The sequence below is a fragment of the Lithobates pipiens genome, unplaced genomic scaffold, assembly GCF_037356315.1.
Source record: "Lithobates pipiens isolate NorthernLeopardFrog02 unplaced genomic scaffold, aLitPip1_a1.2 Scaffold_3, whole genome shotgun sequence".
NCBI classification, from domain to species: Eukaryota; Metazoa; Chordata; class Amphibia; order Anura; family Ranidae; genus Lithobates; species Lithobates pipiens.
Genome location: NW_027507790.1, coordinates 175,731,408 through 175,955,873, shown reverse-complemented (window position 1 = coordinate 175,955,873; position 224,466 = coordinate 175,731,408). Strand labels below are relative to the sequence as shown.

At 44.7% G+C, this 224,466-nt stretch overlaps 2 protein-coding genes and 1 long non-coding RNA gene across 5 annotated transcripts; 1 reads left to right on the top strand and 2 right to left on the bottom strand.

The window, feature by feature from the left end:
- Window positions 1-5,974: 5,974 nt before the first annotated feature.
- Window positions 5,975-47,813, bottom strand: LOC143940794 (beta-hexosaminidase subunit beta-like). Its single transcript, XM_077462527.1, has 14 exons — window positions 47,523-47,813; window positions 34,068-34,216; window positions 31,747-31,812; window positions 28,917-28,963; window positions 26,485-26,595; window positions 20,594-20,695; window positions 19,303-19,435; window positions 17,479-17,659; window positions 15,647-15,733; window positions 12,817-12,889; window positions 11,475-11,649; window positions 10,656-10,746; window positions 9,218-9,322; window positions 5,975-6,230 (listed from the first exon to the last, which is right to left on the bottom strand). Exons 1-14 carry the CDS (start codon window positions 47,777-47,779, stop codon window positions 6,170-6,172), a joined length of 1,638 nt encoding a protein of 545 aa, XP_077318653.1. The 5' UTR covers window positions 47,780-47,813; the 3' UTR covers window positions 5,975-6,169.
- A 16,719-nt stretch (window positions 47,814-64,532) lies between these two features.
- Window positions 64,533-152,781, bottom strand: LOC143940793 (beta-hexosaminidase subunit beta-like). Of its 2 annotated transcripts, none has more exons than XM_077462525.1 (14): window positions 152,475-152,781; window positions 139,487-139,635; window positions 135,172-135,237; window positions 133,317-133,363; window positions 124,644-124,754; window positions 116,683-116,784; window positions 113,236-113,368; window positions 112,038-112,218; window positions 110,968-111,054; window positions 102,157-102,229; window positions 84,576-84,750; window positions 78,499-78,589; window positions 75,190-75,294; window positions 64,533-64,785 (listed from the first exon to the last, which is right to left on the bottom strand). In XM_077462525.1, the coding sequence occupies exons 1-14, from the start codon at window positions 152,729-152,731 to the stop codon at window positions 64,725-64,727; spliced, it is 1,638 nt and encodes a 545-aa protein (XP_077318651.1). In that variant the 5' UTR covers window positions 152,732-152,781; the 3' UTR covers window positions 64,533-64,724. The 2 variants fall into 2 exon arrangements, with proteins under 2 accessions (XP_077318651.1, XP_077318650.1); XM_077462524.1 differs by lacking the exon at window positions 84,576-84,750 and adding an exon at window positions 87,964-88,138 and having other exon boundaries at window positions 152,475-152,780.
- Window positions 152,782-196,239: 43,458 nt separating this feature from the next.
- LOC143940792 (uncharacterized) lies at window positions 196,240-201,943 on the top strand. Of its 2 annotated transcripts, none has more exons than XR_013263935.1 (3): window positions 196,240-196,577; window positions 199,797-199,889; window positions 200,876-201,943. It is a non-coding gene; the product is annotated as an uncharacterized LOC143940792 (long non-coding RNA). The 2 variants fall into 2 exon arrangements; XR_013263936.1 differs by lacking the exon at window positions 196,240-196,577 and adding an exon at window positions 197,070-197,222.
- The last annotated feature ends 22,523 nt before the right edge of the window (window positions 201,944-224,466 follow it).

The window sequence follows — 224,466 nt, the reverse complement described above, 5'->3', positions numbered from 1 at the left end:
ATCCAGATGGAAAGGGCCATCGAGACACATAAGCTTAGTTGTGGTAGGCCATTTACCACCAATTAGAAAGTGGGAAGCTTAAGAGAATCCAGATGACTTTAGGGAGCAAAAAATGGGATCTATACATCCAGGGGAGAACTCTGGGAATCCCAGGATTGGGCGGAGTGGGGAGTCTAATGACGTGAGACAGAAGCGTATAAAGAGAGATGCACATGTGCATCTGATTGTGTCTATCAGAGGGTGATTCTTCACGCCTCTTGGTAGTAGATTATGGCACCATGGCGCTCTGTTCAGGGGTATGTCACATTGGGCCTGCTCCAGTCGGTTCCAAAGTTTTGTGGTCTGGTGGCGGTTCCAATCAATCAGTCTGGTCAAGTGGGTAGCTTGGTAATATTTGCGAAGCTCTGGTACTGCCAAGCCTCCGTATTGTTTTGGCAAAGCGGAGACAAAGGGCACCCCTGGCGAGTTCCATTCTTAATCTCAAAGGGTTCTGAAAGAACACCGTTAACCCGGACACGAGCTGAGGGGTTGGTGTAAACTGAGTTTATCCATGTCAGCATCGTGTTACCAAAGCCTATATGTCTCAAGACAGAAGTCATAAATTGCCAATCCAACCTGTCAAATGCCTTCTCCGCGTCCATGCTTAAGACACAGGGAGTCTTATTCTTGTTGACTACATGCAGAAGGATGAGCACTTTAATCGTGTTGTCCCTCGTTTCTCTAGTTGGGACAAATCCAACCTGGTCTAGGTGGATAAAAGACGGGAGGTGGCGTTGAATCCTAGAGGATAGTGAGATCGGTCTATAGCTTCCACACAGAGAGGGGTCTTTCCCCTCCTTTGGGATCACCGTGATATGTGCCGTAAGAGTTTCTCACAGGAATGACATATCGGAGCCTAATGAGTTGAAGAATTTGAGCATGAATTCCCCAAGGGAAGGTAGTAACTTTTATAATATTGGACAGTAAACCCATCCGGGCCTGGGGCTTTCCCTAGCTTTGTTGCCCCTACCGCCGTTTGTATCTCGTCTATGGTTATGGGCTCATCCATTGAATCACACATTTCTGCAGATAGTTTGGGCATGTCAGAGGTAATCAAGTAGTTCTCAATGTGAAGTTGCGGAGAGGGTGGTGTCTGTAGGTTGTAAGGGGACGCATAGAATTCTTTGAATTCTTCTGCTATGTCTCGTGGGAGTGTGACCTTCTGGTTGTGGGGTGTCGTAATTTGTGGCACGTAATTTGCAAGTACTTGTTCTTTCAGTGTTTTGGCCAGTATTCTACCACATTTGTCTCCAGACTCGTATGATATCCTTTGACATGACTGTATCGCTGCCTTAGCGTGAAATTGCATTAAATCAGAGATTTTAGTACGTAGAAGCCAAATCTCCGCTTCTCCAGAAGGGGTCTGGGCATGTTTGTGTCTGGCTTTGGCTAGGTGTAAGTCGTTGAGGAATGAAGTCATCTGTGCGGTGCGTTGTCTCTTAATGCGTGCCCCATGTTTAATGAGAACTCCACGGATAACCGCTTTGTGGGCTTTCCATACAATACCAGGGTTACTGTCAGGGGTGTTGTTGCTAAAATAGCAATCTAGTTCTCTGACCACATCTTTAAGTACCCCCTCATCCTGTAACAGACTTTCATTCAATCTCCAGGTCTTCATTCTGGCAGTGAGGTTGTCAGTCAGGGAGTAGGATAGTAAGACAGGGGCATGGTCTGACCATGTGATAGACCCAATTGAGGAGTCTCTAATGGAGTGCCATTGGACATGGGGGATTAGAAAGTAGTCAATCCTGGAATACTGTTTATGGGGTGTAGAGTAAAATGTATAGTCCCTTTCAGTCGGATGGAGAAGTCTCCATGCATCAATTGTGCCTTGTAGGGAACGTGCAATGCGTTTTCTAGTGCTGGGAGTAACTGAGGACTGTCCCGAGGAAGTATCCTCAGCGGGGAATCAATGGAATGTTAAAATCCCCCCCCCCCCCCGAATCAGTTGGCCTTTAGTGAATTCCAGTAGGGTATCTAGGGTCCTGGCAACAAACTGGTCTTGGTGGCAATTAGGGACATATATATTTGCAATTGTTACCTCTACTCCTCCAATTGTTCCCCTAAGGAACAAGAATCTGCCTTCCAGATCTGTTTTCATATATGCACAATTCCAAGGAACACTGCGGGAGAAAAGTATAGATACACCCCTGGATTTAGCATTCCCATTTGTGGAATGGTACGCCATCGGATACAGTTTGTTTTTCAAAATGGTTAAACTCCCTCCTTTAAAATGTGTCTCCTGGCTCAGTGCCAGCTCAATCCTGAGACGGAGCAAGTCCTGCATTAGCATGCGTCTCTTCTCAGGTACATTTAAACCCTTTGTATTTAATGAGAATAGGTTCACTCCCTCCATGGTCCCCAAGTGTAAGCAAGGAATGGGGGTCAGGAGTTAGATGGAAAGGGGGGGGAGGAGGAGAGGGAGAGTAATTGGCTTGTTCTCGTAGTGCTAGGACACTCACCAGTATAAGACTGGTAATCGAGCGCAGGCCTATGCGGGGTTGCGGGGAGTTTACCATCCATCCCCCCCATCCATATTGTAGTGCGGTATGACATAGTGAATTGAACGACAGTTTCAAATCATAAATGCTATGGATAGTACTTTCTACCCAAGGTCTCCTCCGCCTTTCATCGTTCTCAGAAGGTGATTCTACCAATGTTTTGCTCATCACCAGCCAATCCTAAAGAGGAAAATGCTGGACGTGAAGCGATGCCTAATACAATATCTGGAATTGACTAGGCAATTTAGGAAGTCAAATTCTCTTTTTGTGCTGTTCTCAGGGGCTCGTAAGAGAGCGCGCTTCCAAAAGCTCAATAGGAAGATGCCTCGGAACAGCCATTAAAGAAGCCTACAAGGCCTCAGGGCAGATACCACCGGATGTATCCTGGCCCACTCAACTAGCGCAGTTGCAACATCCTGGGCTGGCGCTCACCCGACCAGATCTGTAAAGCCGCAATGTGGACAAGTTTCACTATGTTCATTCGGCATTACAGAATTGATCTTCTATCAGCCTCAGAGCAGGCCTTTGGCCAGAAGGTCCTACAGGCAGTGGTCCCACCCTAGTGTAAGTTTTCTCGCTTATCCTCTCCAGAGGCTGTCATGAAAGACACTTTGAGAAAACCTTAGTTAGACTTACTGGTGACTGTATTTCTAGAAGTCTTTCAGAACAGCAGCCATTACCCTCTCTAGTGGTTTCCAATATAACTTGCACGGTTATATGTTATTATACAGGTTTTATATAGCGCTAAAAGTTTGTGTGGCATATGCGAATGTAATTTTTAGAAAGTCTAACAAAAAAAGAAATTCGCCCTGGGTGATGAGGTGAGCACCGCTGAGCCAATAAAAGTAACAAGAGTAAGTACAGTATATGTTTTTATTCAGTAAAAATATTACAAGCATATTGTCATCAAAGGAAGCCACTTAGTACAAGGTACATAAAACTGGATTGAATAAAGTTGGTAGTAGTAGTACAATTGTGTATGAACAATCACATAACATACAAACATCAGGTGTACCCGACATGTTTCGCGAGTCCCAGCTCGCTCTTCAGGGTGTATGTGTATGAATTGTACCTAAGGTGAAAGGATACAGTTTGGTATATGGTAAATACTTGGTATTTTAAAGGCAGAGGGTAAGAGGGGCCTAATAAATAGAGGCCCCATACTCACCACTACACATAGCCGAACCAACAAATGTGAAGCCTTCAGACAGTGGCAGCAAATGTATCACCAGGGAGCTGAGGAGGCAGAGCCAGAAGAAACCCCACACAGGGCAGATTGGAGGGAAAGCATCGCATGGATGGAAAATGTGTATCCCTATTGGTCTCACTATGTCAATGGTAAGTATTGACTGTAAACATAAAAGGGGTATGTCAGATAATCTGGAGTAATAGGTAAAATCTAAAAAAAAAAAAAAAAAAAAAATAAAAAAATAAATAAAAAAAGGAGTAGTAACATGGACAATTCTATATATAAAAGACTAGAGCCATGGCATGGACAAAGGACTATAGGGAAATGTGGTGAAGAAACACCAGAGAATGGCATGAGTGGAAGAAGGTGATTCTTTCACCTTAGGTACAATTCATACACATCTACCCCTGAAGAGCGAGCTGGGACTCACAAACATCAGGTGTACCTGACATGTTTTGCATGTTATGTGATTGTTCATACACAATATACTGTACTTACTCTTGTTACTTTTATTGGCTTAGCGGTGCTCACCTCATCTAAAGTCCCAGGGCAAATTTCTTTTTTGTTGCATATTACAGGGATGGAGGTGCGTTACCTGTGACACCAGACCTCATCTTGTTTTCTTTTTAGAAAGTCTGTCTTTCAGCATGGCTGGAGGTTTCTCGTTTATGACTGAGGCCATGGTGGAAGTGGGTTGCCTTAAAAGGAGTTATTCACAGTGTTTCTGGCAAGTTGGGTGGAGCTAAACTCTCTCCAGGTGCTGTCCTGAAAGACTTCTAGAAATTACTAATCACCGGTAAGTCCAACTCAGGGTCGGTTCACACTGGGACGACTTGTGAGACAACTTAGCTGCCTGACAAGTAGCGTCCCGTTCTGTACAATGGAACCGTTCTAATCAGAGCGACACAAGTCGCTCTGACTTATAAAAAGGTTCCTGTATGACTTTGGGGGCGACTTGCATTGACTTCTATACAGAAGTCGCTTTGCAGGTGGCCTGAGGCAGTCGCGCTGTAAGTCGCGATGCCTCAGTGTGAACTGGACCTAAGGCTTTTTGTTTTGAATAGAGTGGAGAGGTACAACAGCAATTTTTGTTTTTACTGCTGTCTGTGTCCCCATTAAGGAGATTCACCCACTCCATTTGTCCTGTGTACCATTATCATTGTAAGTGAAATTAAAAAGAAAATCCCCAGGTGTTGTCCCCAGAAAAGCAATAGAGGGGAGATTTTCCTACAGGGACACTAGTTCTGGTGACCTGGGGGACCAAGAGATTCCCTCACTTCCAGTTCCACTCCCCCCACATTACACTATCCAAAATGAAAAAGAAAAGTTTTGCATTTAGTTACACTTTCAAGCAGCCTGCTCAACATTTTCAACACAGGGGAACCCTTAAAATATTCTTAGTGAATAGTCATAGGGAACTCCTGCTAAACATGTCTATATCGACTACAATATATTAGTGCAATGGTCACTGGGAAGCATTAACCCCTTACAGATAGCTAAAAAGATCAATTATGTCAGTGGGAAGATATCTCGAAAAATAATTGAGAAAATTTAAAGTTTCCCGGCACTACATATGACAAATGTTCTAGCAAGGGATTGGACCATTGTGATATGCACGTACATTGTATTATGTATGGAGTGATTGGGTGTTTTTTTGTGGCAAATTATGGATATGTTGTATATTCATACTATATGTAATGAGGTGGATTTACTAAAGGCACATAAAAAAACTTAGCAGTTTGCAAGTGTCTGGACACCTAAATACTGTATGCAATCTGCTTTTGGCCCCTTTCACATGGGGCGGATCAGTAATGATCCGGTCGCTCAGCGGGGATCGCTCCGTTGTCCCCGCTGAGCCGGCGGCGGACAGGGCGGTCTCCGCACACTGTGCAGGGACCGCCCCATCAGCTCTCCGCTCTCCTCTATGGGGATCGGATGAGCATGGCCCATCTGTCCGTGTTCATCCGATCCGCTCTGCAGACGGATAGAAAAATATGATTTTCCTCTGTCTGCCGAATCGGACAATTGCGGAGGCGGACGATAGCGGGTGTCTGCGGATGTTCATCCGCAGACACCCGCTATCCCATAGGGATGCATGTCCGTATTTCATCCGCAAACGGATGGATGAAATACGAACATAATGTCCGCATGTGTGAAAGGGGCCTTAGTGAATGGAGCCCAATGTCACAGCAAACAGTACATAACTATTTGTAGCTTAAAAAATAAATAAGACAAAAAAATAAAATACAGGCTATTGTAAAGATTTTATTTCAATAAAAAGCAATCATAACATTCATCTTTAACAAAAACAAAGTCCTAAATCACAGTTTTCAATCTTTACAGGATAAAAAAAAAAAAAAAAAAAAAAAAAAACACCTGTATAGTGCAATTTGGTATAGCTGTCCTGATTCTTCAGCCATGGTCACGCTGGTAAAATTGTCTAGTAGTTCATTTCATTTTCACAGAACCCAACATAGAGCGGCTCTGCTGATATTCCACGCCTGGAAAAAAAGAAGAAAAATCTAAATCTGAGAGTGTATAGAGGCTGGTAATGTTCATATTATTTATATCTATAAATGAACAGTGTCTGTGCTAAGGCAGTATTTCATATGCCAGAAAATCTATTTCTGCTTGGTTGCCCTGTACAGGACATTACCATTGTTTTCCATATTGGGACACTATTGGGACATGCATGACCCATGACCCGAGCACAAAATGTGCTAAATAGTCCCCATCTGCAACCCAAACCTTAAAAAAGGAAACCAACAGGAATATGTAAGATTCTGAATCTGCACTTCTGGACAGTTGTACTTTACTTCTCAGAAAGGACTTGATTTGTATTATTTACTTGTATTCTCTGTCAGAGCAGACAGGCTGAAAGAGAAAGTTCAGCCAGTGCATGTTGAGTTATCAATAGCAAATCCTAGTACCTTTTCATATGCACCCCTGCAAGTCTGAATGCCGTCTGTTCTGTTCCTGTGTAAGGCAGGTTTACACTTTTCTGTATGGGGAGAGGATCATATAAGGGAGCACCTGATCCAGCCCCCCATGTGACAACAGAAGATTTATAATAGGATGCTACAAGTCCAGGTTATCAGCAATTAATTATTGCAATGACCCTTCTGCTGAGGGAGGCAAGACTAATAATGCATGAGCTCTGCCCTGCTCCAAGAAGATTCCTGGAGTGAGGGGAAATCCCGATGTCAGAGGTCACAAAGCTTGAATTTTCAAAAGTAAGCATAATTTGGAGGCAGGTAAGGCTATTGGCCAGTGATGGCGAACCTTGGCACCCCAGATGTTTTGGAACTACATTTCCCCATGATGCTAAACTACTCTGCAGAGTGCATGAGCATCATGGCAAATGTAGTTCAAAAAACATCTGGAGGTGCCAAGGTTCGCCATCACTGATATAGGCTTTAAGAGTGCTTTGCTGCAGATCAAACTTTTTCCCAAGCAGCTGTATCTTCAAAATGTGTGTTCTCCAAGGGCTCATTCACACTTGTGTGTTGTGACAATGTGTGCTAAAATAAATATATGTTAAAGTGTGTGAGCAGAGTTTTGAAAAATGTGCATTTCATCTGCTCTGGTGTAGCATTGGCAGCCCATACATAATACATGGACTGCCTTAATGCAATGCGCGTTAACCACTTTCAGACCAGACCATTTTGCTGGCTTAAGACCAGACCACTTTTTTGCGAGTTGGCACTGCGTCCCTTTAACTGACAATTGCGCGGTCGTGCCACGTGGCTCCCAAACAAAATTGATGTCTTTTTCCCACAAATAGACCTCTCTTTTGGTGGCATTTGATCACCCCTGCGGTTTTTATTTTTTGCGCGATAAACAAAAATAGAGCATCAATTTTGAAAACAAAAAACGCATTTTTTTTTACTTTTTGTTATAATGAATATTCCCCAAAAATATATATAAAAAAACATTTTTTTCCCTCGGTTTAGGCCGATACGTATTCTTCTACATATTTCTGGTAAAAAATAAATAAAATCGCAATAAGCGATTGATTGGTTTGTGCAAAAGTTATAGCGTTTACAATATAAGGGATAGTTTTATGGCATTTTTATTATTTTTTTTATTACTAGTAATGGCGGCGATCAGCGTATTTTTTTGTGACTGCGACATTATAGCGGACACATCGGACATTTTTGGGACCATTGTCATTTATACAGCAACCAGTGCTATACAAATGCACCGATTCCTGTGTAAATTACACTGGCAGTGAAGGGGTTAACCAGTGGGTGGCAGTGTGGGGTTAAGTGTTCCTAGGCGCGTGTTACTAACTGTGGGGGGCTGGGCTTTGTGTTAGTGAACACTGATCTCTGCTCCAATCACATGGAGCAGAGATCAGGGTTACTTGTTGCTAGGCAGAACAGGGAGATGCTGTTTACAACGGCATCTTGCCGTTCAGCCGCTGTGTGATAAGATCGCGGGTATCCCGCGGCGATCGAGTCCGTGGGACCCGCAACCAGACTCACGGGGGTCCCGACCAGCACGCACGCGATGGCAGGGCGGCATATAGAAATGGACGTACCTGTACGCCAATATGCCTGCCCGTGCCATTCTGCCTACATACATTTGGCATGCGCCGGTCGGGAAGTGGTTAATGCCCACCATAACGTGGTAATGTGTGTACATTAATGCCCTGCAAGAGATCACTTTAGTGTGAATGGGCCTTACAAATGTACATTCCTGCATGGTACATGTAGCAGCAACAAACACGGAGCTTCCTAGTCTGCCCTATTTATTATGGTACTATCGTTTTTCAAGCACTTAAAACCAGGGGGTTTCAAAACGGGCGGCCTTGCAGCTGTTGCAAAGCTACAAGTCCCATCATGCCTTTGCATGTGGGAGTCATGCTTGTAACTTTCAGCCTTGCAATGGGACTTATAGATTTGCAACAGCTGGAGAGAGCGAGAGAGCGATGAACTGCAGCTCCATGTCTGAATGGATAGACGGAGCTGCAGCTTGGCTGCCCCCATAGCCAGCTGCTTTGCTGTGGGGGCACTCAATAGGAGGGAAGGGCCAGGAACTTCAGCCAGGGACCCGAAAAGAGGAGGATCTGGGCTGCTCTGTGCAAAACCACTGCACAGAGCAGGTAAGTAGTAGAACATGTTTAATACTTTGTAAAGTAAATATTTTTTTTTTTTTCTATTAATCACCAAGTATAAAAGTGTTCAAACCATAGATCAGTTATGTGGGTAAATCCAATCAAGGTAAATATGAGAGGGACCCGGGAGAACTAAAACAAGCAGTGTGTAATTCAGGCTAATATCTTCCCAAAATATAAAATATGTCCTGCAAATCTCTCTAGATCCCTAAAAAAATAAATAAAAAAGTTGGATCAGTCAGTGCAATGGTCAGCCTTGTTCTATGGTATGAAGGAGTCACAACATAGTAGATGTTTTAACAAATTATTTAGAGCATTAAAATCAGGAAAGCATAAATTTCCCTTGATGCATTTTCTTGGGGGACTTACCCGACCATACGACACCTGTGTACAACCAGCCTGTTATAAGCATCCGGCATGGAGGTCACTTTTGCATTGCTCCAAAGTCTTTCTGCAACCGCACTTGCTCTAGGCCTGTGTGAGAGGAGAGGAGATTACATTCTGTTCCTATAGCATGACAAACAGGTTAACATAGCAGAATGGTACATTCCCAACTACACTATTTAAACATAAAATGAAAGAGGAAAAAAATCCAGCACCATGATGTCTCAAAATTCATATTTTTGCTACCCAAATGCATTGTTTTAAATTTTTCTACATTAAACCTCATTTGCCATGTAGTTGCCCACCGCGTTAATTTGTTCACATCTTCTTGCAAGGTTTCCACATCCCGCGGTGAAGTTATTGCCCTGCTTAGCTTAGTATCGTCTGCAAATACAGAGATTGAACCATTTACCCCATCCTTCAGGTCGTTTATGAATAAATTAAACAGGATTGGTACCAGCACAGAACCCTGGGGGACCCCACTTTCCACCCCGGACCATTTTGAGTATTCCCCATTTATCACTCTCCTCTGAACTCGCCCTTGTAGCCAGTTTTCAGTCCATGCCAACGTATCAAATGCCTTTGTAAAATCCAGATACACCACGTCTACAGGCCTTCCTTCATCTAGATGGCAACTCATCTCCTCATAGAAGGTTAGATTGGTTTAGCAAGAATGATTCTTCATGAATCCATGCCGATTACTTCTAAATGATACTGTTGTCATTACTAAAATCTTGTATATAGTCCCTAATCCCCTCCAAGAGCTTGCATACTATTGATGTTGGGAATAACAGACCAGTTAGCCTAAGGATGTATCTTCGTCCTTTTTAAATATTGGTGCTACATTGGCTTTTTCCAATCCAGTCAGTAGACTCCTGGTAAAAATTAGGAACAGCGGTCTGGCAATTACTTGACTGAGCTCCTTAAAAGGACCCTCGGGTGCAAGCCATCTGGTCCCGGTGACTTATTAACGTTAAGTTTTTCAAGTCTAATTCTTTCTTTGAGACTAACTGAAAGCTTGTACTTCCTATCTGATAACAGCAAGCCGGGAAAGTGGAGGATTTAGGTTTCTAAATCTTTCAGCTGAGTGCATACGTTTAGCTTCTTAGACAAAAAAAAATATTTTTTTTTTTCCACCAAAGCAGATTAGGATTTTCATTGCTCAGTGCAGTCATGTGGCCAGTGCTGGCCAATAAGCATTATGCTGTTGCGTGATGCTTTAAAGTGCTGATCTGTTCTAGCCATTGGAGAGGGTGGCAGAAGGTGGGGGATCACGCGATGGGGGAAATCACAGGGCTGAGGGCATTGTGAATCTGTTCACCTTTTCATACTCTGTGAAAAGGTGAACAAACCCCCTTTAAAAACATTGCAAAGTGTGTGTAGATTCATGAATTCTAAATAACAATGTAACAGGCAAACTTGCCACAGTCGTGGTGTGAGGTTTGTAGCGTCCACAAATTCACCCCATAAGCAAGCTTCACCGCCAATCACAAGCTTCTTCTGCTGTTCGGTCCCTGCAAGAACAAAGCACACGTATGTCTAATGTCAACTGCAATAGAACAGATTTACACTGTTGCCAACAATCACATTGTTGAAGAAAAACAAAAAAGGCAGAAAACGTTAAACTTTATTTTGCTTTCTCAACATGGTCCTTGTTCAGATGGGTGCTGGCACACCTACTGCATGCAGGAGACATTTGTCTAGACCATATAAGAATGCAACACTTTCCCCTTTCCTTATCCTTGGTGCCCAGTCACCCCCTTGTTTTTATTTATCCGAAAATTGAAAGGATGAAAATAAATAAACCCACCACAGGGCGAGTTAAAAAGCCTGTCCCCTGCCAGCAGTTGCACAGTATGACCTTTCCTCTCTGTGGGAAAGTAATGGCCTTATCACAGAGTACCAAAACGTCTCTTGCTGAGTCAGAGAAAAGGCTCCTTAATGAGTTTTGCTGATTCTAGAGCTAAAAGGTCTGACTCAGTAGGGGGTGCGAGACATTCCTCAGAAAGCACCCCAGAGTCTCACTCTGCAGCATGCTGGAAAGGGACAGGCTTTTTCTACTTAGGCTGAGGCTACTTTAGAAAGAAAGCAAACAGACATTGAACACCTTTTGCTTTGCTGCATCTGGAATTTAGTCAATTTAAAACTGAAGGTTCATTGTGTTTTAAAGTAAAAGAAGAAACTGGTAAAGGCCAGCACACAGCTATTATTATAACATGTGAATAGTAAAAACACAACTAACCATTAAAGTTTAGTGGCTCAACTTGGTAGTAGTTCCGCCAGTCCTGGCCAGTACTTATGTAATCTAGGTACCAGGGAGCGGAGAGGATGGCAGAAAACCCTGCAGCCGTCACTTTGTACAATTCTTCGGCATATTTATTACCCTTCCACACTTCCACGATCGTGTCTGGATCAATCTGTAAGGATGCAATAGAGGAGTGTTTTTAAAGTGGAACTTTCTTCTCAATGAACATTGACCATTTTTATTCCTTCTATTGTTAGCATTAGTACATTCCGGTTACATATGCACACTTTCCTGGCCAGTACAGCCAGGAGACACATCTGAAGGGCAGGGGAGAGACTGAGAAAACGTGTAAACCACGGTCATACACCACATGTGACATATCGCTACAAACGTCAGAGTGAGAACAATAATTCTAGCACACATGAGCTCCTAGTTCACTTTTAAATTGATGAGCTGTAACGGCTTTTAAAGCGTCACCAGTGACGATTTTTGGGCACCAGTTGATGGCGATATAGGGGACACACACAATTTTAGGACACTGAATGCTAGGTGTCTGATTACTTGATGCAACCTCATCTTTTATATTTTATCCAAAAAATGGTATTCTATGGTGTGATTTTGTGCTAAAATTCATTTTATTATATTTTTTCCAGAAAATGTGTTTAACAAACAGTTGGCCAAATATCACATGGGCAAATTCGATTTTTACATGTATGTGACAAAGAAAAAAAATTGCTCTGGAGCTGAACTGGTTAATGTCACAATTTTTATAAAATCCACATTAAAGTGTAATATAACCCTCTTCAACTGACATATACCACAGAAAATACAAAGCTTCCTATGAATAACTGAGCAGTGCTCAGCCCGACTCGATTTTGTTCCAGGAGTCGGAGTGGGATGGGCAGTCCCAATGCTGAACAGAGCTCTGTACATTGTATGTAGTGGACTTAAAGCTGACACAAAGCTGGAGTTTCGGTTTAAAACTAGGCCTCAAGATCTAAACATTTCACCACCTCTGAGATTTAGTAACCCCACCCCTTCATCCCACTAACCAGGTGGCCTTACAGGTCACTCAAAGGTCTCATTGGATAGTGGTACATCAGGGAACACAAAAAAGCCCAAATAGAGTTGAGGCATGACTTCAGGAAAAACAGTAATATACAAGTGAAAAAGAAGAAACAAAAGTGAACATGAAAAAACCTTTAACAGATACAGAGCACTGAATAGAATAGGAAAGGTCTGCTGTGAGGCACTTCAGTTGTAAATAAAAGTAATGTGGGAAATACAGTGTAGCCAAAAGACCGTCCAGTGTTGTAGAATTCAAATTAAAAGAACGTACCTGGTCATGATTATCAAATACTTCCTGCCAAACCATGTAACCCTTCCCCAATTTGGACATTATAGCAAGAATTCTGGAGAAGAAACACAGGGAGAAGTAAATAAATAGAGGACACACACTAGAACATGAAATCAGAACTACTGAAATGACAGCTCGGGACCTCGATATCAATATCTGTGACATACAGACACAAGTACCTCTAAAAAGGTGTTCCACACATACAAATTTCCTAGACCAAAACTATTCACTTAAAAATATTAGAATATGTTCTAATTGAGATAAATGGTTACAACATACATGCTGCCTAATTGTATCAATGCTTGTATCCATATCATTGTTGGCAACATTTATAATTTCATGCCAATTGTAAACCTCAATATAATTTTCAATAAAACCTTTTTTGATTGTGAAAAAAAAAAAAAAAAAAAAAAAAAAAAAAAGATGAGATATATATATATATATATATATATATATATATATATATATATATATATATATATATATATATTTTTTTTTTACACACACAGTTTTTCCACAAAAGCGAGTACACCCCTCACATTTTTGTAAGTATATTACTGTATTTATTGGCGTATAACACGCACTTTTATCCTCTTAAAATCAGGGGGAAATTGCGGGTGCGTGTTATACGCCGATCCTCCACCATTTTGAGCCTCTGGGCGGCTTTCAGCCTCCTTCGGCCCTTCCCGGCAGCTTTTGGCTGGTGAAAGCTGCTGAGAACTACCAAGCGCCACTGAGATACACAGGACATCCGGCTCTGCATCTCAGCGGCGCCATTTAAAAAAAAAAAAAAAAAAAAAAAAAGCTGCAAGTAAAACTGCCAAGGCTGCAATTGACACTGACAAGGGTACAACGATGGACAAGCCTGCATGACAAAGCTGCATATGGCACTGACAAGTGTGCAATGATGGACAAGGCTGCATTGATGGGCATTTAAATGTTTTAATTAATTAAATGTTTTTTTTCCTTAAAATTCCCTCCTAAACTTGGGGTGCGTGTTATAAGCTGATAAATACAGTATACATTTTTCAGTGTTGTCACATGAAAAAATAAACAAACACTTTGCTACAATGTAAAAGTAGTGAGAGTGTACAGCTTGTATAACAGTGTAAATTTGCTGTCCCTTCGTCGTCTTGGAGGTGTGTTTGGGGTCTTTATGTTGGAATACTGCCCTGCGACCCAGTCTCTGAAGGGAGGCGATCATGCTCGGCTTCAGTATGTCACACTACATGTTGGCATTCATGGTTCCCTCAAAGTAGTGTAGCTTCCCAGTGCCGGCAGCACTCATGCAGCCCCAGACCATGACACACCCACCACAGCAAGTTTTTATATAACCCAGCTGTCTCTCGTTCAGATCAGTAAGCCAGTCTAATTTTTGCAAAAGCGTGGCCTTTCACAGCCCCAGGGATTGCTACGGGTTCCACCTCCCAGATATGTAATCACAGACACTGGTTACCTTACCCATCTGTAAGGGGGCATGCCATCTCCTGACCACCAATGTTCAGAAGCATTCTTCCCACGATCACAATAATGTACTAGAAGCTCTAGAGCAAAAGTTTTTGTTTTTTAAATGGAGGTGAACCCTCACATGTGCACATCCCGTTATAGAAAAATCTCCTTTCAGGTTAGCACTGCAGTGAAGCCTGAGAATACAGCCAAGACAGGCGATTGGAGGAAAGGCACACCCCCCTTCCTCACAGCTAGGGACTTTCAGCCTTTTGTTAAAGGGCTCTGCTAATCCATGTATAGCATCCTCCCCAACACAGAACTCAGGCTGCTTGTATCATATGTGATTGAGAAATTCTTAGGAGTTTTCAGGCTGATAACAGATGAACAGAGCAGGAGAAGCTACTTTGAAGAGAGATAACAAAACTCTGCAGGTGTGTGTCCAACTGAGATTTCATGAATCGGGTTGGCATCCACTTTAAGGGTTCTTGCATGTTAAAGTAGTTCTAAAGCCTTAAAGTGGTTGTAAACTTCAGACATGAAATATGAACAAAGCATAACCCTCTATAGTGTGCACTTTTCTCAGTCCAGAACACCAAGTGTAATTTATCCTTTTCTAGTGAGTACTTGTCTCACTAAGTGACATTTGTGTCTCCTGCTCTGTTTCTCTGCCATCAGGATGATTCACTTCTGACAAGTTTTCCTGACACAGAGAAAAATGGCGAAGGGGAGGAACCTATAGTAGATTGACAGCCTCAACTCTGTTCATGTTTCACATGTGCAGCGGGGGGGGGTTTAACGCAGGACATCTTTGGTATCTAACATTTTTTATTTTTCTTATAAAATATAAAAAGATGCAGTATATTCTGTTTTTATGCAATAAAATTAATTGAAGTGTATTTTTTCTCCAAAAATTGTGTTTGAAAAACCGCTGAGCAAATACTGTATGACAAAAAAAAAAAAAATTGCAACACCCATCATCTGAGGCCAGTCACGTCACTGGGTATTTGGGAGGGTCTACAATCACTTCAATGCTCCAGTTCTTCCTTGCTTCATCATTCCATGTAGGTGGGTCCTTTTTATGCTCTGTGTGGGAAGTTGTTTTCCTATGCATTTTTGATTTGTATGGAACAAGAATGTGTGATATCACTATTTTCTTTTGATAGCTCTGTAATGTCTAACAAAAACATAACTAAACAAACATTTTATTTTTTATTTTTTTAAGAAACAAAGTAAAGTGGTTGGAGTTCAAATATAAAGTTAGGAGAGCTTTTGGAATAGGAATGGCATTCTGCACCAAGTGCACCACACTAAAAAAAAGGTAGCATCATGCTAGGTTAGCACCGATGGCTGGGACAACACTTACTGTTGAACATAATACGATTCGAGTTTGCAGTAGTCTGTACCAAAGCCATGCTCGGCCATAAACTTCGTAATATCAGGATTGGATTTCCTAAAAGGATTAAGCAAAAACAGTTATTTGTTTCTAATAAACCCGTGACATTTTTACATACAGCTTTGGGTTCTAATGCATTGCATAGTGCTATCCTGACACAGAGCTACAGAGGAAGAGGAAAGCACAGAGTGATAATCTTAGCAGTGTCCTGGTGTTCATTATCCAATCACAAGCAGAGATGTTGCATAGATCAGGCTGTACTGTTCAATTTCTAAATAGTATTCAGAGAAAATTTGAGGGGTGCAGGCTTAGGCTGTGCTCTTATCAAGATCCACCAGCCTTATAACACCACATTTTTGACAAGTAAAAAACAGTACCTATGCAGGAGATTTACTTAAACCGATGTACACAGAATATGTTGCAGCTGTGAATGATAACCAATCAGCTTATAGATTTGAGGACCTGGTTCACACTTGTACGACACGACAGTAGTACCACTGTGGATCCGACTTTGCCCTGCTGCTTGAAGTTAGACATCCATCCGACTTCAATGAACGGGTATCCCACTTTAATCCCGACAATACCAGGCACTTTGTGTCTGGCATGGTCCTCTAGCAGAAAACTCTACACAAAAAAAAAAAAAAAAAATAAAAAAAAAAAAAAAAAAAAACCCCCACACAGACCACCCCCCCCCCCCAAAAAAAAAAAATCCATACCAGACCCTTATCCAAGCATGCAGCCCGACAGGTCAGGAAAAGGGGTGGGGACAAGCGAGCGCCCCCATTCCCCTCCTCCTGAACCACATGCCCTCAACATTGGGGGGGGGGGGGGGGTGGGTTGGTTGCTCTGCCCCCCCCCCCCCCATGCCAAAGCACCTTGTCCCCATGTTGATGAAGACAAGATGTAATGCCCCAAAGCACCCCCCCCCCCCCCATGTTGAGGGCATGTGGCCTGGTATGGTTCAGGATGGGGCGCTGGCTCGCTCCCACCTGCTTTCCTGACCTGCATGCTCGGATAAGGGTCTGGTATGGGTTGGGGGGGGGTTTAATTTGGTGTGCAGTTCCCCTTCAAGATCCTCAGAGCATACGTTGCATGCCAAAGTCAGATCAGTTAACAAGATGATCCGGCTTTGATCCCACTTCAATGATATTTGGCTGGCTTCAGCAGGGTACAGGCCGGGAAGATGGCGTCCTAGATGTTCATGGGCGGAACCTCTGCATAATAAAAGCTCAGGACTTGGCAGGGGATGGAGAGGAACAGGCAGGCAACAAGTAATCGGGTCTTTTTGAGCAGTTAGGTGCCCAGATGGCCAAGAGCCGCACTCTTGAAAAATTGCCTTCTTTTATTTAGAAAAGTTCACATCTAAATCAAAGATGAAAATCACAGCAGGCAAAAGAGCTGACGTTTCGCACCAACAGTAGTGCTTATTCATGGCTATGCGAAACGTCAGCTCTTTTGCCTGCTGTGATTTTCATCTTTGATTTAGATGTGAACTTTTCTAAATAAAAGAAGGCAATTTTTTCAAGAGTGCGGCTGTCCAGAATCAGTTCCTGTTTATTACTACTAGCAATTGCCAGCACCTATGGCTTCCAAACCGAGAGAGAGGTTTACCATCTGTCTGTCCCCCCTGGAACGATGAGATCTCCCCCTTCCCATTTCAATTTATGGAGTACAGGATTCCCAGAGCTCCTCACCAACACGTCCACCGCCGCTCACGTTCGGACATGTAGAAAAAAAACTACTAAATTATATATTTTTTACCTGCTATTTATTAAATACATCACACAGTGCTGTTAACTCACCAGCAAGAGAAGTCCACCTCATCCCCTCCTAAATGGATATATTTGTCAGGAAACAGTCTGCCAATTTCTTCAAATAATTTATACATAAACGTATAAGTGCCATTAACAATTGGGTTCACGGGTCCAAAACTTCCACTTGGCTCTCCATCTTTGTAACAGGGAGTCAAAAGATCTTTTTTGCCTAAGGTAGAGAAAAATCATTTACTTTTCAAAGACAAAAATTACTGTGACATACAAATCTTATTTGTTAAAAGATCTTAGCATTCTTCCATGGGGTCCCTTTTAGAGTGTATGGACCTCATGCAAGGTCGGAGGAGAAGTACAACAACGTTGAAATCTGATTGGCTGTTATCAATGGCAATTCTATTTGCTACAGCTTTTATATACCAAGATTAGCTTAAAGAGGGACTGTAGTCTGCTCACGTAATTTGTAATAAAAACAGCTTTCCCATTCTGAAGCTTTCCTCCAACCACTTTGCATATTTTATATATACTGCGATTCTGCATTTGCCAAATTTGCTGCAGTAATCTCCACTGAGTCTGGCTGTAGCCATTTTAACTGTGGGCAGCGGCAGCCTGTTCACTTCCTGGATTTACACAGAGGCACACCTGCTGCTCTCATTGGCCCTCTTATGACTCACCCTCCCTTCCTGGCAAACTCTCACCAGAGAGCTGTGCATGATGTCATAAGCCTAGGTTTTTTTCCCCCAGACAAGAAACAGGAAGTGGGCTGTATAAAGGCATTTACTGGCAGGAAAAAAAAAAAATAAAAAATAAAAAGTTAAAACAAGGGCAGAAGATTTAATAGATGGAAAAAAAAATAAAAAAAATAAAATGGACTGAAGGTCCACTTTAAAGACAGTTCAAAAGCATAAGAGAATTATAACTAAAAGGATACGTTCAATTTAAAATGTGCATTTTCTTTTTCAAAGCATTGCACCTGTGATCAGATTGCAGGTGCAGTGTCAAGATGGGTCTTTAGTTCATTCACAGATAACTGAATGAATGACATGGCTATGTGGGCAGAGGGGGGCTGCTGCTTTAGTAAAAAGTAACTAAAAAGGTGAACTTGGCTCATCATCCCAGTACTGATCTTTTCAGGCAGCGATTGCCTTTCTTGCAGAAGTGATCTGAGTGGCTTATTAGCCATGCGACCACTTCTATGGGTCACGGTCCACCCCCCTCCCGCCACCTCTTCTGGGCTGTCCAGTCCCATCGCGGAGGTCGGCGGTGATGGCTGCCCTGTACAGAGGAATTTACATTGTTCCCCTCCCTCTGTAACAGCAGAAATCGGGAGGAGTGGTTCGTCACTTCCGGTTCCACCCCTCTATTTACCTGGCCATAAAATAAAAAATTTCAAGCGCAACGTGCAAATGCGAATGCACAAGTTAATCCTGCACGCACATGTAATTGGCAATCAAACCACACAAGGTATTGTCGTCACGAACGTCTGTATGAGAGCAATAATTCTAACAGCCGACCTCCTGTGCAACTCTAAACTGGTAACCTATAAAAGGCATTTAAAGCAAAAGGTACCGTAGTTTGCCGACATTCCACAGGCAGACATGAAAGTGTTTTTGTTTTTTTTTTACATAAAAAATTGCAACACCCACCATCTTATTCTATAAGGTCTCTGCTTATATATATATATATATATATATATATTCCCAGATGGGATGTGGAGATATCTCTCTATCTGGACAGTAATGTAGGCAGGGAAATGAGGTTGAAGAACGTATTCATCTAATAAAATGCACATCATATTTAAAAGTATAAAGAAATAGTACGGGCAAGCTCGCCATAGTTTACACAAACCATACTCACCTTTACCCCATGAGTAAGTGTGTCCTGGAGTATCAAACTCTGGTATAACCCGAATTCCTCTTAGTCTAGCAAACTCGATCACTATGCGTATATCAATGAAATTATAAATATGTGTGGATGCCTGATAAGCTCCCTGAAACCAAAAAATGTGTAAACAGTCCACTTCATATCACATCACAAGTAATGCAACTTTTTGAAATACATTATCTTAAAAAAGTGTATGTAAACCCCCATTTATGAAATCTGAGCTGGGTACATATCAGTAGTGTTTACTTATCTCTTTCCAAAGCCCTAAGTCTCAAGTCTTTCTGCTGCTTCTCCTACCCGTTTTTTTTTTGTTTTGTTTTTTTAAGCATGATGACTTCTGACAAGCTCTGACAACCGAGATAAAACCAGCCTGAAATTTGTGTCAGGGATGGTGCATAGAAATAGATTAGACAGCTGGTTTATTCACAGCACAGCTGAGGGGGGTGGGTGCCTTCCTCCAATAAGCCGTCACACATTGTATGCTCAGACTCCACACCCAGTGGTGGAACAGGGGGAGAAAATTTTAAACAGGATGTGCACTTTCTAAACCATGTAGAAAGTTGAAGACAGCACATATACAAATAAAACCTATATGAGGAGAATTGTTTAATCTCTGCGTATCATCTGAGGCTATTCACTTCAATCGCTATATGTGAGGAGGGTTTACAACCACTTTAAAGTGACATTAAAGCCTTGTGTTTTTTTCTTAATGTAATGGTTTTGCATAAAGCAGCCCCGATTCTCCTGGCGCCTTCTCTTTGCCTTCCATGGGGGGGGGGGGCACCCGTGCTTGTTCGCTCCCGAGCCATGCTGCTGCATCCATTGACACAGAAATTGGGACTCTGCCCCACCCCTGCATCACAGCATTTGATGGACAGCATTGGTCTGCCCAATGAAAAGAGGGGAGACAGCGGCTAGAGTCACTACTCTGTGCAGGTCACTGGATTGGACAGGCACAGGTTTTTCACCTTCATGCATAAAAATGCTTTTTATTCCAGTAAGCATGAAATAATTACACACTCGCATTTCCTACCTGCAGTCAGCAGGTGGTGAGCTCCAAGCTAGCACATCAGGTTTCTATACGCTCTTTCTACAGCTGTCTGTTTTGGCCTAGTCTGGCGTCAAAGGGCCAGCAACAGTACCAGGCAGTGTACCCACTTGTAGACATCTCTGATGTACATACTAGACAACCCATAACTGAAAGAAGCACTACCAGCAAGAATTGGCATTACTCTCTACCAGAAACCCTGTACAAATCACTCACCTTGTTACTCAGTTCAGGGAATTCTTCACTTTGGTAAGGGAAAGACTGATCATCAACTATATGCCAGTGGAGGACATTCATTTTGTTAAATGCCATAGCTTCCTGAAACAGAAAATTCATGTTAAAAAGGGGGGAAAAAACAAAACAAAAAAAAAAAAAAAAAAAAAAAAAGGTACAGTCACATGCACCTCCAAATAAGAAAAGGTTACCAAGAGTGCTTCACCGTTACATCATGGGTACCCCTTATGCAACTGGTAGGCTTTTGCTTTGAAAAAGGCCTTTCAGTATTGCTGCGTGTTAAAAATTGTGTCAGCAGTGATTTGTGGGGTCTTTAATTAAAGTGATGATGTTGCATTTAAAAGCAAGGTTGGCCAATAATATTTCTGGTCTTTGATGGACTTAAAGCAGCGGTCCAACCAAAAAAAAAATATAAACACATTTTGGAACCTTTCATGGAGGGGGGAAAGCAGGTATACCTGTCAAATACAGTATTTGCTCCCACTTCCAGCAATAGATTTCTGCAGAATATCCATGTCTGACCCCTCCTCCCCCCCCCCCCCCCCCCCCCATCTTCTGGGAGACACAATGGTTCCAGAAGATAGCAGGGACCAACCAGGACTTGCGTATGCGCAGTCGGGAACCAGGCTGTGAAGCCGCAAGGCTTCACTTCCCGATTCCCTTATTGAAGATGCCGCTGCCTCCATTAGGGAGCCGAGGGACGGCTTTGGGCGAGGACATCGCTGGCGCCCTGGACAGGTAAGTATTCTTTAAAAAAATTTTTTTATTTATTTTTGGCAGAATTCTTTAAAAAGATAATACAAGACAGAGATACAGGGGGGGAAATTATTATTTGATCCCCTGCTCCCCTGGAGATTTTGTAGGTTTGCCTACTTACAAAAAGAAATGAAGGGCCCAATTTTTACATCCTAGATGTATTTTAAATAAGACAGAATATCAATCAAAAATCCAGAAAAAAAAAACCCCACATGATACAAATGTTATAAATTGAGTTACCATTCAGCGAGTAAAATAAGTATTTGATCCCCAAACAACAATAATTCTGGCTCCCACAGGCTGGCTACAGTTTGTGCTCATGTGGTACACAGATTAGTTCTGTCAATTTAAGAAGGTGCTCCTAACAACAACTTGTTACGTGTATAAAGGACACCTGTCCACAGAATCTCTTCCATTCAAACCTCACCATCATGGGCAAGACTAAAGAGCTGTCAAAGGATATCAGGGACAAGATTAGACCTGCACAAGGCTGGAATGGGCTACAAGACCATCAGCAAGAAGCTTGGTTAGAAGGAGAAAAAAAAAAAACTGTTGGAACGATTATTTTCAAATGGAAGAAACAAAATGGATGGGTCATGGATGGGTCTTCCAGCTTAAAGCGGAGGTCCATCCTAAAATACACTCCCAGGGCTATGTGATCCCCCCTTCCCTAAACGCTTGGTAACCCCCTTACCTTCCAGCTGTCTTCTTTAGTTTTTTTTCTATTTCAAATTTCCTTCCACAGTGAATTCCGGAACGGGGAGGAGCCGATGCGGAACGGGGGCGGGGCTTAATCGGCAGGTCACTCGTTCCGGTCTGCCGCATGGGCTCCTGGGACCTTTTTTTTTTCATGGCTGTTGACGCCGCTCGATATTGCGCTTACTGCGCATGCGCAAGATCTTTTATAGATCGGGCGGTGCATGCTGGTATTTGAGCATCACACACTCCCGGAAGAGGATGCCTGTGGGCTTCACATGCCCACAGGCAAAATGGAAACTGTCAGGAGACGGTTTTATAAAGTCATTTAGGAGGAGACAAAGGCATGCTGCTGATGCCAGAAACAACAGAAGTAAGTGTTAGCCTTCTTCATAATATTGATTTTCACTATGCCTTAAAAAAAAAAAAAAAACGTTAGAAACGGTGGAATCCCGCTTTAATGTCCAAAACATACTGCCAAGGCAACAAAGGAGTGGCTCAAGAAGAAGCACATTAACCTCATGGAGTGGTCTAGACAGTCTCCAGACCTTAATCCTATAGAACATTTATGGAGGGATGTGAAACAGAGTTGCCAAGCGACAACCAAAAAACCTTAAAAGAGAAGTAAAAGGAATATTTTCTTTTCCAGTATTATACTTACCTCAGCGGATCTGTCCCCCGGAGCCTCTGCACCAAGAACCGAGCGATCGAACACTGCCCATGGCTCGGTTCTCACAGCTCTGAGGCGGGTGTCAGACCAGGCACCTGGCGGATCCAGACTTCCATTGTCGGAATGATGTGGTGCCTGGACTGATTTCTGTGAAGGCAGCAGAGAGCGGACTTTCAACTCTCTTCTGAAAACGAGTCACAGGAGTGCAAAACTAATTCCACTCCTGTGATTAATAAGAGAAGTGCAGCCAAACGGGCTCCTTTAAGGGTAACTCCACTTTCGTGGGGAAAAAATAATAATATTATAGCGTATATAATTATGATAAAAATCTTATTGTAATTAAACGTAAATTAATCCTTTTCAATCTGTAGCCAATGTAATTTTCTGAGAATACATTACAATACGGCTACCTGGAGGTGTTCTGACCACTCCCCTGATTTCCTGCTTGTGTGATAGGCAGACTTCTGGGAAAATTGATGAGCCAAAGACACAAGTCAGATTTCAGGCATTCACTGCAAAAAAAAAAAAAAAAAAAAATAAAAAAAAATATATGGCAGCCCACAGTACACTGTGGCCGAAATTTGAATCCTCGGCTGCTTGAACATCCACTTGATAAAATTTTGTGAACGTATACACTGAAGATCCCGAGATGCCACAACATACATGGCCTGTTCAAAAAGGGGGGGGGGGGATGTAGAGAGAAAGCCTGTGCAGCCTGAATGAAGAGGCCTCAGGGATCCCCCAAAGAGGACCAGGGGGGCTCAGTCATCTCTGCAAGAGGCAACTTAAAGGCAGAACAAACCATCTGGGTCAGAGTTTGGATCAAAAGCCTCTGCGACTGAGAGGCATACATCAACTGGATATCTTGTCCAGATTGCTTGGAAGCAGACTCATCTGCCGGGCCCTCCACAGAGTCCTGAGCTTTAAGTTATTCCCCATCCTCAATATTCCTACCCCAGACTAGGAGCCTCCGGGGAGGGGGGATCTGTCACGCTTCCTGCTACCCTGCAGGATGGAGGCAATCATGCCAGCAATTCTGTGCTCTAACCCGGCTAGGGCCAAGGACCATTCATTCTTAGTGATAAAGGGTGAAGCAGCAGCGTTAACTGTAGGCACAATATCAGATAGGTGCAGCGGCTCAGATTGTCCAGAAGCCTCTGGTCTTTAAAAGGGGATACAATACTAGGGATACAACAAATGTTCATCAGGAACTACTAATGACAGCGGTGTGCCCTTCCCTGTAGCACTAGTCCCGCTCCTCTTTTTTTGAAGACATTTACTAGCCACAAAGAGTACTTGGGTGTAGTACTCAAACAACTCAGAAGGGAGGCCCTTTAATAGCCCCCTATGTAACAATCCTGCTAAACACCTTTAGCCTGCCAAGCAACGCTTAGTGACTCACGTGACCAGGGTAAGGAAAAAAACAAACCGGTGCAAGTGTCTGTTCAGAGCCTGCTCTGTGTCCCATAGCTGCCTTCTGGAAGCACCACATGCTTGGCCTACACAGCTCAAAAGCTGGGTGCATCCCGGTATGTTCTGTGCATGCATGCACATGCACCCACATGGTCCCGGTGAATGGTTTGATGCGAATCCTCGTGAGCCCAGATAAGGCTACAGCGCATGTGCAGAACTGACAAACTGAGCATAGCAGCACTCTTGCGAACAGCCAGACACAGGCAAAAAAAGTACACTTTGCAGACACCCACTGCTAGCCCAAAACTCCTCTGTATGGTCACCACACACACACACACACACACACACACACACACACACACACGTGTCCAGCCTCTAGCTAGCTTTACTGTGTTACAATCACTGGGACACCCCACAATAATAAGTAAAAGGGTTTCAGTTAGCCGTCTAGGTGCAGGGCAGCTTAGAAACTAAGAGCCCAATCTTCACAGCTGGTTCCTGTCACTTGAGGACCTTCAATGATTGGGTACCCTTTTCATGTTTAGGGTCCACTCCCTTAGACCTGTACAGCACCCTACAAGAATGCCTTAGCGCTGTGGTGTCCAGGATTCATCTTTGCAGGGTCCAGTGCCTGGAGGCCAAATTACAGGCAAAACCTCACAGGATCTTGAGTCCTCTTTGCAAGGCTTGGGTACAATTTATCGAAGCATATAAAGCCTGTGTGAAATGGATCCAATCAGTCAATCACTTGATTAATTTAAGAACCGTTTATGGGACTAGAGACTTGGAGCTCAGACCAACCGTGCCATCCAGCTTGCAGACACTGGTAAAAAAACTCAAGTTCTTCCTGTGTGGGAGGGGTTATATAGCAGATCACTTCCTGTCTGAAGACCTTTGGTCTACCAGTGTCCAGTCACCTGGAGATGGAGTATAACCCAGTAGGTAATGAATATTAGCCTGACTCCGTGTCCCATGATGTTTAAAAAAAAAAAAAAAGAAGTGTCATTTTTTGAAATATACTTTCAACAGGAACATGTCTAAAGGGATGCAGGCCCAGCAGATTCTCATTAGTGCCCTGCAGCTCCACAGCTGACTGATAATTATGAAACCACTCCCATTAGACCCACTCAGCCAAGAGGCAAACACCCTTGGATTTCGTCAGAATAACAAAAAGGTTCAGGAATCTGCAACAAAGTTTGTTCTAATCCTTTCAATGTACATAGATCACCCTGAGGGGAATGTCCCCCCCCCCCCCTTCAACAAAAGTGGAGTTATTCTTTAAGGATTTAGAGAAGATCTATAAAGAAGAGGAGTGGACCAAAATCCCTCTTGAGGTGTGTGCAAACCTGGTCACCATCTACAAGAAATGTCTTACCTCTGTGCTTGCCAACAAGGGTTTCTTCACCAAGTACTAAGTCATGTTTTGTTTGGGGATCAAATACTTAAATTTTACTCGCTGAACTGCAACTCAGTTTATAACATTTGTATCATGTGTTTTTTCTGGATATTCTGTCTCTATCATTTAAAAGACACCCATGATAATTATAGACCCTTCATTTCTTTGCAAGTGGGCAAACCTACAAAATCTGCAGGGGATCAAATAATTATTTCCCCCACTGTATACTTGTCACTGAGTCACCAATAGCCGCACATTAAAAAAAATAATGACACTTTCAGTCAAATATACTTATTCTTTTTGCCCCCTTCCTCTGAAATAACAGATCTCACCATTTTCAGAACCTGGTACTTGATAGTGCTAAGAGCTAAATGCAGGTCTACACCCAGCTGCAGAATGGAGAGGATTTGTTCCATAGAGAAGACTCTCACCAAGTGAAGTATGCCTTGCTATGCCCAGTGACGGACCTTGGTAGAAGTAGACTGCCTACAAATACCGTAGTAATTACGGACTCGGAGCCCAGGTTCTGAGAGACAGGAGCATCTAAAAGCCAATCTGTGAAAGCCAGCAGCCATCAAGCAGGATGGCGAATTGGTCCTACCCAATCACGCAAAAAGTCGGAAAGTGAAAAAAAATTCTTCATTATTACAAGGAGTAAAAAAAAAACATTCCATAAGACAAACACTAACTTTATTACCAAATAGATGTTTCAGTTTAAACTGGTCACTACAGGACAAAACATTCTTGTTAACATGCTTTGAAGAAGAAAATCAGGGCCTGCTATTGCTAAACTCCTGCCAAGAATGCTGCTATGTTTTGGTTAGTAACTTAGAAAGCCAAAGGATCAGCATTTTCAGGAGTTCAGCTATGGCAGCCCACATTATGTAGGATTGTATTAGGATTTTTTTTTTTTTTTTAACAGCAAGTTCCAGTGTGACTCACCAAATTTTTTAGGATAACTTTTAGAGGCAGATAATGTCTGGATGTGTCCAGTAGTATTCCTCTGTGGGCAAACCTTGGGAAGTCAGTAATCTGAGTTTTGTTTATTACGAACTAGAGGAAGAACAAGAAAAAAATATATATATTTTTTTTTTTTACACACATTTGTATTAGGACAAAAAAATAAAATAAAAACACACAATGTCAAGAAGACAGTGAAACATTTTTATAATTACTTTTCATATCTGAATTGCTGATTTAGTGAAAATCTATGTGCAGTTGATATTTTTTATATTTTAAGTCCTAACAGGTCTAGGTTGCTTACAATAAAGGAGATGTGTGGACTTGTAAAAAAGCAAACAGATACATACTCACCTCCATGCTGCAGCTGTCCGATGTCAGCTCTAAGATTGATGACTGAGTGATCACATGACTGTTGATCGCTCAGTTTTCATCTTCTCAGAGCAGTGACTGTCAACACCGGGCAGGGACGGGGGCAGGAGCAGCCGACTGGCTCTCAGTAGTGCACTGAGAGGCGGAGCCAGATGCCAATCAGGCAGCCAGGTGACTCCTGACAATATAGTCAGGATCTTTCCAGAGCCTTGAGCGGCTCTTTCAAGTCAGCTGATAGCAGGCATCAGCCTATTAGCCGACTCTGGGTCACAGGAGATAAAAAGCAACTGCACTTCTGAGACCAACAAGAAATGTACGGTCACATGTCTTGCAAATACCCTTATTTAATATACACTACAGCTATAACAGACGTGGACCATAAAACAATGCCCACAAATCCCATAACAATGGTTCTCAACCTCAGTCCTCAAGTACCCCCAATGGGCCAAGTATTGGTATCTTTCCTTAGATAAAATAGCTCTTATCAATACCATGTAATTGATATTGATTTAAAGCAGCTGTGCAAAGTAAAAGGAAAACCTGAACACATGGCGTGTTGGGGTTACTTGAGGACTGAGGTTGAGAAACACTGCCATAAAACTGACCATCTGCAGACCACTTTCCACAGAAGCGATCGATCTGATAGAGAGAAGACCTGCACCATCTGTTACTGTTCCTTACACAAACTGGTGAGTGGTATTATCTGCTCAAGCCGTTGCCTCCCTCAGCAAATCTGGTTTTCCTTTTTGTGCTCCGTCATGTTCACTGTATATTTCACAGCATTTTGGCTGTGGATAATGATGCCAGTGTCACTACCAATACAACCTGCATGGGAACTCAATGCCTGCTGAGACATCTAGACCTTGAGTAGTCCGCATTTCACTAAAACAATACCAGTGCACACTGCTTGGGAACTACACATCTCAGCAGATAATGAACTTCCACGCTGGTTGTACTGCATCATTACCTCTCCCCTGTAGTTCTGAAAACTATAGAGGGGCATGTACATCACAACGAGGTTCCCCAGGAAGAGGCTGTCACCCAGGGATGGACTGGACATCGGGACTACCGGGAGATTCCCGGTGGGCCGATGGCTCAGTGGGCCGGTTTCAGTGGTCTCCTATTGCCTCGGAGGACCCGTCAAATCGCCGACAGCTGGCGCCTGTTGGGTAGATTGAGGTTTAGCCAGTACGCAGAGTAGCGCAGGAAGTGCCTGTCTAATAAGTTCTCTCTCTCTCATGCCACACAGTGCTGTTCGCTCCCCCGTGGCCCCTCCTCTCCAGATGTTGTCACAAGCCAATGGGGATAGACGAGGAGATGCCATCGGGGAGCGAACTTACAGACAGGTGCTTCCTGCGCTACTCTGCATGCTGGCCAGGCTAGTAAACGATCCATAATGTGCCCCGAGCCTTGATGTGCCTCAATGTCGTGTGTCCTGATGTGCTGTGCCCTGATGTACCGTGACCTGATGTGCTGGGCTCTCTGTAGTGTGCCCCGATGTGCACTGTATCCTGATGTGTTATGCCCTGGGCTGGTCTGGATGAAGTCCAGGGCCACATTTTTGTCCCAGTCCAGCCCTGCTGTCACCTACACTGCAGTGTGCAAGAACCCATTCAGGAAATGAAGATTTGAGTTAATCAATCATGTGAAGAGGTGCTATATGACAGACACAAAATTGGAAGTATAAAGAGGGAGCCCTCCTCTATGGCAGTTAATAAAAACTGGAGTTCCGCTTTAATAAATAAGGTTCCCCATAATGAAGTACAACTGAACAATTGTGGGTCCCAAACAAAGAATGTGCTGAGAGTTACACACTGCATGCAGCTAAAAGCACTGAGAGCAGCAACAACCAGATTTTCAACAAGGCCATAGTGATCTCACAGAACCGCATTGAAATCAGTCATGGGACAGACTTTTCTCATATTTGTCAGTCATCAAAAGGAGAACAAATATAAAAAGAAGCAATGGGAGCCTTTGTATTGCTCACAGAAAACAAAAAACACACACACCTTTGGGAAGAGTTCTACATAATGAATACTTACTGCTCCAGTGCTGTCTTTATAAACTAGCTGGCTGAACGTCTCAAGACCTTAAGGAAAAAATAAATAAATAAATAAATAAATAAAAAAGTGCAAAAGTCAGGTGCGTTTCCTTGTATGTCAATGTTGGGAAACATTTAAAAACAGAAAGGCAGGAATTAAAATGTCTACACATTGCCTCTTCACTAATGAGGACAGCCCAGCCTGCCAGGCAAGGCACTTAGCCAAATGATGGCGTCTCACTCCTTTCATAGAGTAATTACTGTACTTCATAATGAAGATTGAACAAAATCTGTAAGAGTAAATCCTTCATGTCTTTCTGGTAGGGGTTAGTGACATGAACGTCGGCAAAGAAATATTGCCATGGAATATATACAGACATGGTAGAAGTTGGCAGGAGATTCAACCCATGGGCACCCACCTAAAACTGAAATGTCACATTTAATGGAACTGATGAGCAATGAAATAAAATGTTCAAGCATGTTAATGGTTAATGAAATAATACGTTACCCATCTGCTGACTGCTTACCTACCAAGATGTGAACACAATACAAAGTCTAAGGAAAAACTTGGCCTAAGCTGTCAAATTAAAATATAACCAAAAGGCAATTTTCTGGTTTTTGGGGTTTTTTTGGAGCGTGGAGAGGGACTGGAAGATCTATTGGGCTTCTATTGCTGTTAGTGCCATTGTTCACCCTTTTTATTAACCTTGTTTATTGACAGTGAAAGTAAAAGGAAATTCCACATTTTGGGTTGTCCCTGGAAAAGTTACAGGAGAAAATCGGAGCCGCGATACCGGGAAGTAACCCCCGGGAAGGATGTCGCCGGCCAGCGCTGTGTATGGGCACCACCTATGCATACTAGCTCATTATGACTGTCTTCCAGGTGTTTTTTTTTTTTTTTCAAAGTGGGTTTACAACCACTTTAACTGTGCTGCTGCCACAGCAATATTACCCAAAAAAATACAGGGTACAAGAGTAAAAAGCAGCAAATAAAAGCACTGGCAATTTGTGATGCCACCATTTTTCATCCACAGGCCTTGCCATCTCTGAATATTTGTAAACCAAGCAACAGGCCAGAAGGACAAGAGATGCAATTAGAGGAAAAAAGGGCATCACTTCCCTTCCTGTAGCTCGGGTAACATGAAGCCATCTCCTCTGTCTCCCTTATTACTGGTGGACGGTGCAATCCATGTTTAGTATATAATCATGCAGTACAAAATTTCATAGCACTCAAAACTGTTGTTGGGTAAGGTAATCTAGGATATACAGGAGACCAAAGCCAACCACGGTCAGGATGATGCCTGAGCATAACAGTGCTGGCATTCTGGAGAGAAAAATAAGCAAATCGTCCTGGGAGATTATGGTCATCTCTTTAAAAACAGAAAGGAAAACTGGTATGTGTTTCAACTCATTTCTGAGAATGCATGTACTAAACATGAAAACAACCCCATGTCACCATGTCTAAATTTAATGCACAATCCTAAAACACAGCTAGAATGGGTCAGAATGGGGACCAATAATAGGAGCATGTGATAATGGAAGAGATGAGAACCTTGATTACTATGAGTACTATGCTAAAATATTTGCTGCAAAACAAGTTTGCTTTCATGCATCCCTCCCCAGCATCAGCCTTACCTTTCCTTCATGTCCACCACTGCTTTGTGCAGCCACAAAAGAGGAAAAAAAAAAAGTCTGCGTAAGTTCCAAACAGCTCAAGACAGAGATAAGAATTGATGGCCTGCCCTCATGCAACAGTGCTGGGCCAAGCACCGGGCTGTCACATGATCCCATACCTTACAGTGGTTTTGCTCAAAGTGGCTGAAATGAGGATGATGTCTCGAGGAAAAGGCAGTAAAGCTTTCAGCTGGAATTATACACTACGACTTAAGTCCAAGGAGGTGCATGACATCTCCTGAGCTTATTGCTATTGTTGGTCTGCCCAAATTACACTCCAGATACTTGGGATTGTGAGAGAAGAGAAAAAAAAATAAAAAAAGGCACACAGAGCAGCTATGCCTGCCCCTCAACCTCTACTGCCCATTGACAGAAGCCTTTGTATTTTGTGAATGTGTTCACATAGTACCAAGGCTTTTGTGATTGGGTAGGAGGATTAGAGGGGCAGGCATAGTAGCTGTAGCGACCCTCCTGTTCAAGATGCAGAGCTCAGAATGATCAGTATTGCTCTCCCGGGACTATAGCCATAGCTGTCTTCTGAGAGTACTATAAAGCTGCCAGATGTAAAATATTTTGGCTAAGCCTAGAAGGTGTCATGCACTTGCTGGACTTAACTCATAGTGTGCCTTTCTTAAAAATGAGCTGAATTCCTGGAATTTAGCTTTAAAAGCAAACATGTCGCTTTGCCCTCCGGGGGCAATGGGGGGGAGGGGGGGGGTGGCCGTCAAGGTTTTGGAGGCTACAGTTACAGTCCAGTGCTAGGACATTGTTAGCCCAAGTTGGTGTTGCTGGAGCTTGCCTCTACCTCAAACATATCTACTGGCCCATCAACATGATGGAAAGCCAAACTTGAAATGTACAGGGGGGTAGAAATGGGCGGGTAAGCTTTAGCACCAACATGAAGTCCTCAAACCATGCATGGCATTCTTCAATAACCGCACCTTTAATTTAAAAATATTTGGATAAATTCCTAAGGTGGCATTTTAAAAACCCATCTCTCAAATTCCCCAAACACTAACAGACTTGCATTATTGGATTTTTTATTTGCTATATACTGTACTATAGAGAAAAGAGCAGAAAGACTTAGTAACCTGGATCAGTCCTGACAGGTATGGATTTCAACTGGAGATTCCAAATGTATATGGAAAAGTGCTTACCCCTCACAGCACCCCAGACTTGACTTGCTTGAAGAACAGCTCCATCTTCATTAACGGACAGCTTATCTACAATGAAAAAAAAAAAAAAAAAAAAAAAAAAAAATGAAAAAGAAGAAATACATTTGAAATCTAAAAAAATAAATAAAAAAAAATTGATAACTGATCAAATAAATGAAAACAGGACTCCTTTCAAAGGTTTTGGGTGGATGGGGATAGGGTTGGCGTGTTACTAGTAATGGCCAGCCCACATAAGATAGCAATCTCTTTTTCTATCAAAATTGTAGACAGAACATATAGCCGCTTAATTAAGGGGATATAAAGCTTGTTATGCCTTAACATTTCCACCACTGTAAAGTATAAGATGCCCTATTCAATGCAGTGCACCAGACAAACTGTCAAACCATCCAATGGCTGATGTCTAAACTAATCACATGTGCAGCATCGTGGCAGTTATAGATTAAACAGAGGCAAAGATGGCAGCTTCCTTGGCTGAAAACGAAAGGGGGGGGGGGGGGTATTTATAAATAAGTATTCACAGCCTTTGCCATGACGCTCATAATTGAGTCCAGCTGCATCCTGTTACCACTGGTCATCCTTGAGAGGTTTCTACAACTTGGATTGGAGTCCACCTGTGGTAAATTCAGTTGATCGGACATAATTTGAAAAGGCAGAAAGGTAACAGTGCATGTCAGAGCACAAACCAAGTCCATGGTATTGTTTGTAGACCTCTGAGAAGGATTGCATTGAGGAACAGATCTGGGGAAGGGTACAGAAAACTTTCTGCAGCATTGAAGGTCCCAATGAGCACAGTGGCCTCCATCATCCATAGATTGAAGTAGTTTGGAACCACCAGTACTCTTCCTGGAGTGGGTCACCCGGCCAAACTGAGCGAGCGAGGGAGAAGGGCCTTAGTCATTGAGGTGACCAAGAACCCGATGATCACTGACAGAGCTCCAGCATTTCTCTGCGGAGAGAGGAGAACCTTCAAGAAGAACCACCATCTCTGCAGCACTTTTGCAATTGCAATTAGTGAAAATGATATGCATTTCAGCTTACCAGTCCTTAAAATGTGGTGGCTACAACTTCTCATTTGAAGCTGGCAATATGGTGTCCTAGGGTGGCTACTCACATTTATTACACTGCATCTATGAAGGGAACTATTGTCGTCACACTAGGACAGAGCGATAAACATGCCTCCGACTATCTCTTTTACAAGGACAGGCAGGGGGTACTTTCTTGGATTTAGAAAACCCTCAAAGCCCAGTTTCAAAAACATTTTTTGTCTGGCGCTCATACAGCTCATAACCATGAACAGAATTTAGAAGCAGATCAGCTGGCCTCACACTTTTCCTATCAGACCAAGACTTACACAGTCTGCACATAAGGATACCTAGATTACAATGGGGGCCTGAATCATCATTAAATGTTACAGGCACCTGCACTGCAAAAACATCGGAATATAAAAAGGTCACTTTCTGTGGCCTTTCCTGTGTATATCAATATACATATATTGATGTAAATAAATTGGATTTCTACAAATCATCCCTTCTTGTACACTCACACTGAAATACTCATGATTCAGCGGGCCATAGACAGACAGCTCAAATGTCATACGATTTCTGCTGAATAGGCCACAATTTGAGCCGTGAGTGGCCTTGCAAAAACTACAATCGGCACAACAAAATCGTCAACTAAAAACTATGAAAAGGGATTCTGTTTTTTTTTTCCCCCTTTCAACCAATGGAAGAAAAAATAAATAAAAAATAAATAAAAAGGGGAAGAGGGAAGGAGGAAGAGGCTACTACACCCCCCCCCCCCCCCCTACGCACTTGATGTTAATGGGGGGAATCCACCCTGCTGAGGAATTGTATTCTGAAAGCAGAGAGGCTTGCCCACCATCAGAATACACCGATTAGCATTGCCAGCTTTAGCTTACAGCACTGATCAAGCAGGTAAAATCTTACAGGGGCAGTTGTGCAGCAGTCAAATCAGTAGATCAGCTTCTGTACAAACTCATGGATAAATGGATGAAAATTTGTCCAGTCCCTGCTGAATTTCGATCCATGTATGGCCAGCTTTAGCCAAGTGGTATATTATTGCCTGAACAGTGACTGCATGCCATGAGATGCGGTCACTATTTGCATTTGGCACGGTGGTTGTTGAATACAATCCACATGCATGGATAGGGGATACTATTGGCTAAACAAGAGAAAAATCAAGCTGTGGATGGTTAGCCTTAGTTTAGATAAAACCCAAGATAAAAAAAATAAACAAAAAACAAGTCACATGGTTTGCTTGGTACTAAAGTTCTAAATACTCACATGACTCATCTGAACGGACGTTGGGATACTTGTGACATTCGTTGTCCTTTGAGGTGACGATGACCTGGAGTTGTACTAATCGTCCTGCCCTTGGTTTACCTGCAGGTACATCTTCCAGTCGCAGGAAACCAAATATGTAATTGAAGTATCTGGTAACAAACATTGGAAGGTTTAAATGTGTGCATTAAAGCTGAAATTCTGTGATTTTTTTTTTTTTAATCTGTACCAGTGCTTACAATGAAGGAAGATAACAGCTGATGATTCATTTGTTGTTAAGGGCACGGCGGCCGTCTTCCTTAACAACCAGCTAGTGTTAAAGACATCGGGGGCCGTCAGCTCCAAACATTTGCATCGGAGCCGCATCTAAATTCCCAGCTGAACCGCTGCTTAGGAAATTGGGAGTGAAACCGGAGGGGAAATTCACACGGGACATGCGAGAACCCAGGCTTAAATCTACCAACAGCTCTGCAATACAAGGGCCTGCCTGACTAGATAGGAATAGATTGGATAGATTCCCTTTTGAAATTTTGGTAAATCTAAAATTGAGCATACAAAGATTGCAACATGTATTTATTACTGTATATTTCAAATGTATCTTATTATCTTGGAATTCTGCATAGCCCTGGTGTAGGTCTGCTCTCGGGGCGACAATGCTAGATTCTCGCTGCTAAATGTTACTTCCTGCCAGTGTTGTCGGCCCCTGCATCTCTTTTCCTGTCCTGGTGACATGTACGCCTGGAACAAGAATTCAAATTAATGATAAAGCTCTGACAGTGCGTCTGTAAACCGCTCCTATCAGGATGAGTGACAATTTTTTTTGAAAGCTGGCAATCTTCTACCTTGAACCAACATCTTAGGAGATTCTACATCACTTCCAGCAGTGACCCAAAAGCTACAGTTTAACCCACCAGCCACCCAATATGGCCTGTCACGGAATTTTGGTCACGTGACTGGAAAACAAAAAACTTACTTTTTGAACACCCTTCCTTTAAAAATCACTTTTTTTTTTTATCATTAGTGACCTGTTTTGGAAGTTGTGGTTTTACAAACATGAACCCTTTTCTCTGCCACAGCTGTTTTTGCATTTTTTTCTGCACACTAACATTTTAGGCCTGAAGATTACTTCAGCACTTCAATACCAGACACTTTACCCACATCCTGCCCAAGCCAATTTTGAATGACAAAAGATAGGTGGAACGCTGTGTGCTGCTATAAACAAACTAAACACCAAAATTCTATAGATGGTGACAGCTGCCGACACTTCCCAAACCTTCCCACAATGTGATCAAATGAAAAACTCTATATATTATTATACATGTCTTGTGCACATGCACCGACATATAAATGTGTCACGCTATGTATCGCAGAGTAACTAACTGCGATGCAACCTTCTAATATTATAAACTTATTATGAAAATATTCCTATCCCCATAAAGGTGCTGATTAATAAGGTTACGAATCCATATAAATACATGAAAATTTTTTTTTTTTAATCTAATATATAATCACGTGAAATGCATATATATCCAGTGCCTGATGATCATACATACATACACACACACACACACTAATATCCAATTTCTAATAATAAAGCGCTCGTGCTCAGTGAATATAACGTGAATGAAATCAATAAAATGCCATCAAGTCCAAAAAAAAAAATAATAATATTTAAAAAAATTAAAAGACCAAAATTGGAACGAACATAAAAGCAAACAGTCCTTAAGGCTGAGTTCACACCGCTGCGGCAGCGAGAACCGGATGTGATTCGCACCGCAAATCACATCCGATCTCTGTGCGATGCGAGTTCAGCCATACAGATAGTATGGCTGAATTCGCATCGCACCAGCCGCAAACTCGCACGGGACCCTTTTTTTGGTCTGCAGCAGAATCGGATCGCATGGGTGTTCACACCATGCAATCCGATTCCTGTCCGAGTTTGCAGATCGCACTGCGATATGCGAACTGAACTGGGGGTGTCATTAACATTTCACTGACACTCCCAGCAGTCCGCATAGAGCAGTGTGAACTGCCGGCGGGAGGCATGCGATGCATGCAGGAAAACGCCGCGGATTCGCAGCGTTCCCGCATCGCTCCGGTGTGAACCCAGCCTCAAAGTACAGTGACTTTGTGCAAAATTGTGCTCTCCTCCCCCATCAGGTGTGCCCTCACTTAAATTTTAAGCTCAAAATGATTAGTATCAGCCGGGGGAATCTTGATTCTCTCTTTTATTCCTGTAGTGGCTGCTATAGACGCCTCTCACTGCAAGCCTCCTCCACACTCTGGCTGTACACCTTCTGCCAAGCCTCCTCACATATCCCATAGGGAGGGTAATAAAGGCACACAATAGTGTAATACCGTTTAAGTAATATATATTCACTTCAAAACATCTAATCCATCAAACTCAAATTTAAATAAATAAAATAACCTCTGTATAAAAAGGTGCTTATAGTGCTGCAGTGGTAAGGGGGGGTAGGGTCACCTGTTCCCGGATCTGCAGCGCCGGTGGTGTTGCGTTCAGATGCTCCTACACCGCCTCCCCGCGATACCTCCTTTCTGTGCGTCAGGCAGTCAGTCAATTTTGAATGACAATTGCGAAGTCATGCAACACAAATTCTTTTATCATTTTGTTACCACAAATAGGGCTTTTTTTTTGGGTGGTATTTGATCACTGCTGGGGTTTTTTTTCTTTGTGCAAGTTTTCTCCTTCACTGATGAGCACCGATGAGGCTGCACTGACAGGCACTGATGAGGTGCCATCAATCAGGTGGCACTAATGGATGGCACGGATAGACGAGCACTAATAGGGAGGCACTGTCAGGCATTAGTGATGGGCGCTGACTGCCACCATCCGTGGGCACTGATTAGCATTAATTTGGGGCACAGACTGGCATCCCTGGTGGTCATCAGTAGTGGTAATCACTGGTTGTCATCAGTGGTGGGAATCTCTGGTGGTCTGAAGTGGGCATTCTGAGAGGGCTGTACTGATAATCTGATTTTTTTTTTTTTTTCTTTAAATGCATCCTGGTCTAGGGCTGATCATTCCCATGTAATTACTCCACGAGTGATTACATGCAACTGGCCATGGATTAGCTGTGGGAGTGGTCAGCCTTCCATTACTTTTCAATGGGAATGCTGCAATATTTGGAAACCCTTGCTAGTTCTCCTGCATGTAATCGCTAATGGTTCAATTTTCAAGTGTGACTGGGGGCTTATAGCATAGAATGTCTCTTCTATTATAAGAAGACTGCCTGCTCACAATGTCTTGCATTAGTTTAAGCCTCAAACACACGATCAGATTTTCCACAAACAAAACCTCAGACTTTTGTCCGAAGGGTGTTGGCCCCAAACTTGTCTTGCATACAAATGGTAAGGAATTGTCGGCCAACTAACACGAACGTAGCACATGGCTTTTCTGCTCTTTAGCACCACCCTTTGGGCTCTTTGTGCTAGGTTTTGTGTTAGTAGAAGTTTGGCAAGTGCCGATTCTCGCTTTTCGTTTTGCACTTTTCATTTTGTTTCTGAACGGCCGTTCGTCAACCAGACATGTTGCGGATTCAAATTATTGCTTTGACCCAGACCAGTCCAAGAACCGGAGGAGGAGGATTTCTTGAACCAAAAATTGGTTGCTTTATTAATGGTGACCAATTCTGTCATATGCCTTTGCTGCAGGAGCTCCAGGGGAATAATCCGGATGATTTTCTGAATTATCTCAGGGTGATGAATCCCCTGCTTTGACCAACTCTGAGCATTGTTTACCCCTATATTAAGAAGCAGGACACATGCATGAGGCTTTTATTTTATTTTTTGGTTGTATAATGATTTAATATTTTCTATATTTTTGGGTGCATAGAATGTACTTTTTGGTTAAGTTTTATTGGCAGATGGCACGTCTAATTTTGTTTTATTTTTTCTAAATTCACAATAAAAAAAATAAAAAAATAAAATTGTGGAGAATACTTGGCTTGCGTTTTCCTTCAAAAATGACAGTTTGGGAGTAGACAGTTACAGTTAAAAAAAAAAAAAAAAAATACAATGTAAAATTGACAAGGGAAACCAACATAGTTGTATCTTTGATAATGGTGTTGTGGGAACTTGCCCAAAAAAATAAATAAAAAAAATAAAGCAAAACAAAAAAATAAAAAATAAAATAAAAAACCATAATATTATTCTTGAGGTCACTTGAAAATGAGAGCCTTTTAAAATAGAGGAACACCATCATTTGAGATTTCATTATTTTCCACGTCACGAATGTTAATTCTCCATTAAGAAAAGCTAGTTTACAAGACTGACCACTTCTGGCTCATCCTTGCTTCCGAGCATGCGTGTTTGTACTTTTGTCCGATGGACTTGTGTACACGCTTGGAAAATCTGAGAGACATTGTCCGATGGAGCGTACAACTGGTCGGATTTTCCACCAGCAGCCTGTCATCGAACATTTCCCATCGGAAAATCCGTGTGTAGGAGGCTTAAGTTCTACTTTACGTATCATACTCTGTACCCTGAACCAAGGCGTGTCACTTCTGTAGCAGGTTAGGCAATTCAATGCAGTTTACCTCTATATTTACTGCATATTCCATATTTCCTAATGATTTTATAACTAGTTGGCGGCTGTAAACCAATAAAGCCAAGTGACAGAAAACAGAGCGCGCTTTTCTCACCAGCCCTATTCAGACACTATGTATACCTTCCATGTACAGGACATAGCTCATACTGGATGTGGGTTCTAACACTTCACCAGCAGAACAGCAAAGTCATGTGATCACACAGAAAATCGCACATAGTTTAATGACAGTTGCTGCTACTGACCGGTCTGTCCTGTCTGTAAAACAGGAAAGTTGAGTTTCTTAGATGAGGGCCCGGAGATAATACCGTCATGTGACATGTAGGAAGATTACTCTGTACTGAGGTGACTCTGTGCTTGAGGTCGGGTCACATGCAACCGTCTTGTTAGATTGAGAAGCAAACTGTCATCTAGCAGCAGTTAGAGAACTACAAGTCTTGTTTTTCAGAGAACAAACCATCATCAATACAATCTATTTACTGAATGATCTTAGCAGTGGGGAAAAACAGAATGCACAGACTGGAGCACAATATAACTGGCCATACACAGCTTATATTTCACAGCCATGGGTGGCACTGCCAACACCACCCGACTCAATAAACTTAAATTAAAGGGATTGTAAAGGTAAACGTTTCCTCACTTTAATGCATTCTATGCATTACGGTGAAAAAACATCTGACAGTGCCGGCGCCCCCAGCCCCCCTGTTTTACTTACCTGACCCCTGGAAAGTCCCACGCTCGCCCCGACGTCCTCTTCACCACTCAACCTGCCCGTTTATTGGCTGGAGTAAATGGATTGAAAGCAGCGCAGCCATTGGCTCGTGGTGCTGTCAATCACATCCAATGGCGCGGCGTGCGGGGCCGAGTGATGCAGTGAGCGGCTATAGCTGCTGGCTGTATCACGGGAGCGCACCCGCAAGTGCTTCTCACCATGTGAGGGAGCTCGCATGAACGTGAGAAGTACTTGCGCGGGGGGGGAAGCCGAGACAGCCGCCGAGGGACCCCAGAAGACCAGGTTCGGGGTCACTCTGTGCAAAACTAGCTGCACAGTGGAGGTAAGTATAACATGTTTGTTATTTTTAAAAAAATAAAAAAAGTACCAGTTACTTACCGGTAACTGTCTTTCTGGGAAATCTTCCAGGACGGCAGGCCTGAGAGATGAGAGGCTCCTCCCCACAGGAAACACAATCAATCGACAGCTGTTTTAAGTCCCCACCCTTCCCCTTGATCCTCAGTTTGTAGAGAAGTAACTCCTGAACCAGGTTCACAAGGGAAATCATTCCTCATAGGTACTCACCTTCTAGTGTTCTAGAATTTTCCCTCCTCCAACGGGCGGGAAGTAGGCCTGCCGTCCTGGAAGATTTCCCAGAAAGACAGTTACCGGTAAGTAACTGGTACTTTTCTCAAGTCATCTTCCAGGACGGCACACCTGAGAGGATAAACAAGTACCTCAGGCCTACCTTAGGGTGGGGCCACTGCAAAACCCTCTTGGCGAACCTTGGCTCTGCAGTGAGCTTTACCTCCACTCCATACGCTCATATGCTTGAAGAAGGCATGTTAGCTGGATCATGCGGCTGATCTGCAGGTCTGCTCCACAGATGTTCCTGCCTTTTCCGCTTCAGATGCAGTATCTAGGTGAAATGGGCTCTTAAAAATGGAATCAGAAAACATGTTAAACTTGTAGGTTAGCAATGTTGCCTATCTCACACATCTAACAACCATGGCCTATTATGCCTGTAGGTGCTACTTAGAACCACTAAAAAGATAAAATAAGAGACCTGTGTAAGACAAGGACACTACATTAATCAATAAGAGGGCCTGTCTTAACACTATCCTGTTGAGGGAAATAAAACTGCTTCCCTTTTATCTTTATGTCAGCAAAAGACCAAAGGGAAGCCTACTTAAGGGAAATAGATTAACAGAAGCTTGAACCCTGGGTTTAAGGCATGCCCAATCTATGTCCTTACTTACGCCTGAGAGCCTTCTTCAGGAGATTAAAGTCCCTAGCAGGAGTAGACTACCCATATTGCTATGTCTAGTTTTGCTAAAAGGGCAAAATGAAGGCCATGCACCGAGCCGAAACCTATTCGATCGGGTATACATCTTTATACTTCATCCTCAGGCCCTAATACTCCTCTGAACAGAACTCTCCAAGTTCTTACTAAACAGGGCGATTCATTATCCCCTTCCTCCAGTGTCCCATAACCCTACAGGGCTTCAACCCTAGGAAATGGTTCTGGCATCCCTGAATGCAAGTGGTCAAGGTTTTCTGACATGTGGCAGCTGCAGCCCGAACTCCTGGCCCCTCCATGGAAAAGAAGGCTGAAATACAAAAGGTGATACATGCATTATTAATATCACAAATAAAATGATCATAGATTGTGGGCACGGCACAATAGAGTTAGACAGAAAGGACACAAGCATAGACAACAATGTTGTGTGCCTGAGTGTGACTAGCTAAAAAAATATATCAAATATGGGAAGAGACCCAAATCTGAACCTCAACGTAGACAAACAGTCCTCATAGTCTGGTTTTCTGATGTGCTGCCAAGACGTAAAAACATTAAGACTCAAGCAAACCCTAAATGCTGCGTATTTCTTTAGTGCAGCTAGCTAGGTCATAACTGATATATAAATACGGAAAGGACAGGAACCCCCTTTACTGTTGTGCTTTACCTATGTACAGCAAAACAAGGCTATAAAGACAGAAAGACCCAAACTTCTATGTTGTGTATTTCTGACAAACCACCAAATACAGTTATAAGATTAATATGAACACCAACTCCCGTGTTGTGCATTTCTGCTATGCCACAGGGAAAAATATGGAACACAAGACAATCCTTTCTGTCATGCACTTCTGTAGTGTAGTTCAGATAGAACCAACACTGAGAAAGGACACGAGCAACCTGCAGCATTGTGTTTTTCTGAAACAGAAAGCACCAACAAGCTTCAATCTTGAGTATTTCTGCTGTGCAACAACATAAAAGCAGACACTGAGGAAAAAGACAGACAGCCTTTACAGCTGCAATCTTTCTGGTCCGCTGCAAAATAAAACAATAACGCCATGATGAGTATTCCTGCTGTGTAGCAAAACCTCAATCAGAAGGGACAGATAAGTTTAGGGTTCCCACACCCGTGCGACCCAACCTGCGACTTGGGACTGCAAGACGCATGAGAAGTCATATACTATGGCTTCCAATGGGTACCATTTGTGTCTGTGCGACACCAGCAGTCCCTGATTCCTGGATCCACAGACCTCAAGATTACACAGGTCGCAGGGAGAAAAAAAAAAAAACAAATAGCAATTTTCAGGTCGAACAAGTAAGGGGTCCCCAATGCTGTGACTCCCTGGAGGATTGCAGCCAACAAACCCCTGCTGTGTATCCCTAAGATGCAGAAAGGTAGATCCATGAGAAACACTGCTTAGCCTGATATACAAACGATAAGGCAGTAAATATAGGACATACAGGACACAAACATTCAATCTTTGTGTATGTCTGATGTGTAGTAATATACCAATACTGAGCAGAGAGGCCACCATCCTCAATGTGTCTCTCAGCTGAGCAGCAAAAACAAAATCAGAAAAAGACAAGCAACCTTCACTGCTGTGTCCTTTCTGATATGCAGCCAATAAGGCAGTATATGCAAGACATAAAAGGACAGACAACCTTCAATCTTGTATATGTCTGATGTGCAACAATATAACAATTCTGAATAGAGATAGCACATCCATATTGAAGCGATTTGGCCTTGCGACTCAACATGTCAAATCGCATGGCTAAAATCAGCACAACACCACTTTGTGGTGCTACACGGATTACCAAAGGCAGTATATGTACTACACCTGGCAGGGGTTCAATTTGTATTTCTGCTATGTAGCCCAACAAATTTGAACCATCAATTTTCACTGCTGCCTTTCTGATAAGGCAGTAATACAGGACACAAAACCTCACAGACCTTAATGCTGTATAAATCTGATGTGCAACAATAAAACACTATGAATAGAGATAGCACATCCATATTGAAATGATTTGTCATGCGACTCAACATGTCAAATCGCATGTTTAAACTCGGCAGCCATTGCCGTTAATCGCACTGTCTGAATCAGCACAGCGCCACGCAAATCAGGACCATCAGACTTCACTGCTGCCTTTCTGATAAGTAACCAACAAGGCAGTAAAACTGGACACAAAGCCCCACAGACAGACCTCAATCTTGTGTATGTCTGATGTGCAACAATATAACCATTATGAGCAGAGATGTCACCAGACACAATGATGTGCATTTCTGCTGTGCAACACAAAACCAGAAAGTACAGACCACCTTCACTGTTGTATTTTTCTGATCTGTAGCCAAACAAAGCAGTACCTTTAGTATATAAAGGACAGCAAACAAGCTTCAGTGCAGTGCATTTCTGATGTACAGCAATATAGTCCTTATTAAGCAGAGATGTCACAGATCTCAATGTGTATTTCTGCTGTGCCACAAAAACATCCCAGCAAGCACAAACCTTCACTACTGAGGTCTACTGGTGTGCAGCCAATGAGGAGTCATGGTCTATCCCTTTATGAAATAACCAACAGGCAATTTATTTCATAGGCATAGCCTGGGCTGTAGATACTAAACCTTCACCACCAGAGAAGGAACAGATCCTAAAATGGTTGGACACCCTACTATTAGTAGTAGTTGTTGTCCTACCTTACCTCCATAGACTGAGCAAACGCTAGCCAGCACCTATCCAGGTGGTGCTGATTAGCAACTAAAGTCTCAATGAGCCCAGCCCTAGAGACCAATTTAAGACCTCTCTAGAAGAAGTGGTTACCAGTTTAGCCTGGGAGGTAAATAGCTATTTGCAGGCTTCAAACAATCAATTATGTAGCTCTTGCATAGGTTTGCACAGAAAATCCTCAATTAAAAGGATGTAGGGAGCGATCTATGGTGAATCGCCTTTAGATCTGCCACTGCGTGGATTGTAGCCCAAACCAATAAAAAAAAAAAGTTTCTTCTTACCTCCTACACTATAATATAAACACAGTGTAAAGGTGGAGTGGGAGGTTGGAGCTTATGAAAGTTAACTATAGCAGGCAACCCCCAAAAGGAGGATCTGTGACAAGGGAACCCCTACTGTGCCACACAGTAGCTTGGTCTCTGCCCCTCCTTGAATGTTAGGTCAGCTTTTAAACATTGTGAAGCAACTTCAGATTCCTAGCAGCTGGGCTAATAGGGCCGGTAACCTAGTGCACCTGCTGACCAGGGGAGCTTCTGAATCCACCAACCACTGCCCAATTAATAACCTGTTCAGTGGTATACCTGGCCTGTAAGTAACTTTGTATCTACCAGGTCCCCTCTGTACGCTATATTCATCCCTACTAAATGTACCACAACTGGGCATGTAGGGAGAGGCTGGCAACCTACTGCTGCGATAACCACAGTGTCTCTGCTGTAAGAGGGAGCTGTGGCTGGTGGTTTTAGCAGTGGCGTCTGCGCTATTTGTATCCCGACCCCAAGTTCTGCACTGCACCAGTCAGTATATACACGGGGAAGGGGGAGCAATGGCCTACCTACCTCTTTCTCATCTGAAGTGGTTTAGGCACACTCGTTCCTCTGCACCACCTGTCCACCATACAGCTTCTCTGATGTAAGAGGGGCTGCAGCTGGTGTTTTTAGCAGAAGCTTAAGGGCTATTTGAATCCAGACCCCAGGTGAGATCTCAAATGCCCAGGAACCCTCTGGTTGGAATTGGGGATTTTGCAGCTAAATTCCCACGGCAAAAGGAAAGTAAAGCACTCACCGTTGTCGTCTTCCTCTTTTTGCCACAGCCAGCGGGCTTGCTTTTCCATCCTTATGGTCCACACGCAAGGAGGATAGCCGCCAAAGTGCTTCCCCCCCCCAACTGCTGTCCCCATAGGGAGGTGCCAGGTTAGGCTGTGTCCTGCACTGTACCAGTCAGTCTATATACATGGGGGGGGGGGGCAATGCCTTCCATTCCTCATTCCCATCTTCATATCTGAGGTGGTTAAGGCAGACATCCACCGTAGTAAACTGGTGCCTCCTCGCTCTAGAGAAAGGAGGATGTGGGCGCCTGCTCCTACTGACTCACAGCCTTCCCTCCTGGGTAAGAACGCCGCTGCCATTTTCCCGAAGTTTGAAAATGACGCGGTGCTTGTTGCCACGCCCTCTCCGGCAGCCCACGCGAGCTACCGGGGACCCAGGAGTCGGGGACAAGATCCCCCTGGAAAGAACCGATGGCCAGCACCCCCGTCTGAACAGCCACCTGTACAGGTAAGGAGGGGGAGACAGGATAATGGCCCCTGAAGTTCTGGGTACACCACTGTACCCAGGGTCCTTCAGCTCTCAGGGGGGCTCTTCCAATTTCTGCTGCCCGACCTGAGGAAAAGATAGGGGAACCCCCCAGGAAGGACAAGAATATCCTACCAGACCCAGAGGCTTCCCAGGCTTGTGGTCCGGCTCCCAGGGGGAGACCACCAGCCCCAGGCTTCGGGTCATTTGGAAAAAAACAAACAGTTTCGCTGTGTAGGGAGAAACACAATCAAAAACTGAGGATCAAGGGGAAGGGTGGGGACTTAAAACAGCTGTCGATTGATTGTGTTTCCTGTGGGGAGGAGCCTCTCATCTCTCAGGCCTGCCGTCCTGGAAGATGACTTGAGAAAATTCTCTTTACAACCCCTATAAGAAAGTCAGCCAATCAGATGCTGCCATTGTTCAGGTACTCAGACAGCTGCGGGTCCTGTTACAATAGCTGGTAGCGGGAGATTCCTCTATGCATCTTTCTTGTCTAAAGCCTCATACGATTGTTGGCAGGGGACTGTCTGTTAACAGACTGCTGTCCTAAAATCTTACCGTTAGTACACTTCTTTTGAGAATTGTCCAACTTTCCTCCAACAAATGTTGGATGACAGGCTAGTAAATTTTTGGCTGGCAACAGTCTGTTGTCCGATTTTTGGATGGTCAGTACACAAGTCAGTCAGTCACACAAAAGTCAAAAACATGCTTGGAATCAATACTCACCAAACATGACATTAGCAGAAGGGGCCCAAAGGGTGGCGCTCAAGAGCTGAAATTCCTCATAGTACGTCACTACGTTTGTGTTTGTGGTACGATAATAGTGTACCGTTAGTATGCAAGATCCTGGCACACCCCCTTAAGACAAAAATCTGGCGCTCGGTTGGCCAACAACCATACCGCGTGTACGAGGCCTTAGAGAGAATGATGTTCACTGCCATCCCCCATCAATGTGCCACACGGTGTTAGGAAGAGCCGTGTGGCACATTTGTGCATGTGTGGCTGGTCCCCATGCATGCACAAAGATGCACGGTTATTGAAATTCTAAACTGTGGCGTGTCTGTGTATATGCAGAAATTACACACACACAGGTGTGCCGGAGTCCTTCATGTACAAAGAGAGCTCTAATCGTGTTATAAAAACAACAAAAAACACCCCAATTGAAAATTATGCATCCGGCGCCCCCCCGTATGTAGATCAGGGGGCCGGCACCTGTGCACCCCTAATGGACAGGCCGCCACTAGTGATCACAGGTATATTTGGGGAGGGGGAGGGACAGCGTAAATTTTGGGTGTCATGTCAGTAAATTTCAATCTGGTAGGTTGGCAACACTGTTGGAGATGATCCCACATATATTAGGGGAGTGAACACACACACACACACACACACACACACTCTATATTAGGGCTGAAACAACGAATCGATTAATTGACAACTAATAGATTGCGAAAATAATCGATTAATTTCATAATCGATTAATCGGGCACTAACATAATGTGGTTAAAAAAAACTAAAAATGAGCCCTTTATAGTACAAGACAAGCAAATAATCGCTACTATAAATATTTCTTTCACGGTTCTATAGTTATAAAAAAAAAAAAAAAAAAAAAAAAAAAAAAAAAAAAAAAAAAAACCCCTTACAATAGTGATTATGTGCTTTTCTTTGTACTATAAAAAGGGCCAATTTTATTTTTTTTAACCCCATTATGTTACTAAATGTCTTAGACCTGGTTCACATGTATGTGTTTTTGGTGCTTTTTGCCGAAACGCACTACAGTTCATTTACATGGTTTCCTATGGGACAGGCTCACATCTATGCTTTTTTCAGCAGCTGCGTATTTGGAAAGGGTTCGGCTTTTTTTTAAACGTGAAACTGCTTTTTTTTGTCCAATAAACTTCAATGCAGAAGCTGCAGCAAAGCGTGTAATGCATTTTTGCAGAAATTTGTGTTTTTTAATCTGCCCAACAACAAAATTGGACAAAAAATAAAAAAAAAAATGCAAAAACGCAAATCACGGCAAAATCATGTACGCAAAAATCAAAACGCTCAGCAAAAAGCACTGCAGAACAGATCAAAAGCAAACTACATAAGTGTGTACCGAGCCTTATGCTGGCCACATGGATCAATTTGAGAATATTCATATGAGAAATCTTTGTACATTGTGTGTGTGTGTATATATATATATATATATATATATATATATTTATTGGGGAGGAGGTGACCACATATATATTGAAGGGGGGGGGGGGGTGATCACACATACACATATATATATATATATATATATATATATATATATATGGGGGGGAGGTGATCACATATATATATTGGGGGGGAGGTGATCACATATATATATTGGGGGGAGGTGATCACATATATATATTGGGGGAGGTGATCACACATACACATATATATATATATATATATATATGGGGGGGGGAGGTGATCACATATATATATTGGGGGGGAGGTGATCACATATATATATTGGGGGAGGTGATCACATATATGGGGGGGGAGGTGATCACATATATGGTGGGGGGGGGGGGGGTAATCACACCACCGGACACCCCTCCGATCACACATCTCACCTCCGGAAGGCATCCTGTAGGACCAGACACTCCGGCCCCGCGGTGGAGCCCTCCCCGTGCACTATGGAGAAGTCAGCCGGGGGGATGAACATGAAGTCGGGGGAGAATTGCACCTCCTGGGGAAGCGGCCACAGGGAGCCGTACGGGGAGGGATCAGGAGCCCCGAGCGCCGCCATCCCCTCCCTCCTCTCCGGGGACTCATGACTGGCAGCGGTCAGAAGCAAACACAGCGCTACAACCACCCTCATCCCTTCCATCACACACTGTATTAACAGTATCTACACCGACCGCCGGTGTTCGCTGTGGGACACCGCCCAGACACGCCCCTTCTCATTACTAGAGGGTTGGATAGTCATGCAAGTCCCGCCTCTTCTCATTACTAGAGGGTTGGATAGTCATGCAAGTCCCGCCCAGACACGCCCCTTCGCATTACTAGAGGGTTGGATAGTCATGCAAGTCCCGCCCCTTCTCATTACTAGAGGGTTGGATAGTCATGCAAGTCCCGCCCAGACACGCCCCTTCGCATTACTAGAGGGTTGGATAGTCATGCAAGTCCCGCCCCTTCTCATTACTAGAGGGTTGGATAGTCATGCAAGTCCCGCCCCGTTCTATTACCGGTGTAGCAGTAATATTGTCCCATGAAAATCAATATCCCTTACCGCTACTGCGCATGCGTCGGTTTCAGACACAAGAAAGACTGACGAACAACACCTCTGACTTCTATTAACTCCTCACACGCCGATGGATCGGCTTCATGATGATGAACACACATCTGAATTTTATTAACTAGTCCTCACACGCCAATGTATCAGCAGCATGATGAACACACATTTGCCTCCATCTGGATGACAGCGAGGGATACAACGTGGAGTATCGTCATGGGGGGGTCGGCTGCATTATGAAGACACACAGGGGGTCGGCTGCATTATGAAGACAGACGGGGGTCGGCTGCATTATGAAGACAGACGGGGGTCGGCTGCATTATGAAGACAGACGGGGGTCGGCTGCATTATGAAGACAGACGGGGGTCGGCTGCATTATGAAGACAGACGGGGGTCGGCTGCATTATGAAGACAGACGGGGGTCGGCTGCATTATGAAGACAGACGGGGGTCGGCTGCATTATGAAGACAGACGGGGGTCGGCTGCATTATGAATGAGTGAAAAAAAGGGGGTAAAGGTGCGCTAAGGACCCTGGACTGTTCTAATGGAACAAAACCAGTATACGGATAAATAATACCCAAGATAAAGTGTAAACAGGCTGTGTATTATGGTGAAAGGGGCTGCCACTACCTAATATATTCACCTAAAAGGTGAAAGACATAAATAGATACTAGGGTGGTAGTTACGGCGCTCACCTGTTGTTCATTGAATTTGCGGGCAAACCCGTCTACTGATGCTTGTGTCTAATTATTTGCAGGAGTGAGTATAAAAATAGGAATAAATTGAAAATAAAAGTGAAAAGTATAATGTAAATACAATTCTTTTGCGCATTAAGTGCTGTGTTTTTTTTTATATGGAAAACAAATACAAAATGTGTATGAAATATGCAAAAAATGCTCAAACAAACCCCTTATTTCATTAATTAAAGTGCTTCTATAAATTTAAATGTGCAAATATGCAACAGAATGCTCAAACGAACCTCTTCTTGCAATATTAAAGTGCTTATATAAGTTTGTGCAAACCATACAAGAAAAAAGTGCTACGTGCTTAACAAAGTGCCATAACTATATCAACTATGCAAAAAGTGTAACTTGCTCCTAAAGTTGCCACAGTACATAAATCCAGTCTATTTTATTCATAAAATCGCTAGATTGAGGCATGCGATTTTTTTCAAAAACGCTAAAAGGAAATATGTGGTTAATTGCACGTTTAAAGTTGGTAAAAACCCACGGCAGAAAAAACAGTAATGTTCAAATTGAAAAGTTCTGCTAAAAGAAAGTGCCAATGTGCTTCCGTGTTAGTGAATTCCTGGGTTACAACCGGTGCGACTTCCGTGTGTAAGATAAATGACCGCACTCACCAGCTCCCTCTCCCCATAAGAGGTTAATGCGCCTTCACAGTGTGAGCCCCTGTGCCGCTTTGCAGAGCTGATCTGGTTGACATCTAGTAATTTCAACAATTTATCCTCATTGGAAGCAAAAAAGGGCAAACATAGTGTAATCCCGTTTATAATTGCGTTTTATTGAATGCATAAAATACTACTCACACAGTAGAAGGTAAAACCAGCGTGTCTGTTTATCCAGGTCACAGCTATTTTGAATCCACCGCTGCCCCCGCTGTACGAGAGTGTATTCATAGGCCACGCCCTGCATTATGAAGACACACGGGGGTCGGCTGCATTATGAAGACACACGGGGGGGTCAGCTGCATTATGACGACACACGGGGCGGGGGGGGGTGGGGTCGGCTGCATTATGAAGACAGACGGGGGGTCGGCTGCATTATGAAAACACACGGGGGGTTGGCTGCATTATGAAGACACACGGGGGGTCGGCTGCATTATGAAGACACACGGGGGATCGGATGCATTATGAAGCCACACGGGGGGGGGGGGGGGTCGGCTGCATTATGAAGACACACGGGGGGGGGGGGGGGATTTGGGTCGGCTGCATTATGAAGACACACGGGGGGGGGGGGGGGGTCGGCTGCATTATGAAGACACACGGGGGGTTGGCTGCATTATGAAGACACACAGCGGGGATACGACAAGGGGTATTGTCATGGAGAGGGGGGCAGTCTGCATATCACAGGGGGGCACACGATGGTTGCCATGGGCTGGCTGGATAGCAAAGGGGGCCCCAGGCAGGCACAGGCTGTGCTTGCTGGATGTCACGTGGGGGGCACACAATGGTTGCATGGCACAGGGGCAACACGACAGTTGGCACAGGCAGTCTGCATTATTATAGGGGGGGGGGGTGGGGTACCGAGTTTCATGGCCTGCATTACTAGAGTGTAGTGATGGACGAACCGCAAACGGGGCCAAAAGTTTGTGAACCGCAAAGTTTGCGGTGGACCCCATTGACTTTAATGGCAGGCGAATTTTAAAAACCTTCAGCCACAAAATACTTACTAGTTGTGCACACATAAGCCCCATACACACTGTCAGATTTTCTGCAGATTTTTTCCTTCAGATTTACCAAAACCATATAATATGAGGTCAAACCTTAGAAGTTTAAATTGGTATGCAATCAGGCAGGCCCTTGCACTACATGGTTTTGGTAAATCTGAAGGAAAAAAATCAGCAGAAAATCTGATAGTGTGTATGGGGCTTTAGTCCCACCACATGGACACTGACATAACAAAAGTATGAAGTGAATCTGGGATCGACAACGACAAGCATTTTTTTTTTATCTGTGAAATTTTGACAATTCAGGAGCGCATGAAGGCCATGGAGGAGAGGCAAGGTCAGGGCAGGCTATGAAGGGGGCGCAGGAGATGATCAGTGCCACAGTCAGGGCAGCGCAGTCCTGTGCCAGTGTGCCAACCTGTGCTGGAGCCCCTCCCTCTGCCTGGCCCTTACCCCCAACTATGCAGGGCTCCACTGCGGTGGTCCGGAGGTGCCAGTCCAGTGCTGATCCTCAGCCATGGTGCTGGCACTGCCTGCTGATTGGCTTCTCCGCTGCTATCTCCCTCACTGTCTGTAACCAGCACCGTGATAGAGACTGAGCACTGACACCATCACCGTGATAGAGAGCACTGACACCAGCACCAAGATAGCGAGAACTGACACCAGCACCAAGATAGAGAGAACTGACACCAGCACCGAGATAGAGAGCACTGACACCACACCAGCACTGTGATAGAGAGCACTGACACCAGCACCGAGATAGAGAGCACTGACACCACGCCAGCACCGAGATAGAGAGCACTGATACCAGCACGGTGATAGAGAGCACTGACACCAGCACCGTGATAGAGAGAGCACCGACACCACACCAGCACCGTGATAGAGAGCACTGACACCAGCACCGTGATAGAGAGCACTGTTGGTGGTAGTGTCTTTGGGGGGTGCACACAGCAGAGAGTGAAGAGGGTGCAGATCGAAAGGATGAGGAGGGTGCAGAAGAGTAAGGCTGAGTGAGCCACTCAACCAAGTCTGGTGCGTCCTTTGACGTAATCAAACGCACCTTCTTTGGCTCAAGTCTGTTGCTCCTGCCCTACCCCTACCACCCCTGCGGAAGGGCCTGCCTCTCCCTCTGCCTGTCATTTTTTTAAATGACCCTGTGACAAAAGTCTCTAGAGAAGTGCAGTATGTATGTGGAAGGTATATAACACCCCGCTTCAATCTGTCGTTTTTGGGGGCCACTGGTCTATCACACCAGTTATAATACTTTTTTAAATTTTTTTATTGTGTTTGTCACTCTTTGTAGTATCGCTGCAGAACCGCTCAGCAGTCACAATGCTGCACAGGGGAAATGCAGTATACTATGCTTTCTATATGTGCAAGTATTTTATACATGTATTACACCCCTATATACTGCACACCAAATAGTACACTTATACCAGTCCTTAAAAGGACCTTTGTGGACCTAGTAGCTAGTGATTTGCAGACTGTCCCTCAGTCCCTACACTGATAAAAGACAGCTACAGAATCGGTCAGCAGTCAAGTATAATAGGCTTTCTATATTTGAAAGAAAGTATATTATACGTGTGCAACCCTATATACTGTACACCTATACCAGTCCTTAAAAGGACTTTTGTGGACCTAATAGTAATAGCTAGTGATTAAACTGACTGTCCCTGCTCCACATAGCGTCCTGTCCCTACACTGACAAAAGACAGCTGCAGAATCGGTCAGCAGTGCACTCAGCAATCACCAGCACAGCAGTCAGCAGCAGTGCACCAGAACCCTATATACTGTACTACACCTATACCAGTCCTTAAAAGGACTTTTGTGGACCTAATAGCTAGTGATTTGTGTCACTACAGTCTGTCCCTGCTCCACACAGCAACCTCTCCCTACACTGACAAAAGACAGAATGTAAAATGGCTGCCAGATCAGGTCTATTTATAAGGTAGGGGGGGATGTCCAATTGTCAATGTGCAGAAATGTCTCAATTGGCTGTCCTGTACCCCATGATGGATATGTCATCATGGGTCAAAGTTCTTTCACAATGTAAACACATATGTCCGCCGCACGAACAGCGCCAGAAGTCCGCCGGTTTGGCGAATCGCAAACACGCAAAATTCGCAGCGAACCGACCACCGGGCGAACCGCAAGGCTATCCCGACTAGAGTGGTATACCGATTTTTATGGCAGTTGTGCTCATAAGTTTACATACCCTGGCAGAATTTATGATTTCCTTGGCCATTTTTCAGAGAATATGAATGATGACACAAAAACTATTTCACTCATGCTCAGTGTTTGGTTGAAGCCATTTTATAAATCAACTGTTTACTATTTTGAAATCATAATGACAACAGAAACTACTCAAGTGGCCAAGAAATCATAACTTTTTCCAGGGTATGGAAACTTTTGAGCACAACTGTATACATACACACATACACACACACAGTCATACATTATCTCACAAAAGTTAGTATACCCCTCACATTTTTTGGAACTAATTTCATGTGACAAAACTGAAATTACACTTTGCTACAATGTAAAGTAGTGAGTGTACAGCTTGTATAACAGTGTAAGTTTGCTGTCCCTTCAAAATAACTCAACACACAGCCATTAATGGCAAAACCACTGGCAACAAAAGTGAGCACACCCTTAAATGAAAATATCCATATTGGGCCCAAAGTTTCAATATTTGTGTGGCCACAAATATTTTCCTGTACTGCCTTAACCCTCTTGGGCATACGGTTCACCAGAGCTTTACAGGTTGGCACTGGAGTCCTCTTCCACTCCTCCATGATGACATCACAGAGCTGGTGGATGTTAGAGACCTTGCGCTCCTCCGCCGTCTGTTTGAGGATGCCCCACAGATGCTCAATAGGGTTTAGGTCTGGAGACATTCTTGGCCAGTCCATCATCTTTACCCTCAGCTTCTTTAGCAAGGCAGTGGTTGTCTTGGAGGTGTGTTTGGGGTCATTATGTTGGAATACTGCCCTGCGGCCCAGTCTCCGAAGGGAGGAGATCATGCTCTGCTTCAGTATGTCACATTACATCTTGGCATTCATGGTTCCCTCAATGAACTGTAGTTTCCCAGTGTCGGCAGCACTCATGCAGCCCCAGACCATGACACTCCCACCACCATGCCTGACTGTAGGCAAGACACACTTGTCTTTGTACTCCTCACCCGGTTGCCACAGCACACGCTTAACAACATCTAAACCAAATAAGTTTATCTTGGTCTCATCAGACCACAGGACGTGGTTCCAGTAATCCATGTCCTTAGGCTGCTTGTCTTCAGTAAACTTCAACTTCTTTGGTCGACCATGGCAAGGCCTGTTCTGAGTGGAACCTGCCCTGTTAAACCGCTATATGGCCTTGGCCACTGTGCTGCAGCTCAGTTTCAGGGTTATGGCAATCTTCTTATAGTCTAGCCCATCTTTATGTTGAGCAAAATTTTTTTCAGATCTTCAGAGTTCTTTGCCATGAGGTGCGATGTTGAACTTCCAGTGGCCAGTATGAGAGAGTGAGAGTGGCAACGCCAAATTTAAAACACCTGCGCCCCAATCACATCTGAGACCTTGGGGTTTATTTACTAAAGGCAAATCCACTTTACACTACAAGTGCACTTGGAAGTGTAATCACTGTAGATTGGAGGGGGACATGCAAGGAAAATAAAAAACAGCATTTTTGCTTGTACATGATTGGATGATAAAATCAGCAGAGCTTTCCCTATTTTCACATCTTCCCCTCAGATCTACAGCGACGCGACTGCACTGCCAAGTGCACTTGTAGTGCAAAGTGGATTTGCCTTTAGTAAATCAACCCCCTTGTAACACTGAGTCACATTACACCGGGGAGGGAAAATTACTAATTGGGCACAATTTGGACATTTTTACTTAGGGGTGTACTCACTTTTGTTTCCAGCGGTTTAGACATTAATGTGTTGAGTTATTTTGAGGGAACAGAAAATTTACACTGTTATACAAGCTGTACACGCACTACTTTACATTGTAGCAAAGTGTTGGTTCTTCAGTGTTGTCACATGAAAAGATAATAAAAGATTTACAAAAATGTGAGGGTGTACTCACTTTTGTGATATATATATATATATATATATATATATACATACACACACACACACACATACATACATATAATATATGTATATATTTACAAAAGTGTGAGGGGTGTACTCACTTTTGTTAAGATACTGGATATAGCTGGGCAACTGACCAAGAGTTTTGGTTCGCTTTCCAGGTGGTGATTTGGTACAAACAAGGTACAAGTACAACTTACAATTAGGGATGAGCCAAACCCCCCCCCCCAGGTTCGCACCAGAACATCCAAAAAAAGTTTGTTTGAACACACAAAACACTGTTAAAGTCTATGGGACACGACGAACATGAAAAATCAAGTGATACTTTTAAAGGCTTATATGAAAGTTTTTGCCCTAAAGAGGGTTTGGGGACCCGGGTCGTCCTGCCCCAGGGGACATGTGTCAATGCAAAAAAAAGTTTTAAAAACTGATGTTTTTTTCAGGGGCAGTGATTTTAAGAATGCTTAAAGTGAAACAATAAAAATGAAATTTTCCTTTAAATATTGTGCCTGGGGGGTTGTCTATAGTATGCCTGTAAAGTGGCACAGTTTTCCCGTGTTTAGAAAAAGTACCACAGCAAAATAAAATTTCTAAAGGAAAAAAAGTCATTTAAAACTTGCTTGCGGTTGTAATGTATTGTCGGGTCCCAGAAATATACAGTGGTGTGAAAAAGTGTTTGCCCCCTTCCTCATTTCCTGTTCCTTTGCATGTTTGTCACACTTAAGTGTTTCGGAACATCAAACCAATTTAAACAATAGTCAAGGACAACACAAGTAAACACAAAATGCAATTTGTAAATGAAGGTGTTTATTATTAAAGGTGAAAAAAAATCCAAACCATCATGGCCCTGTGTGAAAAAGTGATTGCCCCCTAAACCTAATAACTGGTTGGGCCACCCTTAGCAGCAACAACTGCAACCAAGCGTTTGCGATAACGTGCAATGAGGCTTTTACAGCGTCCTGGAGGAATTTTGGCCCATTCATCTTTGCAGAATTGTCCTAATTCAGTTACATTAGAGGGTTTTCGAGCATGAACGGCCTTTTTAAGGTCATACCACAACATCTCAATAGGATTCAGGTCAGGACTTTGGCTAGGCCACTCCAAAGTCTTCATTTTGTTTTTCTTCAGCCATTCGGTGGTGGACTTGCTGGTGTGTTTAGGATCATTGTCCTGCTGCAGAACCCAAGTTCGTTTCAGCTTGAGTACACGAACAGATGGTCGGACATTCTCCTTCAGGATCTCTTGGTAGACAGCAGAATTCATAGTTCCTTTTATCACGGCAAGTCTTCCAGGTCCTGAAGCAGCAAAACAGCCCCAGACCATCACACTACCACCACCATATTTTACTGTTGGTATAATGTTCTTTTTATGAAATGCAGTGTTCCTTCTACGCCAGATATACTTGGACACACACCTTCCAAAGAGTTCCACTTTTGTCTCATCGGTCCACAGAATGTTGTCCCAAAAGTCTTGGGGGTCATCAAGATGTGTTGTGGAGAAATTGAGACGAGCTTTGATGTTCTTTTTGCTCAGCAGTGGTTTTCTCCTTGGAACTCTGCCATGCAGGCCATTTTTGCCCAGTCTTTTCCTGATGGTGGAGGCATGAACGCTGACCTTAACTGAGGCAAGTGAGGCCTGCAGTTCCTTGGACGTTGTTGTGGGGTCTTTTGTGACCTCTTGGATGAGTCGTCGCTGCGCTCTTGGGGTAATTTTGGCCAGCCGGCCACTCCTGGGAAGGTTCACCACTGTTCCATGTCTTCGCCATTTGTGGATAATGGCTCTCACTGTGGTTCGCTGGATTCCCAAAGCTTTGGAAATGGCTTTATAACCCTTTCCAGACTGATAGATCTCAATTACTTTCTTTCTCAATTGTTCCTGAATTTCTTTGGGTCTCGCCATGATGTGTAGCTTTTAAGGATCTTCTGGTGGACCTTACTGTGTCAAGCAGCTCCTATTTAAGTGATGCCTTGATTGTGAACAGGTGTGGCAATAATCAGGCCTGGGTGTGGCTAGAGAAATTGAACTCAGGTGTGGACAACCACAGTTATAGTATGTTTTAACAAGGGGGGGCAATCACTTTTTCACACAGGGCCATGATGGTTTGGATTTTTTTTCACCTTTAATAATAAACACCTTCATTTACAAATTGCATTTTGTGTTTACTTGTGTTGTCCTTGACTATTGTTTAAATTGGTTTGATGTTCCGAAACACTTAAGTGTGACAAACATGCAAAGGAACAGGAAATAAGGAAGGGGGCAAACACTTTTTCACACCACTGTAGATGAAAATCATTGAGAAAAACAGCATGGGTCCCCCCCCCCCCAGCCCATTACCAGGCTCTTTAGGTCTGGTATGGATCTTAAGGGGAACCCCACACCCAAATTGAAGAAAAAAGGCGTAGGGGGAGCCCCAAGGCACCATATACTCTGAACAGAAGTATATATACTATACAGCCTGCCCTATATACTCTGCAGAAAACTGGGCTTTTGCCCTGCACACACGGTCAGACATTCCGATGACAAAATCCGTCTGATTTTTTTTTTCCCAAGGATTTTGGCCCAAACTTGTCTTGCATACACACAAGGTGACGTAAACCACGTACGATGGGACTATAAAGAGGCCAGTAGCAAATAGCTTTCGTCTAGTAATTTGTTCTGAGCATGTGTGGCACTTTGTCTGTCGGATTTGTCTACACGCGATCAGAATTTAAATGATTGGATTTTGTTGTCGGAAAATTTTAGATCCGGCTCTCAAACTTTGTGTGTCAGAAATTCCAACGGAAAAATTCTGATGGAGCCCAACAACTTGATCCAATCGCACATTTTCTGTCGGAAAGTCTGAAGTCTTGAAATGTGAATCAAGAAGGGTTGCCAGCCAGTAACGATCCCTCTCCTTGATACCATGAATCCTAGGGTCCTTTCGCAGGCTTTGCAGAATCAGGGAGGCTATGCAGCGCAAGTTTGCAGACGCATTGTAAATTGTAAGTCCTCTGGGTCACGGAGGATGACGTAGTCAGGAACTACCCCCTCCCAACCACATACAACTCCTTAGGTTTCTAAGGCCTGAAAACCATCCCTTGAAGACTGGTGCTGAGTGTTATCCTCTACATCCATGCTGACACAATCCTCCTCTTCTTCCTGTGTGTTTGGCAGGCCCACAGGAATGCTATCTGGATAAAGGGGGCCTTGAGAGGTAAGGAAGTCCCCCTCTTTCTCAAGGGCCCTGTCCCTTATTCCATGAACCGTGTGCTCAAACAGGAAGACAAGAGGGACAGTATCACTGATGCATGCATTGTCGCTGCTCACCATCCTTGTGACCTACTCAAGTGGTGACAGGACAGTGCATGCATCCTTGATCAGTAGCCACTGGCATGGCAAAAAAAAAAAAGCCAAGCTCCCCTGACCCTGTCCTGGTGCCATACTCACACAGGTACTCATTGATGGATCTCTGCTGCAATTGCAGCTGCTACAGCATTGCCAACATTGAGTTCCACCTGGTGGGCATGTCACAAATTAGGCGGTTGGTGGGCAGGTTGCATTCCCTTTGAATTTCAACTAGCCGAGCAATGGCATTGTATGACCATCGGAAATTACCACAGACATTTCTGGCCTGCCTCAAGAGATCCTGTAAGCCTGGGTACCTGCTCAAGAACAGCTGCACCACCAAATTCAGGACGTGTGCCAAACATGGAACATGGATCAGGTGTCCCTGTCGGAGGGCATCAACCACCTCTGAGTCTGCCCTAGCAGAGCTGAGAGAATCTCTACCCCAGTGTGGCTCCTGTCCCCTAAGCAGACTAACTTAAGCACCGCATGGCACCTTTTTGCCCCAGTGCTTGCATAGGCCCTTGAATGCTTACGGAGCACCACTGATTCAGAGGAAAAATCTGCAGAAGAGGCCATAGCAGGAAGATGAGGAGGGAGTGGAGGAGAGAGCTGTGGCAGACTCACCACTAGCATTTTGGAGGTGTGGTGGCGGAACAAGCTCCAACAATACTGAACCCTTTCCTGCATCCTTCTCAGCTGCCAGCAGAGTTACCCAGTGCGCTGTGAAGGAAAGGTAATGTCCCTGCCCATGCCTGCTAGACCACGAGTCAGCGGTAATATGCACCTTACTGCTGACCGCAGTGTCCAACGAGGCCAAAACATTGCCTTCCACAAGCCGGTAGAGAGCCGGAATAGCCTTTCATGAAAAGAAATGGCATTTTGGAACCTGCCACTGAGGTACAGCACATTCAACAAATTCACGAAAGGGGGGCAGAGTCTACCAGCTGAAAAGGCAGCAGCTGCAGTGCTGGTAATTTGGCCAAGCTAGCATTCAGACGCTGAGCATGTGGATGGCTGGGACCGAAATTCTTTTTACGGTTCAGCAACTGGGGTAGGGAAATTTGCCTGCTAAAATCAGATGGAGGTGTACTGATAGCAGATTGGCTGCAAGTACTTGGGACACCTATTGCTATACCTTCATTCCTCTCAGTGCTGTTGCCAATGGACTGCATGAGAGGTCGTCATATGTCTGGTCAAGCATGTGGTGCCAAAGTGGCTGCTGTTCTGGCCATACTTGATCCGCTTCAGACACAGGTTGCAAACAACAACAGTGCGATCTGCTGCACGTGTCAATAAAGGCCCACAGCAAGGAACTTTTCAATATCAGCAGGGCGCTGTACCTGTGGAGCTCTGCGGTGTGATACAGTAGGGTGGCTGTCTTTAAGCTGCCCCCTAGAGGACATCCTGCCTTGTTAGCGTTGTGCCTCCTCCTCCTCCGCTCTATCAGGCACCCAAGTACATTCAATGATCTCATCATCCCCTCCTCCCTCGTCACTGGAGCAAACTTGGCAGTATTCTGCAGCTGGGGGACCAGGACTGCCAGTTTGTTGTCCTTCTTGGACACCCACCTCTCTAGGCTCATGTTACTCCCTTCTTCAACCTGGAAAACAAAATCAGAGTCTTCTAATTGCTGCATATCCTCCATCAGCATGTACCCGACACTGGTTGAATAGATCATTGGACTCCTCTGTGCATGATGGTGGGGCTACAGAAGGAGCAATTGTGGACAAGGAGCCAGTGGAATAGGCCTCTCTGGCAGCTGCATTGGAAGGCAAACTACTCTAAACCCAGGTGACCGAGGATGAGAAAGATTAGGACAGCTTTGTTATCCACTCCACCAACTCTTCTGCATGTTCTGGCTCCATAACACGGCCAGGAGCAGGAAAAAATAAAATAATAAAAATAAAAAAGGACAAGCGTGCCCCACGGCCACCCGCAGAGGATGCACCATGTCCACGACCAGCACTGTTGACTGTAGACACAGATCCTGCTTCCCCTCTTTTAGTGGCCTGTGAGCATCTGCCTCTTCTTGGTGGCCTTCCAGACATGATGTATATTTTGTTTTGCAACACCACACTGCACTGTGTACACCACCAGAAAAATGGTAGCAACTGCACTATGGTTGCACTGTATTGTGTAATGTGTACTGCACCAGAAAAAGTAGTAGAAACAGTACACTACAGAATGCACTGTAGATATAGGCTACACTGTAAGCTGCAGTGTGTGTGTCTATATTATACAGACGCCTGACTGTATGTATGTATATATCAAATACACTACCTGAAGTAGATTAGAAATAGTACACCACGGAATGCACTGTAGAATGTAGATCAAGGCTACACTGACTGGATGCAGAGTATATACAGTATCTCACAAAAGTGAGTACACCCCTCACATTTTATTATATCTTTTCATGTGGCAACACGGAAGAAATGACACTTTGCTACAATGTAAAGTAGTGAGTGTACAGCTTTAATAACTGTAAATTTGCTATCCCCTCAAAATAACTCACACAGCCAACAAAAAAGTGAGTACACCCCTAAGTGAAAATGTCCAAATTGGGCCCAATTAGCCATTTTCCCTCCCTGGTGTCACGTGACCCATTAGTGGCACAAGGTCACATGTGTGAATGGGGAGATGTGTTAAATTTGGTGTTATCACTCTCACACTGGTCACTGGAAGTTCAACAGGTACCTCTGGCCCAGGCTATAATATTGCCTAGACCCTGAAACTGAGCTGCAGCACAGTGGCCAAGAACATACAGCGGTTTAACAGGACAGGTTCCACTCAGAACAGGCCTCGCCATAATTGACCAAAGAAGTTGAGTACACATGCTCGGCGTCACATCGAGGTTGTCTTTGGGAAATAGACATATGAGTGCAGCCAGCATTGCTGCAGAGGTTGAAGGGGTGGGGGGTCAGCCTGTCAGTGCTCAGAACATACGTCGCACACTGCATCAAATTGGTCTGTCATCCCAGAAGGAAGGGTCTTCTAAAAGAGGATACACAAGAAAGCCCGCAATCAGTTTTCTGAAGACAAGCAGACTAAGGACATGGGTAACTGGAACCATGTCCTGTGGTCTGATGAGACCAAGATCAACTTATTTGGTTCAGATGGTGTCAAGCTTGTGTGGCGGCAACCAGGTGAGGAGTACAAAGACAAATGTGTCTTGTCTACAGTCAAGCATGGTGGTGGGAGTGTCATGGTCTGGAGCTGCATGAGTGCTGCCGGCACTGGGGAACTACAGTTCATTGAATGAATGAATGAATGCCAAAATGTACTGTGACATACTGAAGCCGAGCATGATCCCCTCCCTTCGAAGACTGGGCCGCAGGGCAGTATTGCAACATAACCCCAAACACAACCACTGCCTTGTTAAAAGGTAATGGACTGGCCAAGCATGTCTCCAGATCTAAACCATATTGAGTATCTGTGGGGCATCCTCAAACAGAAGGTGGAGGAATGCAAGGTCTCTAATATCCACCAGCTCAGTGAGGATGTCACGGAGGAGTGGAAGAAGATTCCAGTGGCAACCTGTGAAGCTCTGGTGAACTCCATGTCCAAGAGGGTTAAGGCAGTGCTGAAAAATAATGGTGGCCACACAAAATATTGACACTTTGGGCCCAATTTGCACATTTTCACTTAGGGGTGTACTCACTTTTGTTGCCAGCGGTTTAGACATTAATGGCTTTGCGCTGAGCTATTTTGAGGCAAATTTACGCTGTTATACAAGCTATACACTCACTACTTTACATTGTAGCAAAGTGTCATTTCTTCAGTGTTATCACATGAAACGATAATAAAATATTTACAAAAATGTGAGGGTGTACTCACTTTTGTGAATATATATATATATATATATATATATATATATACACACACATACACATATATATATATATATATATATATATACACATATACACACATACATATATATATATATATATACACACATATACATATACTCAGTCTATCAAATACACTGCCTGCAGTAGATTAGAATTAGTACACCACGGAAAGCACTGTAAAATGTAGGTCTAGGCTACACTGCCTGGAAGCAGATATAGAATATACACTAGACCAGGCATGTCTAAAGTCTGGGCCAATTGCGGCCCGGTTTTGAACGGGTTGCCTGGCTATCTCAATCAGTGTGCCACGGAATCAGGGCTGTTAAATGAGCCCGATCCACGGCACTGTGAGAAGCTCTGTGAGCTTCAAAAGTGAAAGCAAAGTGGAGAGGAATGTGCTGTGCTCTCTGCTTCCCCCTACAGTGCAGTACCCAGCTGAATGAGGAAGCTGGAAAGGTACAGTACTATGCTAGATTAGTCTTAAAAGGGCTTTATTCATGTGGGCGCATGTATGTATGCATGTATGTCTGTCTGTCTGTGCGCGCATGTATGTGTATGTATGTCTGTCTGTCTATATGTATGTCTGTCTGCGCGCGCATGTATGTGTATGTATGTCTGTCTGTCTATATGTATGTATGTGTGTGCGCGCATGTATGTACGTATGTGTGTGCGCGCATGTATGTACGTATGTGCGCGCGCACATGTATGTCTGTACGTGTGTGTGTGTGTGTGTGTGTGTGTGTGTGTGTGTGTGTGTGTGTGTATGTGTGTGTGTGTGTGTGTATGTGTATGTGTGTATGTGTGTATGTGTGTGTGTATGTGTGTGTGTATGTGTATGTTACTTTTAATCCGGAACCCCCCCCCCCCCCCCATTCTTGTACCATCAGAACTGCTTTTGTAGGGCTTGCGTGTGATAGCAGCCAGGACTGCTGCTCTTCTGAAAAGCAATCCATACACAGATCGCTTTTCAGAGGCATTTGAAAAGGTAGTAAAGAGGCATTATGTTGCCTCCTCACCACCTGTTTTAAGGCCGTAAATGCAGCATCAGGCCCATTCACCCTGGGTATACCTCCAGCTGCAGCCACAGCATGTGTACACCCCCAGCTGCTCCCTCTGCAGCTAAAGGGGGAGAAGTTGGGGGTGGTAAAAACAGCTTAACCATGTGGTTTTACTGCCCCTCCAACAAGCCCTTGGTTCACATCTGTGTGGCTGCATGCTGCGTGTAGGGCAGCCCTTTCATTTCAAAAGGCTTCCCTACCCACAAAAATGCAGGGAAAGAAGTCCCCAAGCTGTTTTTTTTTTTATTGCACTGCACCAAAAGCACCCCACGTTTTCCAATGTGTGGGGTACCATTAAGATTTAACAGTACTCCTAAAGAGCAGAGCATTCGTCTGTGTGTCGGGAACGAGTGCGACAAAGGCAAGAGAATTTTTGTTGGGCAGTGTATTAGTGCTCGAACCAACACACTTAGACCGAATTTTAATGGTTCAAAGAATGTCAGGCAAAATGGTCGGCCCTCATGCATGTTCACTAAATCAAATCTGGCCCGCTTTGAAAAAAGTTTGGACACCCCTGCACTAGACTGATAAAAGTAAGGGATGCATGGTGTCCCTCCACTTTTACCATTACCAACAACTGAGAGAAGAAGTGCTTAATACACTAGCTGACTGACATTGGGAGTATTTAGTATTATCATAAATACATTTATGGTTTTATTCAATCTCTTAACCTTAATGTTTATAAGAAAATGTTAGGGTATATCTCTCTGTGCATATATTGAACTGTATTTATGCAAAAAGTCTTATTTCTTGCATATGCTCGTGTTGAGCATCATGAATATTGTACCAATTGTTACATTTTGGACGATAAAAAGAGTTTAAAAATTAATAAAAATCATTAGCATAGGGGGAAGAAAAACGCAAGTAGATCAGACTTCAGCTTTAAGCCTCATGCCAGGACAATTGTGGGGTGCAAGTTGCCTTAGGTCACTGATGCCAAGCACCGATAACTGACCAGAGCCCTTTAGCTTGTTCAAAAGGAGTCAACCAAAGCAAAGCGACTTTTTACATCTGTGTTGCAGTAACATGCATGTTTTAACAAAAGTTACCACAATACACAGACGGTGTTCTTTATTTTACATTGCACCACAATACACAAATACATTAGACTAATGCATCTGCACTGCAGCACACCTCTAAGTACATGTTGTGCAATTGTATGCACTTGGTTAAAAACGCATGCACATCCTTTTTTGGACTGCATTGTGGTACACTGGCAGCCCAAAAATGTTTAGGCTACCCTATCAACACACACCAATGTGTATTTTTTATTGTACCACAATACTAAAGTGTCAATGGGCCCTTTGGATTTTCTTTTCATATGTAACACAAGTGTATGTCCTATTGCTTTGTGCCTGTCTGTACATCCATCTGGTCATACACTGCCAAAAAGCTCAACATTGTACATAACATTGCATCACAAAAACTGGCAACAACGAACTAAAAAATAAAAGAAAATACATCTCAACTCAGATGTGTGATAATATACAGCTCCCCCAATTAATCAGCATTGAAATAAGATATCGTCACCGCAAATAACAGTACATAAAGTACTAAGCATCTGTAGTAAAAAATAAAATAAAAAAAAAAAACACACACACACCGCACACAAGAAACTTTAAGATTTTATTACAATAAATTGTAATCATAACATTCACCTTAGAAAAAAGTAATAAATCAGTTTTTAATTTTTACAGGATAAATTAAAAAAAATAAAAATAAAAATAATAATCACTTTGACCTGAATAGTGCATTTTGGCACAAATGTCCTGATTCTTCAGCCATGATCACACTTGTAAAATTGTCTAGTAGTTCATTTCATTTTCACAGAACCCAACATAGAGCGGCTCTGCACCTATTCCACGCCTGGAAAGAAAAAAGAAAAAAAAAAACACAATCACAATCTGAGCCGGTATAGGAGAATGTTCATTTATAAATATAAAATATAATCTGAACATTATCAGTGTCTGCACTAATGCAGTATTTCACATTTCAGATGCAAGAGATGAAAATCTAAGTTCTGATTGGTTGCCATGTGCTATTACCATTGTTTTCCTTATTAATATGCCCAACAGTTTACAACAGAGACATGCATGCCCCTGAGAACAAAAAATGTGCTGTGAATTCCCACCAGCAACCAAAATCATAACGAAACCAACAGGAATATGTATGGTAATCTACTGTAAATCTGGACTCCTGAACTGTTATAGCAGTGCAGCTTTAAGTCTCAGGAATTACTTGATTTGTATTATTTACTTGTATTTTCTCCCCATCAAAGCAGATCTCACAGGCTGAAAGTAGAAGTTGCTGTGCATGTTTAGTTAGAAACAGCGAGTCCTAATACCTTTTCAAATGCATCACTGCAAGTCCGAATGCAGTACATATTCCTGTTCTGTGTAAAGTTTACACTTTTCTGTATGGGGAGAGGATCAGATAAGGGAGCACCTGGTCCAGCCCCCCATGTGACAACAAAAGATTTATAATAAAATGCTAGTTTCCAGTTGTTATTAATTAATAGACCACTATTGCAATGATATTTTGCTGCTGAGGGAGGCAAGAAATAATGGATCGGCTCTGCCCTGCTCCAAGATGACCGATGGAGCTACGGGGAATACCAATCATGTAAGAGGTTACAAAGCTTGGAAAGTACTGCAAGCATAATTTGGAAGCAAATCAGAATGGCAGTCATGGGCGGGGAGCCTAAATTTGAGGAAGATGTAGAGCCAGGCGTAAACCACATGGGCTGGCTGACTTCTGCAGATCACAGTCTTGGGCAAAAATAAAATAAAAAAATAATATTTTTATAATAATATATATATATATATATATATATATATATATATATATATATATATATATATATTCCGCATGCAAACACCTAAAATGTCTGCAATTACAAATCAGAGGGATTTTCCCAAGTTAGTACCATACAGTGGCAACGAAAAAGTATGTGAATCTGTTGAAAGACAACATTGTTTAATATCATATTTCTGGAGTTTTACTGCCATACAGCCATTTGGCGTATGTTGGAAATGGTCATCTTTGAATGCCAGTACAGCAAGTTTACCCACCAGGGTGTTTGTAATAAATGAGAATTCATATCCTAACAGAATAAAATAGGATGTTCTTGCATAGGCCTCCCGATGTGATGTATGGGGGTAGAGGAGCATCAGATAAGACTTCTTGAGGAGATGCGAATTAACCACTTCAGCCCCAGACCATTTTGCTGGCCAAAGACCAGACCACTTTTTGCGATTCGGCACTGCGTCGCTTTAACTGATAATTGCGCGGGCATGCGACGTGGCTCCCTAACAAAATTTACGTCTTTTTTCCCCCCACAAATAGAGCTTTCTTTTGGTGGTATTTGATCACCCCTGTGGTTTTTATTTTTTGCGCTATAAACAAATATAGAGCGTTAATTTTGAAAAAAAAAAAAAACGCATTATTTTTTACTTTTTGTTATAATAAATATCCCCCAAAAATATATAAAAAACATTTTTTTTCCCCTCAGTTTAGGCCGATACGTATTCTACATATTTTTGGTAAAATCGCAATAAGTGATTATTGATTGGTTTGCGCAAAAAAATTAGCGTTTACAAAATAGGGGATAGTTTTATGGCATTTTTATTAATTTTTTTTTACTAGTAATGGCAACGATCAGTGATTTTTATTGTAACTGCGACATTATGGCGGACACATCGGACATTTTTGGGACCATTGTCAGTTATACAGCAATCACTGCTATATAAATGCAGTGATTCCTGTGTAAATGACACTGGCAGTGAAGGGGTTAACCAGAGGGTGGCAGTGTAGGGGTTAAGTATTCCTAGGGGTGTGTTATTAACTGTGGGGGGCTGGGCTTTCATTTAGTGAACACTGATCTTTGCTCCAATCACATGGAGCAGAGATCAGCATCACTAGTTGCTAGGCAGAACGGGGAGATGCTAATTACAACGGCATCTCTCCGTTCAGCTGCCCCTGTGAGACGATCGCGGGTATGCCAGCCGCGATAGAGTTCGCGGGACCAGCGACTGGACTCACGGGGGTCCCGACCAGCACGCGAGCGCGCTGCCCGTGGCGCGATGGCAGGGCAGCTTTAGGGATTGGACGTACCTGTACGTCAATATGCCTGCCCGTGCCATTCTGCCGACGTACATCGGCGTGCGCAGGTCGGGAACCGGTTAAAATGACCGATTTCCTGAGTTACAGCAATATCAAAGGATAGCCGTTACTGAAAGATGACCCAGGTCAAAAGCAGATTCATGGACTAATGCTGCCCCTAGTGGAGACTACAGGATGCTTTCTGGAAGATGGAAAGGAGAATATAGTTCCTGGTGATTAGGAAGGATGGCCTCTTGTGGATTTTCATTGGACAGAGAACTAGACAGGCGGACAAAGGGTGTTTGTGTGGGTGGTATCTGAGTGCGATTAAAAAAAAAAAAAGGAGGAGGTCATGGCCAGCTAGATTGCCTCCTCTTTTTCTAGGAGCTCAGCCAGCATACAGAGCCTAAAAGGAAGGCCTTATTGTATTGCTTCCCCATGTGATTTTGTTTTTTATGCTCTGTAGAATTCTTTTAGTGTTTTATGTTAGCATTTCTACGTTCTTGACTATAAAAATACATTGCTTAAATAAGCAAGGATCTCATTTATTTACCAACATTGTTATTGTATCATCACTATTAACTTTATCAGAGCTTTGATAGACTAGCTAACTATAGGCATAGACAAGATCATACATATTTATAATAAATAGGGGAAATCCAAAACCTCCCCATGTTTTTTTTCAGAACCCTTTGGAATAAATTGTTTTCTGCAGTAATTTTCCATAAAATATGAACTGATCCTCATAGAAATCACAACAAACACAATGTGCTTAAGCTGATAACACAATTCTAACTTCTCGTGTCTTTCCTGAACACACCCAGTATTCACAGTGCTGGAAGAAAAAGTAAGTGAACTCATAGCCTAAATTACTTCAACGATAGCTACTTGGAGTCAGCAGTCTGCACACCTGGAGTCAAATTAAATGAGTTTGGAGGTGTGGTTAAGAGATACTTTGATTGATAAGACACAAAAAATTTTTAAGATTGTAGTTCATAAAAAGCATCAGCTGATGGGACCCCTGCCTCACAAAAAAGGAACAATCAAGAGCAGTTGATCTGCCTAGGGCTGAAAAGGGATACAAAGGAATCTCAATTTGCTTAGGCATCCATCAAATCGACAGATAAATAGTCTATAAATGGAGACAGTTTAGTACTGTGGCTACTCTACCTAGAAGTGGGCACCCAGCCAAGATGACTCCCAAAGCATAACAGAATCCTCAACGTAGTAAAGAAAATCCCACGAGTAACAGCTAAAGGCTTGAAGACATCACACTGGAACTAGAAAACATCCATGTCCCTCATGAGTCTACCAAGTCTTTGGTGTTCTGGCATGGGCACCCTGCCTGTTCAGAGGAAGCTGCTGCTCTCCAACAAACATTGCCCTCTGTGCCTGAAGTCTGCATTTGCCAAAGAGCACCTAGGCAAACCACAACACTACTGGGAAAAGATTTCTGATGAAACACAGAATTTTTCTGAACAGGTGAATTGTTCAGGAAGAATACTCAGCACTATGCATGGCGTAAAAGGGGCAAAGCTTACCAACCTCAAAACATCATCCCAATGGTGAAGTATGGTGGAGGGAATATCATGATTTGTGCTTGCTTCAGTGCCTCAGGGTCTAGACCACTTGCCATCAGAGGGGAAAATTCCCAAGTTTACCAAAATATCCTACAGGATAATCTCATGGTGGGTGGCTTTCCTTCAGCTTAACCACTTTAGGGCTGGAAGAATTTCCCCCTTAATGACCAGGCCATTTTTTGCGATATGGCACTGCGTCACTTTAACTGACAATTGCTCAGTCGTGCGGCGCTGTACACAAACAAAATTGGTGTCTTTTTATTTTTTTTACACAAACAGAGCTTTCTTTTGGTGGCATTTGATCCCCTCTGCAGTTTGTTTTTTGCGGTATAAAAAAAAAAAAAAAAAAAAAAGTATATACACACTAATATATATATATATATATATATATATATATGATCATTTTGCTATAATAAATATCCCTAAAAAAAACAAAAAAAAAAATTCGCAATAGGCATATATTGATTGGTTTGTGCAAAGGTTATAGCGTTTACAAAATTACAAAATAGGGAATCAATTTATGGCATTTATTATTTAATTTTTTACTAGTAATGGTGGCAATCTGCTGATTTTAGCAGGACTGCGACATTGCTGTGGACCGATGGGAAACGACACATTTTTGGGTCCACTGACATTTATACAGTGATCAGTGCTATAAAAATGAACTGATTACTGTGTAAATGTCACTGGCTGGGAAGGGGTTAAATGTGTTCCCTGTTCGATGCAACTTACTAGGAGACTACTGTTTGTTCCTACCAAGTGGGAACAGCGATCTGTCTCTCCTGACAGAATGGAGATTTGAGCGCGCGCGCGCGCGCGCACACACACACACACACACACACACACACACACACACACACACTCTCTCTCTGATTTGCGGGAATGTGCCGACCTGCCGCGGTATAATGATGGCGGCTGGTTGGCAAGTGGTTAAAGTGTTACTAAACCCACAACAGTAAAATCAGTCTGTATATGCAGTAAAGCATGCTCGTTATACTCCCTGTGGAACCTAAGGGGTTAATCCACTGTATTGTGTAAAATGGCTGCTTGATCCGGTATGCACCGATCCTGCCGTTCTTGCATGGTCACAAAGATGTTTGGATAAGACAGGTTACTGGAGTTAGGCTGCACATGCTCAGTTGGATATGTATTCGTGTTTTTTTTGTCTTGCGAGAGGGCATGTGATCAGCAAAGAGCCAATCAGCACTGTCCAGACAGAGGGTCAGGGGCCCTGCATCCTGATAGGACAGCCAATGCAGTATGAAGACTCTTACAAGCTTTAACCAGGCACTGATGGAAGTCACAAGCCTGCTATATACACTACTGATGAGAAAAAGGTATTTATTTTACATTTACTAAAATAATTACATGTTCTGTGTACTGTGGGAGACCAGATATAGTGAATACAGGGACCTGGGTTTAGTAACACTTTAAGCTTTATAGAAGTTTGAGAAGCAGCAAGACAATAACTCCAAGTATCGAAGTAAATCTACCACGGACTTTAGAAAAAGAAAAAACGTGCCTGTCAGGAAAGGTTTCACCAGCTGATGGCGCTGTGGCTCCCAGATCTATGGGTTGCAGTTCCAGTGTCCACCAGTGGGGTGTGTTTCAGAAGTCGGAGGCAGACTGTTGGGAGAGGGTTCACCTGCTGGTGGCACTGTGCTCCCAGATCTCTGGGCCGCAGTTCCAGTTTCCACCAGCAGGAGTATCTCGGCAGTCCGGAGCCGACATCTCCTGCAATCAGGCATCACCCGAGACTGAATGCAGGAAGTGTATTTACCTAAATGCTAAACACAACTTGTGGCCTGATCCCTTCCGCCTGCTCTGTCTCCTGTTGCCTTGTCCCGTCCTGCTCCCAGCTCTATTTGCTTGATCTCCCATTGTATGACCCTGTCTTGCTACAATTAAAATCGAATCCCATACCCGTATACACACACAGTTTAGGTAGTCTATTGTGTGTCGCTGTGGTTGGTTGCTGGTTGTTATACTGGTTGCTAGATTTGTGGTGCATTTACTTTTAATAAATTTGATTACTTATACTGAACCTGTGCTTGGCATTTCTGTGACAGTCCACATATTTCTGGTCACACTGGTTCCTGACCAGAAGTGGCTGCACAGGGAAGCCATCCTAGTTCTAACATTTTGAGGAAAAAAAAAAATGCATCCAGAGGTAGTTATTCTTTGCTGGTGACGGAGAATGGTGAATATTGCTGCCAGATATTAAGAGTGCACCAGTGACCAGCTCCTAGAATGTATTTGACTTGCTCATTCCCTAGTTGATCGGGGCAGTATGTTTGAAGATGTTCAGCCTTTGATTCAGGATTGTGCGCAGATAGCTCTGTCCGGTACTCCGAAAGACAGCGATGGCTTTTCCCCCTCCTTCAGTATGGCTCAGGTAGAATCTCTGGTGTGGTTATTAGAGGATGGCTTAGCTTATCTCTTTGAGCACTATTCGGCCAATCTGCTCCAGCCTGATGTTCCATTGCATGCGGTCCAGCCTGTTCTGGTGCCCGCTAACCAGTCTGCTGATCTGGTGTCTGATGCCATGCCCGTTGATCCTGTGCCTCTGCCAGTCAGCCAGCCCGATAATCCAGTGCCTGTTGATCCGACGCCTGCTTTCCAGCCTGCCTCTGATGATCCTTTGTCTAAAGATAGGCTTGATATTATGCTTACTACCCTGCCGGATTGTCCTGTGGAGGGTAGTATTCCGTCTGCCATTGAGTCTGACACATCGGAGTCTTTGGGTACCTAGTATTGGTTACCGTTCTGCCTAAGGTTCTTTCTTCAGTTGCCTTGATTGAGTCCCTCCCGCAGTATGTTGCTCTGATGGCGCCAAAGCCTGGTGGTCCAGACATACAAGTCACAATTGGTAGCCACGTTTATCTTCATGACCTTGATAGTGGTGAACTCCAGGGGAGTGGTAGAGCACCATCTGTGTCTTGCCACAACCCGGATGCGATCACAACTCCAGATGCATTAGGGGACCCCGTGTTGGGTAATCAGTGCCTTGGGAAAACCTAGATGGCCATTGAAGTGTGAAACACGTTCCGGAGATCAGGAAAGCTACTTGATTGTAATCAGACATTCCAGTGTCAGAGTTTTGGTATGGTCGCTTGACTCCAGGTCTAAGTTTGCGAATGACCAATGGTACCCCAGCGTTGGGATGTCTAAGGTTTTGAGGGATCAAATATCCTATACTTCTAAAAACACTGTAGACAGGATACCTAGAAAGTTGCCTAGCCCTAGCAGTGGGGTACTTGGCCAGTTACCAGACCCAGGCAGTGGAACATCTAGCTTCCTTTTGGATCCTGGAACTCCTTGGACTTATGCCATTTTTTCTCGCGCCTGTAGGTCGCTCCTTCGAGGGGGGGTACTGTCAGGAAAGGTTTCACCTGCTGGTGGTGCAGTGGCTCCCAGCTCTATGGGTTGCAGTTCTGGTGTCCACCAGTTTCTCAGCTGTGGGAGGCCGGCGGTTGGGAGAGGGTTCACCTGCTGGTGGCGCTTTGCTCCCTGATCTCTGGGCTGCAGTTCCAGTGTCCACCAGCGGGAGTCTCTCTGCAGGAGATGTCAGCTCCTGACTGCCATCAGGCATCACCTGAGACTGATTGTAGGAAGTGTAATTAAACCTGGTAAATGCCAACACATCTTGCCTTGGTATTTTATTCCTGAGCCCTGACCCATGTTCCCGAATCCTGTGTTCCTGTATCCTGAACCCTAAAATTCTGTTCTTGAGCCCAGTATCCATTCCTGGACCCCTGCCTGGCAGCCTGATCCCTTTCGCCTGCTCTGTCTCCTGTTGTCCTCTCCCTGTCCAGTCCTGTTCCCAGCTCTATCAGCTTGATTTCCCATGTATGACCCTGGCTTGTTACAATTACGATTGAATCCCACACCTGTATATACATTTGGTTTAGGTAGTCTGTTGTGTGTCCACATATTTCTGGTCACACTGGTTCCTGACAGTGCCTTTTGGAGTGGCCCAGTCAGAACCCAGACCTAAACCCCATAAGATATGCTGTGGAATGACCTCAAGAGAGCATCCTACCAAATGTGTCTGAGCTAAAGCAGAGGAATGGTTAAAAATCCCCCCGAACGTTTTGCAGGTCTGATCCAGAGCAACCAAAGCGCTTTCCTGAAGTCACTGCTGCCGAAGGAGGTTCAAGCAGTTTTAAACAAAGGGTTTAAAGTACTTACTTTTTCCTCCATCACTGTGAATGTTTAATGGGTGTGTTCAATTAAGAGACAAGAAATTAGAATGGTTTGTGTTTTATCAGCTTAAACAGTCTATTGTTGTGACACAAAATGTTATCTGATCCTCATCTGTAACAACTGACTGCAGAAAACCAGTTATTTCAAAAAGGAGTTTACAAACTTTTCCTTGCCACTGTATATGCTTTAAGAGTGCTTCACTGCAGATCAAAAGCCCAAAAAACGTTTAGGCAGCTGTACCTTCAAAATGCTCAAACTGTTCTGAGTGCCCATTCACACTTGTGTGTTGTGGCAATGTGTGCTAAAATCAATTTGTTAAAGAAGAGCTCCAGTCTCCCCCAAAAAATCTAAGTCAGCAGCTTTTAATTGTGTGGCTGCTGACTTAATATAAAAGGGACACCCCTACCTGTCCAGGGATCCAGGGTCGTCCTCACTCACCGATTTTTCAGGCCAATTGTCAATGCTGTCGCACGTTAAATGACAATTGCACGGCCACCCAACACTGTACCCATATGAAATTATTATTTATTTAAATTTTTTTTAGACAGAGCTTTTTTTTGATGGGCAGCACTCATATGCTGCACTGGTTGTAGCTGGTTATCGGCTTTCCTTTCCTCAGACATCGACAGCACACTGAAGAAAGGAAATGCAGATAACTGCCATTTGTTTACATGTGATCAGCTGTGATTGGACATAGCTGATCTCATTAGTAAAGAGGATACGTAATGAGCTCTTTAACCCGATCGGTGTTGCGCTGTGTCTGGTGTGATGTGAAGTACGTCATATGACGTCCAATCAGAACGGTGAAGCTCCTGCCCCTCAAACTGCTATAGACCAGAAGAGACAGCGTTAGGCTGGGTTCACACTGGGAAACAGATCGGCTCACAGCAGGGGGTCCGGTGTGGAAATGTTCACTGCTTCAGGTCCGATTTCAGCCCAAATTTTTGGCTGAATTTGGACCCGAAAACGGACCAGAAAAACGAACAGGACTCCTGTGCAATTTGCACCGGAGCCGCTCCGGAGATGTGTGAACCGACCCCACAGAGCCAGTCACAATCTCCTGATATGCAAATTGGATGCAGAGAAAAATCTGCATCCAATTCACACTGGTGTGAATCCAGCCTTAAAGGGGAGAGGAAAAGGATGCAAACAAGCAAAACTTCAATTTAAATGTGTATGGTGTGCTGCATTTTGAAAAATGCTAATTTTCATCTGCTATGGTGCATTGGCAGCCCATTCATAATGCATGGACTGCCTTAAAGCAGAATTCCACTTTAAGCACTCCCCACCCCGACATGCCACATTTGACATCTAATTTTTTTTGGGGGGGGGGGGGGGGGGGGGGTACTTAGTTTAGAGTGGGACTTCCTGTCCCACTTCCTTCTTCCTGCGCTTGCCCACCCTAGGAGACTCCTCCTCTCCCCCTAGGTGGCCCCTCCCTGGCAGCAATCTTCTGGGACACGCGACAGGTCCCAGAAGATTGCCTGGCCACTAGCAGAGCACAGCGCGACTTGCGCATGCGCAGTGCACGTCCAGCCATGCAGCCGAAACTGGCATATCTGCGTGGGATACATTGATATGTGCTGCATTATGCAGCTAAACAGAGGCAGGAGGGGCGGGGAGGAAAGCACTCATGCTGTACAGGGAGCAAGAGGTGAGAGACTGTCAGAAGAGAGATGAGAGCTGCGGATAACGGAGGCAGGTAAACTGACCCACGGCATCTTAGGGCTCAGCAGCCATGATTATCATGGTCAGCAGAGTCAGGGGGACACAAACTGTCAGGATCAACCAGGTTTATTACCGGTTAGGAAGAGAAGAATTACACAGCACAAAACTGTGCCGTTATTCATGCCTTAAAAAGGAATAGGATCTTTGTTTTTTTAGGGTTACAAACATAACGCATGTTATTGCACATGCATTAACGTACTGCAGCAGAGCACTTTGGTGTGAATGGGCCTTCAAAATTTGCGTTCCTGCATAGTACATGTATAATAGCAGGAGCTCTGGAACTCAAAAGAAACAGCTTCCTGGTCAGCCCTATTTTAATACAGTACCATTCTTTTCCAAATACGGTACTTAAGCATAAAAGTGTTCAAACCATAGATCAATTATGTGGATAAATCAGATCAAAGTAAAGAGGAATCTGTGAGAAATTAAACAAGCAGTGTGTAATTCAGGGAATAATTATCTCTCTAAGGTGTCCGATTTGTGCAATGCCTCTAGAGGTCAAAAAAAAATAAAAAAATTTAGATCAGGCAATGCAATAGTCAGCCTTATTCTATGGTTTGGAGTCACAACTTAGTAGGATGGTTTAACAAATTATTTAGAGCAATACAATCAGGAAAGCACAATTTCTTTTGACGCATTTTCTTGGAGGACTTACCCGACCATACGACACCTGTGTACAACCAGCCTGTTGTAAGCATCCTGCATGGAGGTCACTTTTGCATTGCTCCAAAGTCTTTCTGCAACCGCACTTGCTCTAGGCCTGTGTGAGTAGAGAGGAGATTTCATTCTGTTTCTATAGCATGAGAAAACAGGAATGTACCGTTCTGCTATGTTAACCTAACTACACAATTTACCTCCTTAGGATACTGAAGTAATTTAATACAGAATACACCAATAACAATGGAGTCTCAGAGCGCAATCAGCATTGGTGAGCATACTAGCAGCGGCTTTCTTTCAGGCTAATTACTGAAAGCTTGTACTTCCTGTCTGATCACAGCAAGCCGGGAGTGTGGAGGATTTACCATATATACTCGAGTATAAGCCGAGATTTTCAGCCTCTTTTTTGAGGCTGAAAGTGCCCCCCTCGGCTTATACTCGAGTCATCGCTGTCTGCCCGCTCGATCAGCGTGTCGAGCAGACAGACAGCGGCCATTCTATAATTCAAAAGCCGCGCCTCCGCCTTCGGCTGTGATAGGCGGAACACTGAATTTCCCAGCAGCCTGTGTTCCGCCTATCACGGACATCGTATCATCCTCGTACTACGGACGAGGATGATACGATGTCCGTGATAGGCGGAACACAGGCTGCTGGGAAATTCAGTGTTCCGCCTATCACAGGCGAAGGCGGAGGCGCGGCTTTTGAATTTTACAATGGCCGCCGAGGCGCCGACGAAGAGGGCACGGGACGGAGGCAAGGCAAGGCACGGCACGGGACGGGACGGAGGCAAGGCAAGGCACGACACGGGACGGAGGCAAGGCACGGCACGGAGGCTCGGGACAAAGGCTCGGGACACAGGTAGGCTGGACACACACACACACACACACACACAGATGGATGGAGACACACACACACACAGGGATGGATGGAGACACACACACACAGGGATGGATGGATGGATGGAGACACACACACACAGGGATGGATGGATGGATGGAGACACACACACACAGGGATGGATGGATGGATGGAGACACACACACACACAGGGATGGATGGATGGATGGAGACACACACACACAGGGATGGATGGATGGATGGATGGAGACACACACACACAGGGATGGATGGACACACACACAGGGATGGATGGATGGATGGACACACACACAGGGATGGATGGATGGATGGACACACACACACACACAGGGATGGATGGATGGACACACACACACACAGGGATGGATGGACGGACACACAGGGATGGACGGACACACAGGGATGGACGGACACACAGGGATGGACGGACACACACAGGGATGGACAGGCATGTCTCACCCTCGGCTTATACACGAGTCAATAAGTTTGCCAGTTTTTTTGGGGGTAAATTGGGGGCCTCGGCTTATATTCGGGTCGGCCTATACTCGAGTATATACGGTAAGTTTCTGAAACTTTTATAGTTGAGCACATACATTTCAGCTTCAGTTTTTTTAGCTTTAGGCCACGTCAACACTGGCATCGAAAGCAGACATTTGAAGGGCATTTTTGACTCTCCTCAAACGCTGAAGCAAAGGATTTATGGACAGCGCCTAGTACTGTTCACATTATCAAAACACAAAGCGTTAGCGTCAGATTGCTTTATAATTGAAGCTTCATGTCAAGTCTGTAGGTGTTTGAAGAATTTCAAAGTCTATGGTAATGCTCCGCAAACACACTGGCAGGCATTTGCTGTGTATTAAAACACTGAAAAAAAAAAAAAAAATTAAATAAAAAAATCACACCAGAGGAATATAATTTCCCACAACCCTGCAATGATAGAGGAGAGGAGAGCACAGAGTGTCCTGCTGTCACTTCCTTCTACACACTTCCTGTTTGTGTTGCTTGAAGATAGCTGACCTCAACTTCTTATAGGTGTGTAAATCATGATACAGAGCATGAAAGTGCCCTTTAGAATATCTGAGAGATAATTGGATGTACCCAATGGCCCCTGGATGCCCTTCTCTTCTGCTCAGCCAATTACTCAGATCAGCATCATCTACAGGAGGCCAAACATGCATAGTAAAGGAATCCATGCTGTTGGAGTATGTACAGGAAACATTCACTATGACAAGCCACACCTCAAAATGGTTTACTTCCTATGATGTCACTTCCCTTTATAAAAATTTGTGAAGCGGTTTTATCGTGCATCAAAACTGTACATAAAGAATCTGGAGAGCATTTTTAATGCCTTGTAATCAACTCTTGTAAAATGCCAGTCTTATACCTATACTAAAGCGCATTAATGCTAGCAATAGGAGCATTTGTTAAAAGTTTGAAATTTAGTCAAGTGTGAACCCTTAACCTCCCTGGCGGTATGATTAGTTCTGGTTTTAGGTGCTAAAAGCGGTACAATTATTTTGCATGGAAATTTGGCGTTTTATATTGTAGGCCTGCAATTCTTAGAATAACTCTCTTAAATCTGTTCAAACCAGAGTCTAGCAGACATCCCGGGTATAATAAAGTTTATAATAAATAATAATAAAAATTATTTAATAATGTAATCAAATCCAAAAACACTGAAAAAGGGACACTTTTTGGTTGCTATGGACAATCTCCAAATTCCAGGCAGAAAAAAAACAGTATTTATAATATAAAAGTGCATGCAGGGCACTGCACAGACCACTAGGGACAAAGGGGGTGTGTAATTTTTTTTACATACAGTACTGTAATCTGTAAGATTACAGTACTGTGTGCGTTTTTACTTTTTGAATTTAGCGCCGATCTCCGCTCCCGTGCACCGTAACGTCGCAGGGAACGGAGCTCTGCGGCATTCGGCACTGTGTGAATTGAGCGGAGGACAGCTCGATCACACAGCGTGGAGGACATCGCTGGATCCAGGGGATAAGGTAAATAACTCTGTGTCCTCCCTGTATCCAGCGTTGCGATTCCGAGTCTGGCTCGGGGTTACCGCTTATGTTGCTAAAATCCCAACCCGAGCCAGACTCGGGATTACCGCTAGGGAGGTTAAGGCCTTAGACAGTTTTTTCCCCTCGCCACCAAAACAGATTTGCTCAGCGCAGTCATGTGGCAAGTGCTGTTACAGTCTCCAGCGCAGGAATGCTTTAAAGTGCTGGAACATTATAGCTGCTGGAAAGGGTGGCAGAAGATGGGGATCATATAAGGTACATGCAGTGGGGATTTCAGGGATAGGGAGGGTGTTGCGAGTCCGTTCACCTTTCGATCTTATGTAAAAAAGGTGAACTAACCCTTTAAAACGTCACAATACATTTGTAGATTCATGAATTCTATATGTAACCAGTAAACATACCACAGTCGTGGTGTGAGGTTTGTAGCGTCCACAAATTCACCCCATAAGCAAGCTTCACCACCAATCACAAGCTGCTTCTGCTGTTCAGTCCCTGCAAGAACAAAGCACACATGTCTAATGTCAACTGTGATAGAACAGCATTTTACCACTGCCAACAATCACATTTTGGAAGAAAAGGTGCAAGAAATGTTAAAACTTTATTTTTTTCTCAACTTGGGCCTCGTTCATATGGGTGCTGGCACCCTTACTGCAGGTCAAAATCTGACAGCTGGTCGGGACTGGGCAACTGGCCAAAACACAACCAAAAATGTATTACTTTCTTGTATTAGAATTTATACTGGAAAAAAAAAAATGCAGCTCTTCCTAACCTAACTGGCAAATTCTTTTTATTTATTTTTTTAGATGCAGACTGATTAAAAATGCTACCAAAAAAAAAAAAAAAAAAAAAAAGGGGGGGGGGGCGCTGTTCACACAGTATGCAACAATAGAACAAACCATCTTGATGTGCCCTGTTCACATAACAACAAAGCAGTGAGGTGCAGAAATGTGCATCTGCTCACCTGAAGTCAGTATGTGTCCATCTGTATCTATGAACAATCATCTGATGGGACGGTGCATAGAAAAAATTCAAGACACCCCCAAACCAGAAAAAAAAAAAAAACCCCACAAGGTTGAATGCTAATACCACATGGGAAGCATAAAAAAAAAAATTAAGTGGAACCAAGTGCAAGATAAAAAAATAAAAATGATGTAGTCTGTCAATAGAATCAACAGAGCAGTCTTTGCTTTTCATGTTCCCCCTGTAACCGTTTTAGTTCTTCATGATCCGGCCAGTCACATTTTTCAGCTTCCTTAAAAACAGGCCAAGCTGTCCAGCAACAGTAGAGGTTAGAGGGTTGAGAGTAACCATTTACCACTGACTGGCGCTTACACAGCTCAGTTTTTATTATTTACATAAATACCCCAATTCCAAATTGAAAAAAAAAAAAAAAAAAGCTGCTGCAGTAACTGCTTACAAACGTATCTGGAGTTTGGCTGAAATTTGTTAGTCACTTATGTAGAGTCCATCTAAGGGCCGGTTCACACAGCGATGCGCGGCGAGGCGTCTCCGACTTACCTCGCCGCGACCTGCGGGGAGCTCAGCGGCGACTTGCAGAGGACTTCTGTATAGAAGTCAATGCAAGTCGCCCCCGAAGTCGCCCCGAAGTAGTACAGGAACCTTTTTTCTGAGTCGGAGCGACTCGAGTCTCAGAACGGTTCCATAGTACTGAATGGGGGCGACTTGCGGGAGCGAGGCGAGGCGACGGCCCTAACACTACCCTCTCCCTAGGTTGACGATGCTGCTTTCCAAGGGGGCCTATGTTGCTCCTCCATAGATACAATTTAGAGAAAAAAAGTGGTGCAGGCATAATCACGCACCACTCTAAGCTTGAAAATTGGAGCAGATGCAAATCCTAAATAACAAAGGGGACGCAAGCTCTTGTTTATTAGGACTGATCTGCTCCCTGTCCTGTGTTAGATACAGCACAGTCCAGCTGGAGTTGCATGCTTTGGATTCATTTTTCCATTCCTGCCCCCCCCACCCCCCCACCCTTTACCAGCTCAGCTGAGTGCAGGAGGGAGGAGGAGAGCTGTGCAGGCCCTGTTCAGAAGTCTAGTGACTCCAATTCTGTACGTGAGGTCGGGCCTACTAGGGATCTGCACTGAAAACTTCCACAATCTCTACTTATTAGTCACAAAACCTGCACCAGTTTCTATTTTACTCCAAAATAGAACCTGGTACAGGCGACATATATAGACCTTAAAAACAGGTCAATCTACACAGTTAATGTGGCGCACACCAGTCCAGACAGTTTGCTGCAAGTTTTTAAACGCAGGAAATTAGTGCGAATGTAGTAACCCAGAAAGTGAAAGAAAGTGTATTATAGGCCAGGTCACCAGGTAATAAATAGAAAAAAAGCCAAAAAATAAAAAATAATCATGAATTCCTCAGAGCGAGCTGATATTCACTCAGGGATGGCTAGTCAGCTACCTCTCCTGCCTGACATTCCTTGATTGAAAAACTGAAGGTGGAAAATTTAGGTACAGCCGGAGATCAACCTATATTGTACAGTGGACGGAGGTTGTTTTTTTTTTTTATATGCAGCTTGCATGCTGGGAAAAAAAAAAAAAAATAGAAGAAATAGGATTTTTTGTACTCACCGTAAAATCCTTTTCGCTGTATTTCACCGACCGACACAGCTCCTCTCTGTAACTAAATGGGTTGTATAGCCTGCCATTAGGAGAAAACTAGGCAAAATTGTTACACAATACACAGAACTTTAATCCCGCCACAGGGGGGCGGGCCCCGTGCCATCAACCCTCCTCCGGCTGCTAGCAGCTTCAGTACGTCAACAAGCAGTATAAACGTAGAAAAAAGGAGGGGTGGGTGCTGTGTCGGTCTGTGAATTACAGAGAAAAGGATTCTACGGTGAGTAGAAAAATCCTATTTTCTCTTATATTCACCGACCAACACAGCTCCTCTCTAACTAAATGGGACGTCCCCAAGCAGTGCCAAACGTGGGGTGGGAAAAAAAAAAAAAAAAAAAAAACACAGAATTAAAACTTCATCCACCATGGCAAGTGGGAACTAGTGAAACTAAACCCAAACAAACACACACACACACAAACACACACACACACACACACACACACACACACACACCAGTGTGTGGAGAAACACCACTACATAACCGGGTACCCTCAACAGGAGTGATGCCCAAGACTGCAACATTGCGGAAGTAATGCAACAGTGCATTAACCCAAAAAAAAAAACAATACTGCATTTATCGAAAAACCAGGACAAAAAATAAAAAATAAAAATTCAATTGCAACTACACGGCCGCCTGCAAAAAACTTTGGGGCCAAAACCGGCATCAGCCAATGCACTGACGTCTACCTTGTAGAACTTGGTAAACGCATGGACAGACGACCAGGTCGCCGCCTTACACACCTGAGCGACAAACGCTGGGTGTCGGAAAGGCCCAAGACGTTCCGATTGCTCTGGTAGAGTGGGCCGTGACTGGAAAAGGGAGGCACCTGCCCCTTCAAGGTGTAGGCTTGGACTACAATCTGTCTGATCCACCTGGAAATGGTGGCCGACGAGACCGCCATGCCCTTAGGACCAGCCACCGAAGCACACAGCGAGTCAGACTTCCGAAAGGAAGCGGTGGCAGACAAGTACACCTTCAAAGCCCTAACCACATCCAGAGCATGAAGGGCCACCTCCTTGGGGTGCTTCGGCTTAGGACACAATGATGGCAATACAATGTCCTCATTGATATGAAAGGCCGAGACCACCTTAGGTAGAAAGGACGGTTGCGGACGCAACACACCACCTTATCCCTGTGGATGACCAGATAAAGCGACTTGCAGGACAAGGCCGCCAGTTCCGAAACCCTCCTGGCCGATGTGATGGCCACCAGAAAGACCACCTTCTGTGAAAGGGTCAGCAGAAGAATCTCCCTATATTCTCAAATGGCGGCTTCTGAAGCGCCGTCAACACCAGGTTCAAATCTCATGAAGGACGCACCGGGGGGACTACACGTCGCACCCCCTGCACAAAGGTACTCACTAATGAGTGAGACGCCAGGGGTCTTTGAAAAAAAAAAAAAAAAAAAAAAAAAAGACAGCCAGAGCTAAAATGTGCCCCTTGATGGTGCTCATCTTGCTGAAGAAACAGCAGGATCCTGGATATAGAGAAGGAGCGTGGATGTCACTCTTTCCCCTCACACATGGAGATGTAGGCCTTCCAAGTACGATAATATATCTTCCTGGAACAATATTTCCGCGCCCTGAGCATAGTTGTAATCACCGAGTCCGACAGACACCTGTTCCTCAATACCTGGCTTTCAATAGCCAGGCCGTTAAAGCCAGCGATGGTAAAAAGCAGGGTGAAGGATTGGACCTTGAGATAGGAGGCCCTCTCTCAACGGCAGTCGCCAGGGAGCGTCTGCCACCAGGCGCACCAGGTCTGCGTACCAGGCCCACTGAGGCCAATCTGGGGCAACCAGGATTACTGGAATCTCCTTGGCTTCTACTCTGCGAAGCAGACGTGGCAACAGTTTCAGAGGAGGAAAGGCGTAGATCAGCTGGTACTGATCCCACGGAGCCACCAGCGCGTCTGACGCATCTGCCCACGGATCTCTCGTCTTGAACATGAATCTCAGCACCTTTTGATTGAGCCGGGAGGCCAATAGATCCACATCTGGTGTGCCCCATTTCAGGCACAGCCGCCTGAATATCTCCGGATGCAATGCCCATTCTCCTGGATCCAGCATCTGACGACTCAGTCCGCCTGCCAATTTTCCACCCCCGGGATGTAAATGGCCGACAGGGCCGGAACGTGTCGCTCTGCCCACCGAAGTATGTGAGCGACCTGCAACGGTCTGCAGAACAGCTTCAGCGCTCCACACAGAGCCATCCAGTGTCCCTCACACAGGAAATACAGGAAGTGACAAGAGAAAGCACATTGCAAGCGGTCACAAGAGCCAGCGGTGAAGAAAGCATTTTGGCTTTCACAAAATGGCTGTCCCGAGCAGCGGCTGAGCTTCTTGTTCCCCCTTGGGTGATTTATGTACGCCACAGTCATGGCATTGTGCCAACAGTGCCTCTAGTCCCTAGGAGGTTCCCAGAAGCAGAGAGGAGAAAAAACTGTTAGCAGCAGCAGCTCTAACAGCGGAGCAACCGCATAGAGCCCCACAGGTGAGAAACAGCCACGCACACACACCGCATGCAGACACCCCCCTCAGAGGGGGGAAGGAGGGGTGATAGGGACTTGGGAGAGAAGATAAGGAGGTGAGGTGGCCCCCGAATCGACCCCCCCCCTAGGGAATGCCCAGCTGCTCCCCCCACCGAAGCAGGGAGAGCCAAACATACCAGTCTTGAAGAGCTGGGAGACATTCTGTGGTAGCCAACTCCTGCGCAGTTACAGGGAAGGTTACTGGCCCGGTATACTTTGATCCAGACATCAGTAGCCCGGAGCATTGAAGCTCACCGACCACCTCTGGAGCATGAGGTATGTTGTGGACTGCCGAGCCGTAGCTGCGACCTGCTCACGCGCCATGGCCGGACTGGGGAGACTACAAGGATTTCATTAACCAGCCTGTCACCCAGCCGGCAGTTGATAGAAGATCTCAGGATCTCTCATCTTGCGCAAAAAGCAGCAAACCTGCAGTAAAAACATGGTCAGAGAGGCCCGCAGGGTTTCCTAGGTCATTCTCCTTGCTAGGCAAAATAAAAACTGAAGCTGCTAGCAGCAGGAGGAGGGTTGTTAGCACGGGGAACGCCGCCCCCCGAGGCGGGATTAAAGTTCTGTGTATTGTGTAACAATTTTGCCTAGTTCTCCTAATGGCAGGCTATACAACCCATTTAGTTACAGAGAGGAGCTGTGTTGGTCAGTGAATATAAGAGAAAAATAAAAACGTATGGCCGGATTATCTTCTATCCACAGTCTCTACTACAAACTAAAATCAGAGCACTCAAATGCAATTGTAAACCAAAAGGGGGAGTTTCACTCTACTGCCCTTCACCCCCCTCGTAAGGGCATCTTATACTTGCCTCTCCAGTGCACTGGATACTTTGTTTTCTCAAACTTTTGGTTAATTACAGAACTGCAGCCTGTCAGTCTTTTAGCATTGAACACGATGGGGAGTATAGGATGCTCATGTCATCCTCTGCATACCGTGGTTTTATCCTCCAACCCCCAAGTTACTAAAGAACTTAGCAGTGACCCCTAAATTAGGAGGCTGGAATCCCCTAGGATTCATGGGGACACCAGAATCCTACACTCCCAGGAGTGCTGCATGTGGAGGAGACTGATAGAAGCACAGGAACAGAAAAAAAGATAAGATAAAAACCTAAGTCCATAATAGCTCTTCTATTGCAAGGCAACTACCTTTAGGTTTTTCTTTTATCCTGACAGTGCTGCTTAAAAACTAAAGAAAAAGGTGCCGTAATGGGTACTATAGGGAAAGCCACATGCAGATCAGCCGACATGAGAAGCAGCTGTGCAGTAAGGCGCAGGCACCACAACACACCCTTGAAATCTGTAGGCTCCACATGGTAGATCTGGATCCAGTCCTGGCCATAGGCAATGCGGTTTAAGTACCAGGGAGCAGAAAGCAGGGCCTGAAATCCAGCAGCCGTAACTGCTGCCATCTCCTCTTGGTAATTCTTTTCCTTCCAGACTTCAACAACTGTATCTGGATTCAACTGAGAAATTTAAATAGAAGGTTTAATAAAGCATGCCATGTTACAGTAAATTATATTACCTGCAAAAAAAAAAAAAAAAAAAGTTTAACAGAGGACACTGATAGCCTCTAATGACCCGTCTAATTCTGATCATTATTGTTAAATTGAAGTGTGCTTTTTGTCCCATTTGTGGTTGCTGAGGACCAGAAGGTATGATAGAATGCAGGAAGTAAGACAAAGCCAGTTATGAAAAGCTCAGCATGTAAGGAAGGTGGGAAACTTAATTTTAAGTGCTCACTAATTTTCAAGCAAAAAGTATTGTTACCTGATGAGTTGGAGAAGCTAGGCGACATTTGATGATCTGGAAGCTTTACTAAGACATGCAGTTGGAATGTGACCAAAGTGGAGCATACACAATTGATATCACTTCCAATACAGTTCCCACCACCCAACCCTGCCAATTAACTCTAACCCTTATACCAGAACCTGGAAAACATTACTGATACTTTAAGGCTGCTGGGAGCAAAGGGAGAAAGCCCTGTGTGGACTCCAATTTATGACTCTGAGCCTACAAGGACACTTTCCTCATGGTTTACTTTACCGGTAGGTATACGTTATATACAGAGGAAAAAGGTTCACCCTTTTGACTTGCAGATGAAGTGGAATGCAAAGTAGAAATTGTTGTTACATTGTATTTCTGAATGGTCACTAAACCCACATCATAAAAAAACACAAAAAAAAAAAAACAAACATCAATAAATGCTGTATTACATGCTGTTCAGACTCAGTCACTATGGGATTTGTTTTCTGCAAAAAACCTGGTTGATCCTGCTGTTCTATCTCCACCTTCTGTTCATGTCCTCAATGCCGTTGGAGATTTTACAGAGCAGTGTTGGCAGCTCTGCACATGCTTAGATTTCAGTGATTTTCTATGCCGAGCATTTCCTTCCCCATTACATCTGAGTAGCCCATATGACTATAGAGTCACACATGTGGGTGTATACAGTGGTAAATGACAGGCCACTCCCTCCTCCATGTCCACTAACCAGCTGGGAGTGGGATATTACAACTTGATTGATGGATGCTTCCCCTCCCTATTATTCTAAGACACAGGCTGAGGGGCACGACACAGCCTGTGGCTGGCAGAAATTCACCCACCACATCATTGCTAAAACAGAAAACTTGATTTCAAATCTATATTTGTAATTATAGTGACATCATCCATATACAGAAATAGAAGGGACAATGTAAATGAAACAGTGTGTGTTTATAGTATCACTTTAAGCTTCTAAATAGCATTCTGACCATTACTCAGAATCTCAGTGTTACACAGCAACGGCTGAAGTAAAACAGCGCCACTCCCAACTGTCATTCTGACAATAGGGAATTGCTGGCAAAAGCGATGGGGAGAGGAGCGGGAGAGGCACAAAGCACATACATGCCTGTGTACTTTGTTGGGCATACATCCATTAGTCCGCAACTGATTGGCAGTTGGCTGTAGCATTTAAATACTATTCTGTCAACAGTGCTTTAGTCATTGTTTATTTACATCAGATGCTCATTTGTAAATGAAGGTGTTCCACAGCCCAAAGAAATTTTAGTCATCACAAGACACAGGTTAGAATTGGTTAGTAAAGACACCAAAAATGGATTTATCATCAACAGGCTGAGTCACGTGGGAACCTTTTCTATTGTGCAGACTCCAGGGGTGAGATCACCTGTCACTAGTATCTGGAGTTATCCCCATTCCATAAGAAAATAACCTGTCATTCTCTCATACAAGGTCCCTTATTACTCGTTTTCAATCTGCATCCTGGCAATCCACTGGGGATGCGTTGCCATCATTTTGCACCACAATAGCTGTGAAGATGGGCAGAAATGTAAAAAGTCTCTCCTCTGGAGTCTGAGCACAGCCTGTGACTCAACTTGCTAGCAATCACACAAAACTGGAATATCAGAGTTAGATTTAGCCCCCATTCGCACCAGTGCAGCTTTGAGAGAATGCTACTTCAGTGCAATTTCAAAGCCGCATATATCAGTGCGATTTGCACTGCTGAATTGATTTCATTGCAACTTGCATAGACTTCTGTCGTATGAAGTTGCAAGCTGCAAAGTTTGTAAAAAAGTAGTACAGGAACCACTTCCATAATCGTTGTGACAGGAGTCACAGCAATACGAATAGTTCCATTGCTGGCAATAGGTTGGGACAAGTCATCACAGGACAAGTCACACCGGTGAGAATGGCTTAAAGCCAGATTGAAGATTCAGTTTATTTTATCAAAAACGCATTCCAGGTGTGTCAAAATAGGTTTTGAAAGTCTAACGCCGCATACACATGAGCGGAATTCTCGTCGGAAAAAGCTCCGATGGTTTTCCCGACGAAATTCCACTCAAGCTGTCTGGCCTACACGCGGTCACCCCAAATTCCGGTCGTTTAGAATGCAGTGACCTACAACACGTATGACGGGACTAGAAAAAGGAAGTTCAATAGCCAGTAGCCAATAGCTTCCGTCTCGTAGTTGAATCTGAGCATGCGTGATTTTTTGAAGAAAAAAAAAAAAAGGGAAGGAGCAGCCAAGCCACAATCCTTAACAAGTCCATCTAGCCATGCAGAAAAATAATCAGGTACGTTTATACCATGGTATACACGAGTCGTATATTAACGACTTATAGATGCAGGCAATACTTGGTTTGTTCTTTGTATACCTGAAAACCCCCCAAAAAAAGAAAGAAAAAACCCCATCTATAGCCCGAGTTGAAAGTGGTAGTATAGTCTTTAATTCATACCTACAGGTAAGCCGGCTTACCTATAGGTACATTAAATATTTCCTAAACCTGTAACGTTTACGAGATATCTACTTTAGCAGTAGTGATGTCACCAGCGCATGTGCATTTGTTCCAAAACGCCCCCAGGTAGAGCAAGAGGTTTGCAATGAGCTTTGCTGATCCTAGAGCTATAGGCCTGACTCAGTAGGGGGGTCTGTCAGACAATCCCCCAGAAAGAGCCCCAGAGTCTGCAGTATGCTGGCAAGGCACAGGCTTTTCTTTTTCGGCTGAGGCTGCTTTAGAAAGAAAGCAAACCAACACATGGAACACCTTTGGTTTTGTTACAGCTGAAACTAATTTAGCCAATTTAAAACTGAAGGTTTGATTGGGTTTTAAATTTAAAGCAACAAACTGGTAAAGGCCAGCACATAGCTATTCTCACATATGAATATTAAAAACACAACTAACCATTAAAGTTTAGTGGCTCAACTCGGTAATATCTCTGCCAGTCCTGGCCATAACTAATGTAGTCTAGGTACCAGGGAGCTGAGAGGATGGCAGAAAACCCTGCAGCTGTCACATTGTGCAATTCTTCAAAACAGTTTTGCCCCTTCCACACTTCGACTATCGTGTCTGGATTAATCTGAAAAGATTGCAATAGATGAGTGTTAAAAAATAAGTAGAAGGCTTCATTAGTATGCCAGTTAATCTTCACCAAGGCCAATATCACACTGGCAGCAACAGTATTGCAAGAGAACACAAAGGAGCCACTCAACCGTTTCTATGATGCCTCTTCCTCACTGCCCAAAAAGTTTTAGAATCTCCCTCACTGTTGAGGGACCGACACCTTGCTGGTCCAGCCAAGGAGGAAGTGACACCAGAGAAATGGTTGAATGGTTCCTTGGCCCAATCTATGGGATTGTGTCTGATTGGTTGCTGCCAGTGAAAAGATCGCTACTGTCATACAGGCCGGATGTTCAGAATTTAGTGTTAGAATAAGGTTTACTATTATTACACATATAACTATGTGATTAAACATGAATAAGGCAAGAAACAATTGTATTACATGGACACAATTTTAATAAAATACACATTAAAAAAGTGTAATATAATCAATCCCTCTTCAACGGGTACATACACTGCAAGGATCTCACCTTCTGAAGAAATTCACAATTGCCTTGCCATTTTTTTTTTAATGCAAACCCTGACTGCTTAATGGCAGGTCCTGTTTCGTCACATTCGGCGACGTTTCGCATAGAAATTTCACACTGCGAATGCGCAACTTGCCCACAGGATTCATCAGAATGTGTAACGGAAGTGACCTTTAGTCGCCGCCATCTTGCTACACCCCGCACTGCTCTACAGTAAGGATACACTGAGAAGGGGGAAAGCGGAAATCGTGTTACACCCACTAGAGTTTTCTATTTTACACTTATTTTTACCAGTAAAGTGAGTTTATATAGTGAAATTCCGTACTTAAAACTCTGTCTGATTGGTTAGATGTTGAATTTTAAAAGTAGCGAACTTCTGTCAGATCAGCAAACCTGTGAGGTAAGCAGGCTTGACGCTGCTTTTAAAATTCAACATCTAACCAGTGAGAGTTCTAAGAACTGTATTTCACTATAGAAATTCACTTTACTGTTAAAAATAAGTATAAAATGCACAATTCCTGTGGGTGTAACAAGGTGTCAGCTTTCTACTTCTCAGTGTATGCTTACTGTAGAGAAGAGCAAGGTGTAACAAGATGATGGCGGTGACGGAGCGTCACCTCCGTTACACATTGACGGGTCGGGGAATCCAGCGTCGCGCATGCGCACTCCAGCGGGTAGCCAAATGTGATGGGCTGCCATATGTGATGAAACCCCTGCCTTCATTTTCAGCATAAAATTTTAGTGGTTATATAAAGGGATCATCATGTACAGCCCTTTAGCAAAGAGGAACCCACCCCCTTAAAAACAAAACACCACACACACACACACACACACACACACACAACTTTGAGCTCTGTGCAGATTACCCCAATAAACCTGAAATATGCTTATAAAGTCATTCTGTATACAGTGTAAAGAACTCCAATTTGCAATACTATAAGAAGCAATCTGGCAGTGTTAGAAAAACATAGCTGACTGCAGAATGAAAGCGAAAGGGACATTTTAAATCACAATTCATCACACAATGGCTTGTGCAATTGGGGTTTTCGTAAGACTAAGAGAAAATTGGCCTGTCAGCAACCACTAAGGACATGATTATTTGTCAGCAGAAATGTAAAGTGTCCGTTTTTCTTAAAAACAAACAAACTTAAGATACCCATAGACATTAGGTCATACGCAAACCAAATTCTGAGGCATTCTTTTGAAGAACCAGCGATTATGAGCTTTCACAGACAATAGAAAACAGCAAATATTTTATCAGTTGGCATATTGCGTACACAGCTCCTGGGACAGTGGCAGACATATTGGTTGTGCATTATGTGCTGCAGGCCCGGGGCCCCATGGGCAAATGGCTCCTTTATTAAAGCCAAACCCCATCCACAGCATCCAGTATTCACCTTTGCACTGGGCATCACATTTGTTTATGAATACTAGGCATCAGTAAATGTGCTTACAAGAATCTGAAGGATGTGATCCTTTGAGAAGTCTGGATGTCATTTATTTATAGTGGGAACATTATTTGATCCCCTGCAGATTTTGTACATTTGCCCACTTAAAATGAAGGGTCAAGAATCATAGGTGTATTTTAAATGATAAAGAAAGAATAGCAACCAAAAATCCAGAAAACAAAACAAAACATATCACACATGTTATAAATTGAGTTGCAGTTCAGTGAATAAAATAAGTATTTGGATTACCAAGTACAGCTGCAAAAAAAAAAAAAAAAATATAGTATGTGAACCCTTTTGGAATGATATGGATTTCTGCACAAATTGGTCATAAAATGTGATCTGATCTTCATCCGAGTAACAAAAATAGACAGACAATCACAGTCTGCTTAAACTAATAACACAAAGAATTAAATATTATCATGTTTTTTATTGAACACACCATGTAAACATTCACAGTGCTGGTGAAAAAAGTATGTGAACCCTTGGATTGAATAACTGGTTGAACCTTCTTTGGTAGCAATAACTTCAACTAAACGTTTCCTGTAGTTGCAGATCAGATGTGCACAACGGTCAGGAGTAATTCTTGACCATTCCTCTTTACAGAGCTGTTTCAGTTCAGCAATAATCTTGGGATGTCTGGTGTAAATCGCTTTCTTGAGGTCATGCCACAGCATCTCAATCGGGTTGAGGTCAGGACTATGACTGGGCCACTCCAGAAGGCATATGTTCTTCTGTTTAAGCCATTCTGTTGATTTACTTCTATGCTTTAGGTTGTTGTCCTGTTGCAACACCATCTTTTTTGTGGAGCTTCAGCTGGAGGACAGGTGGCCTTAAGTTCTCCTGCAAAATGTCTTGATAAACTTGGGAATTCCTTCGATGATAATAATCCGTCCAGGCCCTGACGCAGCAAAGCAGCCCCAAACCATGATGCCCCCACCACCATACTTCACAGTTGGGATGAGGTTTTGAGGTTTGTGTGCTGTGCCTCTTTCTCCACACATAGTGATGTGTGTTTCTTCCAAACAACTCAACTTTGGTTTCATCTGTCCACAGAATATTTTGCCAGTACTGCTGTGGAACATCCAGGTGCTCTGGTTAAAACTGTAAAACGTGCAGCAAGGTTTTTTTTTGGACAGAAGTGGCTTACTCTGCGGTATCCTCCCATGAAATCCACTCTCGTTTAGCGTTTTATGTATCGTAGATTTGCTAACAGGGATGTTAGCATATGCCAGAGACTTTGTAAATCTTTAGCTGACACTTTAAGATTCTTCTTCACCTCATTGAGCAGTCTGCGCTGTACTCTTGCAGTCATCTTTACAGGATGCTCACTCCTAGGGAGAGTAGCAGCAGTGCTGAACTTTCTCCATTTATAGACAATTTGTCTTACCGTGGACTGATGAACAGCAAGGCTTTTGAAGATACTTTTATAACCCTTTCCAACTTTATGCAAGTCAACAATTTTTAATCGTAGGTCTTCTGAGAGCTCTTTTGTGCAAGGCATCATTCACATCAGGCAATGCTTCTTGTGAACATCAAACCCAAGAACTGGTGTGTGTTTTTTTTTTTTTTATAGGGCAGGGCAGCTGTAACCAACACCTATAATCTCATCTCATTGATTGGACTCCAGTTGGCTGACACCTCACTCCAATTAGCTCTTGGAGATCTCATTAGTCTAGGGGGTTCACATAAGTTTTCCACATGCACTGTCGATGTTTACATGGTGTGTTCAATAAAAACATTGTAACATTTAATTCTGTGTGTGTTATTAGTTTAAGCAGACTGATTGTCTATTGTTGTGACTTAGATGAAGATCAGATCACATTTAAGACCAATTTGTGCAGAAATCCATTATCATTCCAAAAAGGGTTCACATACTTTTTTTTTGCAATTGTAAAACATGACAGTACTTGGTGGAGAAACCCTTGTTGGGTAGTTGGTTACCAGGTTTGCACACATCTCAGGAGGGATTTTGGTCACTCTTTACAGATCTTCTTAATGGTGTCCGTTTATGAAGCAGTGATCAGTGGAGATCCAGAGGATCACTTTGCTTATGATCATCTTTACCCCATGAGGCAAAATCTTGCATGGAGCGCCAGACAGGGGGCGATTGATGGTTATTTTGCATTTCTTCTATGTGTGAATAATCGCTCCAACAATTGTTTCCTTCTCACCAAGCTTCTTGCTGATGGTCTTGTAGCCCATTCCAGCCCAGTGTCTTTTAAGAGTTGTCGTTAGGCGCACCTTCTCAAATTGACAGGACTAATCTATGTACCACATACTTTAGCCAGTCTGTGGGAGCCAGAATTATTGTTGGTTGGTAATGGATCAAATACTTATTTTACTCACTGAATTGCAATTCAATATATAACATTTGTATCATGCGTTTTTCTTGATTTATGGTTGATATTCTGTCTCTATCATTTAAAAAAACACACCTATGGCAACAATTATAGACAGTTCATTTCTTTGCAATTAGGCAAACTTACAAAATCTGCAGGGGATTAAATAATTATTTTCGCCACTGTATGTGGAATGGATTCCAAGGGGGTATGGATAACGTAAGTGCTTGTCATGTGAACATATACGCTTAGCAGGATCCTGGTGCAAATTAGTCTGCTCATTTACTGAAATCCCATGCAAAGCTCTATAATAGCCTCTTTGCTGCTAGGTACATAGTGCCCTCTGTACAAGAGCCGGACCTAAACCAGACACTGGAAGGCAAAAAAGAACAGTAAAAGTCTATTAACGTTAGATTTTAAAATCACAAAAAAAGATGGACTAGAAAATAACAGAACACAAGGACTAGCACAAATTGCTCAGTGAATCTAAATACAGCTCACGGTGACTGGGAACAAGGTAGGCCGCAGCATCTAAGACTACAAATTTGTAGATTCTTTTCCAAAAAGAAGAGGGAGAATAATATTGGCAATGGAGTTATGTATCACACTGACACAGGGAACAGTATGGGTGCTGGAGGAGGGATTGAAAATTGTTCTACTGTTCAATGGGCCTCTGCAATCTGTCTGCCACTGTCCTGGTATTTAACATTGTGTTCCAACATCATAAGCCACAAAATAACCTGGCTATGGGCACCTTACATATCATGCAATCAAACTGCGTTTATTATGACAACTTGAAACAAACACTTACTTGCATAAGTGGGTTTGTTGGACAGCATGATGTAGAATTATACGATACAGATTCTAGAATTAAGTCATAAACCTGTTTTTTTATTAGAGGTTTCTTTGTCATAGATGTGCAGAAGTATAACTCCCTCAGTTAAAACATGGCAATACACTAATACGGGGCCACAAGTGGTTTTATTTTGAATACAAATCTGTTAGACTAAGAATTTTCCACTTTAACCACCTCAATACAGGGCACTTAAACACCTTCCTGCCCAGACCAATTTTGAGCTTTCAGCACTGTCTCACTTTGAATGAAAATTGCGCGGTCATGCTACACTGTACCCAAATGAAATTTTTATCATTTTTTCCCCACACATAGAGCTTTCTTTTGGTGGTATTTGATCACCTCTACGGTTTTTATTTTTTGCTAAACAAATAAAAAAATACCAAAAATTTTGAAAAAAAAAAAGTTTTTTGTTTCAGTTTCAAAACTTTGTAAATAAGTAAGTTTTCTCCTTCACTGATGGGGCTACACTGATGGGCACTGATGGGGCGGCACTGATGGGCACCAATGAAGTGGCACTGATGAGGTGGCATTGATGGACACTGATATGTGGCACTGATGAGGTGGCATTGATGGACACTGATATGTGGCACTGATGAGGTGGCATTGATGGACACTGATATGTGGCACAGGTGGGCACCGTTAGGCGGCATTGTATTACATTATACTGTACTAATGGATGCCAATCAGTGCCAAACAATAATGCATGCCAATTGTGGGCACTGACTGGCATCCCTGGTGGTCTAGGGAGGATTACCTTGTGCTGGGCATCCCTGGTGGTCTGGTGGCGTCCCTGGTGGTCCAGTGTGGGCATCCTCGGGGGGGGGGGGGGGGGGGCTGCGCTGATAATCGATCAGCACAGACCCCCCCCCCCCCGTCAGAGGAGCAGCCGATCGGTTCTCCTCTACTCGCGTCTGACAGACGCGAGTGAGGAAAAGCCGATCACCGGCTTTTCCCATTTACATTGATCAGCCGTGATTGGACATGGCTGATCACGTGGTAAAGAGTTTCCGTCATAGACTCTTTACCGAGATCGTAGTTGCGGGGTTTCAGACTGACACGCCGCAACAACAATCGCCGCAATGGGCGCCCCCGGGGGCGTGCAGTGGCTCAAAATCCTGATCACGTCATATGACGTCCGGTCAGGATTTTTAAACCACTTTGCCGCCGTGTTTCTGCTATAGGGCGGGGGGCAAGTGGTTAAAGTATGTTTTCAGTGAATAAAGAAGAAGTCCCTGCTGATGCAGCAATATTATTTTTCTAAGATTTTTAACCTTGATCACGCCTCCAGGCCACAAATCCATATAGTGGTGCAGCATGAGATATAGCTGCACTCTATTGACGGATGAGACACTAACAATGAAGGTGCAAAGCCCAAGTATGAGAGAAAAATGCTAATACAAGAGAAAGTAGTAAGATTTTCATTTATTAATCTGAAAAAAGAAAAAATAGGATTTTTAAAACAGCTTGTAAAAATCCTTTTCTTTGAGGTACATCACAGGACACAGAGCCATAGTAGTTACTATGTGGGTTATAGGCCACCTTCAGGTGATGGACACTGGCATGCCCTAAATTAAAAAAAGTAGGGCACAAGAGACTAGAGGACTTGTACTGCAACCTGCAGTACACTGTGCCCAAAGGCAATATTCTCATGCCTTTCACATCTACTTGATAGAATCAGGTTAAAGTATGGACTGAAGACCAAATTGTGGGCTTGCATATTTAAGCCATGGAGGCTTGGTGATGCACTGCCCAAAAAGCACTAACAGCCCTGGTGGAGTGTGCTTTAATATGAAAAAGGAGGAATAGTAGATTTAAATGCTGCCTGTCCTCTTTTAGGACCATCTGGCAACACAAACCATTTTTTTTTTTACGAATCTGAGCGATCACTTTCAATAGACCTTGACCGCTCTCACCAAATCAAGAAAATGTGACCTTTCTTCCACAAAAACGAAGTTCTGGGAAAAAAAAAAAAGAATTCGGCAAGAATTCAGGATAAGGCCACAATACAGCCTCATCCTTATGAGCAACCAATACAGCTCCTTACAAGAAAGAGCAGAAAACGGATACTCTTCTTGCAGAAGATACGGCAACCAAGAAAATTATTTCCCCCCCCCCCCCGTCAAGAGGACCAATGGAATATCTTGTACTGGCTCCAAAAAAGGCTGCTTCTGTAAGCTGACACGACTATAATTAAGTCCCAAGGGTTCAGGGGTGACCAAACTGAAGGATTAATCCGCATTACCGCCTGAATAAAGTTACAAGCCAGAGAGGGGGAAGCAAGTGGTTGTTGAAAAGTAAGACCAATAAGGCCGACATCTGCCCATTGATAGGATTAGAAATGAAGTTGGCCTTGGAGTACCATCTGTAGGAATTTAAGGATCCTACCTATGACATATTTCCTGGGGTGCCAACCCCTGGATTTACACCAGGAGACATATGCCTTCCAGATTCTTGACTCTGGAGGCTGGCTTCCTAGCATTTAACCAAATTAAAACTACTGAGGCTAACCGCCCACGATCTTTCAGAATGTGGTTCTGAATAGTCAAACCACTAAATTTAGTGCTTGTAAGGTAGGATGGATTACCGGAGAGGTCTGGCCATAGTGGTAGGGTTTGCAGATCTTTGCAAACCAAGATCTCCTGGGCCACAAGAATCACCTCCTTCCCTTCTTGCTTGATCCTGCAAAGAAGGCACAGAAGCAGAACAGGAGGGATTAAATAGATCAGTAAAAAAAAATATATATATATCAAGGCATCTGTTTCGTATGCAATCAGATTCCTTGTCCTTGTCACAAAGTTCCACATCCGGAACTCCCCATCTTCTGACGTATGTTCAGAAACATGTTGGGGTGAAGGGACCATTCTCTTGGGAACAATTGTTGGTGACTCAAGTAGTCCGTCTGCCAATTCACTATTCCTGGAATGAAAATTGCTAACGGGCAAGGAATTTTGTCTTCTTTGCAAGATAGAATAGGATTCACCTCTTTCTGGGCCACACAACTTCTCATGCCCCCTTGGTGAATGATAAAAGCCAAAGCTGTGGCACTGTTGGATTTGATCCTGACAGGACAATTCTGTAGTTTGAGCATCCAGGCATTGAGGACCAGGCGTACTGCCCAAATCTCTAGAATATTGATGGACAAGGTTATCTCTGATTTGGACCATTTCCTTTGGACAGATGCTTCTTCCAGGACAGCTCCTCAGCCCAGAAGGCTGGCATCTGTGTTACCACCTTCCAGGTACCTGGTAGAAAGGATTTATCTTTTTGAAGATTCTTGGATATCAACCACCAATTGGAGCTTTGACGCACATTGGGGGATAAAAGCATTGGGAAGCCCAGAGCTTGGGCCTTCTTGTTTCCAGTTGACAGGATACTGTTTTGCACCAGTCTTAAATGAAACTGCGCATAAGGAACGGCCTTGAAGAAGCCACCATCTTTCCCAACAAATTCATGCAAAGCTGAATAGAAGGATTCCTCTTTGACTCGAGTAACAATCAGATCCCTTATGGAACTGACCCTTTCCCAGGGAAAAAAAAAACATCCTCTTCTGAGCTGTATCATTGATCAGCCCCAACTACTGCAATCTCCTTGATGGTTTTAAGGAGGATTTCTCTAGGTTGAGAATCCAATATAGCCATTCCAGGTAGCTAACTGCTGTGACCAAAGTTTGGATTAATTGGGCTACCGAATTGATCCATCAAGAGAAGACCTAAATAAGCTAGTATTGTTATACCTTGAGCCCTTGAGGAGGAGCCAGGACCTTTGTAAACACTCCAGGTGGAGTAGCTAAAACAAAAGGCAGGGGTACAAAACAGAAAATTAAGATTTTGTACCTTGAAGCGTAAAAAAATTTCCGGCGAGCGGGGAAAAACAGCACATGGAAAAAGCATCCTTGATGTCGATTGATGGCAGAAATTCTCCCCCTTGTAGGACAGAGACTACTGATCGGATTGACTCCATGTGAAAAGAACGGATATTCAAAAAAGGCTTAAATCTTTGAATTCCAATATGGGTCCAACATCCCCGTATGGTTTTGGAACCGTAAAAAGGTTTAAATAATCCTTGCTCTACCAAGGGGACCACCAATATCACTCTTTGAGACAAGAGATGATCCAAAGCTAGAAAGACTTTTCACTGGATCTCTGGGAACGTTTTTGATCTGAGAAAACAAGGAGATGGGAACTCTGACATTATTCCTGCCAGACCCTTGAAAACTGTAGAAGCCTTCCCCCACTTGAGCGAGCAGGGGGCGCCCTTTAATAAGACTTTAGTATTTTGTCTTGTGGGTTACCTCCCCCAAGTCCTCTTTTGACCCTGGGGCTAACCCTGAGGTTTACACTCCAATCCAGACAGTGGAGGCTGTCGTGACTGCCTGGAGGCTGATGCCCCTGGCACTGGAGAAGAAGCACATTTAAAAAAAGAGAGGGGAAAAGAAAGAAAAAAAAAAACAAAAAACAAACCCACACCTTAACTGGAAAAAAAAGGGAACTTTTCCCCATTAAAAATTCTTTGGCTATACTTATCCAGATGGTCTCCAGATAACCGTTCACCATAAAAAGGTAAACTGGCCAAGAGCTTTTTGCATGGCACTTCAGCTGACCAATCTTTCAACCATAGGATTCTATGCACATGTACCAGCCTTAGCATGAGCCGTGAGGCCTGGCGAATAGAATTTCATAGCATCAACTGTAAAACAGAATGCTTCTGATATGCCGGCCATACCCTGGGCCTGCTGATCAGGAATAAACTTTGAGCAGCTCTATAAACTAAATAGAAGATACTCTGAACGCCAACGCATGTTTTAATGACTGAACCTGCGAGCAAAATATAGGTGGTTTTTTTTTTTGTTTGTTTTTTTAAAAAGGAACTCCAACTTCTTATCCATTGGACCCTTTAGCATATGAGCATTGTCTACTGGACAAGTCAGGTTTTTGTTTACAGAGGATATAGCAGCGTTAATTGCTTGAACTCCCCATAAAACCCTTCCTCCATAGAAGTATTGAGAACCTTTTCAGAGGAAAAAACTGTTTCTGGGTGCTCTCACTCAGACTACATAAGCTTTCTTTGTGCCTTAAAACCCAGACTTTCCCGCGCTGGATGCCAATGCTGCGCTAAACCCCCCTCCCCCCTTTTTATTAGTGGGAGTGCTTTAACACAGTCCCACTATTTGTTTTTTTTTCTTCATCATCATCATCATCTTTTTATTCTGTACGTTTTTTTTGGCTCTGCATAACTTCTGTATACTTTCAGCTATTAAAGCCATTCAACTTTTAAAATGTTCAGCTCTTTCGGCTGATGTGTGCACTTCAACTTTTTTTCTACTATTTATACTTTAAAATATTAAGCTTTTTAAACACTCTTTAACATTGAAGTCAATGAGAGCATGCTTAAAATCCTTAAAATCTTCTTCCGCTAACAAAAGTTTCAGCTCCTTGTTGTTTCCTGGAGACAAACGTGAGCTCTCAGAAGCATGAGACGCAAGTGCTCAATACAGCCCCAGTGGTGACACATAGGCATGACAACATTACTAATTTAAAGGAGACAGTCTTAAGAAAATTTTTAAAATTTCTTAGAAAACTCGACTTGCCTTTCCCGTCTGTGGTAAATCAACAGACCCAATCTTCACCCTTCACGTGGGTTATGTTAAACCTTCAGGAGCTGGGGATTCTCAAAGAAACCCACAATCCTGGAATTGCAATAGCACCTCCGCCAGTAAAACTTTATGGCCTTACTACCAAAAAGTACTGGATCCCGGGGTCCAGCGCTCTAAAAAGAGAATCATTACAGGCAAAACCTCATTTCGAGGCGTGGGTACCATTCAATTCAGCCATAAAGACACCATGAAGGGATCCGGTCTGCATGGCTAGCCCCAGAGGAGCTCAGCACATCTTTACTCATGACCAACACCTTAGACACTGGCTACAAAACTGAGGTACTCCCACCAGTGGGAGGGGTTACATAGGAAGTGCACTTTTTAATTTAGGGTGTGCCAGTGTCCATCACCTAAAGGTGGCCTATAACCCACATAGTAACTACTATGACTCTGTGTTCTGTGATGCACGATAAGAAAAAGGTTTAGGATTTAAAACCCAACTCCAGCTTTCTGTCACTTTAAAATAGTTGTTTGGGCCAATCTGGTCCAAATTATCATCTTCTAACAAATGCTCCCAATGTGAGAGCTGTATAAACGCTTGCCGCCCGTCCCCCGCAGATAAATTGCTGCACTCTGCGCTGGATCACATATCTGGTACTTGATCAGTGCTTCTGGGTAGGGGTGCATGCACGTGCCGCTGTCCTGGTTAGGCTGTGATTTATTACAGCACAAGTTGATCGGAGGGTCCTAGCCAGTGATTAATCGCCAGGACTGAACAGGTCCATCGTTCGCGGTAGGGAGCTCTGAGTTGCAAACAGACACTGACTTGCGATTTTTTTTTTTATATATTCCTTGCAAAGCAGGGGAAAAAAAAAAAAAAAAAAAAAAAAAAAAAACACGATCGCTTAGTAAAAAGCGCAACACACACACACACACACAGTGTTGGGCACGCATTTAACACTTTGATCACCCCTAGATGTTATACCCTTCCTAGCCAGTGCCATTAGTACAGTGACAGTGCACAGTACTAGTACCGAGTTAGTGAACCCCCAGCCAGTGTTAGATTGTCCATTACACTATGAGAGTCCCACTATGAGTCGCTGATCACCGCCATTACTGGTAAAAAAGAAAAAAAAAAAAAAAAAAAAAAAAAAACTCCAGTATCTATACCAAACACTAACTTTCAAGCTAATCAAATATACACACTTATTGGAATTTATTTATTTTTTTAACCAGAAGATTTGTAGCAGAATACATTTTAATGTAATTTTTTATTGAGCAGGTTTTATAGTAGAAAGGTGTTTTTTTCCCAATATATTTCCGTTTTTGTTCATCTATATTAACCCCCCCCCCCCGGGGTGACCAAATACCACTAACAGAAAGCCCCATTTGTGTGAAAAAGAATTATAAAAATTTTGCGTACAGTGTTGCATGAGCGCACAATTGCCAGTTAACCTCCAGAAGAAGATTTACCACCCCTTCATGACCAGGCAATTTTTTGCATTTTGGCACTGCATTACTTTAACTGTCAATTTCACAAATAGAGCTATCTTTTGTTGGTATTATTAACTTTCTGGTATGAAAAACAATACAAAAATTTAAAGAAGCACACTTTTCATAAAATTAGGCCAATCCGTATTCTGCCATATTTTTTTTTTTCCAAAAAATAAAAACACACAAGTGTATATTGATTGGTTTGTGTGAAAGTTATAGTATCTACAAACTATGGTGTATATACACTGGAATTTTTATTTTTTATATACTAGTAATTAGGGGTGCAACGGATCAAAAAAACAAAACTCACGGATCGGCTCGTTCCTCGGATCAGAGTCACAGATTGTATCATTTTTTGGATCAGCAAATAATTGAAATTGCAAAAACCTGTGAAAATTCCATCACCATATAGTCCCCACTGTAATATCTACAATCTCCCCCACTGTAATATTGGCAGGGTGTTGCAGAGTATTGGCAGGGTGTGGAGGGATGGCTGTGACAGCAATTGTAACAGGGCAGCACTGTGGGCACTACAGATCCAACCCACAGCGCTGCTGCCATCTGATCTCTCCCCTCCACTGTCCAGATCTGTACAGAAGGGAGAGAGGAACTGGCTTCATGTCATGACGCTGGTTGTTTACAAGTGATCGTTCCTTCATTTGATGGAGCAATCACATTGTAAACGGCTGCCAGGTGTACAAAGATGGCCACCGCTCCGGTGCTAGGCCGAAGCCGAGGCCTTTCCTAAGGCCAAGGCTGTGGAGTGCTCCATGGATCGCGCCATGTGCCGATCTGAACAGGGTGACCCATTCGGATCACGGATTGGTGACCATCCGTTGCACCCCTACTAGTAATGGCAGTGATCAGTAACTTATAGTGGGACTGTGACAGTACGATGGGCAATCCGACACCGAAATCTTTGTGGGAACACTAAATACACCGATCAGTGCTAAAAATATACACGGCCCTTGTACTAATTACACTGGCTGGGAAGGGGTTAACATCTAGGGAGATCAAAGGGCTAAATCTGTACCTAACAGTGCTTGGTGCATTCGCTGTGTGCAGTTTTTACTAAAGATAGGTGCTGGATTTTATTCCCTGCTTTGCAGGGAAACAAACTGCCACATCCCCGCTGGCAAAACAGAGCTCTATCCCGTCAGCCTCTTTTGCTGATCAGCAGAGGCTGGGGGTAAATCATTGGCCAGCACCCACTGATTGGCTTGCACTGCGACTAATCAAGGCACAGCTGGCACAAATGTGAATGGCTGATCAGTGCTCATCCCGTCTCGATTTTGTTCCAGGAGTGGGAAGCAGGATTGAAAACCATGCTGTATACTGTATGTAGTGGATTTAAAGTGACAGAAGGCTGAAATTTGGTTTTAAAACTAGGCCGCAACATTTCACCACCTCAGTTTTAGTAACCTCACCCCATCATCCCACTAACCAATGAGGTGGCCTTACAGGTCACTAAAGCATCCCATTGGAGAGTGGTACATCAGGGAAAGCAACAAAGTCCAAATAGAGTTGAGGCATTGCTGTGTTCTGCTTCAGGAAAACCAGTAATATAAAAGTTTAAATTAAAACAAAACCCACACAAATAGTATGTTGCCAGACACAGTTTAACATGAAAACCCTTTAAAAAAAAATAAAAAATACAGAGCACTGAATAGACGAGGAAAGGTCTGCTGCAAGGCATGTCAAGAGCAAAATAAGTGGGAAAATACAGTGAGGCCAAAAGACAGTCCAGTATTGTACAATTCTAATTAAAAGAACATACCTGGTTATGGTTATCGAAAACTTCCTGCCAAACCATGTAACCCTTTCCCAATTTGGTCATTATACCGAGAATTCTGGAAAAGAAAGACAGGGAGGAGAAGTAAAAATGGAGAACACACTAGAATATAACCTGTTGAAGGTGTTCCACATAATTTTCTATACCAAAATTATGCTTTTTTTTCCCCCTATTATAAAAAGGAGGGGGGATTCCAACTCTGTTTATGTACTTCCTATAGTCTGCTGTCAGACAGGACATATGGGAAGTCCTATAGAACCAGATGTCTCTTGTTCATACAACAGAGCAGCCTTTCTGTAAGGGGGGGCAATTCCAACTCCTGACCACCAATGTTCAGAAGCACTCCTTCCACCGATCACCACATTAATGTACTGTAAGCGGTAGAGCAAAAGTTATTTTAAGGGCTCCTCTATGCTAAAGTAGTTCTAAAGCCTTAAAGGGATTGTAAAGTAACATTTTATTTTTTTTAAATAACAAACATGTTATACTTACCTCCACTGTGCAGCTCGTTTTGCACAGAGTGGCCCCGAACCTGCTCTTCTGAGGTCCCTCGGCGGCTGTCTCTGCTTCCTCCCGCAGGTACTTCTCACGTTCATGCGAGCTCCCTCGCATGGTGAGAACCACCTGCGGGCGCGATCCCGTGATACAGCCGGCGGCTATAGTCGCTCACTGTATCACAGGGCACAGCCCCCCGGCGCTCCGCGTCAGTGGATGCGATTGACAGCAGCACGAGCCAATGGCTGCGCTGCTTTCAATCCATCCACTCCAGCTAATCAGCGACCAGGCTGAGCGGCGAAGAGGACGGCGGGGTCGAGCGTGGGTTTTTCGAGGGGTCAGGTAAGTACAAATGGGTGGACTGGGGGCGCCGGCAGTGTGAGATGTTTTTTCACCTTATTGCATAGAATGCATTAAGGTGAAAAAACAAACATTTACCTTTACAACCCCTTTAAGGTATATTAACCTTAATGCATTCTGGCCACTGGAGGCAGACCAAAAGAAGAGGATCAAGGATGCTCAGTACACCATTGCACAGACTAGGCAAGCATAACATATTTGTTATTTTTTTTTTAATCAGATTTTTTTATTTTTTTTAGAATCCACTTCAGCGCCAAAAGATTTTATCCCCTTCGTGACCAGGCCATTTAGCACTGTGCTTTTTTTTTTTTTTTTTGGTACAGATTTTTATTGCGCACATAAATAATATTCAAACAGTACATCAGACAAGGGTTACATCCAGATCAGTGAAGGAATCAACATTCATTAGGAATAATAAAGTTTGTACATATCAATTTTCTAATTTCTGAGCCAATCCTAACGTCACACCCCTATCATACACTGAAGTCTATGTGCTCTTTTTTTTTTTTTTTTTTTTTTTTTTAAACAAGCCTTAACCACTTACAGACCGATCCATTTTGCTGGTCAAAGACCAGACCCCTTTTTGCGATTCGGCACTGCGTCGCTTTAACTGACAGACAATTGCGCGGTCGTGCGACGTGGCTCCCAAACAAAATTGACGTCCTTTTTTTCCCCACAAATAGAGCTTTCTTTTGGTGATATTTTATCACCCCTGTGGTTTTTATTTTTTGCGCTATAAACAAAAATAGAGGGACAATTTTGAAAAAAAACGCATTTTTTACTTTTTGTTATAATAAATATCCCCCAAAAATATATAAAAAAAATTTTTTCCCCTCTGTTTAGGCCGATACGTATTCTACATTTTTTTACCAAAAATATCGCAATAAGCGATTATTGATTGGTTTGCGCAAAAGTTATAGCATTTACAAAATAGGGATAGTTTTATAGCATTTTTATTAATCATTTTTTATTCATTTTTTTTTTTACTAGTAATGGAGGCGATCAGTGATTTTTATATCCCGACGGCAGGGCGGCATTGAAGATTGTACGTACCTGTACGCCAATATGCCTGCCCGTGTCATTCTGTCGACGTACATCGGCGTGCGCTGGTCGGGAACCGGTTAAACTAAAACCGAAAGCCAATTGGATAACCCCTCTGAAAAGCAGACATCCCTTGGGGAGGGAGTTTTTTTCAGTGTTATGCTCAGTAGGATACAGAAACCCACCTCTGTCCACATTTAGGCCTCATGCACACAGACATTTTTACAGCCGCTTTTTTGAGCGTTTTTTGCAGCCATTTTAGTCTATGGCTTCATGCCCACCTAGGCGTTTTTTGAGCTGCAAATAGCCTAGGCGTTTTTAAGCTGTAAAAAAAAAAAAAATAAAAAAAAAAAAAAACACAGGACCAGTGCGTTCCGTGGCGTGGAGCTAGAGCTGTAAAAACGCGCACAAACGCATAACATATTTTCTTTGGTTTCTGTGGCATTGTGGGAAATTTGGGAGTGCTGTAGCCAAGAGATGTGTTTTTCTTTAAAAACGCTACTTAATGCTAAAAAACACATAAAAACGCCAATGCAAAGACGCGGTAAAAATCGAGTTTAATGCCGATTTTCCCAGGCGTCTGAGCTAGCTTTGCAGCCAGTTTTTTAAAACGTCCGTGTGCATGAGGACTAAAGGAAGTGCACTCACTACCATCACTCTGTCGAGTTCCAAGAATTGAGGGTAGTCCTAGAAAACCTAATGGTCCATCATCCCTCTTCTAACGTATTCTCAGCACTGTACTAACTGGTAATTGCACGTTTATGCAATGCTGCACCCAAACAAAAGTTATAGCATTTTTTTTTTTTTCAAACAAAATAGCGCTTTTTGGTAGCGTTTCATTATCCCTGGGCTTTATTTTTCATATATAAAAACAAAACAAAAAAGGACCAATTTTTTTTCCCCCCAAAGTGTATTTTGTGCTTTGGTAAAAACAATTCCAATGAGTATGTTTGGCTTGCAAGAAAGTTGTAGCGGCTACAAACTATGAAATAAAAAAATATATATATAGAGATATAGATATAGCGCTGGGTAATCTGACACTGAGTGGGAACTGACTAACTGCCACTGACATCAGAAGTAAATTAAATTTGTGTATTTTTGACAACCGAATAAAACCAATGTTACTGGTCATCAACCTGGCCTTAAAGCTGAGTTCCACCCACTTTTGAGAGGTGGTCTTAACCACTTTAAGACCGGACCATTTTGCTGGTAAATGACCAGAGGTCTTTTTACACTTTGGCACTGCGCTGCTTTAACTGGTAATTGCGCGGTCATGCAATGTTGTACCGAAACAAAATTTGCGTCCTTTTCTTCCCACAAATAGAGCTTTCTTTTGATGGTATTTGATTGCCTCTGCGATTTTTATTTTTTGCGATATAAACGTAAAAAGACCGCAAATTTTGAAAAAAAATGATATTTTCTACTTTTTGTTATTAGAAAAATCCAATAAACTCAATTTTAGTCATACATTTAGGCCAAAATGTATTCAGCCACATGTCTTTGGTAAAAAAAAAGTCAATAATTGTATATTTATTGGTTTGCGCAAAAGTTGTCACATCTACAAACTAAGGTACGTTTTCTGGAATTTACGCAGCTTTTATTTTATGACTGCCTATCTCATTTCTTGAGGTGCTAAAATGGCAGGGCAGTACAAAACCCCCCCAAATGACCCCATTTTGGAAAGTAGACCCCCTAAGGAAATTGATAAGAGGCATGTTGAGCCCATTGAATATTTTATTTTTTTGCCTCAAGCGATTGAATAATGACAAAAAAAAAATTTTTTTTTTTTTTTTTTACACAAAGTTGTCACTAAATGATATATTGCTCACACATGCTATGGGCATATGTGAAATGACACCCCAAAAAAAATTCTGCTGCTTCTCCTGAGTACGGGGATACCACATATGTGGGACTTTTTGGGAGCCTAGCCGCGTACGGGGCCCCGAAAACCAAGCACCGCCTTCAGGCTTTCTAAGGTCGTAAATTTTTGAGTTCACTTCTCACTACCTATTACAGTTTTGAAGGCCATAAAATGCCAAGATGGCACAAAACCCCCACAAATGACCCCATTTTAGAAAGTAGACACCCCAAGCTATTTGCTGAGAGGCATGTTGAGTTCATGGAATATTTTATATTTTGCCACAAGTTGCGGGAAAATTACAAACTTTTTTTTTTTTTTTTTTTTTTTCACAAAGTTGTCACTAAATGATATATTGCTCATGCATGCCATGGGCATATGTGAAATAACACCCCAAAATAAATTCTGCTGCTTCTCCTGAGTACGGGGATACCACATATGTGGGACTTTTTGGGAGTCTAGCTGCGTACGGGGCCCCGAAAACCAAGCACCGCCTTCAGGCTTTCTAAGGGCGTAAATATTTGACTTCACTCCTCACTACCTATTACAGTTTTGAAGGCCATAAAATGCCAAGATGGCACAAAACCCCCACAAATGACCCCATTTTAGAAAGTAGACACCCCAAGCTATTTGCTGAGAGGCATGTTGAGTTCATGGAATATTTTATATTTTGCCACAAGTTGCGGGAAAATTACAAACTTTTTTTTTTTTTTTTTTTTTTTCACAAAGTTGTCACTAAATGATATATTGCTCACGCATACCATGGGCATATGTGAAATGACACCCCAAAATAAATTCTGCTGCTTCTCCTGAGTACGGGGATACCACATATGTGGGACTTTTTGGGAGCCTAGCCGCGTACGGGGCCCCGAAAACCAAGCACCGCCTTCAGGCTTTCTAAGGGCGTTACAGTTTTGAAGGCCATAAAATGCCAAGATGGCACAAACCCCCCCCCAAATGACCCCATTTTGGAAAGTAGACACCCCTAAATTTAGGGGTACACTAGTGAGACTAGGTAATAAATGGCGGGTGCCCTGAAACTATAAAAAAATAACTAACCAACCAGCGTCACCTGTAACAGTTATATGGTGATCACTGGTGAAAGGGTTAACTAGGGGGCAATCAGGGGGCTTTATGCGGTAGTATATGGGGGTCCCTGGCGTTATAAAAAGCTGCGGCGAACCTAAATACCTAACTGCCGTCACCTGTGACACTAATACAGCGATCAGAAAAACGATCGCTTATTAGGCTGGGTTCACACTGGAGCGATGCGGGAACGCCACGAATGCGCGGCGGGTTCCCGCATCGCATGCCTCCCGGCGGCAGTTCACACTGCCCTATGCGAACTGCTGGGAGTGTCAGTGAAATGTTAATGACACCCCCAGATCAGTTCGCATATCGCAGTGCGATCTGCAAACTTGGATCGCATGGTGTGAACACCCATGCGATCCGATTCTGCTGCGGACCAAAAAAAGGGTCCCGTGCGAGTTTGCGGCGGGTGCGGCGGGTGCGACACGAATTCAGCCATACTATCTGTATAGCTGAACTCGAATCGCACAGAGATCGGATGTGATTTGCACTGCAGTGCGGTGCAAATCACATCCGTTCTCATAAACCGCTGCAATGTGAACCCAGCCTTAGTGACACTGGCGACGGGGGGTGATCACGGGGTTAAACCTTTATTGGGGGGGTTAGGGGGGTACCTTAGAACTAAAGGGGGCTAACCCTAACTGCCCTAACAGTTATTAGTCACAAATGACACCCGCCGGGTGATCAGGGGGTTAAACCTTTATTAGGTAATAAATGGCGGGTGCCCTGAAACTATAAAAAAATAACTAACCAACCAGCGTCACCTGTAACAGTTATATGGTGATCACTGGTGAAAGGGTTAACTAGGGGGCAATCAGGGGGCTTTATGCGGTAGTATATGGGGGTCCCTGGTGCTATAAAAAGCTGCGGCGAACCTAAATACCTACCTGCCTAACTAGCGTCACCTGTGACACTAATACGGCGATCAGAAAAATGATCGCTTATTAGGCTGGGTTCACACTGGAGCGATGCGGGAACGCCACGAATGCGCGGCGGGTTCCCGCATCGCATGCCTCCCGGCGGCAGTTCACACTGCCCTATGCGAACTGCTGGGAGTGTCAGTGAAATGTTACTGACACCCCCAGATCAGTTTGCATATCGCAGTGCGATCTGCAAACTCGGATCGCATGGCGTGAACACCCATGCGATCCGATTCTGCTGCGGGCCAAAAAAAGGGTCCCGTGCGAATTTGCGGCGGGTGCGGCGGGTGCGGCGAATGGCTGAACTCGAATCGCACAGAGATCGGATGTGATTTGCACTGCAGTGCGGTGCGAATCACATTCGTTCTCATAAACCGCTGCAATGTGAACCCAGCCTTAGTGACACTGGCGACGGGGGGTGATCACGGGGTTAAACCTTTATTGGGGGGGTTAGGGGGGTACATTAGAACTAAAGGGGGCTAACCCTAACTGCCCTAACAGTTATTACAGTCACAAATGACACCAATGCAAAAAAAAAAAAAAAAAAAAAATGACATTGGTGTCACTGTGACTGGGGGGCAGGGGTAATTGGGGGGGTGATCGGGGGGTAAAGGGGGGGTGTGAGTGTGCCTGGCATGTTCTACTGTTTGTGTAGAGTGTTGGTGCAACTCACCGATCCGTTCTCCTCCGTGTCGGAACGAAAAATACCGACACGGAGGAGAGAATACATCACTTCCTCTCCTCACAGGAGAGGAAGTGATGTCACGAAGGATTTTCATTCGTCGGGAGCGATCGCGAGGGGGTGGCCATGAATGAATGGCCGTCCCCTCGTCCGGGATCGCTCCCGCACGAAAACCGACCGCCGCAGGCACCGGGCGGGGGCCCGATCGGGCCCCCGACCCGCGGGAAGGCAGGGACGTACATGTACGCCCTTATGCCTGCCCGTGCCATGCTGTCGACGTACATCGTCGTGCGGCGGTCGGCAACTGGTTAAACAAAAGACCGCCCCTTGTATTTTTTTTTTTCAATTAGTACTTTTATTGGAAGTACAAGTGTACTTCTGATTCAGCAGGGCCGCGGCCCAGGACATCACGTTGTATTGTCTTCTGTGTGTCCCAGAAGACAAGCTGGCCATTCACAAAGCGTTGTGGGACTTGCGCATGCGCAGTCAGAAAACAGCAGTCAAGCCGCAAGGCTCCACAGCAGGTATGAAGGAAAAAAATAATGTTGTGCAGCTGATGCCTAGTCTTTTTTTTTTTTTATTCTAAAACATACCATGTAAGGAAAGGGAAAATATCCTGGTAAAGATTATACCATCATAAAACCAATCACATAATACCCACTAGGTTTCGGATTATAAGGTCAACAAAATGGGCACCAAGTGGTATATTAGAATCATGAAACACTTAAAAAAAAAAATAGAAGACAATAGTAAAACAAAAAAACAGTAGCAAACATCCATAGGTGGGTGGGGAGTCAACCCCTCCCACACGAAAGAACATATGGCCAATGGGCCAGATCTTGAATATGGATGCCTTCATCCTACCCTCTTCTCCTGAAAGGGCTTGTCCCTTTTAACAGGGAGTACGGGTAGGGATTGGCTTTAGATAAAGTATCAACAACTTTAGGACCTGCTATATTTCCAACCCCAAGAATCAGTGTTATCCTCTTATATGAAAGAATGTATACCCTTTACACTTGTAACAGCCAGTGCAAAACCAGCTGTGAAGGCGCTAACTCCGGAGTTTTCAACCAGGCCTGCCAAATAGAATGGAATTTACAATTTGCATTTCTATGCTAAAATGTTAACTGCTCCCTAACTAGAAGATTGTTCACCTGTTCTACCCATTGTTTCCTATTGAGAACGTGGGGAGAGACAGAAATCTAGCCACTAACTTGCATGCAATATACAGTGCCTTACAAAAGCATTCACCCCCCCTTAGCTTTTTACCCATTTTGTTACATTATAACCTTTAGTTCAATATTTTTTTTTAACCTGAATTTTACGTGATGGATCAGAAAAAAATAGTCTAAGCTGGTGAAGTAAAATGAGAATATATTACATAAAACAATTTTTCAGAAGAAAAAAAACAAAAAAACTGATAAATTGGCATGTGCGCATGCATTCACCCCCTTTGTTATGAAGCCCAAAAAAGCTCTGGTACAACCAATTACCTTCAGAAGTCACATAATTAGTGAAATGTCCACCTGTGTGCAAGCTAATTGTCACATGACCTGTCATTACATATACACACACACCTTTTTGAAAGGCCCCAGAGGCTGCAACACCTAAGCAAGAGGCATCACTAACCAAACACTGCCATGAAGACCAAGGAACTCTCCAAACAAGTAAGGGACAATGTTGTTGAAAAGTACAGGTTTAGGGTATAAAAAAATAAAAATCCATATCTTTGATGGTCCCTAGGAGCGCCGGGCAAGGAGGGCAATAAATCAGAGAGGCAGCACAGAGACCTAAGGCAACCCCGGAGGAGCTGCAAAGTTCCACAGCAGAGACTGGAGTATCTATACATAGGATGACAATAAGCTGAACAATCCATAGAGTTGGGCTTTATGGTAGAGTGGCATACTATTATAAGAATGTATAGGACAAATGTGACTGCAACGAAACAAGTACAGCTTATGCAGGAGGATTTGTATCACACGAGGCCAGTCACGTCACTAGGTATAGGTAAGGGTTTAAAACAATGTTAAAATACTTCAGTTCTTCTTTGCTACATTCCACGTAGGTGGGTCCTTTTTATGCTCTGTGTGGGAAGTGATTTTCGTATATGGAAAAAGAATGGGTTATAAAACACTACTTTGTCTTTTGATAGCCTTGTAATGTGTTTAAACAAAAAAAATTGCCTGATTTAAAAAATAAAAAAATAAAAAAAAAGCGGTTGAGTACAAATTTCAAGTTAGGAGAGCTTTTGGAATGGCATTCTGTACTAAGTGTGTCACATTAAAAAATAAAAATAAAAAAAAAAGGTAGCATCATGCTATGTTAGCACCGATGGCTGGGACAACACTTACTGTTGAACATAGTATGATTCGAGTTTGCAGTAGTCTGTACCAAAGCCATGCTCGGCCATAAACTTCGTAATATCAGGATTGGATTTCCTAAAAGGATTAAGCAGACACAGTTATTGGTTTGTAATAAATCCATAACATTTTTACATGCAGCTTTGGGTTCTAATCTAATGCATTGCACAGTGCTGGCCTGACACAGAGAGCTAACGAGGAGGAGAAAAGCACACAGAGTGCTTGTTTCCTGTTCCTTCATTATGCAATCACAGGCTAGGATGTTTCATAGATTACGCTGTACTGTTCAATTTCAGTACAGACTGCAAAGAAATTTCAAGGGGAGCAGGTTTGGTTGTACTTTTGTCAAGATCCACCAGCCTCAGAATACATTTTTTGGCAAGTACAAAAAACAGTCCCCAATGTGTTTATCAAATCACTTGGCTTAAAAGTTCAGCTTCAAGTAAAATGCTGATTGCTTTACATGTCGAGCAGTGTACAGGTTTGCTGCAAAAACTCCAGCTAAGCAGAAATGGGCATTTAACCTAAATTAGATGACACGGCCCTACCATCTACCACCACACACACACACACACACACACTATAGTATATCACTAAGAGGAAGAGATTGGAAAATAAGGTGATGCACACTGCATTATGCCCACACAGATGTCCCCTAAAGCACATGGCTTGCTGAGGGGGCATCCAGGGGAAGAAGCCAAAAGTGCCAGCAGGGAACCACCACAGAAAAGCTAAGGGAAAGCTCTGTGCAATTTCATTGCACAGAACAAGTAAGTATAACTTTTTTTTCTCTCAATTAAAATAAACAACCCTCCCTTAAATATCAAAATACCCCCACTTGGAAATACCCATGATAGTCCAAGTCCCCCCAGGCAGTGGGGATGCAGTCATTTTTTGGGACAAGAGGTGCGTGCATCTCTAAGGCTTATGTAGACCGCTGCCACTGCTGTTTACATTTTAGTGTGTGCACGGCTTTTATCGTCTACAAAACAGTTTAGTGGAGTTAATAGTTTTTTTTTTTTTTTATCTGGCATGAAATATATCAAACGTAGTTAACTCACCAGCAAGAGAAATCTACCTCATCCCCTCCTAAATGGATATATTGGTCAGGAAACAATTTGCCAATTTCTTCAAACAATTTATACATAAACGTATAAGTGCCATTAACAATTGGGTTCACAGGTCCAAAACTTCCACTTGGCTCTCCATCTTTGTAACAAGGAGTCAAAAGATCTTTTTGGCCTAAGGTAGAGAAAAAAAAAAAGTACAAAAATATAAATAAAAAATAAATAAATGTACTTTACAAAAGATGGAAATAACTAAAAACGGACATACAAATCTTACTTGTTAAACATTTTGGCGTTTTTCCTTTTAAGTGTATGGACACAGCGTACAAGGTTGGAGGATAATTTACATTAAGTGCAACAAAAGCAGAAACCTGATTGGCTGTTATCAAATGGCATCTTTACATTCGATTTGATACTGCTTTTATATACTAAGATTATCTAATTGCAAAAAGAATACCGTAAATTATAACCTATAACAATTAACCACTTCGCATACGGGCCAATTCTGCCATTTCTCTCCTATAATTTTATTTTTTGCTAGAAATAAGAAAAAAAAAAAAAAAAAGAAAAAAAAATTACTCAGAACCCCCAAACCTTTTTTTTTTTATTTTTTTTATTTTAGCAAAGGTGCCAGAGAATAAAACGGCGGTGGTTGCAATTTTTTTTGTGTCACACAGTATTTGCGTAGCAATTTTTTTGGGAAGATATACTTTAGATAGCCCAATTTTTTTTAAAAAATACATAAACATGTAACGGCCAGAAAAAATTTACAGGTTACCAGTTTAGAGTTAGAGGAGGTCTAGTGCTAGAATTAGTGCTCTCACACCAACGTTTGTGGCAATATCGCACATATGTGGTCCGAATGTCATTTCACCCAATCTGTTCCGTTGGTCACCGATTGCACGGGAGAGCCCAGAGAGGCACCGGAGGGCAGCAGGAGGGGCATCCCCTTCCAACTGCCTATAAAAGAAATCCAGTGGCTCCTGAGCCTCTAGGATGGCTTTTTCAATATAGGGAATCGCTGGCTGAAAATAAATATCCGGATGATGCATGTAGCTGCATGCATCATCCAGATATCACCACTTCAAGTCCAGGATGTCAAATGACTGCCTTTTGGCAGGACGTGGTTAAAAGTATAAAGTAATAGTACTGTATATAGAAGCTCGCTTTAGTTTGCACAAACCATACTCACCATTACCCCATGAGTAAGTGTGTCCTGGAGTATCAAACTCTGGTATAACCCGAATTCCTCTTAGTCTAGCAAACTCGATCACTATGCGTATATCAATGAAACTATAAATGTGTGTTGATGCCTGATAAGCTCCCTGAAATCAGAATGTGTTTATTAGCAAGAAGTTAAATTCATAAAACAAGTAATGCAACTTTTTTCAATACATGCACAGAACTTGCCTATAAAAATAAATAAATAAAATAAATAAAAAATGCATATCAAAACAGGCATTGGATCCAGATATGCAGCTGAAGAACGTCTCTATATTTCACGGAAAAGACCACTTTGGCTTGCCCCTCTCAAGCCTTCCTATAGGCCAGTTAATGTGATGGGGGCACCTCTGGCCAATCAGAAGTGGGCCTCAGGAGGCAGCAGGTCAAAGGTCCTCTACTTCAACATCTGAATATAGTTTCCACTGCCTGCAACCTCCAGATCCTATAGGAATACTGACATGTAGTTTTCATTTAAACTCACCTATACTTACAGTATGTATATTTTTGTCACAAGCTCAGATCCATATGCTGGAAGTTTGCTTGAATTCCAACCTGGGACTGTGGTTCCCTGATACAATTTGATTATTCTACAGAAAACAGTTTATAGACTGTATTGTATTGTTCTATTTTCAAACGTGTACAACAGACCTATTACTGCAGCTCAATTATTCTGTAGAACAATGTCAGAAAACATGCAGGATTCCAATAACCAAATCATAATCATGAATAGTTTGTGATAGACAATCTGTTGCTTCCCTAGGATTACCTGGTTTAGTCGTCACATTTTAGGGCTGACCTACAGACAAATGTCTGCACAATGCAACCATTTTGATCCTGACAGGGTGACAAGCATCTTAGGTCTATGGGTACATTTATAGCAAAATCTATACCGATTTCTACCCCAAAAAAATAAATAACCCACAGCCAATGTACTGCTAGTTTTAAATACAGTGAGGTTTGGTTATGTTTAATAATCATACTACAGACTCAAACAGAAGGTACTAGATCAGAAAAAAAAAATATATATATATATATATATATATATATATATATATATATATATATATATATATAAAAAAAAAGTGTATGCTCTTCCAATTATAACCTAGCCTTTGTGCTTCAGAAGTCTAAAGTTCATAGATCGGACTCATTCCTTTTTTTTTTTTGAAAAGGAACTGTGCTAACGGTCACTATTGGAAACATACCAAAAGTGATCTCTCATAAATCATATAAACAAAAATCACTGTGTGGCACTAATCCAAAAAAATGTTTTCCCACTAGATGGCGTATTGGTTCATAGTAAGGTGTTCATATTGTATTATTATTTTGCAATACAATCATTTTATTAATCCCCCTTTTCTATTTATTCAAGATTTCTGGAACTCAATCATATGGTTTCCATATCTTTAGCAATACGGCAGTTCATGGCCATCTATATATTCTAAAATTGGGGACTCCAATAAAATGGCAGCCACCAAAATACATTTTTGGGGTATTTGCTTTGCCTCAGGTTTGGGGGAGCGAATGGCCCCTAGTGGCCACTCCAGGCCCTTAATGTGCTTCTTCTTGAGCCACTCCTTTGTTGCCTTGGCTGAATGTTTTGGGTCATTGTCATGCTGGAATACTCATCCATGACCCATTTTCAATGTCCTGGCTGAGGGAAGGAGGTGCTCACCCAAGATTTGATGGTACATGGCCCGTCCATCGTCCCTTTGATGAGCTGAAGTTGTCCTGTCACTTTGGCAGAAAAACACCCCCAAAGCATAAGGTTTCACCAGCCATATTTGAGAGGGGGATGGTGTTCTTGGGGTGATTGGCATCAACTTAACTCGTTGAGGAACGCTGCCCAAGAGCTTGATTTTGGTCTCATCTGACCACAACACTGTCACCCAGTTCTCTGCTGAATCATTCAGATGTTCATTAGCAAACTTCAGACGTGCCTGTACATGTGCTTTCTTGAGCAGGGGGACCTGGTGGGCGCGGCAGGATTTCAATCCTTCACAGTGTAATGTTACCAATTGTTTTCCTGGCGACTATGGTCCCAGCTGCCTTGAGATATTTGACAAGTTTCTCTTGTGTAGCTCTGGGCCAATTCCTCATCGTACTCGTGATCATCTTGCATGGAGCCCCAGACCAAGGGAGATTAACAGTTATTTTGTATTTCTTCCATTTGCGAATAATCGCACCAACTGTTGTTGCCCTTTAACCAAGCTGCTTGGAGATGGCCTTCTAGCCCATTCCAGCCTTGTGTAGGTCTACAATCTTATCCCTGACATCCTTGCCAGGCACTCTGACATGGATTTTAAGGGGAACCCCCCCCGCTGAAAAAGCAGCATAGGGTCCCCCCCATAATCCATACCAGACCTTTAGAGCATGCAGCTCAGGAAAAGGGAGGGTTTAAGCGAGTGCCCCCCCTTCCTGGACTATACCAGGCCAAATGCCCTCAAGATGGGGTGGTGGGTGCTTTGGGGCAGGAGGGGTTCTGCATCCCCAAAGCACATTGTGCCCATGTTGGGGACAAGGGCCTCTTCCCAACAAGCCTGGCCATTGGTTGTCTGTGTCTGCGGGCAGGGGGGCTTATCGAAATCTGTAAGCCCCCCCCTTAACAAGAGGGCCCTGAGATCCTGCCTTCCCCCCACCCTATGTGAATGAGTATGGGGTAAATTTTAGATGTAAAGAAGGGTCAAAAATAAAACACCTTAGTAAATTACTTTAAAAACCTGTGTACTGCAGCTCCGGCATCTTCCAATTTCTTTTGTCCATGCCGGTTCATCTCCCCTCCACCGTGTGCTATGATTTCTAAAGACATGGAGTGGGGCCATCTGGTGATGTCATATGGAGGCCATGCCCCTTATGACACCACCGCTCATCATGCCCCCAGGCAGTGATGTCATAAGGGGGCATGGTCTCCATATATTTACACCAGATGGCCCCGCCCCACATCTTTATAAGTGCAGGAGAGACGGCAGAGACAGAAGACAGCAGACAGAGGGAGAAGAACCGGAGAGGGCTAGAAGACATCGGTGGAGAAGAACCAACAGAGGTAAAAGACATCAGCGAAGGAGGGAGAAGAAAAATCAGAAGAGACATTTAAGTGAATGGGTAGGGGTACAATGTACCGCATACTCATTAACATGGGGGGCTGAGATCTGGGCGCCCCCCCTTGTTAAAGGGGGCTTCCATATTCCGATACGCCCCCTGCCTGCATACCGACAACCAATGGCCAGGGTTGTCGGGAAGAGGCCCTTGTCCTCAACATTAACTCCCTATAAAAGGCCAAAAAAGCACTACCAATAGGAAGCGATTTTATTACTTCTTCTGCTGCCTTTCTCCATTTATTGGCTTTGCATGTGTGTAATTACATAACTAGAGAATTGGCGCTACTCTACCAGAAACCCAGTATAAAATTACTCACCTTGTTACTCAGTTCAGGGAATGCTTCGCTTTGGTAAGGGAAAGATGGATCATCAACGATATGCCAGTGAAAGACATTCATTTTGTTAAATGCCATAGCTTCCTGAAAACAGAAAATAGGATTCATGTTAAAAAAAAAAAAAGGGGGGGGGGGGGGCGGGGGAAATAGTTTCTAGCCTGTGAAGGGACATAAAAATGTTGGACCAAGAAAAAAAAAAAAAAAATTCCTAGGTTTCCCGCCATCAATCCCAGCTGTTACCCCAGTACAGGAGGAGCGTTTGTGTCTGTCCTCCCTCATATACATTATAACCACTTAAGGACCACCGCCGCATGGAGATATACATCGGCAGAATGGCATGTACGGGCACAAGCACGTACCCGTACGTGCTTGCCTTCCAGCGGGTGGGGGGTCCGATCGGACCCCCTCCTGCTGGCTGCGGCGGTCTGTTTCGCTTCAGGAACGATCCGGGATGAGGGGATGGCCGTTGGTTTCTGGCCATCCCCTCTCGATCGCTCCCAGCGAATGAGAAGCTTCCCCTGCCTGTCTAGTGTAAACACAGGCAGGGAGGAAGTGATGTCACTCTCCTCGGGCGGTCTTTTTGACCGGACTGCGAGGAGAACACATAGTAAGTGCACCAATCACTACAGTGACATGTAGGTACACATAGGCACACAAATCGCCCCCCAGCCCCCCCCTCCCAGTCACAGTGTCACTGATTGCAGTGATCATTTATTTACTGATCCCTGCATTTAGTGTCAGTTGTGACAGTAAAAAAAGTGTCAGGGCAGTTAGTGTTAGGTCCAGGGTAGCCCCCTACCCCCCCCCCCATAAAGGTTTAACCCCGATTGCCCCTAGAGTTAACCCTTTCATCCCCTTTTGCCAGTGTCACTAAGCGATCGTTTTTCTGATCGCTGCATTAGTGTCACTGGTGCCTCTAGGTAGCTAATTATTTTTTATGTTCACCGCCAGGTTTTTATAGCGTTAGGTACCCCCATATACTACCTAATAAAGATTTTAACCCCCTGATTGCCCCTAGAGTTAACCATTTCACCAGTGATCACCGTATAAGTGTTACGGGTGACTCTGGTTAGTAAGTTTGCTTTTTATAGCATCAGGGCATCTACCATTTATTATCCAATAAAGGTTTAACCCCCTGATCACCCGGCGGGTGATATCAATTAGGTTTTAGGGTCAGGGTCTGCGTCGCCCCAGGCAGCGTTAGGTTAGTGCCAGTACCGCTAACACCCACGCGCAAAGCATACACTTCCCGTAGTGGTATAGTATCTGAACAGATCAATATCTGATCAGATCTATACTAGCGTCCCCAGCAGTTTAGGGTTCCAAAAAAATGCCTCGTTAGCGGGGATCAGCCCAGATACCTGCTAGCAACTGCGTTTTGCCCCTCTGCCCAGCCCACCCAAGTGCAGTATCGATCACTGTCACTTACAAAACACTAAACGCATAACTGCAGCGTATGCAGAGTCAGGTCTGATCCCTGCGATCGCTAACAGTTTTTTTTGGTAGCGTTTTACATTTAAATCCTGAAGGCGGTGCTTGGTTTTCGGGGTCCCAGAATTTATTTTGGGGTGTAATTTCACATATGCCCATAGCATGTGTGAGCAATATATAATTTAGTGACAACTTTATGCAAAAAAAATAAAAAAAAGTTTGTAATATTCCCACAACTTGTGGCAAAATATAAAATATTCCATGGACTCAACATGCCTCTCAGTAAATAGCTTGGGGTGTCTACTTTCCAAAATGGGGTCATTTGGGGGGTTTTTGTGCTATTTTGGCATTTTATGGCCTTCGAAACTGATAGGTAGTGAGGAGTGAAATCAAAAATTTGCACCCTTAGAAATCCTGAAGGCAGTGATTGGTTTTCGGGGTGCCGTACGCAGCTAGACTCCCAAAAAGTCCCACATATGTGGTATCCCCGTACTCAAGAGAAGCAGCATAATATATTTTGGGGTGCAATTCCACATATAACTATGGCATGTGTGAGCAATATATCATTTAGTGACAACTTTTTGTAAACCTTTTTTTCCTTTTTTTGTGTCATTATTCAATCACTTGGGACAAAAAAATTAAAATAAAAAATTATTCAATGGGCTCAACATGCCACTCAGCAATTTTCTTGGGGTGTCTACTTTCCAAAATGGGGTCATTTGGGGGGTTTGTACTGCCCTGCCATTTTAGCACCTCAAGAAATGAGATAGGCAGTCAAATTAAAAGCTGTGTAAATTCCAGAAAATGTACTCTAGTTTGTAGACGCTATAACTTTTGCGCAAACCAATAAATATACGCTTATTATTGACATTTTTTTTTTTTACTAAAGACATGTGGCTGAATACATTTTGGCCTAAATGTATGACTAAAATTTAGTTTATTCGATTTTTCTTATAACAAAAAGTAGAAAACATTTTTTTCTCAAAATTTTCAGTCTCTTTCCTTTTATATCGTAAAAAATTAAAATCGCAGAGGCAATCAAATACCATCAAAAGAAAGCTCTGTTTGTGGGAAGAAAAGGACGCAAATTTTGTTTGGGTACAACATTGCATGACTGCGCAATTACCAGTTAAAGCAGCGCAGTGTGAAATTGTAAAAAGACCTCTGTTCCTTAAGCTGACAATTGGTCCGGGGCTAAAGTGGATAAAGACACAGGAAACTCCGACTGCATTATGGGAATGGATTGAATTTATTTTTTCTTTTGGGCTTACACAGCAATTAAATGCTGATAAGACGGTACAGTCACACGCACCTCTAATAAAAAAATAAAAAAAATAAAAAAAATTATAAAAAAAGTACTTTAGGCTAGGCTCACACATATCCGATGCAAATTTCCAAAGCAGCTGTGATTAAGATGCAGTTCACATGTGAATTTTTGGAGCCGGTGGTCACCAGCATCTAATATTGGCTGGTTGCTAAGGAGCAGGCTGGGAAGCCGTCCACTGCATCCTTAATTGTTGACTCATGAACCGAGTGTAAAAAACACACACCATACCCGGGTGCAGATCACTGCACCAGCCCACTGCCAGTACCATGTGATCGCTGTGGCCAATCACAGCAGATCACATGACAATTGTACACAATGAAAGGCTTTGATTCATTCTTTTCATTGTGTACCATTGTGATGAGCTCTGTGATTGGCCATTGATCACATGGTACAGACAGGGCAAATCACAGCCCATCTGTACCATGCGATTTGCTGTGGCCAATCACAGTTATCACATTAGCAAACACTGAATTATTTTTTTCCCCTGAATGAAAACCAAAACATTAAAAAAATAAAAATAAATAGAGAATACACACACACACACACACACACACACACACACACACACACACTACTACCACCAGTCAGTGTCCCTGATCACTGCCACACAACTAATATGCTGTACTGCAATGGTGACAGAATGTACATATGTCATCTGATTTTTTTTTTTCTAAAAACTGACAAAAACTAAACTTCAAAAAACTTTCCATGCATCTTTTTTTTCTAAAAACTGACAAAAACTAAACTTCAAAAAACTTTCCATGCATCTTGCTAAATATCTTGGACTGAATACTACAAAAAGGGGTCATGGGGGGGGGTATGAATACTGTCCTGACATTTTTGGGCCTCAAGAAAATGATAGGCCATCAGTGCATCAGGACTGATCAAATTTCAAATATACCATAGTCCTACAGACTAAATAATATACACTGCATTAGGTTATTCTGAAAGAAATGTAGCAGTGTACATTTTGGCTTAAATTTATTAAGAAAGATTTGCAAAATGTTACTTTATAAAAATGTTTTGTCCAAAATACTTCAGTCTTTTTTTTTTTTGCTAAATAACAGAAAAAAAAAAAAAGTGGTGAAAGATGAAATATGGTTTGGGCAGGTGGGTGGTAAATACATCTGGTGTTTATGTAGCAAAGTCTCTGGGCTCCTCCAGTCTAATGAGAACCTTCAGGGCCAAAGACAGCTGACATCTTTCTGTATGTGGTGGGTTGTGAGGCATAGTGAGTGCAAGGTGGATAAAGTTATTGGGTGCCAGACACTTCTTGGATGTAAAAGAGGCTTTATTTCTCTTAACAGTCCTTTTTTATATATTGAGGGGAAAGAGGGTTAGGGCCAGGACACCCTTAAGCAGTTGCAATTTCAATTGGTAGACTCGAGTCTTCAATAGGAGGACAGCCGTACAGGGAAAGGCCCCTAGCAAGACGTCACATCTGCATTTTCACGATTGCTGTCTCCTATGGCAAAAATTCTAACAGTTCCTAACACAAAATCATAACAATCCTCTCACATTTACTACAACTTCTACTTGGACTTGTACTTCTTCAGCCCCTTGTGCTCCTGGTCTCACTGGACCCTCTGATTCGCCGTCTGAATCCCTGGAGCTCCTCAAAGCTTTGCGGTGGCATCTCTCTCAAGCGTCTTCCACGCTTCCTACTGGGTCCATAGCTTGGCACTCCAGATACTTCAAGCTTTACCCCTGCTAAAGGGCTCAGTCCCTGACCCTGACTCGCAAGGCTGCTCTGCAAGCGTCGATTCACGATTCACCACCGAGCATGTTCGGTGACAATGTTGCTCCAGTACTTGTTTTAGTTACTCACTGTGGTCCCTGGTAAAGGTGGTTGGTCCCTTCTACCTCCGACCACTACAGGTTCTCTGGCCGGTAGAACTGTAAGCTGCAATCCCAACCCTGCACTGCCCTCTTACTTCTGGATAGACCCTCACACAGCCTGGCAGCCAGATGCCCTCGGGATAGGCCCAATCTCTGGCCTAGCAGCCCAGGGCATACGACACACATCCACCCAAACAGCCGTGCAGGTGACACAGAACATAGGATTACCTGACTCCCCCCGAATATATAAGCTCTCCCAGCAGGCCAAGGGATTCAAGAAAACCCCTGCCCATTGGCAGAGATACCTCATATACCCATAACCTGATAGTGCTGAGAGCCAAAAGGTCTACATCCAGCTGCATAAAAAGGAGAACATTTGTCCCATGGAGAAGACTAACACCAAGTGAAGTATGTCTTCTATACCCAATGATAGACCTTGCAAGAAATATACTTTCTATAATCATCATCATAGGAATAACAGACTCTGATTCCCCAGTCCCTCACAACCTGGGCTTCAACAGCCAAGCTGTTAAAGCCTGCAGCCGCCGAGCAGGATGGTAAATTGGTACCAAGGATAGAAGATCCTGACAATCTGACAGAGCCCACGAGGTGTCTGTCAGAAATCTTACCATCTGATCCCATGGAATGGAGTCACCAGAGTAGCCACTGCTTCACCTATAGGATCCTTGTACCTGGAGACAAACCTAACTGGCCATTTCTTGAACCAGCTTGAAGACAAGGAAGGCAATATCCAACATCCCCTCCCCACAACACAGGTTCTGGAACAATTCCAGAGGAGAACTGCTCCAGGTCTTGCTAAGAAAGTCAATCTCCATTTACATGCCTTACAAGGCTGGATCAGAATGTTCTTCCCAGAACAGGATCTACCTCTCCTTCCATGAGACATCTAATTTCTCCCTGGCTGTTCTTTAAGCAAGGGATCAACCCCAGCAATGGTTAGATCTCTTAAGGGATTCTGACCAGTCAAACATGGTTTGACAAAGTAACGTTAGGCCAGAATTGAGTGAAGAGCTCCAGAAAAAGGAGTTTCAACTATATCGGTAGGGTCCTAAAAGACAGACACATCCTCCACCAGAATTAAAAGGAGACATGTCGGAATGAAAAAAACAAAAAACAAAAAACCCACACACCCCACACAACACACACACTCTATACTCACCACAATTCTCCAGCATTGGGTCTGATGCTGTCCCCCAGTAGCTCCAAAACACAAGAACTGTGCAAAACCATGATCACTGATCGCTCAGTTCTCTGTCTTTTCTGAGCAGAGAGCGGTTACTGTCAGTCACTAGCTCACTGCTCTGCCCCTTAGCCACAAACGAAGAGGCCCAGACACCTGCTGATCTGGCATCTGGGTGGATCCAAAAATTAGGGTCAGATCTCTGCAGAGCCTGAAAAACAGCTCTGTGATGTCAGTTGATAGTGGGCTTTAGCCCACTGTATGCCAATTTGGAGTCAAAGGAGAGTGACCAAAAAAAGCTTTGGCCATACCTCTTAAAGCGAAGTAGTGCTGAATCCACAGTGAGAATAGAGCACTTTTGCTTAACTCCTCCCCAAATGGATACAAGGCTACTAAGCAGAACTTGGTGCCAGAAGGTCACTTCAAGGCTATGCCCACAGTTGGGTACAGATGCAGTACTCCAAAAGCTAGGCTGAAGGTGACCATGTCAGAGAGATGCAATCAAAGACAAAAGCTCCATCCACGTTGTAGGAAGAGTCTTGGAAAAAAAAAAAATTGAAGCGGAAAAAAAAATAGGCGCTAGCCAAAAAAAAAAAAAAAAAAAAAAATTTGCCTTTTACACAGCAGAGCTGCAGATATAACATTCTTCAAGCATGTTAGCAAAAAACACATAGGTAGTGGGAGCATGGGCGTCCGCAGAACTTTTTTCAGGGGGGGGGGGCATCATTTTAGGGTCACCCATGCACCGCCCCTTTTTGACAATGTCATGATCACATTATCATGGTCAGAGACTGCAGACATAGTAAAGTCCCTAGGATAAGTAATGGATAATGGCCAACAGTCCCTCTTACCAGACCCAGCAAAACTACAGCAGTGATCCCTCCGGCTGGATGATCGCTCACTCTGGGTTCCCCTGGGGCGACTCTGGTCAGTAGTGTAGCATGTCTGTACCCTGGTAGTGGCTCATTTTTTCTCTCTGGTGGCACTGGGCAGCGTTTCTCTCTCTGGTGGCACTGGGCAGTGTGTCTCTCGGGCAGGAAGCTGGGCGGGGAACCTGGCGAGAGCTGCCATCTCTTGTCCCTGATAGGAGAAAGGGGGGGGGGGGCGAGTGGGGGAAACATTTGATAGCCCTCAGCACGGCTTTCTCCTGTCACAGTGACGCTGAGATCTCTGCTGGACTGAGCAAGGAAAAGAGCCCGAAGTCACACTACACTGATGGGGGGCTTGATAGCACCTTGATGGTGTTACCCCACTGGTGGATGGCACCCGGGTGCGGGCTGCCTGCACCCCGATAGCGATGCAACTGTGCTGAATTTAAGATCTGATCCCTGGGGATCTGATCCTTGCCCCTACCTGCGGACGCCCATGAGTGGGAGGAGTTATCTTGGCATGGCCTACAGTTTTGTTAGCATCCCATTCCCTTGTAGGTAGCAGTGTAACCCACAAGTTAAAAAGACACTGTGCTCCTCAAATCGAGAAGAAAGAAAACAGGTGTTGTAGGTTGTGCAGACAAAAAGGGGTTTATTTACCAATGCTGGAGTGAGCAAAATCAGGCTCACATCTGCAAAGAAACCAATCAGCTTCCAGCTGATTGCCAAAGCTTAATTGAACAAAGTGAGCTTATAAGCCGATTGGTGTCTACGCAGAAATGAGCCTGGATTTTGCACTCTCCAACTTTAGTAAATAAACCCAAAAAAGTCTCTATAACCACTTCAGCTCCAGAAGATTTTTTTACCCCTTTCATGATTAGGCCGTTTTTTTGCTATTCGGCACTGCGCCATTTTAACTACTGATTGCAGTCATGCAACGCTCTACCCAAATGAAAATTTATATAATGTTTTCACACAAATAAAAGCTTTCCTTTGGGCATATTTGATCATCACAGTTTTTTGCTACATAAGGTAAATGGAAAAAGAAATAATAATAAATAGTTAATAATAAAATAATCTTATTCAGATGCTTTAAAGAAGAAAATCAAAAGGTTGCCACTGCTAAATTCCTGCAGTGAATGCTGCTATGTTTTAGTCAATAACTTAGAAAGCTCTTAAGCCAGAGGATCAGCATTTTCAGGAGTTCAGCAATGGCAGCCCACATTATGTAGACTGTTCTGGGATTTCTTTAACAGCAAGTTCCAGTGTCACTCACCAAAGTTTTAAGGATAACTTTTAGAGGCAGATAATGTCTGGATGTGTCCAGTAGTATTCCTCTGTGGGCAAACCTTGGGAAGTCAGTAATCTGAGTTTTGTTTATTACGAACTAGAGGAAGAACAAGAAAAATATGCTTTATACACATTAGTAGAAAAAAAATAGGATTTTTATAACAGCTTACCTGTAAAATCCTTTTCTTTGAAGTACATCACAGGACACATAGCAATAGTAGTTACTATGTGGGTTATAGGCCACCTTCAGCTGCTGGAAGCTGGCACGCCCTAAATTAAAAATTGCACTCCCTATATAAACCTCTCCCACTGGTGGGACTACCTTAGTTTTGTAGCAAAGAAATACAAGTGTATACCAAAGGAGGGAGGGACCTCTGTCCCATGATGCACCTCAAAGAAAAGGATTTTAGAGGTAAGCTGTTATAAAAATCCTATTTTCTTATCGTACATCACGGGACACAGAGCCATAGTAGTTACTATGTGGGATGCCCCATAGCAATGCCAACTCAAGGGAGGGAGACACAAAAAAGTAGGGCACCAAGAGACTAGAGGACTTATACTGCAGTCTGCAGTACACTGCACCCAAAAGGCGATATGCTCATGATCTTTTACGTCTACTTGATAGAATCTGGTAAATGTATGGACTGAAGACCAAGATGCAGCCTTGCATATCTGAGCCACGAAGGCTTTGTGATTCACTGCCCAAGAAGCACCAACAGCCTTGATGGAGTGCGCCAAACCAAGGGGGGGGGGGGGGGGGGGCTGGGGGAAATGGGAATTTTCCTTTTTAAGCTTGAACAATCACTTGACAAATCCATTTAGAAATAGTAGATTTCAACGCTGCCTTTCCTCTTTTAGGACCGTCTGGCAATACAAACAAAACATTTACGAATCAGAGCAGTAATTTTCAATAGACCTTGACCGCTTTCACTACATCGAGGGAATGTAGTGAAGTGACTTTTCTTCCATAGAACAAGGCTCTGGAAGAATGAAGGAAGAATAATATCCTGGTTTAAATGAAAACCTGACACCACCTTCGGTAGGAAACTAGGATGCGGTCTCAAGACAACCTTATGAATATGCAAATATGGCTCTTAAGAAAGAGAAGCCAATTCTGATACTCTTTTTGCAGAAGATATGGCAACCAAGATGATCTTCCTGGTTAAGAGGAGCAGGGGAATATCCCGTCCCGACCTCCAGCTGATCCAAAAATAAAAGTCCCATCATGCCTCTGCCTCTGGGTATCATGCTTGTGGCAGTCAGAGTCTTGGTATGCCTCATGGGACTTGTAGTTCTGCAACAGCTGGAGGTCCGCTAATTGCATATCCCTGCCGTATAGGCTCAAAAAGGCTGTTTTTGTAACGCCGACAGGACTAAAATTTAAGTCCCAAGGATTCAGGGGGCATTTAACTGGTGGATTAATCCACGTTACCCCCTGAATAAAGCTACGAACCAGACACTGTGAAGCAAGTGGTCGTTGGAAAAAAAAAGGCCGACACTTGGCCCTTGATAGTACTCAAGGCCAGCTTCATTTCTAATCCCATCTGTAGGAATTTATGGATTCTTCCTTAAGACATATTTCCTAGGGTGCCAACCCCTGGATTCACACCAGGAGACATATGCTTTCCAGACTCTATAGTATATGGACACTGGAGGCCGGCTTTCTAGCATTAACCAAAGTAGAAACTACTGAAGCTGACAGCCCACGATCTTTTAGAATGTGGGTCTCAATAGTCAAACCGTTAAACTTAGCGTTTGTAAGGTAGGATGGAATACCGGGCCTTGCGAGAGAAGGTCTGGCCGCAGTGGTAAGGTCCAAGGATCCTCCTACCGCCATCTTTATGATCTTGGCAAACCAAGATCTCCTGAGCTACAAGAATCACCTCCTTACCCTCCTGTTTGATCCAGTGAAGACACGGAAGCAGCAGAACAGGAGGGAACGCATAGCGCAGAGAAAAAAAAAAAAAACTGATCCCATGGAAAAACCAAGGCATCTTTGACAAAAAGTTGTCGATCTTGTTGAACCTGGACGCAAACAGATCCACAACCGAAACTCCTTTTTGTACTCCATATTGACAGAAAGAGGTCAGGGTGAAGGGACCCTTCTCCTGGAACAATTGTTGGCAACTTTAGTCCGCCTGCCAATTCTCTATCCCTGGAATGAAAATTGCCAATAGGCAAGGAATGTTGTTCTCTGCCTAAGATAGAACACAATTCACCTCTCTCTGGGCTGCATGACTTCTCGTGCCCCCTTGGTAATTGATATACAGTAGGCCACAGCTGTGGCATTGTTGGACTGAATTTTGACAGGACAAAATACGTAGTCTGTGCGTCCAGGCCTGCAGGGCCAGGCGTACTGCCTGAATCGCTAGAACATTGATGGGCAAGGTCATCTCTGATTTGGACAATTTCCCCTGGACAGACGCTTCTTCCAGGACTGCTTCCCAGCCCAGAAGGCTGGCATCTGTTACTACCTTCCAGGTAGCTGGTAGAAAGAATTTCCCCTTTTGAAGATTCTTGCATACCAATCAACAATTGAGGCTCGGACGCACATTGGGGGTTAAACGCATTGGGAAGTGTTCTGTAGCAGTCTTCAATGAAATTGTGCATAGGCCTCAAAAGAAGCCACTATCTTTCCCAACAATTTCATGCACAGTCGAATAGAAGGATTCTTCTTTGTTTTGACCAACTGAATCAGCTCCTTTATGGAACGTATCTTTTCCTGGGGCAAAAACACTCTTCTGAGCTGTATCTACGATCAGCCCCAAGTACTTCAATCTCCTTGATGGTTTTAAGGAGGATTTCTCTAGGTTGAGAAACCAACCTAGGTATTCCAGGTACCTGACAGCAGTGACCAAAGTTTGGTTTAAGCGGGCTACCGATCGGTCTAAGTAGGGTAGTATTGTTGTATCTTGAGCCCTTAACCTAGCTAATTGAGGAGCCAGGACCTTTGTAAATTTCGAGGTGCAGTAGCTAGACGGAAAGGCAGAGCTACAAACTGGAAATGAAGATTTTCGCCATCAAAGCGTAGAACTTTCTGGTGAGCCGGGAAAAAATAAAATAAAAAAAATTGGCACATGAAGATAAGCATCGTTGATGTGGATTGACGCCAGAAGTTCTCCCCCCTGTAGGATGGAGACTACTGATCGGATTGACTCCATGCAAAAAGAACGGATATTCAAAAAACGGTTTAGACCTTGGAGCTCTAAAAACGAGTCCGATCTCCCCATTTGATTTTGGAACTGTGAACAGGTTTGAATAAAACCCTAAACCTTGCTCTTCCAAGGGGACCACCGATATCACTCTGAGACAGGCGATTATCCAAAAGATAGAAAGAGACAGACTTATTTTTCACTGGATCTCTGGGAATGTCTGTTCTGAGAAGAAGCAAGTTTAAAAGTAAAATACTTAAACTTTTTTAACCGGTAAAAAGGGAACTTTTCCCATTAGAAATTCTTTGGATACACTTATCCAGATCATCTCCAAATAACCATTCACCATGAAAAAGGGAAACTGAAAGAGAGCTTTTTGCATGGCGCTTTGGCTGACCAACTTTTCAACCATAGGATTCTACGCACATGTACCAGCCCCAGCATAAGCCGAGAGGCTTGGAGAATTCATAGCGTCTACTGTAAAACATAAAATTTCTGATATCTCGGCCAACTCCTGGGCCTGCTGATCAGGAATAACCAAGTACCTCTACAAACTGGTCCTTTAAAGACTGAGGACGCATAGGAGGGACTACATGTCGAACCCCCTGAACAAAAGGTACTCACTAATGAGTGAGATGCCAGGGGTTGCTGAAAAAAATAAAAATAAAAAAAAGCCAGCCAAGGCTGATACTTGCCCCTTAATTGTGCTTAACGAAAATTTTTGGTCTACTCCTTGCTGAAGAAACAGCAGGATCCTGGATATAGAAAAGGAGCTCGGATGCCATCCTTTCTCCTCACACATGGAGATGTAGGCCTTCCAGGTACGATGATATATCTTTCGAGAAGATTTCCATGCCCTCAACATAGTTGGGATAACCGAGTCCAACAGACCCCGGTTCCTCAACACCTGTCTCTCAATAGCCATGCCGTTAAAGCAGGATGGAGAATTGGACAGACAGAAGGTCCTCTCGTAACGGCAGCCGCCATGGGGCGTCCGCCACCAGGCACACTAGGTCTGCGTACCAAGGACGCTGAGGCCAATCTGGGGCGACCAGAATCACTGGGATCCCCTCAACTTCCACTCTGCAGAGCAGACGTGGTAACAGTTTCAGTGGAGGAAAGGCGTAGATCAGCTGGTACTGATCCCACGGAGCCACCAGCGTGTCTGACGCGTCTGCCCATGGATCTCGTCCTGGACACGAATATCAGCACCTTCCGAATAAGAGGGGAGACCAGAAGATCCACGTCTGATGTGCCCCACCTCAGGCGCAGTAGCCTGAATACCTCCGGATGCAACGCCCATTCTCCTGGGTCCAGCATCTGGCGACTCAGATAGTTTCCGAGATCAGACGAGAGCGGGCGCATTCAGGGTGGTGTGGCCGTAGGCTTTGTCAAAATCTCCCTTTGCAGGACTCTGGTGTGGAACTGGGCATATGGTAGTGCCTCCATGAGTCCCAGGACACACACACACACACACACACACACACACACACACACACACACACACACACAGCGCTCAGCAGCATCCCCAGATGGAAGGGGGGGGGGGGATAGGGAGACAGGGAGAGAAGAGGGGGAGGTGAGGGACCCCTGAATCAACCTCCCAGGGAATGCCCAGCTGCTCAGCCCCGCCAAGGCAGGGAGAGCTGTACTTACCAGTCCTGAAGAGCTGGGAGACATTCCATCACAGACCCACTCACTGATCAGTACAGGGTGGCTGCTGGCCCAGCATACTGTGACGCAGACATCAGTAGCTCGGTCATATGTATGCCCTGGAGAATAAAAGCTCACCGACCACCTCTGGAGCTGAGGTTTCATCATGGCCCGACTAGCGCGTAGCTGCGGCCTGCACGCGGTCGATGGCTGGACTGGAGAGACTACAAGGATAAGAGTATCCAGCCTGTCACCCAGCCGGCTGTTGATCACAGGATCAATCATCTTGCGCAAAAAGTCATGCTTCTGCAGAAAAAAAAAAAAATAGCACGGGCATATGGGCCCGCAGGGTTCTTAGGTCCTTCTTCACTAGGCAAAATAAAACGGATGACTGCATGGCAGGCAAGAGGGTTGTTGCCCAAGGGACTGCCCCCTGGGCGGAACTAAAGAGTTCTGAGTGTTACATAACAAGTAATGCCTAGTAGTGGGCATAACAACCCAATGGCTAAGAGGAGCTGTGTCGGTCGGTGAATATAAGAGAAAGTACTGGATCCCGGGGTCCAGCTATCTAAAGAGAAGTGTTACAGGCTAGACCTTGTTTTTTCGGATACGAGACCCGGGTACCATTCAATTCGGCCAAAAAGACACTTTGAATGGATCTGGTCAGCATGGCTAGCCCCAGCAAGGATTGCTCCAGTGTAGATTAGCACAGCACATCTTCACTCGTGACCAACACCCTAAACACAGGCGAAAAAAAAAACTGGGAGGTACTCACACCAGTGAGGGGTTATACAGGGAGTGCACTTTTTAAATTTAGGGCGTGCCAGCATCCATCGCCTGAAGGTGGCCTATAACCCACATAGTAACTACTAAAAAGGATGTCAAGAAGACAAACATTTTATAAATCATTTTTATATCTGCATTACTGTTTTAGTAAACCATATGTGCAGTTTATATTTTTCTAATTCTAACAGATCTATGTAAACAATAAAAAGGAGACGTGTGGACTTTTAAAGGAAACATATATACTCACCTCCATGATGCAGCAGCGGTGTGACACTACAGCTGACCACTGTCAGCTCTAAGACCGAGAACTGAGTGATCACATGACCATTGATTGCTCAGTTCTTGTCTGTTCGGAATGGAGAGTAGTTACTGTCAACACTGGACGGGGAAGGGAGCAGGAACAGTGCACTCCGGCTCTCATCGGCACATTGAGAGGCTCAAATTGTGGACTTAAATATTATAAATTTTATCCTCATCATAATCTTTCACCTAATGTTATGATATGCATAGGATTTACTGTATTATTTGAACACAGGTGGTTCACATATTTCATTTTGATTCCATACCTTCAGAATCATATGTTTAGCACGATTCTATTTTTCTTCCAATGTAACATGGGGTGATGGACGGCATCAACTCCAAACATACAAGGAACACTAGACACACCAAACTGGGTCATTAATGGCCACAACTTTATTGTTTTTCACAAACTAACAAACAATCCACCATAAAGGCCCAATTCACACGAGCGGTTGGCCGGTCTGTTTTTTTCAGGCGGATCTGATGAGGACACCCCTTGACTTCTATGGGCAGGTGGGTGTCAACACCCGACTGCTATTCAATCCGATAAAATCCACTGAAAACAGAGAGATGGCGATACGTTTGCCAACCGTCCAGCGGATCGGATGAAAACAGAAATGCAGTTTTCATTCGATCTTTCCATAGAGGACAGCGGAGCTCTGACAGGTTCGTCTAAGCACAGTGACATAATCACAAAATCTCCCATTGCAATCAATGGGCGGCTTAAAACTCCCACCGCCATCATCCCACGAGGGATAGGGCGACCTTAGAACAGGCTATTCCCCTTTTCCTCACATTCTTTTGCTTCAGTTGTGTGATGAGACACCTACTTAAAGAGGAAGTAAAGCCTGATGGGTTTCCTTCCGCTTTCATTCCCTGCAAAGGTAAAACATAATGGACTACTATGCATCGCATAGTAGTCCATTATGTGTCACTTAACTGACACAGGAGCCAGCAAAGTCACCGCTGTCCCCTGTAGTACGGCGCATCCATCTTCTCGTGGGTCTCGCCGCTGCGCAGCTGTCATTCGGCGAAGCCGCGATGACGCCACTCCCGTGCATGCACACGGGAGCCGCCACTCGCGGCATATCGCCGTTGACCACTGCGCGCTCAGTGCGCCGCTGTCTACGGCGAATGCGCTGTAGACAGCGGTGCCGGTCTTTCGGCAAATATCTCCTAAACTGTGTAGGTTTAGGAGATATTTCTTGGACCTACAGGTAAGCCTTAATCTAGGCTTACCTGTAGGTCAAAGTTGGTTGTAAGGGTTTACAATCACTTTAACAGATACGGAGCCTCACTTTCATCATTCACTGCATGTGCTGCTAGTAATACGGAGTCATGTCAGAGCTTTCTGAGCTTCAGAAAGGGAAAATTTTTGGCGCCTGCTTGACTATGGGAATGAAAAAACTGCCAATTTTCTGTTTCGCGAGGTACAGTATCAAAAGATTATTATGGAATATAGTTTCTGGGAAAACATCTGATAAGCATAAGCGCTGTTGCACTGTCAACTGGCAGAGAGACAAAAAAAAAAAAAAAAAAAAACATTGCGCAAGATTGTGGCGCAAATTATTATTGGTCAATTCCCAGGAGGCCATCTTGGATGCCAAAAGGGGTAACAATTTTTTTTTTACCTGCCGTTTCCATAATTGTGTCCAACCCTTGTACTTTTCTGTTAATACCCTTATTTACTATGCACTACAGCCATGAGATAAGAGTAGCATAGAACAATGGCCACAGATCCCATGAATGACCATCTGCAGACCACTTCCAATCTGGTAGAGGGAAGACCTGCACCACATATTACTGTTCCAAAGGAAAACTGGTGAGTGGTAGTATCTGCCTGAGCTGTTGCATCCCTCAGTTCAAGGTACACACATCTGTTTTTCCTTTTTGTGTCCTTTGCCATCTTCACTATAAAAACGTCAGAGCATTTTGGCTGTGAATAATGCAACTGCCACCACCAACACAACTGACATGGGAACTCAATGCCTGCTGAGACATCTAGACTCTGGGCACCTAAAGTGCTTAATACACCACCCCCCCCCCCCCCCCCCCCCCCCCAACAAGAAAAATAAAATAAAAATTGATGCTGTTCCTTTAAAGCATGAACAGCACAGTCCGTTTCTATCATCAGTATAAAATACTTGGCTGAACCTGCGTGGTGCTGCCCTCCCCTCTGTAAACTGACCATGTTTATCACTGCTGCTGCTCAATACTATGGTCACTTTACCTGCCTCGGTGAGCCTGCTGTGTCTCCTCTCCCCTCCTGCTTTAAAATAACTTGATTTTCCTGTAATCCCCTGTGTTAGATAACACTATGTGCCAGTGTATGTTTAAATTTTAATTTTTTTTAAATAAAAAAGTTGCATATTCCTTACTTTAGAGCGCCGCTCACATGACCGGCCATCACTCTCCTCCTGGCTGACATCGGTGGATTCTCAGCCCCTCCCCCCAATGTTGTCAGATCAGGAGAGAGGAGAGGAGCGTGCAGAGCAGTCACGTGAGCGCCGATTGGCACTATGAAATAAGGTATAAAAAAGTAACTTTTTTAATATATAAAACGTACACTGGGGCACATAACTAACACAGGGCAATGTAAGAAATGAAAGCAGTCCACTTTAGATACTAGCTAACACTGCTTAGGGAATACACATATCAGCAGGTACTGGACTTCCACACTAGCTGTACTGTAGCATCATTACTTCACCCCTGAGGTTCTGAAAACTATAGAGAGGCATGTATACGACAGCAACGTAAAAAATACTTACTGCTCCAGTGCTGTCTTTATAAACTAACTGGCTGAACGTCTCAAGACCTTAAAAGAAAAATAATAATTTAGCATCAGAGATCCAGAAAGTGCAAAAGTCAGGTGTATTTCCTTGTATGTCAATGCCAGAAAACACATTGAAAAACAGAAAAAGGCAGGAATACGGCTACATGCTGCCTCTTCAGTGAGGAGGACAGCCCAGCCTGCCAAAATATGGTGTCTCACTCCTTTCATAATGCAGATTAAAAAAAAAAAAGAAAAGAAAAAAAGTAAATTCCTTATGTATTTCTGGTAGGGGATAGCGACAAAACGTTTGCAAAGATCTCTTGCCATGCACGGAATAAATACAGAGATGGTAGAAGCTGGCAGGTGATTTAACCTATGGGCACCCACCTAAAACAAATGTCAGGTTTGATGGAACTGATGAGCAATGGAAAAAAAAAAAAAAAGTTATATGGTTAATGAAGTAATACGTTAGCTGACTGCTTACCTACCAAGATGTAGAGAGGGCAGACAATACAAAGTCTGTAAGGAAAAACGGGGCCTGAGCTGCCACACTAAAGTATAACTAAAAAGGCAAAAATTTGTTTTGTTTTGACTTGGAAAGAGAGGAGAGGGATTAGAACACCTATTGGCTTTTTATTTCATTTCTTTCTGTGGGTCTGTTTGCCACACATATACATTTATATATTTATAAGTCCTGTTTACGGTTATCACCGAAAGTGAAAGTAAAAGAAAAGCCCAAATTTTGGGTTGTCCTTGGAAAAGTTATACATCCATCGAACCAGATATTGATGAGTTAGTTTATCAAAAACAATTGTCAAAGTTTTAGGTTGCCTGCTTTTAATTGTATATAAAAAAAAACAAAAAAAAAAAACACCCCACAGACAGGCACATTATCTAGATCAGTGATTGTCAACTTGTGACCTGCCCAACTTTCTGCTCATTATTATTATTAGTGGATTTTTGTGTGTGACCGAAAACAATGCCTCTTTTTCCAAAGTGGCCCAGAAAGGTCAAAAGGTTGAACACCCCTGATTTAGTTCATTAATATTGATCAATAAATTGGATATCATTTATTGGTGCACTAGAGCTTTAATTTGTGAGCCAATTAAGAAGGGATTTTGGGCTGAAATTAAGATTATCGCCTGCTCAAGACTGCATTAGGAGAGAAGTATGATTCTAAAATTTAAAATCTCATACTTAACTAGGTGGATGCTGCATCTGTCCCTGCCGGCTCCGGCACTGAGAAGAGAATGAGCAAACACCACCAATCACTCGGTTCTCAGAGATCCTTAAGCAGAGAGATGGCAATTGTCAGTCACTGCTCTCTGCTCTGCCCCTCCAGTGCTCACTGGCCTGTGGAAAAGGCGGGTACAGCCGGCTCAGGCTCTCATCGGCTTCAGGCATATCGGGAGATCTCAACCCAGGACCGGTGATCTTTCCGTGCCTGGACAGGCTCTGCAATGTCAGCCAGCAGCGGGCTTCAGTCCACTCTCTGCTGAAAACGGGTAACAGGATTGCAGACTGAACTGCACTCCTGTGATCCACAGGAAAGGTACAGCTAAACAAGGTTTGGCTGTACTTCTCCTTTAAGTGGATTAACAAGTCTCCAAAAAACCATGCTCCACTTATATAAAACAAAAGCACATGGTCAAGGGGAACCCCAACTTTCACCTTCAGTGCTGTATCCATTCAGCTGCAGTGCAATACCTGACTATACAGGTGGAATCTGTAGTTACAACACTGGGAGATGCAGGAAACGGGACTAAGCCAGGTTAATAAAAATCACGGATCCCAGAAAGGTAGTTTGTATGTCAACTGAAGATTCCAGATGAATATGGAAAAGTGCTTACCCCTCACAGCACCCCAGACTTGACCTGCTTGAAGAACAGCTCCACCTTCATTAACTGACAGCTTATCTACAATGGAAAAATAAAATAAAAATTTAAAAAAATAAAGTCATAAATGATCAAATGAATGAAAACAGGACCCCTTTCAAAGGTTTTGAATGGATCGGGATAGGGTTGCCATGTTGCTAGTAACAGCCAGCCAACATAAGACAGCAACTTGTCTTAAAGCGAAGTTCCAGGCTAAAATGCACACATGACACAATGACCTTAAACAGAGCACCCCACACCCTTGTTTTTAAATACCTTTTTTTTTTTTAAATATCTTTTTGGTACCTTTTGTGTTAATTTTCAGCTGGATTTTCATCCTACCGTGTCGCGGCAAGGTACGTCATTTCCACGTTTGCATTGGGCCTTTCTCCCCCACTGCCGGTTTCCCTTACTAGCAATGCTGGTGCCTGCACCCAAAGCCAATGGACGAATCAGCTTGGGGTGCAGTCATCATGTGAACCCCGGACAGGTAAGTGTCCTTATATTAAAAGATAGCAGCTACAGTATTTGTAGCTGCTAACTAAAAATTTTTTTATACAGGCTGAAACTCTGCTGTACTATGAAAAAGTATCCTGTTCTCTTTGCATTGCTTCTCCCAACTCTAAGATCATTATGCAGCTGAGAACAATGGATATTTTTTTTTTTATATATCTATACACAAATGCGTCGCCTTCCTCATTTCTATTTTAAACTGAATGTGTTGAAATACTTTAATTGCTTTGCACATGCAGAGAAAGAGGAAGCCTGGCACTCTGCCCTCATTCAAATCAGCCAACCACCTTATGAATTTCTATTCCTCTCCAACACTACATTTCCACCACTGTAGAATAGAAGCAGTCCTATTCAATGCAGTGCACCAGACAAAACATACTGCCTCCACTCTACAATTAGAGTCATGTTAAAAACTGATAACATTCAATGAGCTAGTGTATTAAATGTTAACTTTTGAGTTTCCTAAAAAGTACAAATTTGTAAAGTCTCTTCAAGCCACTTCTAAGCTGAATGGCAGCATGCATGGAAAACTAACACTTAAAGTGGTTGTATACCCACATTTTTAACTTTTACCTACAGGAAAGCCTATAATAAGGCTTACCTGTAGGTAAAAAAAATATCTCCTAAACCTGTACGGTTTAGGAGATATTCCCCTCGGTATGCGCCGCTGACTGCAGCGGCGCATGCGCACAAGGGGTTTCTCGCCGTCAAAATCCGGCAGCAGCCGAGCGGCCGGACTGAAATCTCCCGCGCGCATGCGCGGGAGTGACGATATCGCGGCTCCGGCCACTCACAGCGCCGGAGCCGTGATACCCGGAAGAAACACAGAGGGAGCATGTCAGCTCCCTCGGCGTGGATCGGGCCAGATGTCGGGGCCTCGTTCTAAGGTAAGTATTTCATAATGAGCTAGTATGCGGTGCATACTAGCTCATTATGCCTTTTGCTTTGCAGGTTTAAAAAAAAAAAAAAAAAAAAAAAAAAAAAAAAATTTGCGGGTTTACTACCGCTTTAAAGGAGAAGTTACTTGTTAAAAAAAAAAAAAAATGCACATTTTTTTGCAGTCTTTGCAGGTGCAAAGCAGGACTCCTACAGACTGTCAGTGTAAGCAAAAAAAGACAGGAAGAATCAATGAACTACCTAGAGCCCTTAACAGGCCCTGGTAGTTCATTGAGAACTACAAGCTGTCAGCCACAAAGGCTGTCAGTACTTGCAGGTCATTCATAGAAATCTGCGAATGAATGACAAAGCTGTGTGGGCGGAGCCCCACAAAGCTGCACGCTTTTCAAAAAGTGACAGCAGGTATGGGGAAAAGATTCCTGACCTGCTGTCACGGATAAGGCTTGGATCAGAGAGCGGCTGCAGGAACGGGAACAAGTTACATGTTCCAATGGGTGGAACATGTAACATGTTCCCAAAGGTGAACTGATCCTTTAAGACTTTATTGGAATGTACAAGAACAAGCTTCTCTTCCAACATCTCTTGACTGAGCTGCAGCTCTGGAGGAAGAATGGTGATGTGGGAGTGATGGAGGCCATCCTGTACAAATTTAAATGTCATACAATCCAGACCTAAAAAACAGTCAGATCAGAAAACTAACAATGAACGATTATAGGTACAATTAACAGTAAAACGTATTGCACTCCTAGGCCACAGAGATGGCATCAACCCAACAGAACATTGGATTGTGTGGCCATTGCTGGGGAGTTGAGATTGCCAACCATGCTCAGACCACACTGCCATAAGTATTTGAAAGGGAATCTACAGGTCTGGTGTATTGACAGTAATGGATAACCTCGACCAGTGTATGGTTGATCAGAAATACTTGAAGTCAGGCAATTATAAATGTTAATGTTTATCTTTCAAGTTAGCACAGTTGCGTAATTTCTTTTAAGCACGTCTGAGGTTTTGTGTATTTGCTGAAACAAAGGCCTTTTATTACTAAGCAATGCACACTAGAGCTGCATGATTAATCGTTAATAGTCATCGTGATTCTCCCCCCCCCCCCCCCCCCCCCCCCTGCGATCTAGACAAAGTATTTCCCGATTCTTTCTATGCGGAGGCGGAGAATTCCCTCTGCTGAAGCCTACAGCAGTAAAAAGAAAAGGGGGGGGGGGGGGACGGGGGGGACACCCCACACCCGGGCAGTCTGCCAAGAATCACAACATTCTTTAGCAGTGGAACTAAAGAGAAGTTCTTTACCAGGGGAGAAGAACCCGGTAACAGTAAGCCCAATTGTTTTTGTATAACGTGAAAGATTTTATGCCATGAAAATTGTGATCTTGTTATTCTAAGCAAAAAAAAAATAAAAAAAAATTGTGATTCTCATTTTGGTCAGAATTGTGCAGCCCTAATGCACACTTAACATCACATAATTAAAGTGGATACATTCTCTAAATGTTTATGCAGCACTTATCTAAATCATCAAAACTCTTGACCACATTTACAGCAAGACTTTATTGAATGAGATTCTTTAGGCTCTAGGGCAGGGAAAAATCAGATTGCCTCTCGGGGGATCAGGGAGGAATTTGTTCCCCCTGCTTTAGCAAATTGTATCATGCTCTGCTGGGGTTTGCCTTCCTCTGGATCAACTGTGGGTATATGGGATTGTATTCTAGTAGTAGTATTTTTTTTTTGTGGTTGAACTGGATGGACTTGTGTCTTTTTTCAACCTGACAACTAGGATATACAATTAGCCAACCTCCAGCTGTTGCAGAACTACAAGTTCCATAATCCATAGTGAGACTGACAGCCACAAGCATGACACCCAGAGGCATGATGGGACTAGTTTTGCAACAGCTGGAGGTCCGCCAATTGCATATCCCTGCTTTAGTGTTTCAAATGTACAGATTTTTAGAAAGGTTGGATAATACACCTGCATCTCATTAAAACGTTTACAGTTCTAACCTAGAAGCGCCTGCGTTTCTTTTATCATTTGCATAAGCCTGGCTAAGTGTTAGTAAACCTCTGGCACTAGTGCCAGCTGCCCTTCCTGCATGGCTGGCTTATGATTGGTCATAGAGCCAAACTCCAAAACAAAAATGGTATATTGCCAGTTCTTAGATGCGGTGGCTACAACTTTTCATTTTCAGCTGGCAATACTGAAAACACTTCCTGTCCTAGGGTGGCTACTGACATTTATTACACTGTATTACACTGTACTGATGGAAGGAGCCATGGCTGTCACACTAGGGCAGAGCTACAAACATGCCTCCATTTCTGTTACAAGGCCAGGCAGGGGTACTTTCTTGGATTTAGAAAACCAATCAAATCTGTTTAAAAAAAAAAAAAAAAACCAGATCTAGCCTCATACTTCTATGAGGTCAATTCAGGCCAGGGCTTACACAGTCTGTACATAAGGATACCTATAATACAATGGGGGGTCTGAATCAGTAAATATTAGGGTATCTGCAATGCAAATCATACATTGGGCTATAACTTATCACGTCTCCGTGCCTTTAATACACATATTGGAGGTTGATAAATTGGATTTCTATGAATCCCCCCTCCTAGTACACCCACACTGAAATGCTCACTCATGATTCAGCTGGCCATAGACAGCTCACATTTCATTTGATTCCTGCTAAATAGGCCACAATTCAAGCCATAGGTGTCCCTGCAAGCACTACCCGACACATAAAATTGTCACTTGAGGCCATAAAGGAGTGAGCTTTTTTCATGAAACTAACAGGTTGTATGAAAAAAAATAAAAATTAAAAAAAACACACACCATTAGACATAAAAACCAAGTCACATGGTTTGCTTAGTTCTAAATACTCACATGACTCATCTGAACGGATGCTGGGATACTTGTGACATTCGTTGTCCTCTGAGGTGAGAATGACCTGAAGTTGTACTAATCGTCCTGCCCTTGGTTTACCTGCAGGTACATCTTCCAGTCGGAGGAAACCAAATATGTAATCAAAGTATCTGAAAACAAAACATTGGAAGGTTTAAAATGTGTGCATCCTAAAAAAAATTTTTTTCCAGCCTAATACTGTAACAGAACATGGGTAAAAACATCAATTTGGAAGAATAGGTTCAGTATTAAGAGATAAGGGTCATCGGACCTTTACAATAACCCCTCCATACCGCACAGCCCAACCCCAGGCAGCTTCACAGGCAATGTTCGAGCCTACCTGGTGAAAATTGGAGTGTCCATCCTCCCTGCGGAAGCTACTGCAATCTCTCAACTCCGATAATAGAAGAGGCGATTTCTGAGACTTTGAAACTCCTGCCAAACAGTAAGGCCCCAGGCCCCGATGGCCTTCCTTACGAATATTACAAGATCTTCCTACCTAGTCTACTCCCACATATGACCCGCTTGTTTAAACAGATTTCTGAGCAGAGACGACATTCCGCGGGACATGCAGGCCTACCACTTGACGTTAATACCCAAACCTGATAAAGACCTGTGTGGGGAACTATAGACCCATAGCTCTGTTGAATTCAGACTTAAAAAAATCACAAAATTGCTCTCCCTTAGTTTAAACTTAATCCTTCCCTCCTTGAGCCACAAAAACCAGATGGGCTTTGTCCCAGAACATCAGGCAGGAGACAACACTAGGAGAGTCATCAACTTAATAGACAAGACAAAATACTGAAGAGCTCCTGATAAATTTAGATGCCGAGAAAGTCTTTGACTCAAGTTTAAAGTTTCATTATTTGCAGATGACATACTCTTGACATTGACGCGACCACGTACGACCCTCCCTAACCTTCAATGGCTCCTGGAGATTTTGGGTCCCTGTCAGGATAGAGTAAACTCCACCAAATCGGAAACCCTGCCAATCGATATCCCTCCACTGGAAGTCCATCGCCTCTCTGGGAGTATACCTCACGCCTCGATATGAATCTTTATATGATGCAAACGTTAGACCCCTATTTGTGCAATCAGTCTCTCCTGTCTAAATGGAGACACTATCCAATATCTTGGTTTGGATGAATTGCCTCGATCAAAAATGACCATACTGTCTTAAATACTGTATTGCTTTATGGCCCGCCCAGTGCCCATCCCATTGGTACAACTTAGAAAACTTCAGACAGATCACTTACATTTTACATGGAACTATAAGCATGCATCGCGTAGCTCGCTCAATCCTATGCCTCTCAGAACGAGGAGGGTTTGGCTTTCCCAAAACCTCCTCCGTTACCATTATGCTGTCCAGTCGAGAGCAATTGCATCTTGGGTTAACCTTCCAGCCTAAAACCGCTGGACCCAAATAGAAAAATGATGAATAGCCCCCATCCACCTGAACAACTTATTGTGGAACACTAATGCTGATGTCCCTTTAACTTCCCTATTACATACTATAGTATGAACCTACTGCTTTCTATATGGAAGCAATTGAATCATAGCATCCCACTTCAATCTGAGGCCTCCTTAGTTACAGCCTCTCTCTACAACCAGATTATCTCACCTTGGTTGCAGAAGAATCTTTTCTACTATGGACACCTAGTGAACCCGGTGACAAGGGTACTACTACCCTTTGACGAACTTAGAGCATGACACCCCCCCCCCCCATACTGCTTTCTTTGGGTACCTTCAAATATGGCACTACGCTCTATCTCCTCAACTCTTCAGTTCTCCATGCCGTCCATTTGAAAGAGTAGTCTTATCTGGCCCCTCACAGAGAGGGCTGACCTCGGACATATATAAAATTCTAAATTCTTCTGGACAGACTCATTGGGGAAACATAGCTATATGCGTAAATGGGAGGAAAATCTTGGGGATGCACCATCTCCTGAACAATGGAGAACTATATAGGTCTTGTGCAGCTAAGAGCTCTATGTGTACACTTTACAAACAAAAGCACCTTATAGGTGTTTTCTTTATACTTAACACCATCTCGCTTACGCGCCATATAGCCACCTGCTTCGGACGGCTCATGGAAAGGTCTTCGAGACTGGGGAACTTTACTCCATATTTATTGGAACTGCCCAGCTCTCCAGCCCTATTGGTGCTTGGTACAGGGGCTTCTTTATCGGCTGTTTGAGGTAGATATCCCCAAAGCTGTTCCTACTCTGCTTTTTCCCCTCCTAAACTGCCCAGAATAGCAAAAAAACTGGCCACACACGTTCTCACAGTGGCAAGGTGCTTAGTGGCCCTACACTGAGATGTGTAGGTCATGGAGTCTATGTCGGCCCACTTAGAAGAGCATATGGCTAGAAATACAACAGTTTGGGAGGGCTGGCATCTCTGGGTGGAACCCACTTGGATTGCCAGGGGCACCCCTGCCATGTGGGTCGAGTCTGCAGGATACTGGAGTGATGAGTGTAGCTGGTTGGACTTTTTTCTACTTCTCCCTCCCCCCTCCCCCTTTTCCTCTCTTCTATCTCTGGAAATGCAGACCGTGCAATTATAGGATAATTATGGTCCCCATATGTTTTACTGCCTACTTTCTTAAATCGGTCATGTGCTTAAAAAAAGGGGCCAAAAAAATGCATCCAAGCTCCCGAGGCAATATCGTGCAGTCGAAACCACGATGTCTCCACGTATTCTGTAGCATAAATGAAATATTTATTTATTTATTACAGCTCACCTGTAAAATCCCTTTCTTGGAGTACATCACGGGACACAGAGGCTCATAGTAATTATGAAGTGGGTTACATCTCACCTTTCAGGTGCTGGACACTGGTGTAATCAATTAGACAGGAAGTTTCCTCCCTATATATCTCCTCCCCTACAGGGAATACCTCAGTTTTTGTAGCAAAGCAATAAGTGTCCCACAACAGGGGCAGGAGCTCTGTGTCCTGTGATGTACACCAAGAAAAGGATTTTACAGGTAAGCCATTATAAAAATCCTATTTTCTTTATCGTACATCAAGGGACACAGAGTCTCATAGTAATTACTAAGTGGGTTGTCCTAAAGCAATGCCTACTGAGGGGAGGGAGACCAAAAAAAAAAAAAAAAAACGCAGATCGCCATCAGACGTGAGGACCTATACTGCTACCTGCAGTACACTGCGCCAAAAGCTGCATCCTCTTGCCGTCTTACATTTACCTGATAGAAATTAGTGAACGTATGTATTGACAACCAAGGAGCGACCTTGTAAATCTGAGTCAAAGGCTTGGTAACGCACCGCCCATGAAACGCTTACTGCCCTGGTAAAGTGCACTCTAAAAAGGAGAAAACCTTTTCTTCAAACCGCAAGCCTGAAAAATAACTTGACGAATCCACATTAAAGTCAGGGTGCAGAGGCCATGCTCCCGGTAACAATTGTTGATGGCTCCAGAGAGCCGCCTGTCAATTCTCCATTTCATGAAATGAAGATTGTCGATAGTCAAGGTACAAGCTCCTCTGCCCAAACCAGAACATGGCCCACTTCCCGTGCCTCCTTGGTAAATGAAGAAAACTACTGATGCGGCATTGTTTGATTGTACCCTGAGGAGGACAATCCTGCAGTCTAAACGCCTAGGCCAGTAAGCCAGGCGTGCCAATGGAAATTCTAGAATGTTGACAGTCAAGGCTCTCTGAGCTTGACCACTTCCCCTGGGCAGTGGTCTCCATCCCCAGAGGCCAGCCTTCGTAGCCACTACCTCCTAGATAATCGGCATGAAGGTTTTTCCTTTCCGCCATCTTTACTGAGGTTCCAGCGTATCCCTGGGACCAGACCCTTTGGATAATGCCTAGGTTAGGATCTACTTGTTGCAGTCAGACAGAATGTTTATAACATCCTTGAACGAAACTAGCATAGGGAACCACTTTCAAATGAAGCCATCTTCCCTGACACCTTAGCAAAGGTAAAAGTAAGGAACCCTTCCTTGCCTTGACCCCTTTTTTGGGTTGAGTCCCAAACACTCCAGGCTCCTTACCGACCGTAAGAAAGTACCTTTAGGCTGGGATCCCAACCCAGGAGTTCCAGCTACTTGACCATACTGGACCACCTAGGTCCAGCCATGCTACGGACTGATCTATCAGCAGCAGATTGCCTCAGTATGCCACTATGGCTATACCCTGGGCTTTTACCATGGCACGGTGGCTAAGCCGAAGGGCCAGACCACCAACCAGAAGAGGTGCTGTTCGCCTGCGTAGTGCAGACAACCTCTGTAGCCCCTGCAAATAAACACATATGCAAATAGTCCATATGTGTACGAGGCAAGTATTAATGCCATATGCCTCTATGGAAGCGTGTGTTCATGGAAGCATGAATTCATACAAGTATGTTTTAGGCAAAATAAGAAAAGTGTGCTCTGTATACACGCATACATATAGCATGTGTGCTATGGAACAGGCATCTTGCAAGCAAGCATGCGTTTTATGAACGTGTTATGCAACATTACACAACATGTATCCACGCATTCCTATGAACATAAGGAATCCTCTATATTTAAAAGGAAAACTTAAAATTAACATGCCTCGTTATGCAACCATGCCAATGTAGGCGATCATGCAACCTTAGGCGATTTTGCTTTTTTTTATATGATCAAATATTTTATGCATTATAAAGCACTACTGTGCAGACAAGTACCCTTGTGTGACCAAGGACTCTTGTGCGATCCAGCATTCTAATGCCATTTTCGGCATTTCTGTGCAAACAAGCACTTTAACGTGACCCAGCGTCCTCATGCAACTATGTAAAAAACAGAAAACACATCTTTGTGATCAACATGTTCTGTTACTTGTTTTAACCACATGATGTACATTCCAAACTCATGTTTATTATGCAGAGATGTGGACTAGTAAAGAGGAAGTTATCCTCCGCCAACATGCGTTTCCACAATCATGTGATTTAACGGTTTGTGCGTTAGCAACAATGCGCACCAGCAACTGTGCATTTGGCTAGCTTGTAAGCAAGCACCTGCAGGGGAATCCTGTGGAGGTTTTTTAGCCTGATCAAGCATCTTTATCAAGCCTTTCTGCGTGACCATACGACTAGGAGGGGAAAAAAACAAACAAAAAAAAAAAACGATGCATATCCCTACAAAAATAAACATGCATCTTTAGGTGACCGTGTTTCTTTAAGCGATCCTGTCAGCTTATGTGATCAAAAATAAGCATGTGTGCGTGCGTTTTGTTTAAACACAAAACATGTCCAAACATGCATTTTGTACACACATGACCATGTATCTTTATGCCACCTGTTTGTTTAAGCAGCAACCTTGCATTTCAGCAGCAACTGTGCGATCTAGTACTGTTGAGATCCAGCCACTGTATTTTAGCTAGGAATGCACCGAAATTTCGAAAATGGCCCTTTCGGCAAATTGCCAAAAGGAAAAAACGGCCGATAATTGAGCCGAAAATGGGGCGGGGCCTGGGCGGAGCACCGCCCCCGGTGCCGCCCATCACGGGAGGTGGATAGCGCAGGAGAGCCGCCTCCGCCGTCTGGTTCAATAGAGCGCCGGGAACATCACAGCTTTAATTTCAATAGCTGTGTGTTCCCCCGTTGCGCGCCATCGCATACAGCCCCTCCCCCTTGTTCGGGGAACTTTGATAGACAGATCACCCGTCCAGATTGGACAGGGGATCCGTCTATCACAGTTCCCCGAACAAGTGGGAGGGGCTGTATGCGACGGCGCGTGACGGGGGAACACACAGCTATTGAAATTAAAGCTGTGATGTTCCTGGCGCTCTATTGAACCAGACGGCGGAGGCGGGTCTCCTCTCTCTTTGCTGCATCACTGGCTGCACGAGGGGACACCACACTGGCTGCACGAGGGGACACCACACTTATCTCTTTTACCATGTCGCCAGTCTCTGACCACCTCCTGAACCATGTCCCCAGTCTCTGACCACCTCCTGAACCATGTCCCCAGTCTCTGACCACCTCCTGAACCATGTCCCCAGTCTCTGACCACCTCCTGAACCATGTCCCCAGTCTCTGACCACCTCCTGTATAAAAATATTTTTTAAAAACAGTCATTTTCGGTATCGGTTTTCGGCCTAGTGTATTTTTCATTTTCGGTATCGGTTTCGGCACCAAAAAACCCATTCGGTGCATCCCTAATTTTAGCATCTGTGTGTTTTAAGCAACTGTGTGACCTTAGCAACTGTGTAATTCAGCATCTTAGCAACTGAGCAATTTTAGTAACTGTACATATCAGCATCTGTATGATTTTAGCAACTGTGCTATTTTAGCAAGTCTGTAAGCAAGCACCTGCTCAACTGCAGATGGTCCTATACTTATACCTGTAGGATACCAAGCACGTAGGGGAGGAGTTGTATAGGGAGGAAACTTCCTGTCTAATTGATTACACCAGTGTCCAGCAGCTGAAGGTGAGAAATAAACCGACTGTAATTATGAGCCTCTGTGTGTCCCGTGATGTACAATAAAGAAAATAAAAAACATTTAGGCGGCCGTGGCCTATCCAGTTCATCTGGAGTCTACAGGAGAAAAGTTCAAATCAGGGTTTTTTGCTAGAAAATTACGATAGCAAAAAAAAATAAAACAAACATTTTGGATCACTTTTTCCCATTACAAGGAATGCAAACATCCCTTGTAATAGTAAGGCATGACAGGACCTCTTTAATGCGAGATCTGGGATCAAAAACACCTCAGATCTCACATTTACACTTAAATGCAATAAAGAAAGAAGAAGATTCTCTTCAATAAAAAATAAAATTTCCCCTTTAAGGCCTTTGAGCACAAGTGACATTTGCTGTCGCTTCTGTCATCCAACGTCATAGAGTGTAAAAGGAACTTTGTAAGTTCTGTATATAATTGCATTCTATTTTGTCCCTCACTGTGCACACGGCACTAAATGTTTTCATTACATGTTTGCATTCTTTTGAGTCCTGATTAGAATTAGTCTGCCTATGTATCAAAACACAGATGTCCAATGATGGCAGTTTGCGGTAAGTGGTTAAGCTGTATCACATGGAGCATTTACAGATCTAAAAATCTGAAGGTCATTTGAGAGAGCGAGAAGAAGTGATCTATCCAGGGCTGCCAAATCCGTTAGAATTTGTGAATTTTTCTTCATTTTTTTTTTAACCCGCACCAGTATCAGTGCTTACAAAGAATGAAAAAAACATTTTTGTAAAGCTTCAGCAGTAGAGGATTAGGACGCATTAAAGTGTCAATAAACACAAATCATAAAAAAACCTTATGGTGCGTTACATGCTTTTCATACTAAAGCCGAGTTCACAACAGTCGCTGTACCAACCATGCGAGGATAGTGCAGCGGTCTCCCCCCCGCTGAGTTGTCGTGTTCTGACAGGGGAAGGCAGCCAGAACACTCTGATTAGCGCTCTCTGCCTTTTTTTTTTTTTTAAACTGGCAAATGTCTCGACATTCTGCCTGTGTGTACCGGGCCTTCTGCAAAAAAACCTGGTTGATCCTGCTGTTCATGTCCATAATTCAGCTAGGGATTTTGCAGCCGCTGTGCCAGCTCTGCACATGCTCACATTTCAGTGAGTTTCCATGTTGAGCATTTCCTCCCCATCACATCTTAGCAGTCCATGTGACTATAGAGTCAAACATGTGGGTCAAACATGTCCACTAACAAGTCAAACACAAAGGCGGGCTGAATATTGCATGTAGTTTGATGGGGGCCTCTTATTCCAAGTCACAGGCTAGATGGGCGTGACAGCCTGTGACTGACAGAAATCCACCCACACCATGAAATTCCAGGGAAAAAATAAAATCTACCATTGCTTTATTTGTACAAGTAATCACCTTTGATATTAGGCCCTCACACACTGATCTGGTGCGCTTCTCCCCCAGTGCGGGTGCAGCACAGCGTATCCCTGGTTTTAATACAGGTTAGCTGTTTGTTTTTACTATTATGTCCCACGGTTTCAATTCACTTTCTGAAGTGCCCCAAAAGCCCTTCATGCAAGAGTTTGTATGCTTTCTGAAAGGGCACCAAAACCATGGCACATAATAGAAGTCTATGGCAAGGCACACCTGATCAGTGTGAAAGGGGCCTTATGTACCATTCTTAAGCTCACCACGCACACGTTACAGTACGATTATACAACCTCCTTTACATCTATTAACTCTGTAGTGCAAGGGCCCGCCTGATTGGATAGATTAGATCTTCATAATAATTTTGGTAAATCTAAAAATTGAGCGTACAAAGATTGCATGGTTAGATTGAAATACACAGTAATAAAAAATACATGTTACAAACATATCTCGTTATCCTGGAATTCTGCATAGCCCTGGTGTATGTCTGCTCTAGGTCCAACAATGCTAGATTCTCGCTGCTAAATGTTACTTCCTGCCAGTGTTATCGGACCCAGCATCTTTTCCTGTCCTGGTGATACATGTACGCCTGGAACAACATCCTCATTTATGATGAAGCTCTGATAGGAGCTGTTTACACACGCACACATCAGGATGAAAGCTGGCAATCTTGCCTTGAAAGCTCACATCCTAGGGAGGTCCTACATCACTTCCAGCAGCGATGCAAAAGCTACAGTTTAACCCACCCAATATATTGGTCTTGTGGTCATGTGACCAGGATACATAAACTTCATAAAAGGCATATAAAAAAAAAAAAAATAATAATAATTTAACCACTTGCCGCCCGCCCATTGTTAAATGATGGCGGCAAAGTGGTTTCAAAATCCAGACTGGATGTCATAGACTGTCCTCAGGATTTTGAGCGTGTCAGTCTGACACCCCACAACTACGATCTCGATAAAGAGTCTCCAACGTTATTAGCCATGTCCCATCACGGCTGATCACAGTGTAAATAGGAAGAGCCAGTGATCGGCTTTTCCTCACTTGTGTCTGTCAGACTCGAGTAGAGGAGAGCCGATCGGCTGCTCCCATCACAGGGGGGGGGGGGGGGGGGTTCTGTGCTGATCGATTATCAGCGCAGCCCCCCCCCCCCCCGAGGATGCCCACACTGGACCACCAGGGACTCCACCAGACCACCAGGGATGCCAGTCAGTGCCCACAATGGATGCCAGTGCCCACAATGGGCATCACTGATTGGCATGCATTATTGTTTGGCACTGATTGGCATCCATCAGTACAATACAATGCTGCCTATCAGTGCCAACTATCAGTGCCCATCCATGCCCATTCATACCATCTATCCATGCCAATCCGTGCCAGCTATCAGTGCCAATTTGTGCCACCTATCAGTGTCCATCCGTGTCGCCCATCAGTGCCACCCATCAGTGCTGCCATACTGGTGCCCATCAGTGAAGGAGAAAACTTACTTCTTTACAATGTTTTGAAACTGAAACAAAAAAAATATTTATTTATTTTTCAAAATTTTCGGTCTTTTTTTATTTGTTTAGCAAAAAATAAAAACCGTAGAGGTGATCAAATACCACCAAAAGGAAGCTCTATTTGTGGGGAAAAAATGCTAAAAATTTCATTTGGGTGCAGTGCAGCATGACCGCGCAATTGTCATTTAAATTGCGACAGCGCAGAAAGCTCAAAATTGGTCTGGGCAAGAAGGTGTTTAAGTGCCTGGTATTGAGGTGGTTAAATTTTTCTAATCATTTGGAAGTTGAGATGTTGTTACAAAAACATTAACTTTCACTGCCACAGCTTTTTTTTGTGGTAAACACCACATTTTAGGCCTGAAGATTACTTAAAAGTGGTTGTAAACCCTTACAAACCACTTTGACCTACAGGTAAGCCTAGATTAAGGCTTACCTGTAGGTCCAAGAAATATCTCCCAAACCTATACGGTTTAGGAGATATATTTGCCTGAAGACGGGCACCGCTGTCTATGGCGCATGCGCCGTAGACAGCGGCGCGCAGGCGCACTGAGCGTTGCATCCTCGATGACGAAGATGCCACGCGTCTCGGCTCCCGTGCGCACGCGCGGGAGTGACGGCTTCGCCGAATGACAGTGGCGGAGCTGCGAGACCCCACCGAGAAGATGGATGCGCCGAACTACAGGGGACAGTGGTGACTTCGCTGGCTCCTGTGTCAGGTAAGCGACACATAATGGATGCATAGTAGTCCATTATGCTTTGCCTTTGCAGGGAATGAAAGAGGAAGTAAACTCATCAGGGTTTACTTCCTCCTTAAAACCCCCAAAACATAGACCCTAGAGCAGGGGTCTCTAAGCTTTGTCAAAAAGGGTCAGTTTACTATACTATCCTGACTTGGGGGGGGCAATCAAGGCCAGTGGAAGGTAGAAAAATGTCCTGGCGTCAGGAGTAAACACGGCCTCAAACTTGATGGCAATAAAAATATTACATAGAACATGTGGTCAGTAGGTGGAGGAATAATGCCCCATCTTTGGCATCATCAGTGGGAGGATTAGTTCCTGGGATTCAATTTAGTTAACACTTTATGTATCATACGCTGTACCCTGACCAAGGTGTGTCACTTCTGTGGCAGGTTAAGCATTTAAAACCAGTTACCTTTATTTACTGCGCACACACACCTGGAGATTTCGCAACACATTGGAGGCTGTAAAGCAATAAGCCAAGTGACAAGACAAAGAAATGTTTTCTCCCCACCCCTATTCAGTATACCCTCCATGTACAGTACATTCAGAAAGTATTCACAGCACTTCACTTTTTCCACACTTTGTTGTTACAGCCTTATTCCAAAATGGATGAAGTGCATTTTTCTCAAAATTCTACAAACAGTACCTCATAATGACAATGTGAAAGAAGTTTGTTGAAAAGGTTTGCAAATTTAGGCCCCTTTCCCACAGGCGCCTCTGCCTAACAGAATCCGCTTGCTCAGCTCCATTGATCCTTGCTGAGCAAGCGGATAACAGGTCCGTCTCCGCTCACTGTGCAGGTCCCGCTCTCCTCCTTGGGGAAAGCGGGTGAAAACAGACCGCTAGTTTGTTTACATTCAAACTGACTCGCCAGACAGAAGGAAAATAGGACCACCATCCGTCTGGATTTTGCGGGCAGGATCAGATCGGATAGCATCATCATGGACACATTGTTGCATTTCATTTGGAAATCGCGGTCCCAGAGTCTGGAGGAAGAGTGGAGAGGCACAGAATCCAGGTTGTATGAGGTCCAGTTTGCACAGTCAGTGATTTGGGGAACCATGGCATCTGCTGGCGTCGATCCACTGTGTTTTATCAAGTCCAAAGTCAGCGCAGCCATCGATCAGGAAATTCTAGAGAACTTCATGCCTCTCTCTGCTGACCAGTTTTAAGGAGATTCTGATTTCATTTTCCAGCAGGACTTGGCACCTGCCCACACTGCTAAAAGTACCAATACCTGGTTTAATTATTATAGTATCACTGTACTTGATTGGCCAGCAAACTAACCTGGCCTAAACCCCAAAAGATAATTTGTAGGGTATTAATCAAGAGAAAGATGAGACACCAGACCCAACAATGCAGAAGAGCTGAAGGCCGCTATCAAAGCAACCTGGGCTTCCATAACACCTCAGCAGTGCCACAGGCTGATCACCTTCATGCCAAGCCGCATTGATGCAAAAGTAGCCCTGACCAAGTATTGAGTGCATACTATACTGTACATGGACATACTTTTCAGTAAGATAACATTTCTGTATTACAAAATATTTTATTTATTGGTCTTATAAAAAAAAAAAAAAAAAAAAAAACAACATTTTATGAGATACTGAATTTTGGGTATTCACTAGCCATAATCCTCACAATTAAAAATACTGAAGTGTAACTCATCTATATACATTTTACTTTTTTTACTGAAATTAATTACATTTGATGATATTCTAAATTTTATGAGATGCACCTGTAAAATGATTTTTCTTCATTTTCTATTTTTAATAAAATTTGCAAAGATTTCAAACTTCCTTCACGTTGATATGAGGGTTTGTAGGACTTTGAGGAAAATAATGAATTTAATTAATTTTGCAATAAGGCTATAAAAAAAAAAAAAAAAGGGAAGCAACGTGAATAGTTTCCAGACGCACTGTAGCTCATACTGGATGTGCATTCGAACACGTCACCTGTGACCAGCAAAACAGCAAAGTCATCTGATCACACAGAAAGTCCCACATAGTTTGATGACAGTTACTGTTAATGACTGGACTGGTCTGTCCATACAATAGGAAGGCTGAGTTGTCTTAGATCGTGGCCTGTAGATGTCACATGGTTAGAATTTGTTCTACATGTAGGGAAATTACACTGTACCAAGTGTGACTCTGTGCTTGAGGTCGGTTCACATACAACTACCTTGTTTTTTTTTTTTACATTGAACAAAGGTTTTTACTAAAATCAAATAGTGCATACGTTATTTTTACAATCCATATGTACCGTACTTGGTAACTATTACATTCAAGTTTATATATTCTTGTGGGTATATTAGAAACTACAACATATTTTGCCATGTGGGTACATTCTGATGGTACTTTACAATAAAGAATATTCAATAAGACATGCTTCTGGGTATTTATTTCAAGCGGGTGTGTTTTCATATACAGGTTACAGATTCTTGCAGCCAGCGGTCCCATACTTTACTTTATTTGGCTGGGCATCCATAAATATTATATATATTTACATGATACGTGGGGGGGGGGGGGGTGATCACACCTATATTGGGGGGGGGGGTGATCACATATATTGGGGGGGTGGTGATCACATATATTGGGGGGGGGGATGATCACACATATATTGGGGGGGGGGGGGGAGGATGATCACACATATATTGGGGGGGGAGGTGATCACACATATATTGGGGGGGGAGGAGAGGTGATCACACATATATTTGGGGTGGGGGAGATGATCACACATATTGGGGGGGAGGTGATCACACATATATTGGGGGGGGGAGGTGATCACACATATATTGGGGGGGGGGGGGGTGATCACACACATATATATATATATATATATTGGGGGTGGGATATCACACTTCCTATGTACACCGGACACCCCATCCGATCACACATCTCACCTCCGGAAGGCATCCTGTAGGACCAGACACTCCGGCCCCGCGGTGGAGCCCTCTCCGTGCACTATGGAGAAGTCAGCCGGGGGGATGAACATGAAGTCGGGGGAGAGTTGCACCTCCTGGGGAAGCGGCCACAGGGAGCCGTACGGGGAGGGATCAGGAGCCCCGAGCGCCGCCATCCCCTCCCTCCTCTCCGGGGACTCATGACAGGCAGCGGTCAGAAGCAAACACAGCGCTACAACCACCCTCATCCCTTCCATCACTCACTGTACTAACTACATCTAGACGGGGTCATGAGACACTGCTATCATGTGATTACCGCCCAGACACGCCCCTTCATCTTTTTTGGAATGCTGGATGGGCATGTAAGTCCCGCCCATATACGCCCCTTTTCAGTATTATGAGTTGGAAGTTCATTAAAAGTCCCGCCCAGACTCGCCTTTATTACTAGACGGTTGGATGGTCCTGTAAATCCCGCCCAGACACGCCCTTTCATTACTAGTGGGTTGGGTGGTAATGTAGACACTCCCCGTCCTATTACCTGGCATTGGACATAGATCAAGCGTTTTCTGGCACTTAAAGCGGGAGTTGGCCGGGACTCCGCGTTTTTTTTTTTTTTTAAAAGCCAGCAGCTACAAATACTGCAGCTGCTGGCTTTTAAAATAGTGACACTTACCCGCCCAGCGCGCCCGTGATGTCGGCACCCGAAGCCGATCTCTCGATCGTCTCTCGGGTGCTGCCGCCGCCATCTTGGGTATGGGAATCAGGAAGTGGAGCCTTTCGGCTTCATTTGCCGGTTCCCTACTGCGCATGCGCGAGTCGCACTGCGCAATAAAGATGGACCCGCTGCCTCTGGGAGCTGCGTGTTTCCCAGCAGGCAGCGGGGGACTTTCGGAAAGGGGCTTAATGTACGCCCCTTTCCGCAGAGAGCCATCCCGGAAGTGGGTGCAGATACCTGTACTGTACAGGTACCTGCACCCCCCTCCCCCCTGAAAGGTGCCAATTGTGGCGCCGGAGGGGGGGAGGATTCCGATGAGCTGAAGGTCCACTTTAGGGTGGACCTCCGCTTTAAAGCGGTTCTGTACTCACTTTCAAAAGTTAGGCTTATTCGTTAGGAAACGCAGCAAAGAGTGCACAATGGCTTTTTTTTTATATTCCTACCTGTTCATGTATGTAATCTTTTTTTTCCATACCCTGCAGCTGTGGGCGGTGTTTGTGCGGGGATCCGCATCATGTCCGGTGAACGCCGCACTGTCTCCTGGCATTACGCTGCTGTAGTGTCACATCGTAGAATGCTCCGGAAGTGACGTTGCGGCCATAATTTGCACATGCACGATGCGTTCCAACCCCTTGCGCCATGCGTTCCAAAGGATTTGCGGCAATGCAGTTCAGTGGAATGAAACTTTAGACAGAGTGGAGAGCGGGGGAGAGAGAGCGGGTAATCGTGGTTCGGGGAGGGGTTACCTCCCCTATGTGGATTCGGGAGGAAATTATCTGACAATTTCAGTGGTCTGCATTGCCGCAAATCCTTTGGAACGCATGTCGCAAGTGTTTGGAACGCATTGCGCATGCGCAGTGCGAAATTTCTGTCCGCAACGTCACTTCCGGAGCATTCTACGATGGGGAGCAAGATATGACACTACAACAGAACATGGAAGTGATTGCTTGTGGGCTTCAAATGCCCACAAGCAAGATGACATCTGCAGAGCTCGTTTTTATAAAGTGTCGATTATACTAAAAAATGGACCTGGATACTGGGCATCAGCAGTACAAGTGAGTCTGGCATTAGAATCAAATGCTTTTTAAACAGTACAAGAAAAAAAAAATCATCAGTGCAGAACCACTTTAAGTTTAAAGCGGTAGTAGAGACAATTTTATAACTTTGAACTACAGGAAAGCCTATAGTAAGGCTTTCTTGTAGGTAAAAAGAATACCTCCTAAACCTGTATGGTATAGGAGATATTCCCCCTGCAGTGAGCCCCTGACTTCAGCGGTGCATGCGCACATGGTGCAGATGTCGGAAAGAAGTCTCCCAAGCGCATGCGTGGGAGTGACTACATCACGGCTCCCGCCACTCACATCGCTGGAGCCGCAATACCCGGTCCACACCGAGGGATCTGATATGTTGCCTCGCCGTGGACCAGGTGGGTTAACGACGCCTCGTTCTAAGCAGGGGCGGACTGACCAGTCGGTCACTCGGGCGCCGCCCAAGGTTATTAGGGGCACAGACTCGGCCACATGAAAGGCCACTTGAAGTGGCTGTATCACATGGCCCATTTCCTAAAAAAAAAAAAAGCACGATCAACTTCGAGGGTCTTGGCTCCAAAATGTGGGAGGTAGGTAGCTAAAGACCTACCCCACCACTGGTCAAAATTTGGGGCTCAATACCATCTATGGTCCTGGGGTTAAGGGGCTCCTTGCACAGCCTTTCAGAAGCTGCATACACAATGGCCAGTTTAAATACAAGCTGGCAGCAGACTGAGAGGATGAGCACCGCCTGTCAAACTCACCTATTGATTTCACTCTGCAACTGCAAGCCAAGCTCCCTTGCAGTAGCAGCATCGTCCAACAATGTAAAACAAAAACAAGGAAGCAGCAGTAGTAACTCATGACAGCCTGCCAGCTATTGCTATAAAACTCTTTGAAAAGCAATCCACCACAGATCACTTTTCAGAGGGCAGTAAGCATTACTGCAAATGTGAAAGAAACTTGAAACACATTATTTCACACTCCCCACAAACCAGGTCACTCCCCAGCAACTTCCCATGTAAGCCCACCTCCCTTCAACTTATATCACAAGTGACCATTTCCCAATCTGCAGATGACAGACCCTACTCCAAAAGATATCACTCCCCCCACCCGCTGATTGATATCCCTCCATGACCACCTCACACCCCACTGCTGCCAGACCTCTCTCCCCAACCTGTCCCCACACACCCTCTCACCTGCTGACCTGTGGATGGGGGAATCAATCCCACGGAGCCTTCCCTACCCACAGAATACAATGATCAAGTCGATTAATAGATTGACCTGTGTACAACCAGCTAGCCCATACACTGTCTATCAGGGTCGTCTTTAAGGCAGGGCAAAAGGGACAGCTGCCCTGGGCCCGATCATTGTTTTGGGGCCCAAAACAGCTGCCTCATACTTGCCAACTATCCCAGTTTAAATTCCCTTGTCCCTTGAAATTTTAGTCCTCCTGTGCTGTGTCCCGATATCTCAGTGTGAAGTGCTGATACTAATGCTGCCCTGCACTGCTGTATTGTTGTGTACAGATGTCTCACCTGCAGACCCTGTGTTTACATGTAAATAACCGGCATTCATATGTAAATAGTGGTGACAATACTAAGTAAATAGCTGCGGCCGGCTGCAATGATATGTAAATAAAGGCGGCATTCATATGTATATCATGTGAGGAGATGATGTGCTGTAACCTCTAGCAACTAATCAGTGAGCCGTAATGTGTGCTGTAACCCCTAGCTACCAGTCAGTAGTAATAAAATGCATTAACTGCTGGCAACCAATCGCAATTGCTGCCTGATCTGATATAGTAAACTGATTTTAAGACTAGCTGTTATTTATTGTATGTCTCAGAGCAGGTAGAGAGGGAAATTGCATGGGGGGTCCCAAGAAACATTTTGCCCAGGGTCCAATCAGTATTAAAGACGGCCCTGCTATCTATACATCCTTCCACAAACCTTTACATTTTTTCTTCCCAGATTCCTTCATCCTCCTCACCTCTACATAGTACGCACTGTCATACCCTCCACACTCCTCTCCTGTACATACTGTCCACTGTCATACCCTCCACACTCCTCTCCTGTACATACTGCTCACTGTCACACCCTCCACACTCCTCTTTTGTACATACTGTCCACTGACATACCCTCCACACTTCTCTCTTGAACATAGGGCCCACTAACAGGCCAGATTTTAAGTATCACCAGATGCAGACTAGAATACTGCAATCACTGAGCAGAAAATTATATCACCTGTGATGTATTTCAGTTATCTTGCAAACCTGGTCTGTTAGTGGGCCCTGAGGACACGGTTGATGACCACTGCCATAGATGATAAGAGCCCCAAATTTTGACCAGTGGTGGGGTAGGTCCTCAGTTACCTACCTCCTACATTTTGGAGCTACAATCCTCAAAGATCATTTTTGTTTTCGTTTTTTGCAAAATTGGGCTAATACCCCTTTTACACTGGAGACGTTTTTCAGGTGCTATAGCGCTAAAAATAGTGCCTGCATAGCGCCTGAAAACAACCTCAGCTGCAAACCCACTGCTTTCACACTGGGGCGTTGTGCTGGCAGGGTGTCACAAAAAGTCCTGCCAGCAGCTTCTTTGCAGCGGTGGAGAAGCAGTAAATACATCGCTCCTGCCCATTGAAAACAATGGGGCAACGCCATGATACTGCCGGCAAAGCGCCGCAGCAGTGGCAATAGCCCCTATGTTAATCTGGCCCTGCCCTCCACACTCCTCTCCTGTACATACTGCTCACTCTCATATCCTCCACACCCCTTTCCTGTACATACTGCCCCATCATACCCCCCACACACTCCTCTCCTGTACATACTGCCAACTGTCATACCCTCCACACTCGTCTCCTGTACATACTGCCCCTATCATACCCTCCACACTCCTCTCCTGTACATAGTGCCCACTGTTATACCCTCCACACTCCTCTACTGTACATAGTGCCCACTGTTATACCCTCCACATTTCTCTTCCTCACCTGCACATACTTTCCAATTTTATACAATCCATACTCCTTCCCTATGCCTCTTACCCACAAAAACAGTTCTTTAAAATTATATTGAATATCTTCAATGTTACCAGCAGGGTGCCTTTGGCCAATTATGGCTCAGGGGGTTAAGTACACGCCCCACACTATATAAGGCCGCCTGCATGTTGGCCCTGTGTAGTGTGTTGCTGGCGTTATAGAGAGATAGATGGCGAGAGAGAGAGTGTGTCATTTCATTTACTTTGAGCAGGCAGTTTATTCAGTTAGGTAGATCTCACTGCAGACAGTTCCTGCTGTACTATTTCTAATCTACTTCAGGCAGGCATTTGATCCAGTTTAGCTAGATCTAACTGCAGACCGTTCCTGTTGTTCTGTCCCTAATATACTACAGGCAGGCAGTTCATTCAGTTAGCTGCAGAATATTCAGTACTGTATCCTGTGCAGTTAGATCTCGCTGCAGACCGTTCCTGTTGTTCTGTTCCTAATATACTACAGGCAGGCAGTTGATTCCGTTAGCCATAGTATATTCAGTACAGCATCCTGTGCAGCTAGATCTCACTGCAGACTGTTCCTGTTCTTTCCTAATATACTACAGTCAGGCAGCTGATTCAGTTAGCTGCAGTATTTTCAGAATTATATATATATATATATATATATATATATATATATACACACACACACACACACACATGCATACACACACATACACATCCCAGCTTTGTGCAGCTACATCTCATTGCAGGCCATTCCTGGTATACCTATTCAAATACATTACAAATAAATCAAATACAGTATGTCTGGAAGGCCAACAAGGAGAGGCAGACGCTCACAAGCCACTAAAAGAGAGCAAGCAGACTCTGTGTCTACAGCCAAAATTTCTGGTCGTGGACATGGTGCATCCTCAGCACGTGGCCGTGGGGCATGCTTGTCCTTTTTTTCGGCAGCTGGCCATGTTGAGCCACAACATGCAGAAGAGTTGGTAGAGTCGATGACCAAGCTGCCCTCATCCTTCTCATCCTCTGTCACCCAGGGTCAGAGTACTTTGGCTGTCAATGTAGCTGCCAAAGCGGCCTCTTCCATCGGCTTAATGTCAATGTCATCAGTCACTCCTTCCCCAGCCGCACAATCATGCCCTGAGGAGTCCCCCGAACTGTTCGACCACAGTGTTGGGTACATGCTGCTGGAGGATGCGCAGCATTTTGAAGGCTCCAATGATGGTATCCAGATTGAGGAAGGCAGTAACGTGAGTCCAGAGAGAGGGGGTGCCCAAGAAGGACAACAAACTTGCAGTTATGTTCCCCCAGTTGCAGCATACTGCCAGGTTTGCTCCAGTGACGAGGAGGGAGGGGATGATGTGGTCACTGACTCTACGTGAGTGCCTAATAGGAGAGAGGAGGAGGAGGCACATCTACAATGAGGCAGGATGCCCTCCAGGAGCCAACTTAACCACTTTCAGACCGGACCATTTTGCAAGCTTAAGACCAGACCACTTTTTGCGATTCGTCACTTCGTCATTTTAACTGACAATTGCATGGAAGTGTGACGTGGCTTCCAAACAATATTGACGTCCTTTTTTTCCCCACAAATAGAGCTTTCTTTTGGTGGTATTTAATCACCCCTGCAGTTTTTATTTTTTGCGCTATAAACAAAAAAGAGCGTCAATTTTGAAAAAACACATTATTTTTTACTTTTTGCTTTAATAAATATCCCCCAAAAATGTATAAACATTTTTTTTTCCCTCAGTTTCGGCCGATACATATTCTTCTACATATTTTTGGTAAAAAAAAAAAAAAATCACAATAAGCGATTATTGATTGGTTTGCGCAAAAGTTATAATGTTTACCAAATAGAGGATAGTTTTATGGCATTTTTATTTATATATTTTTTTTACTAGTAATGACGGTGATCATTGATTTTTATTGTGACTGCGATATTATGGCAAACACATTGGACATTTTTGGGACCATTGCCATTTATACAGCAATCAGTGCTATAAAAATGCACTGATTCCTGTGTAAATGACACTGGCAGTGAAGGGGTTAACCATTAGAGGGAAGTGTAGGGGTTAAGTGTGTCCTAGGGGCGTGTTGCTAACTGTGGGGGGTGTGGCTGTGTTGTACACATCCACTGATCTCTGCTCCAATCACAGGGAGCAGAGATCAGTGTCACTGTTGCTAGGCAGAACGGGGAGATGCTTTTTTACTTTAGCATCTCCCCATTCTTCCTCCCCGTGACACGATCACGGGTAGCCCCACGGCGATCGCGTCCGCGGGACCCGCGATCGGACTCACGGAGGTCACGCGATATGCCCATTTGCCTGTCCATGCCATTCTGCCGACGTATATGTGTGTGCGTTGGGAAGTGGTTAAGGGCAACCAACCGACTGCATCACACTGCAGAACTCTGCATTTTCAGGGCGCTGCTGACTCGTGTTTTTCCAAATGTTCTTTGGTGTGGGCCTTTTTTGAGACGTGTGCAGCAGATCGCACCATTGCTGTTTGCAACATATGTCTGAAGCGTATCCAGCGTGTCCAGAACAGCAGCCGCTTGGGCACCACATGCTTGACTAGACATATGTCGAAATCCCATGCAGTCCGTTGGCAAGTGTACTTAAAAGACCCACACCAAACAACAAGGAGGACCTCTCCTTGCTCCTCATCAGCTGGGATCTCTAATCCCACTATACCTTCAGTTCTCTCAGAAACCTGCACTGAGAGGAATGAAGGTGTAGAATTAGGTGTGCCAAGTACTTGTGGGCAATCTGCTATCGATACACCTACGTTCGATTGTAGCAAGGCGAATTTCTCTACCCCAGTTGCTAAACCGGAGAAAGAAATTCAGTCCCAGCCATCCACATGCCCAGCAGCTGAATGCTAGCTTGGCTAAATTGCTAGAACTCCAACTGCTGCCTTTTCAGCTGGTAGACTCTGCCCCTTTTCGTGAATTTGTGGAATATGCGGTACCTCAGTGGCAGGTTCCCAAACACTTTTTTCACGGAAGGCGATTCCAGCTCTCTACCGACATGTAGAAGGCAATGTCTTGGCCTCTCTGGACAGGGTGGTCAGCGGTAAGGTGCATATTACCGCTTACTCATGGTCCAGCAGGCATGAACAAGGACGTTACCTATCTTTCACGGTGCACTGGGTGACCCTGCTGGCAGCTGGGAAGGATGCAGGACAGGGTGCAGTACTTTTGGAGCTTGTTCTGCCACCACGCCTCCAAAATGCTACTAGTGGTGATTCTGACACACCTTTCTCCTCCACACCCTCTTCTTCTTCCTCCATGGCCTCTTCCTCTATAGATTTGTCCTCGGAACCAGCGGTGCTTCGTAGGCATTTAAGGGGCTACGCAAGCACTCAGGCAAAAATATGCAATGCGGTGCTTGAGCTGGTGTGCTTAGGGGACAGAAGCCACACTGGGGCAGAGATTCGGTCAGCTCTGAAGGGGCAGGCTCAAAGGTGGTTGATGCCACGCCAGCTTCCGGCAGGAATGGTGGTTTGTGACAATGGCACCAACCTCCTCTCCACCCTCCGACAAGGACACTTCACCCATGTTCCCTCTTTGGCGCATGTCCTTAATTTGGTGGTGCAGCAGTTCTTGTGCAGGTACCTGGACTTACAGGATCTCCTGAGGCAGGCCAGGAAAGTGTGTGTGCATTTCTGCCAGTCATATAATGCCAGTGCTTGGCTGGCTGACCTCCAAAAAGGAATACAACCTGCCCAAGAACCGCTTAATTTGTGACTTGCCCACCAGATGGAACTCAACGTTGGCAATGCTGCAGTGGCTGCACATGCAGCAGAGGGCCATCAATGAGTACCTGTGTGACTATGGCACCAGGACAGGGGCAGTGGAGCTTGGCTTTTTTTCGCCACGCCAGTGGTTCATGATCAAGGATGCATGCACTGTCCTGTCAACATTTGAGGAAGCCACAAGGATGGTGAGCAATGACAGTGCATGCATCAGTGATACTGTCCCTCTTGTCTACCTGTTGGAGCACACGCTGCATGGAATAATGCACAGGGCACTTAAGGCAGAACAGAGGGAGGAAGGGGAGGACTTCCTTACCTCTCAAGGCCCCCTTTATCTAGACAGTGTTCCTGCAGGCCCACCAATCACACAGGAAGAGGAGTAGGAGGAGGGTTATGTCAGCATGGAGATGGAGCCTAGCACTCAGCATCAGCAACAGTCTTCAAGGGATCGTTTACAGTCCCTAGAAACCCATGGACTTATATGTGGCTGGGAGGATGTGGCTGCGGATCCTGCAAAGCCTACGAAAGGACCGTCAGAGCTTTGGTATCAAGGAGAGGGATCAGTACTGGCTGGCAACCCTCCTTGACCCACGTTACAAAGGTAAGGTTGCGGAACTTATCCAGTCAACACAGAGGGAGCAGAGGATGAAACATCTTCGGGAGGCCTTGCAGAAAGGTTTTTGCAACGTGTTTCCAGAGCTTGGGAGGTTACAAATTCCTGGTCCTGGACAATGTGTTGCTGAAGCTTCGGTCAGTCACAGAAGGAGCGGTGGAGAAGGTGGCCGTCTGACAGATGCGTTCAGACAATTTTTTTAGTCCACAGCCCCAATGTCTGATCAGTTCCAGCAACCATCGCCAGCGTCTGATTTACATGGTGCAGGAATACCTAGGGGCAAGATCAGACTTGGAGACCTTTCTAACCGAAAATCCTCTGGGCTACAAGGTCTTGAAGATGGATCACTGGCCAGAGCTTGCACAGTATGCAATCGAGCTACTGGCCTGTCCTGCATCCAGCGTTCTTTTGGAATGCACATTCATTGCTGCTGGAGGTTTTGTAACCAATCATAGAGTGCGCTTGTCCACCAACTCGGTTGATCGGCTCACCTTCATAAAAATGAATCAGTCTTGGATCACCAGCCACAAAGCACCTGATGCTGATGTAACAATAATTTTTTTATGAATATGAGATCCTTTCAAAACTGCCTATGCTGATGCTGAGTGACTATTCTGTTATGCTGAGCGACTATCTTATTTCTCCTCAAAGTTCATGTTGATAGCTTGTAAGAACATTTTTGGTTCTGGGCACAATTTTTCTGCCCCTGTTTAACAGGGGCGTGTAGTTACAATTTTTGCTGTAATATTTTGCAGCAGGGCTTGTTCCTGCACTCAACTAGAGTATCTGTGAGGGGTTGCAGTGTTGTGGCACCAGCACCAGTGCCTAAAGCCCAGTTTTTCTGCCCCTCTTCAACAGGGGCATGTAATTAAAAATGTTGATCTAATATTTCACAGCCGGGCCCGTTCCTGCGCTCACCAAGAGTAACTGCGAGGGCTTACAGTGTTGTGGCAACACCACCACCAAAGGCCCAATTTTTCTGACCCTGTTCAACAGGGGCATGTAATTACAATTCTTAATATAATATTTCACAGCCAGGCCCGTTCCAGTGCCCACCAAGAGTAACTGTGAGGGCTTACAGTGTTCTGGTACCACCAACACCTAAGGCCCAAATTTTTGCAGAGTATATAGGGCAGGACCCCACTTTCAAACATCTGACTTAAAAACGACTCCTACTTACAAAACGGAGGGAGACAACAGGAAGTCAGAGGAAATCTACCCCTAGGAAGGGAAAGTCTCTCCTGTAAGTGTTAAAAAGGTGTCTCATCTACTGATGCTTTATCACCAATCCTTGTTTCCCTAAATACCCCACATTTTCAAAATCCAATTGTCATTGGAACAGAAAGTGAGGTGAAATCTTCTGAATAGGAGCACAGACAGCAAAACAAATGTTACAGGGGTGATGATAACCCTTCCTTATGTTTTACAAAAAGCTTAAAAATAGATTTTTTTGGCTGGAGCTACACTTACAAAATGTACCTGTTCTAAATTACAAACAGATTCAACTTAAGAACAAACAGTCCCTGTCTTTCTTGGGACTGCCTGTTTACTGCTGTTCCGAGTATATAGGGCCTGGGGGCCCCACACCTTTACTTTTTTTTATTTGGGTGCGGAGTTCCCCTTAATATCCATACAAGACCCAAAGAGCCTGGTAATGGACGGGGGGGGGGGGGGGGGGGTACCTATGCCGTTTTTCTCAATAATTTTCATCCATATTGCTGAGACCAGACATTACAGCCGCAAGCACTTTTAAATTACTTTTATTCCTTTAGAATTTTTGTGCAGGGACTGTTGTAAACACTGGAAACACTCACCACTTTACAGGCATACTATAGACACCCTCCAGGTATGACATTTAAAGGAATATTTCACTTTTATTTTTTTCACTTTAACCATCATTAAAATCACTGCTCCTGTGAATGAGAAAGAGAGCCATGGATATAAGTGCACAAATACTCCTGTCCACATAAAAAAACTTGACCTTTATTACAAAATGATACACATAGGGAGTTATTTACGAAAGGCAAATCCACATTTTGTTTGAAAGTGCACTGAAAATGCACTTGGAAGTGAAGTCGCTCTCAATCTAAGGGGTAGATCTGAAATGAGTGGAAGCTCTGCTGATTTTATCATCCAATCATGTGCAAGTTAAAATGCTGTTTTTTATTTTCCTTGCAAGTCCCCCTCGGATCTACAGCAATTTTACTTCCAAGTGCACTTGCAGTGCAAAGTGGATTTTCCTTTAATAAATAACCCCCATAGACCAACCAGATCACAAGACATATTTAAAAACCATATCCTCGCTTGATATGACTCCAAAGCTATATGGTACAGTGTCATAACTTAATTTGGTATATATCATATAAATTGTAATGGGTGGCCACCCAGCTGACATGCATATATTATGAGGAAGTCCATCAATAGGACAACTGTAATTACATAAATGATCGCATTATATTGAAAGAACAGATGTGTCATGAATTTGTATCTGGTACTTAGGATCCTTGTCCAGTGGTGAATGGTGGGGGGCGCAAACAAATTGAGAAAATTCTGAAAACCCAATCAATTGCAGCCTCACTGTGCCCATCAAATGCAGCCACTTTGCCATCAAACACAGCCACTGTACCATCAAGCGCAGCCACTGTACCATGAAAAGCAGCCACTGAGCCATCACACGCAGCCACTGAGCCAAGAACACGCAGCCACTGTGCCATCACACGTAGAAACTAAACCATCACACGTAGCAACTAAACCATCACACGCAGCCACTGTGCCATCAAACGCATCCACTGTGGCCATCAAACACAGCCACTGTACCCATCAAACGCTGCCACTGTGCCCCTACTGTACTGTACTGTACTGTACTGCTACTGTAATTGAGGTGCCAAAAAGGGCCTGAATAGGGGGTGGCAGCGGCGGCCATGGGTAGATTCATGCAATGCATAAATCTATATATCGGTGATAGAGGAGATGGCTGGAAAGAGGAGGCAGCGCCCGTGCGCCCTTATGGACTCACTGCCACTGTGATCCGTATGCAATATACTTGAACACTAGGCTAATGAATATTGAATCCATCAACTATAATCAGGGGAAAGTGAACTACGGTATATAGCCCTGCTTATAAGTGTGAACCTTCAAGCCCAGTTGTAAAGTTAAAGATAATAAGTTCACCATCTGTGGTCCAGAGGGGGTAAAGTGTAAAGCCCCATACACACTATCAGTTTTTCTGCTGTTTTTTTCCTTCAGATTTACCAAAACCATATAATATGAGGTCAAACCTTAGGAGTTTCAATTTGTATGCAATCAAGCAGGCCCTTCTACTACATGGTTTTGGTAAAGCTGAAGAAAAAAAAAACTGCAGAAATTCTGATAGTGTGTAAGGGGCTTAAGTATGGAAAATGTCCCCGCAGCTATATATTGCACTCCACCTCCCTCACATAGATGTATATGATGTGCAGACCTGATTGCACATGTATGTCGCTCCTAAAAATGTGAAGACCGTCCCCTTAATCTTCTTCCAATCAGACAAGAAAAGACTGCAGATCATATAAATTAATATCATGAGCTTCCTGTGTTGAAAAGTATTCATATGGATACGTCTTTGAAAAAGAACATAATACTCCTCAAAATGCGCATGGCCATCCTTGCTAGGCAACATCTCAAGCCACAATGTTAATCCAATTGGACAAGAAGCAAAGCTTTATTGGTTGCACACCTTTCCTGAGGCAGTCAGGCAGCCCAGCAATAGCACAGATTTTCAGGGGAGAACCTGCCTGGAACTGGAAGACCTGTATTAGGAGAAAGAGGTTGTGTGGCAAAGACCCCTAGACTAGGGGGTTTGTTTGGAGAGGCCCTGGACTAGCAAAGGAGGTTGTGTGGAAATGGCTCTGGACTTATAGGAGGGGGAGGCCTTGGACTAGGTGAGAGGATGCCTGGAGGCTCTGGACTAGGACAATGAGTGTCTGGAGGTCCTGGACTAGGAGAAGGGAGCGTGGATTCCCTGGACTGGGACAGTGGGTGTCTGGAGGCCCTGGACTAGAGGAGGGGTTGCCTGAAAGCTCCAGACTAGGAGAGGAGATGCCTGGGAGGTTCTAGACAAGGTACCTCCAGGCAAGTAGTGGGTGTCTAGCGGCCCTGGACTAGGAGAAGAGGAACATGGAGGCCCTGGACTGGCAAAGAGGCTATCTAGAGGCCCTGGACTATGTGGGGTTGGGTGCTTGGGGGCCCTGGACTAAGAGAGGGAGTGCCTGAAGGCCCTGGACTAGAAGATGAGGTGCCTGGGGGCCCTGCTGGATTTAGGAAGAAAGAGCCTGGACCTAACGCCTGGATTGAGGGAGAGTCTGCCTTGGCCCTGGAGGGTGAGCCTGGAGTCAGTGACTCCATTGGCTGCATGTCCTGAGTGCTGGTTTTCCAGCAGGACTGTTAGATAGAAGCTGGTCTAAGGACTGGCTTCTGTTGAACAAATGGGTAACACAAAGTGAAATTTGGCCAGTTCCTGCTGAATTTGCAGATTTTTAGTCTGTGTATACCCATCTTAAAATGGCTCTAAAGCCTCAAGGTTTTTTTTTTACCTTAAAGCGTAACTCCACTTTTGTTGAGAAAAAAAAAACAAAAAACACTTCCCCCTGGGTGATCTATGCAAGGATTCTAACAACATTTGTTGCAGATTCCTACCTTTTATTATTCTGAAGAAATCCATGTTTGTTACTCTGTGCCTCTGTGCTGAGTGGGTCTAATGGGAGTGGTTTCATAATTATCAATCAGCTGTGCAGCTGCAGAGCACTAATGAGGAAAGCTACAGGACCTGCATTCCTTATGACGGGTTCGTATTGGGAGTATCTAACCAAAAATGAAATTTTTGTTGCAGGGGATGCCTGCATTCTGGCTTGCATCTTAGTGCAGACTTGTGGAAATTGGTGAGCCAATCACACAAGCAAGAAATGTTTCTGGGGGACATGCTGTGTACTGAAAAACTCCATGTAGCCATATTGAATTGCATTTTCTGAAAATTACAGCTGCAAATTGAAAAGGAAAGGTCATTTTTAATAACATTCAATTACAATATAACTTGTGTTGCAATTGTTTACGCTATGTTATTTTTTCTTTATTTGCTAATTCCCCCCCCACGAAAGTGGTGTTGCCCTTTAATGCATTCTATGCATTAAGGTAAAAAAAACCCTGTGCTGCAGGAGCCCCCCTGCCCCCCCCCCTTATTCTTACCTGAGCCCGCTGTCTCCCTCCTCATTGAGCAGATGGATAGTAGCGGCAGCCATTGGCTTCTGCTGCTGTCAAATGCTGTCATGAGTTGCCCAGTCTGAGTCAATAGATGCACGGGTGCCCTAAGGAAAGTGGCTTTCCCCGTGGGCACTCGCTGAAAAGGAGGGGTCTGAAGCACCAGCGGGGTACCCCAAAAATGGAGGATCGGAGCTGCTCTGTGCAAAACCACACACAGCACAGAGCAGGTACTGTAAGTATGACATATTTGTTATTTTAGTTTTAAAAACCCAGAAGGTTTACTATCACTTTAATGCATTCTCTGCTTTAACCACTTGACAACTGGCCACTTAACCACTTGCCGAACGTGCCATAGCCGTAATACGGCTACAGCGAGGTTATGTTGCTCTTGCGTACCCCCTGGGGCGCGCTCCCGCAAACATCTGTAACCACCGGGTCCAGAAGACCCGGCGCATCATGGATTGCGGTAAACAGCCCCTGGTAGCGGCCGTTTACCATGTCAAACGACGGAGCGATCACATGTAAACAAACTGGCGTCATGTCATGACACCGGTTCCTCCCTCCCCTCTCTGTAACGATCGGTACCGAATTTTCAGTCTTTTTTGATTTATAGCGCAAAAAATAAAAAACCCAGTGGTGATTAAAGGACAAAAATTTCATATAGGTACAGTGTTGCATGACTGAGTAATTGTCATTCAAAGTGTGAGAGCACCGAAAACTGAAAATTGGTCTGGTTAGGAAGGGGGTTTAAGTGCCCAGTTGTCAAGTGGTTAAACCCTCCTCGTGACCAGACCAATTTTCAGCTTTCGGTGCTCTCACACTTTGAATGACAATTACTCAGTCATGTAATACTGTACCCAAATACATTTTTTGTACTTTTTTTTTTATACAAATAGAGCTTTCTTTTGGTGGTATTTGATCACCTCTGGGTTTTTTATTTTTTGCGCTATAAATGAAAAAAGACCGAAAATTTTGAAAAAAACAAACAAGCGCATTTTTCTTTGTTTCTGTGATAAAATTTAGCAAATTATTAATTTTTCTTTATAAATTTTGACCACAATTTATACTGCTACATTTATTTGGTAAAAATAACACAAATTTGTGGATATTATTTGGTCTTTGTGAAAGTTAGAGAGTCTATAAGTTCAAATCATAAAAAATTGATCACACCTGATGAACTGGTGGCCTATCTCATTTTGTGTGACCCGAACAAGCCAGGAAAGTACAAATACCCCTCAAATGACCCCTTTTTTGAAAGTAGACATTCCAAGGTATTTAGTAAGAGGCATGGTGAGCTTTTTGAGGTCATTTTTTCCCACAATTCTTTGCAAGATGTATTTGTTTATTTATTTTTAAACACAAAATGATCATTGTAATAGGTTATTTCTCTCACATGGCATGTGTATACCACAAATAACATCCCAAAATACATTCTGATACTCCTCCCGAGTATTACAATACCACATGTGTGGGACTTTTTCACAGCCTAGCCACTTAGAGAGGCCCAAAATGCAGGGAGCGCCATCACGTGTTCTAGGAGCATAAATTATACATTTAACTTGTTGACTCCCTGTTACACTTTTGAAGGCCCTGGAGCACCAGGACAATGAGACGTCAAACTGATAACACGTGACACTGATGTGGCACTGATGACAGGTGGCACTAATACGTGGCACTGATGACACAAGACACTGAAGTGGCACTGATGACAGATGGCACTAATACGTGGCACTGATGACACAAGACACTGATGACAGATGGCACTAATATGTGGCACTGATGACAGATGACACTAATACGTGGCACTGATGACATGTGACACTGATGACAGATGGAATGTGACACTGATAACAGATGGCATGTGACACTGATAACAGATGGCACTGATGACAGATGGCACTTATACGTGGCACTGATATGTGGCACTGATGACACGTGACACTGATGTGGCACTGATGACAGATGGCACTAATATGTGGCACTGATGACAGATGGCACTGATGTGGCACTCGGGACAGATGGCACTGTGGACAGATGCCACTGGGGACAGATGGCACTGACATGTACTGTGGGCACTTTATTTTCCGGTTTTTTTTTCACTCACCGCTGCAGCCGTTCGTCTCTCCCTCCTCACATGCTGTCTCTGTATGAGGAGGGAGAGTCGGCGATGAGAGATGATCTCATATGTTTACATATAAGATCATCTGTCATTGGACACTCAGATCGCGCTGTAAACGGCTGCTGTGATTGGCCATTTACAGCGATCTGTGACCAAGGGACACGGCCAGCACAGAATTTCCCCAATGTGCGCCCCGATGAGCACGCATCGCGGAAGTAAACAGGAGGACGTCCAGGGTTGGCCTACCGGCAATTGGCGTCCGCGCTGTAGCCATCTTTCGGCTATAGCGCAGGCACCTAGTGGTTAAAGTAAAAAATCTTCTGTGCTGCTAGATCCCCCACAGTCCCCCTTATACTGACCTGAGCCCAAGCTCGATCCAGCTCCGTGCCGGCGGGGGGACCCCAGAAGAGGAGAATTAGGGCTGCTCTATGCAAAACAATTACAAAGAACAGGTAGGAATGACATTTTAATTAAAACAAAAACAATAAAGAAGGCTTACAATCACTTAATTACAGCAGGTGTGTTACTGTCCAGATCACCAGGTGTAAACAAAAGCAAAGAAGCCTAAGAAAAGAAAACGAATGTAACCATCACATCTAATGATTGGTAAGCTGCAACATATTTCAGTTTAATACCGCTTTAAGGAGGAATGGGATACCTCCGGGGAACCTACCCTTACCTTATACATTGCCATTAGGAATGAGCTCTGGCAATTTCAAACACAAGTCTGAACCCACCTGAGCGTTTCCCCGGGAAGCTGACAAAGCCAACAGCCAATCATAGTCAGTGGAGGCATTCCCCACCCCATAGCTGCACCTATGCAATGGAATGGGCATGTATACGGGGAATGCCTGTCAGTTTTCACAGATCCCCAGTGGGATAGCTCTGGTCAGTTTGGACTCATGTCCAAATACTGTATGTCTGAGCTCATCACTGATCGCTATATATGTTCCAGAGTGGGGGCTCTCTTATTACAGTCAGGACCACATTATACAGAGGGGTCTTTTTTTTTACATACTTTATTGGATTTTCAAACGGAGTATCAAGAACCATAGTTACATTGATCCCTGGGAAGTCCCCAGGGGGCATTAATAATCAACTGAAATAGGAAAACGAACTTAAAAAGGGGGGGGGGGGACCAAAGTTGAGGTCTTACATGAGAGGAGCTATTATATAGCTCATGTGGTGGCAAGCATTCATTCTATGAAGAAATAGATGACATTTTTTTTTTTTTTTAAATGAGCATTAGATGGTATCAAACACCAGAAGAGGGAAGGAAAAGCTGGCAGTAGTAGTACTCTATAACCAGGAAAGTATAACAAGGCTCATAAGGTATCAACGTCCATCAAGGTTACTAAAAGGAGAAAGGGAATGCGGCATAATTTCACATTGAGTAATGGAGAGGGTATGGTATGGGTCTCACCCATTGTCAGATGGGAAGAGGCCTGTGAGAGAAATCTGCATGATGCAAAACTTTTGTCATGAAGTCCCATTTGTTGTGGAAGCGAGCTGAGTGATTACAAGGGGAAAATTACAGATCTAAACTTTCTTTGCATAGAAGACTAGTGAGTTACCTTCACCTCTGAGATTGTTGGGGGAGTGGTGGAGGTCCATTGTTTGAGGATGGCCCTCCTAGCAGCCATGAAACAGGTGGAGAGCCATGCTTTGTTGCGTCGCATGGTCAATTGTTGAAATTTTGTATAATCTGGGAAGGGGCCATCCAGGAAACCGAAGAGCAGACACAGGGGGTCTTTACATGTACCCTGTGACCATCGTGGCAAAGGTTTCTATTTGGTCCCAGAAGCGGGAGATGAGATGGCAGCGCCATAATCTGTGGAATAGGGTGGGTCTTCGCAGGTGGGTTTACAGAGAATGGTCCGAAAAAGAGAAAATATCAAGTGAGCGGCAGTTGTGTGGAGGAAAAATTACTTGTTGATGTCAGAGGAGAATGGGCAGGCTGGTTTGAGATGATAGAAAGGCAACAGTAATTCATATAACCACTCATTACAACCAAGGTATGCAGAATACTATCTCTGAACGCATACCACATCGAACCTTGAAGTGGATGGGCTACAGCAGCAGAAGACCACACTGGGTGCCACTCCTGTCAGCTAAGAACAGGAAACTGAGACTACACTTCAGACAGGCTCAGCAAAATTGGACAATAGTAGATTGTAAAAACATTACCCGGTCTGATGAGCCTCAATTTCAGCTGTACCATTCAGATGGTAGGGTCAGAATTTGGCCTAAACAACATGAAAGCCTTGTATCAATGGTTCAGGTTGGGGGTGGTGGTTTAATGGTGCGGGGGATATTTTCTTGGCACACTCTGGGCCCCATAGTAATGAATTGAGCATCATTTAAACACCATGGCCTACCTGAGTATTGTTGCTGGCTACTTCTGATGGCTACTTCCAGCAGCATAATGCACCATATCACATAGCCTAAATCATCTCAAACTGGTTTCTTGAACATGACAATGAGGTCACAGTACTCCAATGGCCTCCACAGTCACTAGATCTCAATCCAATTGAGCACATTTGGGATGTCCTGGAACTAGAGTTGCCACCTCATGCCTTCAAACCTGAACACATATGAATGACACAGGTTCTTAGACTAAGGCACCAAGTGAGTTTAATTACCACCTTAAGTGTTATAAGTGTACCTTATAAATGGCCGATAAGTGTATAAACGTGTAGTATGAACAGCTATTCATTGAAGTGTGCTGTAATAGACATGTGAAATCTAAATGTAGCAGATGACATTTTGGACAAAGTGTCATTTATATGTAAATGTAGTTTTTTGCCTCAGAACAGTAGTGGGGTTCTGAGGGTTGATTATGTAGGTTAACTTTGACATTAGTTTGGCTGGGCTGTGTTAGAGTTCTGCTTGATCATGTGTACAGTGAGGTGCACATGACAAGCCAGAACCAGGCCTGGTTGGACGTTTTGGGTATCAGCTTCCTCTGAACCAATCAGTGGGTGTGCCGGGCCCCGCTGAGGAGTCTGGGGAAGGGTACTTAAGATGTTGAAGTCACGTGTTGAGTAGGAGTTCATGAGGTCTGTTCTTGTTTCCTGGACCGGGCTAGCCCCGCAAGGGGTCCCGGTCACAGGGTGTTCGACATCCCCAACATGCTTCTGTTGGTTAGCCCCAATAGACCCACCTGGTCTGGGGTAGGGATCCTTCTTTTCCCGAGTCTCGGAACCGGCTGGTCCGAGGCGCAGTAACTGAGGGAGGATTCAAGGTGTCCGGATGTGCTGTCGGCTTGGAGGGGTACCACAGCTCATGAAAGTGACCGGGGGAGGACTCTTCGGAGGAGGGCCAACAAGCTGGCATCCTGAGAAAAAGGTTCCTGTTCACATTCAGGTAAAACTTGTTCAAGGTCAGAGATTTTACAAGTTCTGAATCAAAGTGCTGACTGCCATAATCTCTGGCTAGAGATTTGTTCAGCCTTGAAGCACCCAACTGCAAGTGGCTACTCTCTGGGTGGTACTAGAGACTTTTTTATGTCTGCAGTTCAAGGTGCCTGAGTTCTTCACCCTTGCCCTCTGTTCACAAGATTGTGTTGTTGGATGTTACCCCTGCAAAATAAAACCTTTCAAAAGGACTTTATTGGTGTCAGCGTCCAAAGTTGTTGGGTATCAACCCTGGGAACCCCTAGACTTGGAAGAACAAGCCAAGCGGAGGTAACCGGTAAGCCCATAAAGTTAAGGCACAGGGTTATGGCTGCTACACGAATATAAAAAAAGAAACTTATAAGACTTGCAAAATGGAGTTAAAATAGCACCTGAGCTTGTAAATGACATACATAACATGTGAACATACTTGTTTTTCTCTATAAAGACAATTTCTCACAGGAAGTATGTATCAAATGACTAATCTAGAATCTGAAAATGTACAAGACATGAAGGTCAGAGTTGTGCAATACAATAACTAGAAATAAAGCTGTATGGGGGTGAGAGATATCCTTGTCATGTACCAATGTGATCTGCTGAGATTACTACAATATCTTCATGTCGATGTTTAATCTCTCTGAAAGCTAAAATGATTAAGTAACTTCCTGTAATGGGAAATGGTTGTGGGAGGGGATAGCTGTATGGTACCCAAACACAAAAAACAGCACACTCAAGGTCCAACACAAGTTCAACAGTATTGTATTTGGTTAACTGCATTTCCAAACTAACACTTGCATTAGCAGCTTTGTCTAAAGCCCCATACACACTATCAGTTTTTCTGCAGAGTTTTTTCTTCAGGTTTACCAAAACCATGTAGTGCAAGAGACTGCCTGATTGCATACAAATTGAAACTCCTAAGGTTTGACCTCATATGATATGGTTTTGGTAAATTTGAAGAAAAAAGCAGAAAAACGTTTTTTCTGTTCGCACCAGAACCTGCGAACGGACCGAAAATTTGTGTGAACTTTAGTGAAAGTGAAATATTCCTTTAAATATCATACCTGGGGGGTGTCTATAGTATGCCTGTGAAGTGGCATGTGTTTCCCGTGTTTAGAACAGTCCCTGAACAAAATTACATTTCTAACGGAAAAAAAGTAATTTAAAACTGCTTGCGGTTTTAATGTGATGTCTGGTTCCGGCAATATGGATACAAATCATTGAGAAAAATGGCATGGGTAGCCCCCTTGCCCATTACCAGCCCCTTTGGGTCTTGTACGGATATTAAGGGGAACCTCGTACCCAAATTAAAAAAAGGAAAGGTGTTGGGCCCCCAGGCCCTATATACTCAGAACAGCAGTATACAGGAGGTGCAAAAAAGACAGGGACTGTGTAGGTTTGTTGTTAAGTAGAATCTGTTTGTAATTTTGAACTGGTACATTTTTAAAGTGTAGCTTCAGTCAAAAAATCTATTTTTAAGCTTTTTGGAAAACATAGGGAAGGGTTATCACCCCTGTAACATTTTTTTTTCCGTCTGTGCACCTCTTCAAGATTTCACCTCACTTTCTGTCCCAATGACCAATGTTTTTTGAAAATTTGGAGTTTTTAGTAAAACAAGGATTGGAATAAAGCATCAGTGGAGAGGAGACACCTTTTTCCCATATCAACTCTTACAGGAGAGAATTTCCCTTCCTATGGGGTAGATTTCATCTCACTTCCTGTTGTCTCCTTCCGTTTGCAAGTAGGAGACTTTGTAAGTTGGATGTTTGAAAGTAGGGGCCTGCCCTATATGCTCTGCAGAAATTTGGGCCTAAGGTGTTGGTGTTGCCACAACACTGTAAGCCCTCACAGTTACTCTCGGTGGGCGTTGGAACAGGCCCTGCTGTGAAATATTATATCAAGAATTGTAATTACAAGCACCTGTTAAACAGGGGCTGAAAAATTGGGCCTTAGGCACTGATGTGACAACACTGCAACACCTCACAGAAACTCTAGTTGGAGAGCAGGAATGAGCCCTGCTGCAAAGTATTGCATTAAAAATTTTAATTACACGCCCCTGTTGGTGGCGCCCAGAACCAAAAATGTTCTTCCAAGCTATCAGCAGGAACATTGAGGCGGAAGAGGATAGTCAGTCAGCATAACATGATAGTCACTCAGCGTCAGCATAGGTAGTCTTGAAGGGATCTGACATTTCAAAAAACATTATTCGGTTACATCAGCTTCAGGTGCTTGGTAGCTGGTGGTGATCCAAGACTGATTCATCTTTATGAAGGTCAGTCGATCAACCGAGTTGGTGGACAGGCGCACCCTGTAATCAGATACAAAGCCCCCAGCAGCACTGAATGTGCGTTCTGAAAGAACGCTGGATGCAGGATAGGCCAGTAGCTCAATTGCATACTGTGCAAGCTCTGGCCAGTGATCCATCCTCAAGACCCAGTAACCCAGAGGATTTTCAGTGGGAAAGGTGTCCATGTCTGATCTTGCTCCTAGGTATTCCTGCACCATATAAATCAGACGCTGGCGATGGTTGCTGGAACCGATCATACCTTGGGGCTGCGGACTAAAAAATTGTCTGACTCATCGGTCAGATGGCCACCTTCTCCACCGTTCCTTCTGTGACTGACCGAAGCCTCAGCAACACGTTGTCCAGGACCAGGAATTTGTAACTTCCCAGTCTCTGGGAACGCATTGCACAGACCTCTTCTGCAAGGCCTCCTGAAGATGACTCATCCTCTGCTCCCTCTGCGATGGCAAGATAAGGTCTGCAACCTTACCCTTGTACCGTGGATCAAGGAAAGTTGCCAGCCAGTAATGATCCCTCTCCTTGATCCACTGAATATAAGCATCCTTCTGCAGGCTTTGCAGGATCAGGGAGGCCATGCAGCGTAGGTTAGCTGAGGCATTCAGTCCGGAGTCCTCTGGGTCACTAAGGACAACATGATCCGCAGCCACCTCCTCCCAGCCACGTGCAAGTCCACGGGTTTCTTGGGACTGTAAATGATCCCTAAAAGACTGCTGCTGATGCTGAGTGCCAGGCTCCACCTCCATGCTGACACAATCCTCCTCCTCTTCCTGTGTGATCAGCGGGCCAGCAGGAACACTGGATAAACGGGGCCTTGAGAGGCAAGGAAGTCTTCCTCTTCCTGCCTCTGTTCTGCCTCAAGTGCCCTGTCCATTTTTCCACGCAGCGTGTGCTTCAACAGGTGGACAAGAGGTACAGTGTCACTGATGCATGCACTGTCACTGCTCACCATCCTCGTGGCCTCCTCAGGACAGTGCATTGATCCCTGATCATGGCCCACTGGCGTGGGGGAAAAAAACGAGCTCCACTGACCCTGTCTTGGTGCCATAGTCGCACAGGTACTCATTGATGGCCCTCTGCTGCATGTGCAGCCACTGCACTTGGCATGTCACAGATTAGGAGGTTCTTGGGCAGGTTCAATTCCTTTTGTAGCTCAGCCAGCCGAGCACTGGCATTATATGATGGGCGAAAATGCACACAGACTTTCCTGGCCTGCCTAAGGACATCCTGTAAGCCCGGGTAGCTACCTAAGAACCACTGCACCACCAAGTTAAGGACATGGGCCACACAGGGCACACGGGTCAGTTGTCCCTGTCGGAGGGCAGAGAGGAGGTTGGTGTCATTGTCGCAAACCACCATTCCTGGCTTAAGCTGGCATGGCGTCAACCACCTCTCAGTCTGCCCCTGCAGAGCTGACAGAATATCTGCCCCAGTGTGGCTCCTGTCCCCCAAGCACACCAGCGCAAGCACCGCATGGCATCTTTTGGCCTGTGTACTTGCTTAGCCCCTTGAAGCCCCTTGAACGCCTACAAAGCACCGCTGGTTCCGAGGACAAAGCACAGGAAGAGGCCATGGAGGAAGAAGAAGAGGAGGGGGTGGAAGAGAGAGGTGTGTCACAACCAGTAGTAGCATTTTGGAGGCGTGGTGGCAGAACAACCTCCAGCACTACTGCACCTTGTCCTGCTAGCAGAGTGCCCGCAAGTACTTGGCTGTGACACACCTAATTCTACACTTCTTCATTCCTCTCAGTGCAGGTTTCAGAGAGGACTGGAGGTATAGTGGGGTTGGAGATCCCAGCTGATGAGGAGCAAGGAGAGGTCCGCTTTGTTCTTTGGTGTGGGTCTTTTAGGTACGCTTGCCAAGGAACTGCATGGCAGGTCGACATATGTCTAGTCAAGCATGTGGTGCCCAAGCGGCTGATGTTTTGGCCACACGAGATACGCTTGAGAAATATGTTGCAAATGGCAGCGTTGCCATCTGATGCACTCATCTCAAAAATGGCCCACACCAAAGAACTTTTGGAATAACGCGCAGAGGCAGCGCCCTGCACGGGCGGAGCTCTGCGGTGTGATTCAGTCGGTGTGCTGCCCTTAAGCTGGCCCCTGGAGGGCATCCTGCCTCATTGAAGATGTGCCTCCTCCTCCTCTTTCCTATCAGGCACCCACATGGATTCAGTGACCTCATCATCCCCTCCCTCCTCATCACTTGAGCAAACCTGGCAGTATGCTGCAGCTGGTGGAACATGACTGCCAGATTGCTGTCCTTCTTGGGCATCCCCTCTCTCTGGGCTCACGTTACTGCCTTCCTCTAACTGGGTATCATCATCAGAGCCTTCCGAATGCTAGGCATCCTCCTGGAGCATGTACCAACACTGTGCTCAAACAGTTCGGGGACTCCTCAGGAGGACATGGTGGGTCTAGGAAAGGAGTGACTGATGCCATTGAGACGAGGGAAGAGGCCACATTGGCAGCTGCTTTGCCAGTACCCTGAGCCTGGGTGAGAGAGGATGAGGAGGATGAGGAGGGCTTGGTCATCCACTCTACCAAGTCTTCGGCATGTTGCGGCTAAACACTTCCAGCTGCCGAAAATAAGGACAAGCATGTCCCATGGCCACATGCTGATGAGGATGCACCGTGCCACGACCACCACTGTTGCCTCTAGACACATAGCCTGCTCGCCCTCTTTTATTGGCTTGTGACTGTCTGCCTCTCCTTGTTGGCCTTCCAGACATACTAATGACCTGCAGGGAGATGTAGCTGCACAAAGCTGGGATGTATATACTGATTATACTGCAGCTAGCAGAATCAACTGCCTGCACCGACTGTAATTACTGCAGCTGCCTGCAGGATAGGATCAGCAGAACACCAGCAATTGGAGTAGCTTTAGGTGCACACTGTGCAGATGACACAGTACACCGACTGTAATTACTGCAGCTGCCTGCCTGTGGTGTAGGATCTGAAGAACACTAGCAATTGGGGTAGCTTTAGGTGCACACTGTGCAGGTGGCACAATACACCGACTGTAACTGCTATAGCTGCCTGTGGTATAGGACCAGAAAAATGCGAGCAATTGGGGTAGCTTCAGGTGTACACTGTGCAGGTGGCACAATGCACCAACTGTAATTACTGCAGCTGCCTGTGGTATAGGATCAGAACAACACCAGCAATTGGGGTAGCTTCAGGTGTACACTGTGCAGGTGGCAAAATACACCAACTGTAACTGCTACAGCTGCCTGTGGTATAGGACCAGAACAACACCAGCAATTGGGGTAGCTTCAGGTGTATACTGTGCATGTGACACAATACACCGACTGTAATTACGGCAGCTGCTTGTGGTATAGGACCAGAACAACACCAGCAATTGGGATAGCTTCAGGTGCACACTGTGCAGGTGGCACAATACAATGACTGTAATTACTGCTGCCTGTGTTATAGGACCAGAACAACACCAGCAATTGGGGTAGCTTCAGGTGTACACTGTGCAGGTGGCACAATACACCGACTGTATATAGCTTCAAAGGAAATTCAGACACTGTCTCTCCGTCTATCTCTCTCTATGAGTGATGCAACACACTACGCAAGGCCACCACGCAGGCGGCCTTGTATAGTGTGGGGCGTGTACTAAACCCCCTGAGCCATAATTGGCCACAGGCATCCTGTCTATGGCCAATTATGGCTCTCTTCGCTGACGCGCGCTGTGATTGGCCAAGCATGCGGGTCATAGTGCATGCTTGGCCAATCATCAGCTAGCAATGTACTGCAATGCCGCAGTGAATTATGGGCCGTGAGCGCTACTCGAATTTGGCGCGAACGGCCCATAATGTTCGGATTTCGCCGAACGGGCGAACAGCCGGTGTTCGAGTTGAACACTCAGCTCATCCCTAGTAGTGTGTATGGGGCTTTAGACAGGTGTAGTATCTCTGGTGGTAACAGACCAGTGGCATGTCATCCATGGGTGCAATGTGTGCGGTGTACATGGGCCCACTGTGCCCTTACACATTGCACAGCATGGGGAGATATCAGTGTCATGTCCTTCTTGTCTGGGCAAGGAAGCTGGTTGCACATAACAGTTAACACCCCACCTGCTGGTGATGGAGCCCAGGGTAGCCGAAGCCTACATCTGCGGGCAGCATCTATACTATGTAACCAGTGGGCGCTACCAAAGCGCTGGCTTGTTACTCGACAGCTATCATCTGGAGAAGAAGGAATGTTTTATCTGATCCTCTCTCCCTGCTGTTCCCTTGCGCTCCTCCACATGACAAGCACTATGCCGTTACATCTTTGAATCTTTTCTGCAGCTCTAGTGCTTGTGATGTGGAGGAGATCGGGTGGTGGGGGAGCTGTCAAGGAACCAGCCCCCACTTCAGTAGCACCCGCTGGTTACATAGTATAGATGTTGCTGGCAGCTGTGGGGTGTGGTTCCCGTGGGCTTCACCTCCAGCAGGGTGTGTGTTAACTGTTGTGTATAACCCCTCTACAAATAGTTCTGATAAAAATTTAGCAACCCCCAACATTCTACTCATAATACATGGAATATAAAAAATGAAGCTGCTGTGACTATTGGAATATTATGAATAGAAAGTTGGGGGACCTCTGCTGGGTTAGCCCCCCATATCAAAATTTTTGTTAGATCAGTTTGTTAGATCTTTGTTAGATCAGGTTATATCAACCGTTTTTTACGTTAGATCTCACACAGAAGAAGCAATATTAACAGTTATTTGCTGGGGGGCTAACACGTCATCAGCCCCCCTTATCAAAAAATTGACCAAACAGCTATTTTGGAAGCTATTTGTTAGATCCGGTAAGATTAAGTGGTTTTAACGTTAGATTTCACATAACTAGAGACTTATTAAGTGATTTATGAGAGGGGGCTGGCCCCCCTTATCAAATTTTCTGGCCAAAAATCATTCAAACTAATAGATATTCCTTAAATCTGGTAACATCAAATGGCTTTAATGTTAGATCTCACATCATTTCAAAGATATTCCACATCAAAATAGAGATATTAGGTGGTACATAAGGACAGGTTAGCCCCCCCTTATCAAATTTTCTCGCCAAAAATCAAAACCCGGCAGAGGATATACATAAGTATCACAGACTCCTCCCATGTCCATAAGTATCACAGACTCCTCCCATGTCCATAAGTATCACAGACTCCTCCCATGTACATAAGTATCATAGTTTCCTCCCATGTACGTAAAAAACAAACAAAAAAAACAACACATCCTCCCGCTGTCTCTTTTACAGCTCAGATTTGTAAACAAGTAAACAAACCTGTTACTATGACAACAACATTGTTTACCTTTTAGCTGGTAACACCGTGCATTACATCATGAAATCAATATCCAGATTTGTTATAAACGTGGACAAACCCCCCCCCCCCCCCCCCAAAAAAATAAAAAAATAAACAGTCCTTGAAAATGTTCATCCACAAAATTCTGTGTTATTGTATTTATCAAATGTCATCCCATCCCCCGTGCTTTTATAGAACTGATCCTTAAAATTCAATACAAAAAGTGCTCCCCGCCAGTGATGGTACAAATGCCCCTCTTCCAGAACCCTGAGGACCTCTGGGCCAATCACACGTTATTCTATGACCAAAAACCACCAAATCAGCGTTTCTTCATCCAATAGATATATTCTCCCCTCAATGAATTTCCACCAATCACCTAAAAAGGAAATTACAAGGCCATTGTACAATGCGCTCTTATTAATAAATACCCTTTAGAAGCTCCTCCCACAATTATGCTTCCACATTCTAATGCCCAGACGGGCATCAGCTCCATCAGCAGATTTCTATCCATTAATATCCTCCAAGTAGTTCCTCCAGCACCGCCGTTCCTCCCACCATCTTCCCTCTCTATACAAACTATTCTCTTTTCACTCTCATTTCTCTCTTTTGGCTTTTTAATAAAATGACATTTAAATATAAAATGGCCCAATGAGTAATTGCTTGTCTTTGGCAGACTAAGATCTTCCTACGAGCCCAGCTTAATCCAGATTCAGTGCAGCATAGGAGCTGTTACATTGTACGGAAACATACAACAAGAAGCTGCAGTCCCACCATAAGTTAGAAGAATTAGGTCGTTAGCTCTTCCGGGGTCGTTGCTTCGATTCCCAACCACAGCGCCACCTGCCTGGAGTTTGCATGTTCTCCCTGTGCCTGCGTGGGTTCCCTCCCATACTACAAAGACATGCTAGGAGGTACATTGGCCCTAGTATGTGTATGAATGTGAGTTAGGGAGATTAGATTGTAAGCTCCTTGGGTGCAGGGACTGGTGTGACTGTACAATATACAGGATGGAAATAGATGTCTCCTGTACTGACTGATCATTATCACATGGCCTACCTGTTGGATTGGCTCTGCAGACCCCTCTTCTCTGTTGCCGATACCTGCAGGTTTCCTGCCAATCCCCTGGACAGGTTTGTTGTCCTCTGAGCTTGTACAGCCCTCTGTGGAGACACCAATTACACAGCGAGACCCTTTATCTCCATAGCAACAGTGAGACCCCCCCATAACCCAGAAATTGTGGGGAGCCCCCTCTAAGAAAACGTGCACCCCCCTCATTTTCCTTCCATCTTCTGCAGCTTTGGGAAGGTTTGTGATTTGCGGTGACTCATTTTAGGAAGGTCCAGTATTCATTGATCAGAGCCATAGACATTCCCTGTCTGCTCACATTCACAGCACATTTAACAGATATTTATACTCTGGAGTAAAGGAGAGAAAGAACTTTCCTCCTACATTTCCGTTCAAAGAAAACATGGGCACTTTACACATGTCTGCCCGCTTCTAAAAAAGTTTTTGTATGATAGTCACCGGTAGAAAATGGAAATGTGGCGGAACACGGCATGCCGCGGTGACAACTTTCCACCATATCAGTCTCCGGTCACATCTGCACGTTCCGGTGATGCGCACAGAAATGCAAGTTTCCACACAATCCCGGAACATGCAAAAATATGAGCCTCACGCTTGTAATGCCATTTATTGTAAATGTCCCCCCCAAACGTGAGACCCCAATACAAGAAATGTGGCAAAATGCCTGGGAAATAAAACAAAGCGAAACGTGCCACAAGCTACTCTGTCACGCTTGTGGGGCATAGGGCAACGCACTGAAATCAATGGGGGGGTGCTATGCTTGTTGGGTGTTTGCCAGCCAGGTGTATGTCAGAGGTGTGACTGGGACCTTCATCATTTCACAAACTATGGAATGCTGGGAGAGCAGAAATCAGCAAAAATCTCCAACAGTGAAAGGGTTCAAATGACTATCTGAGCGCTCACCCCTCCCCCCATGGCCCCATGTGTAATGTGCTGCACCCTCTTTTATACTGAGTCCCCACCATCCCCTGCATACCACATAAAATAGAAATAAAGATAAACATTTTTTTTCATATACAATAGAGTAAGGGGGGACTATAGCCCCTGTCAGGTTTTATTTGCCATCTGTGTCCCCATTGGGGGGATTTCACCTCACTTTGTTTCCCATAGACAAAAAAGAAGTGAGAGAAATCCTTCCAAAGTGACATCATCCCTGGGTGTCACCAGAAATAGTTTCCCCATTGGAAGATTTCCCCTCTAATTCCTATTCTGGTGACAACCCTAAATTTGGAATTTTCTTTCACTTTTGTTGGTAATGGTAAATAGAGAGAATGAATCTCCCCAAAGGGGGCGCAGGCAGCAATAAAAACCGGACAGGGGTTCTAATCCCTCTCCACTCCATACAACACCAACAATCAAAATATTTTTCTTTATTTATAATTTAACATATGAGGGAGAAATGGAAAAAGAAAATGATTTGGCAGTGAAAGGGTTAAAATGTGTGCTGGGAGGGGAGGGTTTACTTGGTTTGACAGTTAAAGGGTTGAAACAAATGAACAATATAGTTTGGTAGTGAAAGGGTTAAAAACTGAAAGGAAAAAAATTGATTTGGCAGTTGAAGAGAATGAGTCTACCTAAAGGGGACGCAGACAGCAATAAAAACCTGACAGGGGTTCTAATCCCTCTCCACTCCATCCAACACTAATGATACACAGGATTTCCTTTAGTCATACTTTAACCGCTTGCGGACCAGCCACCACAGTTTTACTGCGGCGGGCTGGCTCCATTACACGTAATCAAGTTATTGTACTTGATCTTGCGAGGCCTGACTAACGGGCGCGCACGCGTGTGCTCGCCTCAAGCTCCGTGAGTCCGACCGTGGGTCCCGCAGACTCAATGTCCGTGGGAAAACCCGTGATCGGCTTACGGAGAGGAAGAACGGGGAGATGCTAATGTAAACAAGCATCTCCCCTTTCTGCCTAGTGACAGTGTCACTGATCTCTGCTCTCTGTGATCGGGAACGATGATCAGTGATGTGTCACACACAGCCCCTCCCCCCACAGTTAGAATCACTCCCTAGGGCACACTTAACCCCTACAGCACCACCAAGTGTTAACCCCTTCACTGCCAGTCACATTTACACAGTAATCAATGCATTTTTAATCGCACTGATCGCTGTATAAATGTGAATGTGAATGGTCCCAAAATAGCGCAAAAAGTGTCTGATGTGTCCGCCATAATGTCACAAGCACAATAAAAATCACTGATTGCCGCCATTACTAGTAAAAAAAATGCCATAAAACTATCCCCTATTTTGTAGACGCTATAACTTTTGCGCAAACCAATCAATAAACGCTTATTGTGTTTTTTATTTTAACCAAAAATATGTAAAAGTATACGTATCGGCGTAAACTGAGGAAAAAATAATTTTTTACATTTTTTTGGGGATATTTATTATAGCAAAAAGTAAAAAATAATGTAGAAAAAAGAAAAAAATGAGCTGCGCTTAATGCTTCATAAATTGTCAAGGTCTATGTGACACAACGCCTATGTGAGACGAAACGTATGTCGGGTGCTGACGTCATAGCTGTACACCGTTGAGTACGAACGGACAATTGCTAGCTGGCCAGCTGTGTTTTCCATGTGAGACGCTCCCTTCTGGATATATTCTCTGATACAGGCTTTTTAAGCTTGCCTTCTGGTAAGCGTGCATTCTAGGTGGTGGTGGATCACTTTATTGGGTGTCATTTTAATTTACTTCACTGGATAATTATTTCACTCGTGGTTTCACCTTCACTATATTGGACAATTTTATATCTGATTTCACGGATCTAATCATTTTTTTGTGCCTTTGAGTGACACAAGTGGGACATTTTATCTATTTTCAGTATTTATATTGTCACCTGTATTTACTTTTTAAAGCGGGTTCCACCCTAAAGTGGAACTTCCGCTGATCGGAACCCTCCCCCCCTCCGGTGTCATAATTGGCACCTTTCAGGGGGGAGGGGGGTGCAGATACCTGTCAAAGACAGGTATTTACACCCACTTCCGGGCATAGACTCCCACGGGAGTCTATGCCTCTTCCTGTCCCTGCGCGCTGTCTGCTGGGACACACACGGGTCCCAGAGACAGCGCAGACAATTCCTATTGCGCTGCGCGACTCACGCATGCGCAGTAGGGAACCGGGAAGTGAAGCCGCAATGCTTCACTTCCTGATTCCCTCACCTAGAATGGTGACGGCAGCAGCCGAGAGCCGAGCGATCGATCGGCCTCAGCATCGCTGGACCCCGGGACAGGTGAGTGACCATTTATTAAAAGTCAGCAGCTGCAGTATTTGTAGCTGCTGGCTTTTAATATTTTTTTCTCCAGTGCAATCCCGCTTTAATATTTTCTTATTGATTCACACATATATTGTTTTGGTTGGGTTTATCACGGAATCTTATACCTCATCAATTATTTGAACATTAAGCGCTGCTCATTTTTTTTCCTTTTTCCTATGTTATTATTTGTGCTTATCTCACAATTTTGAACTGCAGCTATTTTTATTTGAATTTTATCTTTCTTGTTTTGTTTGATCACTAGGTAGCATGGTAAACGTTTTTTTTTTTTTTTTAAATAATGTGTTTTTTCAAAATTTTCGATATTTTTTTTATTTATAGCGCGAAAAAAACAAAAATGCAGAGGTGATAAAATACCTCCAAAACTTGTGGGAAAAAAAGGACTTCAATTTTGTTTGGGAGCCACGTCGCATGACCACGTAATTGTCAGTTAGCGACACAGTGCCAAATTACAAAAAGTGCTCTGGTCTTTGGCCAGCCAAATCCTCCGGGGCTGAAATCGTTGAAGCGGTCTTCCAGCTGAAATTTTACTTTTTAGATAAAAATCCCCCTATAATCCTCATGCTTAATGTATTCTAGTAAAGGTATGCTGTAAACGAAGGTCCGTTTTGTATTTTTGCACCATTGACTTCTCACTTTTGTACGTCCCAGCAGGCCGCGGCCATCTCATGTGTGGGCATCTGAAGCCAGACTGTATCTCTTCCTGTATTCCATGCATGCTGGATACCCAGAATGCACCCCCAGATCTTGCACATGCTCAGAGCAGAACGAGCAGTGTAATAGGTTGTTGGTCGAGTTTCCATAGCAACAGCAGTGTCAGAGGAAGTTGCCGCCCCTTAGCTATGCAAATCTCTCCCCCTCCAGGAACCAGGAAGATTATAAATCTAGAAATATAAAAAGCTCCAGCAAAAGGTAATTACTTTTTAAAAGATGCTAATTATAAATGATATCCCTTGTTTCTGTGCAGAGATATATATCTTGTTATGTGTGTATAATATATTATATATATATACACACACACACACACACACACAGAAACAAGGGATGTCATTTACAATTAGCATCTTTTAACCACTTCCCGACCGGCGCACGACGATGTAAGTCGGCAGAATGGCACGGGCAGGCATATTGGCGTACGTCCATTTGTATTTGCCGCCCTGCCATCACGTGCACCCCGCCGGCGGCATGCTCACGTGCCGGTCGGGACCCCCATGAGTCCGGTCGCAGGTCCCGCGGACTCAATCGCCGTGGGGATACCAGCGATCGTGTCACGGGGAGGCTGAACGAGGAGATGCAGATGTTAAAAGCATCTCCCCGTTCTGCCTAGCAACAAGTGACACTGATCTCTGCTCCATGTGATTGGAGCAGAGATCAGTGTTCACTAACACACAGCCCAGCCCCCCACAGTTAGTAACACGCCCCTAGGAACACTTAACCCCTACACTGCCACCCCCTGGTTAACCCCTTCACTGCCAGTGTCATTTACACAGGAATCAGAGAATTTGTATAGCACTGATTACTGTATAAATGACAATGGCCGCAAAAATATGTAAAAAATGTCTGATGTGTCCGCCATAATGTCACAGTCACAATAAAAGTCGCTGATCACCGCCATTACTAGTAACAAAAAATTATTAATAAAAATGCCATAAAACTATTCCCTATTTTGTAAACGCTATAAATTTTGCGCAAATCAATTAATAATCGCTTATTGCGATTTTTTTAACCAAAAATATGTAGAAGAATACGTATTGGCCTAAACTGAGGGAAAAAAACATTTTTTTTATATATTTTTGGGGGATATTTATTATAACAAAAAGTAAAAAAGAATGCGTTTTTTTCAAAATTGTTGCTCTATTTTTGTTTATAGCACAAAAAATAAAAAAAACACAGGGGTGATCAAATACCACCAAAAGTAAGCTCTATTTGTGGGAAAAAAAGGATGTCAATTTTGTTTGGGAGCCACGTCGTACGACCGCGCAATTGTCAGTTAAAGCAACACAGTGCCGAATCGCAAAAAGTGGTCTGGTCTTAAGCCAGCAAAATTTTCTGGTCTGAAAGTGATTAAAAAAAGTACCTTTTGCAGGAGCTGCCCATATCGCCCCAATCAAAATTGCCCTATCAAACCTGCCCCATCAAAAATTGCCTCCATCATACTGTGCCCATCAAAATCGCCCCATCAACCAAACGACCCCATCAAAATTGCCCCATCATACTCCCCCCATCAAAACTGCCCCATCATGCTCCCCCCATCAAAATTGCCCCATTATAGTACTCTTTTATAAATGATTAGTAGAGGCTGTCCCCTCCCCAGGGCTCTGTATGTAATTAGAGATAAGATTTTCCAGCTGCCTCCCCCACCGCCCATCACTGTGTAAAAGAAGCTTTGAGAACCATGGCAACAAAAGCCTGGTTACCCTTTTTAAAAATGGCGCTAGCCGCCACCTTGCATTGCATAATTTCCGGTTTTGAAATAACGTGATGCTACGGCCCAGCGATCCCAGCGATGCCTATTCCCTCCTGGGATTGATGACAAACATCTCCCAGGAGGCATTGCAGACAGGAAATGAAGCGCTTGGCTGTGACCCAGAGGAGGAAATTAAGATTTCAGTCTTCGTTATAACAGCGCACACAGCAACTTGGGGTGCCGAGTACTTCAAAAAGTGGGTGGGACTCCGCTTTAACATATGGGAAGAAATGGGGGAAAAAACGATTGCTTTGGTAGTAAAAGGTTAAAAAAAAGAAAAGAATTCGGTTTGGCGCTAAAAGAGTTTCAGAAAACAAAAACTTAAAAAAAATCTGCAGATACCCCAATCAAAAAAACCCCCAAAATGAAGAGGACCCAGGCGTTTGTGCGTGGCTGTTTCAGAGCCGTTGTTGGATGTTTCGGTTCAGGCTGTAAAGGCACAAGTAAATACTATGAAATAAAACAAGTCAGCTATGAACAGGGAAGCAGGGTTGCCATAGAAACGTTGGATTAAGAAGGAGGCTTGGTTAACAGTAGAGGAAGTGCTCAATGTAAGGGCGGAAATACACTCCACTGTGGACTCAGAAAACAATACTTAAGATGGCGCTGCCTAACCCCTGGAAACAAGTTTTTTAAAGTTTCTTTAAACAGTAAGTAATATGCGATTTCGGCTGGATTACAGTGGCTATAGTCTGATAATGACTTATTATAATGGACTAAATGAAGAGAAGCATCAGAGTGGGAGAGTTTACTTCCTCTTTAAGCCACTATCTGATCTTTATATCACCCCCTCTGTCAGATAAAAAGCTGCATCCAAATGCCTGTGTGTTATTTAAAAATAAACAGTTATTACCTGTATTAAAGCGGAAGTAAACCCATTGATTTAATAACAATATACAAAATATACAAAAAGGAGGTATACCTGAATGATTTTTAGCACCACATCCCCAAATATATACGAAAATATACAACAGGGGCAAGGGATCTAACCCTTAGGGACTTTCAAAGTGCTGATATATCATAATAGAAACAATATCAAACAGAATGGAATAGCGTAAAAATAACAATTTTTATTATACACAAAAAATACAAAACAATGTAAAAAATAAGTAAAAACACTTAATCACATTCTTTGATTAAGAATTTTGATACAGTTTATGGAGCTTATAAAATATACCACTTCACATGCCAAGTCACTAAGGAAATTTCTAAAGTTAAATGGAAGAATCCGTCCAATTCCAACTTAACTCCATCCCAGATAGATGCTTTAAAATCTCTGCAGCATAATTCCCAGATAATCATTAAACCCTCAGACAAGGGGGGCAATTTGGTTATCATGGATGTTCAACAGTATGAAGCCATGGTTTATGATATGCTTGGCAATCGACAATGGTACAGAAAAGTTTCTGCTAGCCATTTGACTCTAGTTTCCACTAGATATTCCCATCTGATTGGATCTGCCTACCGCTCAGGCCTGATCACCAAAAAGACTTGGGAATTTCTAAACGTAACATCTCCACGGACGCCTACTTTGTATGCTCTTCCGAAGGTACATAAGAATCCCTTGAAACCTCCTGGGCGCCCCATAGTGTCCGGTAATGGGTCTTTAACTGAAAAAGTGAGCCAACTAGTTGATGACTTTATTAGTGAGAGTGCCAACAGCTCTCCTTCATTTTGCAGTTGTTGGGCTTTATCCTGACTAATAACATCTTTTTACTTGGCGATTCCCACTTCCTCCAGGTGCAGGGGGTGGCTATTGGGACCAAATGTGCGCCCTCATATGCCAACCTGTACCTGGGGGGGTGGGAACGTAGCCTATTCTATCGAGATGACATGCAGGCCTATATGGAATACCTGCCGGTATGGCGTTGTTTGGTGGACGACATATTTTTTATCTGGTCGGGTACACAAGCATCTCTGCTTGATATTCTGGAAAGCCTCAAAATTAACAATTTCAATTTGAGCTTTACCTATGAATTCAGCCAGTCTAGACTGACTTTTCTAGACGTTCAAATTTTTGTAGAGGAGGATGGGAGTATTGGCATTACTCTCTACCGGAAACCCTCATCAGGGAATACCCTGTTACACGCTACTTCCTCACACCCAGCACCCTTGGTAACCAGTGTCCCATAAGGGCAATATCTGCGATTAAAAAGAAATTGCAGTTCTCATGCAGATTTTGAGAGAGAAGCTCAACTATTATTTCAATGATTACTACATCGCGGCTACAGCCGTAGCTGCCTCAAAAAGGCATACCCTAGAGCTAAGAATCAACACAGACATTCTTTGTTACATAAAGCCAAAACTAAACGTCAATGGGACTCGGGAGTCAGGTTAGTTACGACCTTTTTGGGCCAACATAAACAAGTTCGCAATATTTTGAATAAATATTGGCATCTTCTCTTAGGTGATGATAAAGTGGCTAAACACATAAACCTTATCCAGAGATTACATATCGACGATCTCGATCCCTAAAGGATAAATTGACCCACAGCCATTTTTCTTCTTCGGAGGTAAGGGCCTCAACCCCAAGTTTAGGCTCTAGACCGTGCCGTAGATGCAGTTTCTGCAGGTACATTCATGTAGCATGTACCTTCATCCTACCCAATGGCCGTAGATTCAAGCACAATTTCTCTGTCAATTGTCAATCCATGGGCATTGTCTATATAATGCAGTGTGAATGCGGCGCGTTTTACGTTGGTAAAACTAAAAGACAATTCTTCTGCAGAATCAGAGATCACGTTTCTCTCATAGCCAAAAAACATATGGAAACACCAATAAGTCACCACATTGGCTTGAATCATGGCTTTGATAGTAAGAAAATGCATTTCTTTGCATTAGAGTATGTCCCCCCGGGCCCCAGGGGGGGCAATTATGATAGAATTCTGCTGCAACGAGAAACCAAATGGATATACAAATTATCTGCCTTGCAAAATCCTGGATTAAACGATGCGATAAGTTTTAAATGTTTTTTGTAGAGAGGTTTGGTGTTTTTTTTTTTTTTCTCCTCAATGTGATCTATATACCCCACCAAATAAACCCATATTTCTTTATTTATTTTATAAATTGATGCAGGCATGTGTCCCTTTTTCAATGTGAGGCCATACGGACAACCCGGGCATTCTGTCAGGTAATGAGGGGTCAGCCATTTCCTTAGACGGTTTGCCCTTATAATAGGGACTAGTCTGTTAGGTGGGGGTGTTGGGTTGTAGGGCCGGTTAAAAAAGACTAATCTAACACCCTTGTGGTAATCTAGCATTGGCAGGTTGATAGTCCCCAGCTAGATTCAAATTTTCAATTGTTTAAGAGGAGTTAGAATGGTATTCCGATCTTCTGGGGTCTTTTGGTTCTCATTTTCTGCTCTTACTGTTGGACTTCCTATGTAAATATTTCCGGGGGAGGTTGTCTCTCTTGGTTTGAGATGTTTCGTTTCAGTATTGGCATTGCTGATGTGATTTTCTCACTTCACTTTTTCGATTGACTACTATAAGATATGGGAATTCCTGAATATAAGCGCAGATTAGGCGCCATTTTGTTCTATCTCATGAGCGAAAAATTCGATGCCATTCGATGCCATTAGGGTACATTTCGCCATACTCCTCTATTTAATTATTCAACATCATTCGATGCCTATGTGAACACACGTATTATATGTGTATTCAACGCCGTTTCGATGTCTTTTTTTCGGCCCTTCCTCCACAACTCAGCTGTTCCCTTAATGATTGTCCGCAGCCCGGTGGTGACGTCAGACACCACCGGGCTGGGCGGGCTGCTTAAATGCGGTCGTTCAGACCGCCATTGCTCTGCCTGTCTGTTGTTTGCAACTGGAGGAGACTGAACTCTGTGACCCAGCAGACCCTATCACGCTTCCAGCAGAAATTTTTGTTCACCGATTGTCAGGTACGTTCAATGGGTAGTGGCTGTCTCCTATATGGGTAGACACCATGTACCTAGGACAATATCTGCCTTTTGGTTGATGTTTTTCTTTTTTCCTTATTGATTTATTCTCTAATTCATTCAATCAATATTGCAGGGGTTCCTGTGCATTTGCTTTTCATTGCACAAATTACGTTTCAACTATTGAATTTGAACCAGCAAGTTCATATGAGTTGAGGCTGACCCTACATCTCTACTAGATTTAGGTAATGGCATATCTGCCTATGTTTGAATGGGGTACTATTTATATGTGTACATACACTGAGACCTTCTATGTTTGTTTAGGTCCTAGTTTTGGCAGCTTTCCTATGACCTCTGATATGGACCACCTTTGCATCAATTTTTGGGTTCGGACTTTGATACCAATATATTAGAACTTAGTCGCATGGGACGCACAGGTGTATTACCAATATGGTGTGTAGGTGAGATCACATTTGGGATATATATTGTCTGTATTATAAACATGTGTTTCAATGCTTTTTTCTTGATCTTTGTATGTATTTCATTGAATTTTGTAACTTTAAACTACCTTTGCCTTAATGTCAGTTAACATGAATTATACTGTACCTATGCATGTACTCAATTTATTTTGATTCATGTATGTATCTATTTCATTTACAGTTTATCCACTAGATATACCAACTACTCCTGAGGAAGCTCATTTTCGGAGCGAAACATGTTGAGTGGTATATTTTATAAGCTCCATAAACTGTATCAAAATTCTTAATCAAAGAATGTGATTAAAGCGGGAGTCCGCCGGGACTCCACGTTTTTTTTTATTTTTAAAAGTCAGCAGCTACAAATACTGCAGCTGCTGACTTTTAAAATAGTGACACTTACCTGTCCAGCGCGCCCGCGATGTCGGCACCCGAAGCCGATCTCTAGATCGACACTCGGGTGCTGCCGCCGCCATCTTGGGTATGGGAATCAGGAAATGGAGCCTTTCGGCTTCATTTCCCGGTTCCCTACTGCGCATGCGCGAGCCGCGCGGCGCAATCCGGACGGTGGCAGCGGGGCACTTGCGCAAAGGGGCGGGCAGTTGCGGAAAGGGGCGTAATCTACACCCCTTTCCGCAGACAGCTATCCCGGAAGTGGGTGCAGTTACCTGGATTATCCAGGTAACTGCACCCCCCTCCCCCCTGAAAGGTGCCAATTGTGGCGCCGGAGGGGGGGGGGGATTCCGATGAGCGGAGGTCCATTTTAGGGTGGACCTCCGCTTTAAGTGTTTTTACTTATTTTTTACATTGTTTTGTATTTTTTGTGTATAATAAAAATTGGTGTTATTTTTGCGCTATTCCATTCTGTTTGATATTGTTTCTATTATGATATATCAGCACCTTGAAAGTCCCTAAGGGTTAGATCCCTTGCCCCTGTTGTGTATTTCCATTGATTTAATAGTTTAAAAAAAAGTTACATTCCTGGCATGCTGGAAATTTTAACTGTGACATTGGTTGTGCTCTCAACCATACTGTCAAACCATCCAATGGCTGGCGTCATAACTGATCACATGTGCAGCATCATGACAGTTGAAGATTAAACAAAGGCCAAGATGGCAGTTTCCTTGGCTGAAAGCGATAGGAGGGTTTACTTTTCAAGCAGAGGTAAACCCATCAATTTAAGTTTAAAAAAAAATCTCTCTATTTTTGGCATGCTGAGAATGCTAACTGTCACATTGGTTGTGCTCTCAACCAAACTGTCAAATGACTGGTCACATGTGCAGCATCATGACAGTTGAAGATTAACCACTTCAATACCAGGCACTCCCCCCCACCCCCCTTCCTGCCCAGGACAATTTTCAGCTTTCAGTGCTGTAGCAATTTGAATGACAATTGCGTGGTCATGCAACACTGTACACAAACTACATTTTTATCATTTTCTTCCCACAAATAAAGCTTTCTTTTGGTGGTATTTGATCACCTCCTGGATTTTTATTTTTTGCTAAACAAACTAAAAAAGACCCAAATTTAAAAAAAAAAAAAAGTTTTTCTTAGTTTGTCATAAAATTTTGTTTTCTCCTGCACTGACGGGCGCTGATGAGGAGGCACTGATGAGGCAGTACTGATGAGTTGGCACTGATATGCAGCACTGCTATGCAGCACTGATGGGCACTGATAGGCGGCACTGATGGGCACTGACAGGCAGCGCTGAGGGGCTGTGACAGATAGCACTGATGGACACTAATAGATGGAATTGATGGGCAGCACTGATGATGATGTACTGAAAGGTGTTACTGCTGAGCACTGATTGGCACTGTGATGGGCACTGAATGGCACTATGGTGGGCTCTGATTGGCACTGTGGTGGGCACTGAAAGACTTTGAGGGGGCACTGCTGGCAGCTGTTGGGCACTGATTGGCACATCTGATGGGCACTGTTACTGGTTCCCACAAAGTGTCAAAAGTGTCAGTTAATGTCAGATTGTTTGCTGCAAAATTGCAGTCCTGCTATAACTGGCGGGGGGTAAGTGACTTTTCGCAGGCAATGACTGGTGTTAGCGTTTCAATCATCCCAGCACCATGGTTGATATGGTGTCAGGGTGATTGAAGCGCATTATTTCTATTATTACTTTGTAGTATTAAATTAAATAGTTCAACTCACCATAATGCATAATCAGTGGGAGCCCAGAGCCTGTGACTTGCCATGTCGCCTCCCACCAGATGGGGATTGTCACTTGCCACGTCGCCTGTCATCAGATGGGGATTGTCACTTGCCACCAGATGTGAATTGTCACTTGCCACAACGCCTGCCACCAGATGCAGCTTGTCACTTGCCACATCATCTGTCACCAGATGTGGATTGTCACTTACCATGCTGCCTGTCACCAGATATGGATTGTCACTTGCCACACTGCCTGCCACCAGATGTGGATTGTCAATTGCCACGCTGCCTGCCACCAGATGTGGATTGTCACTTGCCACGTCGCCTGTCATCAGATGGGGATTGTCACTTGCCACCAGATATGAATTGTCACTTGCCACAACGCCTGCCACCAGATGCAGCTTGTCACTTGCCACATCATCTGTCACCAGATTTGGATTGTCACTTACCCTGCTGCCTGCCACCAGATATGGATTGTCACTTGCCACGCTGCTTGCCACCAGATGTGGATTGTCAATTGCCACGCTGCCTGCCACCAGATGTAGATTGTCACTTGCCACGTCGTCTGTCATCAGATGGGGATTGTCACTTGCCCCCAGATGTGAATTATCACTTGCCACAACGCCTGCCACCAGATGCAGCTTGTCACATCTCCTGTCACCAGATGTGGATTGTCACTTGCCACGCTGCCTGCCACCAGATGGGGATTGTCACTTGCCATGTGGCCTGCCAGTGCCACCAGATGTGGATTGTCACATCAACTGGCACTTCGCCTGTCATGCTGCCTGCCACCAGGTGTGGATTGTCCCTGCATTGGTGGCAGAACTGGTCCATTTAGCACAGAGGCAGGAGAGCGGTGAAGCGGGGTGGAAGGTGAGAGATGATGTCATCTCTCTTCTCCCCGCTGCACCTCCAACATTGAGGAGGCTGGCAGAACACTAGTGTTCTGTCAAAACTGTCTGTGATGGCGGAAGAGCGGTAATGCGGGGTGGGTGGAGAGAGATGATGTCATCTCTACTTGCCCGTCTGGCCGCTTTTCTCATTCACTCGGATCCCATGCCGCTGCCCAGGTCTCTCATGCAGCCAGCCCGGCTCTTTCATTCCGTGGCCTGGCTGCAGAGAAGCTACAGCCCAGTTGTGGGCCACAGCCGGTGGTTGGGGACCCCTGCTATAACAGATTTGGCAATCACTAATGAGACCTACACATTATATGATAATTATTAAGGGAAAATTCTGTACTCTGAACATTCATAAGAATTTCATCTCATTTTCATTTGTGTACACAAATTCCAAGAGACAATTCAGACCTTCCATAAGAAATTTACTGAAGCAGCAAACTGCACAATTTTTCTCGTTACTGAACAGAATAGTTATATTTACCAGCCCTTTCCTTTCCTGAATGAACACAGTGAGTGATCAGTTCATGTGCTGACAAGAAACATGCTAATAGGAGAGAGCAGAGTGAGCTTATCACTGTGCTCCTTCTGTCCCCAGCCAGGGCGCAGAGCAAGTAGGTTAAATGATACTGGCACTTATACAACCCAGAAGACAGAGGATACACTAATGACAGGAGTAAAGTACTACAGGGGACAACTCTGGATTAAGAGGTGAACATTGTGGCAACATGCAGCTTACTTATTCTACCTTGTAAAGGACTATCTTCTTTTTTTTTTTTTCACATTTGTGGTGGGAGTTCCGCTCAAATGTTAGATGTCGTTTTCTGCCTTAGGCAGGCCGCACAAGCAACCACAGGTTAAAGACTGCCGCATGACACACACCAGCCACACCCCCCCAGCAGACCGCTGTGTGACACTGACAACAACCACCCACCTGGGAGGGCCGCATTGCGGCACCTACCCGATCTAGGGGTGGCGTGTTGCGGTGTCCTCTCCTCCTCTCCCAGGAATAGATGCAGGCAGCGGCTCCGGTGTCTGCTACTCCCGCAGCTGTGTGTCTTCTTTCTGTTCCTCCTAAGCTATGCATCCAATAGGATTTCCTAACGCTTTGGCCAATTGGGAGACAGGTCTTACTGACCTGCCTCCTGATTGGCAGGGAGGAACGTTCATGTGAAAATAGTGAAAATTCATTCCTTACCATCACACAACGGAATGGGATCGCCCCAAGCCCACCCTATTTTGAAGACTATTAGAGCCTCTGGCTCTAATAACCTGCTTCAAAATATACCCCCCCCCCGTCTATCGACGCCATGTGTCCGCCATCCTGAAAGGGGACAGGCACATGGATAGGGAGGGTGGTGGAGGTGTTGGGGGGGCAGCGCCCATGTGCCCACAATGCACGGGCTGCCACTGCTCTTTTCTCAAGTGAGGGTGGGGGAAGCCGTATCCGCTGGGAGAAGACAGTAACTATTGATAGCGGCTTTAGCAGTCAATAGCAATAATCGTAGGTAAAACCCGGCATGCTGGTACCCAGGTTGATCGATCGATCAACTTGATACATTCAGCCTGCCGATACAATGCTCGAATCTCAGCCGGGACTAACATCTGCCTATTTAGAATCCAAAAAATTAGGATGTGGAAAACTGTGCAGGAGTACAGCTGGGAATAGATCAAGTAGCTGGGTCACAGACCTGGGTTGGTAACAGATGATCAGCAATGCATAACATCGTAAGCAGAATCAAGATCAGGAGCAGGCAGAGGTCAGAAACATCCAGGCAACGAGGTACAAATTTAGAGAGCAGAATCTTGGTCTGAAGGCTAAAGTCTATAATGGGGGTAATGAGTAACCATTGGCAGACAAGGGAAATCCAAGAGAAGGTCACACAAAAGCTGGGTCAGTAACAAATGTCAGGTACAATTTCAGGATTACAAGATCATGGATCACAAAGATGCAGCTAAAAGATCATTCAGTGCTGAGCTAAGGCAGGACTCTTTAAAGAGCCCACTTTGTACCAATGTCCATGGTGGACATGTGCCCACATCCACACACACAAAGAGAAGCACGGATTAAGAATGAAATGATATAAGGAGTGCTGGACATGACAGTGTGGATGAGGGACACAGAGGGTTAAGCTTTATGGGTGGAGTTCAGGAAAAGGTTTGCAGGAAACAAATTCAGTGTAGGGGAGGGGTCACATAAAAGGGAGAGGTGTGGCTTTAAGGAATCATTCGGAGCCCAGTGTGACACAGAGGAGGCAGTTTTTTCGCTGCTCCTCTGCTATGGCGGACCTCGAGGGACTCTTCGCGCGGCTGCGACGGGCGGCGGAGGTGCACGGTGCGGACTGGCTGCGGGAACGTGTGGGTGACCTGGCGGACGGCGATGTGGACGGCGGCGGGACAGGTGAGGTTCCACTGCGCGCGCGGAGGTCTCGGCCTCCGGCGCGTTTTTCTCCTGGGCCTACTCCTCGGCCGCCTCGTGACTCCCGGAGCCCGGGGGTGGACCGATCGGTCCCCCCGGCAAAACGGCAGGTTATCGGCTCCCCCCGGTCCGGGCGGTCGTTGCGCCGCCGACCGGAGGGGGGCGGGGCTTCGCGGCCGCATGGAAATGGCGCCGGGACCGCACGGGGCCCGGTGGAGGTGGGGGGGAGTGTGGATGGCTCTGGGTCGGCAGGCCAAGGGGGGGTGCACGTGGCGGGGGATCTGCGGCATGCTGGGTCTGGGGCCAGCATCCGCGCGGTGGGGGGGAGGGGGGCGCTCCGGGGGGGTCGCATGCTGGAGGGGGGGGAGGGAGGGTCGCAGAAGGCTGCCAAGGTGCCTGGCAGGGCTGGTTTTAGACGCCGGCATGCCGGGGGCGGCGGGGGGAGGAGGACATTGCCTGCAGTCCCAGATCGCAGGGACCGGATGGACCGCGCGGAGCACAGGGGGATGGCCGCGTCCCCGGTGCGCGCTGGAGAGGTCGGTTCGGAGAGCGAGCTGTCCCAGGAGGAGGAGGGGTCCTTTTCTGCACCCGGACCGGTACCGGTCGCCGAGGCCCCTGGGGGCCCGGGTAAGTTGCGGGAGTCTACATTGCTGGCGGATGCCTTGCGGGATCTGATGGGGGTGGCGCAGGGGGGTGCGGTACCCACGGGATCCCGGGACGTATTGGGGGGGGTTGCGGCAGGTTCAGCGCAGGGGGCGGGGCCTGTGGCCCCGGGGGGGCCGTCAGGTCAGTTGCAGGAGCTGTTGGGGGGGCTGCAGGCCCTGGTTGGTAAGTTTGCTGGGGGCTCCGGGTCGCCTCAGGTGGCCCCCTGGATGGGTACTGTGGGGGGGGCCGGGGGGGCGGAGGTCATTCCTGCGCGGGATGCACCGCCTGCTGCGGTGTCGGGGAGCATGGATGCGGGGGCTGTGGGCTCGGGGGTCCCCCCGGTGCCCGCGGACCCGGGGGCGCGGTCTGACCTGGTTAGGATCGCGGATGCTGCCCGGTGCGAAGTCTATGTTTGTTTCGAAGGCCCATTGGGGGCGCATTTGAAGCAGGAGGTGCGGGACAAGATCGGCAAGGGTGAGTATGTGGAGATTTTCTCTTTGCTCCCCCTCGAGAAATTTAATTTGGACAGGGTTAAGCCGGACAGTTCCAAGAAGGACGACGAGGAGAAACGTAGGTATCGGCTGATCCCGCGCACATTTGCAAATTGGCTTCAGGCGTTCGCTATCTTGGCTAGCGTGATAGGGGAAAAGAACCCCGAGCATTGCTCGGCGTTATTTTGTTACCTGGACGCGATTGGGGAGGCTCACCGAGTGTATGGAGGGCTGGCTTGGCTGCGCTATGATGAGCAGTTTCGTCAGCGTAAGGCAGTGCGGGCTGACCTGCGGTGGGATCACAAGGACATAAGCCTCTGGATGAGGCTTATGTCTGCTCCGCGGGCGCCCACTCCGTTTCTTCAGGGGGGGGGCGGGAGTGCGTCTTCCTCGGGACTGCCGGCCGGAAAGAAGTGGGGGGTGTGCTGGCCCTTTAATGAAGGGGCTTGTAAATTCGGAGGCGCGTGCCGCTTCAAGCATGAGTGCTCCGGGTGCGGCGGCACCCACCCCCTGTCCCGCTGTTTCAAAAAAGGTCAGCGTGCCGGTGCCGCCGGTCACAAAAGGGATGACGCCGGTGAACCTGGGAAGGATGCTTCCTTTCCTAAATAGGTATCCGGATGGTGCGGCGGCGCGGGGGTTAATTCTGGGTTTTCGGGACGGTTTTAGGATTCCCTGTTCTTTGGGAGGGGTGCCGCCGTTGGCCAGGAATTTGCGATCGGCTTTAGATCACCCGGGGGTTGTGGATGACAAATTGGGTAAAGAGGTGGCGCTGGGCCGGATGGGTGGTCCTTTCGAAGTGCAGCCGTGGGGGGACCTGGTGGTCTCCCCGTTGGGTGTAGTTCCTAAGAAGGAGCCGGGGAAGTTTCGCTTGATTCATCACCTGTCTTTTCCGAAAGGGGGGTCGGTCAATGATTTCATTGACCCGGAGGCGTGTACGGTTTCCTACACGTCTTTTGACGCGGCGGTACGGTGGGTCAGGCGGTATGGTCGTGGGGCTCTCATGGCCAAGGCGGATGTGGAATCGGCGTTTCGCCTTCTGCCGGTCCACCCGGACAGCTTCCGGCTGTTGGGATGCCATTGGCGGGGCAAGTTTTATGTGGACTTGTGCCTGCCCATGGGTTGTTCCATTTCATGCGCCTATTTTGAAGCTTTTAGTTCATTTTTGGAATGGGTGGTGAGAGATGTTTCGGGCCTGGAGTCGGTCATCCACTATTTGGATGACTTTCTGTGCGTGGGCCCGCCTGCCTCCAATGTGTGTGCGATTCTTCTGTCCACGTTGCAGCACATTGCGGGCAGGTTCGGGGTGCCGTTGGCGGGGGATAAGACGGAAGGCCCGGTGACGGAATTGAGTTTTTTGGGAATCGTGATTGATTCTATGGCAATGGAGTGTCGCTTGCCAGAGAATAAATTACGGGATCTGCAGGCGGAGTTGGCAGGCATGCAGGGCCGGCCGAAGGTTCAGCTTCGGGCCCTGCAGTCCCTGTTGGGCAAGCTGAATTTCGCTTGCCGGATCATCCCTATGGGCCGTGTGTTCTGCCGACGGCTGTCGGGGGCCACTGCCGGGGTAACCGCCCCTACCCACTTTGTGCGTTTGCGAAGGGAACACCGGGAGGACCTGCGGGCTTGGCATGAATTTTTGGAGTCGTATAATGGGCGGGCTATGTGGATGTCGGGGCCAGTGAGCAACTTCGATGTGGAGTTGGTTACTGACGCGGCTGGCTCAACGGGTTATGGGGCATTTTTCCGGGGTCGGTGGAGTGCGGAACCTTGGCCACGCTCATGGGAGGTTGCGGGGTTGTTGGGCAATTTGGTTTTGCTAGAATTGTTCCCGATAGTGGTGGCATTGGAGCTGTGGGGGGCGGAGTTTCGTAATTTGAAGTTGCGCATCAATTGCGATAACATGGGGGTGGTCCAGGTCCTCAATCGGATGACTGCTTCCTCCCCCCCGGTCATCCGGCTGCTGCGACACCTGGTCTTTCGCTGTTTGCGGCTCAATGTTTACGTTTATGCTGTGCACATACCTGGGGTGGAGAATTCTTTGGCTGACTCGCTCTCTCGTTTTCAGTGGGACAAGTTCCGGCAGCTGGCGCCGGGAGCGGAGGAGTCGGGGGCGCCATGCCCCGGGTGGATGTGGGAACTTCCCTTGGAATCGCCGCAGGTTGGTTGAAAAGGTCGTTGAGTGAGGCTACATGGTCCGCTTATTCTAGAGTGTGGGCGGAATGGTGGGCGTTCCTGCGGGAGGTTGGAGTGGCTGGTCGGGGCTCCGACCGGCGCTGGGTGGTATTGTACTGGGTTGCCCGGAACATTGAGACGGGCCTGTCTCCCGTCTATTGAGCGGAAGCTGGCGGGGTTGGCCTTTTTGTTCAAACTGTGGGGGGAGCCGGACGGGACGAAGGATTTTTGGGTGAGGCAAACGTTGAAGGGGTACAGGAGGGATTGGAAGGGTAGGGATGCGCGCCGGCCGGTGTCATTTGACAATTTGGTGGCAATTTGTTCTCGGCTGGTGGACGTTTGCTCGTCTGCTTACGAGACCGTTCTGTTTACGGCAGCGTTTTCGTTGGCGTTTTATGGGGCTTTTAGGATTGGGGAGTTGGTGTGTCGCTCAAAACGGGTGGCTGGGGGTCTGTTGGATCAGGATGTGCAGGTGGTTGCGGATCGGGTGAGTATACGGTTGCGTAGGTCGAAGACTGATCAACGGGGCAAGGGAGTGGCGATTACGCTGCTCGCCCTGCCGGGCTCGGTAGTGTGCCCGGTGGCGGCGGTACGGGCTTTCCGGGCGGTACGGCCTGTGGGGGCGGGCCCCTTTTTGGTGCACGAGGAGGGCTCTTTTCTATCCCGTTTTCAGTTTGTGTCGGTCTTTCGGCAATGCCTGAGGGCGGTGGGTTTGGATGAGCGGGACTACGCGTCCCACTCTTTTCGGATTGGGGCGGCCACGGAAGCGGCTCGATGTGGGCTGGAGGAGGCGGTGGTTCGCCGGATTGGTAGATGGGAGTCCCGGAGGTTCCGGTCCTATGTCCGGCCGCAGTTGCTCCTGGGGTAAGGAGGGTGCGGCTGGGGGTTGTTTGCTGTGGGATTTATGGGGGGGAGGACTGTGCTTGTAACATTCCTTTGGTTGTTGTGTTATTTCTCTTGTTTTCATTCCAGATGGAGGTTCTCAACGCCTCGTTTGGATCCTGGGGCATTCGTACGTCTGCTGGGGGGCCAGGAGAGGTGATTCTCTACCAGCAGGCAGGCAATTGGGTATCCCCAGGGAGGTAGCTAGGGTGATGTGGTTGGGTTTCCCGGGCATGAGGTGGGAGCGTGTCATGAGGGAGGTGGAGCGCTTCGCTTTGAGGGATAGGCCCCCGGATGTGCTGGTTGTTCATGCGGGGGGCAATGACCTGGGAGTTCGGAAAGTGAAGGACATTTTGGCGGATATCAAGGCTGATGTGTTGCGCATGCGAGTCCTTTTCCCGGGCACCATTTTTGGTGGTCGGACATTGTGGCCAGAACGGTGTGGCGGGGGGCCAGGTCTTTAGCCAGCCTTGAGAAAACTAGGATTAGGGTTAATAAGGTTGTTGGGCGGTTTGTAGTGCAGAACGGGGGCATTGTGGTAAGACACAGGGAATTGGAGGTGAATGTAGGGCTTTATCTTAGGCGGGATGGCGTTCATCTATCGGATGTGGGGATTGACCTCTGGTCCTTTGGCTTACAGGAGGGCATACAGAAAGCTCTTCGGGTGTGGGGCGGCCCTCAAGGTTGAGGGGGTCACCCTTTCGGGCTGTGGCGGTGTGTTTTCTGGTGGTTTCTGACGGTAGACAGGTACTCAGAAGGGATCTGAGGGTGTGGGGGGCTCATCTAACGATCGGCCCCTCTGGGTATTCCTGAACGTTGGAGGGAATACGGTTATGTTCACTGGCGGAAGTTGTCTCCGACCGGTCACAGGTGGAGGCCTTTGGGAAGTTGGTCAGGTGTACCGCAGTGATTTGGTATTGGCTTAAGTGTGGTCACCGTCAGAGATCACCAGAATGGGCAGTTAATGTTAATTAAAATGTGGTTTAATGTTAATAAAGTTATTTATATTTATATATTTATATATATTTATATATTTATATATTTTCATATTTACAAGTTATTGGAGTGAATTTTGAGTTATGTTTAATAAAGGCTGTTGTGGCCAGTTTACTCCAACCTATGGTGTGGTCTCGTTTCTAATAGGTAAGGAATAGTATAAGGGGAACATTCAGACTACACTAGTCATGTGCTGATAAGTAGAGCTGTGCAGGGAAACATTTCTCCATGTGTTCCCTGTATTTGGTCATGAGAAATTATCATTCAGATGACCAGTGCTGGCCATCTGAAGTAATCTGATGTCAAATGACCAAGCGTAGATAATGATGCGTTGAAGCTTCCCTGTGCCTGGCCTGTAGCCTTTCTTTGCAGCTATGACATCCATACATCATTTTGGTGCACTTTTTGCGATTCGCCAGTGCTTTGCTTTAACTGACATTTGCAAAGCCGTGCGACGTGGCTCCCAAACAAAATTGACGTCCTTTTTTTTCCCCACGCTTTCTTTTGGTGGTATTTGATCACCACTGCGGTTTCTATTTTTGTGCTATAAACAAAAAAAACATTATTTTTTACATTTTGCTATTATAAATATCCCTCAAAAATATATAACATTTTTTTTTTTTGCCCTCAGTTTAGGCTGATACGTATTCTTCTACATATAAAAACAAAACAAAAAAAAATGCAATAAGCGATTATAGTATAATATTATAATTATAATATATTATATATATATATATATATATATATAAAATATATAGTAAAATAGGGGATAGTTTTATGGCATTTTTATTATTATTATTTTTACTAGTAATGGCGGCGATCAGCGATTTTTATCGTGACTGCGACATTACACTTTGGACATTTTTGACACATTTTTGGGACCACTGTCATTATACAGCAATCAGTGCTATACAAATGCACTGATTCCTGTGTAAATGACACTGGCAGTGAAGGGGAAAACCACTAGTTGACAGTGTAGGGGTTAAGTGAGTGGCAGTGTAGGGGTTAAGTGAGTGTTTCTAACTGTGGGGGGCGTGGCTGTCTATGACACGTTACTAATCTCTGCTCCGATCACAGGGAACAGAGATCATTGACACTGTCACTAGGCAAAATGGGGAGATGCTTGTTTACATTAGCTACTCCCCGTTCTTCCTCCCCATGAGATGATCATGGGTATCCCCGCAGCGATCGAGACGGCGGGATCCGCGATTGGACTCACGGAGGTTCCAACCGGCGTGCGCACGATGACACGGTGGCAAATTAAAAGGGACGTACCTGTATGCCCATTTGCCTGTCCGTGCCATTCTGCCGATGTACATCAGCGTGCGCCTGTCGGCAAGAGGTTAAAGAATAAATTCACCTTTAGGGTCCTTTCATATGGCGGTCCGACTGGCGGACTCTGTTTTGTTAAGCGAGGGATCGATCTGCTGATCAGGTGGATGACAGGTTCGTCTCCACTCACTGTGCAGAGATGGACCTGTCAAAGCCTCTATGAGGAGAACAGATGAAAATGGCAGCCCTCTCCATTTTTATCTGATCCCATCCACCAAACGGATAGAAAATAGGCTTTCCATCTGCCTGGATTTCACAGACAGGATTGGATTGCAGCAGGTGTCAGGGGCCTTAGGAACATGTTACATGCTCCATCCCATTTTATATATGTATGTTTCCAATGCTGCAGTTGACACCCACTGGCCACCATTCTTATAGCAAAATTGAGAATCCCTAACAAGGACTGTAGCTGTCTCTTAGTACACCATTGCGAGAGGGTAAAGTCATGTATGACTAACCTAATACGGGCCAGTTTGTCAGAAGGCAGGCTGGCCTGCATGGTACATGTATCCAGGGTGATGCCTAAGAAGGTGATGGAATGTGCCGGTCCTTCCACTTTATGTTCGGCTATGGGCACGTTGTGGTTGGTAAACACCACTCTTAACCTGTCTAGGTTTACCGGGGGTATGTCTGGCCATTTGATGAGCAGAAAATCATCAAGTTAAGGGATGACCATCTGACATTGGGCTTGGTGCGACAGGATCCATGTAAGGGACTGAGCAAAAATGTTGAAGAGCCATGAGTTTCTTTTGGACCCGAAGTTCAACTTGATGGCAAAGAAATAGGAATCCCTCCATTCAATGCTGTGCCATCACCAGGGGGATGGCATAATAGGCAGGAGTTTGCAAGCATCTGAGATGTCTGCTTTAGACATCCAGGCGCCGGTACCTATTTTAATTATGGCCTGGATGGCCAAGTCGACTGACACGTACTTGAGGGATAATTCCGCGGAAAGAGTCAGGGAATTTGGAATATCAGAAGAATGAGGTGCAGATAAATCATACACTAAGCAAAGTTTATTGGAGAACTTGCCCTTGACGAGTCCAATAGGGCCAACTCTCCAGGTCTGAAAAGGTGACTGTGAGAGGGGTCAGATGATGACCCCTCCGTCTAGTTCAGCCTGTAGCAGATTGTCTATGGCCTGTTCACCGATAGCTGCTGACTGGAGGTTCTTGCATTCGTGAGTGGAGTAGGGTAAAGTGGCGAGACCAGTGTGGAATCCTGCCATTAATCTGTGTACCAGGAATATGGCCAGTGAAGGGGTGGGGTCATCCACCCGACTTGTTTAGCTGCTTTAACCTCCCTGGCAGTATGATTAGTTCTAGTTTTAGGTACTGAAAACGGTAGAATTATTTTGCATGGAAATTTGGCGTTTTATATTGTAGTCCTGTAATTCTTAGGAATAACTCTCTTAAATCTGTTCAAACCAGAGTCTAGCAGACATCCCGGGTATGATAACATTTATAATATAATAAAGAATAATAAAAATTATTCAATAATGTAATCAAGTCCTAAAACACTGAAAAAGTGACACTTTCTGGTTTCTATGGACAATCTCCAAATTTCAGGCAGAAAAAACAGTATTTATAATATAAAACTACATGCAGGGCACTGCACAGACCACTAGGGACAAAGGGGGTGTGTAATTTTTTTATACAGTACTGTAATCTGTAAGATTACAGTACTGTGTTTTGTGTCTTTTTACTCTTTTGAATTTGGCGCAGATCTCCGCTCCCGTGCGCCGTAACGTTGCAGGGAACGGAGCTCGGCGGCATTCGGGCAATGTGAATCGAGCGGAGGACAGCTCGATCCAGGGGACAAGGTAAGCAACTCTCCCTGTCTCCTCCCTGTATCCAGCGATGCGATCCCGAGTCTGGCTCGGGGTTACCGCTCGTGGAACTAAAATCCCAACCCGAGCCAGACTCAGGATCACCGCTAGGGAGGTTAAGTGACATGTGACCTTCGAGTGTGCCCTATGGCATGACGTACAACTATGCAGTGGTCGGCACTGGTTGTAGGAGCATATGCCACAGTTAAAGTTGTTACATATGGCCGCGCTCCCCACTGATAACACTGGTCGTCCCTTTTTATCTACCTGCCGCTGTTGTGCAGGATCTGGCAAGCTTTAAACGATACTGGAGGTATAAGGGGAATTGAAGGGGTGCCTTGTGGCTTCCTCAGAGCCCCAGTTTGCTGTTTGGGTAGAAGACTGACAGATAGTGCAGAGTGGAGAGCATAGACCAGCAAGTGATGACAAAACAGTTCTGTGTTGGTAACACTCCAGTATGTCTTGGCCTGGAACTCTACAAGCCTGGCTGCTGCTTTGGCTGAAAATGACCAATGGTAGTTGTAAAAGGAGTATCCTCCATACTTGTAACCTAAGTCTCAGAGATGGATTGCAGGGATGCCTGCTGGGTGCTGCGCCCAGATGCAGCTGGCGGCAGGAAGAGGGGCCTGAAAAGCTCTGCTGTTCCTGGTAGTAGTGGGGTAGGGAATGCCCCTGCATCTCAGCCTTGCTATGAGCTTGGGGATGGTCCATACCCTTAGGGACTGCGCAATGCTGCTCTCTGAGCCTGCGGGGAGTGACAGAGGGGCGGGTGTGAATTCCTCACTGCTGGCCAGCAACATGGCTCCGGCTATAAGACAAAACAAGGGGGTGCATGTGTTAAGAGGAGTTGTAGCAGTAGGACAGTGAGCGGAGTGGGATACAGAAAACTTAGACAAGGAAAAAGGAGAAGTACAGGAAAAGGAGGATAGGATAGGAGCCGACTGTGTTCTCTTGTGTAGAACCCTATTGAGTGAAAATTTAGAAAACTCAAAAGAGTGCATGGCAACCAAGGTGAGCCAGGAGGTGACTGGCCAGGTAACCGATAGCTCGGGTGCCTGTCTGTGCTGAACTCAAATCTGTGGGCCAGAACCCCAGGGCATACTGGGGCAAGAAGCTGAAGTCTGATACAGTCTACGTAGGAATGTTGCAATCTGTAGTCAGTGACACATGCTCGGTCTGCTAACGCTTGCACTGTCAGCAAGCTCAACGTTTAGCGACCTTGTCTGTGAGGTGAAGGGTCACCCTTCGAAAACACAGTGTGACGCAGAGACATATGTGACAGATGTGCCCAATGAGTATCCCAAATGATGTATGTGAAGTAACGGTTTAGTGAAAGAGTGCTTCAGGATAATGTGAGAGGAACCCTTGAACTACACACCTAACTGGTGCCCTAGTAGCAAGGCCCCGGTAAGGATCAAAACTGGGTTAACCGGAAACATCTGCAGTACGGGTGACATAAGAGCAATATATATTTATTTTTATTTTTTTCTCCCTTTTTTTTACCTGGAATGGGCTGTCCCACCCCTGTTATGCAACTGGCCCTGGTGAAGATGCGATCCCTATGTTTTATCATAATTTTTATTTTATTTTTTTGGAAAAACAGTGTCCAACCTGGTGCAGCATGGGACCTGAAACCCGACTAACCTAAGGGAGAAATGACAGACAGAAAACGGTGAGTGGCTTGTATAAAAATGCCACTGGAGACGAGTGGCTGATTAAGTGCCACTAAAAAATGATGTGTGGCTGTTGGTGTACCACTGAGAATGTGTAACGATTGCAAGAAGTTATGCTGAAATGCAAGTTATATTGAGATGTGTGCTTGCAACGATTGCAAGAGTTATGCTTGTAGGCGTGATTGCAAAGATTTGCCCTGGATGTGTGCTTGTGTAGCACTCTGGAGTTTAGGCAGGGTTGCTCCTCACAAATTTACTTGCCAGGAGTAGTTATCCTGGTTGATTGTTAGAGATCAATTGATTTCTCCCTAAGTTTGGCTATGTTGCACTTTTTCTCTTCTCCCATTAAGTGGCCAGATACTTGGTGGTACTAGATATGAGAAGGGCAACCCAAGGTCAGGTTATGGGTATGTGGGGTATCTCAGCCAATGGGCAGGGGTTTTCTTGAATCCCTTGGCCTGCTGAGAAAGCCTATATATTCGGGTGGAGTCAGGTGATCTATGTTCGGTGCCACCTGGACAGCTGTCTGGGTGGATGAGTATTGTACTGCCTGGGCTGTTAGGCCGGAGATTGGACCTATCCTGGGCACATCTGGCTGCTAGGCTGTCTGAGGGCCTATCCAGAAGCAAGAGAACAGCGTAGGGTTGGGAATGCGGCTTGCAGTCCAACCAGAAGTGACGGTTCTGTTGGCTGGAGAACCTGATGTGGTTGGAGGTAAAGGGGAAGCTGTAGCCAGTAAGGGACTATCCACCTTATTACCAGGGACCACAGTGAGTAACTGAAGCAAGTACCGGAGCAGAATTCTCACCAATCGGGGACGGTGAAGAATCGGGAAACTTCAGTGGGAATCCAGCCAGGGACCCAGCCAGTGGAGGTGACACTTGCAGAGCAGCCTTGTGTGCCAAGCTAGGGACCGAGCAGGCCAGTGTGGGTGAAGTTTGAGAGGTATCTAGGTGCCAAGCTAGGGACCCAGCAGAGAAGCAGGGGTGACGCTTGAGGAAAATACCATTGTGAAGATTGGAGAAGATCAAGGGATTCAGCGGTGAATCAGTGGGTCTAGTGAAAGACCGGGAGCTCTGTGTGCTGAAGAACTAAAAGGAGAGATTGTAGTGAAAGTGAAGGAGTTGTTGAGCCTTCTGTTTGGAACTGTTCAAGACTGTTGCCATAGGTGACAGCATTTTTACACATGCAGATGTGGCATCTTGCTGGATGCCTTTCCCTGTATGGCTGTCGTATTGAAGTCTCAGAGTCAACCAATTAAACTTGCAAATACCTAAGGGTGTCCTGGCCCTAACACTCTCTCCTCCAAAAAAATTTGTGAAGAGAAATAAACTTTCTTTTGGATTCAAGATAACTTTAACTACCCTGCAACCACCATGCCGCACAGCCCACTACATACAGAAGGATCTCAGCTGTCCCTGGAGGTTCTCATCAAATCAAAGGAGGCCTGGGACCTTGCTATACTTGCAATGATTGCAAGGGAGTTGTGCCACTGAATGTACTTGTGGTGACTGCGAGAAGTTGTGTTTCTGTATGTGCTTCCAACGATTGCAAGAAGTTTGTGCTGCTGGAGATGTGCCTGCAACAATTGCAAGAGTCTGTGCTGTTAGAGGCGTGCTTGCTTGCAACGATTACAAGAAAATAACCTGCTGATTTAAGAAAATTTAAATGTGTCGGAATGGATCGTCATCCTAACCAGTTGTAGCTATGTTTGAGAGTATAAGAATGCATCCGATGCGAATTGTTGTGCCACCGATGCGACTGGACTCAAATCAAATTGTAGTGGGTATGCAATAAGACCGATACTAATCGGTAGTAGTAGGGTAAATGATATGAATAAAAACATGACTGATATGAATCGGTTTGTAGGGTAAGTGACATGAATCGTCGTGTGATGTCCTTGAAGCGAACCGTTGTGTCGTTGATGAGACTAGGTTTGAATCGGACTGTGGTAGGTATGCAATGTGTCCGATACGAATGATATGAATAAAGACATGACCGATACAAATTGGTTGTAAGGTTGGGTGTGAACTGATACGATAGTGCCGCCGATGCGCCTAGTTTTGCACCGGACTGTGAGGAGTATGAAAAATAGATCCGATACGAATCGGTTTTAGGGTAGGATGTGAACCAATATAAATTGGTAGGTAGGGTAAATGAAATGAACTGATACAAATCGGTAATATGGTAAGCGTCATGAATCGGCGATGTATCTGATGCGAACCGTTGTGCCGCCGATGCGACTGGGTTAGAATCTGACTGTAGAAAGTATGCAATGTATCCGGTACGAATCGGTTGTAAAGTGAAATGACTCCGAGATGCAGGATAGGAAACATAACGAATCGCAACATTGCGTATGATACAAAAAAAGGTTTGAATCCTACCTGCAACAGCGAGTGAGAACCGCAGGCGAAGACCACAAACTGAGAAGCCACAACACACTTGTAGTCGAACACACTGACTCATGAACATGAGGTGAACTAGGAAGGATTGGCCTAGTGACGTGTAGTATTGTGCACTGGAACCGACAAAAAGCATGGGCGAGTGGTCTGCTTAAATGCCCCCAGGGCTCCTCCCATAAATCCAGGCCTTCACATATACATAAGAAAAAAGGAAAAAAAAACTGCGCTAAGGTTAAGAATGTGAATGTGTGAATGTATGAATGTATAAAGAAAATCCTGTGAGGATATTCAGTTGCGGCTTTCGCTATGTCACATACATGCAAATAAAAACGAAAAAACCCATAAGCCGCGCTAAATAGATACCAAGGCAAATACAACCAACTATTTGTGCAATGATATAAAAGTGAATGTTGAAATAAATATTGGTAAATACAACCAACTGCTTGTGCAAAATAGACAAATAAATATTAAAACAAATATTGTATAGGGTATAGCAACCCTATATGTGTGTATACATATACGTGATACAGAACATATAAGTATTAGGATTCCTGATCCCACAAACCCACAAATACTAATGGGCACATATAATGGGAATCAGTGACACACACCTATTATAAAATATAAACACCCAATGTGTGAACAATGAGTCCGTATAGAAACAAAAAAAAGGGGGGTAACGTAAGGCCCAGTAAGGGTCCCCTGAGTAAACACCACACTCTTCCTGGAAATCCAAATATGGGAGTAGTTGTATTCAATCCACCACCAACACACGATAAGATTTACTGCTTACCAGATATGAATGACCCCCCACTACAGAGGGTCACACGGGGCTTAATAGGAATGGACGTCACTTCCAACCACAAGATAAGAGAGGTTCCTCGATGTCTTCCTGGATTCACTCTTTTAGGAGCTCTTGGGAAGAAAACTCACTCCCGGACACTCAACTCAGTAGTCCAAACAGACTCAGAGTCAGGGACATCAAAACCATAGGGGAAAGATAAAACTCAAAATAGTGTAAAACCCTTTTTATTTTAAATTAAAAATATAAAAATACACTTACAAGTGTGTAAAAAAAGAAAGCGCCTTAAGTCCGTGGCGCCGGCCGGACGCACACGGACAGACTCGTTCTCCTGGAACCCGTCACAAAACCGAGGTGATAAGTAGCGCACCGCTCAGCCCTACGCGTTTCGCAACAAAATTGCGTCATCCAGGTGCCCCTTTTTTCTTATGTATAAATATAAAAATACACTTACAAGCGTGTAAAAAAAGAAAGCGCCTTAAGTCCGTGGCGCCGGCCGGACGCACACGGACAGACTCGTTCTCCTGGAACCCGTCACAAAACCGAGGTGATAAGTAGCGCACCGCTCAGCCCTACGCGTTTCGCAACAAAATTGCGTCATCCAGGTGCCCCTGGATGACGCAATTTTGTTGCGAAACGCGTAGGGATGAGCGGTGCGCTACTTATCACCTCGGTTTTGTGACGGGTTCCAGGAGAACGAGTCTGTCCGTGTGCGTCCGGCCGGCGCCACGGACTTAAGGCGCTTTCTTTTTTTACACGCTTGTAAGTGTATTTTTATATTTTTAATTTAAAATAAAAAGGGTTTTACACTATTTTGAGTTTTATCTTTCCCCTATGGTTTTGATGTCCCTGACTCTGAGTCTGTTTGGACTACTGAGTTGAGTGTCCGGGAGTGAGTTTTCTTCCCAAGAGCTCCTAAAAGAGTGAATCCAGGAAGACATCGAGGAACCTCTCTTATCTTGTGGTTGGAAGTGACGTCCATTCCTATTAAGCCCCGTGTGACCCTCTGTAGTGGGGGGTCATTCATATCTGGTAAGCAGTAAATCTTATCGTGTGTTGGTGGTGGATTGAATACAACTACTCCCATATTTGGATTTCCAGGAAGAGTGTGGTGTTTACTCAGGGGACCCTTACTGGGCCTTACGTTACCCCCCTTTTTTTTGTTTCTATACGGACTCATTGTTCACACATTGGGTGTTTATATTTTATAATAGGTGTGTGTCACTGATTCCCATTATATGTGCCCATTAGTATTTGTGGGTTTGTGGGATCAGGAATCCTAATACTTATATGTTCTGTATCACGTATATGTATACACACATATAGGGTTGCTATACCCTATACAATATTTGTTTTAATATTTATTTGTCTATTTTGCACAAGCAGTTGGTTGTATTTACCAATATTTATTTCAACATTCACTTTTATATCATTGCACAAATAGTTGGTTGTATTTGCCTTGGTATCTATTTAGCGCGGCTTATGGGTTTTTTCGTTTCCTTCACATATACATTATATATCTATAACCCCCCTTTTTTTCCCCCCTTTTTTTAACCACTTAAGGCAAATCGCCATCATTGTACGTCGGTACTTCAACGCTAAATACCGTTGCTATGGCAGTAGCTAGCTGCCATAACCCTGGTATTTTCAACAACGGTGAGCGACTGGCTTTCAGATAAAAGTGATCTCCACTGTGGATTCACCGCAAAATCACTTTTATCGGGGTGAGAGAGGGGCCCCCTCTCCCGCCGTGTTCTGGTCATCTCCACCGCTTACCAGAGCCATCGGTAGCGGCGGAGACGATTGCGTCCCTCCTTCTCAGTAACATGGAACCGAGTAAGGGAATAATGGCCAGCACTTGGCTCCATAACAGGTGGAAGGGATTTCAAATGACATTTCTTTTTTTCTTTTTTTTTTATTGCATTTTAGTGTAAATGTTAGATCTGAGGTCTTTTTGACCCCAGATCTCATATTTAAGAGGTCCTGTCATGCTTTTTTTTCCTATTTCAAGGGATGTTTACATTCCTTGTAATAGGAATAGAAGTGACCCATTTTTTTTTTTAAAGGACAGTGTAAAAATAAAAAATGTAAAATAAATTTGAAAAAAATAAAAATGCAAAGTGTCCCATCGAGCGAACGTAAGTCGAGCTTGCATATGAAAACGGTGTTTAAACTACACGTGAGGCATCGTTAGCGCGAGAGAAATATTTCTAGCACTAGACCTCCTCTGTAACTCTAAACATGTAACTGTAGAAATATTTAAATGTCGCCTATGGAGATTTTTAAGGGTAAAAGTTTGTCACCATTCCATAAGCGGGCGCATTTTGAAGCGTGACATGTTGGGTATCAATTTACATCATCTTTTATGATATAAAAAAAATGCGCTATCTTTACTGTTGTCTTATTTTTTTAAGTCAAAGTGCATTTTTTCCAAAAAAGTTGCGCTTGCAAGACTGCTGTGCAAATACGGTGTGACATAAAGTTTTGCAACGGCCGCCATTTTGTTCTCTATGGTGTAGTCATTTTCTAGCAAAAAAAAAATAAAAAATAATTTTAACTTGTAAACAAGAAGTGTCAAAAAGAGGCTGGTGGTTAAAAGTGATTACATACTCTCTATTCTCAGATGTATAAGGAGCTCAGAGAGCTAGGGGAGGAGAGCCAGCAGCACACTAGTCTTTCCAGGGAATGGTTGTACAGGTGGGTGTGTCAGTACCAGTCTGATCACTGGAGGATAGGCAGGCTGCTCTACCAGCACAGCCAGAAAACTGACCACGCTGGGATGCATGTGCTCTCATGCCTAGCATGATCAGTTGTTAATAGGAAGGCAAACGGGACTGGCATGAACATCAGGGATTTCCCGCAAATGAAACAATACAAAGGGAAGAAGATACTTTAACACAAGTGCATGGTACAACAGACACATATAAAGAAATGTCAGGGTAACATATTCTTTAAGCAGTTGTCAATTTTCTCTCCAAAACCTTCTGGCCTTTCCTACACCAGCTACTACACTGCCCACATTTTATACAGTTATACAGTATTTTCAATCATATACACTATAGTACCAAAAGTATTGTGACACCTGCCTTTATGAACTTTATTGGCACCCCAATCTTAATCCATAAGGTTCAATATTGAGTTGGCCCACCCTTTGCAGCTATAACAGCTTCAACTCTTCTGGGAAGGCCGTCTACAAGGTTTAGGAATTTGTCCATGGGAATATTTGACTATTCTTCCAGAAGCGCATTTGTGAGGTCAGGCCCTAGGGTTGCCACCTGTCTAGGATTCACCTGGACAGTTCGGGGTTTGGAATCATGCGTCCGGGTTTCAGACTGCCTGAAACCCGGACACATTATTCAGGCCGGACTTCGCTTCCAGATGCATCTGGATGAGAGGTGCTGACTGCCAATGGGTGAGTGAGCTCACCATCCATCCCTGTCTGTGATTGAAGCCTCCTCCCTTCTCTCTCCTGCCTCTGAGTGAGCACACTAAGGTAATTCAGGGTTCCCAGAGCACCCCTTACATCAGAGTTCCCCTTTACACCAGAGGCCAAAGTATTCCCCCTTAGTCCTCTCCGTACATCAGAGTTCTCAGTGTTCCCCCCTTAAATCAGTGTTCCCAGAGCATCCTTTATGTTAGAGTCCCCAGAGTCCTCCCTTACTTCAGGGTCTGCAGAGTCCCCCCTTACAGTGAAAGGCAACTCTGCAATTTCAGATGTAAAAGGGGAACTCTGTGGGCTCTGATGTAAAGGGTGACTCTTGTTATTAATGTCATATGATTAGAAATGCTATTTAATAGCAAAATATATGTATAGTTTATACTATAAAAAAAAAAAGATTCCTGTGTGCCACTAAAGTATTTGGGTTTGACTTGAAGAAAAGGTGGCAACCTTATCAGGCCCTGATGTGGATGGGAAGGCCTGCCTTGCAGTCTTCGATCTAATTTATCCCAAAGGTCTTCTTTCGGGTTGAGGTCAGGACTCTGTGCAGGCCAGTCAAATTCCTCCACCCCAAACTAGCTCATCCGTGTCCTTATGGACCTTGCTTTGTGCACTGGTCCAAATTATTTGGTGGAGGGGGGATTAGGTTGTTTCTCAGGGGTTGGGCTTAGCTCCTTAGCCAGTGAAGGGAACTCTTAAGGAGTCAGCATACCAAGACATTTTGGATAATTTCATGCTCCCAACTTAGTTTGGGGATGACCCCTTCCTGTTCCAACATGACTGTGCACCAGTGCACAAATAAGGTCCATAAAGAAATGGATGAGCGAGTTTGGGGTGGAGGAACGTGACTGGCCTGCACAGAGTCCTAACCTCAACCCGATAGAACACCTTTGTGATGAATTAGAGTGGAGACTGTGAGCCACGCCTTCTCATCCACAAAAATTGTGACCGCAAACACTCCTTGCTCTCTTTCAAGATTTGGTACATGAGCTTCTTTTGGAGCATTTTTGGAGCAGCCTGAGGCCCATTTAAATTAATGGTGCAGCTCCAAAAATGCTCAACTGTGCCACGCTTAGGCGTGAATGGAGACTAGGGATGAGCTCAGGCGTGTTCGCATGGTCCACGTGAAGAGTCCGCCAGGAGGTCAGCACAGCGCTGCGCTAATCATAGGCAGTGAGACATTGCCCGATCTCTGCAGCCGCACATTGGGGCAATGTCTCACTGCCTGTGATTAGCGCAGCGCTGCGCCGACTTCCTGGCGGGCTCAGCATGTGTTCCATGCGAACACGCCTGAGCTCATCCCTAATGGAGACATGTGTAACTGGCAGGATCACCAGTAGGGATGAGCTCAGGCGTGTTCGCATGGAACACGTGCAGAGCCCGCCAGGAAGTGAGCGCAGCGCTGCGCTAATCACAGGCAGTGAGACATTGCCCCGATGCGTGGCTGCAGAGATCGGGCAATGTCTCACTGCCTGTGATTAGCGCAGCGCTGCGCTCACTTCCTGGCGGGCTCTGCACGTGTTCCATGCGAACACGCCTGAGCTCATCCCTAATCACCAGCTAAAAAAAGGAAAAATAAATGAAAAGAAAGCAAATGCAGCCAAAGGATCTAAGTGCTTGTAGGCTGCAGTGCGTGCAGATATATAATGTCTTTGCAGGAAAAAATAATAACCCGGAATGTGATTAGTGGCTATGGGCACCTTCGCTATTTCCTTTGCTTTTCGTTTTGATGAATTGCTTTGTGGAAATGTGCTTGTATTACATAAGCTTGTCCAGCAGAGGGCAATCTTGACCAACATTTGAGGAAGAGATGGCCTTGATTCCTGTTTGCACAGCATTATGTTTCTTACTTTATAAAGGAAATCACACCTAGTAAGTAGAAAAACAAAGAAAGATAAACACAATGTAAAAACTTCAATGGGGAACAAACATGAAAAAAAACATAAACTGATAAAAGTTGCCAAACAGGAGAAATGTATTATCTGTAGTGTACCTCTGTAGTAAACTTTAAAACAAAGTGCGCTTATCTTTTTTTTTTGCCCCTCTACCTTGACCTAACTCAACCCACCCTCCCCTCCAGAGATGCATACATACATTGATCTTGTATTTATTTAAAATGAATCCCACAAGTCTTCACTGTCCTGCACATTACAGCCCTATTATTTTCTATGGGGCTGTATACTAGGGCCTGGGACAAAGGAAGGCAATCCCATAAAAGTCTATAGGGCTGCAATGCACAGGCACAGTGAGGTGACGATCTGGACTGAAATGGCTCCTGGTGGGCATCTTGGGTGAACCCGTGTCTGATTGGACACTGGGCTTTCTCAAGATTTGGGCAGACATCTTTATCCAGAGAGGCCTCAGACTATGAACAGGTCTATGCTGCTGCAAACACATTGGACACAGCTCATTCCAATTTTGGTGTCAGACACCCTCGTTTAGGATCTTTCCCTGTTCTCCCCTGTAGGGGAGAAGAGGCTGCATGGACTGTTGCAGAAGATCCTGTTGGAGTGGAGGATCAGGTCAGAAGAACCTCTGTACCTGGCCTCCCTAGATATCAACAAGCAGTTAACCCTTGCTGCAGCCACACTACAAGGGAGGACTTTTAGTTTTCTAATGCCCCGTACACACGAGAGGGATTAAGTCTGACAGACCTCCAAAGGAGTTCCGCCGGAGTTCCGCCGGAGTTCCGACGGAGTTCTGGCGGACTTTTCGACCGAACGGACTTGACCACACACCATCACACCAAACTCCGACGGAGTCGAACGTGATGACGTACGACTGGATTCGACGTAGGAAGTTCCTAGACAGTAGCCAATAGCTGCCCTAGCGTCGGTTTTAGTCCGTCGGAGTAGCACACACACGAGTGGATTTTTCAAAGGGGACCGGGTCCGGCGGAGTTCCGTCGGGAAAATTTAAAGCATGCTTCATTTCTAAAGTCCGTCAGACTTTAGCTTCGCTAAAGTCCGTTGCAGCCCACACACGATCGGATAGTCCGCCGGACTCAGTCCGTCGGAGTTTGGATGTCGAAAAGTCCGCTCGTGTGTACGGGGCATTAGAATTCAGCCTAAGGCCTCTTTCAGACGAACGATCCGTTCAGGTCCGCCTAAAAAACTGACAGGCGGACCTGAACGGATCGTTCGTCTGAAAGAGGCCTTAGGCTGAATTGTAAGAAAACGAAAAGTCCTCTATGGAGCAACGGAAATGTCAGAGGTGACATGTCTGTTGACATCCGACCCGCTCTGATCCGAAAAAGTGTGACGGAGGAAAAACCTACTTTTCCATCCGTCATCGGATCGGATCGGGTGATGATGGACTCTGCGGTCCATCATCATCCGATCTCCCATAGGGGAGAGCGGCGCTCTGACAGGTCCGTCCCTGCGCAGTGTGCAGAGACAGACCTGTCATCTTCCTGCTTAGCGGCGATCGACGGAGTGATCCCCGCTGAGCAAGAGGACGTTCACAGGGCGGATCATCACGGATCTGTCCCGTGTGAAAGAGGCCTTACACAAAATGCAGAATTCAATATTCTTAATAGAAGATGATGTAGGGCTGGTTGGACGGAGCACTGATAATGAAAAAAAGTGGAGAAGAGTCACCCTGCTGAGCTGCTGTGTTAATGAGACTCATCGAATTCATCTAGTCAGAGTGCAAATGAGAACACAATGTAGTGGAGTTACTTCTCATGCTGGCTAATTCTATTAACCCCATGCTGTTCCATTTTTAGCCTTTCACTATCATATTGTCTATAGGGATTTCTGGTAAAGACAATAGCAAGCTGGATGAAAACAATGGTGATTCTATGCCTGGCATGGACACTGCCTAGTAATCTGCAATGTAGGACCTATGGCTCCTATCAGGTCCTGCATTTCGGGATTATTCCTACAAAGACCACATAAAATATTACTGGTAAAAGCATAATTAGTATTCTAAATGTTTACTTTTAGTGTTTTTTCTTTCCATAAATTATGTTATTAAATTAATTATGTTTTAATCACTTGCAATGTGCCTTCAAACTTTGAGTGGTTGTAAACCACTGGACGTGTATTTTTATATTCCCGGCAAAGCAAAGGCATAATGTGTTAGTTTGCATTGCAAACTAGCCCATTAAAGCGGAGGTCCACCCTAAAGTGGACCTTCCGCTCATCGGAACCCTCCCCCCCTCCGGTGCCACAATCGGCACCTTTCAGGGGGAGGGGGGTGCAGTTACCTGGATAATCCAGGTAAATGCACCCACTTCCGGGATAGCTCTCTGCGGAAAGGGGCGTAACTTACGCCCCTTTCCGCAAGTGCCCGCCCCTTCCCGCAAGTGCCCCGCTGCCTGCTGGGAAACACACAGCTCCCAGAGGCAGCGGGGAGCGTCCTTATTGCGCAGCGCGATTCGCGCATGCGCAGTAGGGAACCGGGAAATGAAGCCGAAGATACCCATACCCAAGATGGCGGCGGCAGGACCCGACAGACGACCTAGCGATCGGCTTCGGGTGCCGACATCGCGGGCGCGCTGGACAGGTAAGTGTCACTATTTTAAAAGTCAGCAGCTGCAGTATTTGTAGCTGCTGGCTTTTAAAAAAAAAAAAAAACGCGGAGTCCCGGTGGACTCCCGCTTTAAGTGAAACTTACCTGAAAACGAAGCCTTCCAGCGATTCGCTGGAGACAGCTTCCAACTCCACTCGTCTTGCTTTCAGGTTCTCAGACTTCGGCACTGTGACTGGCTGAAGCTGCGATGCCTTCACTCCCGTGCATGCGCCACCGGTCACAGCACGGGGCTCTGAAGGAATGGCACAGGTGGCGTGCATGCTCCAGTGATGTCACTGGCTGCATGTACAGTAAATATCTCCTAAACAGTGCACGTTTAGGAGATATTTACACTACCTATAGGTAAGCCTTATTATAGGTGTAGCCATGCCCCCATAAGGGTTGCTGAATGTGGTGGTTCACCTGTCACCCTGCCCAGCCAGACATCCACCTCTCAGTCTCTCAGAGACATAGAACAGTCCATAAGCTTTGTTTTTTTATTTGAGAGGATTTTACTTGGATGGGAAATAGGGAATTATGGGATGCCAAGGAATAATCAGTGCAAATTGCTTCTATATAAGTCTTCTATATGTCCAGCAAAAACTCTTGCTGCACACTGTTACTGCTCCAGCACTTCCCTTGCTACAGACTGTTACGCCTCCAGACTAGCTAGCACTGCATGGTTAGGCCTAACAATAACTCAGCTAGGTCTCAGTGAACTTCCTTTTGCGGGCAAGTACCTCGGCCCTCTGTGATATAGAAATAGTTCAGGTGCTCAAAACCCATTCACACCTGAGCGTTTTGTAGCTTGAAGCCTGAAGCTACAAAACGCTGGAGGGGAAAAAATCTATTATTCTCAATGGAGATGGTTCACATCTCTACTCCATGTCGCCTGAAGCCGAACGCCTGAAGCTCAAACAAGTTCTGGACCCTTTTTTGTCTCTCCAATTGAGCAGATTTGGGCGTTTTTCTTCTTTTAACATTGGTGACCTTATGACCTGCACAAAAACGCGGCAAATCGCGGTAAAAAACGCAGAGTATCGTGGTAAAGAACACCGCAAAATCGCGGTAAATTTGCACGATTTTCTGCTTGAAGATGCTACGCTCAGGTGTTAATGCAGCCTAACTGTCCTCTGCACAACTACCAATCCCAGACAGCTCTCTTCAGGCACCGCCAGCCAGCCTGGCTGCAGTGACTTCTCTCCACTGCCCTTCCCACAGTCCTCTCTTCTGGTTCTGCACCCATCACAAACTGCAATCTCCTAGTTCTTTGAGGCGTGCCTCCCCAGTCCTCCCGATTGTGCTCCACTCACCAGCCCCCCGGCTGCAACCAGTTGTCCTCCCTGGGAGTGCATAATTTCTGTCTATGCTGGCCCAGCTGTTTTCCTTCTCCCCTTACCTCCCTACATAACCTTTTGAGTAGCTGCTGGGGGAGTTTAATTTTCTTCATCAGCTCCTCCCCCACAAATATTACCTTTTTAGGATTACTCGACCCTCCCTTTTAGATTGTAAGCTCTAAGAAGCAGGACCCTCTGATTCCTCCTGTATTAAAGCGGACCTCCACCCTAAAGTGGAAGGTCTGCTCATCGGAACCCCCCCCCTTCCGGTGCCTCAATTGGCACCTTTCAGGGGGGAGGGGGGTGCAGATACCTGTATAATTCAGGTATCTGCACCCACTTCCGGGACAAGCTAGACGCAGCTGCCCCGCCCCCCTGTTGTGTTCTGGGAAACACACAGTTCCCAGGACACGCGGGGATCAATGGAGATGCGCAGTAGGGAACCGGGCAATGAAGCCGCAACGCTTCACTTCCCAATTGGCTGACAGAGGATGGCGGCGGGGGCAGCTGAGAGACGAGCGATTGCTCGTCATCTGCTGCCGACATGGCTGGACCCTGGAACAGGTAAGTGTCCATTTATTAAAAGTCAGCAGCTGCAGTATTTGTAGCTGCTGACTTTTAATATTTTTTTTAAGGTGCAGCTCCTCTTTAAATTGTATTGTAACTGTAATGTCTGCCCTCACGTTGTAATGAGGGCAGCAAACTGTTGGCGCTATATAAATCCTGTATAATAATAATATTAATCACTGATATCAAAGTGCAATACTACATATCACTAATATTGATTTATATATCACTTGAAAGAAAGCTCTGAGTCTGCTGACCTCACATTCAAGATGGCAACACCCAGGAGCAGTCCAAGGATTTGTGGATGTCTATACAGGGAGGTTTTTACAGGTAAATAACATATATTAAATGCACATATAATCTTTTTGGAAGACTTTTGTGGAAATTAATGATTTGGAAAAAAAATTAAATAATATTTGAAGAGATTTGGTGCTTATCTGCAACCCACACATGCACTTCAAATTCAAGCCAGCTGCAGATCTGACATTTTGCAGAGCTGTTGCATCGTTCAACTGTCATCCGGTGGCTCGCCTCTGCTCTTCAGATATCGAAGAGCCCAAATAAACTCTCCTGCATAAAGTTGTGAATAAATTCGGATGAAGGAAAATGTTAGGTAATCACAATCTTAGCATTTTTTGATGGTAAAGCATTCTGGCTGATTGACTCCACACATGGCTCTTCTTCCACACCTTTCATTGCACCCCTAACACATCTGAGTTTCTGTGAAGCTGCACAGTATGATATCCCCTGTGCTGAATATACTGCATATATTGGTTGTAACATTTCCAATGTGTTTTTAAATATCAATTGTTGTTACTAGCTACTGCTTTGTCTGCCTTTCTTCCAAGGCCAGTTTTTTACTAAATGCACACATTTAAAAAATACTCTCATTTAAAGCAAACCTAGAGCTACTGTATAGTAGGTTAGACATAAGCATATAAACTGCCTAATAAGAATTGTGGCCAAATTTCATAATTACAACAGCTTCAGCCCATCTGTTGTCATACAGGTCCTGATGTGGTGTTCTGCGCCATTTTTAAAGTAAAAACTTTTTGATCTATAAATAGGATGGAAATCTCAGTGTTTGAGAAGTCCCCATAAAGGTTTAGTCTACTTTCACACTGAAAGTGCCGCGCCTCTGCGGTAAAGCGCCGCTAGTTTTAGTGGTGCTTTACCATCGTTTTAGTGGCACATTTCGGGCTTCCGCTAGAGCCAAAGAAAGGGTTAAAAGAGCCCGTGTTGCGGCACTGCCGAAACCTTTGCAGGTGCTTCGGTGTATACACCGCCTCCAAACCGCCCAAAGATGTTGCTTGCAGGACTTATCAGAATGTCCCGCGATCGCCCAACAGGTGTGTAAAGTCACACTGAATTGAATGGGGAGGCGGTTTTCAGGCGTTAGAGGCTATTTCTAGCGTTAAATCGCCTGAAAACTGCCTCAGTGTGAAAGCAGCCCAAGTGATGCTGGGCACTCACTGGACCCTCTGATTCTCACGGGATTAATTATTTTACCATTTTTCATCCTCTTCTTTTTAAGCTCCAAAGCCCAATTCACATTTCCGCTATTATCCTATTACGTTAGCAATATCTTTGTTAGTAAGTAAAACACAGAAGTCAGACATATATGTGTAGCCAAGTTCTTGGCTAGAAACAGAAAGCAATTTAGGACACTGTGCTGCAGTGCTTGCTATTTCTCCCAATAGACTTAAGCTGAATGGGTTAACATTACCTCACCTCCATCCACCAGGGGAGCTAACGAGCAGAAGGAGCTCAAGAGACTTGATGGTTGGCAGCATTGAATCATAGGAGATGAAGTTTGGGAAAGAAACTTTACTATGGACTATTGGGCTACAATTGCTAACGCAAGCCCTGTGTAATAAGGGAGAGAGTTGTATTCTTATGCCGCGTACACACGAGCAGACTTTTCAACGGACTGGGTCCGACGATCTTTCCGACGGACTTTCGGCGGAGTTCTGACGGACTTTGCGAATGAATGAACTTGGCCACACACAATCACACTAAAGTCCGACAGATTTGAACGTGATGACGTGCGACCGGACTAGAATAAGGAAGTTTGAAGCCAGTAGCCAATAGCTGCCCTAGCTTCGCTGTTTGTCCGTCGGACTAGCATACAGACGAGCAGATTTTTCGATAGGAACTGGATCCGGCAGAGTTCCTGCGGAAAAATTTGAAACATGTTCCATTTCTAAAGTCTGTCGGATTTTTGCAAATCAAAAGTCTGCTGCAGCCCACACACGATCGAATAGTCCGCCAGAATCGTTCTGTCAGACCTTTGATGTTGAAAAGTCCGCTCGTGTGTACGGGGCATTACAGGCTGAATACCAAGAAATTTCCTCTGTGCTGCGAGGAGACTGAGGTGTGCACCTCACTCCACCTGTGTGCTCAACCTACTACAAGTCTGTAACTGTCAGGAAAAGGGTCCGTCTGCTGGTAAAATCTATCATTTGGTGTGCAGTACTGAGGTCCACCAGAAGGTGTCTCCTGGCAGTTTGGAACTGTCATGCCGCGTACACACGTAGCCAACTATCCGGCGGATTTAGTCTGGCGGACTTCCCGCCGGACTTTCCGAACTAGCTACTTACCCACACACGGCACTTTTTCGGCGGACTAATACGGCGTACTAAGTCCGCCGGACTATCCACCGTACTTTTGAAATGAACGGACTCGCCCACACACGCGGAGGAAAGTCCGCTAATTTTGAGCGCGTCTCCAGGTAGCCGGGGCCAGCATATGGACTTAAAGGGGAATCCCTACGCCGAAAAATCGGCGTGGGGGTTCCCCCCAGGTCCACATCAGACCCTTGTCTGAGCACGCTACCCGGCTGGCCAGGAAAGGGGGTAGGGATGAGCGAGCGCCCCCCCTCCTGAGCCGTACCAGGCCGCGTGCCCTCAACATGGGGGGTGCCTTGGGGAAGGAGGGGCCACGCGGCCCCCCCACCCCAAAGCACCTTGTCCCCATGTTGATGAGGACAAGGCCCTCTTTCTGACAACCCTGGCCGTTGATTGTCGGGGTCTGCGGGCGGGGGGCTTATCGGAATCCGGGAGCCCCCTTTAATAAGGGGGCCCCCCGGATACCGGCCCCCCCACCCTATGTGAATGAGTATGGGGTACAATGTACCCCTACCCATTCACCTGTGGAAAAAAGTAAAAAAAAAAAACACAACACACAAGGGTTAAAATAGTTTATTGCACAGCTCCGGGGGTCTTCTTCCGTCTTCAGGGGTCTTCTCGCTGGACTCCTCCGCTATCTTCTGCTCTTTTGCTAGCTCTTTTAATAGCGGAGGAGCCCGGCTTTCTTCTTCGCCGCCGCCCTCTTCTTCCGACTTCGGGGGTCTTGTCCCCCTCTTCGGGGGTCTTGTCCCCCTCTTCGGTTCTTCTTGCCGGGCCACCGCGCCTTCTTCTAGCTCTTTTATAGGCGGTGGCCCGGCAAGAAGAACCGAAGAGGGGGACAAGACCCCCGAAGTCGGAAGAAGAGGGCGGCGGCGGCGAAGAAGAAAGCCAGGCTCCTGTGCAATAAACTATTTTAACCCTTGTGTGTTGTGTGTTTTTTTTTTTTTTTTACTTTTTTCCACAGGTGAATGGGTAGGGGTACATTGTATTGGCCCCCAGATTCCAATAAGCCCCCCGCCCACAGACCCCGACAACCAACGGCCAGGGTTGTCGGGAAGAGGCCCTTGTCCTCATCAACATGGGGACAAGGTGCTTTGGGGTGGGGGGCCGCGCGGCCCCCCTTCCCCAAAGCACCCCCCCATGTTGAGGTCACGCGGCCTGGTACGGCTCAGGAGGGGGGGGGGCGCTCGCTCGTCCCCACTCCCTTTCCTGGCCGGCCGGGTAGCGTGCTCGGACAAGGGTCTGATGTGGACCTAGGGGGGACCCCCACGCCGATTTTTCGGCGTAGGGATTCCCCTTTAAGTCCATACCAGGTGACGGGGCCAGCGTCCTTCGCTGGCCCCGGCTACCTTGAGATGCGCTCAAAATGAGCGGACTTTTCTCCGGGCGGGAAAAGTCCGTTCCTTTCAAAATTACGGCGGACTGGCACACACACGGCCGGATTGTCCACCGAAATGCGAGTCCAACGGACTTTTGGGTAAAAAAAGTCTGCCGGAGCCTACACACGGGGGGGATTGTCCGGCGGACTTGAGTCCACTGGACTTTTCCACCGGATTGCTTGATTGTGTGTACGAGGCATCAGGAGAGTCTTTCCCTGCTGCTGTTATGTCATCATTGGGCTGCAGTACTGACGTCCACCAGCGGATGGATCCTGGCAGTATGGAGCAGACAACATTCCCTGTGCTCAGGTGTTACATGAGGACAATCACTGGCAGTCCCATAAATACCCGGCAAGCCCTCACATGCTTGCCTTGGTATCTTTCTTCCTTGTGCCCTGGCTTGTACCTTCGACCTGTATCCGGAACCCTGTAATCTGAGCCTGCACCCGATCCCATCTTGATCCTGTCCCTCCTGTGTTCCTGTTCCCTTGTAAGCCTGATCCCATCCATTATCTCCCTCTCTTGTCCTGCCTTGTTCATTTGCTGATCCCCTATGTATGACCCTGGCCTGGCTAACGTGTTTGATTTCGGTACTTCCCTTTGGCTGTATATATTGTCTGTTGTCTATGGGTTTCTGTTGGTTGGTTGAGCACTATTTGTATTTGGGGTGTTTACTTATTTGTATCACTTATCTTAAATAAACATTATTATTATTCACTTACATGCGTTTTGGTTTCCTCTTGCAGTCCATACAAACTGGTCACATCTGTTCATGACAGTGACC

Excerpts from the sequence above, each read along its gene's own strand:
- LOC143940793 (XM_077462525.1), bottom strand. The coding sequence starts at position 152,731 with ATGGAAGGGATGAGGGTGGTTGTAGCGCTGTGTTTGCTTCTGACCGCT. Across the intron at positions 78,590-84,575 it reads GGAGCCTACAGATTTCAAGG|GGACTGAACAGCAGAAGCAG; the intron begins GTGTGTTGTGGT and ends TTGTTCTTGCAG. Across the intron at positions 75,295-78,498 it reads AACCTCACACCACGACTGTG|GCCTAGAGCAAGTGCGGTTG; the intron begins GTATGTTTACTG and ends CTACTCACACAG.
- LOC143940794 (XM_077462527.1), bottom strand. The coding sequence starts at position 47,779 with ATGGAAGGGATGAGGGTGGTTGTAGCGCTGTGTTTGCTTCTGACCGCT. Across the intron at positions 31,813-34,067 it reads CGTCCGTTCAGATGAGTCAT|ATAAGCTGTCCGTTAATGAA; the intron begins GTGAGTATTTAG and ends TTTTCATTGTAG. Across the intron at positions 26,596-28,916 it reads ATAAAGACAGCACTGGAGCA|TTCGTAATAAACAAAACTCA; the intron begins GTAAGTATTCAT and ends TTCTTCCTCTAG.